General features: G+C 38.5%; 4 protein-coding genes, 1 long non-coding RNA gene and 1 pseudogene across 14 annotated transcripts; 3 read left to right on the top strand and 3 right to left on the bottom strand.

The window, feature by feature from the left end:
• Nucleotides 1-26,343: 26,343 nt before the first annotated feature.
• On the top strand, nt 26,344-32,034 carry LOC148125584 (protein CFDP2 pseudogene; annotated as a pseudogene).
• Nucleotides 32,035-72,272: 40,238 nt separating this feature from the next.
• On the bottom strand, nt 72,273-116,236 carry MSRB3 (methionine sulfoxide reductase B3). Of its 6 annotated transcripts, none has more exons than XM_087934443.1 (7): nt 116,013-116,236; nt 106,468-106,594; nt 95,928-96,036; nt 92,122-92,199; nt 89,511-89,539; nt 78,887-78,984; nt 72,273-76,081 (listed from the first exon to the last, which is right to left on the bottom strand). In XM_087934443.1, exons 2-7 carry the CDS (start codon nt 106,541-106,543, stop codon nt 75,917-75,919), a joined length of 555 nt encoding a protein of 184 aa, XP_087790569.1. In that variant the 5' UTR covers nt 106,544-106,594; nt 116,013-116,236; the 3' UTR covers nt 72,273-75,916. The 6 variants fall into 6 exon arrangements, with proteins under 6 accessions (XP_087790569.1, XP_026555794.1, XP_026555802.1 ...); XM_026700009.2 differs by lacking the exon at nt 106,468-106,594 and adding an exon at nt 109,193-109,336 and having other exon boundaries at nt 116,013-116,155; XM_026700017.2 differs by lacking the exon at nt 106,468-106,594 and adding an exon at nt 109,193-109,336 and having other exon boundaries at nt 115,928-116,022.
• Nucleotides 86,109-104,193, top strand: LOC148125583 (uncharacterized). The gene is made up of 4 exons (XR_015743814.1): nt 86,109-86,222; nt 99,170-99,287; nt 99,873-99,917; nt 104,110-104,193. It is a non-coding gene; the product is annotated as an uncharacterized LOC148125583 (long non-coding RNA).
• Nucleotides 116,237-119,305: 3,069 nt separating the features above from the next.
• LEMD3 (LEM domain containing 3) lies at nt 119,306-144,428 on the bottom strand. 2 transcript variants are annotated; one of them, XM_026700047.2, is made up of 13 exons: nt 142,227-144,428; nt 137,641-137,675; nt 136,940-137,003; nt 134,067-134,134; nt 130,564-130,643; nt 130,240-130,388; nt 125,921-126,022; nt 125,551-125,653; nt 125,250-125,428; nt 124,301-124,382; nt 121,691-121,796; nt 121,528-121,606; nt 119,306-121,372 (listed from the first exon to the last, which is right to left on the bottom strand). In XM_026700047.2, exons 1-13 carry the CDS (start codon nt 143,734-143,736, stop codon nt 121,209-121,211), a joined length of 2,721 nt encoding a protein of 906 aa, XP_026555832.1. In that variant the 5' UTR covers nt 143,737-144,428; the 3' UTR covers nt 119,306-121,208. The 2 variants fall into 2 exon arrangements, with proteins under 2 accessions (XP_026555832.1, XP_087790566.1); XM_087934440.1 differs by lacking the exon at nt 121,691-121,796.
• Nucleotides 144,429-155,445: 11,017 nt separating this feature from the next.
• WIF1 (Wnt inhibitory factor 1) lies at nt 155,446-202,791 on the top strand. Its single transcript, XM_026700057.2, has 10 exons — nt 155,446-155,900; nt 157,570-157,709; nt 186,879-186,987; nt 192,134-192,274; nt 195,165-195,260; nt 196,307-196,402; nt 197,041-197,136; nt 199,651-199,746; nt 200,609-200,704; nt 202,001-202,791. The coding sequence occupies exons 1-10, from the start codon at nt 155,750-155,752 to the stop codon at nt 202,120-202,122; spliced, it is 1,143 nt and encodes a 380-aa protein (XP_026555842.1). The 5' UTR covers nt 155,446-155,749; the 3' UTR covers nt 202,123-202,791.
• A 32,712-nt stretch (nt 202,792-235,503) lies between these two features.
• Nucleotides 235,504-287,968, bottom strand: TBC1D30 (TBC1 domain family member 30). Of its 4 annotated transcripts, XM_026700065.2 has the most exons (14): nt 286,403-287,968; nt 284,432-284,596; nt 268,153-268,214; nt 267,254-267,319; nt 265,123-265,248; nt 263,690-263,875; nt 263,300-263,468; nt 262,105-262,273; nt 247,250-247,355; nt 242,157-242,263; nt 241,923-242,062; nt 239,118-239,324; nt 238,909-238,965; nt 235,504-237,003 (listed from the first exon to the last, which is right to left on the bottom strand). In XM_026700065.2, the coding sequence occupies exons 1-14, from the start codon at nt 286,779-286,781 to the stop codon at nt 236,273-236,275; spliced, it is 2,670 nt and encodes an 889-aa protein (XP_026555850.1). In that variant the 5' UTR covers nt 286,782-287,968; the 3' UTR covers nt 235,504-236,272. The 4 variants fall into 4 exon arrangements, with proteins under 4 accessions (XP_026555850.1, XP_026555857.1, XP_026555863.1 ...); XM_026700072.2 differs by lacking the exon at nt 238,909-238,965; XM_026700078.2 differs by lacking the exons at nt 284,432-284,596; nt 286,403-287,968 and adding an exon at nt 271,012-271,357.
• Between the last annotated feature and the right edge of the window lie 390 nt (nt 287,969-288,358).

Below are 288,358 nucleotides of genomic sequence, written 5' to 3'. Positions count from 1 at the left end.
ATTGGACTTGAGATTTCCAAGGACCCCATGAACTCATGGGTTTGATTTGATCTGGTATTAGAAACATGTAGGTTGGACTCCCCCACCAGTTCAACAAACAGGTCCAGAAGCCAGAGAGGAAAGCAGCTAAGCAGCAAGATGGCTAATACACCAACAGGTTCTCTAGATTGACTCTATAGTACAATTCAACACATAAGTACTCCCATCCTGTCATTGCAAAAACAAACATTGGTTGCACAAACGATCTTCTGAAAGATAAATACACAACCCACTCAATGCCTTGCAGCTGATGCAGGACCTGAAACTAAGTCAGACAAACTTCTGAGAGGAATATCAGCACTCTTGTTCAGTCAGTTGTAAGTAATACGTGCCAGGCTTACCCACTAATTTATCATTAATCATGAATGGATATGGTCTTTTGACAGACATGTATTCAAATCACACTATAAGGACAGATGTACTAATAATTCAAGCACGGTCCCCATATACTGTAGATTAACACAAATAAATAATGTTCTGTGTATTTAATATATCTAAAAAGTTGTTCCCATTTTTGTTCCGCCTTGGCTGCACAGGGCAATATCAGTTTAAAACAGATTCATTTTGGTTTCTTGTAGTATTGTCACCAATTACCACAACTCTTTCTTCTTTTAAGTGTTACAAGCCCTCTGCTATTCAGGAATCTACTTACCTTATGATTTCCAGTGTCATTTTTTCTGCCTTGCAGACACAGCATCTGTTTCTTAGGTAAGGATTCAGAGTATTTAACTTTCTTCTTTACAATGAATGGCTGCTTTTGTCAATTTCTGCTCTTCTTTCTGATCTTCATCTTCTTACATGCTTTCCCATTTTATAGTTGTGTTGATCCATTTCTTCTTTCATTTCTTCTTTCAAAAAGTTGCAAAATAAAGAAATTAAAAGCATGTGATCAAAATGTGCATTCCAGTGCATTATCATCAGTTCCTATAGCAAAAAGGCTACAGTCTCACTGTTTATTCAGGAGCAAATAAGGAGTAGTTGAGACATAACTCAGTGATGAAGGGTGATTGCAGGTTCAAATAATTCATACCTTCATTTAAAAGTCCTCAAATAGAAGCACACTGGGTGCTGCCAATCAAAGCAGAGTGTACTAAGTGGGTTGAAACAATGATTTGTTTCAATAAAACAAAACTTTTAAAAAACCTTCAGTTCCTTTGGAATATTTTTTTACACAAGCCTTACATTTTTCAGTAGAAATAATGTTTACCAGTATTTTTGAAGACCACTTCTTATAAAACATAATCCAAAATTGGCGTCCTAAACTGCTTCTCCCCATTTCCCACTCTTGCAGCATTAGCATGCTATGAAACACACCCTTCTCCTAATCATGATATCACCCTTTGCACCAAATCAACTGTCAAGTTTCAGGTCTGAGAAGCTCAAAGCCCTGGCTGGTAACGTGGGTGGTCCAATCTAGTCAGGGCTGAAGTTGACAGCTCAACTCAGCTTTAGCAGTGACAGGCCCAACAGGAGGAGGCAGGAATGGCAAGATTTATGCTATGGAATGTTTTGTTAAATCAGCCATGGAGAAGAGTAGAGAGGAAAATTGGCTGCTGGCAAGCATCTTTAGTCTTTTTTAACAACAGCTTGCTAAATTCAAATAAAAAGAGGGGCAAGAAAAAATATCCCAGCTAGCAATGACAGGGAAACTTTATTTATACAGATAATATGTTATTTATCATATCGAAGAAGGGAATGAATGCCACATTTACCTCAGGGATTATTCACTTCCCTCATTAAAATCAGTGATTCAATTCCAACTTTCTAGCTACATATGAGATTTGTCTGTCTTATGAAAGTCAAGCACCACAGCCCCATGAATGGGAAAATAACTAATATCATGATACTAATGCTAATACAATACTAAACTAATACAAAAAAACCCACCTTAGTCCAGCTTGGTTAACTTTTGTAACAAATGCCTATTAAGGTGGAATAGCATTTATTTGTGTGTGTTTAATGATGAATGCCAATTAGTTCGAAAGAATTCAAATAAGCAAAACTTTAGGAATAGGTTAAACAAAATAAAACAAAAATAGTGTGCTTGGGTTATTCGTTTATAGGAGACAGACGAGATAAATGTCTCAAAAGTTAAGGAGACCTCTTTGCTATGGAAACCAAGTCTTCACAAGAAAGAGGTGGAATTTGAGAGAGTGAAGCAGCTACTATACCATGAGCTGATTACCTCAACTCTGAGTGCCACTTTTCATTCAAAAAAAACATAGGAAGCCTATTAATTTTAATTAAAAAAAAACTTGACAGTGTCCATGTTGGAGCCCAAAGACATGGGATTCTATTGGCTCTGTTTAACTCTGCACCTTTAACAAACCTTCAATTGCCTCAATAGCAGTTATAATGGACAAGCAGCATTGACCTAGCCATGATAAAAAGTGTTTTCCAGGTACTTAATTTTGTACTAAGGAATTGCTTATGGCAGAAGCTCAGGGAGGATACAATGCAGCTAGAAAAATTGTTTTTCTGTAGAAAAGATTCAAATAGTATATATCTGCTTTAGGGTTTAAACTCTGGGCCTTTCCCTCCCTGATCTTCAGGCCTCCAGAAACATGGCTATTTTCTTTCCAATCTTGAAACTGGGAGACATCTGCTTATAATAGTTTTGACAAACTTAGTTAGTATAACTTAGTATAACTAAGAGCTTTCTGAATTTACAGATCCAGCTAGTACAGGAGGTGGAGCTGTGACCAGGAGAACAATTATATCTTATGTACTAATTGTGATTATTCCTGGAATGGGATGCTTTGATGAAACCATCTTATATCTGGACTATTGCAACTAGCTCAACATGGGGATGCCCATGAATATCATTCAGAAGCTGAAGCCGGTGCAAAATACAGTGGCTCAGTTAGTTATGGAAATTTCCACTTTTACTAATGTGACACTTCTATTACAAGATTACCATGGTCTGCCAGTTAACCTACTATTTATCTTTCCAAGGGATTAATGGGTCCAGAGTTGAATGTGGTTTTCTACTTATGCTTGCACACATTTGTTTGAAAAGATGCCAGAGACATTTCTACAGCTGGAATGAAGTGGAAAGAGAAGCCCATGAGAAATGTCCTAATTTCCGGCTTTTCTGGTTATCAGTGGGATAAAGCAGGTTGACACTTTCTTTTTGCACCAGTTACATGTTGCTTTCAGGAACTCTTTCATTATTTTCTATAAGAACCTTCATTCTAAAACATGGATGTAACAAATAGCCAAAAATATATTCAGATTAATGTAGAAAGACTGACGATACTACATTAAATATACTAGGGGTGGAGAGAGTAATTACATTTACCATTTTCAACTCACTTCAGGGCAGAATATCCAGCCAGACATTGATAGAGGCTGAGGCAGAGACGACAGTTAAATATTATATCCTGTGACTCTTCCTCTATCTGCAGTTCTTCAAGTTTTTGTGTCTTCCACATTGACCTTTCATTAATAAAAATGTCAAGAAGTTAACAAATTGTCACATGGATCTTGCTGCATGGTAGGATAGTCAAACTAAATTAGTCAGTGCAGTCATTAGATACAATAATCCAAAAAGATACTTGCCTTCCCCATTACATGCAAAAAGCAAGATCAGCTGACCCTGTCACTACTGAAAGCTATTTGTTTTTTATTTCTGATTCTTCCTAATAGTCATGTCCATATAACAGATGCTAACAAATTAAGGCAGGCAGACTAAAACAACAGAGCAAAAGAATGGGAGGGAGGAGCAACAAGTCTGAAGGGTAGATTTTGTTAATCTTGGTCCAATGAATTTTATCAGATAGCTCTTTCTAGGACACAAACAGAAAAATAGAAAACATACTTATACATTTATATACTACGAATAGGTCAACCATGATACAAACACTCATTTACTCTTTGGTTACAATAACTGGAAAACTTTGTGTAAAATATTACATACATCTTAGTAGCATTAGGAGCATTAAAGTACATTGCTTGTTTGAAATATATATTTTAGGGGATGGATAATACACGTACATGTTATTTTTTCTTTTTCCATCTTTATTATTTTATATGTCTCAAGGTGGCAAACATACTTAATACTCCTTCCTCCTTTTATTTTCCCACAATACTATGAGGTAAGTTGGGATGAGAGAAAGTGCAGGGTCCGCTTTTTGCAGATCAACCAAGTGTTGATCTATTTGGTTGTGACAAAAATTGACCAACCAAATTATTGCCTGACTCTGATGTTGCGGACACAGAGAGTGACAGGGCCAAAGTTACCCAACAAACTTTCCTGCTTCAGACAGAACTAGAACGTACAGTTTCTTGGTTTCTAGTGTTTAAACAAAGCTGGCTCTTGGATTGGAAAAATTTAAATGTATTGTAAAACATTTCTATTGAGTAGATTGAGTTGCTTGAAGAATCACAGTCACTCAAAGATCTACCTTTCTGCAATTTGCTGCCTGAGTCTGCACTGAAAAATAGAAGCTTCATTCTTAAGGAAGGTTCAGCTTTGCTCTCAAGCCACTTCCCCTCCAACCCCCTGAATATCACCCCTGACTGGGCCTCAGGAAAGCCTCCTGGGTGAAGGCAAAGCTGTACAACAGCTATTTAGATTAGCTAGAAATCAAGAAATCTGATGATTTCCTGCTTTCTGGCTGATCTAAATTGCACAGCACAGCTGATCATCAGAACAGCTGATCGTTGGGGGGAAAGGAAAAATAGCAATTTACCAAAAATTAGGCGAAGGCACAATGCAGGCAAGTTGGATGGCGCACATGCGAGATAAGGAGTGACTGGACAGGGAGGGGAGGGAAGTGGGGAGAGGTAGGGCCAGCCAGTGGCGCAATTTGCCAGTTCTCCGAACTGTGCAGAATCATAACAACAGGTTCTATAGAACTACTCTGAACCGGTAGAATCCCACCCCTGATTCTTAGCTTTCTAGACTGATTGGAAGTTATTGCACTGAAATCAGTCACTAAAACAAAGAGCAATTGTTTTAAAAAATGTGCATAGTTTTACCAAAAATTGATTGTACTTAAAAAGAAAGATTTATATGTCCAAATGACCAACTATGTGAAGCATGACTGGAAGAAACATATATGTGTAAAGGAAAAAGGGAAAGGAAGTCAGAAATGGCTAAGATAGATTAAAAGAAACACAATGTTTTAAGTAAAATGTTTCCAAAGTAAGGGCAACTACTGGTTGTCCTCATTCAGTCCCACAGGGGTTAAATTTTAAAGTTAGGATCCATCTTAATATTTAATAAAAAGTTTTCATAATTTTTTTTATAATATATTCTATTGAATACTGTATTGAAAACTACACATTTGATAATGGATTCTTTTTTCCCATAAAGTCTTTGATTTTAGGAGCTCCTGTTCCTTCTTTTCTGGTTGGTTCCATTCATTCATTCATCCATCCATTCATTCATTCATCTGAACACTGCCTAAGCTCAAGTGATTCTGGGCAGCTCACAAATAATTATAGAAATCCCAATATAAATCAAAAACAAAATAGCATCCCCATGCAATGTGAAGATAGAAAACAAAATACTAAAAACACCAAAGGGATACCATCTGTGGGAATACAGTCTTCAAGGTTGTAGGGTAGGACAGCATGGATTTTAAGGGGATCTCATTCCATAAGGTTGTCACTATAATAGAGAAAGTATGCCACTTGGGTATAGATAACATCTTTTAATTGAAGGGATCAGAACACCCCAATTCTACTAGCACCTACCAGCCAGGCAGAAACCATGGAAAACAAGCAGTCCTACAAATAACCTGGCCTTATGTCATGTAGGGATTTATAGTAATAACCACCACTGGGTTACACCCAGAAGCAGATTGACATCCAATGGAAATCACAGAGCAAAGATGTCACATGGGCATACCAAGGCATGTACATTACTACCCACACTGATGCATTACAGATCACCTGCAACTTCCAAGTAGTTTTCAAGGGCAGCCCAATTGCAGTAGATAAGCCTTGAGGGGATTAGAGCAGGGGTCGCCAACCTTTTGGATCCCAGGGCCCACCAAATTCATACTTTTAAATCCCAAGGACCACTAATATGAATTTTTAAAAAAAAGCTAATATAATTTTTTATATTAAATATAAATTATCTATATCTATATATCTATATCTATATCTATATCTATATCTATCTATCTATTCTATCTATCTATCTATCTATCTATCTATCTATCTATCTATCTATCTATATTTGAGGGAACCAAATTAATCTCCAATACTGAACACTTCAAGAAGAGAATAATCAGGGAAGCCATCGAAATAGAGAAACACCCCCATAACATGAATAAACGGAATGATACCTCTCACCTACCAGACATCTGGAAACTAGCCCTTATCAACAAACGAGTCCCAGCTACGAATTTGAATTGCTCCCAGCTCTTTCCTTCCCCCTCCCACCCATGTTCAGGCAGGCAAGGAAAGGGAGACTGAGCTGTGCATTGCTCTCCGCTCTTCCAGCCCTCACTGCCTCTCCCAACATCGAAGCCTCAGAAATGCAGGCAAAGCCGCCACAGTGGTAGCACCCTGAATTGCTTGCTTCTCCACTACTGCCGCCTTCTCCTCCAGCACCTCCTTCTCTGGGTAGGGAGATTCTTACCTCACCGAGCATACTAAGGCAACTCAGGAGGCTACCACTGTAGTGGCTTTGCCTGCGTCTCTGAGGCTTTGATGTTGGGAGAGGCAGCGAGGGCTGGAAGAGCGGAGAGCAATGCACAGCTCAGTCTCCCTTTCCTTGCCTGCCTGAACATGGGTGGGAGGGGGAAGGAAAGAGCTGGGAGCAATTCAAAGCTAGAGAACTAATGGGGAGAGCTAACAGTGGGTGCTGGGGGTGGGGATTGTTGTTGCCGCCGCCGCCGCCATGTGTGGGAGCTGGTTGGCATGTGTATCTCAGGCACCTGACTCCAGGGTCCCTTGAAGAGCCGGGAGGCGAGAGAACTGAATGGCCCAGATTAATTGCTTTTGGAGGGCATTTCTTCTGCGGCCAACCAAAATTTTCCCACGGCCCACCAGTGGGCCACAACCCACCGGTTGGCAACCGCTGGATTAGAGCACTAGTGACTATCAAGAGAGCCATTCCAGAAAAGAGTGTAACTGCTAAACATGCTGAGCAAGGCCCCCTCGGGAACAGCTGCTACCCACTCTTTGAACAGGAATTGGGAGTGTAAGAGGATACCCAACGTATTATTCCATTCAAGTGTATGGATAGAAAATATTTGGTCTGCTGGTCAGACAGTATATAGTTTATTGGGAATTGGGAGCTCTCCCCTTAAGGGAATGCCTCATGGGAAATGTAGTTTATGTCATGTGGTCAAATCTGTAATCCTGATTGGTCACTGAATTGACCTCTAGTTGGGTTGAGGAAGCCTTTCTTCTTTCCTTGCCTGGACCCAGAAGCGTGCTGGATCCCTTGCTGTATCATTATGGGATGAAGATAACCAGATAACCATATTTTCACACTATGAAGACGACTATGCAATGTTTGGACATTAGATGAATCTCAGCATAACTGTGAGTTATATCTTGAGGATGCCTATTACAATCCAATAAAGAAACTTTGTATGGAAGCCTTTGTAGAGTTTATCTAACTGTCTTTATATTCAGCCAGAAAAGTTAAAGACAGAACAGTGAAAATATAGTTTAATCTGAATTCCTATGGATAAGCAAAAATATGGATTAATCTGATATCCTAGGACAGTAAAAAGATGAGTCTGATTTCCTCTTAAATTAGTGGGGAAAAAAGTTTGATTCTGACTTTCTCTTAAGCAAGAATGAAGTTGAATGAAATCCTTTCAAATCAGATTGCGACAAAAGATTTAAACCCTGAATCCTCTCTCTCTCTCTCTCCCTCTCTCCCTCTCTCTTTTTCTCTGAGCAAGAAAGTTAAAAAGCCCATTTGAATTACTGGGAGGAGCCAAGAATCCCCCCATTTGCAAGAGACAAACAAGTAGCATCATCTCTATCTTTCTGTATCCTTTGTGTGCAACCTTTGTGACTGTTTTGCAAACAAGAGGCTCATTTGAGTAAGAAGCTGTGTTATCTCCTGGCTCTTGAGTCACTAAAACAAAGAGTTGATTCCCATCTGTTCATCTGGAAGAAGGAACTCATGCCATAAAGGGGCCCTTCTTTACTCAAGTATATGAAGGTGGTTTCCAAGCAACAGAGTCGTAAATACTTTAGGTTGGCTTTGCAAAGGACTGAGGGAAGGTATTAGAAATTGAAAGAGATCTCCGTTTGGGTTCAGGGGAGCCTTATATGCACAGCCACTCAATCTTCGTAATTTAGTCACTTCCTCCCATCTAGGTCTGATCAGCCTCCAGGTACTGGAACAGATCCTCAACAGTCTCATTTGGCTGGCTTGAGGTCAAAAAGTAACCTTCTGCACCTGACACACACAACACATACGTATGTGGATCTGGGAGAGTTAAGCTGAGTCACACAGTGGCCCATCAGGTGCAGAGGCAAAGAGGGGGAGGAGAGGTCAATATGGGAAGGCTCTGTCTGGAGCCTCTGGCAGGAAGGGAGAGAGGGAGGGAGGGAGAGAGGGAGGGAGGGAGGGAGGGAGGAAGGAAGGAAGGAAGGAAGGAAGGAAGGAAGGAAGGAAGGAAAGGGCAACTTAAGTTGGAGAAAGCAATTTTTTGTTCTGTTTTGTCACAGACAGAACTTTGCTGGCAATCCAGATTAACATTGGTATTCTTGAATTGTAGGCTCTTGGAAAGTATCCCCTCTTTGTGTGTTGTAAACAGTAATTTCCAGTGGGGGAAAGCAGGACAAAGCAGAATGGGGATAACATATTTTCCTTTGGTATATTTTCATTCTGAATTAGACCATGGCAGGGTCCCTATAGGAGAGACTTTTAAGGTATTTAAGTATTAATAGAAAAGCAAATAACTTATCTCTATTCCTAAGTGCTAAATTGTTGCAATAAAAAACAGAGGAGCTTTGATCAACTATCACAGTAAAACTACAGTTGTAATGTTGTCTTTGGATGTCCCCACAAAATGAATGCACAGGATAAACTGAGCCTGGTTTGTTCTCAGTCTTTTAAGTGGCCACAAACTACTAGCAAAAGTGGCATTTGATCACAGCAAGGAGGCATCAAGAAATGTTTTTCCTTTTGCATTTGAGCATCAAGAAGGGACAGAAAAGAAGAAAGGGAAAGAGGAAAGACAAAGAAAAAAGAAGGAAAAGGGAAGAGAGCAAGGAAAGAAAAGGAAGAAGAAAGAAAGCAGAATGAAGAGGAAAGGAAAAAGAAGAAAAGGGAGGAAGGAAATTATAATGAGAGGCAGGGTCTGAGGAAAGTTCTGTCTTAGAACTTGGCCATCAACAGCCCTGCTGCCTTTTCACCGTCCCCTTGTCCCCTCTTTCTTTCTTTCTTTTTTTTAATAAAGTTTTATTTGAGTTTTCACACATACAAAATACAAGTAAAACATCTGTTTTGAAAATAGCATGGTCCGGGGTTGAACTTCTTTATACAGACACAAAACTCAATTTCATGTTCCTTTTTGTATTCTATTCCATATCTTATACTATTTTACATTTTCTATATAGTTTTTCCCCTCTTTTAATTTTCTCAATTTTATTTTGATTATTTCATCTCAATTCAAATCATTATATTAATACTTTTGTCTGTTCTGTTTCAATTTCATATTATCTTTTCTCATTAAACAAATTTTCTCCTGTAGTTACTAATTGGAGTATGACACCATTATATCTTTAAATTACATCCATTCAACTCTTATTTAAACTTCAGTATATACCTTAAGGTTATGACCTTCAATATAATACATAATATATAACTTCCCATCGAATTCTGCTTGGTACATTCTTATAATACACACTATATTCTTTAAAAAAAAAAAGATTGCAAATATATGTAATTATAAACCCTCATTCCATTCCAGTTCTGTTCTATCATTAATAATCATTAAAATCGTAACATCTTTAACACTTCTTTTCAATTAAATATCATACTTCCTTAAAAACACATATAATCTCCATAATTAATTTTTCCCTTATTTCTCTTCGTGTATGTTTTATAAATCATTAAATATACCTTTTATTACATTGATTTATTGACAAGCATTCCACTGAATTATGATAGCTATTTCATCAGACATTTTAATCATACATTGTTTCATATTTTCTAAAATTATTTCTGCTTCTAACATAACCGTACTATCTTACATACCTTTGCAGAATCCCTTTTTCCATTAAATTTTCACCCATTATCTCTAAATAGGCCCTGTTTCTCTATATTTTGTTTCTGTCCTTTATGACTTCTTTTCCTTTCTTTCTTCCCTCTCATCTTCTCCCTCCCCTTTTTACCCCCTTGTCTCCCTACTTCTAATTCTCTCTTCTGCATTTCCCTCTTCTATTGCTTTCTGATTTTATACTTATTTTTCACTCTATTTTTTTTTTTGGAGTTGTTTTTCCCAGTCTTAAACTTTCCATTCTCTTTCCCCCCTTTCCTTTTTTTCCCCGATCTAAGATTACTTGTTCATTAAAGATGGATTCTTCTTTGTCGCAATCTTCTTGTTCTGCAGGCATTTCTTGTTGTTTCTCATAATTACAAATCTCCATTTCTAAAAACTGAAATACGAAGCCAAAAGAACCTCTCCCTTCTTGTGCATCTTCTTTGTACTTTTTAAGTTCCATTTTCAGTTCTTCTAAAAGTGGAGCCGTTTTAAAAAGTTTTAAACAACCACCCAATGGATTTTTGTCATTCAAAACAATAACCAAGAATCCAGAAATCATCAAGTAATCCAGATAGCCCCAAGTTATATCTTCTTATTTCTTTTTCGACTTTCTCTTCCTGGGGTTTTTGTTGCGATATTTCAGTTAGAATATATCTTTTGGAAGTCTTGTTGAGATTTTGCTGTAAGTTCTTTTTTAATTCCAGGCAGTCTCCTCCCTTCCAGATCCTGCCCTTTTATTCTTCCTCACTCCTTACCTGTTTTCAAAAGCTTTTAATTATCCAGAAATCTTTATTATCCCTTTGACTTTTTATTTTCAGCATTAAATGCATATTGATGTCAAAGTGGATTTTTTCCAATTTCTTGCTTAAGTCTCTTAGCTGTCAGTATAGGAAAAGGAGAAAACCAAATCTTTTCCCTTTTCTCTCTCCTTCGCAGCTTAAAAATCTTCTTAGGGAATAATGTTATTGTTTTTTAACAGTTTCAATTCCAGGGTACCTTATTTGTTGCTTTTGCTGCTTGACCCGGTCAACCAAAACTTTCTCTTCTTATCTTCCTCCTGCACATTCTTTTCCGGTCGAGTTCTTCTTTGTGGTGGCTATTTCTGACCACCGCTGCAACCACCTTCGGGAAAGGGAGTAATGGCCAGCTGGGGAGGAGAGATGCGGCTCTCCTCAACCCTGCAGGTAGTCTCCCCCCTCTTCACCACCTCTACGGGGTGGCTTAGCCCTGAAACCAGCCGGCTCGGGGCACTCCAGTGGCGAGCACGGATTGAAGCCTCGCAGAGACGAGGTTTCGGTCTGTCGCTGAAGAAGTTCAAACCAGAAGTCTTTGAGCTCAAGTTTTTGTCAAAAGGTGGCACTCTCCATTATACAAAGACTTCACCTTTTTCCCCTATTTTTTTATTTAGGGTTTTTCAAACCTCAACATTCCAGCACAGTCCAGTCTCCAATTTGTAAACTTTATTATTATTATTTTTTGACAATCTTAAGTCCAACTTTATTTTATGCCTGTTTATTGCCAAAATATTTTAGTCCAATTTAGTTAAATCTTTAGTTCCAGCTTCTTCCTTTCCTGCTAAGCCCTTCCTAAGCCCTGCTTAGCTGTCAAGAATATTTTTTTATTTTTTTTCCTGTCCCTTTGTAATTTCACTTTTCTTTTCTTAAAAATTCCATGTTACCTTAATTCCGGGGTACTTTTGTTTAGTTGTATCACCCAATTGTCCCATTTCAGATGTTATCCACCTCTTTCTTCCCTCCTGCACAAAGCTTAATCCAGCTGAGTCCTCCTCTTCGGGGTGGCCATTTTAAACCACCACTGCAGTCGTCTTCAGGGGGAAAAAGACCAAGCCCAGGAGGGGAGATGCGGCTCCCCTCAACCTGGCTTGAGGCTTCCCCTTACTCCGCCACCCCTCCAAGGCAGTTTCAGCCCCTAATCGTAATGATCGGGGCTCTCCAATGAAAGAGCACGGACCATAGCTGCAGAGAGTCACAATCTACGACTCCGCCTTCTTCCATTAATGACAATCCTGAGCAAGCTGGTATACCTGACAGTAGTCAAACGCAGAACATCCAAATAAGAGGGGAGAACAGCCAAGCACCCTCAGTGAGGTCAGAGAAACTCTCAAGATAAAGAGAGCTATAGTGGCAGATGTTCACAACCAGGCAACAGACTTAACCTGTAGCATGTGTTGGTACTGTTTTTCATCTGAAATTTTACAATGTTGTTTGGTTAACATGAAAAGGGGAAGATGTTACAGGTATTATGTCTACCTTATATGCAGCTCTATCACCCCTCTCTGTTGTAGTTGTTTCCTGTATCACATTGCCACTCTGAGATTCTCTATTGTTCCTGTGATGCATTTCCTGTTCCTGTTGTATTACTCACTCTCTAATAAGGTAGCTTCTGCACAGTGATGTAGTATGCTTACTTACTCTATATGGAACAGAGAGTAAGCAGCAGTCTCGAGAAGAAGGTAAGCACAGCTGGATAGCCCTTGGGGAAGGCTGGGCAGAGCTGGGCACATGCCACCCACTGCCCAGGGCTCCAGGCAGCTTGCGCTGCCATCCAGGGGTCCTCCATGTGGTCTGAGGGGGATGGCAATGCTCCTCTGGTGGACAAGGGTTTGGCACTTGCCCTGGTCTTGCCTTATCTGCTGGAGACAATGGATCTCCCCAGTTCTACCCAGACCACCACAGGCATCCCCGCCATACTCACCATCTGCTATGTTCACCCAGCCTCCCAAGGTCAACCACAAGCCTGATGCAGCCCTCAATGAAATCGAGTCTTTCAGAATGTTTCTAAGTAATTCATAATATTTTGTTATGGTTGACTGCAATGCATTTGTGGCATGATCCAAAATCAGAGTACATGTAACATAATCATTCAGTTCCTGGTCTATGAGATCATGTGACTTTGTGTGTGTTGGGTATAACATTGATACACCAACTAAGTTTGGGTGAATAAATATATAAAACCAAGGTTTGGGTGTTTGTAACTTGTAGCTTTAAGCACCAAACTGCTTGTAATTAATTAAGGGTGCGGTTACAAACGGCAATAAAAGGCAGTAAGAGAAACGTAACCTCTCTCTGCTTGTTTTGTCTGCTTGCTACTGTTTGTTTGCTACTGTTTGCTACAACTGTTTGAATACCTGAACGAAAGGACTATTTCATTGATGTGCTGATATCCTGTGAATACTCAGCGTTGTCTTCAAAAGGAAAGGTATCAGAGGAGAAGATATCTTTACAAGCAGATAAGGATATAGAACTGACTAGTGAATGGACTAAGTTACTGAATGGATATATTTGTGAATGACATATGGACGGATTGACAATGTTTAAACTCTAATTGGATTAAACAACTATTTAAACTACAAAAACAGTGTTTGTCATCAGTGTGTGTAAACTCTAGGGCCCTTCCTCTCTCATTTGGCTGCCTGGCTTGACTGCTGCTGCACATTCTGTTCTTGGGGGTTTGTCCCCAATCACTAACATTGGTTATGGGCCCAGTGCGCACAGTCTAACTAACGAGGATATAGCAGTGAGAGTTGGTGTGAGTTGCACATTACTGTAACAACAAACTGTTTTTTTTCTTTCAGTAGTTTTTAAATAGCTACATATCTGAAGAGCAATGGCACAAGTAAATTTGCCAAATCTGTCCATGATATCCAGACTAGATGGAACGAACTATGTTTCATGGTCAATGAAATGTAGTTTACTTTACTAAGAGAAGGTTTGTGGGACATAATAACAAACCCACCAGATGTGACTAACTTAGATCCTAATGTTGAAGAGGATGACAAAAAGATACAAGACTATAAATGAAAGAATGAGCAGGCTTTATGCATCATAGGACTGACTCTCTCTGACCAGCAACTTATCCATATCCGTGGAGAGGAAAATGCTGCAAACTGCTGGGAGAACCTCAGGAAGATATATGTTCGGGACAGTGTAGGAGCTCATATATATCTTACACACAAACTATTTCGAACACATCTTCAGAAGAATGGAGACATGTTAACTCATTTAAATTGTATGAAGAGCATTTTTCAGGAATTACAAGAAAAAGAGCTTATATTTAATGAGTTGCAACAAGTATACATCATACTGTCTTCATTAGATCAAAGCTATGATGATTATGTGACTGCTTTAGAAGTATTGCCAAAAGATAGTTTATCATTAACCGAGATTACCGGCAGGCTATTAGAAGAAGCCAGAAGAAGGTGTGAACGTGACCAGCTGAGAGAAGATAAACCTAATAAAGAAGAGAAATTATCTTCAAAGCTTGAAAGAAACCAACTAAGTAAATTAAAGCACCCGGAAGAAGAGAAGTTATCTTCGACGGCATACACAATTAAAAAGTGTTTTAATTGTGGAGGCAGAGGACATTTGGCAAGATTCTGCAGAAAAGAAAAAAACCAGAATGTAAAAAAGCCAAAGAAATCTTTTGAACTAGCCACGTTTAGCAACTGTGATGTGAAGAATGATTTATGGGTGGTGGACAGTGGTGCATCCCACTGCATCACGAGAGATAAGACAAAATTTATAAAACTGTCTACAAGCTCTCAACATATATCACTTGCTAATGGCTGGAACCTCAAGGCCAAGGGAGAAGGTATTGCATACTGTCCATGCTTAAACCAGGATATAAAAATGTTGTATGTACCACAGTTAAAGGTGAACTTGCTTTCTGTAAGGGTATTAGACAAACTAGGTTATGTAATTACATTTAAGGATAATAATTGCATAATTGAAAAAGATAACAAAAGGGTAACTGCAGCTTTAAATGGAACATTGTATGTATTACATGATAGTAAGAAAGGGGAGGCACAGACTGTATTTAACAATATAAAGCCTCACAATGAATGTATCCATTTATTGCATAGGCGTTTGGGGCATGTAAATTTTAAAATGCTAAAACATACAGTAGAGTTATCTGATGGAATAAGGTTAAAACCTTGTGATAAATATTTGCGTTGTAATGTCTGCTGTGAAGATAAGAGTAAAATATTGCCTGCAAATAGGCTAAATGGTTTCAAAACTAAAGAACCTTTAGAAGTAGTATTTGCAGACATTATAGGTCCAAAGAAACCCAGTATGGGGGGTGCTCAATATATACTGAGCATTATGGACCATTATTCTAGATATGGGTTTTGCTACCTAATGAAAAGCAAAACTGAAACATATCAACATTTCTTCAACTGGTTAAAATTTGCAGAAAGAAAGACTAAACGGCAACTGATAACCCTGGTGACAGATAATGGTATGGAATTTGTTAACAGCAAATTCCAGAATAGATTAAAGGTAGCTGGAATAGAGCACAAGAAATCTGCACCATACAGACCACAACACAACGCATTTATTGAGAGAAGAGGCCAAACACTACAGGCAATGGTTAGAACAATGTTAACTGATTCTGGATTACCTGATTCTTTGTGGGGGGAGGCCACAATGTGTGCTAATAACATATTGAACAACGTTGTTAATACAACTACTGGTGAAATACCATTCACCATCTGGCATGGCAGGAAGCCTGATCTGAGTTACCTGCACACATTTGGTGCACCAGCATGGGTGCATATCCCTACACAACTCAGGCGTAAAGGGCAACATAGAGCTAAACAATTATTCTTCGTTGGTTACCAAGCAAACCATAGGGCATATAGATTTTGGGAGAAAGGCACATCTAAGGTATTATGTAGTGCCAATGCCCAATTTCTAGAGCACATAGGATGGGATAAGTTAAAACAGGATAACAATAAAGAAGTAATTATTGAATCCTATAGAAATCCCATTAATTATCCCTGTAACTTTAAGAATAAAGTAAAGAGACAAATACAGGCAGAGATAGAGCCCATAAAGGAAGAAATAGTACCAATAGCTGAGCAAGCTGAGGAACATGAACAGGTAGTAATTCAAAAAAGTCCTCATACTAGTCCAGCAATTCCCAGAAGAACTACACGAATATCTAGACCGCCTGATAGATACCAGGCTAACACAGTGTGCCAGATTAATAAAGTTCCATATACTGTAGATGAAATAAACATGTATCCTACTAAAGATAAGGAAAGTTGGTATGCAGCAATGAATAAGGAATTGAAATCCTTAAAGGATATGAAAGTATATGAAAATGCGAGATTACCTGTTGATATAAAACCCATTGGCTGCAAATGGATTTTTAAGATAAAAACTGAAAAGATGGTAATATAATCCATAAGGCACGATTAGTAGCCCAAGGTTTTAGACAAAATGCCAATGACTATGATGAGGTATTTGCACCTAGCCTTAAAGCAGCAACATTAAGGGCAGCTTTAGTGTGGGCAGCAAGTAAGAAATATATAGTCAACCATCTAGATGTAGAAACTGCTTACTTGCACGCTCCACTAAGACATACTGTATACATGAAAAAACCTATTGGATTTAAAGGTGAAAATAATAATGATTATTGGTTGTTAAAAAAGAGCCTCTATGGTCTTAAACAATCAGGCTATGAATGGAACCAGTATATTGTAAAGGAACTAAACAATATAGGGTTTAAATCTGGTTTAGCCGATCCATGTCTATTTAAAAGGGAGACAAATGGGAAAATATCATTATTACTATTATTCACAGATGATATTGCTTTGATTACAGAAACTAATGATGAAGCCAATAAAATAATAGCATCATTAGCTAAGAAAATAAAAATCAAGCAATTAGGGGAGATAAAGAAATATCTAGGTGTGAATATACTGAAAACACAGAAAGGTTTTAAGATATCTCAGGAGGATAAGATATCTAAATTGCTAATAGATTATAAGATGGAACTTTGTAAGACTGCAAAGACTCCAATGAGTGAGGATATTTGCAAAATGGATACTCAAAGTCCCAAGTTTGATAAGGTAATATATCAATCTTTGATTGGTAGCTTATCATACATTAGCAATTGGTCAAGGCCAGATATTGCTTATGGTGTTAATCAACTGGCACGACATAATAATGATCCACTTCAATGTCATTGGAAGGCATTAAAGAGAATTTTAAGGTATCTTAAAGGAACATTACACCATGCACTGTATCTAGAACCAAAAGGTGATCTAATACTGAGTGCTTATGCAGATGCTAGTTTTGCATCAGAAAGAGACACAAGAAAGTCGACTTCAGGAACAGCCATAATGCTGGGTAAGACATTAATAGGTTGGAAGTCAATAAGACAACAGCATATAAGTTTGTCTGCTATGGAAGCAGAATTCTCCTGTTTGTCGTTATTATGTACTGAATTAATCATGTATAAGCAGATGATGAATGACATGGGATTAACTGTAAATTATCCTATAATTGTACATGAAGATAATCAGGCAGCAATTCAAATGGCCACAAATATTGCAGTAAAAACTAGGAGCAAGCATACAGATTTAAGGTACTTAAACGTTAGACAATCTGTAAAGAGTAAAATGATACAGCTGGAGTACTGCATGTCGGAGGACAATATAGCTGACAACTTTACTAAAGCCCAAGGTGCCATTAAGCACCAAGAGAGTTGTGTAAAGTATGGTTTTAGATTGTAAGGGTATTGTATATTTATATCACCCAAAAGGGGAGAATGTTGGGTATAACATTGATACACCAACTAAGTTTGGGTGAATAAATATATAAAACCAAGGTTTGGGTGTTTGTAACTTGTAGCTTTAAGCACCAAACTGCTTGTAATTAACTAATTAAGGGTGCGGTTACAAACGGCAATAAAAGGCAGTAAGAGAAACGTAACCTCTCTGCTTGTTTTGTCTGCTTGCTACTGTTTGTTTGCTACTGTTTGCTACAACTGTTTGAATACCTGAACGAAAGGACTATTTCATTGATGTGCTGATATCCTGTGAATACTCAGCGTTGTCTTCAAAAGGAAAGGTATCAGAGGAGAAGATATCTTTACAAGCAGATAAAGATATAGAACTGACTAGTGAATGGACTAAGTTACTGAATGGATATATTTGTGAATGACATATGGACGGATTGACAATGTTTAAACTCTAATTGGATTAAACAACTATTTAAACTACAAAAACAGTGTTTGTCATCAGTGTGTGTAAACTCTAGGGCCCTTCCTCTCTCATTTGGCTGCCTGGCTTGACTGCTGCTGCACATTCTGTTCTTGGGGGTTTGTCCCCAATCACTAACATGATTTTCTTTTCATAACATGGTTTTCTTTTAAAAACTGACACTTGTTAACAACACTGGATAACCTTCCCCAAGAAGCTTTATTTTAGAATCTCGGGCTATGTTTGAAGATCAGGCTCCAAAAAACAGTTACATCCCAAGAGAAAGATGAAGTCATATTGTCATACCAATGTGCTTTCAATCATTGTCAAATTGTAGACTTGTTTCACTTCAAAAAGAATTGCATGCCAACAAATATAACAATAGTGATTAATTTACAAAAAATGGAAAAAAGTGGGCTACGGAATTTGCAGCTGTGGGGATTTACGCTGTATTAAAAGACTTAAAACTTTTCTTTTTTTCCCTTCTGATCTTTCCCTTCATATTATCCTTGGTTTTTAAAAAGTTATTACTTTTGACATTATTTTAAATTAGTAATTTTATAAATTACTATTTAGTAAATTATTAGTAATGTTACCATCCTTTGCTACACCTATATTATTAATTTTGGACCAAGCAAGCACTGTGCTTACTGTGGCTCTCACAGGTTGCTGTGAAAGGGTAGCAGGTGTCACAGACGTCTCTGAATTTGTTTTAGCTAAACCCTTGATCAACTAAAATAATATGGAGTCAGACCTCATTTCAGCTGACTCATAGCCTTTCTGGAAACATCCAGCTGAAATTATAAGCAATAATGTGTTGGTCCATGTACAGGACTAAATAGATTTTACACTTTGTAAAATCACACCTACTATAGAAAGAAAGTAAATATCGTCTTCTTTGATATTTGGGAAGGATTTAACCAATCAAACCACAATTCTACAATATATGTTCACAAGGATGTGACAATTCAACTTTTTTTTCATTAATAATTTCTTTACAATTTTTACAGTGTTCACACTAGAAGATGGTATTTTTTTAAAAACTACCTGTCATGCCTTCAGCATAAAGTTTGTGTATGTAATTATGTATTTTTATTGCTATTGTTGTTCTTTAATGTATCTTGAGCTCCACTTAGTGGCCAAACACTAATCTTTATTGAGACCCTGCCTTTCAAGTGTCATCTTTCCAGCAACCCTCACTCCAAAAACAACTGCATCCTGGGAAGCCAGACTCTATTTCCTTTAGCATTTGGAAGCACCAGGAAGAATAGCAATAGCAATAGCACTTAGACTTATATACCGCTTAGAGTCCTCTCTAAACCAACGCCACTGCTCTACATATTGCACTGAGATATCTTGAGAAATCTGGGAATTATGTCAGAATGCTTTTTATTGACTATAGCTCAGCCTTTAATACCATCTTATCAGGCATTCTCATTGAAAAGCTGACTGACCTGAATTTCCCTCCCCTCACTTGTGACTGGATCAAAGACTTCCTGACAGATCGTCCACAAACAGTAAGGGTTGGGTCCTTTACATCTTCCACCTTGAAGCTCAGCACAGGTTCCCCTCAGGGCTGTGTGCCTACCTGTATTTGTTGTATGCACATGACTGCATATCCTCTGATCCATCCAACATCTTAATAAAGTTTGCAGATGACACAACAGTGCTGGGTCTTATAACTGTAGGGATGAATAAGCATACAGGGAAGAAGTCCAGAAGCTATCTACAAGGTGTTCAAAAAACAACCTACATCTAAACACTACCAAGGCAAAAGAGATGGTGCTGGATTTCCGAAAACAGAGGAACCTGCCCCACTGTATATCAAGGGGGGGGCTATGTGGAGAGGGTTTCCTCTTTTAAATTCTTGGGAGTACTCATTAGTCAAGAACTCACCTGGAAAAACAACACATCCCTGTGGTTAGTAAGGCTCAACCGAGACTTCATTTCCTTTGAGTCCTGTGGAATCTATGGAATCAGATGGAACAACGGCTGATTACTTCTTCTATTGGTCCATGATAGAAAGTGTCCTCACATACTGTATAACAGTACGGTATGCTGGTTTAACAGCTGTGGACAGGAAGGCAATACAAAGAGTGATTAATTCGGCACAAGAAACCATTGGTTCAGTAGTAGGATTCAAAAATTTTACTACCAGTTCTGTGGGCACAGCTTGTTTGGTGGGTGTGGCTTGGTGGTCATGTGATTGGGTGGGCGTGGCCAACTCAGCAAGGTGGTGTGGCACCTTGCTGCGAGTGACATCGAGTTGGCCATGCCCACTCAGTCACATCACCAATCCTGCAGAGACAAGGTGATTTCCTATGTACCTTCATCCCCCCTCCTCCACCCTTGGGCTCACAAAAACAAAGTCCAACTAAAGATTGCAACTGCCTGCTGAGTCGGCCTGCTGAATGGGTTTTGTTCTGGGGTGGTTTTGGTTTTGGTTTTTGCCAGAAGCCCCTTGGAGATAAATTTGCATCACCAAATCTTACTGTGCCGTGTTGTTGCGGTGCTGCCTGTTGCTGCTGCAGGCGCTGCTGTGGGCGTCTGACTGCCCAAGTAAAGAACTGCACTGGCTCAGGGCAACTGTGTGGAGCAAGAGGGAAAGCCAAGGCACTCGCCCCATAGCAGCCAACTTTACTCTCTCTTGCTCTGGTTAGGTGCTCCCGGCATGCAGCAATAGCGTGAAGGGAAGCAGAGACCACACGGATGCGTTTTAAAAGTCAGAGAACTTTGCCCAAGACTTCCCATGTATTCAGGGGCTACATATCTCCCAATGGTGGTGATCTAATGAAACATCTTCCAGCTCTTAAAGATCGACTTGAAGAGTACCCCACTCTCACTTGTTGAAATAGTTTGGATTTAAGTTAATTCATTTGTTTTAATGCTTGTTAAAAGTAATCCTGGTCACTGAATCAAGACAATGGTTAAAAAGGTTTCTCTTGGTTGACATTACAACCATTCAGATGGAATCCTCTATTTTTGTTAGATTTTTCAACATTTCATCAAATCACATCAGAATTCATCCTGGAAGGATTTTTTATGTTTATTTATTTTATTTTTAAAAACAAAATTACAAATCTCTATTTACATTAACAGCATTGTGTTGTTAGTAATACATATATTTGCTTTTATACCTAAATATCAATTCCTATTTCTATATTCTACCCATTTGTACCACCTATCCCAAACCACATAATAATCCAATTCATCCTTGCCTTTTAATTCTGATGTGAATTTATCTATTTCCACACAGTCCATTATTTTTTGTATCAGGTCCTCTTTGGATGGTATCTTTTATGTTTTCCAGCCCTGTGCGAAAGCTATCCTTGCTGTCATTATAATATGTATAATGATGTATTGAATAGACTTGCTAAATTTTCCCTTAATTATTCCTAGTAAAAATATTTCCAGTTTAAGTTTTAATTGGTATTCTATAATTCATCCTGGAAAGTTTTGTAGTTAGCTCAGTCTTCTACTTAGACATATAGCATGGAGATCATAGAAAATCCACCAAAAGCTAAAGGTATGATAATTGCTATATGTATTTCCTTCCAGAAAAGATATCAGTCTATGATTCATGCATGGAAAAAATTATAGCCATAAAATAAATTCAATGATATCCTTCAATGGATAAATGCCAGTTACTAAAATAAAATCACAAGTGTTTGAATCACATATAATGCATTCTTTATGAGGCAAAGGTGGTCTGACTAAATTTAAAATGTTGATTTTAGAGCTGAATCTCATGTTACAACCCTTGCATAGGAAGCTAATGGAAATCTTTCAGGGCGGGGGTTATAATCCCTGTAATTTGCTTACCCCGAGACTCAGACAACTGTTTAGAGAGCTCACTGATGGAGCTGTGTGGAGATTACACATGTTGTCCTTGATTGGCACCTGGATGGAGCTGATGGATTTTGTTCTAACTGCTTAATATTTAGATTTAAAGTATGCCCTCAACACTGTTAGAATCTGATCTAGCGGAGGGAGGAAACCCCAATCTCTAATCATCTTCTGGCTCATGGCAAGTGAAGATTTTATCTCTGTTTAATTGGCATAGTTTATATATGTTGATCTATCAATATCAAAGCACAGTTAGAAATAATCATTATTTTTAGAGGGAAAGGACAATTATGCAGATTGATAGTTACTTGCCTGTTTCCAGTGAAACATGCTCCTATAATTTTTTTTTTTTGCCGGAACAATCAAAATTTAAATATGCAAAAGTTCTATTACTGATTTGCATGACATGGGATCTGCTGTTTGGGATCACTAGATGCATACATGATTCCTCTCAGCACAGGTTAGTGATAGCCATAGGCAATGCAAGAAGGGTAGCATTCAATTGCTATTTGTACCAATGTGTCTGCTGGTATTGGGTCTGATTACATTTACTCATTTTTGAAAAATGTGTTTCTCTGGCAGAACTTGATAAACTTTTCCTTGGGGAAATATCAAAGCACAGTAAAAATATTTTAATGTGATATTTTGAACATTATTTCTAACAAAACAGTCAAAGCTTTTAAATTAATTGAGAGAGAGAGAGAGAGAGAGACCACTTGGAAAAGAGCTGATGTGGTTCCCATCTTCAAAAAAGTAAAAAAAACAGACCCAGGAAACTATAGACCAATCAGCCTAACATCAATACCCGGGAAGATACTGGAAAAGATAATAAAAAAAACAGATCTGCCAACATCTAGAAACAAGTAAAGTAATAACTAGCAGTCAGCATGGGTTTGTTAAGAACAGATCATGCCAAACCAATCTTATTTCATTCTTCAACACAGTGACTCAATTAGTAGACCAGCAAAATACTGTGGGCAAAGCATTCAACAAAGTAGACCACAACCTACTTCTTAGTAAGCTAGAAAAAAGTGGAATAGATAGCACCACCATTAGATGGACTCGCAACTGTCTGGCAAACTATACTCAACAAGTAGTCCTTAATGGGTCTAAGTCTACATGGAGGGAAGTAAGCAGTGGGGTGCCACAAGGTTCCGTCTTAGGCCCAGTACTCTTCAATATCTTCATTAACAACTTAGATGAGGGAATAGAAGGGAAACTTACCAAATTTGCAGATGATACTAAGCTGGCAGGAATAGCTAACACCCAAGAAGATAGGCTCAAGATCCAGATGGATCTTGACAGACTAGAACACTGGGCTGTATCTAACAAAATGAAATTCAGTGTAGAGAAAAGTAAAATCCTACACTTAGGCAAGAAAAACCAAAAGTACACATATAGACTAGGTGAAACCAGGCTCAATAGCCGTAACTGTGAGAGGGATCTTGGAGTCTTAGTGGACAACCAGCTAAATATGAGCCAGCAGTGTGCAGCAGCAGCCAAAAAAGCTAATACAATCCTAAGTTGTATTAACAGAGGGATATAATCAAGATCAAGGGAAGTACTAATACCACTCTATAAAACCTTAGTAAGACCACACCTAGAGTACTGCATCCAGTTTTGTTCATCACATTATAAAAAAGATGTTGAGACTCTAGAAAAAGTACAGAGAAGAGCAACCAGGATGATTAGGGGACTGGAGACTAAAACATACAATGAACAGTTGCAGGAACTGGGCTTAGCTAGTCTAGTAAAGTGAAGGACCAGGGGAGACATGATAGTGGTCTTCCAATATTTGAGGGTCTGCCACAGAGAGGAAGGGGGTCAAGCTATTTTCCAAAGCACCTGTAGGCCAGACAAGGAATAATGGATGGAAACTGAAAAAGGAGAGATTTAACCTGGAAATAAGGAGAAACTTTCTGAAAGCGAGAACAATCAACCAATGGAACAGCTTGGCCTTTGGAAGTTGTGGGAGCTCCATCACTTGAGACTTTCAAGAAGAGATTGGACTGCTATTTGTCAGAAATGGTGTAGGGTCTTCTGCTTGGGCCAGGGGTTGGACTAGATGACCTACAAGATCCCTTCCAACTCTGATTATCTGTTATCTGTTATGTGCCTTATGGCTGAAACTGAACTGACTTCATCCCTAAGGTAGGATTAGAACTTCAGTCTCCTGATTTGTAACCTGGTGTCTTAACTACTTCTTCAGGCTATATACTATACTTTAATACAGGTGAAACTCAAAAAAATAGAATATCGTGCAAAAGTTCATTTATTTCAGTAATGCAACTTAAAAGGTAAAATTAATATATGAGATAGACTCATTACATGCAAAGCAAGATAGTTCAAGCCGTGATTTGTCATAATTGTGATGATTATGGCCTACAGCTCATGAAAACCCTAAATCCACAATCTCAGAAAATTAGATTACATGCAATCAATAAAACAAGGATTGTGCATGGAACAATATCGGACCTCTGAAAAGTATAAGCATGCATATGTACTCAGTACTTGCTTTGGGCCACGTTTGCAGCAATTACTGCCTCAATGCGGCATGGCATGGAAGCTATCAGCCTGTGGCTCTGCTGAGGTGTTATGGAAGACCAGGATGCTTCAATAGCGGCCTTCATCTCTTCTGCATTGTTCGGTCTCAATTCTCTCATCTTTCTCTTGGCAATGCCCCCTAGATTCTCTATGGGGTTTAGGTCAGGTGAGTTTGCTGGCCAGTGAAGCACACATTGAACCAGGTTTTGGTGCTTTTGGCAGTGTGGGTGGGTGCCAAGTCCTGCTGGAAAATGAAGTCAGCATCCCTGTAAAGCTCGTCTGCGGAAGGAAGCATGAAGTGCTCCAAAATCTCCTGGTAGACAGCTGCATTGACTCTGGACTTAATGAAGCACAGTGGACCAACTCCAGCAGATAACATGGCTCCCCAAATCAACACAGACTGTGGAAACTTCACAATGGACTTAAAGCATCTGCAGTGTGTGCCTCTCCATTCTTCCTCCAAACTCTGGGTCCTTGGTTTCCAAATGAGATGCAAAAGTTGCTCTCATCAGAAAAGAGGACTTTGGACCATTGAGCAACAGACTAGTTCTGTTTTTCTTTAGCCCAGGTAAGACGCTTCTGATATTGTTTGCTGTTCAGGAGTGGCTTGACAAGAGGAATACGACATTTGAAGCTCATGTCCAGGATCCATCTGTGTGTGGTGGCTCTTGATGCACTGACTCCAGCCTCAGTCCACTCCTTGTGAAAGTCCCCAACACTTTTGAATGGCCTTTTCCTGACAATCCTCTCCAGGCTGTGGTCATCCCCGCTGCTTGTGCACCTTTTTCTTCCACACTTTTCCCTTCCACATAACTTTCTATTAATATGCTTTGATACAGCACTTTGGGAACATCCAACTTCTTTTGCAATTACCTTTTGAGGCTTTCCCTCCTTATGGAGAGTGTCAATGATAGGTTTCTGAACAACTGACAGGTCAGCAGTCTTTCCCATGATTGTGCTTCCTACTGAACCAGACTGAGAGAAGGTTCAGGAACCCTTTGCAGGTGTTATGGCTTAATTAGCTGATTAGAGTGGAACACTTTGAGCCTAGAATATTGAACCTTTTCACAATATTCTAATTTTCTGAGATTGTGGATTTGGGGTTTTCATGAGCTGTAAGCCATAATCATCTCAATTATGACAAATCACGGCTTGAACTATCTTGCTTTGCATGTAATGAGTCTATCTCATATATTAGGTTCACCTTTTAACTTGCATTACTGAAATAAATGCACTTTTACATGATATTCTAATTTTTTGAGTTTCACCTGTATATTGGATCAGTAGTGATATCATGATATAGATATGTATGCTATATTAGAAATATGCATGACAATCGATCTAGAAGAAAAGAATGTACTGGGAAAAGGTACCACAAACAAAAATGTTGGCATGGATATTTCTCTGATATTTGGATCTCTCCTGATCTGGAACTGCTTAATGATATGATCCCCTTCATCTGTGGTGGGATTCAAAAAAATTTACTACCAGTTCTATGGGTGTGGCTTGGTAGGTGTGGTAGGGGAAGGATACGGTAAAATCTCCAGTCAGAGGTGGTATTTGCCAATTCTCTGAACTACTTAAAATTTCTGCTAACAGTTTTCCAGAACTGGTCAGAACCTGCTGAATACCACCTCTGCCCTTCATGGATCACTGCCTTGTCATGGCAAAGGGGCTTGTGTAGCTCTCAATAAAGCTATGAGCTATGCTGTGCAGGGCCACCCAAGATGGACAGGTCATAGCAGAGAGCACTGACAAAATGTGACCCATTTGAGAAGGAAATGGCAACCCAGTCCAGAACCTTTGCCATGAAAACCCCATGGACAGTACCAAAAGGCAAAAAGATATGACACTGGAAGATGAGACCCTCAGGTTGGAAGATGTCCAATATGCTACTGGGGAAGAGCAGAGGGCTAGTACTAGTAGCACCAGAAAGAATGAAGTGACTGGGTCAAAGCTAAAATGACACTCAGCTGTGGATGTATCTGATGGGGAAAGGAAAGTCCAATGCTGTAAAGATCTATTCTCCATAGGAACCTGGAATGTAAGATCCATGAATCAAGGCAAGCTGGACGTGGTCAAACAAAGATGACAAGACTGAACATCGATATCTTGGCAATCAGCAAATGAAAATGGATAGGAATGGGTGAGTTGAATTCAGATGACCATCAGATATACTACTGTGGGCAAGAATCCCTCAGAAAAACTGGAGTAGCCTTCATAGTCAATAAAAAAGTAGGAAAAGCAGTACTGGGATATAATCCCCAAAATGAGAAAATAACCTCACTTCGAATCCAAGGCAAACCTCACATTACAGTAGTCAAAGTCTATGCCTCAACCACTGGTGCTGAAGAGGATGAAGTTGACTGGTTCTGTGAAGCCCTAAAACACCTTCTCGAATTAACACCAAAAATGATGTCCTTATCATCATGAGGGATTGGAATTCTAAAGTAGGAAGCCAAAAGATAACTGGAATAACAGGCAAGTTTGGCCTTGGAGTACAAAATGAAGCAGGGCACAGGCTGGTAGAATTTTGTCAAGAGAATACGATGGTCATAGCAAACACTCTTTTCCAACATCTCAAGTGACGACTCTACACATGGACGTCACCAGACGGTCAACACAGAAATCAGATTGATTATGTGCTCTGCAGTCAAAGATGGAGAAGCTCTTTCTAGTCAGTAAAAACAAGACCAGGAGCTGACTGTGGCTCAGATCATGAACTTCTTGTTGCAAATTTAGGCTTAAATTGAAGAAAGTAAGGAAAAGCACTGCGCCACTCAGTTATGAATTAAATCATATCCCTGATGAATATAGAGTAGAGGTGACAAATAGATTTAAGGAATTAGATCTGATAGACAGAATGCCTGAAGAACTATGGACAGAGGTTTGCAACAGTGTACAACAGTGTACAACTAAAGGAGGTTTGCAACAGTGTACAACTAAAACCATCCCACAGGAAAAAGAAATGCAAGAAAGCAAAATGGCTGTCTGAGGAAGCTTTGCAAATAGCTGAGGAAAGAAGGGAAGTGAAAGGCAAGCAAGAAAGATACACCCAACTGAATGCAGAATTCCAGAGAATAGTTAGAAGAGATAAGAATGTCTTCTTAAATGAACAGTGCAAAGAACAAGAGAATAGGGAGGACCAGAGATCTCTTCAAGAAAATTGGAGATATGAAGGAAATGTTTCATGCAAAGATGGGCATGATAAAGGGCCAAAATGCCAGGGACCTAACAGAGGTAGAAGAGATTAAGAAAAGATGGCAAAATTTACACAGAAGAACTCCTGTATACAAGAATGAGCTTAACATCCCTGATAACCACAATGGGGTGGTCACTGACCTCGAGCCAGACATCCTGGAATCAAATGGGCCTGAAGTCAAATGGGCCTTAGGAAATCTGAGCAACATCAAAGCTAGTGGAGGTGACAATATTCCAGCTGAGCTATTCAAAATCTTAAAAGATGATGCTCATGGAGAAGAGCCTAATGGTGGGAAAGACTGTGGGCAAAAAAAAAAAGGGGACAACAGAGAATGAGGTGGCTGCATGGAGTCACTGAAGCAGTTGGTGTGAGCTTAAATGGACTCCAGGGGATGGTAGATGACAGGAAAGCAGGAGGAACATTGTCCATGGGGTCATGATGGGTCGGACACAACTTCGCGACTAACAACAACAATATGAGCTTCAATTATATTTAAGTTGGAACTAAATTGGTCTTGTTAACTTGGTGAACACCAAATTAGTAATGGAAAATAATTCAGTTTGCATTTGAATCTGAACTGAATATTTTAGATTCAATAAATGAATTTATAAATTCATATTTATGCAAGGTTTGCAATATAGTACAAACATGTGTATTTGAGGAAATATGTGCAAAAAACTCAAGCATTAATGACAATAATGTGTAATATATATTATAAAAAATTGTTTGCAGTAATTTTGCATGTTATGCAAAATTGGAAGTTAATATGCAGATGTTTAGAGAAATGTACACCAAAACACATTCAAATTTTAACTTTTTAATTAATTAATTTTAAAAATGCTAAGATTTTATACATATCCATCAAAATTAAATGTGTAAAATCCTGATAAATTTACAGAAATGAAAAACTGAGAAAACCTGAAACATTAGATTTACCCATCCATATTCCACCAGCATAATGCCATAATTCCTACTCATCATATTCATAGTGGATATATACTGTAGAAGTTGGATTTAAATGCAACTGGAAGGTACCAGGTTGTAGAATGCAAAGCATTCAGTCAAATCTCATTCTAACTTTTAATGTGGCCATTTTTAATTGCTAAATAAATTGCTTTGACTTTTATCAGGTTTCTGTTAAATAATCTTAGATTTTAAATGATTTACCTTGAAATAATTGGCTTCTGTGAATTGTGGTCTTTACAATATGACATTGTGACACAATATACTTTGATGATGTTTCTTGAAAAGATTAATATAATAATGATAAAGTACAATGCAGTATGTGGAATATAGCAATATACTGAATTGTGCTTAAGAAATATAAAACCACCAATGAATAGTGTGAACTCGTGAAATAGAAAACATAGCTACAGTCTTTAGTATGCCTATAAAAATCATTTAAAGTCAACAAACTTTTGTGACTTCTATTATTCTCTCTTTAAATATTTGCTTTATAATAACATTATATGAGCCTTAACTTGTCTCAATTCTCATAAAATCCATGTATAATTAACAACAGCACTCAAGAAAGCACTTGTTTAGCATGGTAACATTTCCACCTCCACTTCCCAAAGTGATTCATGTGATTAGCATTTCTATAAAAGGTGTTTTCTGCTATTATAATCCTCTAGGTATGTGTTTCATCTTCTAGTTTTGGATTGGTAGGAACACACAACTAAATCCTTCTTATTTTAAAGATGCTATATCCTCCATAGATAAGATATGTATTATTCCCTAGTATAAAACAAACAGGAATTAATAGAAATATTACTGGATAATTTTAAAGTGCCATGCTTCTATAACTTTTTAACTGCATAAAGTTAATATTATACAGTATATTCTTTAGGCATATCAGTTCTGTCTCAATCTTCAGGCTCCATTACTGTTCCTACTTTTCACAGTTGCATAAATAGAAAATAATTGGTATGCGGTACATGATAAACTCAAGATATTTGGAACTATTGTACTTTTTTTTTTCTTATCCTCTCTGGAGAAACATTTTATGAGTTAATAATCAAATCTGCAAATAAGCCAAAATTAAACCATAAAATTCATGCTGACTGTAGAGAAACATAATCCTAACCCAACCTCACCTTTTCTGCAACACAGGGCAAACCATAAAACAAGTTCTGGACCAAAATATACACCTTAGCTATTCAGTAGCTCTAATGTCATGCCTTAATACTGATCCTTACATCACTGCCCTCACTTATTATAAGCCTAAATCTAAATTCATCAGATCTCCAATGCAAATTACATAAGAAATTGAAGTGAATTGAATTGAAACAGAATCCTAAAATGACCATGAGCCATAAAATCCTGCTCTAATACTCATATTGATTTTAGTGTTAGTTAAACATGATAATTTAAATTCACCTTAACTCCGTTGGATAAAACAGGCAGTTAGGCTGCTTTCCTTCCCCCCACCCCCCGTTCCTGATCCTGCCTTTCTGCCACCAAGATGGCAGCATATTCACATGCAGCGGCCCCGAGCTCCCGGTATTAGTGTTCGGTGTTTGGAATGATGTGTGTATTGATGTGTGGAGCATAGTAAGGAGCAAAATTTGCCTACACCTGCATAGAGCTGTTAAACATTGGGCTCGCAAGTCAATCCGGGATTACCAGCGATTTTCAGCAGTCCCACAACATACCAAACTGCATAGTGAGGCTTCCACGATCTCCATGGATTGTCGTTGGGTTGGGGAGGTGCCAATGAAAGCAAAGGCGAAAGGAGCGGAAACAAAAGTGCAGCTGTAGAGCTGGTTTGTTGGCTCAGCTCCGAAAGCAGCCCCATAGACTAGCACTGCCAAGTGTCTTTTTGAGCAATGCCAGATCCCTCGTCCACAAAATTGATGAATTAGAGCTGCAGATGGCAGCAAGCAGGCTTCTCCATGAAAGCTGTATGATGATTGTAACAGAGACCTGGCTACACCCAGCTATACCCGATGCAGCAGTGGAGTTGACAAGCTGAGTCATTTATCGCTCTGATAGAAATGGTGACTCCGGTAAGAGCAAGGGAGGTGGACTCTTATCTATATACACAGTGACTGGTGTGTTAACAGCAGAGTAGTTTATATGTATTGCTCCCCAGATGTGGAACTGATGACTGTCATGTGTAGGCCATTTTATCCACCTAGATAAATCCTGGTGATAATTATTATAGCTGTTTATATTCCACCTGATGCCAATGTCAATGCGGTGCTTTCTAAGCTATATGATGTTATCTCCAGGCAGCAGCAAACTCACCCAGAGGGCACTCTTGTTGTGGCTGGGGACTTCAATCAAGCCTGTTTAAAGACAGTTCTCCCAAAGTTTATGCAATATGTGCAATTCTCTACCAGAGGGAAGAATATTTTAGACTGCAACCTGAAACAGGCATAAAGAGTAATCCCCCTCCCCCACCTGGGTCCATCTGACCATCTTTCACTTCTGTCATGCCTGAAGTATGTCCCTCTCAGGAAAAGAACTCAGCCAGTCATGAAAGTGGTTAAAATTTGGCCAGAGGGTGCTCTCAGTCAGCTGAAGGACTGTTTGAAACCACTGAGTGGAATGTATTTGAATATCAAGACCTGCATGAATACACTGATGCCATACTCTCTTACATCAAGGTATGCACTGACAGTGAAACAATGGGCAAGTGCATCAAAGTCCATGGGAATTGTAAACCCTGGATAACTGCCAAGGTACAGACACTTCTGAGAGTCCAGGATCCTGCCTTTAAGTCAGGGGACAGGGATATATATAGGGAGGCCAGGGCAAGCCTTAGAAGAGGCATTAAGACAGCAAAACAACAATACAAATATAAGGTGGAGAACCACCTAGCAGATAACAAGCTGAAGCAAGTATGGCAGAGACTTCAGCACCTAACTGACTATAAGGGCAATACAAGGAACAAGGTCAATGTTGACGCCTTGTTGGTAGAGGAGTTGAACATCTTCGCCCGCTACGAGGTGAAAAGACCAGACCCCATAGCCTCTGCTTGCCAGCCTTCTGATTCCCAGCCACTCATCCTATATGAACATCAAGTGAGAGCTGCACTGAAGGCGGTGAATCCCAGTAAAGCTGGAGATCCAGATGGGGTGCTGGGGATAGTGGTAAAGACTTGTGCAGCTCAATTAGCAGGGATCCTGATCTTCACATCTCCCTGGAAATGGCCTATCATGCTTGAAAACAGCCACTATTGTCCCAGTCCCTAAGAAAACAGCAATTTTGTCTAAATGACAACAAAATTGTCTAAATGACTACAGACCTGTCATGTTAACATCAGTAGTGATGAAATGCTTCGAAAGACTGGTTCTCCAACACCTTAGGACATGCCTCCCTTCATACTTTGACAAACATCAGTTTGCCTACAGGGGGAACAGATGATGCCATAGCTACTGCCTTACATTCTGTAGAGAGCCATCTGGAGAAACCCAGAAACTATGTCAGGATGCTTTTCATTGACTATAGCTCAGCCTTCAATACTATCCTGCCAAGCATCCTATTGAAAAGCTGACTGACTTGGATTTTCCCTCTTCCATCTGTGACTGGATCAAAGACTTTCTGAGGGACTGACCACAAACAGTGAGGGCTGGATCTGTCACATCCACCTCCCTGAAGCTTAGCCCTGGCTCCCCACAGGGCTGTGTGCTCAGTCCCTACCTGTACTCACTGTACACACATGATTATGTATTGTCTGACCCATCCACTGCAATCATTAAGTTTGCAGATGATACTACTGTATTGTGTCTCATTACAGGTGGAGACAAAACAGCATATGGGGGGAGGTTCAAAAATTATCCTCATGGTGTCTAGAAAACAACCTGCACCTAAACATTAGCAAGACAAAGGAGATGGTGTTAGGCTTATGGAAAAAGAGAGAAGAACCCACCCAACTTTACATTGAGGGGGCCTGTGTGGAGAGAGTTTCCTCCTTTAAATTCTTGGGAGTCTACCTCAGCGAAAATCTCACCTGGAAAATCAGCACAACCAGGTGTCCAGAAAGGCTCAACAGAGACAGAGGCCCACTTCCTTAGGGTCTTGTGAAAGTGGATAAAGTGGAATAAAAGTGAAACAATGACTCATAAAGTGGAACAATGACTCAGGACCTCCTTTTACCAGTTCACAATAGAAAGTATCCTCACATATTGCATTACACTACAGTGTGGTATGCTGGCTTGACAGCTGTGGATAGAAAGACATTACAGAGGGTGGTGAGCATAGCACAAAACATTGTGGACTGTTCCCTGATACCACTAGATAACATTGCTAGGGCTGGCTGCCTTAGAAGAGTGAGGAAAATTCTCAGGGATGACTCACACCCCGGTCAGCACTTCTTCACTCTCCTACCATTGGGTAGGAGATATAGAAGCATAGCCAGCCACACCAACAGGCTGAAGAACAGTTTCTACCCGTGGGCTGCCAGACTTCTGAATGGAAAATAACTTCATGTCAACATAGTATGACAGACCTGCGGGACCGGCATGTTGTGCAACAAGATCACATAAGGTAATAAGATTGGGTCTGGGTTAGGGACTTCTGTCCTTACTGTGAGTTGTGTGTGTATGGATGGACGAAGGGAGGCTCAGCCAGTCTCATTGTACACATGTTGTATTCTGACAATAAAGGTAATAATAATATTATAGGGAAAATCAACCTCTCCCCAAACCCTTAGATTTGAAGCCCCAATGTAAAAGTACTACTGATATTAACCATATATTAACACCATAATACAACTCCCAACAGTAAACTTTAATGAAAATCCCCAATGAAACATAACACACACCCAAAGGTCATCATCCAGTATATACAAAATATTTGGTGTTGTTAGTTGTTAGGTCTGACCCATCACGACCCAATGGACAAAATTCCTCCAGGCCTTCCTGTCCTCTACCATCCTCTGGAGTCCATTTAAGCTCATGCTTACTGCTTCAGTGACTCCATCCAACCACTTCGTTCTCTATCATCCCCTTCTTCTTTTGCCCTCAATCTTTCCCAACATTAGGCTTGTTGTGGTTCACCGGCAGCCAGTGCAGCCGGCAGAAGTATTGGACAGAGAGGATGAAAAGGAATCAGTCAGGGAGTCTGGCGAGGACTTGGACGAGGGTCCTGCATCCTATGCAGGGATGGAGCCAGGACCATCTGAGAGTGGGGTACAGCCTTTGGAGCCTTTGGAGTCTGGCAGCAGGGAAGCAGAGAACCCCGGGGAGCCTGTTCACAGTGTGCATGTGCGCAGAGTTGCTAGAAGGAGAGAGCAGCTGAAGCAGAAGGGGAGACTTGGGAATAAGGCTGGAAGGTGATTGCCCCTCCCATCAGGGATAAAAGTCAGTCCTTGGTGACATGCTCTTTTCAGGAAGCAAAGTTCATTAGATTCTGACTACTTATTGAAGCCTTGTGAACTCTGGTTTGTCTTTGCTGGAACTTTTGTCAGTATATATTCTGATTAAGTGGACTTCTGTTTCTTGGCAGCCCTCTACAACCCTGAAAGGCATGAGCTTATCCAAGGCGTGAGAATTGTGTCTGATGAGTTTTGGCTGGGAATGCAACAAATTCCCAGTGTCACATTTAAAAAAGTTTGATTTTACACTCAGTTTGTGTTTCCTAATTTGGAAGAAGTCTGGGTCAGAACAAGGCTCTTCTCCAGTGAGTCCTTCCTTCTCATGAGGTGGCCAAGTATTTAAGTTTCATCTTCAGGATCTGGCCTTCTAAAGAGCAGTCAGAGTTGATCTGCTCTAGGACTGACCAGTTTGATCATGTTGCAGTCCAAGGGACTTGCAGGAGTCTTCTCCAGCACCATAGTTCAAAGGCCTCAATTCTTTGGCACTCAGCTTTTCTTATGGTCCAACTTTCACAGCCACACATTGCACCTGAGAAAATCATAGCTTTGACTATACATGCTTTTGTTGGCAGAGTGATGTCTCTGCTTTTTAGCATACTGTCTAGGTTTGCCATAGTTTCCTCCCCAGGAGCAAGCGTCTTTTAATTTCTTGGCTGCTGTCCCCATCTGCGGTGATCTTGGAGCCCAGGAAAATAAAATCTGTCACTACCTCCAATTCTTCCCCATCTATTTGCCAGGAATTAAGAGGGCTGGATGCCATGGTCTTAGTTTTCTTAATGTTGAGTTTCAAGCCAACTTTTGTGCTCTCTTTCTTCACCCGCATCAAGAGGCTCCTTAGTTCTTCTTCACTTTCTGGCATCAGAGGGTATCATCTGCATATCTGAGGTTGTTGATATTTCTCCTGGCAATCTTAATTTCAATTTTTGATTCATCTAGCTCTGCCTTTCTCATGATGTGCTCTGCATATAAGTTAAATTGGCAGGGCGACAGTATATAGCCTTGCTGAACTCCTTTCCCAATTTTGAACCAATCAGTGGTTCCATGTCCAGTTCTCACTGTTGCTTCTTGACCCACATATAGGTCTCTCAAGAGACAAATAAGAATATATTTAAGGAGTTGCCACAATTAATTGTGATCCATACAATCAAAGGCTTTAGGATAGTCAATGAGGCAGATGTTTTTCTGGAACGCCCTAACATTTTATATGATCCAGCATATGTTGGCAATTTGATCTCTCGTTCCTCTGCCTCTTTAAAATCCTGCCTGTACTTTTGGTATACTATTGGAGCCTAGCTTGTAGGATTTTAAGCATAACTTTACTATCATGTGAAATGAGAGCAATGGTGTGATAGTTTGAACATCTTTGGCATTGCCTTTCTTGGAATTGGAATGTAAACTGACCTTTTCCAATCCTGTGGCCACTGTTGAGTTTTCCAAATTTGCTGGCAAATTGAGTGTAGCACTTTTACTGCATCATCTTTTTAAGATTTTGAATAGCTCAGCTGGAATATTGTCACCTCCACTAGCGTTGCTCAGATTTCCTAAGACCCATTTGACTTCAGGCCCATTTGATTCCAGGATGTCTGGCTCGAGGTCAGTGACCACCACATCATGGTTATCAGGGATGTTAAGCTCATTCTTGTATACAGGAGTTCTTCTGTGTAAATTTTGCCATCTTTTCTTAATCTCTTCTACCTCTGTTAGGTCCCTGCCATTTTGCCCCTTTATCATGCCCATCTTTGCATGAAACGTTTACTTCATATCTCCAATTTTCTTGAAGAGATCTCTGGTCCTCCCTATTCTCTTGTTCTTTGCACTGTTCATTTAAGAAGACATCCTTATCTCTTCTAACTATTCTCTGGAATTCTGCATTCTCTTTCTCTTTCTCGCTTGCCTTTCACTTCTCTTCTTTCCTCAGCTATTTGCAAAGCTTCCTCAGACAGCCATTTTGCTTTCTTGCATTTCTTTTTCCTGTGGGATGGTTTTAGTTGCTACCTCTTATACACTGTTGCAAACCTCTGTCCATAGTTCTTCAGGCATTCTGTCTATCAGATCTAATTCCTTAAATCTATTTGTCACCTCGACTCTATATTCATCAGGGATATGATTTAGTTCATAACTGAGTGGCCCAGTGCTTTTCCTTACTTTCTTCAATTTAAGCCTAAATTTGCAACAAGAAGTTCATGATCTGAGCCACAGTCAGCTCCTGGTCTTGTTTTTACTGACTATATAGAGCTTCTCCATCTTTGTCTGCAAGCATATATTCAATGTCATGCCCCTGGTGGAGTCTGACTAGCAGACAACAGGGAGTGGGAGTGTGGCTCCAGAGGTGGTGGAGGAGGCTGGGGAAGGGCAGAGGCTGGCTGAGCAGTCAGAGGATGATCCAGGCCCCTCCCCTGTCCATCCTAGGGCACGCAGGGAGGAGAGGATCAGGGAAAAGCGAGGTCTACTCAAGAGGAGATTACCATGATTCTCCTCGTGGCTTGCAGGTGGTAGCTATGTATATAGGTTTCCAACTGCGCAGTTAGAATTGCTGAAGTCAATTAGTGTTCACCTTGAAAGAGGCTTATCTTTGCTGGCGTTCTTCCCATGGACTTTTCTCAGCTATTTTCCTGGAGTTTATAATTAGTTTTCTCGGCTTGCTTCAGAACTCTCATCAATGCGGTTTGATTTTGGTTTTCTGTTTGCTTCCTTATTTACTTTTGTGACTTTAAACTGTGCCTAATAAAACAGTAAAGTTAAGTTGAAGGCTATACCGAACTTTGGGTTTGTGGTTATTTTGAGAGACTACGGGTCATCACAGTCAATCTGATATGTGTGTTGACCGTCTGGTGACGTCCATGTGTAGAGTTGTCACTTGGGGTGTCGGAAAAGAGTGTGTCAGGATTCCGTCAGTTGCCCCAATTAAATCATGAGTCTCGAGCCAAACTTCCTAAGCTTCAAAAGGATTTATTGGGAGTTAAAATGTTCGGCACTGCCTGATTGTAGCCAACTCTGAGACACATAATTCATTGTCATACTTGATCCTGGTTTTCCCCCACCCCGAGTGTATCATAATTCATATTCTCCAATAGGACACATCCATAGCCAAGAGTCATCAATCATGTTCTCCAGTTAGTATTTTGCATGGCAGAAATTTCAGTCACCTAGTTACTATCTTTGAAAACTTTCAAGGAATGCACTTTTGGTTTCCAAGCTGCCACACTGCTCCCCCCTCCCTTTCTGTTGGCAACTTTAAAAAAACCATAGAAATATTTTTGAGTTGACAGAGTGTTTGCTATGACCATCGTATTCTCTTAACAAAATTCTACCAGCCTGTGCCCTGCTTCATTTTGTACTCCAAGGCCAAACTTGCCTTTTATTCCAGTTATCTTTTGGCTTCCTACTTTAGGACTCCAATCCCTCATGATGATAAGGAAATCATTTTTGGTGTTAATTCTATAAGTTGCTACAGGGCGTTATAGCACTGGTCAACTTCATCCTCTTCAGCACAGTGGTTGGGGCATAGACTTGGACTACTGTAATGTGAGGTTTGACTTGGATTTGAAGTGAGATCGTTCTCTCATTTTGGGGATTATATCCCAGTATTGCTTTTCCTACTCTTTTATTGACTATGAAGGCTACTTCCATTTCTTCTGAGGGATTCTTGCCCACCGTAGTATATGTTAGAGTTTGGGGATAAACCCCTTAGCAGAGTGTGCAGCAGCAGTCAAGCCAGGAAGCCAAATGAGAATGAGGCTGGGCCCTAGAGTATACACACACTTGAGACAAAAACACTGTTTGTGGTTGTAAATAGATATTTAATTCATACAGAGATTAAGAATAGTCATTCAGTCCATATATCAGTATCCAGTTTATCCATACAGTTATCAAATCCATTTACAGTAAATACAATGTCCTTATCTGCTTGTAATCTTCTCTCTATGATACCTTTCTCACCAAGTACTAACGCTGAATCCACAGCTCACCAGTAAACAGTCCTTGTGTTCAGGTGAAATGGTATCTGGCACAGTAGCCTCCAAAGTAAGCAGATAGACTTTCCAACACACAGTAGGCAACAGACCTGGAACAGTAACCAGGTGCATCTAGAAGCCGGACTCAGACAGTTGCATCCAGAAGCCGTGACTCAAGCAGTTGCATCCAGAAGCCGGGGCTATTACGTTTCCCCTCCTACCTTTATGGCTGCCTGCAACCGCACCCACAATGACATTGCAGTTTCTTGTGCTTAAAGCTACATAGCACTTAATCCTAGGTTCATATATTTATTCACCCAAACCAGTTGGAGTATCCATATACCCAACATTCTCCCCTTTTGGGTGATATAAATATATAACCTTTACATTCTAAACCCATATTTTTTACAACTCTCTAGGTGCTTAATAGCACCTTGGGCTTTAGTAAAATGATCAGCTACATTGTCCTCCGACATGCAGTATTCCAGCTGTATCAATTTACTCTGTACAGATTCTCTTACATTAAGATACCTCAAATCTGTATGTTTACTTCTCGTTTTAACTGCAATACTTGTGGCCATTTGAATTGCTGCCTGATTATCTTCATGTACAACTATAGGGTAATTTACAGTTATACCCATATCCTTCAACATTTGTTTGTACATGATCAACTCAGTACATAATAGTGATAAACAGGAGAATTCTGCCTCCATAGTAGACAAACTTATATGCTGTTGCCTTATTGACTTCCAGCCTATTAATGTCTTACCCAGCATTATGGCTGTTCCTGAAGTCGACTTTCTAGTATCTCTTTCTGCTGCAAAACTAGCATCCGCATAAGCACTCAATATGAGATCACCTTCTGGTTCTAAATACAGTGCATGGTATAATGTACCTTTAAGATATCTTAAGATTCTTTTCAATGCAATCCAGTGACATTGAAGTGGGTCATTATTGTGCCGTGCCAGCTGATTAATACTAAAAGCAATATCTGGCCTTGACCAATTGCTAATATATGATAAGCTACCAATCAAAGATTGATACAGTTCCTTATCACATTTGGGACTTTGTGTATCCATTTTGCAAATATCCTGACTCATTGGAGTCTTTGCAGGCTTACAAAGTTCCATTTTATAATCTACTAGCAATTTAGATATCTTATCTTCCTGAGATATCTTAAACCCTTTCTGTGTTTTCAATATATTTAAACCTAGATATCTCTTTATCTCCCCTAATTGCTTGATTTTTACCTTCTTGGCTAATGATGCAATTATTTCATTTGCTTCATCATTAGTCTTAGTTATCAGAGCAATATCATCAGTAAACAACAATAATAATGATATCTTCCCATTCTTTTCTCTTTTAAATAGACATGGGTCAGCTAAACCAGCTTTAAATCCTATATTGTTCAGTTCCTTCACAATATACTGGTTCCATTCATAGCCCGATTGTTTAAGACCATAAAGGCTCTTCTTTAATAACCAACAATCATTATTATTATTATTTTCTCCTTTAAATCCATTAGGCCTTTTCATATACACAGTATGTCTTAGTGGAGCATGCAAGTAAGCAGTTTCCACATCTAAATGGTTAACTATATACTTCTTGCTTGCTGCCCACACTAAGGCTGCCCTTAAAGTTGCTGCTTTCAGACTAGGTGCAAATACTTCATCATAGTCCTTTGCACTTTGTCTAAAGCCTTGGGCTACTAATCTTGCCTTATGGATTGTGTTTCCATCTTTATCTGTTTTTATTTTAAAAATCCATTTGCAGCCAATGGGTTTTTCATTACTAGGTAATCTCACGTTTTCATACACCTTCATATCCTTCAAAGACTTCAATTCTTTATTAATTGCTGCATACCAATTTTCTTTCTCTTTAGAAGGATATTTTTTAATCTCATCCACAGTAGATGGAACTCTATTTACCTGGCACACTGTGTTAGCCTGGTATCTATCAGGCGGTCTAGATATACGTGTAGTCCTTCTGGGTATTACAGGGCTTGGTTGAGTTACTACCTGTTCCTCATCTTCAGCTATTTCTTCCTTTAGGGGCTGTACTTCTTCCTGTACTTCTTCCTTTACATCTTTCTTAAAGTTACAGGGATACTTAATGGGATTTCTGTATGATTCAATAATCACCTCGTTATTGTTGTCCTGCTCTAACTGATCCCATCCTACGTGCTCTAGAAATTGGGCATTGGCACTACATAACACCTTAGATGTGCCTTTCTCCCAAAATCTATATGCCCTATGGTTAGCTTGGTAACCAACAAAGAAAAATTGTTTAGCTCTGTGTTGCCCTTTACGCCTGAGTTGTGTAAGGATATGCACCCATGCTGGTGCACCAAATGTGTGCAGGTAACTCAGATTAGGCTTCCTGCCATGCCACATGGTGAATGGTATTTCACCAGTGGTTGAGTTAACCACATTATTTAATAAATGATTAGCACACATTGCAGCCTCCCCCCACAAAGAATCAGGTAACCCAGAATCAGTTAACATAGTACGGGTCATCGCCTGCAATGTTTGACCTCGCCTTTCAATAAATGCATTGTGCTATGGTCTGTATGGTGCAGATGTCTTATGAGCTATTCCAGCTGCCTTTAACCTATTCTGGAATTTGCTATTTACAAATTCCGTGCCATTATCTGTCACCAGGGTTATCAGTTGCCGTTTGCTTTTTCTTTCTGCAAACTTTAACCAGTTGAAGAAATGTTGATATGTTTCAGTTTTGCTTTTCATTAGGTAGCAAAACCCATATCTAGAGTAATGGTCCATAATGCTCAGTATATATCGAGCACCCCCTATACTGGGTTTCTTTGGACCAATAATGTCTGCAAATACTACTTCTAAAGGTTCTTTAGTTTTGAAACCATTTAGCCTATTTGCAGGCAATATTTTACTCTTATCTTCACAACAGACATTACAACGCAAATACTTATCACAGTGCTTTAACCTTATACCTTCAGATAACTCTACTGTACGTTTTAGCATTTTAAAATTTACATGCCCCAAACGTCTATGCAATAAATGGATACATTCATCATGAGGCTTGACATTATTAAATACAGCCTGTGCCTCCCCTTTCTTATCGTCATGTAAGACATACAATGCTCCATTTAAAGCTGCAGTTACCTTTTTGTTATCCCTTTTCAGTGTGCACTTATTATTCTTAATATCACAATTGCTAAACATGGCCAGTTCAAAGGATTTCTTTGGCTTCTTTAAATCCTGGCGTTTTCCTTTTTTGCAGAATCTTGCCAAATGTCCTCTGCCTCCACAATTAAAACACTTTTTAATTGTGTATGCCGTTGAAGATAACTTCTCTTCTTCCGGGTGCTTTGCTTTACACAGCTGGTTTCTCTCAAGCTTTGAAGATAATTTCTCTTCCTTAGACTTATCTTCCCTCAGCTGTTCACGTTCACTCCTTCTCCTGGCTTCCTCTAATAGCCTGCCAGTTATCTCAGTTACTGATAAACTGTCTTTAGGCAATACCTCTAAAGCAGTCACAAAATCATCATAGCTTCGATCCAGAGAAGACAGTATGATGTATACTTGTTGCAACTCATTAAATATAAGCTCTTTTTCTTGCAGTTCTTGAAAAATGCTTTTCATACAGTTTAAATGAGTCAACATGTCTCCATTTATCTCAAGATGTGTTCTAAACAGCTTCCGTGTAAGATTGATATGAGCTCCTACACTGTCTCGAACATAAATCCTTTTAAGACTATCCCAGCAGTCTGCAGCATTTTCCACTCCACGGATATGAATGAGTTGCTGGTCAGACAGGGTGAGACCTATGATGCACAAAGCCTGTTCATTCTTTCTTTCATAGTCCTGTATCAGTTTATAATCCTCTTCATCGTTGGGATTTAAGTTTGATACATCTGGTGGGTTTGTAATTATGTCCCACAAACCTTCTCTTCGTAGCAGTAAACTACATTTCATTGACCATGAAACATAGTTTGTTCCATCTAGTCTGGATATCATGGACAGACTTGGCAAATTTACTTGTGCCATTGCTCTGCAGAAAAATAACTATTTAACAAACAGTTTGTCTTTACAGCAATGTGTAACTCTTGACTAAAACTCTCACTGGTATAACCTGGTTAGCTAGACTGTGCACACGGCTGGGCCCATAACCAATGTTAGAGTTTGGGGATAAACCCCTTAGCAGAGTGTGCAGCAGCAGTCAAGCCAGGAAGCCAAATGAGAATGAGGCTGGGCCCTAGAGTATACACACACTTGAGACAAAAACACTGTTTGTGGTTGTAAATAGATATTTAATTCATACAGAGATTAAGAATAGTCATTCAGTCCATATATCAGTATCCAGTTTATCCATACAGTTATCAAATCCATTTACAGTAAATACAATGTCCTTATCTGCTTGTAATCTTCTCTCTATGATACCTTTCTCACCAAGTACTAATGCTGAATCCACAGCTCACCAGTAAACAGTCCTTGTGTTCAGGTGAAATGGTATCTGGCACAGTAGCCTCCAAAGTAAGCAGATAGACTTTCCAACACACAGTAGGCAACAGACCTGGAACAGTAACCAGGTGCATCTAGAAGCCGGACTCAGACAGTTGCATCCAGAAGCCGTGACTCAAGCAGTTGCATCCAGAAGCCGTGACTCAAGCAGTTGCATCCAGAAGCCGTGACTCAAGCAGTTGCATCCAGAAGCCGGGGCTATTACGTTTCCCCTCCTACCTTTATGGCTGCCTGCAACCGCACCCACAATGACATTGCAGTTTCTTGTGCTTAAAGCTACATAGCACTTAATCCTAGGTTCATATATTTATTCACCCAAATCAGTTGGAGTATCCATATACCCAACAGTATATCTGATGGTTATCTGAATTAAATTCACCCATTCCTGTCCATTTTAGTTCACTGATTGCCAAGATATCGATGTTCAGTCTTGTCATTTTTGTTTGATCATGTCCAGCTTGCCTTGATTCATGGATCTTACATTCCAGGTTCCCACGAGGAATAGATCTTTACAGCATCGGACTTTCCCCACCATATACATCCACAGCTGAGCGTCCTTTCAGCTTTGGCCCAGTCACTTTATTCTTTCTGCCTCTACTAGTACTAACCCTCTGCTCTTCCCCAGTAGCATATTGGACAACAGAGGGATACAACTGAGATCAAGTGAGGTAGTAATACTCTATAAAGCCTTAGTAAGACCACACCTAGAGTACTGCATCCAGTTTTGTTCACCACATTATAAAAAAGATGTTGAGACTCTAGAAAAAGTACAGAGAAGAGCAACCAGAATGATTAGGGGACTGGAAACCAAAACATATGAAGAACGGTTACATGAACTGGGTTTGGCTAGTCTCGTAAGGAGAAGGACCAGGGGAGACATGATAGTAGACTTCCTATATTTGAGGGGCTGCCACAGAGAGGAAGGGGTCAAGCTATTTTCTAAAGTGCCTGTAGGCCAGATAAGGAATAATGGATGGAAACTGAACAAGGAGAGATTTAACCTGGAAATAAGGAGAAACTTTCTGACAGTGAGAACAATCAACCAATGGAACAGCTTGCCCTCAGAAGTTGTGGGAGCACCATTACTTGAGACTTTCAAGAACAGATTGGACTACCATTTGTCAGAAATGGTGTAGGGTCTCCCACTTGGGCAGGGGGTTGGATAGATAACCTATAAGGTTCCTTCCAACTCTGATTATCTGTATCTGTATCTACCTTCCAACCTGAGGGGCTCATCTTCCAGTGTATATCTTTTTGCCTTTTGGTACTGTCCATGGGCTTTTCATGGCAAGGAAACTGGACTGGGTTGCCATTTCCTTCTCCAATGGGTCACCTTTTGTCAGAGCTCTCTGCTATGCCCTGCAAGGCCATCTTGGGTGGCCTTGCAGGGCATAGCTCATAGCTTCATTAAGCTACACAAGCCCCTTCATCATGACAAGGCTGTAATCCATGAAGGAGATATACAAAATACATAGTAAAACAATTCCCCGAACTCTTTGAATGAAACCAAATGTCTCATATGAACCATGAACCATAAAATTGTTACTTATCCTGACATTAGTTTTATAACATAACCTAACTCTAATTCACCGTATCTTACAATCTAATTATTAGGCAAAACAAACCTTGGAACAAAATCTGAAACAAAAAATAAGCACGTTCAACCTGTGCTAAGTTTAGAAGAGACATAGTAATGTAGCCTGTATTTATATCTCTAGGGGAAAGTATGAAATAAAAGGAGCCACAAAACAGTCCCCGAACCAATGCATAAATCTAAGATGACACTAATAGCAATAGCACTTAGATTTATATATTGCTTCACATTGCTCTACCCGCCTCTCTAAGCGGTTTACAGAGTCAGCATATTGCCCTCAACAATCCACCTCTGATTTACAAGAATAAAATCTATAATGAAATTGAATTGGAAAATTTTCCCCTGCAAGTAAGTGAAATGGAAAAAGTGACTCATATTTTAAGAACACAAGCTAGGTAAGAGAAGGAAAGAGGGAGAGAAAAAAGAGAGGAATAGATACATATTTCTGAGAGCAAACTCAGGACTCCAAGTTTACTATTCTTCTATTTGCAACAGAGAAAGATTGCTTGCAACTAGAACCAAATATCCTGGGAAAATTTCTGAGATTAAACCATTTTTTAAAGTTTGCTATACATTAGGAGTGTATCTGGATTGATTTATTGAGGAATTACTACTCAATTTTTTTGAGCCACATTCCTTCATGATTAAATAGGGAGAATTCGGGCAAACAAATGAGGAGAATGAAGGCAGACCAGGGGGCGGAAATTCCCATAATTTTAACTAAAATGCTATTTTGGCTCAGATGATACTTCAGGTGGCTTTGGTAATGGATATGATCATAGCAACTCATAAGCTGTACACATTGTGATTACTTCACCCAAGTCCAGTTCATTCTAGAAATATGCAACTATATAAAATCAAAGAGATGTTCTGCTTTGAAGGAAAATTCCTTGACTTCTGCCAAATTGTAAAAATGAATATGTACCCTTAAGGAATTAATTCCTACATGCAATCTGAGCTAAAATTAGTAGAAAATAAGAGAAGAGAAGCTAAGAAAAATCCATTATGATTGTACATATTTTGTAAACATGATGTTGTTATGGTAATTTTTCTCAATGGAAGGACATCCAGACAACTATTCAATCTTCTAGTCTGCTGACAAAAGAGCAGACAGGAAAAAGGATTGTGTATTTCAAGTCTCTTCATTGCAATTACATACCTCCTAAACATAGAAAACTGCCTTTGAAAACTATGGTATTCTTGTGCACATTATTGATTAAAGTGAAGACAAATGGACAGCAGAAACACAGCAATAAAACCCTACTTCATAGTAGATTTGTAAAACAGCTTTGGAACCATTTACATAGTACAGAAGTATTAAAATTATAATTTCCATAATTGGGAACCTCAGATCCAGGATGCCAGCATGTACAGTAGACACTATATTGGGGAAGGCTGATGGAGCATTTGCTGTGTTTCCAACTGGACAGCTTTTAGGACATCAATCAAAATATATAATTAAGCTAGTGCTTCCCCTTTTATTGTTCACTATGTGAGGAAGAAAAGATAGACAGTGGGAGAGTTGCCTCAGGCAGAGATGGTTGTCTGAAGGTCATGTAAAATCTTGTGAAAGAAGCAAGATAGAAATGTCTCATCAGGAATCTCTAAGGATTTAAAACAATCACATGGACACCATATGGGAATAAACCAACCTCTCATTTTTTCCAGAACTGAATTGAAGAACAAGATCTAAAAAATATATTGACTCTTATTAATACAGCTATTTAGCAAATAACAGCACAATTATTCCTCAATTACATCTGCAGAAAGTTAAGCACCTCAGAATAAAAATCAATTCCAAAACAGACACCTTTTAGCGCAGCTTTTTTGGATCTTTGCCTTACAATCAATATTCATGTTTGAGCCATTTGGGCGGAGCAGTTCTCCTGTACTATTTCTTTCATAATTGATTTGGGACATTGTGAACTTTACAAATTACTCTTAGTTTGGAAACTTTGGTATTACTTAAAGTGTTAGAAAATGGCTCACACCAATAGCTCATAAATGGGTCAGACACTGCTATTCTCAAATGCCCCCAGGCTGGGAGTATCTCTTGTCAGCTTCATGATTTGTAATTCATTACAATAAAATTGCTATCTATAAAGGCAGCAAACAGGACAATGGCTTGCCCCAAATGAGAGGATGGGAGGGAAGAGAAACAATTTTTTCTTTCACTAATCCATGGTTTAATCAATTAACAAAACTTTCTGACTTGGCACAATACAACACCAAACCATGATCTAGTTACCATGGCTAGATTAGCACCATGTACTACAGCCAAATGGGCTTGCCTATGGCAATTGTGGGGCCTGAAGAAGAATTCACCCCACAATATATTTATATGGAGAAGGCCTTCTTGCAAATAAGCAAGTTCTTGCCTTGGTAGATTCTCTTGCAAATGCGTAGATGGGTACCTGGAAGATGGGTAGCTGGATATGTATGCTCCCCCAATATTTGACTCCTAAATCATTAATGACCAAAAACAATTTTGAAATTCATTTGGTAAAATGTAAGCATCCAGAGCTGATTGTTTTTAAGGATCTCTGCTTTGTGCGTTCTAAAAGCTGTTTCAGATAATAGTCTCAAATTGTAACTTATGGTGACTAAGGTAATCGAAAGAAACATCCATGTTTGTCATGTCTGCAGAGATGTATGCAAAGCCCACAGCCCTTTCAAACGAAGCCTGCCTAAGTTACAACAGTGATAAGGTTCATATATGCCAGACCTGCCTTCTGATTTGCAGACAAACTGAGGGTTTGGTAGAAATATGTGGAACATGAAAGAGCTCTTTGAAGTGGTTATGCTGAGAGTATAGTACATTTGGTCAAGAGCCCTGAATATTAGGATCCAACAGAAACACTTTCTAACTGCTGCACTTTATCTCTGCATTTGCTTTATTTAATGGCTGAGCTATAGCAAGAATGAAGGAGATTGTAGCTGTGACTCATCCAAAAAGTTTCTTCAGGTCTGACTGAATGGTGGAGAATGGAAGGATTTATATTCCTTGCAGACAGCTGGTCATTTGCATTCTTTAGAGAGTTGTTGAGGCCACTGGAGGTTTATCTGTGTCCTCATCTGAGTAGTGCAAATGGGTGTCAAGCCTTCTTGGAATTGCTGAAAGGACCGTGTTGTAGACTGGAGATAGATGGTGGCTGTTCAGTTTTGACATGATGGCCTCTTTGACCAATGGTCCTCTCTGTCCAAAATATGGACTTTGCTGTCTTCGAAAGAGTGGCCTTTGTCTTTTAAATGCAGATAGACTGCTGAATCTTGTCCTAATAGGTTTGTTCTATGTTTATTCTGTGTTGTGCCATGTGTTTATGAAGTGGTTGTTTTGTTCCCCCAATGTACAGATCTGCACATGGCTCACTGCATTCTACTGCATATACTACATTGCTCAGTTGGTGTTTGGGTATTTTACCCTTGGGGTGGACAAGCTTTTGCCTTAGTGTATTCTTGAGTTTAAAGTGTGCACATATATAAAATGCAAGCTGAATAGTCAAGATCTTGTTGATGATCCAAACTCTGTCAAGGACCTTGGAATACTCATCTCTAATGACCCAAGTGCTAGAGCCCACTGTAACTACATAGCCAAAAAGGCATTAAGAGTTGTTAACCTAATCCTACGTAGCTTTTTCTCTGGTAATATCACACTACTAACTAGGGCATACAAAACATTTGCTAGACCAATACTTGAATACAGCTCATCAGTCTGGAATCTGCATTACGTATCTGATATTAACACAGTTGAGAGAGTCCAGATATATTTCACAAGAAGAGTTCTCCACTCCTCTACTTGTTGCAGAATACGTTATGCCACCAGACTTGAAATTCTAGACCTAGAAAACCTAGAACTACCCCGCCTTCGGTCTGATCTAAGTATAGTATACAAAATTATATATTGCAATATCCTACCTGTCAATGAATACAATGAATACTAAATAAATATGTCGTGTTGGCTGAAGATCCTCCTGAGCTTTTTAGATATTTCTGCAATGTATGGAATGACAACATTGATTTGTTTATTGTTCTTTTCTTTGTCTGTTATGGAGGAGCTCCTGCTGGATCTTTTTGGGGATTTGTTAGCCACACACTCTGAGGACTTCCTTGATGTGTGTTAGTTCTTTTTCTTTCTCATCTTTGCTGGTAGGTGGGTGATGGGAATTAAAATGTAAACATTGTTCTGTGGGGGGGGTCTGTAAACTTCAATGTAAAGGCTTCTGTCTTCCTTAATGTGTACTGCACAGTTCAGGAAGACTAAACTATTTTCCTTAACATCTTCCTACAATGGGGGGACACAAGTGAACCTGTGGTGCAGACGTGTTTTTGTTGTTTTTAAAATTGGTAGTGGCCAGGCGGAGGTCCAGTAGGCCACATATGTGGTCTGGGCTGAGGTTGATTCTGTCTGTCACCTAAGGTGCTGTCCTGTAGCATTTCTTCATTACTGTGACAGCTTCAGTTGTTGGAATGCAGGTGAAGAGGGAAATCACTTCATAAGAAACCATGGTCTCATCCAGTTTTAGCTTCTAGTTTTAGCTGCGTCCAGTTTTAGCTTCCAAACCTTACTGACCTTTGAATTGTTAATGTGATGGGTGTTATTGTTAGAGGAGCTAATACGGTGGCTAAATGTTTTGCAATGTTGTAGGTGACAGAGTTGATGCTACTGACAATTGGTCTGTATGGAGTTTCCTCTTTGTGGATTTTGGGGAGTCCATATATGTATGGTGTGGCTTCCCCAGATTTGAATTCCAAAATTTTCTGCATTATACTATGTATATCTTTCTAGTATTTGGGATTATTTTGACATGTCCACCACATAATATATCCTTCTGTTTTGTGACATTGCCAACTTTTACCATTATACAATTTTTCTATCTTAGATATTATTGATAGAGTTGTATGCCATCTGAAGAACATTTTGCACCAGTTTTACTTTAAATTATAATTTTATGTAAATGTTATAAAATTAATCTATAATTCTCTTCCACTCTTGTGTTGCAATCATTTTTTTAAAAAAGTGTGTTCATTTTATCATTCGGGTTTTTTTTTGTTCTGTCTCCGTATCATGTCTAAGAAAAAGGTTATATATGTGCCCTAACAGATGATGTTATTTGTCAAATTCTGTCTTTTTTCTTGATATCCCTTCTTTCTTCTTAAATCCCTCCTTCCTTCTTTAATCTAATCTCCTCTTGCTTTACTTGTCCTTAGATTAGTCTATAATTCTCTGATCTCCAAAATCCACATCTCTATGGACAGAGCCTTCGGTTTGCTATGGAGAACAAGTCTAATGGAAATAACAGACAAAAGCAAAAGCCGCTTTGGTTCTTTAAAGTATGGTTTTTGTAGATTTCAGGTGTCCCTGCCTCTTATCTGGCTTCACGGGTTAGTTTTGATTGGCAGAAACGTTTCTTCTTTTACATTTCTAGTGTCTGAAACCCTCGGAATGAGATCTTGCTTTCCCTTCCATCAGTACATCTTATAAATTCTGTGAAGTAACTTAGGCTGACAGATACGTTTAAGCAGTAGGTAAGGTATTACACTAAATTATATCCAAGCTCCCTCCTGATCCATCATGAATGTTACTCATTACAAAACACTAAGTGAGCTTAATTATTAAGTGGAAATCTGAATCTGATTTCCCCAATTCAAAATCAACACTCTGATGATTAGTCCACAATAGGTCTGTAACTTGGTGCTCTTGTAGATTGCAAAGTTCACATTGACTTGAAAGATGAGAGTTACAGTCTGACATATCTGGAATGGCAATAGGTTGGGATACTTCAACTCTACCAAGCGATTCTATGGACTATCACTTCCAAATAATTTTAAGCATGTAAAATAAATAGTGGTTCAAATTGTTCGCTGTGAAATAGCATAATCCCTCATGATCCTAGTATTCACACAATATTTCTTGTCTTTTTTGTACTTAAGTGCAATTTTCCTAGTATTGGCATCTTGCATGCTGTAAGATTTGCTCATTGCTAGTGGCCCATTCTATAGCTGGACGATAAGTTACTATTGGAAAGCTAACAGAATGAATACAAGTAAAAAAAACTTAAAAACTTATAAAACTTTGACAACCAATTCAAGAAAAAAATGAAGGAGTCTGATAGCTTTGCAGTTAAAAAGGTGAAGTGGAATCAAATAGCAAGCATATCCCTTGAACGACAGTATTTCAACTTCTGGAAAGAAAAGGAATGTCTGAAACCTGTCATCTCATCTAAAAGAACTACTTAAGCAACAAAATCCATTGTATTTATCACTTGTGATGACTGCTAAGAAAGATCTCCCTGTGAGTTAGATACAGTGAAAGATAAACAATACCTGTAATAGCTAGGAAATCAAATTCCATACTGATAACAGCTGGCCTTCTGAATGTTTTAACATTTATTGTACCATATAATTTACGGACACAGTTGAATCCAGTCTTATGGGGTCAAGTGAAGTCCAGGTGGTCATGGACAAAATAAAAATGACAGAGAGAAGAATCCAGGGCAGGGTGGGGGAGGGGATCAAAATGATGAACAGGACTGTATTAGTGAAATCCCCCTCCACTTTTTTTTACATATATAATATATGTAATATATACATTAAACAATTGCCTTGCCTGCCCATTTTGATTTGGTTTACACCTGCACATACTCCCACTTTTTAAATTTTGATTTGCTGGGTGAAGTATGAACTTTACGTAAGTATTTATGTATGTGTTGTGTTATTTCAATTTAAGCATTATTCGGTTCAGAATGGACTTTGGATAGGTCACAATATAGCAAACAATAAAAATATAATGCAAAACAAGTAAACCAGTAGACCCAGTGTTATATGTGATTTGTGAACATTTTGTATGAATGATTATAATGAAATATAGCCATTGTATTAAAACTATTGTGCAGAAATTCACAATTACATATTTGAGAAGCCAAATATATGTTTTGACATGGCTGTATTGCTTTATTGTTGTTTTTTCTTTTGTGCTCTAATATTATTTGTCCCCTCTTTGTTCTGTTAACAAAGGCAAGAGTGATACACTCTCCCACTGTTTCAGTTCCATGAATGAGGCCCAGTCCTCACTGTAAGAGATCCAGGTAATCCATTTCTTTTAGGATCATCTCTAGTTGGTTCCTCACTACCTTCTTCACAGTCTCCCCCTGGTTTGAAGGCAGGAAAAGGACTAATATCTTAGCAAACAGGTGGGTATGGGAAATTTCTGCAGGCCACTCATTCATCAAGTAACATTTTAAAAATCATTTTACAGAATGGACCCTAATTTCAATCGCTGCCAGTTCCAACAGGAATACAGTTGAAAAGAATATGGATATCCTAAAATATTAAACTGTTATATCAAATTAGTATACTCTATACTGTATGCAATTACAACTTTCCAGAACATGTATGGACATCACAAAACATGTTACAATGAAGCATTATTCTCACTGCAACTCCAATGTTACCACTATAAACTTTTTCACTCCCTGCAAGAGTTAGAAGTTTGAGACATCATTTTATGGTAGTTCAGCTCCTACTTAAGCAGACATGGTTTGTGACTTGAGAGTCTATCTGGATTTAAACTTCTGCATAAACAAGGGGAAGTCATGATCAGAGTGGTTTTGCCTAGACTTGGTCAGGGGTGGGATTCAATTTTTTTAACGACTGGTTCTGTGGGCATGGCGGCTTCTTCTTCTTCTTCTTCTTCTTCTTCTTCTTCTTCTTCTTCTTCTTCTTCTTCTTCTTCTTCTTCTTCTTTGTTTTTTGCAGCAGACCCCCCCCGCGCACTCCATTTTTTTTTGCCTCCTGGGTCTCAGGGAAGCTACCTGTGGGGTGGGGAGCGCTTTTGCTCCCAGGAAGCTTCCCTGAGGCCCAGGAAGTCAAAAAATGGAACGCAGAGAGGCCATGCAGCACCCCCCGCCCATGCTCCATATTCTTGGCCTCCTGGGCCTCTGGGAAGACTCCTGGGGGGTGTTTTTGCTCCCAGGAAGCTTCCCTGAAGCTCAGGAAGGCAAAAAACGGAGCACAGGGGAGTGCAGCACCCTACCCCACCCCGCATTCCCCTTTTTGCCTCCTGGGCCTCAGGGAAGCCTCCTGGGCAAAGCAATAAGACAGCGAGGGAGATCCCGGAACAGCTGATCATCGGAACAGCTGAACATTGGGAGGAAAAAAAGGAAATACTTTAAGGAGTGATTGGGCAGGGGAGAATGCAGTAAGCCATGTCAGGTATGTGCATGATGTTGCGCATACATGATAAGGACTGACTGGGCGGGGTGGGGAGGGGAGGGACAGGAGAAGAGGGGATGGCCCAGCCATAGGCACAATTTGCCAGTTCTCCGAACTGCTCAGAATCATAACAACCTGTTCTATAGAACCAGTCCGAACCAATAGAATCCCACCCCTGGATTTGGTGTACCAGTTATACCCTGGTAATTTATAGCCTGAGTTCCTTTTGCTTGGATTGCTATTGCAGGTTCTACATGAGGCTTCTTGCACATAATCCAAAAACTATAACTAGTACACAATGTGGCACCTGAAGTGTGCAGGATAGCAAATATTTTAAGAGTATTTAACTATTGCCAGTAGCTTTTATAACCCATTCAAAATTTTAAAACCCTGTGAAGCACAATCCAAGCATGCAACAGATGCTATTTTTGCAGAACTGACTGCTTATTTCTGAATGCCTGAGGAGGCCCTGTTAAAAAAAAATCTCCACTTGAGTTTACTGAGCTGCATTTAAAAAAACACATTAGCTCCAAGAAATATGATTTTCAATACCACCTTGCCTTGATTCTGATTAATTCTGAGTAGATATTACAGATAGATCTCTTTGCAGGATATTTTCTTAATGCCTGTGTGTGAGAGAGAGATGGATACAGGTAGTTGTAGGATTGTAAAATTATTTCTCCTTTTTAGTAAAAGACAAATGTTCCTTACCTAATGCTCCTATAGTGATTGTTACTTAGCAAAATCTTTCAATCAATTTTCTGCATTTGAAAGGCATGTCTAGCGAAAATTAAATGGGCAGAGTCTTTCATATTTGCAAAACAGTTGAAAAAAATAATACACTTTTTACCTTGAAAACTTGTTTTTAGTGAACAAATGTGGGCCAAGAACAATAAAAACAATTCCATTTTCCACCTAGTATTTCCCCCTTCCTAAAACCACCTTTATTTTCTGGGCAGAATTTACTTTTCTTTGCTTGCATTTTTGTAAATACATGCAAGAAAACAGTCCAGAGAAAATCAGATGTCTGTAGAAGATATTCGATGGCTCTCAGATCATCTTCACATTAATATTGGTTACTCGATATGCCAAAATCCCACTATCTGTGGAATATATATGTGTGTGTGTGTGTGTGTGTGCTTGTGTGTGTGTGTGTGTGTGTAAATCTCTTGCTCTTAAAATCCTACAAACCTTGCCTGCCTATTATACTATTGTATAATATTTGCTTGCATACACTTTACTATAGAATGGAACAATCAGTGGCTTTTCAGATGTTGTTTGACATCTAGCATTTTGACCATATATTGATGGGAACAGATGAAAATTAAATATTCAACAGGGAGGACATTTTTTCCTCCTCAGGAACAGTGCTGTGGCAGAATTGTGGGTGATTTATAGTCTTTAAGATAATTTTCTGAACACAATACTAAGTTAAGGCTGTGGCCAAATCAGCTGATACTTTGGGGGTACCTAGCCAATTATGGGAACACTGGGGCAAAAGGGGGATAGATCTTTCATCAGTCAGCAATCACTCAAGAGTGTGGCTGAGTTAGACTAAGTTAACTTAGCCTAACTAGGCTAAGAAAATATATTTAATTTTAAGCTGAAGCACAAGCAGCTGCAGCTACAGCCATCTGGCCAGCACATCAACTTTTTATGATGGCAGAAGATGGTAATTAGGTAACAGCAAGAAGGATGAGACAGTAAGGTAGAGAATAAATGAAAGGATGAAAGCTACAAGACAGAGCTGATTAACTAAGTCACAGAGAAATCCCAGGGTCTTGCCATACTTGAGGAAGGTGCTGTTGCTGAGTTCCCAAATTGCAAATTGCAAGCAACTACTGCAAGGACAGTGTCAGTGTTCCAGAAAAACTCTACTCCAATTAAAAACTCTGAGACAAGCATCTTCTCAAAGTTTCCTTTTATTAGAGTACTATACTGGCACATCTGGGAAAACCCAAATCTGAGAATTGCAGGTTTTCCCTTAGTAATTCAAAAGTCCAAAACCAACCCCTGCACCCATCAGTCCATCACATGGTCCAATCACCAACCGTCCCAACTTGAGACATTCCTTCAACCACTCCTCCTCCAGGTGCAGGAATAACATGACCTTGACCGAAAAGAATGCTATTATGTCTAACTACCAACATTCTACAATTCCCCCTCCTACTTTCCCAAGCACAAGAATGTGGCAGCGTGGAAGCTTCTGATACTAATATGGCTTCCAAAGCTGACAGGAAAATTGTATGTCCAAGGTATAAAAGCATCCATCTCAGTGTTTTGTTTGTGACTGTACACTGAGTTTTAAGTACCCTTTGATTGAAAACAGGGCCTTTTCATTTGGTAGGAGACTGTTTGGGACTTACAATATACAAAGGAAGAACTAATTATGTTAACTTTAAACTGTGATATACTGGCAGCAAGCACACTTGGTAGCTTCTGAGCTCTACCCAAACCTCTTTGTTAAATTAAGCCACCCACAGCGAAAACATTCACAGAAAGAACAAAAAAATAATAATCTTCTAGTGCTCTACTCTTTGTTAATTGTAAAACCTGTCTGATTATGACAGTGTTCTGTTGGAAACTTTCCATCCGGGCATTCCTGGTCTGCTCAGATGGTATCAATGTGCAGATGTTGACATTTTCAGCATTGATCAACTAACCCTAATGGAACTATTCAAGTTGAACTAATGTAGAAAAAATATTTTCACATTTTTCATTTGATGGAGAAAAGAAAGATGTGCTTATCTGTAAGTTAGTGAAGAAGTCCACGTTGATATTGTTCCAGCAAAATAATGATGCTTTTACAGTGATTAGAGACGTATTGAAGAATGCACTTCGACACTGATTTTTCTATATACTGTACACAGTTTTTTTATCTTAGTCTTATAAAATTGTCACACAAAGAAGAGATATTTTTCTCATACTTTTTCTCATAGTCCATAGTGTATCCCAGCTGTTCTTTTAGTCTCTCACTCATAGAGCTATTCTTTATTTGTAGATATACTGTATGTCTTCAGAACTTCAAAACACAGTAAATGTAAACATGATTGCTTATTCTGCCTTGTAAATGAAGTAAAATCAATGCAATTAACAACCAAATTTTAACAAATAAAAGTTCAGTATATCTCAGCAATTTGCTCAGACCCTAGAAAATAATTGTGGCAGATTTTAAAGAGGTACATATTAGTGGTATACAATAGGGGTCCCCAACCCCCATGCCGCAGATCACTACTGGGCCACAGCCCATTGGGTACTGGGCTGCTGAAGTGGTGGGCAAGCGGCAAAGCTTCATTTGCATGTGCATGGGACTTAGGTTGTATGCATGAAATCATTCTGTCTGCTGCCAAAATAACCATCATCACCAGTCCATGGAGTCAAAAAGTGGGGGACCCATGATATGCAACAATTACATATCAACTAAAATATCCGTGGAAAAATAACACATAAATTAAGTCAAATAAAGAATAGCAATACAACCACCACCATAGGCAGAATCATGTGAGGTATTATTTTTAGAACTCTTCTTAGTAGTTCCAGAAAGTTCAACCCTTTTAAAATCAGGCTCATATACACTCAAGGAATTAAATATTAAAATCCAAAATTGTTCCATCAGCCCCAGGGAGCATAGAATGAGTTATTGGAACATTCTGCATAACTGAAGTAATGTAAAGATGAACAACCTGTCATTAATGCTTTACACGATGGCTCTGAACAGATTTTTTGCAACCCCTCCCACAAAACTCCTATAATTATGCACCAAAATTCACTGGTAAATATACCTGGAGCCTCAAACAAATGGAACATCCCAATTATCAACCAGCCAACTAACCTGAACATTAACTCCGCTTACTTTGTAATGTCATGAGATCACCATACCTCCTCTTTGGCTCCCATGAACTGAAAATAATTCCCTTCCAAAAATGCAGCCACAAGCCACAAAAATTTAGCTCACTTCATAAATAATGTATAGAACAAAATGCAAATTCATAGCAGCTGTTCATTGGTTATTAGATACTGTTGCTCTCCACATCCCTGTGGAAATCTTTTTAAAAGACTTTGGGCATCCATGCCCATTTCCTGCAAAACGTAACTTTAGTATTACTTTTTAAAGCCCTAAGTAGCCTGGTAAGGGATGGAGAACCTGTGGCTGTCCAGACATTTAGGAAATGGAAATACTCTTCCTCCTTGGTCGTGCCTGTTGAACCGCGGGATAGAAAACATCCAGAGGACCTCAGATTATGCAGCACTAAAGTGGTTATTGAGTCATTTAGCAAAAGCCTTGATAGGATGTCAGGATCCTCCTGACCCAGCCCCTTATCAGGAACATGGGAGAAGTTCCCTCCCCTCTGAGAGTTACTGATGGAGGAACATGCTACTTCTGGAATGATGACTGCCTTCCATTTTCTTGGCTCGTGGTGAAGTTCATTAAGGTCTCTCACTTCAATATGAATTTTAACATAATCTGTTGCAAGAGGCTACATTTTTGTTCATGTGTATTAAAAGATTATATGGGTGGGTCTGATCAAATTTATTAATTTTCAAAAACTAAGCAGTGTATTTGGGCAGTCTTTGGTCTCTCTCCTATTCTTATCTTACCCATTCATTTCAGCTAATTCTTCCAGTTAGAACTTTCAGCTCTGCTTTTCAATCAAACTGCTGCTTTTTATTTGTAGACATTTGCAGCCAGAGCCATATGGCAGCCATTTGCGGGTAACTTGATCCCGTGCAGTCAGTTTCTGTGCATGAATAACACCATCATGTGAATGGGATGGTTGCATTTGGTGAAACATTTTTACAACAGATGCACATTTCAACAACTGTATATTGATATTAAAATTTTATTTATTTTTGTGTTAAAACCACAATAATTGAAACTGAAGTACAATGTATTCTATAATGGAAAAAAGGGACAACTAAATCAAGGCAGAAACCAGCATAACTTTCTGCTAGTGTCCAGGAAGCTATAAAAGTTCTGAAGATTTTATTCAGGAAATGGAAAGCCTAACATAACCAGAAGGATAGAAAGGAACATAAGCTGTGGCAGGAAAAAAAAAACATTCAGATTTTAAAAGTTTAAGAAATGCAGAGAGAGAGAGAGAGAGAGAGAGAGAGAGAGAGAGAGAGAGAGAGGGAATATATAAATCTGAGGAGCATATGGTAAAACTCATTGAGTTAAACAATAAGAACCTTTAAATTGATTCAACACATAAAACCAGCCAACCAGGGAAGAACTTGGGCTGTTAGATCAGGAAGAAGTGAAAGGAATAGTCACAGAAGATGCAGAACAGTGATGGCTAACCTTTTCCACATTGTGTGCCAAAAGTGTGTGCACCTGCGTGCATGACTGCACTCGCGTGCCTGCACCAATGATGCAACTCCCCCCTCCCCCTGCGTATGCACGCATGACCCCTCCCACACTGCATGCCTCTGTGCATGTGTCTTCGACATGTGCGTCTCTCCCCGCACATGCATAGCAGATACCCGACAATCAGCTGGCTGGTGGGGGGTGCGCATGCGCAAAGTGGGTCTCTTCCGGGCAACCTCTCACATGCGAGCAGAAGTGGCTCTGCGTGCCACTTCCGGCACACCTGCCATAGGTTTGCCATCGCAGTTACAGAACATCCTTTCCCTCAAGATGAAATTAGCTTCACACCTTTTTAGTCATCCAGAGGTTCCCCCAAGAACTGGTTGTATCAGAGGGGACTGGTCAAATATTGTTGTATCAGCAATCCCAGGGAGCTGGTGAAATATTTCAATAGTTCCTGGATAATTAACACTTCCTTTCTGCCTAATCTCTTTTTATTCTGTTTTTTGTGCTTTTTATAATTTAGCGTGTTTAATATTAACAATGTCAACATTAATTTGTATATTTTGTTTTTAATTTTATTTATGCCACCCAGAGTCATTTGATTGTGAAATAAGTCTCTCTCTTTCTCCCTCTCTCTCCCTCCCGTTCTCTCTCTGTGAGAGAGAGAGAAAGACAGAGAGATTATTAAATAAATAAATAATAGTCTGCAGAGAACCTGAATTTATTGTCTTTGCTAAAGATACAGGACAAATTCTTGAACCTATGTAGACATTTTCAGAAAAGGAATGTATCTAAGAAAACTGAGATATTCTACAGTAGGCTGTATGTAGAAAGTGTACATCATAAAACACTGAGAGTACCCACTGAGAATCCTTAAAGAAATTGAAATTGGTCTCTTCTTAGCAAAAAAATATATATAATTTGTCCATCAGATTGGGCTCTCCAGCAAAGGGACTGCAGGACATCTACCATGACACAAATTTTTGAACAGGGACTCAAGGAAGATCCAGTAAATGATATATTGATTAAATAAATACGTGTGCTAGAAATCTGCTAGAAGTTGATTTCAAAATTAGAATAATTGATCATATAAGAATAAGCCTTGCAAAAAGGAAATTAACATGGATCCCATAAAATGTAAATCCTGCCTCACCAAATTTATAAAGAAGTTCAAAAGTGTCAACAAGAACATGAATGAAGGCAGCCCTGTCCACACCAAATGTTTGGATTTTCAAAATATCTTTTAGAGAATTCTTCATCAAAGGTTCATGAGTACACTCAGAAGTCTTAGGATCAGATGGCCTGTTTTTTAAGAGCTTGAAATAGGTATAAAGCAGACAGAAAAGAATATGAATAAATTGGTTATTTTCTCAATACAATCAGGGAAGAAATCACGTACCCCCCCAAAAATGTATTATAACTGGTGCTTTTTAATGAATCGTTGAAGCAGAGAGCTAATCAGATTTGTGGACAATGCCAAACAATTGAGGTGGTGAAAATCAAAAGTGATTATAAAGGTGTTTTTGCCCTAAAGTCCTAAGCTATTTACATAATAAGAAAACTATCTTGGTGTCATAATGGATGCCTCAGTGAAGATGTTGATAAAGTGAAAAAGACAGCTTGTACGCTAAGTATTATTAGGAAAAGTGCTATATAAAAGTGTTAATACTATAATGCATTAATGCATTCAGATTTGTGTTGTGTCTGCATCTGGAACAATGTACAGTTCTGGTCACATTTGAGCTCAGATATACCCTGCCTTTTCAGTCAGTGTATGTCCTTAGTAATACCATACACGTTGCGATTTTATTAACCCCAATTTTGCCAAAGTTTCATAAATATTGAAGATGGGGGGAGGGTATTCCTGGGCTTGTTAATCAGGTGGTTAATTGGAGCCGATATCATCGTGATTCTGAGTTTATTATAGATTGGTTTTATCTTTACTATCTTTATAGCATCTTTTATGCTGTTTTGATGTTATTTCAGGATTATGTTTTACATACTAGAACAGTTATGGTGAGATGGGCAGCCATACATATCTAATCAAATCAAAGTAGGAAAGAGGAAACTAAAGTGATCAGCAGGCATGACACCTATGAGATAACAGATAGACTGGGACCTTTTAGCTTGTAGAAAAATCAGCTGAAAATGAAATATTTAAGTATATAACCTTTATGGGTATCTGACTCAAATAAAGAGGAAAGAATTTTCAGGATCTGGTTGAAGAGACAAAGTATGGAATTGTCTGGTATTAGCTTTTGGAAGCTTATCCATCATTGGCAAAGTGGGTAGCAAATGGTGATAATTATGTAAAGAAGCAGATACAGATAACAAAAGTGTTCTTTCAAGGATTTTTTTTTTCTTGTTCTGGAGATGGAGGCATTTTCCCCCCAATTCTTCTTATGGACCTTCATTATTTCATTCTGAAAAACTAGTTTCTGCAAAGAGAATACAATAGGAAAAAATCCTTCCTTCAAATGAAAACCTGGCATCATCATAAACTACAACAACAAGGATGGACTATCCTGTTTTGCTCTTCCAAGGTGGTGGTTCCCCATCCAGATCCTAGCCTGGCCCAATCCTGCTTAGCTTTCTAAGTCAGGCAAAATCTGTCACACTCTACAATCTGCAGAGCTTTATGATGAATAAAAAGATGGCAAACAGTATCCAAGGAAGAAGCCACAGCCACCTGTCTCCTGTTGTAAGTGAGATTTAAATCTATATGTTTTGTATTTATCAAAAATTAAACAGTTGGTTTTAGTGTTGAATGAGAGTTTCCTTGGAATATCTTCTTTGCATATGGAAGGATAACAGCATTTTCATTATCTAAATACTGTAATTTTCCTTAGTTCCTTAAGACAAAGATACTTTATAATCCTAAAATATAAAAATCTGTACAAGGTGGAAATTCTATCTGTATATCTCTTCAAAACTTTTTGCAAGGTAGACTTCCAGCAGTGATGTCACAGCTAATGTGGGGAAAGAGAGCGGGCTCCATTTCCTGGACCCAAACTCTTGTGCTAAGAGCTCCCCAGGGGGATCGCAGGTCTCGAGGAACACGCAGCAAAAGGGAACGCCCAGGGGGCAGCCTGGTGGAAGGCAACCACCTGTTGCAATGAAGGAAAACCTCCCCAAATCCAGCATGAAAATCATTGGTTGCATGCAAGGAAAGCAGCAGAAATCTTTCTTTCTCTCCTCCAAACTCCCCCAGAAATGAGTCTTTAGGACCCTGCAAGGCATCCTGCTCCAAGAGGCTGTGCTGGCAAAGACTCATTTCTGGAGGAATTTGGGAGAGAGAAAGAAAGACTTCTGCTGCTTTCCTTGCATGAAGCCAAAAGTCTCTCTCTCTCTCTCTCTCTATCCCCCTGAGAATGGAGCTGGAGATGGTATCCTGTGATCCCAAATAAAGAACGATCAATCAGTAGAAAAACAGGGTGGGGGATATTCCTGCAGGCTTTTTGGCAGATTTTCCCAGGATCTCTGGTCCGCAGGATTTAAAATGATGAGTTTGGTGGTCCCTGAGGTCCAAAAGGTTGGCGACCCTGATTTAGATGGTTAATCCTGGAAGGCTTGCTTATCACCTGGCAAGAGAAGAAGATTAAAATAGATAGTCTAAGGAAGGCATGGGACTTCTATGATGAATTGATGATAGTAGAGGAGGAGATCAGTAGTAAGGAGGAATCAGAAAGTAAAAGCCAGGAGGAACTACAGTCAGAAGAAAAAGAACTGGAACAAGAAGAAAGAAACAAAGAAGAAACAGAACAAGGTGAAGAAGAAAGAATCAGGACAAGGACACAAAGAGAAAACAGAACAAATGACCAAGACAACCACATAGGCAATATGATGGAAAATGAGATTAAATTAATATCTATCAACATCAATGGATTAAACTCCCCAATAAAAAGGAGTCAAACTTTTACAAATCTTCAAAAACAAAAAGCAGACATAATATGCCTCCAAGAAACCCATATTAAAAAACAAAACAAAAACTACCTAGAACAAACAAAATTAGGGAAATTATTTGTTTTATTGGCAGATCAAAAAAAAGGGATCGCGGTATACATCAAAGAAAAAAATAAAAGCAACACAAATTTACGCTGATGACAGTGGTAGAGTATTAATGATACAAATTAAAATTCAACCAATTTTTTTTATTAGTAACAATTTACATCCCAAACGAAAATAAAAAACAAAATAATAGAATCAGGACAGAAACATATCTGTTTGATAGGGGTCTTCAGTGCAGTGGTGAACCTCAAAAGGGATTACAAAAATAACAAAAAGAAAAAAAGGAAAATATTACCAAATTAAATTTAAGAGATAGTTGGAGGGAGCTAAATGGGGAAGAAAGCAGATATACTTTCTATTCAAATTCACACCAATCGCTGTCTAGAATAGATATGATTTGGATGAATAAAGAATTGGAGCTAAATGGGGAAGAAAGCAGATATACTTTCTATTCAAATTCACACCAATCGCTGTCTAGAATAGATATGATTTGGATGAATAAAGAATTGGAAAATGAGATTAAAAATATAGACATATTGGTCAATACCTGGGTATCCCCTACAACTAATTTGGAAAGGTTTTAATAGAAAAAATAGAAGATGGAGATTAGATATACAGATTCTAAAAGAAAAAGAATATACATAACTTGTTAAAAAAGAAATGGAACTTTTGCTTAAAGAAAACAACAATGAAGAAACGATGCTACAAAATGTATGGGACACTACAAAAGCCTACATAAGAGGAGTAACCGTTGCCTATATAGCCAGACTAAAGAAAGAAAAAAGGAAAAAAACAAAACAAATTGCAAGATGAAGTAAAAAGGATAGAAAAAGCCTACAGGAGAACCCACAAAATGATAAAAATAAAAAGGAAAGATATTTGATTAAACACAAATTAAATTTACTAAATCAGGAAGAATGTGCAAAAACAATGAAATTAATTCGGCAGAATTTTTTTGAACAAGCAAACAAGCCAGGAAGATGGCTGGCTTACAAATTAAGGAAGGAAAGGGAAAAGAAATTAATACAAATATTACAAGATGATAGGGGGAATCCCCAAAACCAAATTGAGGGGGTGGGGGAAAGGATTATACAAAACTCCTACGAAAAACTGTATAGTAAGAATAAAATAGATGGGGAAAGATAGAATAGTATCTAAAAGAGAAAAACTTACCACCAATCTTGGAAGAGAGTAGAGAATTATTAAATAAACAAATTACCCAGATAGAAATGAAGAGAGTCATTGATAAACAGATAAACAATAAGACATCAGGACCAGATGGGATTCCGGGGGATTTTTATAAGATTATGTATGAAGCTATGGAACCGTTGATGCTAGAGATATATAATGAAGTGTTATTAAAAGCTAAACAACCCAAATAATGGGCAGAATCATATATAACTTTGATACTGAAAGAAGGTACCAACCACTCTCAAATTCAAAACTATAGGCCAATCTCCCTGCTAGATGCTGATTATAAAATACTGATGACAATCAAGGCAGAAAGAATGAAAATAATTCTGAATGAAATAATACATGTAGATCAAAACGGTTTCCTCCCTAAAAGACAAATTAGAAACAACATTAGGACAGTAATGGATATACTGGAATATTATGAAGCGCATCCAGATAAATCAGCAGTGCTGATTTTTCTGGATGTGCAGAAAGCCTTTCATAATTTAAATTGGGAATTCTTTTTACAGCAAATAATAGAGATTAAATTTGGACCAAAATTTGAAAAGATGGTAGCGGAAATCTATTCCACCAGAAAGCAAGTGTAATAATTAATGGTGATTTTACTGAAAGACTCAATATAGTGAAAGGAGTGAGACAGGGATGTCCAATGTCACCTTTGATCTTTATTCTCGCAGTAGAAATCTTGTCAACACAAATTAGGAAGAATGAGAAAATTATAGGAACTAAAATAAAGAAGGAAGAATACAAAATACAAGCATTTGCAGATGATATTGTATTCTTCATAGAAAACCCAAATGTGAGCGGGAAAATGTTATTAATAGAAGAATTTGGCAAGATAGCAGGACTCAAGATTAATAAAAATAAAACCAAAATGTTAATTAAAAATTTGACAGACCACCAAAACAGGGAATTAGAAAAGGAAATGGAACTGCAAATTATGAACAAGATTAAATATTTAGGTATTTGGCTGATATCAAGATGCTCATCATTAAAAGAGGATAATTATTACAAATTAATGAGCTGAACAAAAAAGGATTTAGAAACATGGGAGTAAATTACAGTTATCCTTAGTAGGAAAGATTGCAGCAATAAAAATGAACCTATTACCAAGGTGATTATATTTATTTCAGAGGGTCCCTATAAAATTAAATAAGAAATTTTTTGAGGAATTGAATAGAGCGTTGATGAAATCTATATGGGAAAGGAAAAAAACCCCACATAAGTGTTGTGGCTCCAATTCCTGAGCCTGTGCTGTTAGAGGAAGAGGAGGAGGAAGAGGAGGAGAAGGAACTGGGAATGCCTTCCTCCCAGGACCTTCCTCTCTGACAATGCCTTCCTCCCTGATAATGCCTCAGGTTTCATCAGACAACCGAGAGGAACAGCCTGAGATTATTCAGGAGGAAAGCATATTGGAGCAGCCCCTGACAGGGAGTCAAGAGGAAGAATGTTGGCTTGATCCTAAGCAGCATCGTAGGAAGAAATGTAGGAGGCGTGGGAGGGTTAGAGAGTGAGCTGAGTCATTGAGCCACACCCCACAGGGGATAAAAGTGGGTGTGTTGTCGGCTGGAACTTTGTATGGGACAAAGTTTAATCTTGCTTCAGGTTTTCTTTGTGAATGATTTTATGGTCTGCCTTGTAATTTTCTGGAAGTAGCTTTTTACTTGTTATCAGTTTGGACTTGGCAGGCAGAGCGTGTTGGAATGCCAAGGACATTATCAGTTCCAAAGAATTAACTCTGTGAAGTCCAAGTCAGCTTGCCTGCCTGTGTTTGTGTGAGTTTGTACTCTTTCATCTTTTGGAAAGAAGAAAGGTGAGACAGAACACATAACGTTAAAATTATTGCAAAAGAATATATATAAAGGTGGCTTTGGACTGCCAGACTGGGAATTGTACCAACATGCAGCAGCGCTAATTTGGATCAAAGAATAGATTGTCCCGAGTGACAAGAGGCTATTAACTCTTGAAAGACATGATCTACAAATTGGTTGGCATGCTGCTATATGGGAGAAGAGAAATAAGACAAGTTCTCACTTTTTAAATCACCAAATAAGAGAGGCACTATTGGAGATTTGGAACAGAATTAGGAATAAAAACATTACATTAAAATACTAGGTTGGCTTTCCACCATGGAAGCCATGATATACCCAAATAATTTAGATATAAATAAAACAATTAGATACAATCAATTATTAGATGATCAAGGGATACTAAAAACAAATCAAAAATTGAAAGAGGAAGGGATAGTGACAGGTTAGTGGCATACATAAGGAAGACTGTAAACTTTTTGTTTGAATAACTCCGTAACAACCCACATTGTAAACTTTACAAACCTATGTACCTTCGATTAAATGATTCATAGTCTTGGTTATATAGATCTCATTTGCTGCCTAATTGATTAATTGATTATTGCCATTCCTGGAGGGGGAGAAAGGGTAAAGCAATATATTTGCCGGACACTGGGCCATATACATACTGTTCCCAAGTGACAGTGCCCAGAAAGAGACTTCTAAATAGTTGAGACTTCATTTGATTAATGCTAATGTCATCAATTTTCCACAAATGATAGTCTATATTTTTGAGAGAACACAGCTACTTTTATTGTAATGATTATGAGGTACTTTTCTCCATAATATAGAAAGTGGCCTGAATCAACATCTGAGGCTCATTTGAGAAATAAAAGAATGGGCACACCCTCTGCATGCAACCAGACCAGCAAATTATGTACCAACATAGAACAGTGATCTTGACCAGGTTTGCACCAGGCAGAAAGTAAATAGAATAGGTGCCAGCCCTGTTTCAACTGTTTTTGAAGGGGAATGGGGGGGAGGGGTAGGGGGTAAAGAATGCTCTTGAGAACCACTGTCAAGTCATTCACACTATAAGGTTCTCATGAAGTTTCCTAATTAAAATAAGGAAATGCTGATCAATGAATAATGCAATCATTTTCTTCCAAAAGCTAATTCTAAGCCCATTTCCCCCACAATGGCTTGATCAACATTTTCCCCAAATATACAGGAGACCTTTCCTTAGTAACTTTCTGCAAGAATGTTTTTGCCCTGTCCTCTGGGAGAAGTGAAATAAAAATTGTTCAGGCTGGTGCAAAGATTAATCAGTTACCTTTAACCAACTACTATGGGAATTTATAAGCAGTGTTACTCTTCTCAGATTAGATTATAAATCAATGACAACTTTTAAGAATGGCAAAATTTTGCTGTTACTATTGCAGTTCCTCATAAGAGTATAATATGTTGCTCTATTGTGCTGGGATTGTTGTAATTCTATCATTTTAAGTTCTGGTTTTAGGATGAAGTTTGGCTTCAGAATCATGATTTAATTAGGGCAATTGCTGGAATCCTGAGAACATGGTTTATGGTGATGATCTATAAATAAATAATCTAATTTCTTTTGAACTTGTCACTCATTTTTGCATTTAGGGATTCACGGAAAATAAAAAGATTTGGAAAATATAATATAATACTTTGTTTGAAATTGTTCTCACTAACCTAGAACAAAGACAAATAAACTTGGATAGTAGGCAGTCTGAAGGGATAACTCCAAGACAGAAAGCAGAGTTACACTTTTGCTTTTGGTTTGGTTTGTTTGCATGTGTGACTTGCCCCATGGACTGCTGCAGCCGTTTCAAGAGAGCATTGCTCTGAATCATGCTCTGAATGTTTTCAATGTTCCTAATAGCATTTCTTACCAATAGTTACTCATTTCTAAGGACACAGGAAGAATCATCTGAGATTAGACCAGCATTCCATTCCCTACAGCAGTCCCCCAGATGCCGTAGGAAATCCATCTGAAGAATATAAATATAACAGCATCTACCCACCAGATTCTACAACTACTGGCATTCAAAGTGATGTAAGTCCTAATTATAAATAGCCATAAATAACTTTGTCCTCCATAAATTTATGAAAGTGTTTAAGTTCATGGCCATGTAGCAGGTGGTCATCTTCTCTTCTGTGGTTGTGAATGCCATAAGTTTAATATATGGAATTAACTTGCCAGAATTCATTACTATAAAGTTAGTAAAAGTACTTCTAGAGAATCTGACAAAATACATGACCAAGATTGTTCTGAATCCAAAATAATGCTGGTTTCTACTATTCTTTAAAAGGGCGACAAAACTTTCTATTCACTTTTCCATACTGTGAAAAATCTTATATACTCATATCATGTATACTCAACATAGTTGTCACTCTTTCAAATTACAAAGCACCAAAAAATCATGACTTTTTCTAAGTTACTCCAACTTTCTTCTGCACCTGTTACAGCACTAATTCTTTTTTTTAAAGATATAGCTATTTAAACTTACACAGTACTCCCTGTACGACAGCATGATTAAACAGAATTCTATCCTTATGGACTACAGCTTCTGAAAGTGCAGAGATTATGAGACAAGTAAGCTAATATGTAAAGAACTCAAGGGCCAGTTCCTCTAAATTTGGCAGAATAACCTCACAATATCAGAGGATAGAGGACAAGGAGCATATAGCAAACTATATGCGCAAACATACACCCTATTCTGCACCCCTCAAGCTAATATGCTACTCTAAATTCTATTGCTAGTTTATAATACTCAACTACCAGTATATCTGGCTTGTTATTTACAATTAATGGGCTAGGACTGCCTGTTCTCAACCTACTTCTGCATAAGAGAATGGACCAGGATGGAATTGCTGTTTAGTATTAACTGCATCATGCTTTTAACTTATGACTCAACTAGAGATCACCATCAAATAAATGGTGCATGAAAAAGTAAAAATCATCAGCATGAAAGGAAGCTTAATGATACTGTTTTATAAAATAATAAAATGCAAAGGTAAACACATGGCATAACTGTACATATATTTTCTTTTCAGTTAAGTGACCCTTAGACAATTATAGTTCTGACTATAAAGCACCTAACTATTATATATTAGCCTGAAGTTTCCAGTTACTTTTCAATCCCTCAGATTTAGTTTTATGTTGCGCAGGAAAGTTCATTAAGCAAATCACAACTTTCTCGGATTAGATAATTAGAGTCACAGCTACTTCCCTTTGAAAACTCAAGAAGATAGAAAGAAAATAATTGTAGTCTTAGCAAAATCCACATATTATACTTAAAGTCTAGATGTTAGCAGACAAAGAGGCTGTTATATTTCAATTTTAATTGAAAATTTGACACACTATCAAATATGATGAATCCAAATATGTCCAGAGGGCACAAAAAATGCACCCAACTGTTGCAGACAATTAAATCACTGTAAGTTCAGTGAATCTGTTGTGCACCACATTGAAATTGGTTTCAAATGTATATTGATCCCAATAGTTGCCAAGACTTCAACTGAATCAATTAACTTTCCAGGCTTACGGGTAATTTTGAGATTCTTTATTTCAGTTGGTGACCACATTAAAATGTTGAAAGGGACAAGGGAATGTAGCAAGATGGGGAAATGACAAAAGCAAAATTTCATCATTGCAACACAACTCCATTTTTTGATATGTATGTGAAAAGTAATGTTGATTTCATATTAATTCTACCTTTACTTTTTTTTAAAAGTCTGTTCTGTCTGCTGAATAAATTCTTTATTATTCAGTAGATGCATTCAAAGATTGTTTTAGAAATGTGTTTGAAATTTTCACCACATACAGATTGGACTGATAAGATTTAGATTTTAACTACATGATTTTGGCTTGAAAAATCTTGCTAACAAATCATTTATATACTACAGCTGACAGCCCAGATATAAATATTCAGCTAGTGGGCAGGAAAAAAAAACAGAATAAAGTAGAATATCTAAGTCTACAGGGAAAAGTAAAAATGCAGCCCATAGGAGCTGAGATTGGACTGAGAAAACCAAATTGTTCCAAGAGGTTATCAGCATGGAGAGCAAAAGGTAGAGAAACAAACATCAAAATACAAGATGCCTTAGTGATTCTTACTGCTTTTCAAGGCCCATGTAGTTGGTGCCTCTTTAGCCCAGCTGGTGCTTGTTAATGTGAAGGCAGCTATCTCTCCCAAGATGCCTGCCCCTTAGCTTGGAACTCTGATGCTGCACCAGCCCTTGTTCTTTGATTTGGTGGTGACATAGGTTGTTACTTGGGGTCAGGGAATTGAGCTGCTAGGTTTATGGGATATGCAAAACTCAGGACAATCATCTCCGAACTTAGCAGCTCCGCTGGCAAGTCTCGATATTCGCCTTTAGACATCTATCCTTCTGAGCAGCTTCGAGCTGAAATATACCTCATCACAAACTTCCACTTGAGATATTTTGATTCATTCAGCACCCAGTCTGGTACTTGTAGTCTTAACAGTAGTTATGATAATTTTCAATTTTCCCCCTATGAAACAGCAGAAAAGGGAATTACAGAAGGAAGCTTTAAAGAGGGAGAGGGATAAAAAGAGTAAGAAAAGGAAGGGAAAAATGAAAGAAAAAAAGTAATAAGAATAAGAACCAGGAAATAAAGGAATATGGAAATCAAATAAAAATGAAAAGAAATTGCCTATTTAAAAGACATAGAGATAATGGTTAAATAAGGATTAAGAAAGGGGATTCTGCAAGGTGATGTGGGGTAGTATTAATGTATTTGAAGTAATAAATTACTTAGAGAGTAGGAAAATATAGATTTTTAAAAAGAAAAGATTAGAACAGATACTTTTTGTTATTAGAATATTTGTTCTTTGTTAACCTATATATAGAGATAAATGGAATAAATATGAAAAAGAGAAAAAAGTTTATTAACTATGTTTAATGACTTCAAGAATAAAGTTGAAATGAATTATGAGGATTGCTGTAATGAAATAAATATCAGTTTTTATGATTAATTGAATAGACCAATTTTCCTTTTTTATTTAGAAATTATAAATGATTTGATGTAATTGAAAGGGAAAGTGCCATGTGGAATCTGATTGAAAATGTACATGTGTTATGTCGTTGTTAGGAGATTATTATTAATCTTTAAGGTGGTAATTTAAAAGTTAAATGATTATTGGGAATTAAAGAGGAGTTAACCAAATGAAATATAAGTTATAGGGGTGGTACACTCCAATTGGTAAATGTGGGGGAAACTTTTTTGAAATGTTTGAATTGAGTTGTTTTTGAAATGATGAAATAAGAACATGCGATGAAATTGCAAACCTGACAGATAAAAATATAAAGCACAATAAATATGAAGATATGAGAATTAAAGATAAAAGAGGTTAAGAAATGAATAGAAAATATATAAAATAAGTTTGAGAAAAGTACTTGAGAAAATTAATAGAAAATATGTAAAGAAATGATAGGATATGAAACTAAATGTGAAAGATGAATATGTAATCAAAGTCATGTTTGTATGGAAATGTGAAAACCTGGAATCATGCTGTTCACAAAAAAAAGATGTCTTTGAAATGTGAAAAAATAAAAAACTTTTTAGAAAAAAAATGAGTATCAAACCCCATTTATAATTAGTTAATTAGATTGAACAATTGATGAATAACTTTTCATTTTGATTTCAGTGAGAACTAAGAAACTTAATTTTCTATATTTTCCCTGTCCTATATAAAATTAGATTAGTTTTGTCAGTTGTTCCTCCCTTCAACTACAACTAAAAACATCAAATATATTACTGCGATCATACTATGTGCAGGAAACTATATTCTATGTTATCCATTTGCTTTTCCTTCTTTTAATGCATGGATGGTGAATGATGGCCCTTTTATGACTTGTGGATTTCAACTCAATTCTGGGAGTTAAAGTCTTATTGTTCAGTTATGACTGCTTAGTACCAGAGTGCCCCCCTCTCCAAAGGTAGTATTCAACCGGTTCGCACCTATTCGGGTGAACCAGTAGCAGTTATTTGGCATGGCTCACCAAACTGGTGCTGACCCTGGCTGGCCACGGCTCCAACCCAGTCGCCTGGTCACTCACTTGCCCCGATCGCTCTCCTAGCTTTCTGTTCCCCACGTCCTCTTTCTCCCTAGGGGGAAAGGAAGAAAGCCATGGACGCTGCAAGTATCATTTTTCCCTTGTGAGTTAAAGTGCCTGGAATGAGAAGGAGTGCGGGCTGACAGAGGGGGTAGGGGTGAATCGAGCCTCGGAGCACTTTTGCAATGTAAAAGAAATGCATTTTGAAGCAGGTCCTTTAAAAAAAACTTCTCCAAGGATTCCCCATGGACACTGCAAGTGTTGCTTTCCCCGTGTGAGTTAAAAGTGCCTGGAGTGAGGAGTGTGGGCTGACAAAGGGGGTGGGGGAATCCACTCCAGCCTTGGAGAAATTTAAAGGAGCTGCTTCAAAATACAAGTCTGTTAAGCTTGTGTGTGTGTGTGTGTGTGTGAGAGAGAGAGAGAGAGAGAGAGAGAGAGAGAGAGAGCGCTCTGTGCTATTATTTTTAATTGTTCCATTATTTATTATATGTTAATATTTTACACTGTCCCTACACCTAGAGTGATTTTTCTGCCTTTCTTTTGCCCAGGGCTACCACATATTTTTCAGGGTTTACATGCATTCAATGTCAATAGTCCAGAGCATAAAATACATGTGTTTAACAAGAATTGAAAGGGACTTTGGAGGTCTTCTAGTCCAACTCCCAGCTCAGGCAAGAAAACTGATGCCAAACTCTGAGTAGAAGTCCTAGGAAAGGTGTCAGACTAACAGAATAACACTAAGAAGGGACCTTGGGGCGGGGGGGGACTCTATACCATTTCAGAGAAATGGCTGTCCAGTCTTTTCTTAAAAACTTCCAGTGTTGGGAGCACCCAGAACTTCTGGAGACAGGCAGTTCCACTAGTTAATTATTCTCTCTGTCAGAAGTTTCTCCTTAGTTTTAGGTTGCTTCTCTCTGTTCAGTTTCCATCCATTGCTTCTTGTTTGCGTTCTGCTTCTTTGGAAAATACACTGTCCCTCTTTCTTTGTGGCAGCCCCTTAAAAGCCTGTTGCCTATCATACTCTTGGGTAAAGCATGTGAGCCATTTCCTCCTTTCAGTGGTCCATGAAAGTACATCTATAGTATGCAGATAATAAAGTAAAAAAAGCTGAACATCATTTTTATAGAACTATAGATAAGTTGAGGCTGGGTGACAAGGAATGGCTGGGAGGGGAGGGGCCAGGTGAGGCACCCCTTGACGTGAGTGACATTGAGTTGGCCACGCCCACCCACATGACCACCAAGCACACCCACCCAGTCACATAAGCAAGCCACGCCCACCCAGTCACATGGCCAAGCCACACCCACCCACATGATCACCAAGCCATGCCCACCAAATAAGCCACGCCCACAGAACCGGTAGTAAAAAAAATTGAATCCCACCACTGCCCCTCCCCATGGGACCGAAGATACAGACCATCCTTGAGTGAGAAATAATGAGTCAAAAGCAGAGAATATAGAGAAATGTTTATTTATAAATTAAATATATTATATATCTGTGTTCAGCAAACATATTAAAAGGCATCTTCATTGAATAAAACCTAATGTCTTAAAAGCAAAAAGGCAGTTCTAATGGCAGGTTTCAAATATACTAAAATAATATTTTTCTTTCTCTTTCAATAACTGTATAAACTCTTATGTAATATATCCTGAAACGTGCATTCAATATTATCAGTCACACAATACAAAATATCCAGGAGACACCAACGGATTCCCAAGTCATATATTGTGACTCAATAATATCCAAATTATAGCAAAGCCATAAACGAAGTGATATTTGGGCTCTGCAGTACTGTAAATGTTATGGTCACATTATTTCTAGTAGGTATCAATGAAAAACAATCTATATCCATGGCTTCTGTTTATTAATGAAGTTATGGTCTAATAACACACCTCTATGTGGCCAAGCCGATTCAATTCACCACATTTTATAAACTATAAATATAAATCAGCTTATGAAAAGCTTACATTATTGCTTATTAGAGTCTGAGGGATAAATTTATTTAAGAAGACAGAAACAGGTTGAAACGTGAACTGCAAGTTATCTCAAAAATTAATGCCCCATATTTTCGCTGCTGTTACACATCAGAGATTTCATTTAGGAAAATATGATTGGAGAAAACTAACTTCTAATAAAAATACAGTCTCTTGGCAAACGGCAGAAAGATTCACCCAAAAGTGAGAAAGTAATCACATGCCTAAGAATAATGCTACAAATAATTCTTATGTATATGGTTGTATTCCTAAGTCCTATATCAATATACAATTTCAATTTTTGCTGCTAAGATGTATGAGGCTAACAGATAGCAATTTTAATTATTTGTGTGCCAGATATAGGTGATCTGTTCGATACAGATAATGAATTATGGTAAAATTATCTTAAATAGTATGGTAATGTTATACTTTGTAAAATACTGTTATACTCAAGCATGTCAGTTCATTTTCACAGCAATCACACCAATTCTCTTGTAAACCATGACGTAGAATGTAGGCATATCCTTGCAAGAGATTTCTGTCATACACATACTAAAATCTGAAACAAATTCACAAATTAAATGATTATCACAGCTGAAGGACAACATATTGTCTCCTTGCCAGGACAAGTACTGAGATTGACTGTATTGACCTTTTGTTTTTTAAATCAACAGTGAGAACAATGTCATTTTGCCCACCCCACGTTGGGAGAGCCAGGTTAGGTTCCATGGCAACCCCAATGGTTAGGGTTAGGGCCACACTTCATACTCAGCGTTTCCTCTTTAAGGCAAACCTGCTCACTCTTAGTAGAACCAGACATCTCAGACTAACACTTTATCATAGGCCACTATCTTTCACTGATATTTGTTGCTAGGGTTTTATTGTTTATGAAAAAGTATTGTCTCTATTCTTATACAAGTGGGCAATGCACTGAGGATAGTGGATCTTCGTATAGAAATTGAAAAGGAGTAAGAGAATACAGCCTAAACAATTATCTCCCAAGTAGTAATAAAAAGGTAAAGTAGTTTGTAAGCAATTTGATGCTTACAATAGGACTTTCCATGTAGCTATTCTACACACCGCTGCTTAAACACTGTAAGGGAAATTTCAGGAAGATGTGTACCATTTAATGAGGTATTAACTTTTCCAGGACAACACTAATTGGTAAGGCAATACTGAATTTTTATATTCTCATATGATCACAAAGTAATAAAAAAACTCCCTCACATTTGCAGACTAGTCTATGAATTCTCTTTTGACATTTTGAGGATAAAAATACAGTAAGGATTTTTAAAATCCTCATTACAAGTATGAGGAAACAACTGGTCTATGATTACCAGTCTTCATCTACAGTTTTTAAAAGCACATTGTGACTGCTCTGGCCTCTTAAGCTGTTCCAAAGAAAGCCACCTGCTATATAAAGAAGTAAATTTACTATCCTTTCTAGGCAGATAATATAAATGTCATCTTATATAATTTTTTTTAAAAAATAGCATTTATTTAACTGAAGGCAAGGATGTATGGTTGCCATTTATGTAGATGAATACTTTTGCAGAAATCCAAGACAAAAGTTGGATTGATTATACTAAATTATACAGCCTCATTTATGGAACGGTACAATAATTACAGAGAGTTAGTTGACTACAGGTAGTCCTTGGGTTACAAATGGAAGGGAGCCTGCCCATTCCATTTGTAACCCTAGGATTCATGGGAGTGAATCTCATACCTTAAATGCGATCACTCCCTCCTTTCGCCCATGCATTCGCTAATCAAATGCGAGGCTTGTTAAGTGCACATGAGGTATTTCAGAGTGGGGAAGCCCATGGGGGGGGGCGGGCTAGTGATGAAACAGGCCACTTCCTTAAGACCAAGGCCTCCACAACCTGCTGAAATACCTCCAGCCTTTCAGCCACGCATGTCACTCTGAAGCTCCGTTTTGGCGTGGCAGCCCAAAACTGAGATTTGGAGGGGCAGGGGTCAAAGCTCCATTTTGGCATGCACAGGCCTCATCTGGCACTTTGCAGCCCAAAACAGAGCTTTGGAGAGGCAGGGGACAAAGCGCCATTTTGATATGGCAGGCCTCGTTCAACACTATGCAGCCCAAAATGGAGCTCCAGATGAGGCCTGCCCACACCAAAACAGAACGTTGGAAGGGCATGCAGGCCCCTCCAGAGCTCCATCTCAGGCTGCAATGTTCTGGATGAGAAAATGGAGCTGTGAAGTTCCATTTGGACCGCAAAGGTTTTTTGCAAGAATGGCAAAAGGCTTTGCAAATAGAGGGAAAGCTTTGATGTTTCAGGCCTTCCTTTCATTTGCAAAGCCTTTTGCTGCAGATTTTGCCTAGACCTCTGTTTGCAGAGAATGGAAGCCTAAAGTACCACGAGACCACGAAAGATCAATAGCATGAGATCTCGCACTACTGATCTCACAAAACCTCGCAGTACTTTAGGCCTCCATTCTCTGTGTGGTCACTGAAGGCCTGAAGTGCCAAAACAGGCAAGGAAAGTGAAGGAACTCTAGATCTTCGCAAGGTGAGTATCCACAGGCCTAGTGCCTATGAAGACCTGGAGCAGAGGGTGGAATAGGCAGGGCAAATGTTGCAGAGCTTCTGTGGTTGTTCATAAGGACAAACAACTGCCTCAGTGCTGCAACATTCATAGTTTTGGGATTTGTTCATGAATACTAGGGGGCATTATCACGTAACTTCAAACATTCGCTATGGGAACACTTGTAACCCGGGGATTACCTGTATATGCGTAAATCAAAACAAAATTGCCTAAGTACCATTAGAAAATTGTTTTCTTACTATAGTTGTGTACTGAATGAAAAGAATAAAAAATATGAAGGAATATAATTCAGTTATTTTAAGAAAAATGCAAGTAATCAACATCATAGTGTCAAAAGTCATTTTGTTATGGGATGCCTCAAAGCACAGAAGTTGTGAAATAGTTATGTGTGGCGATATAAGAAAAGAAATTAACATGTCTCATTTTGATCAGGAAAAAAACTATATACTGCAGAACATCTTTGTATGTTTTTAAAATAGTAGGTAACATAGAAAATCATTTAGAATATTCTTTCCACGTCATCTAGGAAAACAATCTTAAGCAACGGATTCCCATTACAGTTCTGTCTTATTTGGTTGTGAAGATGTAGAACCAGCATTTTTTTCTCCAGCATGATTCTTGTCTGCAGGCTCAAAAGCTAATGAAGCTGAATTTATGCAGTATCGTTTTCCAGTTGGACGTGGCCCATCGTCAAATATATGGCCAAGATGAGCACCACACTGAAAGAAAAGAATGTAACTTGTGTTTATTTTTAAATACAGAAAACCTAGTGGGCAAATGTAAGGTAAATATTTGAAAATTAACACACATGAACTTTATTTTTAAAGTTGTTAAATTGGATTTAATTTAAACCATTAGTTAGTATTTAAAATGCTGGTCTTCAGTCATTATTCCTTTTTATTTGGTCCTTTGAGAAACTTACTCTAAACATATGTGCTTCAAATACATGCAGTTTGTGTCATGCCTCTGTCGGAATCTGATTCCGAGGGGGAGCCGAGCAGCTGACAGGAAGTGGGAGTGTGGCTCCATTGGCTGTGGAAGAAACTGGGGAAGGGCACAGTCTGGTTGGGTAGAGCAGGGAAGAGGTAGAGCAAGGTAGAGGGAATTCAGAGGAAGATCCAGGCCCATCCCCTCTTCATCCTAGGGCACGCAGGGAGGAACGGAGAAGGGAGCAACATGAGTTGTGTGGCTTATGGGGGAGGAAAGGGTCTTGATTCCCTTCATTAGCTGCAGCTGGGAACAGTGTTTAAAAAGGGAGTTTGCGCACAGCAACTTGTTGGAAGCAAATCATGAATTATCTTTTATTGTCGAGGCTTATCTGGGTTCCTGGTGTCTTCCAACTGTGTGTGTTTTGTTGGCCTTTGAAGTCTGCAATTCCTTATCCTGCCCTGTCCAGTTAATTGCTGCAGCGTGGTTTGTGTGGATTTTTATTTACAGTTTATATCTACTTTGTTTTCGGACTGAATTTCTTCCACTTAAAGACTGTTCTTGGGAGAGTTTTTTCAGCTGACTGGACATTGGGGACAAAGTTGGAGGTATTACAGGGACTTATCTTACTTATGTGACTGTATTACCTTTGTGCCACGCCCCAGGTCATCACAGTTTGATTGCAATTTGTACAAAGTGAATATGCTTATCCACATATCAAATAGAAGGGTCATATCTTTAACAATACAAATGAAAGTAATGCGATACGAGGTTGGTTTAAGATTGCCATATTGTTCTTTTCTGTCCTCCAAATGAAATTAATTCTGAAGAGGATGTTTAACTACAGTAAATAAACACTACAACACTGTAACATTATAATATTCAAAAATGTTTCTTGTAGGTGACTTACTAACTCTACAAAGAGGTCCTGCAAAAACTAAAATAACTGCTGGAATAAGAAGTGCATGATTATTCCATAGAATTCTGTCAGGATTCAGGACATCATTTCTGAAGAAGATCCCTGAGTACTCAAAAGCTTCAAAAGAAGTTTTATACAGAGAAAATTATAAATAATATGTCCTTTTGTGGCAAAATGGTTCATCATAAGTATCACCTTGCCAGTACAATAAAGAACTGTATGATATACAAAGAAAGTTATTGTTCAGATAATTAAACTTTTATAGCTCCCAGCTAGGAACAGCCACTCCAGAGACACTCCTACATTGTCTAGCAAATTTATTTTATATCAAGACAACTTCACTTTAGCTCTATTAGACTTCTATTTTTTCCCAGAAGCTAACATAATATTATGCAAAATATATCTTATTATCTATGCTTTTAATTAATGAGATCCTTTAATGATTCTACTTGATGTTTCCCTTTACTAATCTGCTACTTTATGGTTTACTCTCCTGTTAAATAGCCTATTATAATAATGTACTTGCGAGCTAACATTGCGAGCTAACTTCTGATTGCTTTGGAATGAAAAGCAGAAAAACAAATCCCCAAAACAGGAATATATGAAAGTGGTTAATTATCTATATACACGTAAGTAATTTAACTGAAGGTCTTAAATAGGCAAAAAAAATAAATACAATTATGCTTTCACATCAGAGCTCCCATGTAGACTCTTCCCTCCAGACTGCAGTTCTACTAGCACTGAAACAATTTTATGATTTGTTTATGATTTATGATTTGTTTATGATGATTGCCAGTACGACAGCTCTGAAAAGAAAAATGGAAAATGACTATAAAATATGTAGGCCCACTTATTAGCTTGTTCAAATGATCACCTTAATATCATTTTTAAAGTAATTTTAGCACACTGATATAGAAAACTTATAATCAAGATCAAAGTTAAAATTCAGCTGAAACTAGTTCAACTGCACTAAAAAAACTGAGTTAGAATTTTCATTCACCATTGCATTTGCCTTTCTAAATACTTCTACTTATGTCTTCCAGTCAAATTTCTTTTGTGCTCTTTTATAATTAACTATATCTTCTTGTTTCTGGGATTTGTTATTTTGCTCAATAACCTTTTCTCCCTGATAAAGTCTGGACCGAGCCATTAATGCTATGGAAGACAGATGATAGTAACAGTCAAAAGGAATTAGAATGAGACATATAATGGAAAACAGAATTTAACATGATCAGTCAAGTATTTTGGCAGAAGGAGCTTGAAGATAAGCAGTAAGATACATGAGAATAACTCCTGGATTTCTGTTGGTACTGCTCCTCAGCTATTCATAATGATGAAAGTAACACCCATTATCCACATTTAACATTTAGATTTAAGAGAGCAGAGGTCAAAGGGGAACCTCAAAAGGATGTTTGCCTGAAGGACAATTTCTAAGCCTTGTGATTTAGGTCACTTATGTACACACTGTTAAATAAAGTTTAACCTAGATAACAATATAGATTCTCTTTAGACTTTAACTTTTTATACCTACCAGCTGTCATGCTTATGACCAGCAGGCAACGGTTAATTCTGGGGTAACTAAGAGTTTGCAAGTCTTTCTATGTGAATGGATGAACTAGAGCTGCTACAAAAAAAATATTTAACATTAGAATGGCTGTTCTGTTATTTTTAAACTGACCTGAGTGCAGCTTGTCTCAACCCTGTGCATCCCAAATGAGTAGTCATCAGTACATGTAATTGTGTCAGAGTTGATTAGATCATAGAATGAAGGCCATCCTGAAAAATAAAAAAGGGACAAGAAATTAATCAGGAATGATTTGAGGATTAAATAAACAACTGATTGTTTTAATCACAAATGTGATTCTCATTCACTTGCTATACTCTTAACAGATAACAGATAATCAGAGTTGGAAGGGACTTTGTAGGTCATCTAGTCCAACCCCCTGCCCAAGCAGGAGACCCTACACCATTTCTGACAGATGGGAGTCCAATCTCTTCTTGAAAGTCTCAAGTGATGACGCTCCCACAACTTCCGAGGGCAAGCTGTTCCATTGATTGATTGTTCTTATTGTCAGAAAGTTTCTCCTTATTTCCAGGTTAAATCTTCAGTTTCCATCCATTGTTCCTTGTCTGGCCTACAGGTGCTTCAATGTGCTCTGGATGAGCATACTGAACAGGCAAAGCAAAGCAGTAAGTTTTCACATTGTGAAATGCTGTACTGTTTATTCTTGTCTAGGGTAATAATCCTATATAATTTAAAATGTATGAATCATCTAGAGAATTATATTCATCGATAACTGTCACTTTAAAATTCCCACTTTAAAGAATCTAAACAAGAAGCAGAAAGTTAACCGGCCTCCAAAACACAGGCATTCTTATCAAAGTGAGAGAAAAGCGTTTTCTCAAGTAGTCCATTAATTTTCCATCACCTTCGTTTAAAAACAAGATTTCTGGTGTAGCATATACACATGTATGTGCTCTTATTCATACATATGGTGGATGACTAGAAATGCATGTCATTCTGGCATGTTCTATATGGAAAAATGTCAAGGACCAACATTTCTGTAACAAGAGTAAATTGGGAACAGTTGTTTTTTTCTTCTATCAAAAAAATTAAAAACATTATATCCATTAACTGCAACTTTGATATGAACTGGGTTTATAAAATACAGCCAAAAAGACAGTGTAAATAGCATGCTTCATATCTTCCACTCACCTTCCCCATTTTTTTCTACAAAGATTCTCATGGGAAAGTTAGTATAGTATAGCTCCTATACAAAAACTAATGGAAGCACTACATTCCTACTCAGTCATGTAACACTAATGATTTAAAATTACAGCCTAAAATATATCCTACAAAGTATATCAGATGAGGAGATATAGAATTCTATAAAATCACTGAAGACGAAGACCAAAATGACACATTTGTCAGGTTGTGGACAGCTGCACTAGAGATGCATCCATTCCTGCCAACTCAATGGAATTGATCCTCTTATCGATTGCTGTAACAGGCAGTAGTGTTTGGAAGAAGAATGGCTTTATCATGTAAACAGGTTGAAATATTGAGAAATTTTTCTGAAAAGTCTTCATTATATATAAGTAACAAACATCAAAAACCAGTATGAACACATTGAGAAAATATCCTTTTTATGAAAAAGGTACATTGCAGAAATGCTTCAGATGAGTCTCTTTCCAATTTTGATATTAATAATCAATTATTCACTATCTGTTGCAGGTTTTCCACTGCAAATTTGAGAGACTGAGCTAGCCAATGGCAGATAGATTGATCACTGAATGATTCTGTGAGCAACTCAATCTGCCTGCCTGCTTTGCCTGATTTTGGGTAAAAGTTACTCTTTTTTATAAAAAATTCAATATTTATATAAATATTTATAATATTTACATACAAGCCATGCTCAGCCAGTCACCTGACCACCAAGCCACACCCACAAATTAGGCCCCACCCACAGGCTAGTGGTCCAAAAGGTTGGCGAACCCTGGACTAGAAGACCTCAAAGGTCCCTTCCAGCTCATTCTGTTCTATTTTATTCTATTAATTATGACGGCTAGCTCAGTCTCTCAAATTTGCTTGCCATGAGTGCGCGCTGAATAACAGAACCTTCAGTCCTAAGGGAGGTTCGGCTGTGCTTAAAAGCAGAATCAAAGTTCTAAAGACTAGCTAGAAAGCAAGAAATCCAATCATTTCCTGCTTTCTAGCTAATCTAAATCTCCCGGCACAGCAGAACAGATGATGGTCAGAAAATTATTAATTACTCTATTCTATTCTATTAATTATGAGTAGCTAATTTGTGATATAGATGAAAACTGACTACTTTAATTATAAAATTAAGAAACAGAGTATGAACAACAAAGAACAGCACAGAAGAGTTAATCATGAAAATACAATATGGATAAGCTTTTCCAGAAAAATATCCTAAAAAAATATAACCACCTGTAAAGATGGTATGTAGAGAATATATGCACACAATATAGACCATACAAATTGACTAACCAAAGAACAGATTCAGAATCCAATATTGCAAAATTACCTTACTTCAATAATAAGTAGCTCCAATTTACTTTAGAAAAATAAGTGGTCTTTCTATGCCAAATATATGGCAAGAAACACCACAATAATTCAATAATTTGAATAACTTGAGAAATTTCTCCAGTTTCAGTAACAATGGTGGAACACTTTGGTGGTGAAATAAACATAATTTTTCTCAGTAAATAAAACACAAACTATGCTGTAGCTATAGTGAAGAATATCTCATACAATTCAGATAAAGCTCTCCTCTTTAACTCTGTGAAAAAAGAAAAAAAACCTCTCTGAATTCCAATATCATTTTAATCCTACAGATGGAATCTACAGATGTAAAACCAGTGAGCTTCACTAAGGAACATCCATCTTCAATATTAAAAGGTGGACTATCTTTCTAACTGATTTATTCAACTAGTTATAAATAGTTTAATAAATTTCGTAAGGCTAAAAGGAATTATCTTTTTGTGTTTTCTTATGTTTTCTTGTTTTCTCTGACTAATCTTTAAGGGATGGAGGAACAACCACAGAAATATTTAGGGGGGCACAGGTTTTTTTCACCTTCATCTAAAGCAGGGGTGTCCAACCTTCTGGGAGTTGAAGTCCACAAGTCTTAAATTGGCCAAGGTTGGACACCCCTGATCTAAAGGAATGAAAAAAGGTAAAATTTACAAATTAGCTTCTGGTAGGTAATGAAATAAAGGGTTCCAAAAAGAAATTGTCATCAGTACTAATTTCTAACTGTTACTGTGGAATTATTCTTTACTAATGGAATAATGTATGCAGCAGTATTTGGAAGCTTATTACATTTCTGAAAATCTAAATTATCATAGAATGCCTCCATCTGGTGGCAACAACTTAAATTCTAAATGGAATCTAGCAAATTTCTATCAAAAGGCTAATGTTTCATATCTGTACTCCTGTCTCCACCTGGTGACAAGACCCTTCAAAATTCATGGCTTAAATACTTAAGTCCACCACACAAAAAATGTTAGCAGCTAACCTTGAAGTCATTTAGCTTTGCATACTTCAAACAATTTTTTAGAAATCCGTTTTATAAAGAAATGCATCAGAATGCAATACTTTTCCATAACTGAAGCATCATTTATCTGCCGTAGAAAGATTCCCAAGGAACGTGTGAAAAATATAACACTGAGCTGTAGTCTTTTAATAGATTTTTTTAAATGTACCACTTAGGCAACTTGAAGTGAAAGGGTTACTGTTTGTAAGTGTTGTTATAAACAAAAATATTTGAATAATTATGAAGCATTCTTGGTTAAAATAATGAAAAGAGCCAATTCCAACAATAGTGATATTACCATAGTCAGACTACAACTGCAGTGGACTTCCTTAATGATGATTGGTAAATAAAGTTATATCAAAACATTATGTTGATTGCCATAATGTACATTAGAAATTGCTTTAGTATTGCGGCTACCAGAATCATTATTGCAAGATGCATGAACATATAAATTGACTAAGAAATATTTATCTTTTTCACACACAAGTATACATAACTTAATTTAAAAAATAAAATTTAAAAATTTCTGTCATCATTTTTGAAGCATGTCCTTTGACAGGCTAGGTAATTTGTAAGCTGAGCTGACATAAGGCAAACTTCTCAATTAATTGAATTAATTGAATTTACTTTCAATTAAAGCCACTCAAAACCCTCCAAAATCTGGTCATTTGCCCTCAAAATTCAGTTTTATGATGTCAGGATACTCTGGACACAGAAGGAATAAGATATAACTGTATTTGGTTTACAGATCGACTGTTCGTCCTAAAGTTAGATGCTTGTGAAATCATGCAATGTCACATCTACAGAGATGATCCTGGACATCATGTACAATTGTTGCTTAACATCAATGTAGTCTGATGCAATACATTTTCTCAGAAATGAACGTAAGAAGTTTCCAACTTTCAATATACCTTTTCAACCCATTTAAAAATAATCTGCACACAAAGAGAACGGAAATGCAAAAGTTAGTGAACAATAAATCATTAACATTTGAAAGAGAGCTTTAAAAAGTTAGGATTCTCATAATATTGGATTTTGAAATATTAAACATCTATAGTAACAAAGGTATACCTAAACTAATAGGAGCAATTATCAAAGTAGAAATTAGTTAGTACCTTTTACTTGACGCTATACAGGTAGACCTCGAGATACATCCGTAATGGGCATTGGTATAATTACCTGAGAATGCCCTTTCTATCTATGCTGCAAGACAGTCCAGGATGGGTTAGTCTCTTCCCTGTGATGTCATAGAGCTGAGTCTGCCTCTATATAAAAAGCCAGCCTTAGCTGGCCCCTCCCAGTTTTGGTGAAGCTACTTGGCAGACTTGAGTATCGTTGGAAGCCGAAAAATAAGGAAACAGTTAGAACAATCATGCCTTACCAGAACCAGATGTAACAAGGGTGGGGCTGGACTCTCTTGCAGCGTAGAAAGGATGTTTTCAAGTAATTATACCAGCGCCCATTCTCATCCACACTGCTTTGAGAGTCCAGGATGGGACAGCCTGCATGTCCATGGGAGGGTCATGGTCCAGTCAGCTTACTCTGACTGTGGGACTACCCTCTGGAGCACCCACTGCCGAAAGCTGCATTAGCTGAGGAAAAGGAGTCCAAACAATAGTGTCTGATGGAAGGCGACAGAGATGCCCATGTGGCCACTCAGCAAATTTCCTCGAGAGATGCCTGAGTAGCCCAGGCGGCCGAAGTCGCGGCGCTTTTGGTGGAGTGTGCCGTCAAGTTTTTGGGCACTGGGAGAGCCAAAGTCTTGTAAGCATAGGAGATGCACCCCTTGATCCATCTACTCAAAGTGGGGGAAGAGGCTTTGTTCCCCAAGGAAGATGGAGAAAGTCACGAACATAGCTTCTAAACAACGCAGTGCGCTTAATGTATATACAAAGTGCTTCCTTACATCTAACACATGCCACTTGGGCTGTAACTCATGACGTGGCTGGGGGCAGAAGTCTGGCAACACAATATCTTGGGCCTTATGGAACCAGGTATTAACTTTAAGGATAAATGTAGGATCTAAATGAAGAACCACCCTATTCTCATGAAAAGTGCAGAGATCCTGCCTGCCTGAGAGGGCAGCCAGTTCAGAAACCCTCCTGGCTGATGTAATTTCTATGAGAAAAACCACCTTAAGGGTCAAGAATTGGAGAGACATTGACCTAAGGGGTTCAAACGGAGGTCCCATCAGTGCCTGAAGCACCTTCGGGAGGTCCTACATTGGATACCTGTGGATCACAGAGGGGTGGAGGTTGGAAGCCCCTTTTAAAAATCTACAGACTGATGGATGATGTTACAGGGAAGGAGAAGAATCCCAGGACACGACTGATGAGAGAACTGGCAGTGCAGGGTGTTAGGAGCAAGTCCCTTTTCTAGCCCATCTTAAAGAGCAACACCTCAGCCACTGAAGCTGAAGTGGGATTAAGGTTTTCCCTCAAGCACCAGTCACAGAAAACTTTCCAGGTGGCATCACCGATGTGCATCATAGAGGGCTTGCAGGAAGCCTGGATAGTGCGGATAACCCTATGAGGTACGTTGGCTTCCCTCAGATGTTGCCGTTCAAGCACCACACAGTCAATTTGAACCATTGAGGATCTGGATGGATTGAGGCTCCCTGATGCGGGGAGATCCTGTTGGTTGGGATCCTCCATGGTGTGGCTACGGACAGGTTCACCAGATCTGCAAACCAGGGTCTCCTGGGCCACTGAGGGGCCAGGAGAATTAGCTTTGCCCATTCTTCCAACATCTTCCAAATGACTGCCGGAATGAAGGGAAGAGGGGGAATGGAGTAGAGGAGACCCTGGGGCCACCTGCTCTGAAGCACATTGGTCCCCTCTGCTCCCTTGGAAGGAAATCTGGTGAAAAACCCGCTCACCTGAGCGTTTAGTAGAGCGTTTAGTGGAGTGACAAAAAGGTCCACTGCTAGAGCCCAATATTAGAGAAAGATCCCTGAATAGGGAAAGGTGGAGACTCCACTCTGCATGGTCGACCCTGCTCTAACTCAGCCAGTCGGCTTGGGTGTTGTTGACCCCAGAGATGTGGTCCGCCCTGATGGACAACAGGTGCCTCTCCGCTCACAGCCTTAGACATTCGGCTTCCATCAGGGCCCTGGGCCTGGTTCACCCCTGTCAGTTGATGTGCAGCCACATTGTCTGTCATCACCAACACGTGGGACCCTGCTACCGATGTCCTGAAATGTTTCAGTGCCAGAAAAATGGCTCTGAACTCTAGCAAGTATATGGGGCAGGACTTGTCTACCCGAGACCAACTGCCTTGGGCCATCTCGCTGGCCAGCTAGCTTCCCAACCCTGAAGACTGGCGAATGTGGTGAGCAGGAGTCTGTCTGGTTCCTGGAATACATGGGCCCTCCAAAGAGCCGGAGATTGCCACCACCTGAATGAGCGGAGGGTCTTAGGGTGTACCTGAACCCTGGAGGAAATATGACTGGTCCCTGCCCATTGTAAAGGCAGCAGGAGAGACTTCCAGTGATGTTGTGTTGTGGCAGTGCAGGAGAAATCTGCTCTGATCTCCTGTGCCAGGTTTTTCACCTCTGGACAGCCATTCATGGTGGTATTGGGTCCTGAATGGATCAACAAAGTGAGGAGAAACTCTTGGAGTCAATTTGGGAAGTTGTGATCCCGAAACATCAAAGAAGAGAGCCCGAAGTCTGAGGTGGAAGAAGTCAGCCCTTTGTGAGCAAACCCGGAGAGGTGATGAGCTATCAAGAAAGGAAGCAGCGAGACGATAGTGAACGGATGATTGGCAAGTTAACAAGGTTGGAAATTCCGTTTGGATTATAATTGGAACAGATCTCTGCGTGCATCAAGGAAGCCCAGAGTGAAAGGGGTGAGGGTGGAAGTCGGCAGCAGAGATTTAGCTTACCACCCATAACACTGGGAAAACAGTGAAAACAAGAGAATAAGAGGAAACTTGAAGAAAAATTGGAGCAAGGTGAGAGAGTTGAGAGGATACTCTTGAAGGATTTATTTCCTTTTGACGGTTTGGAACGAAAGTGCTAGGATTATTTGAACTGAGAAAAGTGATCTGATAGGAATCCAAGTAAAACTAGGAGTGACTGTGCAACTTTTGGAGACGGCCATTGAGAATGCTAAACTCTGGTAAATTGTTTTTCTGTGAGTGGAAGAGATTCATAAATCTGTGACTGAAAAAAGAACTGTCTTGAATTATAAGAACGTTGGAATATATTCTATTATCCTATAGCTATTTATAGGAGAAATAATGTATTATATAATTGTATTTAGGTTACCTATTTATTACCAGATTGCTTAGGATTTCTTTCTTTCCCTATATAGCTGTTCTTTTTTTTGGTGGGGGGGGAGGTTGGAACTTTTATAATATAAAATCCTTATTGTAAGTATTTAAATTTAGTTATAATTAAGAGTTATAGATTGAAGATATTATATAGTAATTTCTTTGGATAATTTTAGCCAATCTTTATAAAAGGAAGTAGTAATTAATTCCACCACTCAACCTTCTTCCCATTGATTTATTGTGATCAAATAAAATTATTATAGTGTTTACTAGAATTATATTATATTATATATATTTCCCCCTTTTCTTTGACTATTAAGATCTAAAAATTGATAAATTGCATATTGATAGTGATATATTTTGGTGAAAGAGTAATTGTTAAACTAACTTAAATATTTCTTTTGGGTAGCAATAACTGAGAGATATTGAGTGATATTTAATTGTATTCATTGATAGTGATTGATATTAGTTAGTAATGTTTTGGTATTAATAATTAAGAAAGTCTGATTATTAGAAAAATTAACAACTTACTGTTAAATTAAGAATTAAATAATAGATATTAGCAGAATAATTGATAGTTAATATTAATTTGAGTAGGGATAGAAAATCATTTTAACCATTAATTGGGGAAATCAGAAACTCTTTGTTTATGGTAATTTGGGATAATATATTTAGGATAATAGATGAACAATCTAAAATCATCAAAGATATGACAAGTATTATTACCACTAAGACCAGGAAAAAACCTGCAGCTAATCAATGGTGGCATTATCCAGTCCAGCAGCCTCTATTCAACGAACAATTCAAGGAATGTTGGCTCCTGAGAAATCAACTACACAACTAGTGCTCAATCGGTCCAAGCTTCCTTATTAGCAATCCAAGGTACAATGTTAATGTTACAAGAATCAATGTCTAAAAATCATATTGAAAGCAGGGCAGACTGGAAAACAATGAAAACTGAATTAAGGGAAATGAAAATTGAAATTAGGAACCTGGACGAGAAAATAGGTCTGATCCAGGAATCAATTAAAAAGAACGAAGAAAAGGTCAAGATAACTGAACAACAATCCAATCAAAATGAGAAAAAACTGGAACTCATGGACCAAAAAATCATGGGCCACAACAAAGAAACTGAAGAGGCCTTAATCTACCTCGAGATGGATAGAGCTTCTTACTACTTAAGATTCCAAAATGTAGAGGAAGTTAAGGAGGAGGACTTAACATTGGTGATGGCCAAACTCTTAGCGGAATTTCTCCAAAGAGACAAGAATGATATAATAAATGAAACAGACGACATCTACAGAGTTTATACTAGTTACGCAAGACGGCATAGACTTTGTCGGGAGGTCCATATCAGATTTGCCAGGAGAAAAGTCAGAGACATAATCTATAAGATTTCAAGAGAGGAGACAATAAAATATAAAGACAGAGAAATAATTGTACTGAAACAAATCCAAAGAAGAGTCTGGGAACAGAGGAAGGACTATCAGTTCCTCACAGACTATTTTTAAAAAAATCCCCTTTAAATAGATTATCCCGGAAGGTATCTTGACATCATGGAATGAAAAAAGGCTAAAAATTGATAACTTAATTAAAGCACAAGACTTCTTTGAACAGTTAGGTGGATCAGAAGAGGAAACTAGAAACGCCAAGTCAAGAAGAAGTACAACAAAGAATTAAAGAGAGAAAGACCAAGATAAAGAAAGCAGGGGGAAACTACTTATTCGAGAAGAAACAGGAATCAAAACTAGAAGCCAAACAGCAACCAAAACCAATGAGATACAGCCTAGAATAAGGAATAATGGGAAAAGGACTAACACTAATATCTATTAATATCAATGGACTAAATGATTCATCAAAAAGGAAAAGAATATTTTTGAAACTAGAGAAACAGAAATTGGACATAATATGTCTTCAAGAGATTCATAAATTACAAGATCAGATATATTTACAAAACAAAAAACTGGGGAAATTATATACATCACTAGCAGAGGGAAAAAAGACAGGAGTAGCATTATATATTAAAGAAGAAATAGAGTCAAAATTGAATTATAATGATACGATTGGAAGAATATTAATTGTAGAGGTGGTTATATCTTGCTGTCTATCTTGCAGCTTATAAAATGGGTCAGATGGAAGGAATCCGCTCTCCAGTTCTTCTCTCTGTCAGTATCAGCTCTAATAGAAACCCAGAAGACCAAATAGCACTGATTTGCCTCGTGTGGTTTTTTTTTCACTATGCAAACAGTGATAGGCACCTTTTGGTATGCCTTGTTAGGTATGACCACTTATATGACCCTAATTTATGATTAACAAAAGAAGGTAAATTTGTTCACCCAAGGCAGGGTTTGCAACCACCCACTTCTATTTTTTAAAATTATTTTTGAAGAATGCTTTTGTGGCTACTGAAGGGCCACAAGGCAATTTTCTAAATAAAAATGTTATAATCTTCAGTTTAATAACTAAAGACTAGTTAAGTAATAAAGGTTGGATAAAAAATACAGTAAATAAACAAACAAACAATATGCACATCTTGGGATTGCAACAGCAACCAGAACTGCCTGCATTGCTGTTGCTAAGTGATGCAGTCATATGACATTGTACTGGTATTTACAACCGCATCACTTAGCAATGGCAATCCCCATCCTAATTGCTATAACCGAAGCCTACTCTGTGTGTGTGTATGTGTGTGTGTATTAGTGTGTTTGCTTGTCTCAGCCTCATATCACTCAAAAGCTGATGAAGAACTGACATGGTTTCCCCAGAGTCATATAATATAAAAGAATAAAATTAAATAATGATTTAGTTATGGAACTAACAAAAAAAATCCACTCACATTAAATCCATTGCAGTATCCTGAAACTTGATCATTGATTTAAAATTGGGTACTCCAGTCTAAATATTAACTGATAAATTCATATTTTGAAACATGAAAATAGCATGTTCTACATAAGGTTTTGAACATACCTGAATTGGAGTCAAACTTCGTTTCAGATCTAAAACAAAACAAAATGAAGACATGATTTGTACAGTCTGTAACTATAAAAAGCTTTTAAGCTCAAAAAACCCTTCACAATATTTTCATTCTAGAAATATTGACAAATATTTTCATTTACAAGATTGGTGAAAGCAGCAAGAAACACCCAAGTGAAAAATCCAATGTCAAAATTACAAACGGTACATCTTAAATATTTCAGTTTTAAAACTGTACTAATTTACTTGTGATAAGGATTCCTTTGGAGAACATCATTGGACAGTTATTTTATTTGGTTTTTTTAATCCAACTTATTCTGAAAAAAAGTTTATTTCTTATCACATAGTTGGATATTCAGCTTACTTGTGATTTTCTTTTTACTGAAAAAGAAAAATATATATAAACTTTCTGTTACATGTAGTTTCCTATAGTATTTAAGCATTACACATATTACCAAAAGGGAATATTTAATAGTGAGGAAGAAGGAGAAAGAGGAAAACTAGCCTTTCTGAGAATATCATGTTTCAGATATCGATGAATAACAGTCCTAAATTCAAATGCCTTTAAAGCTGTCAGATCAGCTATGGGAAAATGTAAGTTGAGTAATTACTTTCAAGATGCTCCTGAAGTGCTGCGAAGCAGAACTAACCAAGTGACAAGGCCTATCTGAACAAGCTGTAAGAAGCATTGTCTAAGATCTAATTCTCAAACCAATTAGTGGGCCTGCTCCAGCCAGATTTATATCACAAAATTAAAAACCACTGGGGTATGCCTGTACATGGGATAGAAGAGAATAAAAAAAAATATTATTTTATAGTTAAAGCTTCTAACTATAAAGAGCATGTAACTTTAGTATGAGTATTTTCAAAGGAAATACCCCAAAGTCCCTGGGAAATGGCAGATTCTTTCAATCTATACATACATGTTTGATGTGATTATATAGATTATAAAAAGATAAAATTCTATAAAGAATCATCATTTCAACTTAATCAGAACATGTTATTTTTTTCATGACATTTCCAGGAAAATCTAATTATGTTCCACAATTCAAAAATAGCAAACATTCAACTAGTAACACACTTTAATAATCCTAAATAACAGCAATATAGTAATATAAAATCAATATCCATGACAACTGAATGTCCTTCTCAGTTGAAGGCCTGGTAGCGTTACCATGTTGCTAGAAATGTAATAATATATTAGCATAGAAGCGGTGCATTTTAAATACAAAAATGTATTCAAAGCAAATATGGCAAATGACAATCAGACAGGAAAGGCATGCAGAATCTGGTTCTAGATGGAGAACTAATTAGCTATTGTTACTTATTTGGTTTTCAAACAGTTAAATACAAAAATACAGTATACTAGTTAATGGCAAAGGAAGAAATAATAAATGATCTTCCAACTCATCTAGTGTAAAGGGATATGAATATTATTTTATGAATAATGCACAAATTTATGTCCTTAATGGCAGAGTTCAATTATTATGTATTTGTTGGGATTTATATGATCCCCTTCCTCCAATGATGCAATGCAGGTTATCTCCCTTCATTTTTTCATCACAATTTGCAACTCTCAATTGTGAGATTAAATTAGTATAAGAGAATCCCTTGTCCACAGCTAATACTGGTGCTCCCACTCATTCTTTCCCATCTTCCCACATCAAACTTATTAATAAACATAGAACATAACATACTAGAAACCTGATGTGTATTGTATATTGCATCTTCTCCTCCTGCTTTCTATTCCTTATATACCAAGTTTTCTATACTTGGCAAAATCACAATTTTAGATTCCTGGTAATTTTATGTCCAGACTGTTTAAGGTGCAATAATAGACAATGATCCTCACTACATGTTTTAACACAACCTACAGGAAATAATTGTTATGTTGCCCAAACAGAATAATATATTGCTAACCAGAGTCTTAGATGCGTGGAAATCTGGTGAGTCTAGGAATTCAATTATAGAGGTTGAATAAATGGGGGGGGGAGGAGGATACATCTCTCCCACCACACTATGTGCACAATATTCCAGAACATTTTCTGAGCATTACACCTCATTTCGAGTTAAATGTCTGAAGATAGCTGTTGGATTAAGAAAAGTTGCCTGTCAATTTAGGTATATGTAAGATTTCTCCATAACAATGTCAGAGAGATAAAGCTGAATGCTGCTTTAAAATTGAGGAAGGTCAATTTCAAGTATACCTTTTTCAATCAAGTAATGTAAAGCAAAAACACTGTCCACTGTTGAGTATACAATTTGGACCTCAACCACTTCACTGCTGATCAAGCCATCAGATATGATACAGTTAGTTTTAATTGTAATTACAACTAAAGTCTGTACTCTGTATGCTCAACTCTGTAAATAAATAGTAGGTTACACTTGTTAAAAATTTTCAAGGCATAGATCAGGTTATTTGAGGGACTCCCTATCTCTGATAGTTTCTGCCCTTGACCAAAGCACTCAGAATTCTAAGTCAACATTGCTTAAAAGGACACATTACATCTACCCACTTTGTAATTATCTAGTAGGTACAAAGAATAATGTTTTCCCAAATTAGTCAGATGTCACAAACTGCATTTATTTTCTTCAATCTACTTACTTGAATAAAGGACTTCCACAAACAACACATTTGTATATCCCATGGGCTTTATGGTATGTATATTCTCCTTCAAAGGCACTAAAGCACAAGACAGAAATAATTATTTAGTATGCATGCTTACAAATTCATAATTCTATTTTCTTTTGGGCGAGGCAATCTTATGCAAAATGAAAGAGGTAAGAAATAGTCAACTACAGATAGTTCTCAGCTTTCAACTGATATTGACACTGAATGTCCACTCATAAATTATTATGATAGTTAAGCTGAGGCACTCACAACCCTGCCCCCAATTTTATGATATTTTTGCAGCAGTGGTTAAGTGAAATCATCATGGTCATTAAGGAAACCTATCATTATAAATGCAAACCCATTCTTCTAATTGGGCAATTTTTGCAGAAACTAGCAGAAAACATCTCATGGCTGCAGGAGGTTATAACAAATGAGGTGGTTCACAAGCTCTGGAATGCAGTCACATAACTGTGAGAAGGGGATGTGGCATTATATTTTATGATGGCCAGAAGTGACTTACAAGCCATGAAGCATCCATTCCAGGCTTTTGCATGGTTGTTAAGTGACCAGTCATAAATTAAGGACTATCTATAAAGAAATGTGTTTTATAGTTTTTGCAGATTCTGGGCAGTTTAACTCTGCAAATTTAATCTCAGAATTGCTTCCAATATAGAAATATTGAAATACTTTCACATTTATAGCCAGAATAAATTTTATAGATACTGATCTGAAATAATTTTCCTATTTTTTAAAAAAATGCTAATATAGATCTAGTGCTACTTATTCCCTAGACTGCTATAATTTCTCCTAGTGCTCCACCCTTAAGACTTCTGGGGATTGAAATTTCTGCTTTCCTGGCTCCAATTCTTCCAACTGTAAGGGGGGAAAAACATGGAAGACAGACAAAATGAAATTACCTCTTTTAAAAAGCCTGTCTGAAAGGGGAATAGAACTTGATTTTTCTGAAGCTCTCACTGTCTCTACCTGCTACTAGATTTATAGATTAGACTTGACAGCTGAGATATAAATTTCCCTTCACTGTTTCATGTCTGAACCTTTGAGGATGAGATTTCTTTTCATTCACTATATGCTTGTGTTTTAAAGTACTGTATAAACACATATGCTTCCTGGATAAAAGCTGCTTAATAACACAATATTTTCTTCAACACATTTTCAATTAAGTTTTTAAATTGCCACAGCAAATTTGTTTTTTTAGACCCTAATAATATTTTAGAAACATATTTTATTTACCTTATGTTAAACCAAAGAAAAAATATTTTATTTTGATCATTAACTAGATTTACATAACATAAAAATAAAAGATAAATTAAAAACAGAATTTTAAAAAATGCACGTGGCTAGCACAGATGAAACTGTCTTAGTTCAGGTAACTCACTAAGGCTTTAGAGAAAAGACCATTATACATCATAATTATAACTAGAAAGAGTAAGAGAAGAATTAACCATTTATCCTTATCATTACATTTTGATTCTTTGCTATTTACCTGATACCTTATCAAATACAGTAGCATAACAATACTTTTCTAAGTTAACCATTTAAAGGGCTAGGAGGTCATTGTTCTAATACAAATCAGCTGTGTTCCTCTAACAAGAAATCTAAATGCTCTACAGCTTGCTTTTATTATCCTTTCAATTCTTTTTAAGGGGTGCCTTTTTATACAGTTGTTTTTAAGTGACCAAATATCTTACTGTTTCATGTACTACATCACTGTGCTAATCTTGCAAACAACAGAAAATGACTTGACTGAAGTCATGGAAAGTGCATCATCAACAGTCCATGTCTGGAGGCATAAGGAGCTTTAGCACCCAGAAATCTTCATTAAGCAAGTCTAATTAAAAATAAAATATTGTGCAGCGATACTAAATTGGGTCAAGAATTGGGTTAAATTAAGTGATAAAAGAATACTATTGATAGAGGGTCATGACCTCCATGAAGGCTGGCACGCATATTTATGGGAGAAAAAAGGTAAAACACATGCCTATTTCAATAGGCATCTAATAAGAAATTCAATATTACAAACATGGAGAAAAACAAAAAATAAACATTATATGAGAATACCACGCTGGTTGTCAATCATAGAGGCCATGATATACCCAAATAGACTAGATCTAGGCAAAATGATAAAATATAACAATCTATTAGATGCCCAAGGGAAACTAAAATCAAATCAAGAGTTAAAAGAACAAGGAATTATAATTGATTGGTGGCCATATCTTCATATTCAAAATAGATATAAAACAGACTCAGAAGAATTTGAATTTGATATGGGGCAAAATCAATTGGACAAGATTTACTTGGACCAGAACAAACTTTTATATCCAAAGTATATAGATACCTTCTAGATTTTAAAATGGAAGAAGAAACACTTAAGAATACGATGATAGCATGTGCACAGAATTTCGGTTATAATATAAATTTAGACGAGTGGGAAAAATTATGGAACATAAATTATAAACAAACAGCGGCCGCAACATATAAGGAAAATTTATATAAAATGTTTTACCGACGGCATTTAGCCCCAGTAAGATTAGCTAAGATGTACCCAAATTCTAATCCAAAATACTGGAAATGTCAATGAGTTGACGGTACCTTTTATCACATGTGATGGCTATGCCCCAAAGCCAAGACCTATTGGACTAAAATTAGAGAATGGACACAAGAAATCACTGGGCACCAAACTGAATTCAAATAGGAACTCTACCTACTTGGGATAATACAAAAACAATATCCAAAAAAGATAAAATATTTAATGTTATATATATTGACAGCAGCGAGAATAGCCTATGCGCAAGTATGGAAAGAGCATATGGTCCCAACAGAAGAATTAATTTTACAAAAAATAGCAGACTGTGCTGAAATGGATATGCTCACACTAAAAATAAGAGAAAAAGAAGAATCTGACTACTACTCAGTTTGGCATAGATGGTACATGTGGTTAGAAAAGAAAGATAAGAATTAGAAACGATGACTATAAGAGAATTCTCAAGAGAGTGATACATAATATGTAAATAGGTAGACAAAAAGGTTAAAGATGAATAATAATAGTAATTGTAAATAAAGGTAATATGTATTAATGATATGTATGAATAGATGATGGAAATGTAAGATAATATTATATGTTGATGCAAAAGCTGTTGAAAAATTGAACTAAGATTTGTACTGGTGGAAAACAATAAAAATCTATTGTTAAAAAAATAAAAATAAAATATTGTGAATTAATTGTAAATTAAATATTTAAGCATATTGTTAAGCTTACAGAATCAAAATGATTCAAAACCATCTTAGCAGAGATATCTATTTTTTATGAATAGAATAAACTACATTCATTATTTGATCCTTGAAAAAGAACCATCTGCCTTTTTTTCTTTCACTTTACCTTTTGTCAGAATACAAAAGCTGCTTAATGACGCAATATTTTCTAAGAAAAGAAACTAACAAAAAAGAAATGGAAAAATTGAAATCATACCACATTCTCTTTTCTCTTTCATATTTACCTCAAAAAATTGCTTTAAAGGTTATTTTCATTATAATTCAAATCTCCTTCCCCAAAACAAAAAAAATGACATGTGCTATTTGCACAAATGTAGTAAAGTAAAATAAATATAAAGTGACAATAACCAAGTTACACTGATCAAATTGCTGAACTCCGTGCCCATGCTACAAATTTTTGGCTTTTTAAACCTGAATTATCTGAAACCACTTGAGAGAAAATTACAACATAATGAAAGAGAGAAGAATCATCTTATTTTTTATTACCATCTACCTCCTTGCTATACCTTTCAGTTCCTTTCTCCTGAGTAACATGGTACTGCAGAGGTGTCAGCCGCTTTCTCAGTTCTTCATCAGAAAAAGTCACCTTATAGTTCTTTTTTTCCCTACGTGACCCTGCAAAAAGATAAAATATGGAAAAAGAGTCTTTTCAATTTAAACTCCATAGTCTTTGCATGCTAGCCAAATATAGCTTCTATTGTACATTCACTTTTCCAAATAGCTAGATTACATCCTAATGCATTAGAGAGGTTCAGCGGATTATTCTATCAAACCCAATTTTTAGAAGATTATTGTACACAAGCAGGTGACTCCATGTGAAAAGAATGTGAGGCAGCCAAAGCTTTCACTATGCATAAAAGTCAACACACGTTTGTGAGATCTGACCGTCACATTATCCTTTGCAGGAAGGTAACATCTGGAGCCTAATATTGTGTTCCTCAGGTCTTCTCAATAAATACACTTTAGTATTAAAACCCTATAAGACATCTGTAAATAGGTAAAAGGTAAAGGGCATATTACGTTTAACCAGAAGTTGTGATCACTTAAAAATCTTGGAAATGATTGTTAATTATCATTAATTTTGAAGCATATTTTAAAATTATCTTATAGCTGCTGAAAAAATCTAGGGTATTATTCAGATACTTACTTAAACCAGCATCCACTTAAAGCACTTTTTTTTCCAAGTTGAGGGATATATTTTAATTTGAGTGTTGTGTTGTGGGTCATGCTTAAAAAAGTAGACAACTCTTCTAAAGACTGATGGGACTCCAAATTCTTCTTATTGTTCCATATAGTTTATTTATATTAGTTTGTATTTTAATTGTTACCATTTTTATTTAATTATTATGATTATGGTTTATAACTACTGAAGTTTGCTTAATGGCATACAACTCAAATAAATTTGAGGCAAATATTGTGATGGTTGCAATATAGGTGCAAAATCAGGGCAAAATCCCTGGATATAAGGGGAATGAATATGATAGCCATGAATTCAGAAAATTCAGCTAAGAAATTAGGAACTTAAAATACTAAAAATTCTAGAGCTTAGTAAAATGCATGCTGGTTTTAAAGACGAGTTAAAATAAAATGGAATGTAGAAACTTAGGAACATGGGTAATTATCCTTAATAATATAAAAGTATCATTTGTAGAAAAAGCAAATAAACAATTCTACAAATATTATAGTTATATGAAGTATTGAAAAATAAGATTTACAAAATAAAATTTTTATCCAATAAAACTGATAAGTATGAAATAGTTAAAGAATGCCTTGTAATGCCTACAATTTGATTAAATAAGTTTCATTTAAAAGTTTATTAATTACATATTTACTATATAACAGAATAATATGGAGAGATTTAATGTTGTGAAAGATCTCTCAACACATAGATTAAGAGAATTTGAAGGAAGCTTATTGAGTTGACTCCTGATAAGGAACAATTTAAAGATTATATGCAGGAAGTGAGACTAATACGCATTCCTCTGCTCTACTTCCTCTCCAAGGCACAATAATCTGCATTTTTGAAATCCAATTAAAAATCAAGCAGCAAATAGATAAGGCATATTGTACACAGAGGAGGATTATACATATCTGCTGCTCAGCAGAATATTTTAGGGATGAGCTCTTTCATTTATCTCCAAACATAATGAAAAGAACTAACAGAATGTGAAATTGAAATACTCTATTTTATGCAGCACTCTAGCTGAAATGGAAAAAGACAATATGGAGAATGAACCAAATAACTGATATATAAAAGAGTGCCAACATAGTTTCAAAGTAATATTTATTCCATAGAAGAAGTTATTAAGATAATGGGTGAAATTTTTAATATATTTTTTCTAATATTTAATGGAGGCAGCTACATAGCTCAAAAACTTTAAAAATGAAAATAAAATATTTTCATTCTGCAAAAGTTATCTGTTCTTAGCTTTCCAAATGTGTTCAGCAATACTGCATTTGTTAAGATGTGAATCTTAGATGAATTCATTAATCTTATGGTTTGTGAACAAAAACACTTCCTTATTAAACTTTTTAAGACTGCAATCCTTTACATATTACCTGAAATATAATTCGCTTTGAATTTAGACAGATTACTTCTAAGATTGCTCTTTCATTTTAGACATTTATCTCTCTCAGTATTCGATAAATAACAAAATATAGGCTAGTCTGGCAAGGCAATAAGAAGTATAGCTATAGACTTACAAATGTAAACAGATACACACAAATAAATATTGAACATGCTAGTTTCATCATTTCCAAATATTTTAGGCTATAAGTATGTATAGTGAATTTTTCTAAAAGCATTTGGGTGTTTAAGAGATTAAGATCTTAGCTGTTATATTTGGCTTGAACAATTAACATTTTTCAAAATAAACTTTTCTCCCAGTTTTTGAAGAATTTATGCTTGATTACATCTCTACAAAGGGTTTGTTTAGCAAGATATATACCCTTATAAAGAAACTATTGTATTCTCAAAATAGAATGACTACAGCAATCCATCTGTATGTCATTTAGTACAAGGAGAGAAAGGACAGGTTTAAATTACATGGTATTGAATTGCAATTTCCTAACATTGAGTGTTTTTCTGCTTTTTTACCCTCAATCATTACTAAGGAGTGTTCACAAAAAGTAATTTTAAATTTAAGTAAAGATGTTTCTTTTTTCCTCCTCTTTATACCATGTAAAAAGAAAGTTAGTAAGTGCTGGTCTCTATCAACTAGCCACATTATCTGTACATATACTTTTTAATAGTACAGAACCTTAGCTGTTGGTTGTAAGGTCCTGAAAAGGAACATTTTTATTTCTCAGACAATACATTAGTTTTGATTTAAGCATTCTTTAAAAGTAGTCTTTTTGCTGTAAGGCCTACATTTATTTCTGTAGAACTTATTTTAATGGAAGACTTTGAAGACCACGGCTTGCAAATCAGAAAATTTTTCTACATCCTGGTTTTTGAACCCAAAATATCAATATAATTTCCTAACAGTAAATGAGGTATCTGTTTATAACATTCATATTATAATATTCATATTATTTTAAGAACTCAAATATTGGAAATTTATATCTTCAAACTATGAAACATTCTTTTATTTGAAAGCAAAAAAGGTTAGAAAAGCTATGTTAAAATTCCCACAAATGTTATTATATAAACTTCAGAATTTAAGTCATTATAGTTCATTGATCATATACCATGTCTATAAAGAGGCTATTTGTTTCATTTTTTAAATTGTCTATTCTACTATTTTAGGACACAAAGCAGAGAGAAATGAATAAATAAGAACACGAAGTCCAATGTAGCATGGGGATATTCTCTTATTTGCTGTGGCAAATAGAATCCACCACTTAACAGACAAAGAATTCAAATGGTAACAGAAGAATACTTTTTTAAAAAAATGCGTACATTTTAGATTATCCTCAAGCTGTGAAACAATTTGCTGCTTTTAATATGACTGAAGGTCAACTAAAAACATTTGTTTTTTCCTCATTTTTTAATTTGTAAACCACTTTTGGAGCCCTTTGGGAAATATGGAAGCTTGTTCTTTGCTAAATTCCTGGGAAAGACAATTTCAAAATTCTTCTTGTCATATATTCATAATCCTGGGTTTGTATATAGATTTGAGTTTGGTCAAATTTAAAAGCCAGGTAAATATGTCAAATAAGGAAAATAGAGTTTCCACAAAAGGTTGAGACTATACTCAAGATTATAAAACTGTAAATAATTACTGCTAAATATTTACTATTGAGAATAAGCCAACACATTCTTCCAAATATATGAGCAGCCTCTGCAACTTAGATCACATTTTTGATTTTTATAAAAATATCTATGTAGGGTTTTTTGGCCACAAAATAGAAGTAATTATCTTTTGCCTTCTAAAGTTCCCCCCCTCCCCCATACTCTTACCATCCTAGTATTTTCTCCCATTTTAAGTATTTAATGTTTTTTTTTACAGGCAAAGACCAAAATATCAGACACATTACAACGAAGTTCAATACAGGTAAGAGAAGTATATGAAATTAAGAGAATCACTGTATTAGTTAAGTTAATGTTATTTTTAATTAAATTTATGGTTAGATGGCAACCTTGGTTATGCAATTAAATGCTGCAACCTGCTAAGATGTTTGATCTTTTCTATACTTTATGCCTGCAAAATGTTTGACCTTTTCTATACTATATACCAAGATATTTTCAAGTTATCACACATTATTTCAAATTCAATACTGAGGATTTAAGAGAAGTGCAAAGTTACACGCATGCTACTTTGCAGAATCTGGTATCAGGATGTTTTGGGAATGCTGAGGAAAGGTTTCGTAAAGAATAGCAAAGGTTCACATAGGCACAAAACATAGTGGTTAAATATATAGGAAATATATAAGTGGTGAGTTTTTTGCAGAATGATAATTGTCTTGATGCAGTGATACACTACAGCTCTTAGAACTCTCTTTACTCCTAAAGTCATTCAAACATACTTTAAAGCTTATGAAGATTTGTTCTTTAAGTAAATAAATAAAGAATTTTGGCTTATTGCAAACATAATAAATAAAATGTGTCTTAAAGAAATATACAAAATATATGCCATATAACTAAATCTATATAAATGCATTTCATATATTATAAATTTAGTTTCCAGCAAAAGCCTTAGCTATTTTGAATACATAAGAATGTATTTTACCACTTCCAGCTTGAGTTCCTTTGCTGACAGAGCGAAACCATGATCGTGTGCGGTTTCGATCCGTGCTCGCCGCCGGAGTGCCCCGAGCTGGCTGATTTCGGGGCTAAGCCACCCCACAGAGGTGGTGAAGAGGGGGGAGACTGCCAGCAGGATTGAGGAGAGCCGCATCTTTCCTCCTCAGCTGGCCATTACTCCCTTTCCCAAAGGCGGTTGCAGCGGTGGTCAGAAATGGCCACCTCAAAGAAGAACTCAACCGGAAAAGAATGTGCAGGAGGAAGATAAGAAGAGAAAGTCTTGGTTGACCGAGTTAAACTGCAAAAGCAACAATGCAAGGTACCCTGGAATTTAAACTATAAAAAAAATAACATTGTTCCCAAAGAAGATTTTGAAGCAGCAAAGGAGAGAGGGAAGGGAAAGGATTTGGTTTTGTTTTTTTCTCTTCCCTTCCATAAACTGACAGCTAAGAGACTTAAGCAAGAAATTGGGAAAAAAACCACTTTGACATCAACAGGCATTTAAGCTGAAAATAAAATGTCAAAGGGATAATAAAGATTTCTGGATACTTAAAAGCTTTTAAAAGCAGAAAAGGAGAGAAAAAGAATAAAAGGTCAGGATCTGGAAAAATGGAACTAAAACCTCAACAAGATTCCTAAAAGATACATTTTAACTGAAACTTGGCAACAAAATAGTAGAACCCCAGGAAGAGAAAGTGGAATTTGGTTATTGCATTTAAATGACTAAAATCAATCGGGTGGTTGTTTAAAAGTGTTTAAAATGGCACCACTTTTAGAAGAACTGAAAATGGAACTTTAAAAGTACAAAGAAGATGCACAAGAAGGGAGAGGTTCTTTTGGCTTTGTATTTCAACTCTTAGAAATGGAGATCTGAAATTATGAGAAACAACAAGAAACGCTTGCAGAACAAGGAGATTGGGACAAAGAAGAAGCCATCTTTAATGATCAAGTAACTTTATGTGGGGGGGGGGAAGAAAGGGGGGAAAGAGAATGAAAAGTTTAAGTTTTGAAAAAACAGCCAACAAAAGAAGAATAGTTTGAAAAATAAGTATATTATTAGAAAGCAACAGAAGAGGGAATTACAGAAGAGAGAATTAGAAGTAGAGAGACAAGGGGGTAAAAGGGGGAGGGAGAAGATGACAGGGAAGAAGGAAAGGAAAAGAAGTTATAAAGGACAGAAACAAGATATAGAGAAACAGGGCAAAGGTATAAGAATTGAAAGTATAAGCCTGTTTAGAGATAATGGGTGAAAACTTAATTGTAAAAGGGATTCTGCAAAGGTACATAAGATAGTATTGTTATATTACAAATAGAAATAATTTTTGAAAATATGCTTAAAATGACGGATAAAATATTTATCGTAATCTAGTGGAATGTTTGTTAATAAACAAATGAAATAAAGCAAATGAGAGAATTAAATTAGGAAAGGATGGGAACATTTTAATTATTATTAATGATTTATAAAATATAAGTGAAGAGAAATATGGAAACAAAATTAATTATGGAAAGTTTATAAGTGTTCCCAAGGAAATATATTTAATTGAAAAGAAATGTTAAAGATGTTAAGATTTTAATGAATATTAATGATAGAATTGAATTGGAATGGAATGAGTGTTTTATTTACATATATATATATATATATAATCTTTTTATAAGAATATAGTGTGTATTTGAAGAATGTGCCAAGCAGAATTCTATTGAAAGTTATGTATTATATTGAATGTTATAATCTTAAAGGTATACATTGAAGCTTAAATAAGAGTTGAATGGATAAAATTAAAAGATATAAAGGTGTCATACTCCAATTACTAACTACAGGAGAAAATATGGTTTAATGAGTAAAGATAATATGAAATTGAAACAGGACCGACAAAAGTATAAATATAATGACTTGAGATGAGATAATCAAAATAAAGTTGAGAAAATTAAAAGAGGGGAAAAACTGTAAAAATGAGCATGAAATGAGCATGAAATAATGCTCACAAAAATGAGCATGAAATTGAGTTTGTGTCTGTATGAAGAAGTGTAACCCGGGACCATGCTATTTTCAAAAAAAAGATGTTTTATTTGTATTATATTTTTTTGTGAAAACCCAAATAAAATTTTCAAAAAAAAAAAAGAATGTATTTTATATGAAAATCAATTGATGCACTGCATATGAAAGCCATAAGCTGTTGTAACCACTGTAACCAGCTGAAGATAGGACATAGAAGACTTCTCAAGTAGAGCATACATCCCAATATAATAATGGTATCTTGGTATTCAACTGCTTTGAAACTTGTCAAATTTGATAAACACGTTTTGATATGAAAAATTTTTTCCCGGAACTCATTGTTTGTTTGGTATTCAACGCACAAGCCTGAAATTTTGGGGTCAGCTGCTTTGTGATTTACTACATTAATCCTTATGGGAAAAAATATTTGGTACTCATTGTTTTTTGTACTTAACATGCTTCCCGGAGCCAATTAATGATGAGTACCGAAGTACCATTGTATGTCCATCATTCAGTTCAATAAGCATTATGATAGGCACAAAGATGAGTAAGTTCTGTTGATAAATTTTTAAAAAATGAGATATCCTAACATAATATGCAGCTACTGCTAATATTAACCATGTCACAATTCTCTGGTAAATTCACTAAATATGTGTTTTAATTATTATCTGTATCACTTTTATTGACATTTCAGAATTGGGCAAAGATGGATGTATTCAAGAAGGGACAATAGGTACTATAAGAAGTATGGTTTAAAATGTCTTTTTTTCATTCCTGTTAATTTATTGATTTTGTTACATTTTTATGGTGCCCATCTCACTTGCTTGGAATTCTATGGTGGTGTAATAAAACCATAGTTTTCTACTATTAAAAACAATTAAAAAGTAAAAGCTACATCTAAAACACAACAATAAAAAGACAGAGGAGAATACACTCTAACTATATACAGTATACTGTAACCATTTAATAGACTTTACACTTCCTTGGGGTCCCCAAATCTGATGTTACATCCAAGTTTTGAGGGCCTTCCAGAAGGCCAGTCTCACTGGGGCAGAAGGAGGGAACAATATTCCACTTATTTTGGTTTTATAGTATTGAATATGATATTGTTGTAACTTCATGAGGTATATTAATAAAAGATGAGACATAAACACAATTAATAATAATAAATTTAAAAATAACTAATAGCATATTTTAAAACCATAGATAAGGACATTATATAGATGAAATATAATTAAATTGCATAGGTATAAAATTCAAAATTAAATACATACAATCAAACGATTAACGTGATATGCCCAGTACCTTCCTAGAGACGTACTGCCATTTTAATTGTGAACATCAAGAAATGTTTTACAAACAGCACATAAATATTCCGCCAATTAAATACACAACACTGTATCTAAATATTTATTTAGAATACAATCACTTTGGAGTTAGAAAGCATGTGTGTCTGTTCAAAACATATTCAGCATTAATTTAATTAAAATTATGTAACTACTTTTTCCAGGTTTTAAAGGGCAGGAAAAGAAAGCATTCTACTGCATGCAAGAAGTGATGAAAGCAAAGAACAGTGTTAAAAGGGGGGGGGGGGAAGTACATCTTTTAGAGATGAATCTGCTCATACAATACAAACTCACAGCAAAGCAAGGTAAGTTTTTCTCCTATATAAATGTGGCACTCTGCTACAGAAAATGTTGGTAGGTTTATGCATAAATTCAAAATTAGTAGATATTTACTAGAAGACAAAATCACAGGAAGAAATATTTGATTTTTACCTTCCAAATTACAAAGTTAACAAACATAAGGAGTCAAAACAATAATTTACTAGTATTGTTAAAACTTATTTTAAAGGTATTTCACTAGTAATGCTACTTATTAATTTGCTGTTTTTCAAGATCTTTAAACCACTAATTAAATTCTCCAGTTACAATACAAAAAAATGCATTCAGGCTTAAATCTTAAACTTAAGATTTGGGTATTACAGAACAGTATTTTGGTAATATATAAAAAAAAATACCTAAGTGCCATCTACTGGAATTTGAGAGCTATTGTCTTTTAAACTGAAATTTTTCTAGCTCATATAGTAGAATAAGCTATTCTTATGTAGTCAAATTCCAGCAATTAAAAAATTAAGATTTTTTTTTAAAAAAATAAATACATGACATAAAAATAGTTTGCACTTTAAATAATATTGGAAGAAAACAAAATATGTATGGTGAATTTGGGACAAGATAACTGTATTTATATAAAGGTGTTATCTTTTTTTAAAAAGATATACTGTATTATATGTATAATTCTAAAACTATCTAAAAGTATATACATGTATACATTATATTTAAAATGAAATGGTTAAATGTATTCTTAATGTCTTAATTCAAAAACTGTAAATATATAAATAATATATACTGCTAAGCCAATTTCATGACCATGTCATTTATCAGTTCCACTATCTCTGAGTAATCTGCCTTTATGACTATTTATATTATAAAGGGGAGATGCAGGGTATCCGAGAAGCCATCTCTCCCCAATGGGATAGCCCCATTCCACTTGTGCCAACAGAAGAGGCCCCTCTATGGATGTCTGCTAAGGAACTGAAGCAGGCAGAGTCAAGAAGTCTTTTCCTGTGGCCTAAACACTTGTGAACATTTTACCCCAAGAGGTGAGTATTGCCCCCTCTCTTTTGGCATTCTGGAAGAGTATTAAAACCTAACTTTGCCAGTTAGTGTGGGGCCCTGAGGGAGTGCTCACTGCTGAAGATGGCTGGCTGATGGGGTAAAAAGACCTCATCCCTCTCCTGATCATCTCTTAGTTCTCTTAATTTCAGTTTTAGCACAGTTTTTAATTGTATTTTAATCTGTGTAGATTTTAATGTTTTAATATTTTAATTATTTTTTACTTGTTTTATAACTTATAAGCCACCAAGAATCGCCTTGTAGGGAAAATGGGCAGCATAAAGATTTGATAATAAATAAATAAAACAGATGAGAGCTTTTTCTTCTGCTGTGAAGCATGTTGCCTGTTTTCCTTCCACTATTGATCAGCTCTTATATCCATACTTTTATTTGGAACTTCCAACATAATAACATGATAGAAACGTGTTATTTGCTACTTCACTGGTTGTCCAAGTGGAAATGTTGTCTATATATGTTCACAGGCATGCAAATTGAGGGGAAGCTTCCAAAACCATGACAAGGCCTTCCAGAGACTAAGGCTGGATCAGCATTTTGAAGAGTGATTCTTCACATTGCCAAATGTGCTATGTGGGTTACCCTTTATGAATACGTTGAACAACAATATTGTTTATCCTTTTCTTTTGCATTTCAAGGGGATTTCTGCTTGATTTGCAGAACTAGCAAATACAAAGTTATGATCAAAAATTGTGGAAATAGAGCAAAATAGTGGGCTAAATTAGTACATAATTTAAAAAGAAAAATTTCATTAGCAACAGCTTGTAAGAACTTTGCATTCAATTGACGTATTATTATTCTTAAAATGGCACTGAATGTTTCCTAAGATCAAACATATTGCCCCTCACCAGATTATAGTACCCCTTGATAAAAATATAGTGCTAAACTATTTAAGACTACTGTTACATTTAGAGAAAGCAAAGTGTCTATTTATTTATGAACTAAAAATACAATCAAATTTATCAAACCTTATGTAGAAGCTAAAATGGTAAGCCTTGTTACCAATTATTGTTAAAAAAAGCAGTAACATACAATATAGTGTGAAAGACTTTCAGCTTAGTTAGCTTTAAAAAGCTGATTCCTTAAGCAAACCACAGCCTATTATTTCCTGTAGCAGAGATGCCTACTCTAGTAGAAAGAACCTCCATATGCATAACCACAAGTAGCACCCAGTCAACCTGAGGGAAGCCCACAGGCTTGCAGGGCCACTGGCTGGCTCTTTGTCACCAAATGCAGTAGGTTGAATGCAGACATCACTGTAATATCGTCACCAACACAACCAGAGGCAAAGAACAGGGGCAAGAGCTGAGTAAGGGAAAAAAAGATGAAAATGAAATTAAAACTTCAAAAAATTAGATACATTCATAGCAAAAATGATGACTTTTTTTTCTGAAAAGAAACATACAACATATAATACAAATACACATGTATGAAATGAGTTTCTCTCATTCCTTGCACAACAATCTAACAATTATTCCCAAGAAATAAAGCAACTTACAAACATATATACACAACAATGTTAAGAAAATGATTTGAAAATGATCACATAAAAAATTCAGAAAGAAACATGGTATTTTGTTCATTTATTATTTTAGTTTGCATTTAAGTTCTAAAAGTTTTAAAAATAAGGAACTTACTATTACACAAACAATTATAATCTTAAAATAGTTGAATTTTTAATAATACCCTCTATAATTATGCATGCAGCAAGACCTTTATTTAGAAATGAAAAAGAACTCCACGTGCATTAGATTGAACTCCTCGGAATGGACAAAATGAATCTAAGGAAGGTTATATGAGAGGCCCATATTAAAGCTGTTCTACATAATGACCACTTGCTGAGTTACATATTTTTAAAACAATTTATAATGAAAGCAGCAGAACTCATCAGAAACATCTAGTGCAGAGTTCCCCAACCTTTGGGGGTTCCTGGCCCAGGGAGGAAAGAGGTGATGATTTGTGGGAGAAGCAACTGCATGTGTGGGAGGGGCAAGTGCATGTGTGGGAAGGGCAAGTGCAGTGCCTGTGATGTTTGCGGCAACTTGTGTAAATGGGACTGCGAGCACCCATGAGGAAGTGCGTGCGAACAGGGCTGTGTGTGCACCTGCAATGAAGCTTGTGCAAATGGGGCTGTGAGTGCACTTGGGGGCACGTGCACCAGCCAGGCACTTATGTGACCCAGTGGCAATTAGCCAGCGGCCCACAGGTTGGGGATCTCTGATGTAATGGACAAGTACACTGTGTAAGAATCATACACAATTTCTTGTGCTGTATTCATCTACTTTAATGTTTCTTCAGATTAGAATGCATTACAAAGTTTCAAATATATTTATATCAAAAACTGATAATTATTGTTTGGAAGTGCTATCTATTTCTCTTGGATAATTGATCAAACCAGATAAGTACAGAAATATGATTTGTAGGCCTGTAAACAGCAAAGCTGTTATAAACCAACATTATATCAAGAGAGTGACCTGAATGATTTTTTTAGACTGGATTTACAAAAGAGGCTTGCTAAAGTTTTGAGGAATATTGCATGAATGGACAAAGAAGAAATGAATCAAATCTACAGCATTGTTTAAATAGACTCAAGAGTAACACTTATTAGAACTAAAAGGAAGGAATATAAAATTGGTTTATTTGATCATGGTTAAGATATTTTATTTCTGGTAAACTTCAATGGGCTTTCATTGCATTAAACTATTACAGAGTGAAGAGATACTAAAATTGTTTATACTTGTGATGAAGTCAAATGTCTATATATTTACTTTGTTTCCTTGCTATATTCTTACTTTTCTTACTCTTTTCTTTCTGTGCATTAACAGATAATCCAAAATCTTCCATTATCAAGCTGTGATTGATGAGGGATCAGCAGCTGCCTTGTTACCAGCTAGGCAGCTAACTTTTTTTTTACCTTGCATTTGTACTGTTCTGTGAGCTGAGTATCTTCACCTTGAACTTGCTATAACAACGATCAGCCTTAGACTGTTAAAAAAAAATCACTAGAATAATATCAGTAAACGCCAACAATAGCAGATCACAGTCCAACTATAGTTCATCTGCCCATAGGTGTCAGCAACAAAGCAGGATAGGTTATACCTGGCATGACATCAGAGCACAAACCCCTCCTTTCTGTGTCTGCAATATGATACTGATGAAAGGTAATTCATAGCGACATCACTGTGTGTCCACATATATTTTGTAAACACATCTTGTTGGGCCAGCCCAACCAGTTTGTTTTCTGTTGGCAACTGTCTCTGACTGGCTGTGAGCAGACTAGTTCAAGCTGCTGGAATCTTTTTTTGCTGGCAAGGTATAATTAAAGCATTATTTTATTTACTTATTTTGCTGCTCTCTGTTTGGACTATTTAAAAATTTCCTGGAAATCAATATATTGATTACAGTACAGAAGCCTAGGCTTCTACCATAAGTTGTTCGGAAGTGTACTTAAAAACTTCTGGACAAGATTTCTGGGAAGAAACAGCAAGAATATGTTGCATAGATGGTCTTCTGATTATACACCCTTAGGTCCAAGTCTCTGTACTAGATGGATATGTACAGCGCTATCCCCATCCCTCAATTTGTTTCCTGCTATGTTTTTTTCATTATATCTTGAATTACTAATTTGCTTTAGAGTGTATCTTAATAAATACTACTTGGATTAAATTATTTCAAAGGACAGGTGCCAAATGTTATAGAAGCAGAAGTGGAGACAATAATGAGCAAGAAAAGATGCAATTTGCATGAATGACTGCATAATGATTTTGTTTCCTAATCATGCACAGAGACCATTCTCTTGGAGAAGGCAATCAACTAATAAAAGAGGCATACACATTCCAAGCAAGCAAATGAAAATGTATGTTCACTTTGAGAAAGAGAAGTGTGCAGTGAAAATGTAATTACCTAGCAAAGCTGTAGTTTTACTGGGGTCCAGCAGCTGATCATAAAAGGTCTTCCTATTCTGTTTCATCAACTGTAGCATCAGGCAGCCTGCACGCCTACCAACTGCAGCCATCTGTCTTGTGTCAAAGCCTATGACTCAAGCAACTACAGTGCAACAGGGAGAAAGGCAGTGATATCACTCTTCAGGTCAGGCAAAAAACAAGGATGAATTCTACCTCTAAAAAGCTGGGTGCCCCGGGAAGAGAATTTCTAGAACACTTTAACTTAGCAATTTATGACTAAAGATGTTCTCTCCATTAAATGAGGAACAGACCATCCCCCTAGTGGTTAGCAGGCAAAAAAGTGCAAACAGCAAGCTTGTGTTGCTAAAGCTAGATAAAATAGCTTTTGCAAGTTAATGCAAAACAAAGAATAAAATGTTGATTGACTTGCCCATAGGGAAAACAATTAAATGTTTCAAAAGTAGAATACATCCTGTGATGAAAGATAATTGAACATTTTAATAACGTAATACCACTTCAGATTGTACTTGGATGAGAATGTTTTAAATCCTTCCCCACCTAAAAATAATCCCACACCTAGTTTTAAAACAGATTAGTTGCTCTGTGCTGCACTGTTATAGGCAACTACTACTACCGTATTTCTGCAAGAAGAAAATCAGAAGTCTGATAGCACCTTTTCAACTAACAAATTTTGTTAAAAGTCATAAACTTTCATGAACTGCCTCATTTTATCAAACGCATGTGTTGCATAGTTTATAAATTAATTTTCCCTCATGAAAGCTTATGTGTTTTAGCAAAATTTCTTAGTCTGACAAGATACACCAGACCTGATATTCTGCCACATTGTCTAACAGAGTTTTCTAAAATTTTCAGAAGATAACCAGATACCGGTAGATGTTCAAAAAGGATTCTCTCAGATTCTAACCATTCTTCAGCATAAAGTTATACCAGTGAAACTTAAAATAAGATTATGACCTACACTTTTTAATTTCTTAATGTTTTCTTACAATCAACCTTAATGATTTAATTTGAAGGCAAGCTATACATTATAATGCATTTAGCCAATCACAGGAGCTGGGATGGGCGTGGCCTGCACATGACCCATTTGGCTCACAGGCTGCCAGTTTGACACACCTGATTTAGAACAGGCTGGATAGGGAATTCTGGGAATTGAAGTCCACACATCTTAAAGTTGCCACGTTTGAAAAAATGCATATTTATAACATGTAATACTGTCAAGACTTTACTGGCAGATATAAGGAATATAAAATTATTTATCCCCTTGTAAAGCAATTTATGATTACAAGTTAAAACAGTATAATTTGGCACATAATCACATGAAACAGCTAAAAACAAGACAATTAAAGCAACACAGTAAAAAAAAGACGGGAAAAAGTCAACAGAAAGAAGACTGAGCCTCAGATACAGGATATAGTAGTCAGGTAGGCTCCCATAACATAGAATTCCTATCACTAGAGGGAAACAGTCACTCTTAAATGTTGTCCAAATGACAACTTATACGGCATGTCTTAAGATCGTCTCTTTCTCAATTCCTGCCACTGTACACAAATAAAAGTTTATCAAAATTATCTCAGGAACAGGCAACAGCTGACAAACTACAGCTTACAAGTACCAGTAGTCCTCAACTTATGACTGTAATGAACTCATAATTTTGGTCGTAAGTCATGATGGTCGTAAAGCCAGTCACTTTGTGATCATGCTTGAATTTAGTTTTTTGTGGCAGTCATTAAGCAAACACTGCAGTTATTAAGTGCCACAGGCATTAAGCGAACCCATTGGCCGGAAACCAGAAATAAATACCATTTCTGGCAAAAACTGCAAATAACCCTGAATATGGGTTGGTTATCAAGGGTTCAAAATGGGGAGAGCACATATCATAACTTCAAATCCTTAAAAGCCAATTTCAATATTTTTAACTTACAGAATTTTAAATTGCTAGGATTTTTTTGAGATTTTCATTTCTTAACGATATAAAATTTGGAGCATTTTTATTATTACATTTTTTAAAAAAAATAGCAATTACACTGTGGAGTGAAATTGTACAATGTTGCCTGCTGACTGGTGCATAACCACCTTTCCTAATATTCTGAGATTTCTAATAGCCTGAAAACCTGAAAACAAAGTATTTTTAAATGTCTTTTTCTTTATGCATTCCAACAGCAAAAAGAGATCATTTCTGAATCGAGATAGTCTGATTATCTAACTGAAAGATTATAAAAGGCCCTCTTTGGCATCGAAGTGCTGACCCTAACTTTGCAAAGACAGTTTCAAAATGGTAACTTTGGTAATATTCTAGTAGAAGTTATGTGGTTGGATTTTTTTGAGGAAGGGTAAACTTTTCTCTTTTGAAATTATCTTGGGTCACATTGACAAACAGAATAATACACTTGGCTCTGTTATTATATTCCAGTACAAAAACCTAATAATAAGGAAAAGCTAATGGCAATACTTTACTGAGCTACCTACAGAGTATTTAATATACTATATATCTGACTAGAAAAAATCATTCTGCAAGAAAATAGTAAACCTTTTGTCTGAAACTTTTAAAACTGCCTTGTGTGTTCCGACCTGCATTCACTTTCAACATTCACTCATTCCATCAAAGGATAAGAGCTGACATACTGTCTGTTCTTGGCAAAGTTACAGAAAGCCTTATCTCAACCAACAGCTGGAATGAGAATTGGTACTGTGTGTCTGGATAACTGTAACCTAAGAATAATAAATACCATTAGAAGATCAAGCAGTGCTTTAAAAACTTACAAAATGATTTAGTTACAACTTATCACTTGTATTTCATATGGCTAATAAAATAAATTTCTTCCTTTTATAAAAGGCAGAATTGATATTCAGCAGGTTCTGACCAGTTCTGGAGAACCAGTAGCGGAAATTTTGAGTAGTTCAGAGAACTGGCAAATACCACCTCTGACTGGAGATTTTACAGTATCCTTCCCCTGCAACACCCACAGAACCATTAGTAAAAAAATTTGAATGCCACCACTGATAAAAGGGTAGTAAAGGCAGAAAGCACATAGGCAGTCAGATGATTAAAAAAATCTTTGATTTTGAGTAAAATTTAATGCAGGAGATATCAAAGAATTACCTTCTTTCGCATCCCCCACATTAAATTAATTAAATAAAGACCCAATATGGTTACAAGGTCAAATGTATTTTCTTAAGCTCCATGTTGGATACCTAACATCACTGGCATCTCCTGCATTAAGCCTATTCTAAATCAGAGATTTTTTTAATGAACTACATACCAAATCATGTGCAATTCTTGCCATACAACTGTGTCAGTTGCAAAGAAAACAAAAAATATGGTAATTATAAATAAAACTCAGAAATAACAATAAAAAACCAAAGATAACACCACCACCCCAGATAGGCAACTGCAGTCCAAAAGACATTAAACAATTTCAAGCTCTTTATTGTGGAATTGTAGCGGGATGGGGATTACATGTACTTCTGGAAGTAGAGCATTCCATTAAGTCGGGACTATTACAAAGAAGGGCTACTTTCTCATACCTTACTATATCCTGTTTTGAACAGGCTCCAAGATTGGTAGATTTAATAATATCAAGTGGTGTGGCCTAATGTAAATAGCCATGTACATAAACATTGTTTCCCACGCAGGACAGTAACTTATTTATCTTTTATCCAAGATGGAGTCAAAGAACAATTTATAGTTACAATTCCAAAATGCTAAATTGGGATTTCAGGCATTAACAGCAGATTTCTGTTGCTGATGATGGATGCCATGGTTCTCTCCTCAAAAGAGGAGCATAAAGAAGAGTAGAGACATTTATGGGCTAGATGCTGATAGACAAGTCGGATCAGAGAAATAGCTCTTTCATTGCTCTGAGCACCAAAGCAATGCCCAACTGATTATTTTTAGACAGTGCAAACTAGTAACTTGGAAAGCTCACTGCTTTTCATATAGATGGCACAATGGGAGGGGTCACCCTTGCCAAGCGAGTTTTCTATTTATCACCTGCTTTTCACACTCAGTGCATGAACAAATTATCTGTCCAATAGCAACTGTTATAGCTCAATTTAACTAAAATATTCTTGTATTTTTAATTAAACAAGTGGTTAGTTTTCTGCTTGGCAGAAGAAATATGGGTAGAACACTACAAGATTTGAAATAAAGGAAAAACTAAAATAACGAACAAACAAAATTTATTTATAAATAATAAATAAGATCTTAGGTTTAGCAGTTTGGAGAAACCAGTAGTAAAAAGAAGGCATATTTCCAAATGTGCCTGGTTAATTTATCGTATAAAAGTGTTGGCTGCCATAAAACTCTGCATTTATAACTATGATCTTCACCTCTGAACAGGAAAAATAAATAGCTTTGCATTGGTTTGTCAGTTTAGAGCCATGATGGCAAACCTATGGCACGCATTCCACAGGTGGCACGCAGAGCCATTTGTGCGGGCATACGAGCCCCAGTCAAACTTGCCTGCACTGTGCATGCGTGCACCTCCCAGCTGATTTTCGGCCCGTTTGAGGCCTTTTTCGCCCTCCCAGAGGCTCGAGGGAAGCTTCTGCAGCCTCAAGAGGCCGAGAAACAGGCCTTCCAGAAATACCAGAAGTGTCCATTTTCAGCCTCAGTTCAGGTAAGGGGGGGTGTTGTGCGTGCATGCACTGGGGGTGTGGGGCGCATTGCATTGTGGGTGCCAATACATGCATGCTTTTGGCACACCACAACAAAAAGGTTTGCCTGGTTTAGAGCAAAAAACATAACACAATCTTTTTCTTCAGACCCAAGGGGAAAAAACGTATCTTTAGAAGTTAACACTGAATATGGTGTTTGAAGAACAGATAAAAACAAATCTAGTACTCTCTTAAAAATTAATTATAACATAAATCTGTGTTGGAAGAATATGTTATTTCCCCTATTTTCCAAACTTTAATTGATAGTGCAAGCTGCCTAGTGAGATTGGTGGCATATAACTTTAATAAATATTAAATTACCCAATTATCAAAAGCCTTTATATTTTTATGGGATGGGAAATATAATTCAATAAAAGATAATAAGATTTTAAAAATAACATGAGAATGTTTTGCTTAAACTATCAAGCATCAAAGAACATTTTTGGAACTCCTTTCTTCCAAATACATTGGAACAGCCTGACATAATTATAAAAAATATTTTTCAAAAGCAAACTCAGTTTGCATAGGAGTCTTAAATCAAAAGATAAGCAAAACTGTCTTTGAAATCACTTGGCTCTCTTCCTCTTCAATCTTGATTTCTTTAAAAAAATATTTGAATTTAAAAAATAGAAAGTTGGCATGCTGCAATAATGCATGTTGTCCTTGCAAAGATCCATTGACACTCCACAGAACAGCCTGAGAAAACGGAATTCTAGAAATCAGTTGCTTTGAAATTGATCATGCTCACCATGACATTCACATGGTAAATATACTTTCTATGGCTATTTGAATATTTATAAAATATCAAATAGGGTCCTGGCCCAAAACATTTGCCTAATCCTGTAATAAGACATCATGTGGCTTGTTTAGTTTCATGATACCACATTAAATTAATCTATTATTGTTTGTAAATCATGATTTGTGTTGCATAAACCCAGTCAATTGTGGTTTACCCAGCAAAATATGGCTATAAACAATCTATTCATTATAGACTATTATCTCTGGTAAACCTAAAGTGTCAGAAGAAAACAGATGATCAATATGAGAACTGGAAAGCAATATATATATAATGTGGTCCAACCACATTAAATGTATTTAGATTATATTAAAGGTTGATTGAGATAAAAATCCCCTTTGTTAACTTGCGTTAACTGAGAACCCTGAGAAAAAAATTTGTTAACTCTAAAACAATTACTCTAATCTCTAATCCCTACAGACAAGCAAAAATTTCTGGATTAATAACAAACTTTTGCTGCATATTAATGTAATGGAAACAATAGCACGCTAGTTGGAACACACCCTCATCACATCTCCAAACCTGGCAAATTGTCAGGGGCCTTATTTCTGTATGTCAAATGCTAATACTTCCTATGAACCTTTAAGGAGATTATTCGCTTTAAAAGTGATGCAACATCTCCAATCCCATTCAGAAGAAAGTGATTTTTTAAAAGAAAAAAAAAGGAGGGCTAACTTCCCAACTAATTTAGAAAAAAAAATCTTCAAGAACTCCTTCCCACATTCCCAACCTGAATATAAAAAACAGCCAAAATTCCTATTTTGGTTACATATTGAACGCTATCACATAATATCTGTATTTAGTTACAGCCATCACCCAGACGGATTCAGCCTAATCCTGAACAGATACTCTTGGTTTGATTACATACATTCAAAATACAGGTTTATATTAACCCAATCTTATCCTTGTCTAATCAGAAGTATGCCCTGTGGATATTGACAGGGTTTTCGGAAGCAAGTGGAGTCAGGGTAATAAGGAAGAAAGGTGTCCTTAAATTAAACCATGCTTAAAACAGTTTATTGTGGATTATTCGACTTCGCTGGACACGAATGACAAGGTAGTTTGTGATGACTACAACTTTAGATGGAACTATCTGGATAGTCAACCTTACTTAATTCTACCAGAGGTTAAGGAAAGCTATCGCTGCTGGACTGGAATACGTGTCTCACGGCAGTAGGACCCCTCCACCTTTTTTTTTCCTTGCTCATCCCCGCTACAAAGAGCCTCCAGCAAGCCATCGCCCTTTAATTTTCAACTCACCACAGGCCGGATCGAATAATCTAGAAATCCGAATAGAGAGACGAGAGGATAACCTTGCCTCTGCGAGGGACTACGGCTCCCTTACCTGGTATCTGCGTAAGAGTCGCTGCCGCCGCCGCCGCCAAGCAAAATAAATTCAGGAGTAAGGGAAGCTCGGCACGCATGGAGAGGCGAGGCAGAAAAATAAAGCAGCAGAGCCTTGGCAGGAGAAAAGGTAGCTACTGTTTCCGCACCCGCCTCGGGCCAAAGGCGCCCTCCACCCCCCAACCCCCACGGTCCAGCAAAAGTCCAGGCCAAGCAGCCTCTCCAAAAGGCATGACGGGAAATTCCTTGGGCGCCAGCAGCTCGATCAGCTCCAAATATGAGCATAGAGCCGAAAGAGACCGCCACCGTCCCAGGGCGGGGGCGGAAGGGAAAGGGGAGGGGGGGTTGCACGTGTTTTTAGGGCTTTAAAAGTCGATGTCGGCCAGCAAAACTTTACTTTTGTCTTTTGTTTTGACTTCATTTGCAACTGAGAATCCATAGAACCCTATAGAAATTTATAAAGAACTTTAATAAAATCATTTTTTTTTCTCCTCTAAGTTTGGTCCAGTCCAGGTATGACTCCATCTAAATGTAACATACGAATTCCTGATACTTTGCCAATATCTGACCATTTAATTCAGAGATGTTTCCAATTCAGTGGCATGACACGGGAAGAAATACAAGTAGTCCTTAACTTTCAACAGTTCCTTTAGTGAAAGTTGTTACAATGGCACTGAAAAATGTAACTTATGACCATTTTATAGTTTGCAGCATTCTCATGATTGTGGCAACTGGTTTATATTTATGACCATTGCTGTGTCCCAAGGTCATGTGATTACCTTATGCAATCTAACAAGTAGTGAGGAAGCTAGATGCACTTTTAACTGCAGTGATTCACCTAACTCTGGCAAGAAAGGTTGTAAAATGGGGCAAAATTCACTTAACTGTCTCAAAATCAGAAATTTTGAGCTCATTTGTGATCTTTAGTCAAGGACTACCTATAATCACATCATACTGGGCTACACTTTTATTCAATTCATAAAGGGGGGGGTTCTAATACACTACAGTGATAAATCATAACCAGTTGGCAGGTTTGTGATTATACAAGATTTAAGGACAAAGCCATAAATACTTGTTTCTTTTAAAAGCAGAAGCTTCTGCAATTTAAATATTTGATTTTAATTAATTTTACATTAAACTGATGTTTTTCTTCTGATCTTATATCCTTGAGATTATCTCCCAACATATCACAGGTTAATTGCAATATAGTCCATACTCAAATATCCCTAGTTTAAAACAAAGCAAAAAGTCTCAATTCCTGATTTTTCCCCACAATATCCAAGTGGTTTGTCATTGCATTCTTCTCGGGTTTTTTTTTTTCTTTTCAATGTCCCATTCTAGCAGTCAGTTCTGGAATTTCTTACTAACCTCTCACTCGTCTCATTCAAGCCGCTATCAGCTTTTTTACATGATCAGGGTGAATTAAATGCCACCAGCTATTGTAAAAAGAGAAAAATAAGCCAACCTTCATTGGAATTCTATCAGTGTTTTCAAGATAAAACCTTATAAAACAGCAATACCTCTTGGATCCAGCCATTCTAGATGGCTGCACACCTCCAATAAAAGTTTCACATGGAAGAAATTATCCTTCTGATATTCTAGTTCCAGACCATTTTAAGGCTTGTTAGGTTGATTACTAAATATGAGTAATCAGCTAGAAACAAATGGAAATTATGTCCAGGAAATGATTCAAGAATTGGAATGTTTGGAACTTGATGAAAGAGAATGGATTCTCAATCCCTAACAATGTAACTCGGGTGGATTTCTTCAAGGGCTGGATCAGCATTGTAGTTCTGTGGGCCAGCGACCCGGGGGTAGCAAGAGGGCCAGGATGGATGCTTCCTGCAGCACCCTGCTGGCAAAAACAGGGTGTGGGGGTCCACACATGGCCCCCCTGCACCTTGTTTTCACTGTCCTGCAGCACTCTGCCAGATGTTTTCAGCCCATTTTCTGGGAAGATTTTTGGCCCTTTTTGGGCCTGTTTTTGAGCCCCTTTTCAGCCCATTTTGGCCTGTTTTGGGGGGGCATTTTCAGGCCCTTTTGGGGCTGTTTTGGGCCTGTTTTTTTTGGCCAGCAAAGTGCTGGAAGCCATGGAGGGTGAGGCATGGGGGGGCTGCACATAGCCCATTTTAGCCTCCAGAGGCACCGTGGGCCAGTCCTATGTGACAATATTGTAGCCCTGTGGGCCAGATTTAAATGCCCCGCAGGCCGGATCCAGCCTGTGGGCCTTGATTTTGACAGCCCTGATCGAACTTAATCCTAGAAGTCCTAAAACATTCAGTGTTGAAGACCAGTGAATTTCCGGAAGGTTGAACAATGTTATGATTACAGCATAGGCCTTGAGAGCCATCTATTCAATTCTCATTATACAAGAACTATGAAGGATCTTTCAAAACCAAAATCAGATTTTAAACCAGTTTCAAAGGTTGTTACTACGGATGTCTTTAAATTGACCTCTCATAAATATATAATACATAATTTTAACTTCCACCATCCAATTCAGTCTATTAACTTTTATAAACCTGATTGGACTTGTATGTAGTAAGTCATTGACATCATCCTTTCAATATATCTGTCCACATCCTTCACTGTAGGAAATCTAGAAAAAAAATCTGTTCAGAATATTTCATATGAGAAATTCCAAAATTAGCATGGATAGAAATCTTATAAACATCTTGCAACATATTTTTACATGTAAAAACTATACTAATTTCTGCAAATTAAGAATAGGTTACAGTAATAGTACTTAGATGTATACACCACTTCATAGCGCTTTACAGCCCTCTCTAAGCAGTTTACAGAGTAGGCATATTGCCTCCAACAATCTGGGTCCTTATGTGATCTTAAAGGTACCAACTTGAGATTCTCTCACATTCTACTTTTCAGAACAGTCTAGTAGTAATTAGAAGTTCCAAAGGTGTTTTTTTCAAGAGGCAACTGGACTTTCTGGTTTTTCTTTGAAGACGTTTCACTTCTCATCCAAGAAGTTTCTAAAGCTTCTTGGATGAGAAGTGAAACATCTTCAAAGAAAAACCAGAAAGTTCAGTTGCCTCTTGAAAAAACACCTTTGGGACCACTATGACCTGGATGACTGAGAATCTCCATAGGCATTTAATTAGAAAATATAATCAACAGAGTAGCTGTTCATACTTAAAATACACATGATAAAATGTAGTTGTTTTTTGTTTTTTAATAATCATCCAATGTTGTGCTCCCAACCAGTGCAAGAGTTAAAGAAATCTATTTTAACTATTATTCCCCAATGTTAAAAGACCTAAAGAACTGACACGGGTGTAAAAAGCCCTAATAAATCTTTAATTGATTTTGGTTTGCTTTTATGTTTTTACAGGACAAATTACAAACATCTGACTTTCTGAAGTGTCCATGGTATTATACACATTTCCATCTGTCTTGCAGGGAGGAAAACTGGTCAACATTTTAAAGGTAAAATAGGCTACATAATGGTAGAGTTTACTATAACAAATGTACAGGGTTTACACATAGTTTAGAAGATGCATCTGCATCAAAAGGCAACGTTTTAAACTGCCACAATTTAATTTTACATTCATACTTGCAATAGATCACAAAATGGTTACTAAGATCAGAACAATAAATCACTATGATGCACCAATACAGCAAAACCAGATTATATACACATAAATACATATATATGTATATTATACATATTTGTTGATGTATATAGTAAGTTTCCATGAAAAACCTAACAGACCTGTCAAAATCTACTCTCTTTGTCAAAAATATGTACTTGTTTTTTGAGAGTAGAACTTTGTGTGGCTGATTATATTACATATATTTGTTAGCATTCTAGACAAAACCCGACCAATTTTTTTTTCCAGATAAGAAACAGTCCATTATTAAATATGTTGCCCACAAAAAAAGCACAATGATAAGGCACAGTAGGATTTTTCATTACACAAGTGTGTGTCATGTTCATTTATCCATAAGAAAACGTGCATTATTTGTGCAAGTTCATGCTGCAAGGTCGTATCTACAAAAACTGGACTATGTTTTTTAAAAAATGGTTTTCCATCCCTTTACCTCTGTAATATTCAACTGGATCAACACATTATGTTGCTTCAACAGGAATTACTGTATCAAATTATTTTATATTTTCAGATTAAGTTTCAAAATGTTTTGTATTTTTTTGTAATTTTAAAGGTGTAAACAATGCACACATTTAATTTAATACAGAACATATAAAAATCTTTATGTACTGCATTTCTACACTCTATCAAGAATTTATTTTCAATATGTGCATTTTTTTATTTGTGCACATTTAGGTAGCAAATTTTAATGGAAAATATACTCTCCATTAGTACATTGTAAGAGATTTTCTTTTGTAGTAAATAACTTTTCACAAAGTGAGTACCTGCCAATTACTTCTTTATTGCTCACATGATTTTGAATCCATTATCACAGTAACAATATTAGACCATTCACACAAAAATCATAACCTTTTATTTTAATATAAAACCTACAAAAAGATATTTAACTTGTATCTAATACTTCAAGGTATTTGGCCCTTGGATAATAATACAGCTAAATTAAATAAAACATTGGTTATGAATAAAATAGGAAGCTTATTCACTGCTTTGAAGTAGACATCCTCACAAGTTACTTGCTGGTGCTGCCACCACCGATGTTTATATACAAAACCAGCATATCTGCAATTCAGTTGTTTTCTGCTCTAAAGCTAATAAAGCCAGCATTCTTCCCATCCCCAGACTGACACAAATAAAGGTTTACAGCAACAAAAAGTAATTACTGGACAGAAATTAACACATCTATTCATCTTCCATCAGAAATTGTTGGTGGCTTTTGTTACAAAATACCCATAAGATTATTTCACAGGAAACTATGGAAATACAGTTTATCTCCATGCTTTTGGACTGTTATCATACACTTGTTGGTGCAAAAGTTCAGCCACATCTGAGAATGCTTAATAAACTCAACATTTGTCATGCAAAACATAGTATGTTGATTTTCTTGGACTCTAAAACATTTTATAGCCAATGCTCTTTTAATTCAGTACTACCCATTACTCAGACATTCTAAAAAATGAGACTGAAAAATGATTAATGTAATTGTTAACATACAAAAAGTAGTAAAAGTGGAAGACAAGACCAGTCAGGAAAAACTCCTGCTGCAAGTCAACAGTTCTAGTATAATAAGTGTCTCAGGAGTTTCCCTGGTTGTTGGCTGTGCCTGTCCGGAGACGAAGATGAGACATTGAGTTCATATGTGTATTTGATGGCTTCAGAGGAGCACTGCAAGCAATAGCCTGCGGAAAACGATGATGATACCGATCTAATCGTAGATACTTTACTGTTACTAACTTACCTGGAGCAAAATATAATTTAAAAAATTAATATCATTTTAAAAATGCAATGTAAATAAAATTTTATAAGCATTATAAAAACATTTTCATATGCAGTATTTTTATTTAACAATTACTGTAGCTTGCTGTTGAATTATTTGTATGGAAAACTTCTTACCATCAAACCAAGATCCATGCAATGCTTTAAAAGCTTTTCCAGCATATTCTGGAGATAAACACTTGACATATACACAACCCTAGGTAAAAAAATAGAATTTGGGTTGACATGCAGGAGAAAAACTGAATATACAAGTTATATACTATCTTAAATCACTTTTTACCTCCCGTGAATTTTTGTCTACTGCTATGTGAACTATTCCCTCATTATCATTGCACTTTTCCAAGATTGCTTCTTGAATAGCCAAATGCCAATGATCACCGATTTCCCTAAAAACGCAACACATAAAAGTTTATTTATGGTTATATCTTAATGTGTTCAAAATAATATAGCATACTAAAATAGAAATCTATAGATAGCAATAAAAAGACAGAGTGGCAATCACGTAAATTGCAACATTTAATAAACATATCAAGAAAAGGGTAATTTGAGTCTCAATTTCCAGTTTCTTATAACACAAATTATTAATGCCTCTATAGACAAGAAGTTTTTGATCTCAAGCAGGTAAGATAAAAATCTTCAACTCTAAAAGATAAAAGCAGCTTTTATCTTTATGTCCTGTATTATAAAATACAATTCACCAAGAACATTACAGATCTGTTTATCTAAAACTGGCTACTATATTCTTTTCACATAAGTCAAATAGACCAAACCCAATTAAAATATCACTTCGATGACAGTACATGCCAAAAGTCCCGTAACTTCCAGCAGATATTAATATTCACTATCAAGATAAGACCCACGGATTTCAAAATACTGTCCGTAATAAATCTCCCATTTCTTCTGCCTTTCAATAAAACTATTTCATTCATTGTGAGAAAAATGCTATGACTCAGGAAAGTCCCTGCCAATCAGAATAACAATAATGAATTACAAGGAACAAATAATCTCACTCAACAGATTGTTCTATCTTTAATTCTTAAACTACAATAAAAACTATAATTCTAATTAAATTAATTGGAAACTGGGTGATAGAAGAAATTTGCAGGGACAAAATAATAAAAAGCAAGGCTGTTCAAAACATTAAAAAGAGATACTCTGACTAAGCGCTTTAGTTCAAATAGTTCTTCTTGAAAGCTATATGGGAAGCATGTCTCATTATTTGGGCATGTTGGTGAATACACAATCAAGTATCATCTGTGCATGTACACATGTGCATATTCACACATACCCACAAAGAGAATTGAGAAAACCCTACCCTTTAGCCCTTCTGCATCATTGTCACATGACTTGATAAGAGCTCTGCATGGAAGAGAACTCCAACATATCCATGACTTGAAAAAAATTATTTCAATAGGAATGGACCAAAATACTTCCAAATCCAAAATTCCTCCAAGTCAATGGGCAGGACTGACCCAGGGCCAGGAAAGATTTGGTTTAGGTAAGGTTTGTTAAATCTAAAGCTTTGCATATATTTTTCAACAAGGCAACTAATATTAATTTTGTATTAACATATTAGTCTGTATTAGTTTTGTTTGTTTAACTAGAAATTCTTCGTCTAGGACTGAAAGTTAACTTAGCTCACAGTGTAGGTCACAGAATTGCAGAATTACTGATAGTTCTAAAGCAGGGCTGTCAAAACTTCCAGCCTGCAGGCCTAATAAGTCATATGCTGGCCACCCCACGCTCTGTTTAGCGAAGGGGGGAAAAATCCCAATACATCACATGACGCAGCCGTGATGTGAGTTCTAAAAGATTCACAAACGTTTTGCCATTGTATGTATGGTCAATTTAAAAAAATGAATACACTTCTGTTCTATCTCACCTTTCCTAAACAATTTATTCTATATTTAAATAGATATTCCATTTGTATTGTTATATGTGGATATTTATTACACACACACATACATACACACACACACACACACACGTAGGTCTAGCTGTGTTTGGGTCTTTTGCCGTGTAAGATTAAGAGTACCTTGGCGACGTTTTGGTGAGGTCCCACTCGCCATCCTCAGGCTGGTGCTTTCAGCTTCGTGCCAGATGTAAGCATCTGCCTGCACTGGCATGAAGCCGAAAGCATCAGCCTGAGGATGGCGAGTGGGACCTTGCCAAAACATCGCCAAGATACTCAATCTTACACGGGAAAAGACCCGAACACACCTAGACCTACATACCTCTACCCCTGAAAATCTACGAAAACACACACACACACACATATAGAGAGAGGGGGAGGGAGAGAGGAAGAAAGTTACACCTGAAAAAATGAAAAACGGAAGATATTCCATGTTTGTTCGCTATGTGACCTTTTACAAAGATTACTGGACAATTATACAACTGTATCTAACAACATGTTTTGTAACTTCTTTTGTTTTAAGAAGCAAATGTCAGGTTTTTGGCTGGAACATGGGGGTTATATTTCTTGGCATTAGGATATATGTGGAAGATACTGGGTCATAGTGATCTGAACAGAACTGGTTAATGATCCATTGTGTTTCGATGGGCATAACAGGAAGAAGCCATGAGAACAAGGGTAGTTTCCAAAGACAAGGAAACAGGTGCTCCGCAACAATAATATGGCTGTGGCATAGGGAGATATGTAGTTGGATAGATTGTGAACCCAGGAAAGGGGCAGAGACTGTATATTTGAATCTGTATATAAACCCCAGTCCTCCTGGGGAAAATGTCTTCTGCCATGAGGAGAATTCCCTTTTGCAAAAGTTTAATAATAAAGCTCTTCCTTATTGTTCACATGTCTCCAGCTATATTTTGTGATTCTTATTACAGTATAAACTTGAAAATTTTCTCTATGTAAAGAAAAGAATATACTTACATTACTGGATCAAACATATTGCGAATCTTTAAGCAAGGGGTCAAACTATTCGGTGGTGAATTTCTTCTATCTAAATGAAATGCTGCCAAATATAGATATATGTTAGTAATAAATCATATTTTCCATATCAAATATTTTAAAAACATTCTAATCCTTACTGGTTACATAAATTATAAATTCTGAGATAATGCACAATGCAGAATGAATGAAACTGTATAAATATAGAAAATCACAATCACATTTCAGATTACTGCTAGAGACAATACTATCTTCAATACAGTTTTACAATGCATGTTCCTAACTATATATTATTATTTTTTCAGTAACACTATTAGACAGCATTGTTCTGATTTAATGAAATAGTCTTTGGTACAATGGAAATGTGGCTGATATATGATAAGATTTGTTGTGAAAACAAATGATACTTTAGAAGGATGCAAGATTATCTTCCTCTGTTATAATGAACATTATCAGCCAATCTAATTAAAAACTACAATCACTATAGCCTAATCTTGGTCCTAAGATTCACTGCATTGGTAATAAAAATAGTGGCTTTAAAGGAAATAAATAAATAAACTGTACAGATCTAATCAGCTTATTCTTAGAAAGATTCTCCTCTTAGCAGTGGATAGAGAAATAACTATACATTTCTGTTGGATAGAGAAATAATAACTTAGACATAGACTTCTACTGAACTTCTAACCCACTAAGCCAAGCAGTTTTCATGCAAATCCATTCTACCCAACAAAGACAACAAAAATAATTTTTCAAATTGCATATACCCTATGGCTATTTACATTTCTGGCTACTCAAGAAATATACACAATGAATATAAAAATATAATATTGTATCAATATCATTACAATTGATTAAACTAGAGTTAGCATTAACTGAAAGTTATACTAAAGAGAAAACACTTCACAAAGTATAAATGTACAGTATTGCATACCTTGACCTTGCCACACTTTAGATGGCATGATTAGCATTTTATCACATGATGCAGATGGCTGTATCCATTTCCATACCAGAAAATCAGCACCACCTCTTCTTCGTGTTTCTGTGCGAACTCTAGATTCATTAGCAGCAAGGAAATCAACAGATCTTTTCCATACTTTTTCCATTTTTTTCCTGAAATATGCAATAAAAGAAGTTATTTTGGTAAAACATTGTACCAAAACATATTAAGTATCTTTTCCCAACATTCATCTTTGAAGTACTCTGAATAAATATTTTTAACTCTTTGAACATACCTGTCTTTTGGTGCAATCAAAGAATCTCGAACATGGGGGATAGGCATATATCTTTGTAGTTCTTTGTTTTCCTGACATGCTTCACTGTGAGATCTTAGAATATCTGAAAAATATTAACTGATTGCTATATCAAATTGGCATCACAAGTTATCTAATGAAAAGTATTTACGGTTAACACAAATTACAACATTTTCTGTGATCAGGCATTAACTACACTCCTGACAATCAAACGTTACCAAAATGCATATTAACTTCAGTATTAACAGGGAGGAACAAAGTATCATAGTCCAACCTCTGAAAAGTCTCAAAATCACTTATATGACATGGTACCAATACTGAAGCAGGCTATTAAGAACTAGTTCAAACTTACCTATAATTTTTACAATCATGTCATACATCTGCCTGGTCTCCTCCTCTTCTTTGTACCATCTATATTTCATATATTTTATGGCTCCCCAAATCATTCCAATACCTGTGCCAAATAAAAACAGAAATATCTAACAGTTCTAATGTTATGATTGCCAGTTTTTAGCTTAGAAAGCATGTGGATTCAATGATATTTTTAGCCTGAAACAATTATTTCTGGCATTCCATTGTCAACATACCTACTTAGAACAAGCCACTGTTAGTTTGAGTGCCAATGCTTTGAGGATTCCATTCTGTTTTGGGGATATGGCTTACTAAAGGTGTTCACTATTTAGATCCAACGTGAGAAAGGCACTTTGGATCCAACATAGACCCTCTTATTATACCTGCTGGCAGCATATACGAACCCAAGAAAAAAGCAATTTCTTTAAAGAATATCCAAGAGTAACAATAAGCACACCTACCCTGGATCCAAAGCATTTTCCCCACTTACATTTCAAATTTCCCTCCTCCACTGATTGGAGTGTTGCCTTGCATTTTGTAATGTTTAAAAAATCCTTTGGTCTTTGCTTACTGAAGATAGGTGGAATAATCAAGAGAAAGCGTGCTAAGGGAGCAGGTAGATGAAAGCAGCCATATAAGCAGAAAATGATCAATACTCTGAATAAAATTCTTGTTAATGAAATATTTAGGCCTATCATGAGAACGTCTGCAAGCAACCTGTCACTTAAGACTCACTATTGCGCTGAAACCTAGGTATGTCTGGCTGCCTGAGGGTCTCTCCCATGGAATTGAAATTTTGTACTTTATTTTTTATTTTAAAGGAATTTAATGGAATGTGGATTTTTTTTTAAAAAAAGAGAAAAACCAGGTAAAAACCAAGTAAGTCCAGTTGCCTTTTGAAGAGCACCTTGGGATAACCGTGACCTTGATGATTGAGAATCTCCATAGAAACAGAGAAAAAGATTCACATGACCTACTCTTCTGCTATTTAATTCAACTACAGTATTTTAAAATTTAAAAAGACATTTTCTTTCTTTTCTGCCTCCAAAGCCTCTCCTTCCAAATAAATTCTATTTATCCCTTTGAGGGAATTCTTCCAACAAGGATTTGTGTGAGAACTAGCCATTACACTATTGCTGAACTATTTACTATGCTTGGTTGTCTCTCCCCACCACCATTTTCCATAAAATTTCAGCTCATTCTTAACAGATTAACAGAGTTGGAAAGGATCTTGCAGGTCATCTAGTCCAACCCCTGCCCAAGCAGGAAACCCTACATCATCACTGACAAATGGCAGTCCAGTCTCTTCTTGAAAGCTTCCAGTGATAAAGCTCCCACAATTTCTGAAAGCAAGCTGTTTCACTGGTTGACTGTTCTCACTGTCAGAAAATTTCTCCTTATTTCTAGGTCATATCCACATAAAAATCCTACTGTTCAAATAAACTATGCTTGCGAAAGATTTAAGAAGGGTAATCAAAAGAAAAGCCCAATCAAAAGGTAACAGGCCAAGGGCGACTGACTGTTACAACGAAGTTTGTTTTAGCACAATGCTTGCTCTGCTAATAGCCACAACACTGCTTTCCACCTATTACTACAGGTCAATGAACCTGAAGCAGGGATCAATTTATGGAGAGAGGTTCTTAAGCCTATAAAAACAAAAGATACAACAATACTGACTCTTTGCCTAGCTAGCGCACTCCTTTCTAATAGCAACCTAGCAGAGAAAAGTGATTGACAGGAAGAGACTTCAAATCAGGGGAATATTCACCATCATATCAGCAGACACACAGTTTAAGCCTGAAGACCCATGCTATGCCATCTGCAATCACTGCTAGGCAAAGGTGAAGAGGGGGAAAAAACCCTTAACCTCAGGAATCTGCTCTGGTATCACCAAAGTATCTTAACACAACTAATAGTAGTAGATAATCTTGTATTCACAGTTAACAACAAGGTCTCAAGGATAGCAAAGCACCTGCTCAGTAGTTAAAGTAGTTACTGAGTACAGTATAATCCAAAACCATTAGCCATGATATAAATGGTCACAGAGATTATGACTGTGTATGATTATCCCTTTTAAAAATGGAAAATTTTGGATTCCAGTGTCTTCTCTAGATGGTTGCTCTAATGTGCCTTGCTTTCTATTTCTATCAGGCAGATGTACATCTCTTATCTCACCAAGTGAAAAGTGTCATGAATACTACAGCGATAAATTCTATCACAAGTTTCTACTTCATAAATTTAAATCACACACAATACAGGGACAAGTCAAGACAGTCCCTTATTGAACCCCACAGATGAAGAATTTGGGCCAAAATTACTTATATTACAAGAATATGGCTCATATAGCAAATCAAATGCTGTTATTAAGACATCTGGATGGCCAGATCTTCACTGGCACCAACATTTTAAAAAAGTAGACTGAGATGCAGTTTCTAGGATTGCTGGTCATTCAAAATGATCTGATCTGAAAATGACTAGGTCAAGATCATCCCAGGAGGCACTACAGTTGTCAATGGCTACATGGAGAAATACTATGCTGGCTATTTCCATCAGTCTATGAAAAGAGCAAACATTGAACTTCACTTTCCTAACGCCTGATTCTCCAGAATATTCTCATCTAGTAAGCTCACCTTCACAAAATTCCAATTTTATATTATGGCAAGTGGTCCTCCTCCACACAGAAAAAAACATTCATTATATTGGTTTTAGATAGTTATGACTTTTGTTAGTGTTGTTATATAGTAATGTCACAGTATATTTAAAATGGCAAAAAGACCATGCTGATATAATTGATTTGTTATGGTAGTCCTTTGCATATGCTGCATAGATGTTCTAATATCTACTGATGTGACACTTTCAGAATGCATTTAAAAAGCAATACTTGAACTTTTAGCATGAACTCTTTGCATGCCATCGTGCTTTATTAATGTAGAGTAAAGGATCCATGTAAGAAACTAAAAAGGATTGTACTGGTTTGATTGCTAGTTGAAAAGGGAGCATAGTTTTGTTTTTATGATGAGCTATGAATATACTAGTATCAGCAAAGCCTGAAAAAATATTAGCAGTGGGAGTAGATGGCATTGATTTTTATGCCTCTGTAATACTTATTAACATTAAGCAGACAGTTAGGCACTACCAGTAAAGAACAGTGGCAGCAAACAAGAAAGCCCAAAGCATAATAATGGGTAGAATGTCCAAGATGGGAGATACTGATTCATGCTAAGTGATGAATGTGAGAGAATTGATTCTTTGTGGGAAAAATACAAATTTTTATTCTGTCAGTAAGAGCTACCTGTGAAGTGAAAAGCAAGAAATCCAGAAAGTAAAATATTCAAACTGTTTCAGGTTTTCTATTACAATTAAGATACTTCTTAGTAAGATACTATTGTTTTCAAGACAAGTTTTCCACTTCATGCATACTCCATAAGAAAGTATTTTACATACAATAGCACAAATTATAAATATTGTATATAGTGTTATATTATATTAGACAAGGTAATGTTAGATAATATATTATTATATTTGACAAGAATGATAATAGACAGTAAATATCACATTTTAAATGTAAAATTATCAAATTTCTTCAGCATTAGTACAGTCCTCGATTTGCAACAGTTCATTTAATGACCAAAGTTACAACATCACTGAAAAAAGTGACTTATAACTGTTTTTCACACTTATGACTGTTGCAGCATCCCATGGTCACATGATCAAAATTCAGCTGCTTGGCAATTCACTCATATTTATGATAATTGCAGTGTCTAGGGATTACATGATCAACTTTTGCAACCTTCTTACAAGCCAAGTCAATGGGAAAGCCTGATTCACTTAATAAGCATGTTACTAACTTAACAACTGCAGTGATTCACTTAACAATAGTAAGAAAGGTCGTAAAATGGAGCAAGATTCACTTAACAAGTACCTCGCTTAGCAACAGAAATCTGGGCTCAATTGTGATCATTACGTCAAGGACTATCTGTATCTTTAAGTGTACAAAACACACTTAGATTATAAATTTTCACTGAACTAATGCAGGCAGCAATAATTAAATGTGCTACTTTACAAACTACTAAAAAGACATTTGTGTAGATTATTTCTTTATAATTCCTTCCTTTTATATTAGTATTTAGATGTAAGTTTTAGATGTAAGTCACATTATACAATCTGTTTCAACACAATTCTTACCAATTTCCCCTATTTTCATAGAGGGTATAAAATTTACTTTAAAAATAGAATTGTTAATTACCATCACTCTTAAGAAATGTTATGTTACACAAGTATAAATTAAAGTTTCAGAATAAAATACTAAATAATACTCACCTAACAGCAGAATGAATGATCTACAGGTTGCAGTAATAAATGCACGACGAAAACGACATGTAAGAGTCATCTGTGGCCTAGTTGATACTAGATACTTTATATCAGTTGTATCAGTTATAGACTCTTCATCTGAGCTGTTACCAACATACCTATAAAAATAATTTAATCTTTTTTCATACTTATGATTCAGACCATAAACTACAGAGTTGTACATTCCCTCTCCCTTCTATGACTTTTCCTGTTTAATAACAATTTTATTCTATGATATGAAAGACAATCTATAATTAAACTATTTCTAGAAAAAAAATGAAAAAAATGACTTACTTTATACCAACATCTTCTCCACTATTTAATAACCATTGCAAGGATTCATTAAATGCATTTTCATATTCTGGACCTAAATTCTTAAGAGAAACAAGGAAATCAAGTAAAAATAAAGAAGACCACAAATTCTCTGGTCATTGCTGTACACTAAACATTCAGTAATGAGAGATGTTGCGAATTTCCAAAATAAATAAATGCTGGTATAATGTAAAAATGACAGTGTATAAAGCATTCTAATAAAACTATAAATATGCACACACATACAAAATTCAACCATATTTAATGTCACTTAGTAACTTCTAGATATTTCATCATAAATATAGAAATGAGCAAAACAGTATGCACAAATGCTAGATTATGATTTGGTCATGGGCTTTAGGAGACAATGAAACAGGGAACACTATCTATCTGATAATTTAGTGATGAACTAGACACTAAATTTGGTGATGATCTAACTCAGTGGTCGGCGAACTGCAGCTCGCGAGCCACATGCGGCTCTTTGGCTCACGAGCCACATGTGGCTCTTCCCAGGGGTGGGATTCTACTTGTGAAAGAAGTAGCCTGGAGCCAATCTGCCTGCTCACAGGTAAGCCCTTCCCTCACTGTTCCCAGGACTCGCCCAGCCCACCTAGCTGTCCCCCGAACATCCTCGGGCTTGGCTAGCTGGCTGAGCCACCACGCAGTGCTCTCCCAGCTCTCCTTACCTCATGGCAGGCAGCGGACCTGGCCACCGCCCATAAGCAGCACTGTCAAATGGGAGGTGGCCAGGTCCACCACTGCTGCCACCCATGGAGTTGCTTAGGGAGGGCTGGGGCGTGTGTGTGTGTGTGTATGCTCATGTCCCTGCTTTAAGCAGGGCATGAGCACCAGTCCGCTGCCTCTGCCATGCACGGAGGTGCTTGGGAAGGGCTGGGACAGGGGTGTGTGTGTGTGTGCATGGAGATGCTTAAAGCAGCAGGGCCACAAGCACCAGTCCACCGCCTCTGCTGCTCTCGGAGGTGCTTTGGGAGGGCTGGGGTGGGGTGGGGGGTGTGCGCGCTTTTGTACGTGGAATTCTTAGCCTTCGCCTTGGTCTTCCCCGGCGAGCCACTCGGAGCGATGGTTTTTGCTGATGCTAGCGATGGTCAGGAAAACGACTTGACCATTGCTCCGAATGGGTCGCCAGGGAAGACCAAGGCAAAGGCTAAGAACTCCACATAGGTGGACCGTCGCATCCCAGAAGCGCCAACAGAGCAGGGGAATGAGGACGTGTGCGGTTGGAGCTGGCTGGCAGAGAAGAGTTTGTTTTGGTGGGATGCTGGTGCTCGAAGTGGCCCACTTACCCCTCTCCTCTGCTGTAGTCTGGCGCTCCATGTGGGCATAGAGAGCCGTCCTTGCCCTTCCTCTTCCCAGGCTCCCTTCCCAGTTTCACCTGCCCACTCTCCCTTGTGTCCTTTCTTCCCCCTACCCTCCGGCGATAGCTTCTTCAGCGCCTCCAGGTTCCAACTGGGGCCTGATCATGAACATGGTGAACAGCATCGTCAGAGTTAGCGTGCTGACGATGCCCTTCTGTTTCCAACAGGCATTAATGGTTATTATATAAAATATATAGGTTAAATATTCAACTTAGGAGTAGTAGCATGGCTTGCTTGTTATATTGCTCAATGTTTATGTTTCATTTTTTAATTCTTATTTCGTATTCTTTTTAAATTGAGTTATATTGTCTGTTCTAGAACATCTATCCTGCATTATTGATATAAAAGAGGATAGCATATGTAAGAGTTTTCTTGATACATGAATTCCAAGGTTCATTATTTCTTTAATGCTTTCTCTCTTTTATATTATATGGTCATGTTTGTTATAACCTGGTGCTTAATATCGTTATTAAGTATGATATCAAGTTTTATTCAACATACCTATAGTTTAACTAAGACTTGAAACTTTAAGTAAAGTTTATTAAGTTAATGTTAGGGAACATTGTGGAATGAAAGAAGGTGTAGTGTCAAGGATTGAGAAAGGTATGTTGAGATGGTTTGGACATATAGAGATGAACAAAAGGAGAGACGAAACAAGTATATGAGTGTGGATGGGAGAGTTGGAAGGGGTCGACCTCAGAGAACATACTTCAATCAGACTGAGAACGTTTTTAGCAAAGGCCAGCTTAAGAGTACCCTAATTAAGTTAATAACAATGTACCTACCTATATAGTTTAAGTTTTAAAAAATTGGCTCTCAAAAGAAATTTCAATCGTTGTACTGTATTGATGTTGCTCTATTGACTAATGAGTTTGCCAACCACTGATCTAACTGAATTATGCAATTAGCTGTTTTTCAGACAGGTTTACTTTGATGCTGAAAGGGATCTTTTTCTCTTTCTTTCCCTGTTCCCTTTCATAGTCTGTCCTATTAGCCTGTAAAATTTTTGGCACAGATCTGTCTCTATCAGAGAGACTGGCTGAGCTAAGCGGAGAAGTCAAATAGGAAATTACTGTAGTCTGGACACAAGATGGCAAACCTGATCCCCTTTGAATGTCACTGAACTTTATCTAGTCTGACCTAGATGCAAATCACCAATCTAAAAAAGATCAATTTAGATTCCTAAATTTAGAAGGCTTATTACCATATTTTTCGCACTATAAGACGCTCTGAACTATAAAATGCACATTACCTTTAGAGGAGGAAAACAAGAAAAAAAAATCTGCCTCTGCCTCCCAGCACCCATCCGGTATTTATCTGGCTAGTTCTTTGCAGCAAACAGCAAACAGCCTAGTCAACTTCAGCAGGCTATCACAGCCCCAGCACGTGGCTCGTCAGGGCTCCGCTCCATTGCGCCCACCAATGGTCAACTGAGCTGAGCTGCTGCCGCCAGGGAATGCTGGAATTTTTGCTGCTGAGCAGCTGATTGGCAGTTGGATCAGCCTCCTGGCATACCGGCAATCAACTGTTCTAGGCGGCAGGGATTGCCATTGCCACCGCCTATTGCTGCCCATTCACCATGGCTCATTTGCCACCGCAGCCTGTTTGCCACCGCAGCCCGTTTGCCACCATCCATCAGCGGCAAACGGGTGGCAACAGGTGATGGCAGCGATCCCCATTGCCTAGAACAACTGATCAGCAGTATTCCAGTATTCTGATCCAACCACCAATCAGCTGCTTGGCAATGAAGGCTCCAGAATTCCCCACCGGTGGCACACCAAGCCCCCCACCACAATATTCACTCTATAAGGCACACAGCCATTTCCACCCACTTTGGGGATTGAGTGTGTCTTCTTATAGTACGAAAAATACAGTAATTTATCATACCAAATAGGTTATAATGAATAAATTGATCAGACAAGAACATATTTTTTTTAAAAAAAAGCCTATACATTTAATATTTTTGTGCTTAAATATTAATACTTAAAAATTCAAAATGACTTCTTACAAGCAAATATATTCATGCAACATACTACCACTATTTTTAACTATAGCTTTTAAAATAATTTTTAAAGAGTGGAAAATATATTTTATAATTAAGTTGCTTACTTTTAAATAAGTAGCTGCTTCTTGGATGGAAAGCCCCTTCTTTACAGAATTTCCACATTCATGATCACCTGGGAAAAATAAATTTTTATTTATTGTATTATATGTATGCATATATATGTAATGTGCGCACACACACACACAGACACACACACACACACACACACACACAAAGAGCTTTATATTACATGTAGGTATGTAGGAACAAAAGTTATGCTATAAAAATGAAAAATAGTGTTCCATTTAATACATTAGTGACAGGATCGATTCTTCCCCCCACCCACCCCCCATCTATTTTTATATATTCCTAAACCACTTTTGGAGGGCAGGGCAACTTATCAGAGCAAATTTAGGATACACATTGGAATTGATAAGAGAGTATTTGGGAAAATCATACTGCATATTATCTGTTTACAAATTCTACCTGAAATGCAGAAAATCTGAATGTAGTTCTGTAATATTGTATTGTTTACAATCTGTTTGGATATTAATATAAAAGCATGCTAATCTGGTTACACAAAAGCAAAGATAAACTTAATTCTGTCAAAATATCTAAGAGATGTATTTTTAACTATTCCCTATTTAAGTATTAAAACATGTTGTCAAGCCCTCAGCAATCATTCAAGATCAAAGAAGCAAAGGCTGTCCAAATTTCAGTAAGGTAAATCTTTAGGCTAGTCTGGAAAAATATAAATATGAAAGTTGCAAGAAGTATTTCCTGCACTCTGACTCTTGTATATAGTGAGTTATATAAGGTCAAATTTCTTAAATTATCTGAAATGCTTCTTTCCAGATTTCTTTCCATTTGAGTTGTCCCAAAGCTGCTTTTTCAAAATAGATGTTTGAGAATCTCCATAGACATTCCACTTGGGCTATGTTGCATTTATGAGATAACTGCAATCTGCCTTTTGCCTGGTATCTCACTTGTTTATGTATACTGTCTTTTATTTTTTACCAACCTTCCACAATCTCTCACTCAAAAGCAGATAACTATAATCATTTTTCATCTACAGGTTAGTCAATTGCTATGATATAAATGCTTTCAGTTAATTAAAAAAACAAAGTAACACACACAAACAATTAAACATGGAATTCATGTCTGTAGAACCAGCAGGATCACAAAAATATTAAATACTGAAAAGTGTTTTTAATTTAAAAAGAACTAAATAAATAATAAACTAAATAATACATAAAGTAAATCATAATAAAGAATATTACATGCACAAGATGAGTTGCTCTTATTCATAGTCAGTGGTATTAGTATTTAAAAGGATTGATAATTGGTTGTCATAAAGAGTGCTTTACTAAGGATTGAGCTTTCTATAGTTGTCTCTATCCAGCACATTTTAATTCAATCCTTATTTTCATTTAAATGTTTGATTACATTTTCATAACATAATTAACAAAAATGTGTCTTGTATTACATCAAAAAATTAGTTAAGAAATTTGACTTTTCAGGATTGACGATGGGCCTGGAGACCACTGCAAAGAATGAATTGCTGGCAAACTGATGGGTTCTTTGACCCTTTCCAGACAAAGAGAGGATGGGAAATCATCACAAGCACTCCAGACAGTTGCTCCTCATGAGAAGACAATAAGACAATGGGTTTTGAGCACTGGGAGAAGAAGGAATAGCCATCTTATTCAAACCGCAGCCAGTGACTTAAAATCACATTGAGTTCATATATTTTCTTTTCTAATAACATTCAGATATTGCTTAGTGTTTACTTTTCAGGTATTAGAAAACTTTGGATTGACAAGTCTAACCACCAAATAAGTCTGCCTTCAATCCTGAATGAAAATGTTAATTACATAGTAAGAACTTTAAAAATGTGTGAAATAAACAAAAAGTCAATTAAGATTGACTTAGAAAGTTATAAATGGATTAAGGGCCCAAGTTTGAAATTAAAATTTTGGAATTAATTATAAAGAATCCATCCCATGGGAAAGTGAACTTGTTTATTCTAAGACATAAAATAAATAAGCATTTTTTTAAAAATGGACACTAGAAAAAATATTCTAATTAAAGGAGAAAAATACATAAATCTAATTAAAAACTACAGAATGGTACAAAATATGGTAACAATGGAAATATTAAAATATACTTCTGAAAAAATAGAATTAGAAATTAATATCAATAATGTCAATAGTAATGTTTGCTTCTCTGGATAGACTGGGTCCAAAACTGTTTTGGAAGAAAAGGAACAAGTTTATCTGTTAAGACCGAGGCAGTGTTAACACTGAAAGTAAATCTACAATTGACAAGCTACCAGAATAATAAGGAAAAAGATGTTTAATTGGATATACAAAAGAATGGTTGATGCTTTAAAAATCAAAAGGGAATTAGAAATAAATCTGCGTAATTCTTTTATATTGGGTTCATGAAAGGTTTGTTAAAGCTTGAATTAATCTTGTGAGAAGGGGTAAAAAATAAATCAAGTTATATGATATTACTTGAATGGACAAAACATTAGGATTGTTAGAATTAAAAGAAAGTAATACAATGTTGGTTTATTTGATCAAGATTAAAATAGATATTCTATTTCTGGCAACTTTTAATGTACTTTTGCTGACCCCAGGACTGAAATGTGATGGGAGATAGGATGAAGAGTTCATTGGTTGTAAATTAAGAGGAGGTGAAACATTATTTAAAATTGTTTATACTTTTTTCTATTTTTCTTCTTTTCGTTTGATGTTTTACTTTCTACTTCTTTCTTTACCTTGTATTTTTTACTATTGCTTTTATCTTTAGTAAAATTATTTTTTAAAAGAAATTCATATTGTTTAGTCTCATATTTTATTCCTGAAAGTATCAAAATACTGTTTTTACATTTGAATGTTTTTACTTAAACTGTGTATTAATTTTAAAGACTTACCTGCCATTTGTGCCAACTTTTCATGAAGTCTATATAAACAGTTCATGAGAATTGGTTGGTCTACCTAGAGAATTAAAAAAATCAAGTAACATGTTTTGTTCTAAAAGTGGTTTTTAAAAAAAAAAATGCCTGAAACCATTCATAATCTATGACTATTTAAATCCAAAAATGACAACATTTCTCAACCAGGATTTTAATAGCACGTGATGGGTGAGCTCTTCACCCAGGCCTTTAGTGATGGGAATGGGAGAATTCTCACTATATCACACTTGCCAACTTCTATTTTTATTGATTTTAATTTCTTTGCTGTGAGACACCCAGAATAAAAGTCAAATAAATATTATTCATGTATTCTATGGTGCAACAAAAACTGCTACATACTTCAAAGAGATGTACCTTAACTTTCTGAAATACAGAATTTTGATAAATTCCAGACAAAATGATTAAGTGATGTTCTAAGATGTGCATTCCAAAGTATATGTGTGCCCAAGATTTGTGCATAAAATATTACTAAGTTGTAGAATGCGCATAACCAAATTCTTATCAGAAATATAATTTCTGTATTCATTAATAGTTTCAAAAAATATAAATCCTTTAAGCAACATTTGTAGGGTAAATTTACTTAATTTTAAAACCAATAATCTATGTAATTTAAATAAGATTTGTGATAAAGCTTACCAAAGTTATTAATTCATACTTACTTTTACATTGAGTTCTCCAATGGTTGGATTATTATCTATAAATGAAAAGAAAAATGAAATACTAAATATGCCAATTATTGTAATTATATTACAGAAATATTCAGCTATTTCCTAAATGCAAAAGTACACAGAAGTGCAACAGAAGTGACAGAATTCACAACAGGCTGATATCTTAAGGATATCCAGCATCTCTGTAGTATATCTTGGTGATTTCCTCCATTATTACTCCTTATTTAAATAGCAAAATATGTATTGCTAGTAAATAAAAGTTCTCATACACGTCAAAATGTTTAAAAGCATGCAAAATATAACCACATATATAGTTGCACAGATGTAATTCTCAAGGACAATACAAATCTCACTCTTGATATCTAAATTAAAATAGTAATAAACTGTCATATTTGATTATTCTAATGTAGACAAATTTAGAAAGTGAACATGAAATGCATCAGATATATAACAAGTTAATTCAGGAAAGGCTTCTGTTCAGCTTTGTATGCAGGTTGTCTATTTGGTAAAGCCATGTGTACAATTTGAACTCAAAATGTTAAACTACTAAACATACATCTAAAGTTATCTTAAAGACAAGCTTGAGTGCTGGTGATTTCATAAATATACCCATACTATTTTCTTGGCAAAACTGTTATTGCCTTCTTCCAGGATATTTTTGTTCCAGGATATCTTGTCAGTCTAGCCTACCTACAGTTAAACATCTTATTTAGTAATAATTTATTATGCACTTTTACCAAGACTCAGTACAAATCAAAAAGACACAATAATTATATTTTCCAATTAAATTATTTATATCAGCTAATTAATAAAACATTTTCAACAAAAAGAAATGAAATACCACTGTGCATATTTAAAAATGTCTTACAATATTCTACCACACAAAATAAACATTTACCTGAAAACTATCAATTGTCATGATAAAACAATGAAATAACCAAGCCTCACACTAACCTACTAGCCAAATAAAAAGTAATGTATTTTTTGCATTATAAGACGCTCCAGACCATAAGACACACCTAGCTTTGGGGGAGGAAAACAAGAAAGCAGGGGCTTCGGCAACATTCACTTTATAAGACACATACATTTCCACCCACTTTTTTGGAGGGGGGGGGGGCATCTTATAGTGCGAAAAATATGGTATTTAAAGCACTTATAAAGGCCATCAGACTCTCATTGTATCAAAGGAAAGGAAGATTCAATTGATGGGGCATGTTTCTGAAATCCTGCAGTCTGTGATCTTGAAAAAGGGAAAAGAAAACTGCCCAATAAAATATAAAACAACAAAGCAGGGTTATAGGGAGGAGTGCTATTAAGGTCTTGACTGAATGGGAAGGAGCAGGCTCAAATTAAATCCCTGCCACACTGACTTAGCCTTCCCGATGCTGGAAGCCTTTCATCTTTGGTTCTGAACTATTCTAGAATTAGGACTCTATTTGGTGGTCTTCCTGGATTCTAGGAAGGCCTCTTAAAGTACATCTTTTCTATTCGGCACTAAAGTCCTCTTCATTTGTCATCTCATAATTGGATTGCTGCAATATCCTATAAGTGGGACTTGCCTTTGAAAACCACTCAAAAGTGACAGTATTGCAGCATTAGCAGTCCCACTGCAGGTAGCCCTATGTTCTATGCTGTGTATGTGTTTGTTCGTTTATTTTAATTGTATATTCAAAAAAGTTTGTTTTAAAAAAGAGAAAGCCAGGGGAAAGTCTCAAGATTTGGCCACATGACATCACACTTAATGACAATAGTGATTTGCTTAACAATAGAATTGATATATGCCAGACATGATCAAGTGGCTTTTCACTTCACAACCCTGTCACTTAGGGATTGAGTTGTTGCTCCCAAATGCAGTCAATAAGTGAAGACTACTTATATGTCAATATAATACCACTGCTATATGAATTACAGTGGTTACCATTTGACTTTGGGATGCTGGTTAGAATGTATAAAGCTTTACATGGCATAGGGTCTAGCTACTGAATGACTTACTATTGCCCATAGCGCTATCCACCCATTCTATATATCAAGGGTCTTCAAACTTGGCAGGTTTAAGACTTGTGGATTTCAACTCCCAGAATTCCCAAGCTAACATGACTGGAGGAGGAATTCTGGGAGTTGAAGTCCACAAATCTTAAACCTGACAAGTTTAAAGACCCCTGCTATATATGATTAGCTAGTTTTGGGTCCCATTACTGATGAAATGTCATTTGTTGGGATCTAGGAAAACGGCCTTCCCTGATGCTTCACCTGCTCCTTAAAATAGCATATCTCTGGAAATTAGCATCTCTCTGGAAAACTGCTCACATTACCTAACTGCAAATGTCTCTTTTTTAAAAACCCTGTCTTTTCCCTTAGGCCTTGGGGATGCTGGGATAGACCACTTGGAGGGGGGGGGCTGTTTAAGAATACGTATGGAAGGTTTTGTTCAGTTGGTTATTCTTTCAATGTCAGCTGATTTAACAATATCTCAATTAAAAGAAACTGGACAATCCAGGAGTTCTGGAGACAAACTGAGGACATAGCAAAGAATAAGAAGGTATATATGAGTGAGACTATACGAGTGAGACTGAAAATCCTTTTCATGAATCAGGACAATCAAGAGTATAAAAAATAATTGAAATAGCAACCAAGACTGATCCTTGTGGAATACCCATTACAAGATAAAATTCTTGGGATTTAACCCTCCACCCAGTACTGCAAAAAATAAAAATGGGAAGACAAAGACAAACTAATCAAGTGCTTAGCCAATTATTTCCAAAGACCTAGGCATCAATATCTAATGCTTACGTGAAAACAAAGGATTAGGGCAGGGGTGTCAAACTCAAAGCATGCAGGCCAGATGTGGCCCATGGGGTGCTTAGAGCTGGCCCTCGGGGCCACCTTGGAAACAGTGAAGGACCAGCCTGCAGTGCCTCACACGCAGCCCTCCTAAGCTCAGTTTTCACTGGCTGAGCGCTCAGGCCTCCACAGGCAGCGACACAAGTGACCTCAAGCTAGCCTTGCCCACCCTGGCCATGCCCACTAGCCACCTCGAGGTCAAACACAACTCTGATGCGGCCCTCAATGAAACTGAGTTTGACACCACTGGATTAGGGCCATTATAAGATGTCTGGTCTCAGAGCTTCATTAAAAATTTGGAAAAACTGCTTTCAGTTAAATGACTTGGACCAACCAATGACTAACAGAACAGGAGGCGGCCACTTGAAGATATATAACAAATCAACTGTGAAGGGCAACTAACAGCTCTGGATAAAATGGGGGAAGAGCACAGTAAGTTAAGAGGGATCCAAGAACATTTTTTCAAGAAATCATGAACAAAAATGATATTAAAACAGTCTGGGAAACTGCCAGTGGACAAAGAACAACTCACCAGATAGGAAGATAATAACAGCATGAGATAAGAGAAAGGAAAGAGGGGAAAGAAGGTGGTGATATGGGAATATCTCATTTTGAAACAGAAATAAGTTCAAATGCAGACAGAAGGAAAAAAGTGCAACAGAGGAAAGCTCATGAAGGAAAGTAAAAAATATCCATTACTGCATTAGACGATTTTTTCATGTCTCAACTGACAGTTGAACTAGGAGATTCAAATACAGTTCTAAAATGCCATTTAAGCCAAATACTTCAGACAATTCTAGATTAAGAGTATATGTAATAATTTAAAGAGACTGCTTATAGCAATGCAAAATCCAAATATAATTTAATCTCTGTAAATAATTATGCACCTGAAGTCTCAAACAGCAAATTAAAAACTGTGGTTTTACTTTTAAGCCATCTTTCCACTATGCTAATCATAAACTTTAAAAAATGAAGCAAGGTAATTTCCTTATCAGGAAGCAACATTTAAAAACTTGAAATAATAAAGCAAACCACATGGGGAAAAAGAAAGGGAACTAATATTTCCAAAACCAAGAATTAGGCTTAGAATTGTTAAGAATTCACTTGAGAATACTACTTTGACTTGAGTGGGGAAAAAAGGCTGCATAAAGTTCCTTTTCTGCTCAAATATACTGAAGTCATCCGTGCTTTATCCAAAACATATATAAGTACTGCTTTAAGTTAACTAGTTCATTTTGCTCAAGAACTTCCATTGTCAAAACTCTTCAAATAAAATCAAACATAGGCTTATTTTAAAAATAATTATATCTCAACTTTCAGGACTCCATGCAATGAAACCAACTTTGCCACTGGTGATCAAAATTAATGTGAAAATACACTTCAAAAGGATATAGAGTTGTCAGAGGAATAAGTTCTAAACTTATTAGCTTCTAGATCATTGAATGCATTACAAACTGCTACATAAGGAGTACAAGGAGTTGTGTATTTTGATTTTACAGCTGCAATATAAATATGTATACTATATAATTCCTTCATACATTTATAAATTAAAATATTTCATGTGCAATCTTATGAATATAAGCTTTTTAAATGACATTCACCAATACATTTTGAGTGTCAAAGTGTGCGTGTGTATATGTGTGTGTGCGTATACACACACACACACACAAACACACAAGAGAAACAAATGTCAGGTAATGTACCAAGGAACTATTGCTCTCCATCCTAATACTTACTCTCAATTCTCATATTCTCAGCTATTCCAGAACCTCTCATTCTCAGGTATGTGAATCCCAACACCAGAAAGAACAAACATGCAGCAGTTAAGAGGAACATTGACAAATAATGAGCACTGAAACTTCCTGTGGTAGATATTTCTTCTCTTTTAAACTGCTGCAACAGATCTTCTTCAGGTTCTGAAAGCTTTGGGTTGTAAGAATTTTTCAAATATGTATGATTGGAACCTGAATGATTGGAGTGATTGATTCTAGAAGATGCTGAGCTGGCAGCACCTGAAACCAGGCTGCTGGTAGCACTGTAAATGCTTGGTTCAATATTGTAACCCCCAATTGCATCAGGGAGAATATGATTGTTGGCTGGTTTCCTACTACTGCTTAAGGAATCAGTTATTTTGCTATGGTCTATGTCAGGTAGCAGTGGCGGCAGTAACAGCTGGTTGGTTTTCTTGGAAGAACTGCGGTGGTATCTGGAGGTAAGTGGATTCGAGTCCAGATAATCGCCATCTCCTCTGGCTGTTAGTATTTCTTCCTCCTCCTCGTCATCCTCTCGCCCGTCCGCTCTTTCGGCGTTTTTACCACCGCCGGCAGCCCTGACATTCCCCTCAAAGCCACTGCCAACCACAGAGTCTTGCCCTTGACTCATCTCCAGCAAGCCGTCGGCGGCTGCAACACCTCTGCGAGCAGAGAAGGGGCTGACCGATTTACAAAGATTCTTCCTGGAGACATAGTGGCGAGTAAAGGGCCCCTCCTTTAGCCCCTGCTGTGTAGCTGCGACCTGGTCCTCTTCCTCAGAGTCCGAATACTTGTCTCTCATATTTGCGCTGCCGGAGGTGAGCAACCTGTTCCCGTTCACTGCTCGGCTCTTGCATCGCTCCCGAGGCGGCTCGGTCTCCTCTTTCTGGGCGTCTTCCTCGTCCCCGGTCGCTCTCCCGCCCTCCGTCTGCTCCCGAGTCCCCGCCGTGACCGTAGCCCGTCTAGCCGTCGCCCCCCACCAGGCATTGGGCTTCCTGCGGGCCGGCGACTCTGCCAAGACACTATGATTGAGACAGGCGGCGCCCGACGCGCCTGCAGGCCTCGGGTCCCGACGTGAGGTTGAACCCCGTTCCCTCCGGCTGGCAGCGGCGCCAGCCTGGCCCCTGGGACTGGCCTCCACATCCGATTCGTCAGAACTGAAGCCCAGCAGGACTTTGCCACCGCCTCCGCCGAAGGGAGTTGCGCGGGCCCGAACGCCACCCCCAATTACTCCGGACAAAGACGGGAGGTCGGGGCTCCCCAACCGAGCTCCCAAGCCGCCGCCTGCCCCCGGTGTATTGTTGTTACTGTTCCGGGTCTTGTTGGCGACAACACCGTGGGCCCCAGACGTCCGTTCATCCTCTCGCAGCTTCTTTAGCTTTTTTATGTAGACTGGCCTGGTGCTTTCCGTTACCGGTCCCGGCGAGAAACCGAGTCGCTTCAGTTCAGAGAAAAGCTCCTCATCGGTGAGCTGCGCGGCAGTGGCCGCCGCCATTTTACTCCTCCAACACCCGCCGTGGCCGCTTCCTACCCACGCGCCGAACTCCTTGTCCCCGCCCAGGGGATGTAGTCTTAATGGTTCCTCGACTAGAATTCCGGCTCTACGACTACAGTTGCCAAGTTACCGCCATGTTAGTGGCCGCAAATGCATAAGAATGTACTAGGAAAATGGATTGCCCATCTCACAGCCTTAAAAGCTTTCTTCCTCCCACTAATTAGCTTGATTTTAAATGCATCATAACGGCCATCAAAGGCTGATAGGTTGCTTCGCTTCTTGAATGTTTGATTGACATTCAAATTACCAATAGCGGACATTCAATTAGTTTAAACTGCAGAGAGAAATGAGAACTTCGTCACAGTAGAAAACATTGCTTCAAAAATTGTCAAAGTTTTTAATCTATCTATTTTTATTTATTTTTTTAGAAAGGACAGATTTCTCAATTTTCATTTGCCGCGCACATACTGAAACCAGGGAGTAATAACTGTCTGAACCTTCCATTTTCCTTCTCTCTTTGATCTCCTGACGCGTGCGCACTAGACCTTGGCCTAGGCCCACCCAAAGCAAGGGGAGAGGAGGAATGAAAAGAGGCATGAGTTTAGTTATTAATATCGGAACACACCCTTTCAAGTTCACTTTGCTTTCTTAACAGCTTTCTCACTCCATCGGAACAAATGAAACGTATTGATTCTTCTAATCCAGTGCGTGGTTTATTTGTGACGTTTTAATCCAAACTTCAGTTGTCTCCAGAGACACCAAAAAAAAAAAAAAAGTGGGGGGGGGGAGGACAAGACAAATTTAAATGCTGATCGGAGATTGGTAGGAATTGGAAACTGATGCAGAGGGTCGTTTATTTACTGAAATAAGGTCAGCTCGAGCGGCACTTCAGGGGTTGTAATTCCCACATGATGCTACCTAACAAAATGAAAAAAGTAGTTGCACGCACAATTCATGGAGGTAATGAAAACATGGTCTGGGAAACCGGTTGTGCAATGGTGTTATTAGGCAGGTGGAATCAAAAGTATTCAGCTATACAATTGCTCCAGCAAAAAATAATTTTGCCAGTGACTATAAATAGAGAATTTATGCAACCAAATGTTCCTAAACACTATCATTTTCTGTTAAAGATAGTGGCATACTAATGTAGGAAGTTAGCACCCACCCCTCTCCTAGAAAAATGAAATATACTAGGAAATATTTAAAAAGCACAATATTATACCTTCCTGGATTTGAAAAGGAGAAACATGTTCTTGAAAAGTGGGCCCCACCTTTGTTAATAGCCCCAGAAAGACAAAAGACATCTACAACACAACACATCTTCAGCTCCAGGGTGATGGGATTAAGACCATAATGGCGAACCTATGGCACAGGGCCCACAGGTGGCACACAGAGCCCTCTCTGTGGGCACGCGAGCTGTCAGCCCAACTCAGCTCCACGGCACATGCGCACCTCCCAGCTGATTTTCGGGTCTATAGATCACACTGCCCTTCCCCATCCCATTTGCAAAAAAAACAGCCAAACCGTTTAACTTTTTGCCCTACTGGCTGGCCCCGCCCTGCCCTTTCTGCCTCTCCCACCTTGGTTGCTTGCCAGAGTTATGAGCACAGCACAATCGTTCTTTGGCTGCTCTCTTCTTGTTGTCGTCACTGCTTGCTTGCTTGCCCTGACTCCTCCCTTGACTGCTGTTGCCTGCATAATTTTTGGTAAGTTGCTGACTTTGTGCCCCCTTCCTCTCTTCCTTGCTGTGGCCCAGACCCAACTGCTCCCGCTCCTGGCCTGCTTGCTGTTGGTGCCCACATGCAGCCCCCGGGACATCTGCCCCCTTGCCAGCCAGGAGTGCTGCTGCCAGCCGGTGCCCACCTGCCTGCGTCGTGCCCCTGGCGGCTTTTAACAATGCCGCAGGAAAGGCCTGGGATCCACATGGGCTGGGGGAGGCATGGCTGGTTGGACGCTTCCCAGAGCGCGATTCTGGCAGAGGAGGAGTGGTTATTCCTGTGGCCCTCACCCGCTCATGCCTCCACCGCTGCCACCAGGAGAGGCTGGTGGTCCAAAGCACACCCGTGTTGGCAACGGGTGATAAACAGTGGCAGATGGACTGATGCGCATGGGGAAGTACCGTGTGGGAGATTACAGCATCAGAGCCCTTCCCAGGTGTTCCGTAGCCTGCACGATCTCCCGCGCTACCCCCCCCTCAGTAGCCCCAAAGCGCTTGCCTCCCCTCTGGCACCCACTAAGCCTCCTCCCACCACGCTTCTCTTTCTCCTCATCAGAAGCGCTCACCCAGCGGGAAGGAAGAGGCTTGGTGAGTGCCAGAGGGGCAGCGAGTGCTTTGCAGTGCCTGAGGGGGGTCGAGCTTCCTCCTCGCAACATCTTCGGCATCTAAGGGCATCGCTGACAGCCATTTCCTGCAGCTCAGGAGTTCTGCGCTCTTCCTGCTGCAGCTCAGCCTCCTCAATGTGCGGAGGCAAGAGGCAGCAGCCACGACGCGGGTTTGCTAGGCAGGCTGCAGAATAAAAATCAGCCCTGCCCTGGTTGGCCCTGCCCATGCTGCCCAGTCATACCCATGTCTCGTTTAAAGACCTTGTTTAGTTTAGCTTCATGACAAAAAAAAAAATCCTGATCAGTGGGACTTCTATTTCAAAGCAGGAGAGAAAGCCATGGTCACCTGAAGCAGCTCCCCTTGAGTGCGGAGAAAAGTTGCAATTTAATTCCCTTTACCCTCTGAAAGTCCCTTCTATCTTTCCGCCTCGTCTCTCAGCGCCTCTTCTCTGCATATAGGAGGAGCCGCATTCTCGCTGCAATTGGTTAGCCCTGCAGCCAAGTTAAAAAGCAAGGAGGCAGTGGCTGGGAGAAAAGTTGGGGAGACCGGTGGAGGGTCCCCCTTTCTAGTCAGCCGGGGCTGTCTGCGATCACTGCTGTTCCCCTTTGTGGGAGCAGAGCCCGATGTCTTTTCTCTTGCCCAGCAGTTGTGGCTAAGGAAGTGATGCCGCCTGGTTCTTTAACGCCCGCAGTAATCCAAAGCTCGGCTTCCTGCTCTCGGTCTCCCTCTGTCACAGGTGTCAGTTCAGGAGCCGTGTGGGGAGGGCTACAGAAGCTTCTCCCTCCTTCCCTGGTTCATCTTCAGGCAACAGTGCATGTAGCCAGAGAACTGGGAGAGAGAAAGAAAGAGGGAGAAAAAGAGAGAGATGAGAGTGGGAGGAGACGGGGAGAGAGAGAGAGAGATGAAAGAAAAATAAATAAGTGGATTTTGGGTTACAGTTTGCCACTAGGTGTCAAAAAGGTTCACCATCACTGGATTAAGACATGGCCTTCAGGACATGATAGGATTAGCCCTCTACCCATCTCACCACATGGCACCTGGGAAGATTGCATTACCCAGCAAGATTCAACCAAGCTACCCCTACATGGCCCCAGGGGAGTCTCAGGATACATTTCTTGCCACAGGAACAGGAAGCAAGTTCAAAGCCCAACAGAGGTGATAAATCTCTCTCCCTCTCTCACCCATGTGCTTTTTTTTTGGCCAGGACCTCGAATCATGTGGTCCTGCTGTCTACCATTAAACTATCTTTCCAAATAGCCTCCATGTTTCCAGTGTCTCTCTCCCCACTTGGAACTGAACCCAGATGAACATTTCTTCCAACACTAATAGGTAGCACATTACATCTTGGATCTAATGTGATATTATGAATGTTACTCTGTTGCATAAAAAAAATGCAAAAATAATATTCATGGAAGTTTCTGGGTGGTCTTCAAGAATAGTTCCTTGTGGATAATATGGCAATAAATGATCTGAGATGATTAGAGCATGAGTGACTACTGAAGGGCTTCTCAATCTAGGATAGAGCACAACTGGTACACTAGATGAAGATAAGATTAGACTACTTTGGGGTAAAATCAGAATAGGTGATACAAGACCTCAGACTGACAAATGACTTCACCCACTGTTTTCATGTAACTCTTGAATAGGAGGAGACACAAAGGAAGGATCTAGGGAGCGAGCTCTTCCCCCTCAACCAACAATCACTGAAACCAGTCTCAGAAAAGAGAACCACTATAAAATGGTACCAATAAAGGAAAAAATGGTACCCCAAATTTGAACTGCACGGAATCTGCCCAATATACCATAGCTGACAGTTTTTGAACCTGCAGAATGATCAAGGAGATAAGGATGAATATACTACCTCTATCCCTTGGTGACGCAGTGGTTAGAGTACAGTACTGCAAACTACTTTTGCCTGCAATTTGGCAGTTCAAATCTCACCAGGCTCAAGGTTGACTCAGCCTTCCATCCTTCCGAGGTGGGTAAAATGAGGACCCAAATTGTTGGGAGCACTAGGCTGACTCTGTAAACCACTTAGAGAGGGCTATAAAGCGGTATATAAGTCTTAAGTGCTATTGCTATTGCTAACCCATCTCCAAGGCTGAATAAAAAATAATTCCTCAACGGCATCGTCAATAGATAGAAAATACAAAGCACTAGCAACTGGGATTAGTGTTCTGTGAGAGAGGTGATTAAAAGAAAGCATATTTTTTAACTGTCACACTGCAATGCTAACACAACTTTGTTGTTGTGAATGTAAAGTGTGAGTTGTGTAGGTTAGAAATTAATTGTATTGTGAAGTTTTTGCTTTTTTTTTTAATGTTGGCATTCCCTGAGACATGAAAATTATTTCAAGGATACTTCCAAAGTGAAAAAGTTAAGAAAGGCTGTGCTAGAAGCCCTGATGTATTTACCATCCATTCTTTTCCTTCAGTTAGCAGACGTTGCTGTGAGGAAAAAAGTGTTGCTGTTGTCTGTAAAATGGAAGCCTGCAGCGTACTCATACTGCATCTTAAGCAAAGACAAAGATGAGGAATGTAGTCACAGTATTGTGATAGCCAATAAATCATAGGCTCATCATTATGATTTAGAAATTAAACATTAATGCAGGGTTTCTCAACCTCAAAAACTTTGATATATAAACTTCAACTCCCAAGATACCCAATCAACAATGGTGACTGCGAAATTCTGAGAGTTGAAGTCCACGCATTAATACACAGTAAAAACACGTTTTAAAAAATATATCTTGATTCATAGCTTAATGGATATTTTCTGATCAATTTCTAATTTGTCTTCTGTTAGCAAGCCTCTTAAACAGCAGTTTTGCCTGAGCAATAGGACATTTTGGATGAAACCAATTATCTAGAACTAGAAATAATGAAACACTGGACAGGATATAACTCTAAATTGTTCCTTAATAAATATTCTCAATAAATATTCAACCAACCATATTCTTGGATGACTGGAAGCCCTAATGTCCAAGTTGTCTTGTTCATTCTCTTGTCTGAATGCCTCCTGTCTGCCTTTATCCCATTCAATATGGTTGTTTTTTAGTGTTGTATTATTTTATAGTACTGTGTCTGTAATTGTGAGTCACATTCAGTAACGCATCTGGAGGATAAATATAAATTTCTCTTGTGCTTTTATCTAGAAAGGTCCTATCTCTCAAAACTGAAAGCTGAAATCTTTCCCATTATCTTATACAATTGATTTGCAATCAATGAAACCCATTTGATGTCCTGGTCTAACATTAAAGCAAGTGTAGACTTTTGTACCATTTTTAAAGGGCTTAAAATTAGGAAAAGAAGGAAAAGATTCACTCACAGAATTGTTTGGCACCAGTTCATTCTTCCTTAAAACTAGTTAGCAAAGAGATGTTTTATAACAAGTTTGAACAAGATATAATTAACAAAAGTACAATACTTAACATGAGATAACTTTAATGAGTTTAAATACTCATTTTCATATATATTTCAGGATGAAGACATTTTCAGTTTTCAGTTAGCTCAGAGCTAAGTAATTTTATATACATTCAACCAAGTATCTACATTTTTATGTTCTAACCTTGTATTATGATACAAGTAGTATTTGATGCATCATATGGATAAATATGCACAATACAAGTTCTAAATAGCAGAGTAATTACTGTATAAAAATTGTTCCTAAACTGAACACGTGCAGGTTACACTTTGATAGCAGATACTCTAAGCTCTTGGATTTACCTGATATTTATGAGTGAAACACTGAAAAATTCCATGTAGGCTGTTCAGCCTCTTAATTTTAATGTGAGCGGGCTGTGTGCTTCATGAAATATTTAAATTTGAAGATGAGAAATCTACTTTACAGGTCCTAATTTAAGAGAAATTGGTATAGATGAATCTCCAGATTCAGCCTTTGAGGAATACTGTGACAATACATTTCATTAGACTGGTTGATGCATATATACTTTATCAGTAACTCATAGCTAAATGTATGAACTTGCTGAAAAGTGCCTCCAGTAGATGAAATTTCCTTCTAAAGGTACTGTTTACTGTAAATATCACCTTTGATATAGTTCAAAGAACTTGAGTTCCAATTTGTTGTGAATTCAGGGGGTTGGGTTGCTTTTAAATAGAAACATGTCCAGCTTGAACACTTCTTTTTCTGTGTGGTTGTGTCTGTGAGTATGCATGTTTCTATGTGTATTAGAGCTAACATTGAGGTAATATTCTTCCTTGATTATGTGAAGAGATAGAAAGGCTTTTTAAGGCTGTGAATTTGTGTAGTGATAAACAATTTTATACTTCTCAACTGCTGTTACCATTTCAGTAATGAACACAGGACACAATCATAATTTTAAATCTTAATCATTTTGGGTGTGATTTAAGCTGCTGGTTATTACCTATTGTTGGAAGTTAAATCTAGTCCATGTCTTATTTGAAGCTGAGAGAGAAAGGCAGGCAAAGGAAAAATAAGTTCGAGGCAGCTGCAGTTGGAAAAGAGGTTTCTGTTTATTGGTCCAGTAACAACAATGGCAATAGTACAGGTTCCTGGAGGCAGCTGGCAAATTCAGGTTATGAGTTAGTGGGTTTTTATATGGTTTGGACCTTTGATGACTATGCCATCATCTATATGAACGTGTGAATTCCACTCATATTTGTTTTTGTTTATACTAGTTCTTTCTGTCCAATTGTCCAACAGTCTTTTATTCAAATTTCTGGCTGTACTGCCAGCACCATCGGAAGCGAAGACCACAAGCTCCGTGGCCCTGTTCTGAGCTCCCTCTGTTGGAGGGCTCCAATTGGAGCCATAGCTATCCTGGAGGGGTGGTGAAGTAAAGGAGGACTGCCTTGCAGGTCAAGGAGAGCAGCATCTCTCCTCCCTGACCTGGAAAACCCCCTCATCCGAAGACGAGGTACAGAAGCAACCAACATGGCTGCCATGAAGCTGGGGGCAGTCTGAAAACCCAAGACAGGGCAGGAGTGAAGAGATGGTGAACAGTGTGTGAACTGGGTGAGAGAATACTTTTGAACTTTTAAATGTAACCCTGACAAGAAGATTCAGAAAAGAGGACTCATAATTATTTTTAACGTGGCAGTGACCTAACACTGGAGTAGAATTTTAAGGAAGTAAAGTAAAACAAGAAAATTGCAAATCTGTTAAGAAAATTGAACTCTTTGATTGGACAGAAATCAGCTTTGAATGGGCATTTTTAGAATGCTGTAATTATTAAAAATGAAATAACATTTATTTTTGGAAAATTTGATGAGAAGCCACAAAATAATAATAAAAAGTGAAAATTGATCTAAGAGCACCATCTGCTGTCAAAGGAAGGATTACAGATCCCCCAAGTTTTGTTAAGATCCAGTTTAAGAAGAATTAAGAGAACTTTATTATTAAAAGATTATAATAGAAGATTCAACTGGTGGAGGAATTTATGAAGATTTTACCCTTGGACCATTTAAAAGAACAGAACAATTAATTTTAGAACATAAAGACTCCTGGACATGGGATTTTTCATTAGAAAAGTGACTGGTTTGAATAAAGGACTGTTGGACAATTGGACAGAAAGAAATAGTATAAACAAAAATATATATGAACATGAGTTTTTTCTGGGTTTATTTGTGTTTTAATTGCTGCTGTGAAATTTTCTTTTTGATGTGCAGGGTCCTAACTGGCCCAAGAAGTGAGGGAAGATGCAAATCTTGAGGTGTTTTGTTGTCTTGATGTAATATTGTTGGCCTAATCAATTTAATTTCCTGGTCTATTCTGCTGTCTATTTGGAAATCTCTTTAGTCAAGTCTGGTTTTATAATGTATACATTACAATGTATACATTGTTTTATGAATGAAAGTTAGTTTTGTTAAGCTTTGCCTGCGGGCTGTTTTAATGGAAGAAAGACTGGGGCTAATTTCTTCTTCTATTAAGGACATTTTTCTCCTCTTCTTCTTTGGGGGAAATATTCTATTTTGCTTGTTTTCTTATAATGTGGAACATTTTATTCTGGGAAGGGGGCTCTTTCAATATTATAAAGCCCTACATAGCATAAGGCCCAGTTACTTGAGGGATCACGTGTCTCCCAGAATATATGCTTCCTTCACTATATTCATCTTTCAGTTGCATTTATCATCTTTTATCATCTATATCTTTTAAGTTTTATTGATTTGAATGTAATTCTATGATTGTTGTGAGTCATCCAGAGGTATTAAGAATTGGGTGGCATACAAGTTTAATAAATTATTATATTAGAATTAATTATGAGTTTAAAAATAATGTGTATTCCCTCATGCAATTTTCTATATACATTTACCCCAGCCTTAGTTCCATTGATATCAAGACAGCCTCTGGTTTTATTTATTTGTTTATTTGTTCATTTATTTAAAAGATACAGCCACCGATCTTGTACAGAACACAACTCTGGCGCTCCTATTAATGTCTTTACAGACAAATACTGTATCACAGTATAAATTTTACATGTTTAATTTTGCCTTGTATAAGTATATGAAAACAAAATAATAAAAGAACAAATTTTAATTTGTAAAATTAAATATATCCTTTACCTTTATAATATCTTGGTTAAAACTGAGAACAGGTTTTGTATACTTATTCAAAAATACTGTTTCTTTTACCAAATGGTGAACATTTTTTTTGGTTAAAGAAGAATGCAGCTCATTTCATAAAATCTGTTGGAAGTATTATATAAGGTAGTGTTTTTAACATTTAACTGTAGGTACTGTGCAGATACATTTTTCTATAATAATTTTTCAGATACATTTTTTTCTTACAGCTTTCTGTTTTAAAGCTAAAAATAATCCTATTATATCTATTAAGAGTAATCAGTTTTGGTTAAAAGAGAGAAATTGCTGAAACATCAAAATACGTTTTGTACCTGCATTGTTCCTACTATTCATTGAGATCATGAAATTTGAAAAGAGATATTTTCTGAATAATTACCCTGACCAAAATAACATTTTGCTCTAGAGTGCATTCATATATTATTCTATGCCAAAAGAATTTTCAGCTAAAGGGTTTTCTATCTAAAGCATAACTAAGATTAAAACCAAAAATGCACTTATAAAAGTTAGCAGAAATAATTTAAAGGGAGGAGTACATGGTTATGGTGAAATCTACCTATTCACATATTCTAATTATGGCATTGGTTAGTTTTATTGGGATGTACAAATCAAGTTATTTGTAAAACTAAAAATTTCCTAACAATCTGCTATTAGGAAGGTCAGCCAGCAGAGGGCCTCACTACTTTAATAGCAAGTTTGAGTGTAAAATTTCCTTGAAGGCATGTCTGCTTATAATACTGAAGGCAAACTTGACTTACTGTCATATTCAATGAACTTAATGTCAAATTATCATATAATAAAGCCATCCCCTAGTCAACTGTGAGGAATAGCCCTAAGAGGGATGGCAGGAATATGGAAAAATACAGAAAGGTTTCATATTGTGCATGTAATCTAATGCCATTATAACATCTTGTGAATAATACAAGTTGATTGTGCAGTAAAAGTAATATGAAAGCAAAACTGCTGGCTTGGAAGATACTAATTTAAGCAAAAGCCCAACAATATTCAATTATATTGGCTACAATGTAAAGTTGTAAGTATACAGCTTGCATAACAGTATAAATGTGCTTCCCCTCAAAATAACGCAACAGTCATTAATGTCTAAACTACTGGCAACAAAAGTGAGAGTACCCCAATGTCCAAATGGGGCCCAAAGTGTCAATATTTTATGCGGCCATTATTTTCTGGGACGACAGCCCTGCAGACCAATTTGATGGAATGTGTGGCATATGGTCCGAGCACTGACAGGCTGATGCTCTATCCTTTCAACCTCTGCAGCAATGCTGGCAGCACTCATATGTCTATTTCCCAAAGCCAACCTCTGGATATGACACTGAGCAAGGGCACTCAACTTCTTTGGTCGACCACGGCGAGGCCTGTTCTGAGTGAAACCTGTCCTGTTAAACCACAATATGGTCTTGGCCACCATGCTGCAGCTCAGTTTCAGGGTCTTGGAAATCTTCTTATAGCCTAGGCCATCTATATGTAGAGCAACAATTCGTTTTTTTCAGATTCTCAGAGAGTTCATTGCCATGAGGTGCCATGTTGAACTTCCAGTGACCAGTATAAGGGTGACACCAAATTTAACACACCTGCTCCCCCTTCACACCTGAGACTTTGTAACACTAACGAGTCACATGACACTAGGGACGGAAAATGGCTACTTGGGTCCAACTTGAACCCAAGTATCACTTAGGGTTGTACTCACCTTTGTTGCCAGGGGTTTAGACATTAAAGGCTGTGTGTTGCGTTATTTTGAGGGGACAGCACATTTATACTGTTATAGAAGCTGTATACTCACTGCATTGTAGCCAAGTGTCATTTCTTCATTGTCACATGAAAAGATATACTGAAATATTGACAAAATGTGAGGGGTTGTACTCACTTCTGTGAGATACTATATTATCTGCTTTGGTTGAACAGCTGTAGTCTAGTAGACATCTTTTTCTTCAAACCTAAACAACCACACAAAGCCAGCTGCTGGTACCATCCACTTCACAATGTCTCAAATGAAAAGATTATGGACAAAGAAATGTTTTTTTCTGATGCAAAATATGAATGAGTAAGAATGAAAAACTATTTGCTGATAAATGACATAGAACACTGTGGTTTTCTCAATCCATTTGAATGCAAACGAAGTAGGTAACCTGGGAGGGCAGTTTTGTGAAATGCTCTGTTTTTTCTGCACCCTCTTGTTATTTTTTTAACTGATAGAGAAGTGAATAAACTAAAACAAGACATAGGTAAGCTGATTGCTCTGGCAGCTCATCAGCAGCACCTTTTCCTCCCTTGGTGGAGAAGTGGCATTCTAGGCTGCTTACAGAAATAACTTTTTGCCTGTTTTCAGGGATGTTTTCATCAATACTTGCAGGTCCTATATGATTAGTGAGTTTGGCTGTGTAAGCAGTTTTTCTTTCTTCAACACTTAAGCAAAGTGTTAGGTCATTAATAAAGGATATAAAAATACTAACTGTCCATAACTACAGTACACTTGTTCTATTTTTTTTTACATCCCACTGTTTGTGGCATCATTTTGATTTTAAAAATATCCATTCTTGCCTTATGTTTCCACAGCGAGAAACAAGAAAGGAAAAAGCTGCAGATTATAAATGGCGAAATAAGAATAACAACCGCAATAAGGTAGAGGGGAAGCACGGTAGGATAAAACTATTGCAAAAATAGAAACCAGTTACCCAGCCCGAGGTCTGTAAATTGCACACACACCCCCTCCGCCGCCGCGATTCCTCCACCTCCTCGGTGCTGATAGGCCGCGTTCTCCTCAAACTCCTCCAAGGGCCGCTTCTTGGCAGACCACCTCTGCTGCCGCCTAGCGGGAGTGGCTCAGCGCACTCGCTCCCCTTACTTCTTCGAAACACACGTTCCCTACTCCTAACCCCGCTCTCACAACCGCTGAGGCTGCCAAAAGGCAAGCCCACTTCCAGCCCCGTAGAGGAAGACGACAGCCACCGCCAGGCCGCCACCGCCGTGCAGAAGTGAGACGCCGCTCGGGACTGAGAAGAGCGAGCGGGAAGCAGCGGCAGGCGTGAAGGCGCTCCCTCGAGGAAAGGCGTCCTTTCTTGCATCTCCCGTTCCCCGCAACAACACCACCCCGAGGAACAGACGATTCAAGCGCGGCATGGCCGGTGGAATCAGCGCCTTCTGCTCAGCGGCGCTCTGGCTTTGCGGTACCCTGTGCCTCGCCAGCCTGCCGCTTTTGCGCGGCGCACAAAGCCAGGAAGACACCCTGTACATGTGGATTGACGCTCACCAAGCCCGCATGCTGATCGGTAGGTGAAGCTGGGGCTCGCGCTGGCTCGGGCAAAGGAGGGCGCGCCAAAGGGACTCGGCGAGGATCTCTTTCCTCTCGCCCTCGCTCAGACTTCTCTAATCTGGTTCTGTGTCCGGACATATATCTCAGCCCCGTTCCTAGTCATCTAGGCTGTTGGGTGGGAAACATGAGATTTGTTCTCAGACGTGGGAAGGGCACCGTGTTTGTATCTTTCTCCATCCTCACGGTGGACCCCACCGGCTCGTCTTTGGCGCGTGGATTCTCCAGTAGGTAACTTTTAACTCTTAAGCCGTAGTAGATTCAGCGCTGGAGTAAAACTTTGGAATCCATTGCCACCAGAGGTTCTTATAGCTGCCAGATTGGACAACTAGGCAAGACGTTAGGCTAAGGCTACCAGTGGCTATTGGTCATCGAGAATGGCTATGCATTGCCTGAAGAATCTTTGGAGTAAGCCCGTGGATAGCTATTAGGAAAAAAATAACGGAGGAAATGCAGACCTACCAAATGATGGATTAAACCTTTGGTCTGCTTGTTCTTCATCCTGCCTCACATTATATATGAAAAGTCCCTTAAGGTAATTGGCTTCCCCCAAACAAAATTCCTGACAAAGTAGTTAAGGAGACTATTGAAAGACTGAAAGAGAGTGCCTTTCCCCACCACTCTTGTAATTCTAGCACTGAACAGAGAAAACTTAATTTCATATGTTGCATTACAGAATGGCAACTGTAAACATGAATGGATTAGTAGTTCTTTTCTACAAGATTTTGTGGAATCAATGTGGTTGCTAAGAATAAAAAAACAACTTGATAAAACATAATCAGTCAATCAAGTGATTTTTTAATACAGATTTTTTTAAATGTTTAAATTTCTACTCTATGAGTAACCTGGAGCAGGGGTCGCCAACCTTTTGGACCTCAGGGACCACCAAACTCATAATTTTAAATCCCAGGGACCACTAACCCATTCTGTGGGTGTGGCCTAATTTGTGGGTGTGGCTTGGTGGTCAAGTGTGGCTGGGCATGGCTTGTATGTAAATATTATAAATATTTATATAAATATTGCATTTTTTATAAAAAAGAGCAACTTTTACCCAAAATCAGACAAAGCAGGCAGGCAGATTGACTTGCTCAGAGAAACACAGATTCATTCAGAGATCTATCTGCCATTGGCTAGCTCATAAAATTTGCTTGCAAGCAAACTCACAAAAATAACTCACAACACACCATATATGTAAATATTGAATTCCCGCGGGCCATGTGGGCGGCGCAACCTTGTGTTCCTGCACAGCCTGAATTAATTGCTTTGGGGGGGTGCTCTGGGGGGTGACATTTCTCTGCGGACCACCAAATTTTTTTCGTTGGCAATCGCTGACCTGGAAGAATGGTGCAGAACAACTATTTCCAGACATTATGGAGTTAAATCCAAAACAACATACACTCAAGTAATGCATAATCCTTTTTTGTATATTATATATTCTTTACCCCCATAAGTGACTGAATAGCCATGTCTCTCAGTATCTGTATTTCTGTCATAGTTGTGACAGAGTAACTACTGGCAGAGCCTGCACATTTTCCTATTAAAAACCCTTCAGACTGAATGCTTGCTTTTCATTCCATGTTAGTATTTAATTTGCTGCCTATTTCAAGTTAATTGGTTTTATTTTATAGGCTTTGAAGAGGATATTCTGATTGTTTCAGAAGGGAAGATGGCCCCATTTACTCATGATTTCAGGAAAGCTCAACAAAGAATGCCAGCTATCCCTGTCAACATTCAGTCGATGAATTTCACCTGGCAAGCAACAGGAAAGGTAGGTAGAAGGTATAGACTGGTATAACTTGGAACTGTTGGGGTGGTGACAGGAAGGGGGAAAGAAAATATTTTGAACTGGGTTGATTTTTATAATAAAAAGTATTTTAGAATTACACCAAAAATTAGACTTTGAATTATCTGCTGGATGAAATATGAATCAATCAAGTCTTATGATAGGCAAAGGTATACAGTGTACTTTCTCTGAATGTGTCTCTCTAATGAAATTCAGTTCCAGATAGAAACAGTACAGGGCAGTCCTTCAAAATGAGCATTTTGAGCCAGGACAACTTTAATTTTCTTTGGGAGCACATATTTTGTTGTCCAAGGACTCCAGGGAACATGGCTGGTGAGCACTGAAATCAATGGTCAGTCAGAATGGCAAAGTCAGAATGATTTGGTTGTTTTGATGTTGATTTTATGTTGGTTTGATTTTTTAAAAATAGCCAATACTTAAATACATCTCTTAAATAAGCTTTAAAAATAGCCAATACTTAAATACATCTCTTAAATAAGCTTTAAATAAGTGTTTTGAAAGACAAAATATTGTCCAACTTAAGGTATTCATCTTGCTGTTTAATTTTTGTGGCACAGTCTTGGGGAGTTCTGAGGGCAAATAGGATAGGAGAGTGCATGCTACTCTTTCTTAGCCTCTACGCTGAGAGTCGAGTATACTGGGAGTACTGTTCAAAACTAAGAACAATGCTCGACCTTTAGATGGCATATTGGAGCCCACATATTCCTTAGGGAATGACCCAAAAGAAAAGTTAAAGGTGATTTCATTTCATTGACATGTATATTTAATTCAAATTAAATATAGATAATATGATTGCTTTAATATTTAATAATCTACCTGTTCTGTTCTATGAAATATTATCATTTCATTTAGGACTCAAGAAGGCTACATCCAAAGTTTTTAACGATCACACAATAGGGCCAGCAGCCTGACATCTTGTATTCATATTTAAATATAGGCAAATTGGCTTTTGGGTGGTGCTAATACAATTGTGCTGTTGATTAATTGATATGCCACTTTGATTGATGGCGAACCTACCTATCACTCCTTCCTCTTCCTACTTTCCCTACACCAATCCTGTGAGGTGAGATCGGCTAAGAGGGAAAGATCAGCCCAAAGTCACCCACCTAGTTTTCATGTCAAAAGTGAGTTTAAAACTCACAGTCTCCTGGTTTCTGCCCTGGTGCCTTAAACACTACACCAAATTGGTTCTCCTAGTTAATAGTAAGTATTTGAAGGAGATGATTGATCACTGGTAGACAAACTTTTATGAGACACAGACTTCCAAGATAGTATCACAACTTACAAGTGTGGCTACTGTGACTCAGTTATGCTATTCCTTCCTTACCCAATAGATAGTTGCAAGCTCTGAAGTTCAAATTTTGCCAAAAACAGAATAGCAATTCACTGTTTCAGTGTGCAAAAGGGATGTTTTGTTTTTGAAAAGCTTTTATAGAAAATAATAAATTCCACCTAAACTTTATTCACCATATGTTATGCATCTTTGGAAAGAATAAGGAAAAACATAATTTTGTAGTGTAGAATATACCATGTAAATGACTGCAGTCCAGATATAGTTTAAAAGCTATCTTGTAATTCATCTTTGCTGAGCAATAAAGCCTTTTTTTCTGGCAAAAGTTTGAGAAATTTGCTGCTGTTTTCTGTCAGCAGCTATAACAGATGGCTGGCACATGACTCCCTTGCTAAATGAAGTGGGATCTCTACAGCATGATACTTTGATCTCTGGTGGCATGTCCGTAACACTGAGATGCAAAATACCACAGAGAGGCAGAAGCTAAATATTAAATGTTCAGAGCTTTGCTTTTGATATGTGAATTCTTGGTTTTATTTTCTTTTTAATTTTGTCCATAAGCTTTTTTGCATTCCATGTTTTCATCTGAAGCATGGAGCTCAAAATATATATCTGATGACAGGGAAGCACAGTGAATGTGTTGTCTGGGTTATACGCAGTTACAGTTGCTGTACATTGATGACTGTATTAAGCAACCTTAATAAGCTGTTGTATAAAATGTGGGATATAAACCTGAGACATACTGTAAATAGGAAGAATGATTGAATTCTAAATTGTTTTAAATAGTAGGAGAAAATGATGAAAACTGGATCCATGCAGATAAGCTTTTGTTCTACAGTGCAGTTTGGTGTACATCCATTAATTTTTTTGTAATGTGGTTTTAACCAAAATCCACTGCCATACTTTTGTTTAAATGCTATCACGTTTAAATAAAGAAATGAGGAGCCAAGACTATAGTGTGCAACGTAAGTCTCAGGCAGGGGTGGGATTCAAATTTCTTAACCGGTTCTGTGGGTATGGCTTAATTTGTGGTGTGGGTCAGTGGTCATGTGACTGGTTGGGTGTGGCTTGCTGGTTGGGCGTGGCTTGGTGGTCACATGACCGGCTGGCATGGCTTGGTGGTCACATGACCGGCTGGTGTGGCTTGGTGGTTATGTGACTGGGTGGACGTGACCAATTCAATGTCACTCACATCAAGGGGTGCCTCATCTGGCCCCTCCCCTCCCAGCCATTCCTTGTCACACCCAGCCTCAACTTATCTATAGTTCTGTAAAAATGTTGTTCACCTTTTTTTGACTTTATTATCTGCATACTATAGATGTACTTTCATGGACCACTGAAAGGAGGAAATGGCTCACATGCTTTGCCCAAGAGGGTGATAGGCAACAGGCTTTTAAGGGGCTGCCAGAAAGAGGGGGGGGGCAATGTATTTTCCAAAGCACCAGAAGGCAAACAAGAAGCAATGGATGGAAACTGAACAAAGAGAGAAGCAAACTAAGTGTAAGGAGAAACTTCCTGACAGTGAGAACAATTAATCAGTGGAACTGCTTGCCACCAGAAGTTCTTGGTGCTCCCAACGCTGGAAGTTTTTAAGAAAAGACTGGACAGCCATTTCTCTGAAATGGTATAGGCTTCCCCCCAAGGTCCCTTCTTAGTGTTATTCTGACACCTTTCCTAGGACCTCTACTCGGAGTTTGGCATCCTCAGTTTTCGTGCCTGAGCAGGGGGTTGGACTAGAAGACCTCCAAAGTCCCTTTCAACTCTGTTAAACACACATTTATTTATGCTCTGGACTATAGACATGAAAATTCTGAAAAATACCTGGGCAAAAGAAAGGCAGTAAAATCACGCTAGGTGTAGGGACTGTGTAAAATATTAATATATGATAAATAATGGAACAATTAAAAATAATAGCACAGAGTTTTCTCTCTCCCCCCTTCCTATTTCTTTTTTTTCTTCCTATTTCTTTTTCTTTCTTTCTTTCTCTCCCTTTCTTTTTTGCTTTTTCTTTCGTTCTTTCTTTCTCTCCCTTCCTCTTTCTTTCTTGCTCTTTCTCTCTCTCTCTTTCTCTCCCTTCCTCTTTCTTTCTTCCTCTTTCTCTCTCTCTCTTTCTCTCCCTTCCTCTTTCTTTCTTGCTCTTTCTTTCTTTCTGTCTTCCTTCCCCTTCCTCTTTCTTTCTTGCTCTTTCTTTCTCTCCCTTCCTCTTTCTTTCTTTCTTTCTTTCTTTCTTTCTTTCTTTCTTTCTTTCTTTCTTTCTTTCTTTCTTTCTTTCTTTCTTTCTTTCTTTCTCTCTCTCTCTCCTTCCCTCTTTCTTTCTTTCTTGTTCTTTCTTTCTTTCTTTCTTTCTTTCTTTCTTTCTTTCTTTCTTTCTTTCTTTCTTTCTTTCTTTCTTTCTTGTCTCTCTCACACACACAAACCTGGTCTGGGATGAACCAAATGATCCTGCAAGCTCCAGATAGCAGCGGCCAGTGGGAAAAGGAAGAAGGGGAGGAGGCATGCAGCAGTAGTGGGGCTGTGGAGCACCCCCCAATCCCTCCCAAAGTATGGTACCTCCTTCTACAGGTGGTGGCGGTGGTGGCAGCAGCAAAACGAAAGGAAGCTGGCAGAGGTGGCAAACCTGGCTGCCTCCACCTGCTTCCTTTTGTTTTGTTCCCGGTAGAAGCGGCTGGGGAGGCAGCAGAGTTGGCTGGGGCAGTGGCAGAGGTGGCGGCAGTGGCAGCTGGGGCGGTGGCAGTGGCGGCAGCAGCAAAACGTAAGAAGCGGGTAGAGGTGGACCTGGTTGCCTCTGCCCGCTTCTTTTTGTTTTGCTCCTGGTAGAAGCGGCAGAGGCGTCTGGGGTGGTGGCTGGGTGGCAGTGGCAGCAAAACAAAAGGAAGCGGCCGGAGGTGGCAGAGGTGCTGCGGCGATGGTGCTTCTTACGGGAGGCCACCACGTGGCAGGAAGAGCTGGGAGAGTGCCGTGTGGTGACTTAGCCAGCCAGCCGAACCCAGCACAGCTGAGCCCATGTGGCAGCTTAGCCCCAGTCAGCCCCGCTGGTGGGATGGGGCCGTGCCAGTGAGAAAGCCAGCCAGCCAAGCCTGGGGATGGGGGGGCAGGTAGGTGGGCTGGGTGAGGCCCGGGGAGCCCCAGAGATGGCTGCGGGATGCCCAGGGACAGTGGGGGAGGGGCTAGTGTGACTCACAGGCTATCTGTAAGCAGACAGGAGCCATTTCCCAAACGGAGGGGCTGCGGACTTGCAAGCTTTTCACTCTGCCACAGAGAAAGGCAGGCAGCAATTGCTGGCCTAGCGGGCGGGCAAAAGCAGGTTGCAGGCATGTCGCGCATGCATACGATGTTGCACATGCGCGATAGGGACTGACTGGGCAGGGAGTGGAGAAGCGGGTGGAGTCGGGCGGGGCCAGCCAGAGGCCTGATTTACCAGTTCCCCAAACTACCGGGAACCATAACAATCGGTTCTATTGAACCAAGCTGAACCGGTAGAATCCCAGCCCTGGTCTCAGGGCTCTGAGTAGCCCCTGAATTCCTTCTTGTCCCAAACCACATCTGATTACTAAGGCCTGATGAGCCAAACATCTGCCATAGGATGATTATATGTTTATGTTCTAAAACCAAGTAGCAGTTGCGCTCTGCAATGGACCTAATGTGATGACTCTGGGCATGGCACAAAGGCAACACGGTCAAATAAGCAAGGAGTGTCTCTTTAATACCTCCAACTTTGCCCCCAATGTCCAGGTTACCTTTGGCTGGAGAAAAAACTTTCCCAAGAAGAGTCTTTAAGTGGAGGAAATTCACTCCGAAAACAAAGTACATACAAACTGTAAATAAAAATCCACACAAAGCATGCTGCAGTAATTAACTTGACAGGACAGGAGAAGGAATTGCAGACTTGAAAGCCCAGCAAAACACACACAGTTGGGAAGACGCCAGGGACCCAGATAAGCCTCAATGGTACCAGATAATTCACGATTTGCTCCCAACAACTGTGCTGTGCGCAGCTCCCCTTTTTAAACACTTTGTTCCCAGCTATGGCTAATAAAGGGAATCGGTGCCCTTCCCTACCCCGTAAGCCATGCAACTCACATTGCTCCCGTTCCTCCCTGCACGCCCTAGGTTGAAGAAGGGGTGGGTCTGGGTCTTCCTCCGAATTCCCCCTCCCTTGCTCTATCTCTCCCCTGCTCTGCCCAGCTGGCCTTTGCCCTTCCCCAGTTTCTTCCACAGCCAACAGAGCCACACTCCCCCTCCATGTCAGCTGCTCGGCCACCCCCTCTGAATCAGATTCCAACAGGGGCATGACACCTAACACCATTTAAAAAGCAAATGAAACCTACAAATTGCTTCCAGGATCCAAGGGGGAAAAAATCCAGGAAATCCAGGATCTATCCTTTGCATCCTTATCCTACATACCAACTGCACCCATCAATACTCTGAAAAGGTTATACAGGGCTCTGGCAATCCAAAACTTTCAAGAAAATATTTTTTAAAATATCCATGATTTGTCTATTGTTCACTTTGTCATTTGGTTGCTTTGTTATTCTAACCATAACGTTGTATTTCTGGGAAGACACATAGTTAATTACTTTCATATTTTGTAAAAACAAAATAAAATTTGTGTAAAGCCATAACAAAATTCAGGACTTTTCCAATCAACCTATATATTACCTATATATTGTGATTTGTTAAATTACATTTCTGAAAAATGAAGATTAAAATAACTCTGTAGGAAAATATCCAATAATTCAATAATAATTATAATTATTAAAACAAATCAAATGTCAATTAAAAAGTTTTATCTTGATGCCTTAAATCAAAGAAAAAGAGTTACCATTTGTTAATTCCAAAAACAATCTGTTTAGATTCTACGAGAAAAGCTTTTCTGGCCTTCTGTGGATGAAGATATTAAACAAATGTCTTTTACAAATTCTATCAGATAACCAGGTCCTAAACCATTTAAAGATTAAAATATTGAACTGAACCTGGAAAACAACAGGCAAGCAGTGCATTCCTTAAAATAGGAGAAATGTGATCATGAGACTGTATTCTTATTGCAACATAGCAATTATTTCATTTTACTCTAGCTGGGATTATTTACGTTTTTCAAAGAGCGAAGATTTCTGCAAAAATCTGATATGCATGTAACTATGGGTTCACCAAGAAGCTGAATGTCTTTCCAGAATGAACAAAACGGCTTTCCCCAATTTGGTGTAGTCCAAGACTACAATTACCATATCCAGTCAACATAGCTTCTGGGACTGATAGCAATATTTTTTACACTGCAAAAATATATGGACTACACAACTCAATCAGGGCAAAGCAATAGACGCAATCTACATTGACTTCTGTAAAACCTTTGATTCAGTGGTACACAACAAACTACTCCTAAAACTAAAATCTTATAGTATCTCTGGACAACTGCATAACTGGGTAGAAGCATTCCTGTCAAACAGACAACAAATGGTCAAAATTGGGAGTGTCCTATCAAATTCTGTACCTGTCAACAGTGGTGTACCCTAAGGCAATGTTCTAGGACCAACTCTTTTCATACTCTACATAAATGACCTCTGTGATCATATCAAGAGCAACTACCTTCTCTTCGCTGATGATGTAAAGCTATTCAACACTACAGACAATACTGCTACCCTTCAAAAAGATCTTGACTATGTATCAGAATGGTCAAACAAATGGCAACTTCAAATCTCAACAAACAAATGCTCTGTCCTACATACTGGCAAAAATAATCAGAAAATAAAATACAGGCTGAATAGTCAACAACTTGTTGATGATCCAAACTCTGTCAAGGATCTTGGAGTGGTCATCTCAAATGACCTAAGTGCTAGAACCCACTGTAACTACATAGCCAAAAAGGCATTAAGAGTTGTTAACCTAATCTTATGTAGCTTTTTCTTTGGTAATATTACACAAATAACTAGAGCATACAAAACATTTGCTAGACCAATACTTGAATACAGCTCATCAGTCTGGAACCCACATTACATATCTGATATTAGCACAGTTGAGAAAGTCCAGAAATATTTCACAAGAAGAGTTCTCCACTCCTCTATTCGTTGTAGAATACCTTATGCCACCAGACTTGAAATTCTAGACCTAGAAAACCTAGAACTACGCCACCTTCGGTCCGATCTAAGTATAGTATATAAAATCGTACATTGCAATGTCCTACCAGTCAATGAATACTTCAGCTTCAAGCATAACAACACAAGAGCAAACAATAGATACAAACTCAAAGTTAATCGCACCAAACTTGATTGCAGGAAATACGACTTCAGTAACAGAGTGCTCAATGTCTGGAATACTCTACCTGACTCTGTGGTTTTTTTCCCCCAACCCCCAAAAACTTTAACCTTAGACTGTCTACTATTGACCTCACCCCTTTCCTAAGAGGTCTGTAGGGGGTGCACATAAGCGCACCAATGTGCCTACCATCCCTGTCCTATTGTTTCTTTTATATTTTTTTTATTTTTCTTAAATGTATCCATATATTCATAACTATGTTTTTACTTATACCTATTATCTTGTAAGCAATTGACAAATAAAAATAAAATAAATAAAAATAAAATATACCGCAGCCAGTTTAACAAAGGTTATGATAGACAGAGAGCATACGAGGACATAAAAACAGACTTACAAATGGTATTTGAACCATGATGCAACAATTTCCACAAAATGAATGAATGAGCCTCTGAAAACCATTTCAGAGAAAATAGGAGAAAAACAAAGCAAAATTTAAAAAATGAAAACAGCATGATGACTTAATTTTTTTAATGTTCATGGTATGACACAAATGTTTCAACTAATAATTCTTAGGTTTTGTGTCTGTGTGTGTGCATGCATGCACATGCCTTTGAGTCAGTTGTGATTCCTGGCAAATGCCTGAGCAGATCTTTGCAATTTTCTTGGCAAGAGTTTGAAGTGATTTGCCATTTCTTTCTTCCTGGAGCTAAGACAGAGTGACTGGCCCAAATTCACCCAGCTGGCTTAGTACTTAAAGCTTGATTTAGAGTTCCCACAACTGTGTGTTGATGTCACCTTATACCTAGGCTGTGAAGAGTTAATAGCTGCAGAGAGGCCAATGGGCACATAGCAATAGCAATAGCATTTAGACTTATATACAGCTTCACAGTACTTTACAGTGCTCTAAGCAGTTTACAGGATCAGTGTGATGACCCAGGGCATGGCACAAAAGTAACACAGTCAAATAAGTAAGAAAAGTCCCTTTAATGCCTCCAACTTTGCCCCTAATGTCCAGTTACCTCCAGCTGCTGAAAAAACTCTCCGAAAAACAGTCTTTAAGTGAATGAAATTCAGTCAGAAAACAAAGTACATATACATAGAATAGAATAGAATACTTTATTGGCCAAGTGTGATTGGACACACAAGGAATTTGTCTTGGTGTAAATACTCTCAGTATACATAAAGAAAAGGTACATTCATTAAGAATCAAGAATCATAACGTACAACACTTAATGATAGTCATAGGGTACAATCAACAATCAAATCATACTTGGAAACAGTCAATATAAATCATAAGGATACAAGCAACAAAGTTACAGTCCTACAATCACAAGTGGGAGGGGATGGGTGATGAGTGATTACCAGTAATAGTAGTGTACACTTTGTAAATAGTTGAACAGTGTTGAGGGAATTATTTGTTTAGCAGAGTGATGGCTTTCGGGAAAAAACTGTTCTTGTGTCTAGTTGTTCTGGTATGCAGTGCTTTATAGCATCATTTTGAGGGAAGGAGTTGAAACAATTTATGTCCGGGATGCGAGGGGTCTGTAAATATTTTCACAGCCCTCTTTTTGACTTGTGCAGTATACAGGTCCTCAATTGAAGGCAGGTGGGTAGTAATTGTTTTTTCTGCAGTCCTAATTATCCTCTGAAGTCTGTCTGTCCTGTTGGGTTGCAGAACCAAACCAGACAGTTATAGAAGTGCAGATGATAGACTCAATAATTCCTCTGTAGAACTGTATCAGCAGCTCCTTGGGCAGTTTGAGCTTTCTGAGTTGGCGCAGAAAGAACATTCTTTCTTTGTTGTGCTTTTTTGATGATGTTTTTGATGTTTTAGGTGTCCATTTTAGGTCATGTGATATAGTAGAACCTAGAAATTTGAAGAAATTTAAACTTCAAAGAAATTTAAACTTCAAAGAAATTTGAAGAAATTTAAACTGTAAATAAAAATCCACACAAACCACGCTGCAGCAATTAACTGGACAGGGCAGGATAAGGAATTGCAGACTACAAAGGCCAACAAAACACACAGTTGGGAAGATGCCAGGAACCCAGATAAGCCTCGACAAAACAAGATAATACACGATTTGTTTCCAACAAGCTGCTGTGCGCAAACTCCTTTTTTAAATACTGTGTTCCCAGCTGCAGCTAATGAAGGGAATCAGGGCCCTTTCCTCCCCTGTAAGCCATGCAACTCACATTGCTCCCTTTTCCTTTCCTCCCTGTGTGCCCTAGGATGAAGAGGGAATCGACCTGGATCTTCCTCTGAATTCCCTCTGCCTTGCCCTACTTCTCCGTGCTCTGCCCAGCCAGACTGTGTCCTTCCCCAGTTTCTTCCACAGTCAATGGAACCACACTCCTACTCCCTGTCAGCTGCTTGGCCTTCCCCTCGGAATCAGATTCTGACAGGGGCATGGCGATCAACATATTGCCCCCAACACTCTGTGTCCTCATTTTACCAACCTAGCAAGGATGGAAGGCTGAGTCAGTCTTGAGCCTGGTGAAATTTGAACTGCTAAATTGCAGCCAGCTGGCAGTCAGCAGTAGTAGCTTGCAACACTGCATTCGAACCACTATGCCACCACAGCTCATCTCCCAAATCCCAACTGAACATTGTGCAGAGGTGTGGGTCTTGCATGGTGATTGGTTAATGTGTCTTCTTATTCTGTGGTTTTCTGTTTGAGCATACCCTAGCCAGAATGAACATTTGCAGATGTATAAATGCAACAGCTATGCAACTACCTCTGAACAACAGATACATACATTCCCTGACGTGCAATGATGAAAAAGTTTAATTCGGGTTTAATTAAGGCTGGTCTAATGATTTTTTCATTTTCGTTAACCCTAATTATTAATCACTACTCCAGACTGCTCTCAGGTAAAAGATTATCTACCTACTTATCTGGGAATATGTTCCATTGAAATCAAAGGATCTTAAATTTTACAGAGATAGAAGAAAGTTGAAACATGTATCCTTGTGTTCATTGGTATTAAATTAAGATTAAATTACTCTGCATCCCATGTGCTATTAATATCATTATTACTTTAAAACTCTTTTAAAGAAAACTTGAACATGAACTTATATATTTTTAGACATTCTTTTAAAGCCTTGAGGTGTTGATGGAAATTCACCACAGAAGGTACCCTTATTGGATGAAGTGCCTCATACCAGACTATTTATAAATACTATTTATAAAACTTCATGGATCAATAAATGGCAGTGTTCCATTTTTTCACTGCAATATTGTATTTGTTATTTTATTTTACTGCTATGGTAGTCACAAACATTTTTATTCTAATAAATATTAAAGAAATTTGTTTTAGTTATGAATGTGAAACCACATGCTGAAAAGAACTAATAATTGAAACCCGTGAGGTAATATAGAGGCCAAGAATGTATATTCCCAGCCCGCAGGCTGGATGCGTCATGCACTGGCCACACGTAGTTTAGCAAAGGGGGGAAAAGTCCCGATACATCACCTGATGCCACCATGGCAACGCAAGTTTGACACTCCTGCTCTTCATGAATGTGGCTGTGGAAGATATAGTATAGGCTTTCTGAAGAACTGTAGAATTGATCTTGGGGAAGGAAAGAGCAAACTCTTTAAACTGGTAGAAGAGATTACACAGTCCCAAAATAGGGGGAAATATAAGAAAGAAATTCAAATAATTCTGCCTTGGATTTGTTTAGTGTAAGATGGTACAGAGAGGAACTTGGACATGTTTTCAAGATTCTGCTATTCTACCTTACCACAATAAAGAACATTGCTGGAATCTTTGCCATGCCTATGGTGACCACATGACCTTTACTATAAAGGATAGTCCATTATTTCAGAAAGCTGTCCTTTACATTTATTTAATTTAATTATTTATTTTCTTGGCTTGGCTTGAATTTTCTTTTATGAAACAAAGTTATAAATGTACACAATTAATTTTTTTTATCCTTAGAAAATATGTCTCTTTTCCAGGTTGTCTTTTATATTTTCTAAGAAAATATGGTTGCTATAGCCATAACTGTTTCTTGACCTGGGCTTTTCTGAAGTACCAACACCTACAGCTTTCACTGTAAACATAGATTTGTTTTTTAAAAAAAAAACAATTTTTATTTTTTTTAAAAGAAGCATACATTTCCAAAACATAACAACATAAAACCAACTTCCATTTTATATACATACAGTGTGTTGGTTGGTTATGAATCTTTTGTGCTATCCTTTCATAGCCATTAGTCACAGTTTATATCAATTTTCACATTATCAAACTAACATATGCTTATATATTTATTGGTTATTAAGCATCCATGACTAAACTATTTATTCCATCATTTTATATGAGATATTCCACATTTTATCTTAAAATTTATGTTATACTTTCAATCAGTGGTTATATATGTCTATATTATGTTTTATATCAGTGTATTAAATTTCTATCACAGAATTATCTAGTCTATTACATTACCATGTCTTTTTATCCAACCATTGATAAAACAAATCCCATATCATATAAAATTGTTTATCTTCTTGTTCTCTAATTTCAAATGTCAATTTACTCATTTAAGCACAGTCCATAATTTTCTTAATAACTTCCTCCTGCATAGGTATTTTATAGTTTTTCCAATTCTTAGCAAATACAATCCTAGCTGCCATTAAAACATTTATAATTAAATATTTCAACACTTTGTCATATATTTCCAGTATAATTCCCAATAAAAAGATCCCTGGTTTAAAGTCTATATGTAGTTTTATGATTTTTTCCAACCATGTGTGGATTTTAGTCCAATATTTTTTTGTGTCCGAGCATGTCAAAAAAGGCAACTATGATCTTATAGACAACAATCTCTTATCCCTTGATTGGCAGTCTCTATTCACTGGATGCAATACTGTTGAAGACCATTACAACATATTTTTATTTGAAGTCAAAAGAGTCATCAAACTATATGTACCAATGACAACTCCCGCCCCCCTCCAAAAGAAAAACAGATTACCCATAACAATAAGGAAACTTCAATCCAAAAAGAGATCACTCTGGCAGAAAAACAAATCTGGTCACATTGCCAACTTCAAAAGCTAATACAAAAATTTTGGCCACCAGATAAAGACTGAATGCACCAATTATCACATTAAACAAGAGAAAACCTTCTACGCACCAATTCCACCGGCGCTTTTTACAATTTTGTAAATAACAAACTGAAAGACTCAAGGTCCATCCCACCCCTGATAGGACCTAATGGTAAAGACTGCAATGACGACACCATTAAAGCCAACCTCTTTAACACATTCTTTGGTTCAGTATTTGTAAACAGCAATGGATCATGCCCAGTATTTCTTAGTCGAACCACAGAAAACTACAATGATCTAATACATATCGATTTTACATAAGACAATGTTGAGAAAGCACTACGCAATCTAAAACCACCTCTATCTATTGGACCGGACAGAATATGTGCCTACTTCTTAAAAAAGCTATCCACTGCCATAGCCAAACCTCTAAGCATAATCTTTGAAAAATCTTTCAGGACCAGTTCCTTGCCTAACCTATGGTCACAAGCCACGGTCATTCCCATCTTCAGAAAGGGAGACCCCAGCCTAGTTGAAAATTACAGACCAATCTCTTCATGTTGCGTCACCTGTAAAGTCATGGAATCAATTATTAACCAATCCATTATCCTCCACTTAGAGACAAACAATCTACACTCTAATAAACAATTTGGTTTAAAAAAAACTATCCTGTAATCTGCAACTCTTACACTGCAAAAACATATGGACTACACAACTCAATCAGGGCAAAGCAATAGACACAATCTACATAGACTTCTGTAAAGCGTTTGATTCAGTGATACACGACAAACTACTCCTAAAACTAAAATCTTATGGTATCTCTGGACAACTGCATAACTGGATAGAAGCATACGTATCCTGTCAAACAGACAACATATGGTCAAAATTGGGAGTGTCCTATCAAATTCTGTACCTGTCAATAGTGGTGTCCCCTAAGGCAGTGTTCTAGGACCAACTCTTTTCATACTCTACATAAATGACCTCTGTGATCATATCAAGAGCAACTGCCTTCTCTTCGCTGTTGATGTAAAGCTCTTCAATACTACAGACAATACTGCTACCCTTCAAAAAGATCTTGACTATGTATCAGAATGGTCAAACAAATGGCAACTTCAAATCTCAACAAATAAATGCTCTGTCTTATATATTGGCAAAAAAAAAAAATCAGAAAATAAAATACAAGCTGAATAGTCAAGACCTTGTTGATGATCCAAACTCTGTAAAGGACCTTGAAATACTCATCTCTAATGATCTAAGTGCTAGAGCCCACTGTAACTACATAGCCAAAAAGGCATTAAGAGTTGTTAACCTAATCCTACGTAGCTTTTTCTCTGGTAATATCACAGTACTAACTAGAGCATACAAAACATTTGCTAGACCAATATTCGAATACAACTCATCAGTCTGGAACCCACATTACGTATCTGATATTAGCACAATTGAGAAAGTCCAGAAATATTTCACAAGAAGAATTCTCCACTCCTCTACTCGTTGTAGAATACCTTATGCCACCAGACTTGAAATTCTAGACCTAGAAAACCTTGAATTATGCCATCTTCAGTCTAATCTAAGTATGGTGTATAAAATCATACATTGCAATGACTTACTTGTCAATGAATACTTCAGCTTCAACCGTAACAACACAAGAGCACACAACAGATACAAACTCAAGGTTAACCGCACCAAACTTGATTGCAGGAAATATGACTTCAGCAACAGAGTGGTCAATTTCTGGAATACTCTACCTGACTCTGTGGTTTCTTCCCCAAACCCCAAAAACTTTAACCTTAGACTGTCTACTATTGACCTCACCCCTTTCCAAAGAGATCTGTAGGGGGCGTGCATAAGCGCATCAACATGCCTACCATCCCTGTGCTATTGTTTCTTTTATTTTTCTTATATGTACCCATTTCATGTATTCATAACTATGTGTATACTTATACATATTATCTTGTAAGCGATTGACAAATCCAAATAAATAAAAAATAAATAAAATAAAAAATGTCCACCACATATGGCAATATCTGATGACATTTCCAACATTTATCCGAGTTAAGGGTGATGAAGCAGAGTCAGGCATATCTTTCCTTATTTTAATATATAGTACATGTACTGAATAATTACTAGGTTGCACATACAAATAGTAATAATAGACTTACAACTATTCATTTAGTGACCTTCTGAAGTTACAGCTGCATTGAAAAAAGTGACTTATGACTGTTTTTCAGACCGTTGCAGCATCCCCATGGACATGTGATTTACATTCAGCTGCTTTGCAAATGGCATATACTTATAACAGTTGCACTTTCCAAAGGTCATGTGAACACCCTTTGTAATCTTCCCAGCCGGCTTCCACAAGCAAAGTCAATGGATGAAGCCAGATTCATTTAATGACGCACAATTCACTTGACAACTGCAGTGATTCACTTAACAACTGTGGCAAAAAGGTGGCTACTTCGCATAGCAAGGGGATTTTTGGGCTCAGTTGTGATCGTATATATTAACACTTATTACACTAGATACCATTACTATATTACTTTTGAAACAAATTACTATTGATTTCTTGGACTTTGTTTGCTAAAACATCTGTTCATTTTCAAGAGCATTTTTCAAATTAGTTTTTTCTGATTAGAAAGGTGTGTGGTTCCATACTTTAAAGTTGTACAAGCCATTTATGTTTATGCACATATTTTGCACATTTTGTACATGGTCACTCATGTTCTAGTCATCTAATTGATTACTGCAGTATGCTCTACATGGGACTACCCTTGAAGAGTATTCAGAAGCTGCAGCTGGTGCAGAATACTGCAGCATGTACAGTCTTGGGATCTCGTGGGGCTACATATATAATACCATTCCTGCATGAGTTGATTGGTTGCCACTTTGTGTCCAGAGCCAATTCAAGGTATTGGTCATTATCTTTAAAGCCCTACATGGCGTGATTCCAGGGTATCTGAGGAGCCATCTCTCCTCGATGGGACACGCCTGCCCCATTCCTGTCAATGGAAGTGGCTGCCACAGATCCCATCTGCTAAGAAATTGAAGCAGTGATCCAAGGAGAAGAGCCTTTTCTGCTATGACCTCATCCCTGTGGAACTTCTTCCACCAGAGTTGAGAACTGCCCCCTCCCTTTTGGCCTTCTGGAAGGGTATCAAAACCTAGTTTTGGCCATTTGACTGGGGTCCTGAGGGGGCGCTCCCTGCTAGAAGTGGCTTACAGAAGGGGAGTCAAACTCAAGGCCTGGGGGCTGGATCCAGCTTGCAGGGTGCTTAAATCCAGCCCGTGGGGCCAGCCTGGAAATATCAAGGGACTGGCCCATGGTGCCTCTGATGGCTAAAATGCCCCCAACCCATGCCTCGTTCTCACCATGGCTTCCTGCAGCATTCTTCCAGCTGACACTGGACTGAAAACTGGGCCAAAACGGGCCCAAACCAGGCCAAAATGGCTGAAAAACAGCTTGAAAATGGGCCACGTGGCCCATTTTCAGCCAGCAGAGTGCTGCAGGAAGCCATGGAGGGCAAAAAAGAGACATGGGGGGCTACACGCAAATCCCCCATGCCCCATTTTGGCCGGCAAGGTGCTTCAGGAGGCATCCATCCTGCTCATCCACACCCACCGCCGACCTGCAAAGGAGAACTACAATGCTGATCCAGCCCTCGAAGAAATCCAATTTGACACCCCTGGCTTACAGGGTAAAAGATCTCAACCCTGTCCCATCCCATGTCTTGGCTCTTGCAGATGTAGTTTTAGCACTGTTTTTAATAATATTTTTATGTTGGATGGTTTTGATCTTTTAATTATTTTTCACCTATTTTGATAATTTGTTAGCCACTCCACTACCTCCACAGTCAAAACATGGCCTTGCAGCCATGTAGGTAGACTGTTTCCCACAGATAGTGAGTGAGTGGGAGTGTGGCAGTGGAAGCAGAAGAATGGCACGTAGGCCAGGCCAGTCTGAAATGAGGTGAGGAAAGCTCCACATTCCACCACCACCTCCTATACGCAGCATAGGTTGGTGCTGGCAGCCAAAGTCACCAAAAGGAGCTCAATGCCAACAATGATGGGCCGACCATATCTCAGAAAAGGGCAACAGGAAACCTATTTGTTCAGCCCTTGATAACAGCCCCAGTTTCTCAAGTGCCTCTTGGGAAAATTAATTCCACACCCCATTCTAGATGGAATGGAATAGTGCTATGTCTTTCTAGAAGAATAATTCTTAGTTTTCCCTCTTTGTGTAAATACATAGGTGTTATACAAACTACCAGCAAGACAACCGGATGGAGCTCCTTCCATTTGCTGAAGTAGCGTACAATAATTCCATCCATAGTAGCACAGGCTTCACCCCATTCAAAGGGCCATGGCCCAAGACTTTGCCTCAATACCTGAATTACCCATGGCCACCCCATCTGTCACCTCTCTCAAAGACTGGATGACCCAATTATAGACCATCCGGCCAGTGGTTAGAAAATCACTCGAAGAGGTGAAGGATGCCTATAAAAAGGAAGCAGATGAAAAATGCATGAAGCCTAAGGACTTTAATGTAGAGGATCGGATGTATTTATCTACCAAGTACTTGCAATCCAAGCAACCCTCAAAATACTGGGACCCAAGTATGTTGGATCTTTTCCCATTAAACACCTGATTAACCCAGTCACAGTAGAACTTGAGCTCCCCAAATCAGTAGAACTCGAACTTGCAAATCACCCAATCTTCCACTGAAGTCTGCTGAAATCTGAGACCCTCTCCCCTCCCCCCCCCGGCCTGATGCGACTACCTCCACCTGAGCCTCTCATAATCAAAGGGGAGCAACATTTTGAAGTCAAAGACACTCAGGATTCCCACAAACACTGATGGAAGATTCCTGGTAGCATGGAAAAACTTTCCCCCTTCTGAACTGAAGTGGGTGGATCTCAAACATGTTAAAACCACTGACTCCTTAAACACTTCTACAATCAATACCCTGACAAATCAAAATGATCTAACCCTGCTTTTCCTTGTTTTCTCTCTCTCTCTTCTTTTGAGTACTAACGTACTTATCAAGAGGGGGCAGCATGTCAGGATATCCATTGTCAGCCTGGCACCTTGCTAGGTTCCTGCCATCAAAGGGGAAGGGAGGGGGAGACATTTGGCGCAATCCCCACCTGTGTATCTAATAGTGGGAAATGGGGAGGGGGAAGTGACAACAGAAGAAGACCACATCACCAAACCAGGACCTTCAAAGCTGTTTGCCCTGAGAATGGAATGTGTCAGTTTCACACATCAGAGTTTCTCCAAACATCATACCGACATCACATTGGATGGCTGGGGGACTGGTCTTTGGGGGGAGGGGAATTGGGAATATTCAGGAAAATAATAGCTTTGTATTTTGCATGGGAACACCAGATTCTGCCTGACTTTACTGCAATAGTTCCTTTCAGTAAAAGTTCCTTTGCTTCAACTAAATGGAGTCATGAGTCTTTCCTGACAGAACAGACTGGGGCAGGTCTGCCACAAATCTTTAATATATTTTTCCTGATGTTCTAATGCAACATAATCTTTCATATTTGTCATTAAAGTTAGCCGTAAAAGAATCAGACTTAGCTCTTAAAAGTTTCTGGCCAATTAATTGTTGATATCATGTTTCTCTGACAATACGCCCCCCTAATACGAAGGCCCAGCATGTTTTCTAGGCATAAGGTGAAATTAAGCCCCTTCCCCAAAATTTAGGGGGGAGCTTGAACTATGTGAAGTGAAGAGAAATAGGGAGGAAGGGTGGGGGAAAACTTGCCTTTAGGAGCCCCCCACAGGTAGCCTCAGCTAGAGCACCCCACAGGCAGACTCACCTCTATCGGCCGATAAAAGCACCCCACAGGCAGAATCACCTCACCACGAGGTCGCTTCTATTGGCCGATAGAAGCTCCCTGAAGGCAGAGTCACCAGCTGCTTCTATTGGCCGATAGAAGTGACCTATGAGGCCACTTCTATCAGCCGATAGAAGTGCCCCGAGGGCAGAGTCACCAGCCGCTTCTATAGGCCAATAGAAGCGACTTCGTGGAGTGCCCCACGGACAGCCACACCTCATCACGAGGCTGCTTCTATCGGCCAATAGAAGGGCCCCGAGGGAAGAGTCACCAGCCACTTCTATTGGCTGATAGAAGCGGCCTCGTGCTGAGGCATGGCAATGCATCAAGTTCCTAACTGTAAACTCAATCACGTACGTATACCATTGTCAGAGTAAATATCAGGTGATTTCAAGATTCCCGCTGCATTTCTGCTTCCCGAGCCAGCTGCTCTTCATCCCCTCAGATAGCCCTATTTCCCCTCCGATTTCCCACTGCAACCACTTGGATGGAATGGGTCACAGGAGGGTCACTAAAGAAGCTGATTCCACCTATCACCTGCAATGGACAGTTCTGGGCCCCTCTACTTAGGCTGCCAACTAAGAGAATTCTCAGTTTACTCAATTGCTCAACTGGTTTCAAAGGGAGGTCAGAGGGATCTTTGTTCCCCTTGCCATCCACTAGAGTCTTCGAGGGGGAACACGGAGATTGCTGTCCATAAAACTGCAAGCTAAACAGCCCGCCTTTCTCCTGCCTTCTCGAGGTTTTGCTTGCAGCCTGACCACTGACAGTGGTTGAGTCTGGCTTCAGTTCTCCCTTCTGTGGTTGGTGGGGGTATTTTGGCATCTCTTTTTCAGACAGTACAAGGGCGAGGGTAATCCACAAATATAGTTTTGGCTTCTGCACAGACACTGTAGTCTGTGGTGTGGTGTGGTTTGCATAAATACGATACCAATCTCGCCCAGTTCCTGTAGTTTGCCCATAGAATAAGATGATACACATCTCTTAAATCCCCCCATTCCTAGATATTCCAGGACATTCAAATAACTTAAATATTACAATATTCATAGACAAAGGAGGGGGGTTTGCATGTGTGTTACTTTTCCCCAGAGTCCAAATAATCGCAAGTCCAATATTTATTTGCATTTTATTCTACCCTTCCTCCAAAGGGTGGGGAGGTACTGCATTCTTCTTTAATTAAGAATTTTCAAACAAAAAGTAAGATAGAATAATGCATGGACCAAAGTAATTCAAGAAACTTTGTGGCCAAGCACAAAGTTGAACTACTAAGCTGTCCCTGATCTAATGACAGGATTGCTCACCCCATATTTAGACGTGTATATATTTCATTCCTATTGCATGCCTGGTTGGATCCTTTAAAAAAGAGTGGCTAATGCTGCCAGTCAGAAACACACTGCAGTTATTGTGAATATCTAGATTTCATCATACTCAACTCATCAATTTATATTTTCTGCTTCTCTGTTTTTTTCTACAATAACAAAAATTCATTGAAAAATAATAGGGGAAATAACTGCAGTGTGTTTCTGACTGGCAGCATTAGCCACTGTTTTTTTAAGTTATTTGAATGTTTTTTAAGTTATTTGGACTCTGGGGAAAAGTAACACACACACTGCCATGCCTCGCCATGAGGCCGCTTCTATCGGCCGATAGAAGCGGCTGGTGACTCTACCCTCGGGACCTATCAGTGGATAGAAGCGGCCTCATGACAAAGCATGGTTTGTCATGGCGCTCCATGAGGCCACTTCTATCCGCCGATAGAAGTGGCTGGTGACTGTCCTCGGGGTGCTTCTATCGGCCGATAGAAGCGGCCTCATGGCAAGGCATGGCTGCTCACAGGGCGTTCCACAAGGCCGCTTCTATCGGCCGACAGAAACGGCTAATGACTCTGCCCTCGGAGGGCTTCTATCAGCCGATACAAGCGGCCTCATTGTGAAGTGAGTGCGTGTGGGGCACTCTAGGTGGAAGTGCATGTGGGGGAAGGAAATTAAGTCACCAGGCCTTATTTTGTGAGAAACATGGTATTATTTTCCAGTAAATACAATTCAACTGTGAGAAGGTCTTTAACTTATGATAAATAACTGAAGAATCAGTTGATTACTAATTATTGGAGTTCCCTCCAATTTATCACAATCACCTGCTTCTTCTGTTATTTTAAGTTATTTTAGGGAATTTAGGGATGGTCTTCTCAGATTTTTCTTGTTTTTTTTATAGAACAAAAATGTGTGTAAATTTCCTATTTTTGATAGATTAAAATGATTTAATATATATTAAGCACAATATTCTGATATTCTTTATACTACAGTTTCAAATATTTCTTCAGTCTAAATAGCTTAATATTTGTTTCAAAGCTGAAAAGTTTGATTAGACGTTCCTGATGTTGGAGCTCCCTCCTGTGGTTACAGAAAATAAAAATTGCATTAAAAGAAAAGAAAAGCCTAAAAATGTGACACTTAGCATTGAACCTGGTACAGATCAAAATCAATTGTCTGCAGATTGATAAAATTATTATTGGTATAGTTTTATTAAGTGTGGTAATTTCAAAAAAAATAACAATAGTAAAATAAAATCAAGGTATTCTTGTCTTTGCTCAGAAATTCTTACTACATGAAACAAATATAATTTATAACTGCCCATATTCCTCTTAAAAGGAATATATTCTTTAATTTGCTTTTATGTTTTAATGTATTTATTAACTATTTTATATCTGTTGTAGGCTTCCAGAGTTGTTGATTGTGAGATAGCTGTCTATATAAATGGGTTTAATAAATAAATAAAAAGCCACTTTCTGAATTTGGAAAAAATGCTATTAAGCAATCAAAAGGAAAAAAATAGAGTTAGTAGTTAATTACGCTGCCGTCCCTAATCATAAAAACATAAACTTGTAAATTCCTAAATAAAAGAAGTGGAGTTTCAAGAATTCAAAGAAATTTTATTTATTTATCAAATTTATATGGCTGGCTGTCTTACAAAAGATGATTCTTGGTGGTACACCAATCAATTTTAAGAAGTAGATTATTAAGTACATTTTAATTAAAATCTCAGAATTCAGCTTTGCTGGTTCTCATCAATTACTACCACCATAGAACCATAGATAGCTTGAAAGAAAGATGTACATCTATAGTCTTTGGCACGCCCCCAGATAAAAATTGCTCTTCTTCCAGCTTCTTGACAATTTACCATACTCAATAATTATTTCTTTTTATGACCACAAAAGGGGAAATTTGAAACAATGTTTGGCCTGATGATGTTCTATTGCTGCCCTGATGAGCCATCATTTTCTTTTGGGGGGTGTTGCAGAAGATCTTTTTCGGTGGTCCCCACCCCTCAGGCTATGGTGGGGTAGGCAACTATGTGGCAACTTTATATGTGGACTTCAGCTCCAGAATTCTTAGGAATCAAATCATTATAGAAATTGTAATTATAATTTTTTTAATCATCTGGTACCCTCAACTGAAAACTATAGTTCTTGCTTTCCCTATGAGTGTAGTGGAAATTTTGGAAGTTTTTCTTTTTTCTTTTTTTCTTTTTCTCACAAGTCAACACTGAGAATAAAAGTTTTAAAAAACCCTTCAGTTTACAAACATTCAAGTGAAATTTGGTTAGAAAATCTCCTTAATACAACTTTTGGTAGGATTTCATTCACTTTTTGCTATTCTATACCAGTTCCATTGTAGAGCAAGTTTACATTTAAAAGACTGCAGAATAAAAATGGCTGGTAAGTTAATAAAAGCTGATAGTGTATATTTACTATAATACATGCTAAAATCAGAACCACACACTAAATTTTTTATAGTTCCTATAATATCCAAACCATTTATTTGGGTTAGGCATTCCAATTGTTGGCATAAAACGTATGAGGCAGTGCTGGGATTCAACATTTTTTACTACCGGTTCTGTGGGCATGGTGTGGCTTGGTGGGTGTGGCTTGGTGGGCATGGCAGGGGAAGGATACTGCAAAATCCCCATTCCCTCCCCACCCCACTAACTTGCTTTCCAGCTCCGTTCTCCTGTGCAGGGCAACCAAAGAAGACCCAGCCAATCAGCTGGGACTCAGGAGGCAGAGAATAGATGGGGGTGGGCCAGTCAGAGATGGTATTTGCCGGTTCTCCAAACTACTCAAAATTTCCGCTACCGGTTCTCCAGAACTGGTCAGAACCTGCTGAATGCCACCTCAGTTATTAGGGATTTGCTGCCTCAGTATTGTCAGAAGAATTCTGGAGACTTCACTTACTGGTACTAGAAGAATAATTATCTGAGAGCAGATGTCATTAGTCTTATTCTTAGTCTTATTCTCCAATAATAAAATTATAACTTCTCCCTAGCCACTGTTATTTGTATGTCACAATATATCAATTATTTGTTAAACTTAGTTTGCATCCATATTATATATTTTCTTGTTCTGTTGCCAATATGTGTTTACTTTAAAGCTTATAGGTAGTCATTAAATTATAGCCACAACTGGAACACAAAATCCAGTCACAATTACAGTCATAAGTTGCCACATGACTGGCAGTTGTTACAAATTCATTCATTTGGAAGGATTTTTTTTTGCCAAAAACTGACAAAAATCATTGTAAATTGTGATCATTTAACCCCGGAATACTGCAACCATTCATAAAAGTAATTAGTTGTCAAGCCCTTGGAATGCATCATATAACCACAGGAGGCATGACCATTTGCGATGGCTGGAGTTGCTTTACAGACCATAGAACAAATGTTTTGGCATCATAAATGCAAATAGCATAAATGCAAATGATCTGTCATAAGTCGAGGATTACCTGTACTTTAGCTTATTAACTTAATGGTCTTAGCTATTTGAATAAGCAAGCATAATATTCAGCCTACTTTTAAGTATTGTAAGGCTGTACTTTGGAGTTCTCTTCCTGAGTGGGTCCAAAATTTGTGTTCCTAAGACTTATCCTGATGGAACAACTCCTTATGACTGCAGTATCGCATGATCTGTGACAAATAACTAGTGAGTATTAAGGCTGACAAATGTTTTAACCAGTCAATAGATTTTGTTTGATGTAAAGGTTGTAGAAGATAAGGCATGATTATAAGAGTAAATTAAAAATAAGTTATAGTCTGCTGTTGGCACAATTTTGCTCATAAACCAACAGCAGCTTAAAGAAAGCAAGCAGTTTTTTCTTTGCACATGGAGAGATTCCTGAGTGTGGTGTTGAGTTAATGTTTATTTTCTGCTGATGGCTCTCGAGTAAGATCCAGTTGGACAGTAACTCAGAATTTTTCCCCACACATCTGAGGCCACAGAACAACAAAGCTTTCGAGCTTATTTTCCTTTTCGGCCTGATGAATTTAATTAGTACACTTCTTTTATTTTTAAGAACTTGGCAGAGGAAGCAAATTGGATGAAAGGAAACCAGCCGGGGCTTTACTTTGAAATTTTCAAGGCAGTGCTTATTGATAGAGTAAGCTTGACATAAATGGACCAAGTAGTGTGTATAGATTACTAGAAACTGCATGGCATGCTAAAATTTGACTTAATGAGGGACAGTCCAAAGTTTCTATGGGATATATCTTTCCATATAGACAGTATAATAAATAATAAGGAACCAGAGTTGTAGAATATCTATTTTTCTTCTTATCTATATTCATTACTCTAATGCATCTAAATAAATAAATAAGACAATGTTGAAAAAGCACTATGCAATCTAAAACCACCTCTATCTATTGGACCAGACAGAATATGTGCCTACTTCTTAAAAAAGCTATCCACTGCCATAGCCAAACCTCTAAGCATAATCTTTGAAAAATCTTTCAGGACCAGCTCCATGTCTAACCTATGGTCACAAGCCACAGTCATCCCCATCATCAAAAAGCGAGACCCCAGCCTAGTTAAAAATTACAGACCAATCTCCTTATGCTGTGTCACCTATAAAGTCATGAAATCAATTATTAACCAATCCATTATCCTCCACTTAGAGACAAACAGTCTACTCTCTAATAAACAATTTGGTTTCAGAAAAAAACTATCCTGTAATCTGCAACTCTAACACTGCAAAAATATATGGACTACACAACTCAATCAGGGCAAAGCAATAGATGCAATCTACATAGACTTCTGTAAAGCGTTTGATTCAGTGGTACACGACAAACTACTCCTAAAACTAAAATCGTATGGTATCTCTGGACACCTGCATAACTGGATAGAAGCATTCCTGTCAAACAGACAACAGATGGTCAAAATTGGGAGTGTCCTATCAAATTCTGTACCTGTCAACAGTGGTGTACCCTAAGGCAATGTTCTAGGACCAACTCTTTTCATACTCTACATAAATGACCTCTGTAATCATATCAAGAGCAACTACCTTCTCTTCGCTGATGATGTAAAGCTATTCAACACTACAGACAATACTGCTACCCTTCAAAAAGATCTTGACTATGTATCAGAATGGTCAAACAAATATCAGATAGCAACATAAAATTCACAGAATGTAAATATCAAACAGGTAGATCCTCATTGTTTTTCTCCCATTGTTCCTTTGCTAAGGATTTTTAATCAATTGTCAAATTGACAATTCTAATGACAGATTAAAGTTCAGTGTATACATTTGAAGTTACAACACTGAATGAATGGTGAATGAATGGTGAATGAATGACTTATGGCTATCCCAGCTCCGTCGTGGTCAGGTGATTGTGATCTGGCCACTTGGGAACCAGTTTGCACGTACAATGGTGGCAGCATCCTGCAGTCATATAATCAAGATTTGTCACAAGTTGTGCTAGTATGTCTTTCCCACCCACAAACCAGTGGTGGGATTCAATTTTTTTTTACTACCGGTTCTATAGATGTGGCTTGGTGGGTGTGGCAGGGGAAGGATGCTGTAAAATCTCCAGTCAGAGGTGGTATTTGCTGGTTCTCCGAACTACTCAAAATTTCCGCTACCGGTTCTCCAGAACTGGTCAGAACCTGCTGAATACCACCTCTGCCACACACCCTCTCAGAACCTTGCTGGTGCTCACACTACACATGCCCATTGTCTCTGGCCACTCACAGACCTTTGTGCACCCTTCCCCCAGCAGCAGCAATCCCCCTAAGCTCTCCTGTATTTGCATCTCTCATCTGGCAGTAGCCATCCCAAGCCCCATCATGCTCACACCATGCCTTTCTGCCATTTGTGCTGACTCACACACCCTCTGGCAGTTGCTCTCCTAAGCCCTGCCGGGCTTGCACCACAACTCTGGCCACTTGTGCAGCCCTTCACTGCCTCCATCCCCCAGTAGCAGCCAGTCTTCTGCCTTCCAGTCTTCTTGTAAGCCACCTGGGACTTGCAATTTTCTGCTGAATTCCCCTCTGATTTTGGTTGTGGAAACCAGCAAGAAGTTGCAAGGGGGTGCTTGCTTAAAGACCCACAATCCTCACTTAACTGGGCTGGAGGAATGGCTATCGCTAAGCAATGAGAGTACATGATGTCACATTTTATGACTGTATCACGTAGCAGTGGAAATTCTGATTCCAAGTGCCATCATAACTCAAGGACTCCCCGCATAGAAAAAAAAAAACCCTTTATGGCTAAATGTATTGGCTATTTACAGTAGTTACTGAAATTTCATATTTCTTTTATAGACAGATTACTTTTTGGAAAATGTTATATATTTGGGCTGCTCTGTGACTGTAATAAAGATTGAATTGAATTGAATATTACATATTCTGTGAAAACTGAAGCCAACAAGTGGAGAAAGTGAAAAAACAGTGATCTAAAACCAAAATCTTTGTTTTGTGTCACAGTGTAAACTTAAAAAAAAAATATTTATACTTTCATAAGATCATAATCAAAAGATAGTTCTTGGTAATGATGTGCTAGAAGAATTGTGTCCCAAACTTCAAAGCCATTTTCTAAGCTATAAGGAGAATGGCTCACTACTTTTCAAGTATAGCCAAAAACAGCTTGTAGATTCTATGGATGTTTTCTAAAATTCAAAGAGATCAATTACTTTAACCATAGGTTGTGAACTCTTGTTTCATCACATCAGGAAAGCCATATTATTGACACAGTAAAATATTTGAGTGTAATCCTTAATTAGCAGTGATGGTATTTGAAAACATGTTTTACAAATGATTTCAACCGTTTTTTTTCCCTCCAAGATCCAGCATTCTCTTTAATTATATACCACAGGAAAAAATAATAATGTCATGTTATCTTGCTCTCCTGGACTGAGATATCATAAATAAGTAAAAGTTGATAATTTTCACAATTTTGGGGAGTTTTTTGAAACAGCTAACAGGCATGTGGATGGAGGGTAATGCTGTTGACATTGTATATTTGGATTTCCAAAAAGTCTTTGATGAAACTACTTATTGAGGACTCATAGATAAACTTAGCATTTATGCAATAAGTTATTATTTTACAGAATACAACTTGTTAAAAAAGAAAAGGAATCAGTAATGTAGATTCTTATGTTACAAGGGGGTCAAACTCAAGGCAGTGGGGTGGATCCAGCCCATGGGATGTTTAAATCTGGCCCACAAGCCCAGCCTGGAAATAGCAAAGGACCAGCCTGTGGTGCCTCTGGCAGCCAAATTGGGGCGCAGGGGCTTGTGCACCCTTCATGCCCCATTTTTTGCCTGGACGGCCTCCTGCAGCATTCTGGCAGCCAAAATGGGTCATGGGGAGCCTTTTGTGGCCCCCATGCCATGTTTTGGCTTGCAGAGTACTGTAGGAAGCCGTGCAAGCCAAAAATGGGGCACAGGGGGCCTTGGGCAGTCCCCTGTGCCTTGTTTTGGCCAGCAAGGTGCTGCAGGAAGCTGTCCAGGCCAATAACAGGGTGTGGGGGGGGGTTCACAAGACCCCTTGCACCCCATTTTGGCCAGCAAGGTTCTGCAGGACAATGTCCAGGCAAAAAATGGGTCATGGGGGGCTTCCTGTGCCCCATTTTGGCCAGCAGAGTGCTGCAGGAGGTGTCTATCTCGTCCCCCCAGGCCAGCCCATGGAGGAAAACTGCAATGCTGATCCGGCCCTTGAAGAAATCCAGTTTGACAGTTCTGCTATGTTGGAACCAAAGCATTTGTTATAAATTATCTTAATCTAGGGGTTAAATATTGAGGTAGTCAAATTTGCAGCTGATACTAAATTACAGTATTTAGAATGATTTTAAAAACCGGTTTAATTAGAGAGAACTCCATAGGACCCTTTTGAAGTGGATTGTCAACCAAATAATACATGAGATTCAGTTTTAAGTGTAAATGATACACATTGGGGAAACAATCCCCTGTGTCATGCCCCTGTCAGAATCTGATTCAGAGGGGGCGGCCAAACAGCTGACAGAGAATGGGAGTGTGGCTTCATTGGCTGTGGAAGAAACTGGGGAAGGGCAAAGTCTGGCCAAGCAGGACAGGGGAGAGGTAGAACAAGGGAGAGGGAATTCAGAGGAAGACCCAGGCCCACCCCCTCTTCATCTTACGGCCCTCGGGGAGGAATGGAGAAGGGAGCAACATGAGTTGCATGGCTTACGGGGAGGAAAGGGACCTGATTCTCTTCATTAGCCACAGCTGGAAACACACTGTTTAAAAAGGGAAGCTGCGTGCAGCAAGCTGTTGGGAGCAAATTGTGAATTTATCTGGTCTCATCCTGGTTTATCTGTGTTCCTGGCGTCTTCCCAACTGTGTGGGTTTTGCCTGAAATCCCTTCTCCTGCCCTGTCAGATTAATTACTGCAGCTTGATTTGTTTGGATTTTTAGTTACCTTGTTTTGGACTGAATTTTCTCCAGTTAAAGGCTGTTCCTGGGAGAGTTTTTCTCCAGCCAAAGGTAACCTGGCATTGGGGGCAAAGTTAGAGATAATAAAGGGACTCTTCTTATTTGCTTTGTTGCCTTTGTGCCATGCCCCAGGTCATCACACCCTGCTTCACATATATGTATTGGTGCAGTCCTCACCATTATTGTTATTGCACAATAAAGGAAATATATGAAGCGATGTATAAAGACACATAGAGTGAAAAAAAGATAAATTTCATGTTAGGGTACATTCAGAAAAGGATTGCTAATGAAACTGTCCGTAAATAGTCTTATGCAAATCTCTGGAAGATCAGTTTATGGGATACTAGATACAATTCGTTAGCCACATTTTACAAAATATATAATAGAACAAATGTGGAAGAGAGCAAATGAAATGATTGGAGGCCTTAAAGATTTCCTTCTTAAGAAACAGATCAAATGTTTGGAATTCTTTAGTCTAGAATAAGTCTGCACAACATATGGGTTTGCACAACTCAAAAAATAAATCCACTGCCATCAAATGCTTCCACCACCAAGAAAAATATGTCATGTTCCCATTCTCAGACATCCTGCCGATATCCAATAGAGTATCTCCAGTGCCTCCAGCACTGGCATTGGCAATCCATCACTGCATTCTCAATAGTAATCACCAAACAGATGATTGGGACACCAACCATTTCTTTGGGACTTGTCATTATTTTTAATTGCCCTTTACAAGTTATGCAGGCCTAGTCTAGAAGAAAGGCAACTGAAAAAAGACACAATCAAAGTATATGAAATCATGCAAAAAATGGAGAAAGTGGATCTTCTCTCTGTTTATCCAGAAGTAAATGACACAATGTTCAGTTCACAGAGTTGTACTTCTAGTTGTATTTTTCTCATCAAAATAAGACTCTCAAGTAGAAAATAGAGCAACATTATTAAAATATATTTATTACATATTTTTATACATCACTTTTCATGCAGGCTGAATATTTTTATGAATTCCTCTCTTTGCGCTCTCTGGATAAAGGCATAATGGCTGACCCAACAGTAAACATCCCTTTGCTTGGAATGATACCTCACCAAACCTCAGGTCTGTAGCATCCAACTTTATTTATGCATCCAATGTTCATGTAAAGGATGAGTGAAGAAAAGTGATGAGCACACATGTTGGTGTGTGTGTGTCTGTGTGTGTGTGTCATTAAAGATTAAAAAAATCCTATGTTAACTGTGAGGACTTTAAAAAATACTGATTCGTTGATGACTTTGAGCCAGTCATTCTCTTGCAACCCAATTGATCTCATCAGGTTGTATTTTGGAGAATATAAGAGGCAGGAATAATAGGTATGTTTATGTGAAATGCTAGGGAAATCGGGAGATCCAGGCAGTTTAAATTGGTATAAAGATCAATTGCAAGTTTAAGCTCTCTACAAGAATCTGAACTACTAACAGCCCAAGCAAGTTGGCAATAGAAAAGAGTCACAGGAATTCAAGGTGGACTGGACTTCGATCTTTTGTGGGAATGAAGGGACTCATGACTGATGATGCATTTCATCGCTCAGCCTGATCCTACAAGTTTATTATCTTCACTTATATACAATAAAGTGGGGTAAAAAGTAGAGTAGAGTAATAAGAATGGGATGGAGTGGGGTGGGGTGGGGTGGAGTGGAGTAGAGTAGAGTAAAGTAGAGTAGAATAAGCTGTTTGTAAATGTTATTCCATGTGTCTGCAATAACTTCTTTGAATCAAATTATCTGATAATTTGCTAATGATGAAAGTCTTTGGAACTAAGCATCTTCAGTTCCACATCTGAAAAGATTGAGAGGAAGAATGCCAAATGTTGGGACTGCATCACTAAAATTCTTGCACAGTGATATGTGCTCATATTTATCAAGCAAAAGATACAGAAACATCCAGTTCTGAGATCAACAAAAATCAGCCCTTCCATTTGGTAGAGGGAACTGTGGCCTCAATCTATAGATGTTCAAGGTCTATAAGTGACCTTGACATTCTAGAAGGCAAAATGGTATCTTCACTTCCAACCTAGCCTCCTGTCCTCAGATGAAAAAAGGATACTGAGTAGAGGTGGGATTCAAATTTCTTAACAACTGGTTCTGTGGGCTTGGCCTATTTGTGGTTGTGGCTTGTGGTCACGTGACCGGCCGGAGCGTGGTTTGGTGATCACATGACTGGCCAGGGCGTGGTTTGGTGATCACGTGACTGACTGCGTGTGGTTTGGTGATCACGTGACTGGCTGGGCGTGGTTTGATGATCGCATGACTGACTGGGCGTGGCCAACTCAACACCACTTCTTTGCCCTAATGATTTTAAGTATAAAAAAGATATATGAAAACAAAAGGTAGTTTATTATGTCATGTCTTTAATGCTTAAATAATAAAAAGGTACACAAAACTATATTGTTACATTTTAAAATATTAATCAAAAACTATTACCTAACAAAACTTTACAAAAAACAATAAAACTTATTTAAATTACTGCCAAATTGCTTTTTTATTAGCATCCTCAGTTACAGTTTTCTTTTGTTTAACATGAGCATCATCAGCTGTGTGATAGGCCTGTAACCATTTCTTTACTATAGGGACAGGGTTCCATTCTTGCAGAGGTAAGGCAATTAGATTGATCATCAGGAGGTTTGTTATATTGGAAACTATTAGGCAACTTCTGCCCTCTGAACATATTATGTTCATCTGTGAGAAGCCCCTTTCCACCTCTGCTGAACCAATTGTTCTTCAGCTGCTCTCCATGGAACCACCACTTCTTCAATGTTCCAATAATCTGGCTCCAAATAATTTAGAAATTTTAGTTTATCAGTGTCTTTAAATTGGCAGACTGTTTTTAAATGTTCGCAATCCATCAATCTTTTCTTCAAATTAGTTACAATGCTTTCTATAAGTTTTTCATGAGGAAGTCCCACAAATGGATGATTTTGTATAAAATTTATATTTTTAAAGGTTTCTGAAGTAATTAATCCATCAATCTTTTTTTCATATGCACCCTTTTCCTTTATAAGCATTTCAAATGATCTAATTGATCTTACCACAAGTTTTTCAGCCTTTATAATGTCTATGTTTCTCACTTGCAATGCATTGGAAAGAAGAGATATTTCAGTTAGGACATCAATCATCAAGGGCAAATCAGTGAGAAAATACATGTTTTCAAGATAGGCAGCTATACCGGAGTATTCTTTATTTGAACAGAAAAACTGATGTAGCACTGGATAAGCACGCCACATAGCTAGGGTTGATCTTAAACTAGCTGGCCAGCCAGCCCGGGAGTTGGCACTTGACCCAGGCTAGTGGCAGCGGTGGCAGGAGAAGGTAGGTGACCAGTGGGGCTTGCTGCCTTTGCCTCCTCACTCAGAAATTGGTGGTGAAAGTCCAGGCAGCAACAATGGTGTGGTGGGCCACGGGCAAGAGAAGATGGCACTGGCTGAACAAAGATGGCAGCTGGCCAAAGATGGCGGCTGACAGGTGGGCAAGGCAGGTAGTGAGGGTGGCTGGGCAGCCCGGGGGTTGGCACTTGACTGGGACTGGCAGTGGCAGGGGGAGGTAGGCGACCAACAGGGCTTGGTGCCTTTGCCTCCTCTCTCACCAACCGGTGGTGAAAGGCAAGGCAGCAAAAATGGAGGGCTGTGGGTGGCAGAAGATGGCGGCGGGCAAGGCATGCAGCATTGGCAAGGGCGACTGCAGTCCAGGAGTCATTGTCGGGACTCAACCAGGGCTGGCGGTGGAAGCAGGTAGGAGACCAGGTTATGCTTTGAGGTCCTATTCACTAATCCACATCTTCAGTAACGGCGGCCAGGGGAGGCAGTCCGGACAAAGCAGGCAGTCTGGGCAAGGCAGGCTGGCAGGCAGGCCTGGGGAGGCAGACTGGGCAAGGCATTTTGGGCGGGCGAGGGCAGCTAGCGGCAGTGGCAACCGGGGCTTGCCCTCACTCACCCAGATCAAACAGGGCAGCAGAAGGCAGGCAGTGATGGCTGGCTGGCTGGTGCGCTGCTTCTGCTGCTGTTGGCAGTGATGGCGGCAGGCGGGAAAATGTGGGAAGCATAGCACACATGCACTATAAGTAGTGAATAGGCGGGGTGAAGTGGGGCGGGTGGGAGAGAATGCTGTCAGCAATTGTTGCACATACGCACAATGTCGCGCATGTGCAATAATGACTGACTGGGCCGGGAACACAGGAACGGGGCGGGTGGGAGAGAATGCCGTCAGCAATTGTTGCACATACGCACAATGTCATGCATGTGCAATAATGACTGACTGGGTCAGGAATGGAGGAGCAGGCAAAGAGGGGTGGGGCCAACCAGGGGCCCTTTTTACCAGTTCTCTGAACTACCGGGGACCGTAACAGCCGGTTCTATAGAACTGGGCCAGACTGGTATAATCCCACTCCTGATACTGACTCTCGCTTAGTCGATGTTGAAATAATATACAGCTAGCAGTCTAGTTGGCTTCTAGTCTAGACTAGTAATATCTTATATCTTTTTCAGGATCATATAAAGAACCATTACATTAAGCATGGTAGTTGGAAATCCATCTTGTACATCAAAATGAACTAAAATGTATAATTCAGTGGAACTTGTTAGCTAAGTAAGAAAGATTTTATTTTGCTGTGAATGAAAAGTTAAGATTAGCCAAGAATGAAAAAAGAATCAAAATAATATAAAGAAGTCTTTGCTAAGAATGTTTTACTCCATTACTTTTAAGACAAAGAAAACTGATATAGAATAGCTAACAAAAGTTTCTGCTATGAAAACTACATACGTTCTATATGGTGCTTCTCATGAGGAGAGTCCAGGTAAAGATATATAGAACTCTCTTGTTCTTTGCCTTTCTTCTCTTTTTTAGTCAAGAGATTGGCCAGGCAGAAATGAGAATAGTGAAGACTTATCTCTTCCTTTCACACAAGCAAAGTTTGCAGTTACATTAAAACAATCCTTTAAGGCACTAGCATAGAAATAATGGCTTTGATCACATGCAATACAGATACTGGAGGCATCCTTTATACTTGTAGCTGCCCTGGTGATGGTTTAAATCACCTTTGATGTTTTCGAACAGCTTAAAAGCTGGCTTGTAATGTATCACAGAACCTCCAACTAATATGTTGATTGGCTAGAGGGAGCAAAGATGGATATAGGACATTGCTGTTGTTCCAGAGGTTGAAGTCAAGAACATGAAATAGAAGTGCTTTTTTGGATGACGATCAATTCTCTGGTTGAAGGGTGACTTCATGGAGCAGGTTGGATTGAAAGATGATTTGAAATGGTGCCATTGAAGTGCTGAAGAGCAAATGCATGAATATATTTGCTTTATGGAACTGAAATGGAGGCATGCAGCCCCTGCTATCAAGAGTTATTGTGCCAGTGTCTAGACTGAGCTTCTTAGAACAGGTGCATTTGCCTTGGATTTGGGATGACAGCAGAGGTTATGTGTCTGCTGCTTGGGCGGGGGGTTGGACTAGGTGACCTACAAGGTCCCTTCCAACTCTGTAAACCTGATGCCTCCCAAAATTATGAGAACTCCCAAAATATTGACCTATCATGTATATTGGCTGAGAATTAGGAAAGCTGGGAGCTCCAACTCTAATTATCTTTTCTACAAGAATAAATGTAGCATTTTCTCCTATAACTTATTTGTACTGTATATTTCAATCTCATATTGAATTCCCAATAGATAATCAACTACATATTTTAACATTTATTACAATATTTATATGCCGCTGATTATGCTAATTTCTCAGTGGTGCGCAGTATATAGCACTAGCATTTAGACTTATATACTGCTTCACAGTGCTTTACAGTCCTCTCTAAGCCATTTATAGAGTCAGCATATTGCCCCCAACAATCTGGGTCCTCATTTTACTGACCTCAGAAGGATGAAAGGCTGAGTCAACCTTGAGCCGATGAGAATCGAGCAGAATTAGCCTGCAATACTGCATTCTAATCAGTGCACCACCGAGAGAGAGAGAGAGAGAGAGAGAGAGAGAGAGAATACAATAATACATAAAATATCTATCAACCTTCCTCTTCCACCCACTATCCCAATAACATATAAGATCTGTGAAAGAGTTCTGTTTCACTTCTTTTCTAAATTCTGTTAGGAAGAGCACCATTTATCATGTCTATTTTTCAAATTCAGATTTCCCATATAATAAAATATTGTCCTTAACAACATTAACATGCCACTAAAAATGTGTACCTCTTTTCCTTTTGTTTGTAGTTGTTCAAGTTGGATTTCCTTGTCTTGGAAAACAAGATGGAGTGGCAGCATTTGAAGTTACAGTAATTGTAATGAATTCAGAAGGCACTATCATACTGCAAACACCACAGAACGCCATCTTCTTCAAAACATGTCAGCAAGGTACCTGGAAATGAGCTGAATAAAGATTTGTCTGTTTTCAGAGTTTTCAATATGTTGGGGACATCAACATTTGATCCTATTTCTCAATCCCGAAACAAAAGAGTGGGAAATATCTGGTGTAGTAATAAGATCCTGATAAGCCAAACCTTATTAGTAGTGTAATATGCAGAATTCCTAAACCAGCATAATTGCCCATTCCTGGTGTAGAGGTTAAACAGGAGACTATGAGTTCAAGTCCCACCTTAGCTATGAAAGCCAACTGGGTGACTTTGGGCCAGTCACTCTTTCAGCCCAACCCACCTCACAACTTGTTGTGGAGGAGGAAGCTGTGTTGGCTATGTTCGCCACCTTGAGTTATTTGTAAAAATAATAAAGGTGGAATACAAATGAATAAAATAAAATAAAAGATAAACAAAATGAACATGCAAATTTCAGAAAAAGCACACAAAATCAGATAGTTAACATAAGATAAATAATCAAGAAAATAGGTAGCTTATGATAGCCTAGATTCAGCCACATTTTCCTGCTGACTATTTGCATACCTGTGCAAAAGCCCAAAAAACACTTGGCACTAGTTTCGCAGATAAGGAGAAGCTGGGATTATAGTATATTTTTGTTTCTCATAAAATATTTTGCATAAGAGGAGAAAGGGGATTATGAGGCAGTGGAAATGCCTTAAATGACCAGAGAACTGAAATGGAAGTAATAGCTGGCAATTAAGATGAACCTAGATAGCTCTGGTTATTAATGCAGTCTGGCAAATCTCAGTTGGACTGGACCATATTTACACTGCTGAAGGCTTTGTAGCTCAGGGCAAATCTGGAGAACATTGCTAAAGAAATCCAAAGAAAAACCTGAAGAGGAAGAAATACCATGGGAACTGTTTATTAAATGCAGATGGGCCTATTGGAGGTCAAAGATGAAAGAAGATCAAAGGTTTACCAGTGAGAGAAGAGCCAGTTGCCAGTTTGTCCTCCATTAAATTGAGATTTCACAGTTAAGTCCTACAGTTTGAAATTGAGTTATCCCTTCCAAAAAAGTGTTTATAGAACTTTCTCTGACTTTGCAAGTGGAAGAATAACTTTCCTTCATTACACCTTTCTCTTAATATTTCTTTAAATTACACTGCTCAAAAAAATAAAGGGAACACAAAAATAAGACATCCTAGATCTGAATGAATGAAATATTCTTATTAAATACTTTGTTCATTACATAGTTGAATGTGCTGACAACAAACTCATATAAAAATTATCAGTGGAAATAAAATTTAGCAAGCTAAGGAGGTCTGGATTTGGAGTTACACTCAAAATTAAAGTGGAAAAAAACACTACAGGCTGATCCAACTTTGATGTAATGTCCTTCAAACAAGTCAAAATGAGGCTTAGTAGTATGTGTGGCCTCCATGTGCCTGTATGACCTCCCTACAACGCCTGGGCATGCTCCTGATGAGGTGGCAGATGGTCTCCTGAGGGATCTCATCTCACACCTGGACTAAAGCATCCCCCAACTCCTGGACAGTCTGTGGTGCAACATGGCATTGGTGGATGGAGCAAGACATGATGTCCCAGATGTGCTCAATTGGATTCAGGTCTGGGGAACAGGCGGGCCAGTCCATAGCATCAATGCCTTCGTCTTGCAGGAACTGCTGACACACTCCAGCCACATGAGGTCTAGCATCGTCTTGCATTAGGAGGACTCCAGGGCCAGCCGCACCAGCATATGGTCTCACAAGAGGTCTGAGGATCTCATCTCGGTACCTAATGGCAGTCAGGCTATCTCTGGGGAGCACATGGAGGGCTGTGTGGCCCCCTAAAGAAATGCCACCCCACACCATGACTGACCCACTGCCAAACCAGTCATGCTGGAGGATGTTGCAGGCAGCAGAACATTTTCCACAGTGTCTCCAGACCCTGTCATGTCTGTCACATGTGCTCAGTGTGAACCTGCTTTCATCTGTGAAGAGCATAGGGCGCCAGTGGCGAATTTGCCAATCTTGGTATTCTCTGGAAAATGCCAAACGTCCTACACGGTGTTAGGCTGTAAGCACAACCCCTACCTGTGGACATCGGGCCCTCATACCACCCTCATGGAGTCTGTTTCTGACCATTTGAGCAGCCACATGCACATTTGTGGCCTGCTGGAGGTCATTTTGCAGGGGTCTGCCAGTGCTCCTCCTGTCCCTCCTTGCACAAAAGCGGAGGTAGTGGTCCTGATGCTGGGTTGTTGATCTCCTACGGCCTCCTTCACGTCTCCTGATGTAGTGGCCTGTCTCCTGGTAGCGCCTCCATGCTCTGGACACTACGCTGACAGACACAGCAAACCTTCTTGCCACAGCTCGCATTGATGTGCCATCCTGAATGAGCTGCACTATCTGAGCCACTTGTGTGGGTTGTAGACTCCGTCTCATGCTACCACTAGAGTGAAAGCACCGCCAGCATTCAACAGTGACCAAACCATCAGCCAGAAAGCATAGGAACTAAGAAGTCGTTTGTGGTCACCATCTGCAGAACCACTCCTTTATTGGGGATGTCTTGCTAACTGCCTATGCTTTCCACCTGTTGTCTATTCCATTTGCACAACAGAATGTGAAACTGATTGTCAATCAGTGTTGCTACCTAAGTTGGCAGTTTGATTTCACAGAAGTGTGATTGACTTGGAGTTACATTGTGTTGTTTAAGTGTTCCCTTTATTTTTTTGAGCAGTGTATATTTTGACATGCATGCCTTTGAGTATATTTTTCTTACATATTTTGTGTGCTACCAAAATATCAGAGATTTTGAGATAGAGATGTTCTTTTTTGAATCCCTAACTATCACATCATCAATAGAAGCTGGGGTACTTAAGCAACAAATAATTAAAATTAATTTAATCTATGTCATCTTCTTTGAAGCTGAATGTCCTGGAGGATGCAGAAATGGGGGATTTTGCAATGAAAGGCACATCTGTGAATGTCCAGATGGATTTTATGGTCCTCACTGTGAAAAAGGTAATTAAAAAGAGTTCTTCAATTCTCTTCTGTACTTTATTTATACAACAAAAAGAAGCTAAGCAGTCATTTCTTTCCAGAATATTGTTTTGGAGGAATTTTTGGATATGACTAGGAGGCTTCCTAAAATTAAAACTAAACACATAAGAAAAGTATTTAATGAACTGCAGCTCTTAAGAAAGCATTGTTTGTTTATACAAAGGTTAAAGAAGTTTCCATTAAAAGTTCTAAAAGGCAAAAAAGAACAGGCCAGCAACTTGATGAGAACTTTGGCAAAACATTAAGTACAATGCACATTAACTTGAAAATTTGAAGTACCACCGTTGTTTCATTCCACCATCATTTCTCATGAGAATCTCCAATTTTCATTATAAATTAAGCTTACATCTGTCCAAAAGGACAGGCTGAGTAAGACCTATTTCATTACTCCAATAATCCTTTTAGTTCAGCCCTATTTGCCAGGACTAACTTTCTTTACCTAAGAAGAGAGAAGAATGTATTATGGAATCTCTTTCTAAAATGTTCCTAACTTGTGTACTTGCACAGCCTTTTGGAACCTGTTTTTTTCTAGATACATTGACTTCAGTTACATCATTTGCCTGGCCTTCATTTGGATGGCAGTTAATTACAGGAACTGAAAGATGAAATTGTTTATTCCTGACTCCCTGGGATCAGGAATATTGACTAGCACTCACTGTGACCTATGGCAGGTCCAATAAGCATAATCTATTTGTGTGAATGCACTTAAGAAATATATGTATGTACAGCCCATCAAAAATGTTGTTAAGTAAAATTTCAATTTAATTCCATTAGCTGCAGTTTGGTATTCATACAAGCTAGTTATAGAAAAATCTTACTTGAAAATCAAGCTCAAGTCTTACTTGTATCAGTAGAATATTTACCTGTGAATCAATACTTTTCCTTGCAGGAGAAAAACTTATTTCTGTTGTGGGATATAAAGTGCTTTATATTTTAAGGTCTATCCTTTCAATATGTTAATGATAATTGTTCAGTATAATATTGGTTTTTCACTCTCTTTAAATTAGCTCTGTGTACACCACATTGCATGAATGGTGGACTCTGCATCATGCCGGGATTATGTATCTGCCCACCTAGTTTCTATGGCATCAACTGTAACAAAGGTATGGTGGAAAAAAGTAGAAATAGATACCTGGAACGAAACATGTACTGTCACCTCTTAGCATGTGGTTGGCTTACAGTTTGCACAGGATTATATTCCTGCATTTCCTGTGTTTATTCTTGGATGCACTTTACTTTTGATCACAAACATCAAATGAAAGAAGCGTGACTTAGCTGACTCTCAGTAAAATTAAATGTAGAATGAGCTTGAAGGATTCTTAAACAATTTCATTTTCATTGAATTTAGGGTTTTTTAGGGTAGTAGAAGCTTAATAGCATTCACCATGCAAACAGATAAACAGCCCCAAGCATCATACTTTCTTACTGTTGCAGGTCTGATGAACACAAGCTGCATTACTCCAGATGTTTTTGATTTCAGTTTCAAGAATCAGCCATCATGGTCAATATTAAAACCTTACAAAAGTTGTAGTCCACAACATTTAGGGGACACTAAGATGCCTACTTCAGAGAAAGTATGTTAGTTATCTGCATATGTAAACATAGTACTGTAGATCAGGATGTTACATTTTGTTGAGCTCTTTAGCTTATAAAAAGACTGAAAATTTTACTGAACTTCACTAAAGCTTTATGTAAATATTCTGTTATACTATATGTAATACTTTAATACTATACCCCACAGCAAATTGTACAAACATCTGTTTCAATGGAGGAATGTGCTTTTATCCAGAAAAATGCATTTGTCCTGCAGGACTGGAGGGGGATCAGTGTGAAATTAGTGAGTCTTGTTTTAATTTTTGTATTTAAATTTAAAATATTTTACTTTAAATTTCTAAAAGATGATACATACAATAGAGTCTAAGTATAACTTATCTATCATAGTACAGGCCTTCTATGGGGCAGATTTGTTGATGTTGTTTATATACTAACACAAAAGATGAAAATTAGATACTATATGTTATTACTCAATATGAGAAATCCCAGATACATAAGCTTTCCTGATTATAATAAGTTATTAACAATCTAAGTTGGGGGTTCCAAACTTTAAGGCAACTTTAAGACTTGGACTTCAACTCCCGGAATTCCCCAACCAACCTGAAATGGATATACAGGTAGTCCTCAACAGTTCATTGAATGACAGTTCAGAGTTATAACGGCACTGAAAAAAGTGACTTATGATCATTTTCCACATCACCATTGCAGCATTCCCATTGTCATGTGAACAAATTCAGATGGTTGGCAACTGACTCATATTTATGACGGTTGCGGTGTCCCAGGGTCATATAACCATCTTTTGTAACTTTCTGATAAGCAAAGTCAATGGGGAAGCCAAATTAACTAAATAACCATGTTACTAACTTAACAATTGCATGGATTCATTTAACCATGATGGCAAGAAAGGTCATAAAATAAGGAAAAACTCACTCACTTAGCAACATAAATTTTGGCCTCAGTTGTGGTTGTAAGTCGGGGACTACCTGTAGATTATTAAAACACGGATATCAACTAGCAAATATGAAGTGGTATGGGCATTCTATACAATTCTGCATAAGTTTCCACTTAAGCCCATATGAATAGATATGATGACATTCAGAGATTAACCAGACAGTCCTGTGACCTCTTGGGTCATTGTTTCAGAGACATTTCCTTACCTAAACTGATATACAGAATTTCAACTGGTGGGCATAGAAACAGTGGGACATAGAGCAAGTTTTGACTTTCTCCTGGCTTCTCCATTAACTCAGCTTGTGGAAGCTGGCAGGAAGCATCAGAAATCATGAACACATCATCACAGCTGAACACAGTGGAACATCTATTGCAATGTCACCCTTACAGTAACATGATCACAATCTGGGTGCTCGGCAACCTGTTCACACTTACGACGAGTTGCCAAGTGTCCCACAATCGTGTGATCACCATTTTCAATCTTCTCTGCCAGCCTCCCCAGAAGTCAATGGGAAGCTGACAGTGAAGCTTGTAAGATGCTGCCATCTGCCAAAAGGACTCCATCTCATCTCTAGGGTGTGGATGAAAGAGCTTTTCTGCTGGGAGGACTCTCGGAGCTGAAAGGGGAATGAAAGGGCTGCCTGCAACGAAGGAATCTCAGTGTCCTGTTTCAGTCCACATGCACAACATGCACAGAGGTTTTATGAACTTTATTGATAGTCCAAGCCTTTAATGTTAATCCCCAGATCCCCCCTTGAATGTAATGCAAGGTCCTATTGAGTCCAACACTGCTCAGTCAGGGTACAAGATTACCAAATCCAAAAGCAAATTCTACAAAATCTACAGGCCAAGTCCACTCCAAAATCCAAGGTAGGAGTCCAAAATCTGCAAACAAGTCCAAGATCCAAATACATAAGCAAGAACAGCACAATCCAGAGTCAAGGAAACTGAAGTGACAAAAATGAAGCATGCACATGGCAGGAGAACCGACTATTGTTTCCAACAACCCCCTGCTCCAATCGTCCAACTAAATAGGTGCTGACTGGTATAACTCAGGCCTGTCAAACTGGCGGCCCAGGGGCCCGATGCATCATGTGCAGGCCACGCTCACTCTGGCTCTGCAAGAGCCCAAAAGACTGTGATACGTCATGTAACACAATCGAGGTTGACACCCATGGTATACTCGACATTCGAAGGGATGAGCCTGCCTCCTTGCAAATTACCTCACCAACTTCTATTAAGCCTGCCTCTGTTTTGCCCTGCTTATCCATGGATCAGTAGAGGGGACAATTACTCCTCATCCCCACTGGCTGGCTGCAGCTGTGCAACTCCTGAGCTCTCCTTTTTCTTCTCCAGCTGGGTGTTTGTCTGGGCACTTCTCCAATGATCCTTCAAATGTGCTTGGCCTCTTGGCAACTCCCTGGCATTCCTCCAAACCCTTCTCTGAAGCCCAAGAGCCGCTCTTCCTCATTGTTTGAGCTGACATCCGGAGAAGCCATCACACTCAGAGGGGAAAGGAGAGCAAAAGGGCCACTTGCCAGAAGGGAATCTCAGTCCCACAGATTCCCTCCCGGCAGGTAGCCTTGTTGCTCCATCTGTTTAACTTTGAGTGAATTGGTCATGTGGGCATCTTGCTTAATGACTGCTTCATTCTTCCACTGATATTCCAGTCTCAATTGTGATCATAAGTCAAGGACTACCTGTAGCAGCAATCTTATGAATTCCTATTTTCATATGCATCCATAGCAACTTAGATTACACTACAAAAAGCATTATGTGAAAGTCTCATTTGATTAGATTTAATTTAAATAAAGCCAGGCACTAGTGTCATGTTTTCTATTCCTAGGCAAATGCCATCAGCCATGTCGAAATGGAGGTAAATGTACTGGTAAAAATAAATGCAAGTGCTCCAAAGGTTACCAGGGAGACCTTTGTTCAAAACGTAAGTAGGAGAACTTTTTAAGAAGTATTAATAGAAGATTTAGTTAACCAGTCAATCAAAAAGCTTTATTGCAATCATTGATCAAATAAAACACAAGACAACATATTCTGAAACCGCAAATAAAATCATAATAAAATTAAATAATTATAAAATTGATGTTATCAAAGTACAATATATCTTACAGATAGTAAAGCAAAACATAGTTACATTCATAGAAATCAAATTGCCATTAATTGGAGAATCATAACTATAAACAGAATGAATCCGGTTGCAAATGTGACCAACTGGGAAGACATTACTTGTAATAGGGCACATTTATAACCAGAGCAATATACTAAAACATAGATTAGTATTTCATTAACTCCTTCAACACAAAGGCAAAGTCTTTGAATGGAATACAGGCAGGCCTTGTTTAGCAACTACAATTGGAATCAGCAACTTGGTCATTAAGTGAAGAGATCACAAAGTAAAACCATGACTGTACTTATGATCTTACTTCAGTTTTCTTTCCTTTATTGACCTGCAACGGTCATAAATGAATGGTTTAGTCATAAAGGTACTTTTTCATCACCCTCATAACTGCAAACAATTGCTAAATGAGGCAGTTGCTAAACAAGGACTACCTACTATATATCTCAAAAATTTTCTTTCAAGAGCGACATGGTGGAAGGTCAGTAAATCTTGCCAGACTAGATTTTCTGAATTTGGGAACTGTTACTTGGTTTAGATATCTTGATGGCTAGAAGAAAAGGGAAGAGTGGCAGATTCAGAGAGGCATTGTCTTCACATCATACTAATAAGAAATGTACAATATAAGGTTCTTGTGAAGAAAGATATTTTATATTCATATATCCCATTGTAGCTGTCTGTGAACCTAGCTGTGGATTGTATGGAATCTGTATTGAGCCAAATGTATGTCAATGTCAAGATGGATGGCATGGAAGGAACTGTAATAAAAGTAAGTCCCGGTTTTTACATATGTTTGTATGTAAGAGTGTTATAATGATTTTGGGTGATATAATGACAATGTAATCTTATCTGAAGGATGTAATCTTCAGCTGAAATCCTAGCATGCAAGATAACTATTGACCATTAAATATGCAAGTCTAGAACAACTGATGGCGATAAGTTATCAGTTATCGTTTCTAAACAACTGGGTTCCAAGCAACGTTTTTCAGCAATGCCACAGGGCCACATTTTAAAATAATGGCTGTTGCTTTGACAGTGTAAGTACTTTTTTTTCTTCCATTCCATCATATCTAATTCTCAGAGACTGTCTGAACAAGTCCCTTTAGTTTTTGTGGCATGTTCCCCCCACAATAGTTACCAATTGCCTCCCTTTTAAAAGCTGAGAGAAGTGACCTGACCAAGGTCACCCAATTTGCTTTGTACCCAAGGCAGAACTAGAACTCACATTCTCCTGGGTTCCTGCCTTATCCATTACCTCACAGCTACCTAAATTTGCTCCCCAAATGCAAACTATTGAACTAGTACATTTCCTCAGTTGTGAATCAGCCTGGGCCAATAGTCATACATCATTTTACGCTCTTACTTGGAAGAACTAGAGCGTGGTCATGAATAACCTCACTGTAAAACATTCTCTCAAATTTTACAACCATTGTTTCACAATTTTTACAGTCTACCACCTATTTCCATTTTCTCTCCCTCTCTCTCTCCCACCCCTGTCCCTCCACATGCATGCGTACACACATACTCACACACACACACACACACAAACGAATACTAATGGTGACCTCATCTAAAAGTGTGTTTTTGTAAAGGCATAGAAAAGGTGTTAGCATGTTCAAGCACAAAAAATAAAACAGGAAAAAAAAATTCTACCAGAACCACTGAATTAGGAAGATATGGAAATGAGATATCATGGACCATTGAATGGCTGGATTCTATTATACAATATTGTTGCAGAAACAGTGAAATATTGTGCTACTTTAGGCTGTTAAACTTACATATTTATGATGGAATAATATGTTAAGCGCTAAGAAAATGATGACATGAATTGGTTTTCTGAACTGTAGAGGAGAAAGATGTAACATGATACATCCATTAAAATCATAGAAAAGTAATATTATTAGTGAAATAGAAGTGATACAGCTTTACTAACATTAAAGACATTGTTGCACCTGGGAACTTGATTTCAAAGGTAGAATACTTTTGCATGTGAAATATTAACAGTGACAACAAGAGGTTTCCTTTGGTAGTAGTTCTTTAGTTTTGAACTGGCTTATTTTTTTAGGGTATGGAGCCAATCTTCTTAATGCCCTGAGGCCAACAGGCACCAAGCACAGGCAGCAGACACCTTCACCTAAACAGGCTGAACAGAGCCAAGCAGTTCCTGAATCCAATTATATCTGGTGAACTCCAACATCTGAAATGTTTTACATTATACAACATTCTAGCCTTCATTAACCCTTCATGTGTTCAATATTAAAAATTCTGTTCATAATGTTTTAAGATTACTGGCCTGAATTTTATTAGCTTCATTATAAATTCCAGAGCTAATACTTATTATACTTTGAAACTTTTGTTTCTTTAACACATTTATATAGGCTTGTTTTCAGTGCTTTGATGGTTTCTTTTTTTATTATATTTCAGTTCTTTATTGAAATAATGTGGGGGATGGGGGTGATATACGCACATGCTCAGAAATTCCTCAGTATTCATAAGGGTGAATTTTTAAATGACAGTCTAGAACATGTAGTTTTTCTTTAATCAACCTAGTTTAAACAAGTAGAAGAAATAGAAATTTAAGTTTGATTTCTGTTTCAGATTGAAGGGCTTTCTTGTAGTTTGTTTAATATTTTTTTAACTTAAAATCAACTTCTGTTTCTACAGTGTGCTCTATATGAATTGCAAGAGGGCTGTGGTATTGAAGCAATATAATATATTGGAAATAAAATGGAATTATGAACTCATTCTTTGTATTGGCTTGTAGCAATATAATATATCATAAACAAAACAAGTATTATGTAATAAACATTTTTGTACTTATGGTTATATATTAAATAAAGACACTGCTTTATTTTGTTTGTTTTGAAATGTAACAATTCATGAAACTGGGGCTAGGCAGACATTTCCTAAAGTATATTTTGAAAAGGAACAGAGCTTTATAACGAACATTTTTAAAAGTCACATGAAAATAAGAAAACAAATTACCCATCCTACTAGAGAGACATTATGTATAATCAGAACCCACACATAAACTGTTACGACTTCATAAGAACATTAATTAAATCATTAAATCTTGGTGGAAGGATGTAAGGTTTTCAATGGACTACAGATTGCCCACCCTGGAATTCAAGACACACACACACACACCCCATTTTCTAAAGCTTTATTTACTGTGACAGCTGCAAGGAGACAACCCTAAGGCAATGATCCAGTGTCTTCTTTTATCCTTTCTTCCTATCATCTGTCTCTTTTGAACTGCTTGGGAACCAAAAACGTCAATAGAAAATTGACTGAGATAGTCTGCAAGAATGTAAGGGCCCACATAAGGGCCTGACTCTCTAAAGAGCTAGTACATGTTTTAAATCAGGGCTGTCAAACTCCCAGCCTGTGGGCTGGATGCATCACGCTCTGGCCACACCCACGCCCAGTTTTGTGAAGGGGGGGGGGGGAAAGTCCCGATACACCCCTGTTTTAAATCTATTGTACTTTTTTTTGCAAAAAGGAGGGCTGTCCTTGAGAGAGAAATTATTTGCATAATAAGGCAACAATCCTCTATATACTTATTTAATAGTAAGCATTATTGAACTCAATAATATTGCCCCACAGTGGCACAACTGACCTTTGAACCGCCTAGCTGCTGCTTTCTAGACAGCTGTAGTTTGCTGGCTGTCTACACAGGTTGTCCTACTTGGAGTACAATATAAGTATTTAAATGTCTGCTACTCAGAGCCTGAGCTAGTACTCAAGGCTTTCAAGGAGATCTAATGTTTGGTTTGCTCATTGGATCACAATCACTCATCTGGATTTGGCTTACATATTGGGTGCCCTGCAATTGTGGTCTCTAAACTTTTTTTTTAACCATGTCTATTCAATAAATCATAGCTAAATGAGAGCAAAAGGTATGAATCAGGTCACTATGTAACTAACTTGCTCTGAACTATCTAAGCAAAGTGATGAAGTACTTACAATAATATTGAAACGTTAGAGAAATAATAAGGCTATCAATTTGTATCCTATTTTTGGTGGGCAGTATAAATACAAATGAATCATTAACTTTCAATGTAGCACATCTTCAATTTAAAATCTATTAATTTATTGTCATCTTCCTGCAACATGTGTTTCTGTTAATGTGGTCTACTATTATGATGTCAATGGCTCAAAAGTATGTTAGAAATAAAAAGATTGAATACAGAATTAAATTACAATTCATTTGTTTTAGAAGTATTATTGCATGCATTCCTTATAGACGAACAACTTTGTGTTTAAATTAGAAACAAATGGAAAGCATTCTCAATATAACAGGCATGCCAGAAAAAAATAGATTATAGACAGCTATTTTGGGGCCCAGTGCATCGGGAAGGGTTATAACAAATGTCTGCTCTTTCAATACTTTTTTTGCCTGAAAGGCACTAATTGAAGTTCCCATGATTCACTGAAACAATGTTATGGCAGGAGCATTATGGGAAAATTTAAAAATAGCTGAATATCAGCCAAGACGCTTATGGCTTTTGATGCAGGAGAAGGTAATTAGATATAGGGCTATTAGAACTGGTTGCAATAATTCAAATGCCCACTAGACAGGAAGTATAGAAAGTTGTAACTCTTTGCTCCTATCTAGTGGTTATCTATATAGTGGTTATCTATATTTTAAAAGCCTAGATCTGGTACTTCTACTAAATAGTATTCCACTGCACAGCCCTTCAAACTCTGATTATGCATATTTGAACTGAGTTTCAGTGTTATAATTTTCCCAAAATCAATTGAATGCATTTAATATTATATCATCAAACATAGTAGGCCTTATTAATAGTTGAATATTTAACATTAATGAAACCAAACATGACTATTGCTGTATTTCCATAGAATTGGATGAGACATCTTAGAGAAAAAACTTAGTTCCTGTGCCAGTGCTTTGTGTTTTGTGCTTTATTAGGCTCTGAATCGTAGTCATCAATGACATTTATTTTGCGCTTTGTTCTTTTTTATAACTGATACACTGCCAACTTGGCTTTTTAAAAAGTTATTTCTTTATTAATAATTTCAAGAGATGTATAAAAATTTAACATGATTAAAGGCATTAATGCATCCTGCTTCTATTGTTCAGTTGGATGTTTTAATTATTTAATCCAGAGTAATGATACAATGAAATGTATTTTATTTATGGGAATAAACTCATAAGCTCAGTGGAATAAACTTCTGATGAAAAATAAAAATGAAACAAAGTAATACTTACATACTTGCTTAGAAATACAGTAATTTCCACCAAGTTCAGTCAGGCTTATTTCTAAAGAGTAGTTCATAAAATTTCGATAAGCAGTAATTTTTAATTAAATCATTATTTTTATACAAAGTTTGATTAGAGGCACATTTTTAGATTGTTTTGTCCTGCATTTACTTTTTTAATAAGTAACTCAAGGCGGATAATTATACTTAATATTTCTTCCTCCTGTCTTCATCAAAACTAAGTATGTGAGGTGAATTGGGCTGAGAGTGACTAGCCCAAAGTGATTCGGCTGATTTTCATGCCCAAGGCACAACTAGAGCTTACAGTTTCTTGGTTTCTAGCCTGATGCCTTAACCACTAGACCAGACTAGATTATTTAAAACTATTAAATAACTTGCAGTTACCTACAGGACATCAGAGAAATAATTGATTGGTAGATTGGTATTGATTGGTAAATTATCCTGCCAAATTCCAAATTTTTGTCTTAATGGATTTTCAAGATAGTTGCTCTGGTAAAACTAACACGTTTGTTCAAAACCAAACTCTTTTATCAAAAATGACTTAGATGAGGGAATAGTAGGGGAATTCATCAAATTTGCTGCTGATACTAAAGTGTCAGGAATAGCCAACACCCCAGATGTTTGGTTTGATTAAATTTTGTTAAAAAAAAACCCGCCTTAATATCAAAGCTCATCTTAGGGGAGAAAAAGGATATAGCGCATTTCTGTAAGCAAACTAAAGTAAATATTGGAATAACAAATAACAAATTTATTTGCTCTCTATTGCCCCCCTCCCCCATGTTTTCTTCCCATAAAAACCTGTTGTAATATCTTGAGCCCACCCACAGATAAAAGGAGAAGAACTGTGTTAGGACTGCACAATATCTTGAGGATTTTAGGAACAAAGAGAAAACAGTTTGTTTCTTAGTATTTAGGCTGAAGCTGCTTTTGATCATTCAGATGGCTCTGTTCCACCCAAAAAGGATCAATCAATTCCTCTGGCAACAATCAGAAAACAAACAACTAAATCAAAGAAAGTCATCCATTAAGCTCAGAAAATACAAAGAACTAGGCAGATGATGATTTATTAAGTAGTTACACATTTGTTCACTTCATAAACAACTTGAAATATTCTATTTAACAAAAGGAAAAGACTGAAATTTAAGTTTGTAATTCATCTACTTGTTCAAATCTTTTACAGATATATTTGAAATTACAAAAGATATATGAAAGCTCATTATCCTAATAGAAACATTAATTGGAGCCATCATGTCATTTATTTTTGATTGCTCTTGTTCTTGAAATAAGAGTATTAATTCTTTATGTGGTATTCCACTTTTATTTTAATTAGGAATGGCAAATGGTAAGTAATTAAAGGCAAAGAGATGACTAAATGCAAAAAAGACATGTGAGAATAGGGAATAGCAAAATGTAACATGGAAATGAATGGGGACATCAACCTCTTTATCTTTAATTATTTGTTGTTTATTTACTGGTGTCTCCCAGTAAGTGTTGATTTCTGGTGAATGTTGAGACAAGTACTTGCAGTTTTCTTGGCAAGTTTTCAAAAGTGGTTTGTCATTGTCTCCTTTCTATGGCTGAGTCAGTGTGACTGACCCAAGATCACCCAACTGAGTTTATGCCCAAGGTAGGACTAGAGCTTACGGTCTCATGGTTTCTAGTCTGATGCCTTAACCATTACACCAAACTGGGTCTCTTCTTACTCATATTGTTAACTATGAGCCGTGGTGGTGCAGTAGTTAGAAAGCAGTACTGCCGGGTACTTCTGTTGACTGCTGGCTGCCTGCAATTTGGCGGATCAAATCTCATCAGGCTCAAGGTTGATTCAGCCTTCCATCCTTCCGAGGTCAGTAAAATGAGGACCCAGATTGTTGGGGGCAATATGCTGACTCTGTAAAACTGCTTAGAAAGGACTATAAAAGCACTGTGAAGCAGTGTATAAGTCTCAGTGCTATTGCTATTGCTATAGTCTAGTATACTAATCTAATAGTTATCCAGATATATAATAATTCACTTTTAAGAATACTGTTGATCCAAAACATTTTGAGTTGAAGAATATGATGATGCTCTTCCCATCCATTGCATAGCAATCAGTGAGATACATTTAACCTTAATAATAGACAGTGTAATAGGCACTTCTATCAATCCAATTCTAGAGATCACAGCTAGGTCACAGGCAGCACAAATTGAATTGTTCTATATATACCTACTTCTAATTAGATAAACCCATTATCAAACACAATTTACCTCTCCTTGAAGTTAAATAGCAAGAAATGAGTGCGAGAGAATTTTGTTGTTTTGAATCTCTTTGGAAAAGCAACTGGCTATAAAGGAATATACATCTTTCAAGGAATATCTTTCAGGATTCATGAAGGAAAATAAGCTACAAATATAGGTCCCATGAATAACTAAAGAAAACATATATAATAGCTTGATTTTTTTTTCCCAGAAGCCTTGGCTAGTTTTCTTCAAAATCCAGTCTCTGTTTGGTATATTTTTTCCACTTTTATGCTTTCCTGGTAGTAGTAACATTTTAGACAGTTCTTTGGTGTCAAATTGTGCTGTAAGAAATAGAGGCTAGAAACAGGCTGCAGAAAGTCTAAGTTAATAGATCCCCAGTTAATCTACTTGCCTAAGGCTCTTGTGCTTTCAGATTTAATCACATAACTCTGGTTAAGGAGAGGAAAATATGGTGGGAGCATAAATATCAGTTGAAAGCTATAATTCATTCACCATCCTGGCCTGCTCAGGTAAGGTTCAATGGAAATTATTGTAGAAAACCATGCAAAACTTTTTGCTAGCACTGAATGAGTATATCCCAAACACAATAAGCAAATCCTCACAATGTCCAGTATCCAAAATGATCTGTTAAAGACCTGGAGTGATGAAGGAGACACAATGGTCACAAATATGCCAACCTTTTTCCTATTGGGTACTTTTTCCTATTGGGTGTATCAAAGAAAGCTATGTGATCCCTCCTCACCTCTCTGCTAAGCTGGACTCTACTGTTTGCCAAAATCTATGCTGGAAAAAAATGTTGGGTTTTTGTTTGTTTATTTTTTGGCAGCTTGTTCTGGGATCTCTTTTATCTAACTGAAAGCTGAAAGGCACAGTAAATTACTTAATTTAGTTGCACAGTAAATTACTTAACTATGGTTAGAGTGTGATGGCTAGACCTCAAAGAAAAATAATACAACATACATTTTGAATAATTTTAGCATTCGAACAAAATAGCATAATAACATATGATAGGTATAGCCTATAATTTTCAACATTTTAATCTGATGCTGTCATTGCTGTAATGTGGTCCTGAGAAGTTTGTGATTTGTTATTTATTTATTATTGATTGATTGGTTGATTTGATTTGTCAATCGCTTCCAAGATAATAGGTATAGGTATAAACATAGTTATGAATACATGAAATGCATACATATAAGAAAAATAAAAAGAAACAATAGGACAGGGACAGTAGGCACATTGGTGCACTTATGCACACCCCGTACAGACCTTAGGAAAGGGGTAAGGTCAATAGTAGACAGTCTAAGGTTAAAGTTTTGGGGGTTTGGGGAAGAAACCACAGAGTCAGGTAGAGTATTCCAGACATTGACCACTCTGTTGCTGAAGTTGTATTTCCTGCAATCAAGTTTGGTACGATTAACCTTGAGTTTGTATCTATTGTTTGCTCTTGTATTGTTTTGGTTGAAGCTGAAGTATTCATTGACAGGTGCAATGTGTGATTTTATATACTATACTTAGATCGGACTGAAGGCGGCATACTTCTAGGTTTTCTAGGTCTAGAATTTCAAGTCTGATGGCATAAGGTATTCTACAACGAATAGAGGAGTGGAGAACTCTTCTTGTGAAATATTTCTGGACTTTCTCAACTGTGCTAATATCAGATAAGTAATGTGGGTTCCAGACTGATGAGCTGTATTTGAGTATTGGTCTAGCAAATGTTTTGTATGCTCTAGTTCAGTGGTTCCCAAACTTTTTCAGTACATTGACCCCTTGGTGCTACAAACTCATACTAAATGCTTTCAATGCATTCATTTCAATGCTTTCAGGACTAGCTCCTTGCCAAAACAATTGTCAAAAGACACAGTCATCCCCATCTTCAAAAAGGGAGACCCCAGCCTAGTTTAAAATTACAGACCAATCTCTTTATGCTGCATCACGTGTAAAGTCATGGAATCAATTATTAACCAATCCATTATCCTCCACTTAGAGACAAACAATCTACTCTCTAATAAACAATTTGGTTTCAGAAAAAAAACTATTCTGTAATCTGGCAAGTATGCAGGGCCAATGATGTCCAGCAGCATCTGTAGCCTACCAGCCCCTTGGTCATTACATTCTGGGGCTGCGCAGCCCATGCAGCGCATGTGAGTTGATTACTGGTCCAAGCAGCAGAGAGGGGCAGAGGTGCGAAGGGAGGCGTGTCATCCAGGCATGCTGAACATGCTGCAGGAAAGCTGACAGTTGGTAAGCTGAAGCAAGCGGCCGGCTGCAGGAGGTTCATCTTTGCATGGTGGCACTGGCAGCAGACAAGCAAAGGTACAGGAGGGAAGGCAGGCGATTCCGACATACCACACAGGGCACAGGCAAGCTAAGAGATGCAATGACGAATCTCCTATGTCCTCCCACCTGTTCCATCCCACTGTCTCTCAGCTTGCCTTTGACCTGGGTGGCGCATCAGTATCACCTGCCTTCCCCATGCACCTCTGCCTCCATCTGCTGCCAGTGCCACTGAGCAAAGATGAGCCTCCCATGGCCAGCAACCCACACTGGCCCACTGACTCTTGTTTTTCCCATGGACTGTACAGCATGTCCAGATCACCTTCCTTCCTCCCGTCCCTCTGCCTCTGCCTGCTGCCAGTGCAGGATCTGCAAAGTTGAGCCTCTGGCAGCCGCTTTCTTGGTCCAGCCCACTGAGTCTCGGCTTTCTCACGGCCCACTGGGATGTCAATAATTTCTGCACCAAGGTGAAAGATCTCATTATGCTTTACTGGCAGGATCTCATTAAATATTATCTCTCTTCTGATCTATTAAGAATCTCATTAAATATTATCTATTCATCAGTACAAAAGATATATCTAAATAACTACCTACCTGGAAATACCATGAATACCAAGAATTGAACACAAGGTCCAATTGTAGTTAGATTACAACTCAGAGCATCTTTGATCACTAGTCATGCTGACTATGGATGGCTGAAATCGGAATCCAACCAAATCTAGAGGATCACAAGTTATTTATCTTTACCATTTAGACAAGTAATAATAAAAGGAAGGAAACTGAATTCTGAAGTAGTATTTGTATTCTTCATTGATAAAGATGATCTAATCTTTGATTTTAACAATTCACCACAATGTGGGCACAAATAATTTGTGATGAATGGTACCACACAACGAATATTTTGATTATGTTCTTCATTACTATTTAGTACAGGAGGATTGTAAACAGAAAGTGTTGAACTTTGACCTTTCCTCTATAATATTATGTGAAAAAAGCAGGATAATTTAAATTTGAAATTTTCATTGTAAGTAGTAAAGAAAACACAAGGTGACTTGAGATGGTGTTCTGTACTTTCTTATGATGCCTGTGGGGAGTAGGGAGGTAGGCAAAGAAGGGAGCAACCCTTCTTTTTTTATAGCACCTGAAAAAGAAAACTTGCCGCCTAATTGCCTGAGTGGTATGTTTGCAGCACAATCTTCTTCACTATGGGATCCTTCAAAGATATGTGGAATATATCTCTCCACACCCTCAACCATGCTGTCTGGCAATAATGAGAGATGGTAAAAACCATCTGGAAGGCACTGCATTTTGGAAAGTAGTGTGTTTTAGGAATTAGCTCACTCTGCCGGCATATGAAAGGGGCAAGGCAGTTCCAAGACTTGAAAAGAAGGGCTGTGAAATTCTTAAGGACAGCCAACCCCTTTCAATACAAGCATACTAATTCAGACCCTCCTTGAAGTTTTCTTGTGTGTCCTGCATTGAGCTTCTATTCCCATAACATTGTTTTTAGCACAGCAGTAAAGCTACTCAGGGAGGGCGGGGTCTGTCTCTTGTTTAGTTGGTAACAGATTTACAAAAGATGCATCAAAACAGAAGGGCTGGAAAGGCCGGAGAGCCAGTTTGTTCCAGGGTATTTCATATCCAGCCATACTCATGACAATCAGCCTGCATTGTGGCTATTGCCTGTTCCCTTGACAGAGGAATCTCAGCCATTTCGACTTTAACGAGTTTGGATCGTTCTTGTGTTTGAAGTTGCTGGAACTACATCAAACAGCCATGGATAAAGAATGCTGCTGAAGGATTTATTCTGTCTGGATAGGAATGTAATGGGGAAGGAGGAGAGGAGGGCAGAGAATATGTAAGGAGGAGGAGAACAGAATAATGGTTCAGCCCCCTTTGAGATCTACCCACTAAGAATATTTTGGTGGAGTATCTCACAGAAAAACAATTTAGTTCTGAGCTGCTTGGATTATCCCAAGCATAAGAATTAGCAACACAAAGATTTAAAGTGATGGTTTGCTATGACGCTCAATGGTTTTAAGTATTGCTATTTAATTTGCTTTATGATAAAAAAAGTTTACATTATTCATCAACAGCTGACCCTCAAATTGCCTATTTTTATTAGCATAAATCATCCCAGTCAATGCAATATAACCATCCTATATCCCTATTATACCAAACTGGCAACTACAAATAAACCTCACAAATTATTAAGAAACTAAATTAAAGGGAGAGAACCAATTTGAAATGGTAGGTGAAAGACTAGAAAAGTCAACATTGCAGGTTACAAACAGGGTGACTGTTTTAGTTCCACCTTAGGCATGGTGAATTTGAGCCAATCACTTATTCTTAGCTTTAGAAAGAAGGCAAGAGCCAATCACTTACAAAAAAATGTATGGAGAAAACTACAGGGACTAATTCAGGCAATCACTAGGAGTCATAATTAATTTTATATATATTGTCTTAAGTTTTCGCGGGCATTTATATGTATGGTATTCACTTTAAAAGCACAACTATAATGACGTGGGAAAATACCTGAACAAAGCTGAATACCATACATACACAAACACACACACACACACACACATATGAAGTGTGAAAATTGCAGCTATGTTTGGCTTGTGAGGCCCTGCCCTCACTCACTCACATCCTGGTGATCTCCTTGGATTACTGCAATGCATTCTATATGGGGCTACCCTTGAAAAGCATTCAGAAGTTACAGTTGGTCAAAAATACTAGGGCTCAGACAGTTTTGGAGGGCCCTAGGATAGCACATGTAATACCAAAGTTACAGGAGCTGCACTGGCTGCTGATCTGTTTCAGGGTGCAATTCAAGGTGTTAATTCTTACCTTTAAAGCCAATGCTGAAAAAGCACTATGCAATCTAAAACCATCTCTATCTATTGGACCGTACAGAATATATGCCTACTTCTTAAAAATGCTATCTACTGCCATAGCCAAACCTCTAAGCATAATCTTTGAAAAATCTTTCAGGACCAGCTCCTTGCCAAAACTTTGCTCACAAGCCACGGTCATCCCCATCCTCAAAAAGGGAGACCCCAGCCTAGTTGAAAATTACAAACCAATCTCTTTATGTTGCATCACCTGTAAAGTCATGGAATCAATTATTAACCAATCCATTATCCTCCACTTAGAGACAAACAGTCTACTCTCTAATAAACAATTTGGTTTCAGAAAAAGCTATCCTGTAATCTGCAACACTTACACTGCAAAAACATATGGACTACACAACTCAATCAGGGAAAAGCAATAGACGCAATCTACATAGACTTCTGTAAAGCCTTTGATTCAATAGTACACGACAAACTACTCCTAAAACTAAAATCTTATGGTATCTCTGGACAACTGCATAACTGGATAGAAGCATTCCTGTCAAACAGACAACAAATGGTCAAAATTAGGAGCTTATGATAGATGGATGGATGGATGGATGGATGGATGGATGGATGGACGGACAGACGGACAGACAGAGAGACAGACAGATAGATGATAGATAGATAGATAGATAGATAGATAGATAGATAGATAGATAGATAAATAGATAGATAGATAGATGGATGAATGAAGAGATAGATGGATAGATATATAGATGATTGATAGATATATAGATAGATGATAGATAGATGATAGATATCTATCATATATCTATCTATCATCTTACTATATATATCTATCAATCATCTATATATCTATCCATCTATCTATCCATCTATCTATCATCTAGATAGATGATAGATAGATGATAGATATCTATCATATATCTATCTATCATCTTACTATATATCTATCTATGGATGGATGGATGGATGGATGGATGGATGGATGGATGGATGATAGATAGATAGATTGATAGATAGATGGATAGATGGATAGATGGATAGATGGATAGATGGATAGATGGATAGACAGATGACAGATAGATGATAGATAGACAGACAGACAGACAGACAGACAGATAGATAGATAGATGATAGATATAGATGATAGATAGATAGATAGATAGATAGATAGATAGATAGATAGATAGATAGATAGATAGATAGATAAATGGATGGATGGATGGATAATAGATAGATAGATAGATAGATAGATAGATAGATAGATAGATAGATTATAGATAGATGATAGATAGATAGATAGATAGATAGATAGATAGATAGTAAGATAGATGATAGATAGATGATAGATAAAAATAAATAAGCAAGCATACATACATACATACATACATACATACAGTTTTAAAGTCTGACTTTTGTAAAATCTTTTTGAAAAAAAGCCCTCATTATTTTGCTACTACTTGCCTACAAGTTATAGCTGGGCTTAGTTGCAGGTTACTTGCCTCCTTTGGAAGCAAACCTTTTTTCTCCTCAAGAACTTTCTACTCAAATTATTTGTCTCCACCTTTTTTATTTAGCCTGGCCTTGACAGCCTTTAATAAAGAAGGAGAAAGGAAGGAAGAAAGAAAAAAGGCATTAAAATTAAAAAACAATTAAGCCAAAAGGATAATGAATCATGGGAGAGGGGAGGGGGAGCATTCCAGTTAGTTGATGAGCCCCATTCCTTTTATAAGAAACGTCTTTGGCTGCACATAGTTCCTAAATAACTTTAGGCCTCTGTTTCTGGGTAGCGGCTTGTGTCCCTGGTTGTTGTGAGCCTCAGAATTGTTCTCTTTTGCCTCAGCCTCATTAATCTCGCATGCTCCTAGGAGAAATGCCCTGGTCTGCCTCCACTCCCCTCATGTTCCCTCTCTTTCTCTTAAAAAAATCTTCCAGTCTGCTTGGAAATCTTCTGAACTCTCCTTTGCTCTGAAGTCCAGCAGGATTATAAGCAGCCAACCTTTAGAGGGGTGGGGAGAGTTGTTTGAGGCGATGTGAAGGTTGGTGATACAAGGGGATTGAAATCCTGCTTCAGGCCAGGTTATACTGATTGGCAACACATGTGATTGCCTTTTCAGAGCTATGTGTGTCTGACTCCTTCTCTCTTCTGATTCAGAAAATAAATTATGCCATTTTTTGTATTAAATCTGCATGTTTCAATTTGTGGCTCTACATCAGTGGTTCCCAAACTTTTTCAGTCCACTGCCCCCTTAGTGCTGCAAACTCATCCTCAGTGCTCTCCACTCAGGGTGGGGATTCAAATTTCTATGGGCATGGCCTAATTTGAGGGTGTGGCTTGCTGGTCATGTGACTGGGCGGGTGTGGCCAGGTGACTGGCAAACCAGATACAAGTGGTCCTCACTTAATGGCTGGTTGTTTAGCAAGTGTTCTAATTTATGACTAGCCTCCCCAGAGCTACTTGACCTGTTTTTGAAGTTTTGACAGCCATCCACACACATACACACACACTCCCTTCCAACCCTGCGGGAGCAGGTCATTGGACTAGAATTGGCAAAGCACCTCTGATTAGATTCTAGTAATGAATTGAATCGAATCAGAGATGCTTTGCCAATTCTTGTTGATTTTTATTTGTATTTCTTTATTTTATGTTGCTGAATTGCATTGACATGTGTGTCCCTTCTTGTGCACAACCCAGAAGCTTTTGTGATTCTTTGCAGCAAAAATTACCGACCTCTGGCTTTGCTCTACTTTTCAAATGTGGTGTCACTGCCGCGTTCTAGGTGCCGGCCCCGCAGGTCCACCCCATTGAGCCCTCTTCAGTGGAGGGACCTGCCCAAGCAAGTCCGAGCGGAGCAGTGCACCAAGTCAATGGGCTGAGCCTGAGAGAGAGAAAGAGAGAGACAGAAAAGAAAGAGAGAGAGAAAGAGAGAAGGAAGAAAAGAGAAAAGGGAAAGAAAAAAAGGGACAGACAAAGAAAGGGACAGACAAAGAAAGGGGAAGATGGAAGGAAGGGACAGAAAGAAAAAGAAATAAAGAAGGGGAGAGGGAGGGAGGAGAAAGATAATGAGATATCTATTCTAGTCCAATCACCTGCTCCAGCAGGGTTAGAAGGGTGTGTGTGTGTGTGTGTGTGTGTGTGTGTGTGTTATATTTCGTGACACTGAAAACAATCCATCTTTGGAACAGCTTGGCTCCAGAAGTTGTGAATGCTCCATCACTGAAAGTTTTTGAGAAGAGACTGGACAGCCATTTGTCTGGAACCCTATATAGGATCTTCTGCTTAAGCAGGGAGTTGTATTAGAAGGCATCCCTTCCAACTTTGTTACGCTGTTAAGTATGGAGATCAGAACAATATCCTAAACAAAAATAATAATAGAAAGCAAAGATAAACCCTCCCCAAAAGCCACACAGGCATGTATCTGGTACTAAAAGTAGATTGAAATAAAACAGCTTTAATCTTTTTACAGAATTGGAGCAAGGTGAGGGTTGCACACATCTTGGTGGGGGAGGAAGAATATTGATGGGACCATTACAAAAAGCCAGCCTTCCCACCCATACCCATGAGCATCCAAAAGGAAAACTTGCAATGGGACATCCATCGATTATCAAATTGGATAAGCAGATTCGTTTATTTATTCATTCATTCAAATTGGTTACAGCTAAATTCTATGAACTCCAAAAGATATTTATAAAACAGATAAAGCATAAAACTCACCGGCTGTTTCCTGATAAATGTTGTATATATAAGGGTTTAAATTGCCAGATTTTGAATTGGAGCTCAAGCCTTCTGACTACCAATGCTGCAACATTACTATAGGTGTATTTATGTACTGGGCAAACTTTCTGCCAATAAACTTGTCCCTGCATTTAACACACGTATTTGCTAGCTTCAGAGTGATCTCTATAGGCCTTTACATGAAGCACCTTGTAGTAGTCCAATTGAATAGTGTTCAAGTCAATAATTACTGAAATCAAGTGATTGCATTGTTTGCTTTGGATGTTTTGAAATCTATTCTATTGTAAACAACTGTCTGTTTTTTGTTAAAGAGAGCAGCACAAATTTAGTCAGTAAATAAATACATGAAACACAATTCCTTTTTTTTTTTTGTAGAAACATCTCCAACTTTTCAGGATTCTGGCAAGAGAATCTTATTCTTTGCAGCAGACCAAATCATAAAGGGAGCAGAGCTGGGTGAGGGGTTGTCAGCATGAATAATTGGGACTAGTGTGAGATCATTTTATTAGTTTCTTAAGGGCTTATTCCAGGAGATCAGGGTAACATTTGGTTCCTTTTCAGGCATGGAAATGCTTTGAGCTAGAATAGGCCTCTATAGGTAAGCATCCCTGTGCAGTAGTGGTCATCCAGAGGTGTTTGCCTATTGTTTTGTTCTAGAGAATTGCACAGTTATTAAAACTCAAGACTAGGAAATTGCTTTTAATCATCTTTAAGCTATTCTTTGCTGACTGTTGTGTGCTTCCCAGAGCCACTTTCAGTGAGATGGGGGGAAAGGGGGAGAGGGAGGGAGGAAGAAGGCGAGACAGAGAAGTTTGCATCCTGTTTAGTAAATTTCCTCTCCCTTAAAAAAAAATTACCCCAAAGAAAGAAAGTCTCCAAACCTAATATAGGAAGCCACCCCCCTCCTAGAAGAATGAAATATTTTGGGAAATATTAAAAAGGCATCACCCAAGATCCAACACAGGAAAAAGCCATTAAGCCACAATAGGAATTATTGTATCCCCCTCAGAGCACTCCAAATTTCAACCAAACCTAGCTCAGACAAAACCTAGGATTTGCACTTTGCCTATAGAACCAGCTATGACCCCTACATAACCTCTACATGGCCCCATGGGAGTCTGACAACAGCCAATAGAATACATGTTCTTGAACAAAAACAGGAAGTTCAAGTGCAAAGCCCAAAGAGGGTATAAAAACCCCTCCACTCTCAACTTCATTTTGTCAGCTGCCCAGAACCCATGTGGTTCTGCTTCATCATTAAACCATCTTTCCAATCAGCCTCCATGTTTCCAGTGTCTTTCCCCTGGCTTAGAACTGAACCAGATGAATATTTCTTTCCACACTAACAAAAAATGTTCACTGTTCAAAATAAGGTTTACAATTGTATTTAGTGCACTAGGTTAAAAAAGGATAATAGGGAAGAAGCAGGAAGAGACAGAGCATCTTAGCCCATGCTTGATTGTGACAGACCCCAGGACTGGAATTAATTTAGAAATTCCATCTCTAAATATTTGTACACTTTTTAACCCGTAGCAGGAATTTCTGTCCCTCTTCAAAATAGGACGCCAAATAAGCACAGTTTTCGGTGCTGTTCACAAAGATTCCCAAATTTTTTGAATACAAGCCCTACAGTACAGGTGTCAAACTTGATTGCGCCATGTGATATATCGTGACATATCGCAACATTTTTTGCCTTTACGGAGCCCAGAGTGGGTGTGGCCTGTGTGTGATGCATCCGGCCTGTGGGCCACAAGTTTGACACCCCCATGACAGGATCATGATCATCTGCTCCCACTTAGGACAGTTAGAAAGAAAGCACATTCACAAATGCTGTTTTCCCCATGTCACAGAATTAACCATAGTTTGTTTCATGGGGATGAGAATAGGAGAAGTGGGATATGAGACACAAGTAGAAGAAAATATATCTGCTGACTTTCCCATGAAGCATTTAAAACTGTTTTTCAAATTTGGCAACTTTAAAATACGTGGATTTCAATTCCCAGAATTCCCCAACCACATCTTAAAGTTGCCAAGTTTAACAATTAAAATGAATTTTAGAAAACTCCAGGTTTCTACAATTGTTAGAAAATGCAGAGGCAATTCAATTGGCAAAAATTTTATTTGGAAGGCAAACAGCAGTTTCAGAAATCCTCCATTCCACTTGAAAGGCACTGTGAAAAGGGAACTTGGTCTCTGTTTTTAAAAACAGCTGAAGATCATTTCCTCCCATGCCCCACCCTATCAAAGTTAGAGTTTGGCCCCAGAACTTCAGAAATCCAAGTATATCTCAGACTGATTGTCATTTTTATAGTGCTTCTTGGCAGCTCTCCTCTGGTATTTCTCAAAAGAGAATATAGCAGTGTGTTTGGGTAGACGGGTATATAAGTGTATCAGTAACAGCAGAAAAACTAAAAGCACATGAATGTATTATTTATCTCATTAAAAACATTTCTATGCCACCACAATCAAGACCTTGTTCCTGGCTTACATAAAAAACACAATATACAAAAATAAAAGCAGAACAGCACTACATTTTTAATCAACAAGCATATCTTAATTAATAAAATATCCCTATTTTTGCTTGTTCATCTGATTCAGTGGGCACTTCAAAAAATCCTTATATAATTTTTATTTAAATCAAAGATATTTGGCAGATAGTACCCTAAATAAACATGACTTACAAAGTAATGTGTCCACTCAATGAAAGACAAACAAGGGCAAGATAATCAAAGTTGGCTAAAGCAGAAATTAACCGTTCTATATGTCAGTCTTTCAGCTTGGCAGAGAATAATAAATACCACAAAATGTCACCATGTAGTTTGCTGATATTTAAAGATTCTTTATTATTCTTATTTTAGAGTTAAGTAATGTTGGTATTTCAGAAAATTGAGTGTAATAGGCAAGACAGGAAAAGGGATTTCTAATATGTTGTGAATTAAGTTTGAGGGGGAGATCAAGAAATTGTGAAAGAATAAACTTCATACCACAACTGTAAGTTTTCAGCAAAAAGTTTCCATTTGATTAAACGAAGGGGTCCTTTCACAGAGCAGTTTACTCTATTTTAATTGCATTCACGTGCTAAATGCTCTCAAAGGATTGAACTTTTAAGACAACTTCAACTACTAGAAATACTATTTAAGTCATCTTTCCGTCTGCTTTTCTGCTTTCTTAAAGCTCAGAGTATAGTTTCCCCTAATTATACATAGGGCAGACCCGACTCTATTGTTTTCTCTGCTCAAAAGTTAGCATGGGAAGTTTAGATCCGATTGAAATTTCAGCCTAAAAAAGGAGGAAATGTAAACCTTTCCTTCTTAATTGCATTATTTCTCTCTGTCATCTATCATCTATCTGCCCATTCATCCTTACACTCACAAACACAGGCACAGGTATTTGCATGCACATATTCCCATTGGTGTACTATATCTTCTGCAAAGGAAGTCTTACTGTGGGATGGATGGTGATTGGGCCATGTGATGTGGTGATGGGTGCAGGGGATGGATTTGTAGGTTTTACTTATTGTAAGGAAACCCAGAACTTTCAGATTCGGGATAATGTCAGCGTTCCAGAAAATCTCCATTCCAGCCAATAACTCCGGGACAGACATCTCTCAAAAGTTCCTTTTATTTGGATAGTAACTGGCACAATTGTGGAATCCTGAATCTGAAAATTCCGGGCTTCCTTACAGTAAGCAAAAACTATAAAATCCATCCCCTGCACCCATTACCATGTCACATAGCCTAATCACCATCCGTCCCAAGTAAGACTTCCTTTCACTACGCGCAACGCAACCTGACCTTGAATCAGAAAAAGAATTTTATTATGTCTAACTAGATATACTCCAGTGAATTCTCCCTCCCACTTTCCCAGGCTCAGTTGTGGCAGCGTGGGAGCATCGGATCTCAATATGGCTTCCAAAGTTGATAGCAGAATGATTTCATTTTATTTTGATTTGATTTGATTTCTAAAGCTGCTCAACGCAGCAGACGATGGGAGGTGGGATGGAATAAGAGCGCAAGCTTCTACTCCTGTGCATTTCTATTAAACTCTGAATGGGGAAAGGAAAGCACAGACTTTTTAAATTTGACCTAGATTTCTCAGCTAACTCTGACACACACATCTGTTAAGAAAATGATACCCTTTTGGAGATGAGCGATAGAAATATGGAGATATTTCCAAAATGTTTTTTGTTCAACCACCCCCACCCCCCACACACACACACTTTTTTAAGCTCAACTTTCTTATCTTGGGTAAATGAATCATACAGTTTCATCTTGAGCATATTTTTTTTTCCCAAGAAGGTTATTTTCATGATATTAAATTATAGGGAAATAATTACAGTTATATATAATTATAGGGCAACAGGATGGTATTTAATTAAAGGGCACAAATTTGTTTCTGAGTTAAATCCAGTGCTTTGGTCCTGTCCTTTAAAGCTCTAACTTCATAGTTTCTAAATATATTTCCACTCATTTGTGGTAGAGTTCTTCTAATTAATAAGTATCACTACTATCAGATATTTCATTTTTTCACATTGGAAATAAAGTCTTCTCAGTAATGGCTCCTTTACACTCAAATGATCTTGCTGCAGCACAATAACACTGCTTTTCTATTCATTTTTTCTCCAAATGGCAGAGCATTTTGTTACTATGAAGCAGGTTGATTTTAATGTTTTATGGCTGACTTTGTGTGACTTTATTTTTTAAAAAACACATATTGTATTGCAAGATTTGAATAGAAGTCTATAAATTTGAAATATTTTAAAAATATATCCCAGAAACCTAACATAAATATGTTTGAGGGGTCCCTAAAGCCCAAAAAGTTAAATAAAATCTAAATATGAAAACAAAGTCACAGACACAAACTTAGCATCGAAATAATCCTGTGAATGTAACAAAATATTTGTAGGATTAAAAAGGGACATTTAAATAATTAAAGTGCCATACCTTTCAATGATGTTCCTTTGCTCCAAATCAAACTATCAAAACATTTTAGACTTCACATTTATGACCTCCTCTTTAACTAGTCTTTATCAATTTTTAGCTTTTTTATGTTATTGCAAATATTAGTATTTGTTATAATTGGCACTCTGAGTGTAATTTTCACCAAAGAAACAGAAGCATCAACTGTTCTGTTCTTATAAGAACTGTTGGATAGATCTGGAAAGCCCAATATTTATGGACCTAAACACTTGAGCTGAAGTAACTAATAATGCCCTTACAAATTAGAGTGTGTTCTGTTATATTTTATGAGCAATTTAAATGACATACATTTTTTCAGTGTGTGAATAATTCATTACCAATTTGTTTAATTTCTAATATTTCATCAGGTTGATAAATCTATCTGCTCAGTCTCAATTCAATAAATATAGAATAGATGAACCAAGAAGGAAATTCAAGTAATATAATGACATGTTCAAAAGGCAAGTCTAAGCCAAGCCAAGCCAAGCCGCAATTTTAAGTGGAATTTATCTTTGTTTTCAAGTAACAGGACATTCAAATGAACTGCTAAAAGTCCCTTAAGACAGACATCAAAATCACTGTTGGCCCATCACTCGTGGGTCTGCTCACTGTCTTCTGAATGCAGGACTGAATAACATGCTCTTTCTCCATTCCTAGGCCATTGCAAATGTGCCCTATGGCCATGTTTTTAACTTCAATTCAGTAATGCTATTTTCCAACAACATCTCAAATACTTCAAACTTAAAAGCAGTTGGTCTTCAGTGATTTGTTCCTTTTTAGTGACAGATCCAGCTCTAATTGACTGCAATGCCTGGACACTCATCTTCTCTAGCAACTGGTCACTACCCTATGCCGTTATTTCATCCTGGGCTGTCTCGTTAATTGCTGCAGCGTGGTTTGTGTTGGTTTTTATTTATAATTTATATGTACTTTGGGTTCGGACTGAATTTCTTCCCTTTAAAAACTGTTATTGGGAGAGTTTTTTCTCCAGCCAGACATTGGGGGCCAGGTTGGAGGTATTAAAGGGACTTTACCTACTTTTGTGACTTTGTTGCTTTTGCGCCACGCCCCGGATCATCACAAACTGTTTCTCTTCCTTGCTAAGACATGGTCATAGAGAAGAAAATAGGATTTTTTAAAGTGTTCTCTTTTGTCTTTATTATTATAGCATCAGAGCAATATGATGGTATTGTTAGGGAGAGAAAAGCGTCCATATGTTCAACCTTCTGGAAAATCAAAGGAAAAACATAAAGAATGGGAAAGGTGCAACAGCTCTGATACAGAGGTGGCATTCAGCAGGTTCTGACCAGTTCTGGAGAACCAGTAGCGGAAATTTTGAGTAGTTCAGAGAACCGGCAAATACCATCTCTGGCTGGAGATGTTACGGTATCCTTCCCCTGCCATGCCCACAGAACTGGTAGTAAAAAAAATGTGAATCCCACCACTGCTCTGATACCAGCATGCTCTGGGTCCCATGCATTAAAAAGTGTTACCAGGTGTCACTCAGTAAGTGGGCCTTCTCTAACATAGCAGTTGCCCTCTGGAACAGCACCATCCCAGACATCCATATGGGTCACACCCTGACTTTGGTCACTACCCCTTTAAACAAGCCCTGAAAGCCTGCTTCCTCCGCAGGATTTTGGGTAGAGCAGATGGCAAACCTTTCGTGAAATGGTTGGTTTGTCTGATTTTTCTTTTTTTCTGGATTATTTCCCTTTTATATTGCATACTTTTAAAGTGTTTTATAGTGTACATTTCCCAATGACATGATGGAATCAGGTGGCCTATGAATTTAATAAATTTGATAAGGAAAAAAAAGAGACTGGTAAATCAACCAAGTCTTTGTCTAGAAAATATTCAGCCACTGTAACGTTGACCTAGAGCTGAGTTATTCTAATTTGAGTTATTTCTGGATTACATAAAAGCTTAATCACTGCCATTCCAATTGACTAATTCCCATCTAATTACATTTCTTTATCAAAGAAAGGATGTAAATGTTAGAGTATGGGTACAAAGAGACGCGGGATCATTCAACATTTTTATTTCTTCTTGCAGAACTCAGAACTGCAGCTGCGGCAGCTCCTTTTACAGCGGAGCTGTCTGCGGTTCCGACCAGTGACTGCTCTTTGATTTCCCGCTTCATTGGCTTGGCCAATCAACGGTGAGTATGCTAATATCTAACAGTAAATAAAAAGGAAATTTTGCCTAGAGATAAAAGAGTGGGGGGGGGGAGGATAGGTACTTGATAACAGCAAAAAAGAGAGCTACCTTCCTGTTTCAGATCTATGAACACATGAATGCTAGACAAATTTCTCATTCTCCTACGAAGACAATAACTATTCGAGATTATAATACAGCATCAGAAACTCAGAATTTGCTTTGTAGGTATGTCATAATCTAATACTGGAGAAATTATAGCACTTATCCTTTCAATAAAGAGAAGCAAAGTAATTTAGGTGGGTGCAGAAGAGGTTATATTGTCATCTAACATCGCGCTTCAGCTTTCTAGCATCCACCCTGAATCCAGCTGTTCCCATTTCCTAATGATGAAGATGGACCTGTAGGTCTTCCAACATAAACTGTACATTCAATTTCTGCTTGTAATTTGGGGAGCTGAAAACATGATGGGCTTGAATTATTTTACTTCATTAGCCATCAAAGCAAGAGTTAACCCCCTCTTCTAATACTTGCAATTTGTGAAATGCCATTAGGCCCAATTGCTGCAATCAGGATTCTCTGAGATCAGGAAGTGGTTACACCTGTCATCCTTTCATCAGTATTTGAACAATGGCACTTAAACAATGTGAAATATTAGAAATTTATATTTGCTGTTTAAAAAAAAGAAATGTCCATTAGGTCTGTTATTCATACCAGGTTCTTTCCCATAATTTGAAACAGAACCCCAGAACAGAAGATGACTAGATGGAAGGAAGCAGCTTCTGCTTTCTTGAATGCTTACTTGTAGCTAAAAGCATGTGATTACTCCATGTACTTTTCCAACTTTTTCAACCTACTGTCCTCCACTTGAGTTGTAGTCCAACACATGGGGAGATTACAAGGATGTGAAAAAGAGCACTAATTGAGAAACTGGTCTTGTTTCCTTAAAGTTTATTAAAATATTCTTAGCTTTTAGAAAATATTAGCGTTTTTCTTGGCACACCAAGAAAACTCTCCGCCAAAGAAAAGCCACATAACCTTTCTGTCTGAAATAAAGAGACTGGATAGATGTGTATTAATTGGACCCTAACATAATTATTCTGAGTGTATACATACTATAAAGTGAGAATGTATTACAGAGTCAAGAATTAGCCTGTCTTCCAAAGGCCTAGAATCTCTAGGTCAGCAATATTTGAGAGTTGGGCTGCAACTCAGCCCCATCCCGCCAAAAGAAGTTCATTTGGCAATGTGATATCATCACAAGCAAGGTGGCAACAGTGTTTTGGAAGGGGAAAAGAGGAGGAGCGGGAGGCTCCAGAAGCCAGTTTTCCATTTCAGAAATAAAAACAAAAAGGAAGAGGCTTTATTTGCACCCAAAAGAATTAGCCAAGCTATGGAAGTTATCCGGGGATGAGATGCTACCGGTTCTGCCTGGCTCTGTAGAACCGGTAGCTCTGAAGAGCAGCAGACACAGAACTGGTTCTATGTCTGCTGATGTTTGGCCTACCTGCCCGCCCCAGCTCTTACCTGACCTTTATTTCCTGCTTTTTCAACCTCAGCTGCTTTGCGTGGCACAGCTGAGGCTGAAAAATCAGTAAAAAAGACTTTTCTCAAACACTGCGCACCTGCACACAGCGCTTATCAGCTGTCCAGGAGGCACAGCTTTTGTTGTATTGCATGTGCGCGCAAAACCTAAGTACCAAACCGGTAGTAACACTGGTTGAATCCCACCCCGAAGTAATCTATCATGGCCTTTCCTTGTCACCGTCTCTTTAGGATCTATTTGTTTTAAGTTTTAACTAGTGAAGCAGGAAGTCCTACCCAGAATTTATTGACTACATTTTCAAATGACAGTAAGGAACTTAACCACCTGAAAAGGGACCTCTTGAGATTTGTAACTCCAGAGTGATTTAATATGAGGTTACAAAGTATTCTCCTATCCCTGCTAAAGCAGTGCTTAAAACTCTCTTCCTGATGGCCAAGCACAAGATTTTGCAAGCAAGGTACAAAGATCTCTTTCTAGGCAATGGTGGGAAGTCAATTCTATATTCCACTCCTTTCACTTTGGAATTAAAGCTGGGAACAACTGGCGCAATAAGGTGTTAGCTGTGGAAAATCTGGCTGCCAGTTGCCACCCATTACCCATTTGTCTAGTCCCCACTTGTCTGTGACTTGATGCCCCCTCCCTCTGAAGACATTTGAAGGATGACATTTTTGCATAAACACATACCCATGGATGCATGGAGGTGTATTTGGATAGAATCCACCATTTGACCAAATTGATTTATGACACGAGGCACCTTAAACTAGTTCAGGTAGAGAAAGGCTGTTGTAAGTAAATATCAAGCCTAATAAACCAACTGTATATGTAGTTAAATGTCAGTATTATTCTATATTGGTCAGGATTTTATTTCAGCAATAGAGATGGAATGATTTTTTGAGAGATAGACAGACACACAAGATGGGGAGATTCAGACTTTATCCTCAAAAATTTAGAAAGAGTGATTTCAGCATTCATATATAGCCAATATGTTTTATGTTAGAACCATCCAGGAAGAGAGCAAGTGTGCTGGATTACAACTCCATACTATATTTGTTTATCTAAATGGTTTATATTCCATCTTTCTGCCCAAAGAGCACTCATAAGGCAGCTAACAATTAAAAATAGTACCCTCAGTAGTAATTAAATTTTAAGGAGAAAGCTTTGGATTTTTTTTTGTTATAACCAGAAGAGCACAGCACCGCTCATAAGGGTATGCACTGCATGGAAGTAATTCAAAAGGCCATTCCTTGATGGCCAACAGACCTCAGGAAAAAAGAATATTTATAAAAGGGCACTCACTGATGGCCTTAATATTATAAGTAACATGTTAGCACTAAAATAGATATCCTTTGATCAATAGACATCTTCTGGCAGTAATAGAGCAGTTTGTAATTACTGGTTTGGGAGTTGAGGATCCACAATGGAGCTGTGCTGCTATTGAGATACTTGATTAAAACAAGTATGTTTGGGGTGGGGATCGCAGTTAATGACATTGTTCAATACTGGGAAAAAGGGGAATTGGACCAAATCATCAGGCATCGAACCATTTAGGTTTAATGATTACAACTAACCCCTTGAATTGTGCTGGAAATCAATTGGCAACCAATGCAAACTTTTTACATGAATGCCGTGTTTCTGTTACTGCGCATAAGTTAGCAGCATAGCTTTTGGACATTCAAGAATGGCTCTCCTGAGGCTTCCGGTTTGCCAGGCTTCGGCGGCAGTGGGGATTCGCGACTGTGCGCGATCCCTGTTGCGCTAGCCATCTTGGTGCCTCCGATCCTGATGGGTCTGGAGGATAAGGCTGCCCTGTAGAGCCAGCCGAAGATAGGGAGGATCTGGGAAGGGGTTAGGGGGTGTCGCAGACCCCCTCCTCACCCAGTTTAACCTCCTTTTCTCAAGGCGGTGGAGCAGCGGTCAGCAATGGCCGCCACAAAGAAGCCGGCAGCTGGAAAAAATTGTGCTGGAGGAAGAAGGAGAAAGAAGAATCAGAAGTGAAAGTGTTGGCTGAGCCGGGAAAATAACAACCTTTAAAACCGTGGAACGGAATTGCTTGAATTGCCTGAAAGATACATTGTATCCCTAAGAAGAGAAAAGCGGTGGAGAAAGCTGTCAAGGGAAAACTTTTTTTTATTCACTCTCCCACCCCACAGAAATAGCAGACGGAGACTTGGAAAATATATTTGGGCACCGAAGGTAATTCAACTTGAAAGTTATGAGATAAAGGATTTTTGGGCTTTGGACTTAACAACTTCAGAAATTGGAAAACCCGTATTTGAGGTATGGATTTCTGAGCGTTTAAGGGAAATTGCTGTTGTAAGTGCGGGGGAGAGGAAAAAAAATTTTTGGAGCAGAGCTTGAAAAAGAAGGAGACTGCCTAGAACTTTAAAGAAAGATATACTTTAATGGGAACTTTTTGATCAATCAGTAACCCCAGAAAGAGAAATAGAAGGAAAAAAAAGAGTATTAAAAGAAATAGTTTATTTGGATCTTTTAGTGACTTTGGAATTTTTTGGAATTATTCTTGATTAAAAACACTTGGGTGGTTGTTTTTGAAGAAGTTTTTCTCTTCATGATGGCATTGCTTCTGGATGAACTAAAAATTCAATATCAAAAATATAAAAAAGAAGAGCAAGATGGAAAAGACACTTTGGGCACTCTTTTTCAATTTCTAGAAATGGCGGTATGCACTTATGAAAAACTGACTATGCAGCAGGATGACTGGAATAAAGAAGAAGAAGAAGCCATCTTGGATGAACAATGGGTTTTTTGGGGGGAGGAGGAGGAAGAGGAAAAGAAAAGGGGGATTTTAAGGTTTGAGAAAACAATCCAAAAAGAGAAAAATGAGATGAAAGGTGGATACAAGGTTAGAAAACAACAGAAAGGGGGTAAGCAGAAGAAGAAAAGGGAGGAGGAGAGACAATGGGGTAAAAAAGGCAAGGAGAAAAATAAACAAGAGAGAAAGGAGGGGATGAGAAGCCTTAATGGTGGGAAGCAAGTCTTAAAGAAACAAAATCTATTTGGAGGCAATGGGTAAATTTAATTGAAAAAGGGATTCTGGAAGGTACATAAGTGTGTTTTTGTATGTGTATTTAGAGTAAAATGTGTATTAATATATATGATTAGCTTTTTAATGGTATCTATGGTGGGTTATATGCTTTTATTTTGTAATTGTAGTGTACTTGTTTTTCTTATAAAATTTATTGTGTAATTTTAGAATGTACTAATCAGAATCCCAATATAATGTAAGTGTTATATTAAGCATTATTAAATTAGGGGAAAGAGTCAAAGGCGTTACTCCAATCACTGTACAGGAGAAGTATATTTAAAGAGAAAAGATGGATGGATAACTGGAAAAGAACAGAAAAGAATGATAAGTATTATGAATTGTATTGAGATAAGATAAATAAAACTAAGAAAGATAAAAGAGGGAAGAAGCTATATAGAAAATTGAAAATGGTAATAAGATATGGAATGATATATAAAGTAAATATGATTTTTGAATTTGCGTCTGTGTGAAGAGTTTTAACCCGGGATCAAGCAGCTTTCAGAAAAGATATTTTATGTCTTGTATGTTTTATGTCTTGTATGTTTGTGTATTGTTTTTTGAAAGGCAAAAAAATTTAATTAGTAAGAAATATAATCTGGATAATAGAATGAAAAGGAGAAATTGGGATAAGATATGAAGTTGAGCAGATAACGTAAATATACATATTACAATTTGGAAATATTTTGTATGTCCTACTGGTTTTTCCAGAAAGATCTTCTATGTTATTATGCCTTGATTGTCTGTGTGTTCTGTAAAGTTAATAAAATTTGTTTTTTTAAAAAAAAGAAAATAAAAAAAAAGAATGGCTCTCCTATAGGGTACAAACAGTGGTTAATTTGAGACATGATCAAGGGATGGGTAACTGTTGCCAGATTCGCCACATTCAGTCTATATGACTTCGGCTGCATGTAATGGGAGTCGAAGACCAACATCTGCCAATCATCATGTGGTGGAAAGCAGCAGTAGATACAGAAATGAGTCACTTATTGCTTTCCACTCCCTCCAGCCCACCATAAAAGAGAACATATTATTCTTCTCAGCATGAATCAGAGGTAGCAATAACTTAGGCTGGCCTTTTTATATATCTAGTTCAGAATGTAAGAAAATGGGCAAGCATTTTTGCCCTGGGTGGAGTAGGCAAAAAGTCATCTCTCATCTTGGAGCGGTTTCTGCAAAAATGTCAGCTCAGCATTTAGTTTACTGTACAAATATCAGGGACTGAATCACTCTGGTTTAACAGAAGATGGGTAATTTGCTGGGGCTTTAGATAAATACTATGTTTTAATCAAGTCAATCAGGGATATTAAAAAAACATGCTGTGTAATGGGTGAGGGTAGCAGTGGGCCTTACAAATGCCACATGGGAATAAACTAATGTAAAAATGTCACTTAAAAAGTCCACTTGCAGGCAGCTAGGTTCTTGGCTTTCCAACTTGTGCAATTTTGCAATAGTAGAAATCTGATTTTGTTTTTTTTAATTATGGAAATTGTTCTCTGAGTCTGAACAGACAGGTGTGCAGATCAGAGACCATATTGGTTTCCAAGCTTTACTTGTAAGATAGCTTTTGGTTACTGTTCAATTTACTAGTTTTAGCTTTTGGTCTAGGCCATGTAAGTGATCCTCACCTTATGGCCACAATTGAGCCCAAGATTTATGTTGCTAAGAGAGACAGCTCTGAGTTTTGCCCCATTTTACCGCCTTTCTTCTCACAGTTAAATGAATCACTGCAGATGTTAAATTAGAAACAGAGTTGTTAAGTGAATCTGGCTTTCCCATTGACTGTGTCAGAAGGTCGCAAGGTCACGTGACCACTGGACACTACAACTGTCATAAATATGAACCCATTTCCAAGCATCAAAATTTTGAACACATGGCTATGGGGATGCTACAACAGTTGTAAGTGTGAAAAACTTTAAATGGTAATTAAATGAACTGTTGTAAATCGAGGACTACCTATAGTACAGAAATATATAACTTCTGACCCCAAAACTTTGACTGTGGGAGGGAAAAATACTTAAATACCTGGAACATATAAATGCATTTAATTAATTTATATCTTATCATAAAGTAAATCAAAAATACTTTCGTCTTCATTTTGCCCATTTTTTTACCACCATCCCCAAAATAGTGAAATAATTGCTATAGGTCAGATGAGAGTAAATTCTGTGAGACTTAACCCATACAGGATTTCATTATAAACTATTTTTAAAAATCATACCTATCACAGGGGTTATGTGCCTTTGTAATTGAAGTACCACCAGCTAATACAATACTTTTCTATGGACATTGGTACATAATCCAGCACATCTGGAAGATGCCAGACTCAAGGAAGAGCAGTGTTTGGCGAAAGATTTCATTGAATCAAGTGACTAGGCTTTTTTCCTTCACTGTTAAAGTAACTTATTTACAACAAAATATTAATCTGTTAAAAGTTATCTCAAACTCACATATTTTAGCACTGAAAACATATCACTTTAATTCCTTCTGTAAATTTATATCAGTATTTTCTCAAATGAACACAAGAAGTTTTGTGGATCAATAGTGGCATCTAGTGATCAAGTTAAAAATTAGCTATAACTTGTCATTACTACTTGTCAGTAAATGCTTTTTATTTATATTTTCTACAACTGTGGAGGTAGTTTCATTCCTGTGTCTTCTGTATTATCTGAAACAAAATCTATACAATGAATAATGTGCATAATTGATTTATGAATATGTTGTACAATTATAAACCTCTCAAACCAGATGTAAAATACACTTTCTAATTATTTCTTACATTGCTTCTCATATCAAGGTGAAATTATCAAAACCACCTTTGGAAATTAATGCTTTATTCTCTGAAGTAAACTGAAATATGTTTCCTTCTCTTCAACTAATAAAACACTGTTTATTCCAGTGGTGAGCAAAATAGAATCCAAAACCCAAAGGCTATTTCTGCATTCACTTATTTTAAAATTATTACAGTTCTAATCATTGTCATCTGCCACAGTGAATCATAATATAAATCTTGCCTTTATGTATTTCTATCTTGTGATGAAACCCATCTGCATTGTTAAAAACTGACACATTTTGCCAACTGCAACTTTGTGTCTTCCATCCCTGGCAGGTAACTGTCAGCTGGTGCTCCATTCAAAATCCAAGAAAGAAATACTTAGACTCCATTAATCAGAGAAAAGATATCTTTTACTGGAAATCAAGTGGTAGCAACAAAAGAATTCTGAATCTGAGAAAATGGGCGCGTAAATCACATATACAAAGTAATGGCAACATTCCCACCCCCAATAGTTCAATTGGCTCATCCAATTAAAAGTTGTGTATATCATCATGTGGGCATCTCCAGGTGGTGATGAGGCCTCTGTCCGTTGACATTAACATATTTTGATAAAGAGTTGCAGCTGCGCATACCATAGGATAGAAGCCTAAGCAAGAATCTACCCCCCCAGCTTATACAGTTCTGATTTGTAACACCTCCAGCTCACTTCCCATAACAATATCCCCCCTCCTCCCCCCCTTACTTATGACAGCCAAAAGATGCAAAGCAAAGGGAGAAAATCTTGAAGGCTGACAGTAACTGTGTTCTCTTGTCTTTTATTATCTAAATTACTAAAATGAAATTTTTATAACACATTTACTGACATTCAATTTCACAATGAACTTTGTGAAGCATACTCTCAAGGATTTAGGTTTTTTAATAGCTTCAAAATCCTCTAGTTACTTCAGTTATATTAAGGTCCTTACTCCCCATTCACACATATTGTAACCAGCCAATTAACTTGAAGCATTTTTTCCTGTTATCCAGAGGACCTTGCAGCAGATGACAAGCCATAAAATAGGCAAAGTAAAATGGCAAAGTCAACTTAATTTAAAAATGCAGCAATTATCATCTTCAGATACTGAGGCACTCAAGCTGTCTAAAGAAGGCAGATAGAGTTGTCACTATTTCTGGTTCTTTCTGCTATTATATAGATGGAGGTGCTAACGATGAGTGTTTATGGGCAGTCTTCTCCTGGCACCATTTGGGTAGGGAAGACTTATTTGTTAGACTTTTTTTAGAGTTTGATTTTAAATGCTTGTTCTGTTTCTTGTTGCTTTTGTAATGCTTCCTGATTTCACTATTACAGTTTTAATATGAATCAAAAATGTTACAAAATCTGCTTTAGGCAGTTTCAGCTGGAAAAGCAGATACAAAGAATGAAGGTGTCTTGATCGTTCCTTTAAGTCTTCATTGATAGGACAGTTTTGTGGAACACTAATCTCCTCTCCAAAGATCTTTTAAAAAAGCATGGATAAAATGTCTTTCCATCCAATATTAGGTTACCCTAAAAAAATTCAGTTTATTTTACAATTGAATCATACAGATTATATGTTATATTAAAGTTGTAAATAATTCTAAAGTGATTTATTTGGATCTGGGTTTTTTTTTTACATTTCAAAAACCTGGTATTTTCACCAGGGTATGTAAACCTTTGGTAACCACTGTATAGCCTTTCTTCCATAAGCCCAAGACAGTGTATATATCTATACAGAACTCCCTTTTCCATTTTGTCCACAACTCCTCTATGAAATAAATGGAGCTTAGAAACTGACTAGCACCCAGTGAAGATGAACCTGAATTAGTACAACACCTCAACTACCATTTATTACTGGTTATTTTTTATCTATGGAACTGAACACAATAATAAAAGAATCACAAACTTCAAATTGTTTCACACATCCTCTTTCTCTTTCTGCATACACATGCAAGAAGTTGAAATAGAATTTTGAAACTGAATTCTTTTTAAAAAGGAGGGAGACAACCTATAGTTCTAAAATACAAAGAAACATGCCAAGAAAACACTAAACATTGGGATAGTTTAAGAATACACAGGGGGTTGGGGAAATAGAAAACACTGAGTCCTTTGGGTTTTATACTCTAGTCATTCAAATATTAACAATAATGCATGCAGACCCATCTAATACAATACAGAAAAATTCAAGACACCAGGCCCAAAGTACAGTAGCAGCTTCTCCACATGGTTCCTCCATAGCTCACGATGAAGAATACTATAGATAACCTGGGTGTTTGCAAGACAACTCTATGTTCATGCCCAGAATATTTCCCAACATGGATTACTGTAAAAGTTTTTCTCAACCTTGACAAGTTTAAGATGAGTGGACTTCAATTCCCTGAATTCCCTTCAGTTCTGGGAGTTGAAGTCTACCCATCTTAAACTGACCAAGATTGAGAAACACTGCTGTAAAGTATTTGACTATGACTATCATTAAGTGTTGTACATTATGATTCTTGATTCTTAACAAATGTATCTTTTCTTTTATGTATACTGAGAGTATTTACACCAAGACAAATTCCTTGTGTGTCCAATAACACTTGGCCAATAAAGTATTCTATTCTATTCTATTGTCCAAAACCTTCCAAATATGACAGTATTATTAAATCAGTATAAACATTCTTGACATAAGTGCTTGCTTCAAGTACTAGAAATGGTTTTAAGCTTTTAGGTGTTTTCCATTGTTAACTATGAACAGGAAGGGGATAAGATTCTTATAAAACGTTTAACTTGGAAAATGTATACATTCCTTTTGAAAAAGGAAGTAAAGCAATGGATAAGCAATTATGGATTTAAAATGAAATCAGGAATCAAAATTAAGATTAGGTTCATCTACTTCTTGTTCCAAGTATTATACTGGTTCCATGTTGTGTAGACTAGCTCTTTATATGTGATGTATTAATTATTAGAATTAATATTCAGGATCCAAAGAACCTGAACTTAACATTTTTCTCAGAGCCTTGAAGTCAGGATGAGTTGAGTCCACAATAAATGATTTCAGTTCTGATTGCCATTATTTAGCATATACTAATGAAATATGCTATTTTTTTGTATTGACTTACAATCCATTTAAGAGCAGACCTGAATGACATGTCCCAGATACTTCATGTTACATTTAAAAAACTCTTTGCCAAGGAGACCACAGAGGGCTGTTCCTGATCCAGAACTAGATGAAGAGGTATTTAGATCCCGGTAATTCTCTTTATTAGTTTGTTTTTTAAAAAAATTAGACTGGGTATGCTTATCTGAACTCTTAGAATATAAAACTTCAATTGATTAATAACCACAATAACTATTATACAGATGCCTTAAGAATTCTCTTGTTCTGTATGTGATGGTTAACAATAATCCTTTAATCTGTTAACTGTAAAGTAACACATTACTTATTCTAAGGTATATTCAGTTGTTGAAGAAGATACACCTTTTGCATCTGACCAATCTGTAGGGCTGAATCATCACTCTTTTTTTTCCATTTGTACTCTTAGGCTGAAGACTTACATCTATTACCAACTGTGTTTCATCATCATCATTAAATATTACTGTAATTGCAGCACCTATTATTTTGATTGCATGAACAGTCCACAAATATTCTGTCCCAAGAATTATCTTACGATGTAAGTTTCTAATGTTTTCATTTAGCTCATGCAAATTTTTTCAGAAATATAACTTTTTCCAGCATGTTGCAATTAATTTATTTTCTATCAGTTAACCTCAGGTACTGCAAATTGTATGTACTTAGAAATGCAAATGCTCTGCATAGTGTACTCAAGGGACAAAAGAGGGGGCTATTTTCTATGTATTATTTTTCTAAAATAGTCTCATGTCTAACCTTCCCCATCAGACCAAAAACTGAGTACAGGTTGTCCTCGACTTATGACCACAATTGATCCCAACATTTCTGTTGTTAAATGAGTTTTTCAACCTTTCTTGCCACAGTTGTTAAGTGAATCACTGCAGTTGATAAGTTAGCAACAATGAGTTGTTAAGTGAATCTGGCTTTCCCACTGACTTTATTTATCAAAAGGTCGTAAAAGGGGATTGCATGACCTCGGGAAATAACACTCATAAATACGAACCAGTTGCCAAGCATCTGAATTTTGATCACATGACCATGGGGATGCTACAAAGTCGTAACTGTGAAAAATGGTCGTAAGCCACATTTTTCAGGGCCATTGTAACTTTGAACAGTCATTAAACAAACTGTTGCAAGTTGAGGACTACCTGCATTTTTAGTCCTAAAAATATAAAGTTTTGTTTTGAAAATGTCAACAAGGAAAAAAAACCCCACATTTTATAATACTTACCAGACTTCAGAGTTTTAACAGTCTTTATATCACAAGTTGGGAACTTGTGGTTCAGAAACCTCTAAAAAGCTCCTTTTCCTGTTATTTCAGAGCAACATACAGCAGCTAATAATGAGATTTTTGGAACCGGATTTCAGTAAACAGACCCAGGTTCCTCATTCTGTTTTATACTGCAAAATGAACACCAGATAAAAATCTCTTCATGCTTCTGAATAAAACAATCATTTCACTACAAGTGTGAATAGAAATAGTAAAGCAAGAAAACTGCTTAAAACCCTTAGCTGCCAAAAGTACTTTAAAAAGTACATAGATACAAACATGACTTTGCTTAACTGGCAAGCTGACACATTAGGGAAAGCATTACACTGAATCTGACTTAAGGTTGGTTGGTTGTCAGGTATCCTTTATTTACTTATCTGGGAATAAGCCCCCTTAGTTTAAAGTTGAGTAATCCAGGGTTAGACCAAGTACATTTGTTGTAACAGCAAATACTGCAAACTGCTGAAAACTGTAATGCTGAAAACTATAATGATAAAAAAAGAACCAGATGTAAGAATGTCTTCCTACATTCACTGCTACTTACTAAAAATAATTAGTCACTCAGGATAAGTAAAAAATACAGTGTGTTAACATCTTTCTTAGCCTGATATAATTATGTAAAAAAAATTAGCAGTGGTAGAAAACTGAAAATGCAGATGCTTAAATATGTTAGGTTTTAGAATACAGATGACAAGCAGTAACAGCACTTTTCTTCTTAAAGGATGTCTATTAGTAAACCACTGGAAGTCTTGATAACATTTTTCGATGTGAATAAAGTTAAAAATTGCCCTTCAAATATTTGAGAATTCTTGACCAGTTTAGAATTAAACTTTCTAAAGTTCTTTCCTATTATCTATAAAGTGGCAAACATTTTTCATGCTGCAAGACAATTTTTAATGTGAAAAAAATTATGCCACTATGTAGTTCTACATTTTCAAAAAAACCAATTATTTTTGTATAATATGTACATAAGCAGTTTATCTCCATTATTTCCAATGAAAGAATTAAATTAATTAGAAATCCCTTTGGAAGCATAAAGCATAATAAAACCTACAATAATGGTCGCTGTAACAATTATACTAATGAAGTGCCAGTTGTTTTACATATTATCGTTTTTTAGACCCGCTGTTACCACTTGTAGGCTTACTAAAGCTCTTACTCATTTGTGGAAAATGTACAGTTGGGGTTCTTTCATTTGGGCCATACAATCCTAGATTTCTGGCTGCAGCTGATTTTCTGAGTGGCTTGACACTAGGGAAAGGACAAAAGACTTGTGGCTTAGGAGTGCAGGATTTTGCCACTATTCCACTGTCATTGGCTAAACTTGGCAACTCAGAATTGTGTGTTTCATCTTCAGAACCATCTCTACTATTCTGTGTAAGTTCCAAGGTTTCCAACTTCTGCTGGACCACTGATATATAGACACTGGAATCATTATCTTTATAAGTTGGTTCAGGAGACTGTCCATCTGTTGCAATGTTCCCATCACCTTCCATAGTTTTAGATTTATTTGCAGTTTCTTCTTTTGTATTAATACTGCTAGCTTTCCCACGGTCACTGTGCTCCTCTATTAGTCCTATTGTATCTCCGTAGCCCAGATGGCCTTTGGCTCGTGCTATGTTCTTTCGGTGTACCCTCATGTGAGTACGCCATGGAGAGTTTAGCTTTGCTTTAATATCTTCATGCGGACCTGATAATATATTTCCCCCAGTGTGGCTTGGAATATTATTTTTGGCAGACTTGCTGGTTTGTTTGATCTTTTTTCCTAGCAGAAGATGGTTGATTACTGGAGAATGATTCACCTGAGAAGGCATAAGACTGGTCACTGGACCTTTATCTGAAATAAAATAAATGTATTTTAAAGTATACTGTTGAAAGAGACATGGCAAATAGAAAGACCATTTTCTGATTGTGTTATAGACTCAAAAGTAAAGACTTGTAGGATTTGAAGAAGCGGAATGTTCATGAGCCTTGGTGGTGCAGCGGTTAGAGTGCAGTACTGCAGGCTACTTCTACTGACTGCTGGCTGCCTGAAATTTGGCAGTTCAAATCTCACCAGGCTCAAGGTTGACTCAGCCTTACATCCTTTCAAGGTGGGTAAAATGAGGACCCAGATTGTTGGGGGCAATATGCTGATTCTGTAAACCACTTAGAGAGGGCTGTAAAGCACTGTCAAGTGGTATATAAGTCTAAGTGCTATTGCTATTTCACTTATATTCCACAGCATTATTTTTAAAACCAAACCTGAGTCATCTGTCTTGCCCAAAAATTAAACACTGCATTATGAGTGGCTGCAGTTTTATTCACTGGAAAACAAAATGGCTGCAAAAAATAGAAAATACTATTTTTAGAGTAGAAAGTAATGATAATAATTTTAATTAAAATTTATAAAAATGAAAGGAAAGGTGTTATATATAGGACTCAGCATTTTCCACCCCCTCCTTTCTTCTCACTCTCTCCCTCCTCCCCCTCCCTCCCTCTCATTTGAAATAATAGGAGTGACTCTTCAGAATTTCCCTTGTCCTCCCACAAAATGCCATTCTCTTACGCACTGCTACTGCTGTCACCTATCCCAAAGTAAAGCCACATGAAAATACATTCTTCCTAGCAACACATTTTCATCCTCTTTTAACGACCCCATAATCCCTTGCGGAGTGGAGTCTGGAAACTGAATGGAGCTGAGTATTTACTGGCTGGATGCCCTTCCTGTCGCCGATATAGTGTTTTTCAGCAGATATATTCTCAGTGAGCCCAGAGAGAGAAATATCTGCCTCTACCTAGGATTGAACTCCCAGCCTCCTGATTGTGAGGTGAGAGCTCCATCTCTAGGTCACCCCACCATTCACATTTTTTCTAACAATGATGATCAGAATAGATATTAATGTGAAATCCAATATAAATGATCCAATAATTAATCTATGGATTAAGTTAGGCTTTTTAGTCAATGAATAAACACCACAATAATAATTTAAGTAATTATGTCTCCATTCCCACTTAGTTAACTAAATCATGCCAACAGGATGCTAGATAATTTTAACTCACATTTATAAAGCATAATCAAAAAGCCACGTCATAACTCATCTTATGCAATGAAGGTTGATTCATTTAATAAGGTATTCTCAAAGCACATCAAAATGTCAAAAATAATTAACATGTAGCTAAACTATGTAATTGGAAAAGATTAGTTAAAGGAAGATTTGGCAATCTTGGAAAATGAAATTTATATTTTGGTTTGACAATATAATTGTATTGCATTTTTCAAATTTTTGAAAAGATACTGCCCTGTGATATGCAAGACCAACCTATCCTGAACATCCATCCTTGAGGACAGAGAAGAGGCCACAGTGCAGGATACAGCATGAAAACACTTTCATTATTGCACCAGTACAAGTTATCGCAGGAGAGTACATGAAAATGCAGGCCTCCATTGTTAATCCCACAGACAGTACGACCATTAATTATATTGATTTATTCTAACTGAAGCAGCATGTAAGCCTGTGAAAAAATGTGTTTACCTATATATAAATCCTGTATATATAACCCTATATATACAGGATTTAGATCAAAATTCTTTCTACACGAAATCACCTTATTCTTGTAATACTTCAGTAGTTCAGGCTGCTGCTTAGTACCTAGTTAGGTGTTTAGAAATTTGTATTCCAAATCCAAGGATGCCAGAAGTGTTAGTGAAATCAGTACTAAAGACCCCTGGAGCCCAAAGAGCACAGATATCTTTAAATACCATTATTCAGCTGGTCCCTGGGATCTAAAACTATCCCAAGGTCATCATCTTCATAGCCTAACAAAAGAAAAACAAGGATTATGAACTCTTTTGTAAGTAGCTTTCCCATCGTTTCTCCTTCTTATACACTGTAAACTAAACTGAATACAACTGTGATTTGCTTCGTAATACAAATACAACTTGAATCATTCCTTCCAATTATTAATTACCTGCTGTGATGTACACATGATGAACCTGCTGTTGCTGTTTCTTTTTTATCCGAGAATACTGTCTTTTCAATGCATTGATGTCCGTGGTCATACGTTCCATCATCATGCTGTTAAAAGCTGCATGATATTCACTTCGACAAGCATTTATTGCACCAGGACTTAGTTCTGCAATGTTACTCGAGCCTAAACTGTGCTCTTGGTTTTGGTCTGGCAAAAACATTAGAAATATATCAGACAGGTCACGATACAGTGGAAGCTACCCCTGATAAGAGGGATAAGGAAGATACTGATTAAAAAAAAAACCCCAATTCCTTAATGAACTCCTAGTATCCAATCATCATATCATATGAATGTATGTGGGGATTTCCCAACCGAAGATCCATTTCTCTATTTAAAGCATTATTTTCAGTGTCTGTAAACTGTGATGGTCAGGCTGGCATCATAATCTCAACTGCAGGGCTGTGGTTTATATTTTTGTAGTCTTTGGGGGAGAGGCACCTCTTGCAATGCTTTCCGTGAATTTGCAAACAAAACCTCTATTACAGCCGAAAGCAATATGATATTTATGCAATATCAATAGAAATGAAGGCATGGTCAGAGATCTTGCTTCAGTTTTTCAATGTTCTCCTGCCAAGTTCCAATAGTGCAATGGCAAAGGATCTGGGAGACGTAAAAAGGAGGATTCAGGGGCCACAGTTTGATTTCTATATTGTCTAACCTTTGTCATAGAGGCTCAATGTCACTCACTCCCACCCAGTAACATGACCCCCTGGCCATGCCTACCCAACCACACAATCCTTCTCTCTCTTCCCCCCTTCCTCCCCCTCTCTATATCTCTGTTTCTCTCTCCCTCTCTCCCCCCTTCTCTCTGTCTGTCTCTGTCTCTCTCTCCCCATCTCTCTCTGTATCTCTCCCCCTCTCCCTATCTTCTCTCCTCTCTCCCCCTCTCCTCTCCTCCCCCCCGTAACTCTCTCTGTCTCTCTCTCCCCCGTATATATCTCTCTGTGTATCTCCCTTTCCCTGTCTCCCTATCTTCCCCTTTCTCTCCTCCTCTTTCTCTGTATCTGTGTGTGTGTGTGTGTTTGTGTCTCCCCCTCTCTCTGTTTCTGTGTGTGTGTGTGTGTGTCTATGTCTGTCTGTCTCTCTCTCTCTCTCTCTCTCTTTGAAAGCTGAGGCTAGGCCAAGCCAGAAAGCTCTTCTTAGGGCTTTTTGCTACTCCTTTTATTTCTTCTAAGGGCTTGCTGCTTTAGAAGTGAGGAAAATTCTCAGGGAAGACTCACACCTTGGTCAGCACTTGTTTACCCTCCTACCATCGGGTAGGAGATATAGAAGCATAGCCAGCCGCACCAACAGGCTGAAGAACAGTTTCTACCTGTGGGCTGTCAGACTTCTGAACGGAAAATAACTTCATGTCACCATAGCATGATAGACTTGCCGGGCCGGCACGCTGTGCAACAAGGTCACATAGTGTAATAAGATTGGGTCTGGGTTAGGGACTTCTGTCCACACTGTGAGTTGTGTATGTGGGGGTGCATGACGGGAGGCTCAGCCAATCTCATTGTACACAGGTTAATAAAGGTAATAATAATAGTAAGTAATAATAATTCTTTTAGGAAATCTAGCCCAGCAGAGGCTTCCTGCTGGGTGACCTCCTCCTCCTCTCGCAACTCCCTGACCAGCTGTGATGGGCCAGGAGTGTGTGCACACATGAGGAGACCCTCCTCAAAGAAGCAGCCGGGCTTGGCCAAAGCGCAGCAAAGGCGTGCACAGGGCGGGCAGGCGCTCGCTTAAGGAGAGTCTCCATATGCCTGCGTATCCTCTTGGCCTCACCACAGCTGGCCAGGGGGTCACGAGAGGAGAAGGAGGCAGAGGAGGAGGAGGTCAAAGGGAAGCTTCCACTCAAAGGGGAGCCTCCACCGCAGCTGGCGCTTGTTCCTCAGCCAGCACAAATTTCCAAGAAGAAATAAAAGAAGAAGCGAAGAGCCCCAAGGAGAGATTGCTGGCTTGGCCCAGCCACGGCTTTCCAAGAGAGAAAGAAGAGACGCAGAGATAGAGTGCGAGAGCGTGGGAGAGATACACACATACAGAGAGAGAGAGACATAGGGAGTGGTGGGGAAACTGGCTGACAAGTGTGCATCTTTGGAGAGGGTGCTCAGCCTTCTCTGAGCCTGACTCCTGGGGTGGGTGTGCGTGGGCCAGCTCCCTTTTCCCGTTGCCCTGAGCTGTGGCTGGATTCTACAAGTCCATTGACCTTTCTGTCGTCCTCTCCTCCGGGATCCCATTCCCACCCCGCCAGCCCTCATGTTAGCAAGGCTGGTGTCAGTCGCCGCCCAGTCAAGCCAGTGTCTCAGGGCGGAGAGCAGGTTGCATGTCTCCCCAAATGACCAAGGCCCAGCACCAAGGGCTGGAAGAAGCTCCAGCAAGAGTGAGGTGCCGGAGAATCAGCCCCGGCTGCTTCTCCATCCCCCACCGTCACCCTTACCTTCTCAGGCCAGGCAAGGGAGGGGAGAGTGAGGGGTGAGGCAGCCAGTGATGGGATAGGAAGCCGCAGTAGAGGGCCCAAAGAGCTGCATGTGGCTCTGGAGCTGCAGGTTGCTGACACCCAGGCTAGACATATCACGTCACTGTCTTAAAGGTCACACAACTGCAGTGACTTTTTATTTGCATGTTTATCATCTTAGATCAGACTGGGAGTAAGAACTGAAATATCACATCTGAGGAAATGAAATTAGTCTCAGCAACGAAGCCCCATATACCAGTTGAATCCACCATAAAATTATTGAAATTCCAGAAATTAATATTTACCTTTGAAATACTTTTGATACTTCTGTAGTTCTGGAGCCAAAAATCCAGTAAATGGTCCAAGGCATCCAATAACATTTGCTATGGAGTCTTCATCATCTATTTCATTCTCTTCATCACTGTCTTTTATTTTTCCCAGTTGGCTAAAAAACCAGGGCACACAGAATAATAATGTGAGCGATTCCTCAAGCTCATATAACTTTCATTACTTACAGCAAGAGACAGAAGATGCCTTACCTTGCAGTTGATTTTACTGTAGCAGGAAATGGTGTAATGTTGTATGTATATTTCTCCCTTAATTCAGATAGCTGAGGGAAGGGGAACTGGGCCATTGAATAAACCATCTATTAAAAAAGAGACGAAAGAAACTGAAGAAAACAATGCCTTTAAGGACACTTTCCATGCAAATTCAAATACAAGAGAATTCCCATAAATTTGCAAGATTAGGCAATGCCTTTTCCACATTTACCATAGCAAATAGGAAAAGCTTGATTTTTACTAACACAACAAACCTTGTCTGTAGGAACTACAAAGAATAATCCACAAGAAATATAACCAGTCAACTCCTGATATAACCACTGGAGATAACAGGAATGTTAGGGTGAAAATAATGAAAACGTTGTGAATGTATGTATTTCTTGTATTCAAAGGAATATACACCCAACTTTTTTTATCCTTTAAATGCATTTGTCCTCAATGCCTTGGAGTCTGAACTATATGATTTCAATTTTAAAGAAATAGTCTGTATCAACAGCAGCATATATATCATAGAAATACGTCTATTACTTACAGTATATATAAAGAAACTCTCTCTTTAATGGATTTCTCAATAACTCAACACTAACAAATATGATATGTCTCCTAGAGCAGGAAACAGGAAATATTGGGCTACGATGGAAATCTACATTTAAATTCCCATTAAATCATAAGACTCATTAAGTGACTTTGGGCCATGGTTTAGGCTTATGCAGTGAAATTACTGCATTGCATTATATTACAAGAATACTAACCTGTTGTGTCAAGTCAGGTTCTCATTTTTTCAGTACTTCTACAGTCAAAGTCAATAATAATAATAATAATAATAATAATAATAATAATAATAATAATAATAATACAAAGATAATAAAAAAAGTTTCTTCCAACATATAAATAACAAGAAAAAAATCAAGGAAACAGTCGGTCCACTAAAGAGAGAAGATGGCAGGGAAGTAACAGGCAACAGAGAGAAAGCAGAACTGCTTAACTCATTCTTTGCCTCTGTCTTCACGCAAAAAGAAATGATAACTCAACCCACCAAAAACATAACTGTAAAAGGCAGACCAGAAATAAAAGTTAAAATTAGCAAAAAAAATAGTAAGAGAACACCTTTCTGATCTTGATGAAACAAATCACCGGGGCCTGATGGATTACATCCCAGAGTTTTAAAGGAGCTGGCAGAAGTCATCTCAGAACCACTGCACAATCTTTCAAAAATCCTGGAGCTACCAGAGGACTGGAAAAGAGCTGATGTGGTTCCCATCTTCAAAAAAGGGGGAAAAAAAAACAGACCCAGGAAACTATAGACCAATCAGCCTAACATCAATACCTGGGAAGATACTGGAAAAGATAATAAAAAAAGAAATCTGCCAACATCTAGAAACAAGTAAGGTAATAACTAGCAGTCAGCCCGGGTTTGTTAAAAACAGACCATGCCAAACCAATCTCATTTCATTCTTCAACACAGTGACTAAATTAGTAGACCAGCAAAATACTGTGGACATAATATATTTAGATTTCAGCAAGGTATTCGACAAAGTAGACCACAACCTACTTCTTAGTAAGCTAGAAAAAAGTGGAATAGATAGCACCACCACTAAATGGACTCGCAACTGGCTGGCAAACTGTACCCAATGAGTAGTCCTTAATGGGTCTAAATCTACATGGAGGGAAGTAAGCAGTGGGTTGCCACAAGGTTCTGTCTTAGGCCCAGTACTCTTCAATATCCATTAACGACTTAGATAAGGGAATAGATGGGGAACTTGCCAAAATTGCAGATGACACTAAACTGGCAGGAAAAGCTCACACCCAAGAAGATAGGCTCAAGATCCAGATGGATCTTGACAGACTAGAACACTGGGCTATATCTAACAAAATGAAATTCAATGTAGAGAAAAGTAAAGTTCTACACTTGGGCAAGAAAAACCAAAAGTACACATATAGACTAGGTGAAACCAGGCTCAATAGCAGTAACTGTGTGAAGGATCTTGGAGTCTTAGTGGACAACCAGCTAAATATGAGCCAGCAGTGTGCAGCAGCAGCCAAAAAAACGAATGCAATCCTAAATTGTATTAACAGAGGGACACAATCAAGATCAAGGGGAGTATTAATACCACTCTATAAAACCTTAGTAAGACCACACCTAGAGTACTGCATCCAGTTTTGTTCACCACATTATAAAAAAGATGTTGAGACTCTAGAAAAAGTACAGAGAAGAGCAACCAGGATGATTAGGGGACAGGATGGAGGCGAAAACATACAATGAATGGTTGCAGGAACTGGGCTTGGCTAGTCTAGTAAAGAGAAAGACCAGGGGAGACATGATAGCGGTCTTCCAATATTTGAGGGGCTGCCACAGGGAGGAAGGGGTCAAGCTATTTTCTAAAGTGCCTGTAGGCCAGACAAGGAATAATGGATGGAAACTGAACAAGGAAAAATTTAACCTGGAAATAAGGAGAAACTTTCTGACAGTGAGAGCAATCAAGCAATGGAACAGCTTGGCCTTTGGAAGTTGTGGGAGCTCCATCACTTGAGACTTTCAGGAAGAGATTGGACTCCCATCTGTCAGAAATGGTGTAGGGCCTCCTGCTTGGGCGGGGGGTTGGACTAGATGACCTACAAGGTGCCTTCCAACTCTGATTATCTGTTAAAGTCATCCAATAAATAATCAAAACTACATACTTAGGACTGAAACACATTGATAGGGAACTTTTGGATATTATAAGTTAAGTTAATAAAGTCTCTATAGGATAGAGGGGGCAAACTATCCTTTAGATTTACAGTATTTTTTCAAAAACTCATTTTTGTCCTTTATTTTGGTTAGGTAATTTTTCATGCACAACCTTTCACATTTGTCTTTATAAAATAAATGTATATATACTGCTTGCTTTTAGATATTTTTATTAGAATATATGGTTTCCTTATTCTCAAATATTGTTCTAAATATAAACCCTTGCAAACTGAAATTATGGAATAACAAATGTTATAATTTTAAGAAATGAACAAAAGGCATAGAGTAAATAATGACAGATGAAATTTGGAAACATTTTGGGGAAAATATTTTTAAATAAATAAGATATTGATTGAAAACCTGTGGCTTAATATGCAAATTTGCTAGACCTCAAACAGTGTATCTTGCATGAAAGATGAGAAAAATCCCACATTGTACTGATAGTGGTGGGCAAACAATTCAGCAGCACAAAATCAACTAAAGTGTAAACAACTTCTCCCCCATGCACTGCAAGTCTAAATTCTGTGCATTAGTTTTATCATCTCTTCATTGTTATTGTACCCCTTCCTTTCCTGAGCAGGAGGAGTCCGAGAGAATCTGGAAATTATTTATTTCAGTAGTAACCTTTTTCTTGCAGTCTATTCCATAAATAAAAACAGTGACCATATCATTTCATTAGTGTTGTTGATCCCCAGACAGTGAATGGATTTTTTTAATCTCTCTCACACACAAACACACACCTTATTTTTGTTTCTAACTATTGTGAATTATTCTTCTGAAATGAAATACATAATTTTCACTTCCTCAACAATATCTTCAAAATAATGTAGACTTAGTTGTTAAGAGAAGAGGACTACCTTATATTAGATTAATTTTGTTCTGACAAATACCAGTGGGCTAAGAAATCTGGACTCCAATCCAGATTTGTCTTTTGGATGCTATTCAGTGCATTTTTTTTGAAGTCTAGTTCAGTGCTCACCACCCAGTGGACCTTGGACCACAGGTGGTCCACGATAAAATTTTGGTGATCCGCATTGAAATGTCACCCCTAAAACAATTAATCCAGGCTGCACGGGAACACAAGACTGCGCCACCCACATGGCCTGCGGGAACACAAGGCTTGCATTGCTTGCATTGCGAACAACACGAGGTAGTGAGGGGAGGGGGGGAAAGGGCGGAGGGGGAGAACTTGCCCCACTCGCCTCGCCTGGCCTCCAGGCTGCTCCCTTCCGCATCTTTCTTCTACTTTTGGCTGCACGCAAGGAAAACAGCAAAAGTCTTTCCTTCTCTCCCCCAAACTCCACCAGAAATGAGTCTTTGGGAAAAGCAAATGGGAAAATCCCCAAAAAAGTCTGCAAGAAAATCCCCACTCCATTTTCCTAGCAATCAAATCGTTCTTTATTTGCGATCACGGGATACCGTCTCTCTTTCTCTCTCTCACCCCGAGAGTGGAGCTGAAAAGCAGGTTAGTGAAGGAATGTGGCTGCCTTGGAGGGGGTGGGGGGGTGAGGGACGTGTGTGTGTGTGTGTGTGAGAGAGAGAGAGAGAGAGAGAGAGAACACATCACCACCAGCCCTCCGAGGTTAGATCCGATCTCTCTCTCTCCCTCAACGTCAGCAAGCCACTGTCAGTCAAAATTCATATTAGTGGTCTGCAGAATTTAAAATTATGAGTTTGGTGGTCCCTGAGGTCCAAAAGATTGGCAACCCCTGCTCTAGATTGGTAGCCATAAAAGATTGCATATTATGATTTTGCTCTAAAATGCAGTCCATAACTAACTGGAAAGCAGTTTAAGCTGACATTTTTCATGTATTTCTCATTATAGCAGTGCTTCTCAGACCTAGTTATTTTATGATTTGTTCCCAGGATTCCTTAGCCAAAAAAATTGCTATACAAACTAACATCTAAAACATTATCAAGGATAGAGCTAAATGGACAACCATTGTATATTTTTAAAAACATAATAATATTGTATTATTCATAAGATTTTTTTTGCTTTAAAATACTTGCCAAAGTTAGATAGAAAGCAAACATTACCCTAATGAATCCTGTTATTAATAATAGAACAATGTGCTATTAAGAGAGCACTATTAAGAATTTTACTTGAGCTTTAACTGTTACTAAACATATATAGCAAGTTGGATTTCATGTCAATCATTAGCCCAATTTTCTCACTGACTGATAAGACAATAGTCCCACTGGGATTGAAGCAATCTTTCTCAGCTTTACTTAGAAAAGTCAGAGATTGAGTCTTTGACTCTGTGACTTAATTAACTTTTAATATTTTTAACAGGATATATCAAGTTGGTTTAAATACAATCTAATTTCATATTTTCTTACTAACCTGCATGAGTTCATTGCTATCAATGAGTTTATCTTCCAGCATCTCCTGCGTTAATTTTCCCATGGTGCCATAGAAGTCATCTGCAGTTTCACAAGAATTGATCTGCCTGCATCACAACACAAATATTTCTGTTACTATATATGTTGTAATCCTATACTGTACATTATTTGCTTTATTAAGCTGTTTTTCTTGTTTCCTTAGGACTACATTTAAGGCTGGCTAGCCTAGGTAATGATGGCCTAAACAGGGAATTACAAAAATGTTGCTTCATCAAGGATAGCTTGAGATCAGTACCCTCAAATAATTATCATAATAAGGGCAGAGAATAAAGATATGGTGATATCCAGTTACACAAGGAAAAGGAAATTAAGCATTTAACAGCTTTTCTGCCTTCTGGAAATCTTTATCAGCAATCAACCATTGGAGAGGTCAGCCCTTCAAAGAACCTGATCTTTAGTCTCAGTAGTATCAGGTCAGTCCTATAAAGCAGATATCATCTATGATTTGACTGTATGTGAGAAACTACACTGGCCTGTGAAATAGATATCTAATTAGGGAAACAAGTATGCCGATATCGGCCACATCTGTTTTGGCTGAATATTCTGAAGCTGAGGAAGGAGAAAATGTGATTTTGCTGTGATTCATGAAAACAGTATGTACCTTAACAACTGTGACAAAACTGTATATTTCAGCATGAGCACCTTGATTTGGAATTGGGAATAAATTGAAGAATTTGTTAATTTATTGCTTGCGCTACAGTCTGAAAGAATCCCTAATTGACCAGTGGAAGTTGCATTTGATGTTTGAGGTTTTGGGTTTTGTCTAGAAGAATTTAGGAATTCATAGCAGCTATAATAAGTCTATCCCAGTTGATCACAAGTATGATAAATTATGTAGATTATATATTTTGACAATTTATTCTAATCAGGGGGATGTTTGGTTAGTGGGAAAGTCTCAAGTTTCTCTTTTGTCATGGATGGAACCCGTATGGATTAATGGCTATACTTTTACATCTGTAGAGGTACCTGAAACATTTATTGTACTCATTAGTTACCAAGACTTGGAACTGATTCTACTAATAATTTCTATTTCTCAGGTAGATTCCAGAGAGTGTAGCCTGGAAATAGTTGCTCCTTGAAAGCAGGAGGCATAATATGAAAATGGGTCAAAATAATCTCTTCTGATCTGCCTGATTTGAAAACTCACTGGTCTCATATTTAGAGCTTTATGCTGACACCCATATTACAGGTATATTTTTCTGAGGCAGGAAATATACCCTCATCAGGAAATAGAGTTGTTTCCGAGTGACTCTCTGCAATCAGTAATAGGTTGGGTGATGCATAACACTGAAATTGAATCCAGACAAGAAGGTGGTGCTCATTTGTAAGAGACAATCATTTTAATGAGGGGGCAGATCTGCTTGTTCTAAATGGGGGAACAAAAATATCAGAAGGAAGATGTATACATTTTTGGGAGTGCTTCTAGACTTATTTCTCTCAGTGGCCTCCTGGATTGAGGCAACAGTTAGGAGCGTTTTTAGCAGTTTAGATGCATCCCTTCCTGAAAGAAAATTATCTAAACATTAAACTTGCATAGATCAAGGCTTGACTGTATTCCAGGAGCAGGAACAATAAGACTTGGTATGGGTCTTTTTTTAAAGAACTTTTATATAAGTCAGCTGCAAGGGACTGGCTAATGAAATTCACTGCTTCAAGGTTTCAAACTCAATAGAAGTGAAGCTCATTGAAGACTGACTTCAAAGTAGTTTAATAATAATTGCATTAGCATTTCTCTTTAGCAATAATTTCTGCCTCCTGACTCCTTTTGCAGGGATTTTGAATCAGAAACCACCCAGAGTCATTGACTGAGATAGGCAGCTATAGAAATTGAATAAATAAATAAAATAAGATAAAAATATGAATGTTAGAAAAAGAGTTCTAACGCCTTTATATACTATAAAGCATTTTCTGGCAAACTTTTGCTTAGAATTATCTTTACAGACATTGAGAAAACATTGGTAAATATAGTTTTCAGTGTATCTGTCAAGAACAATAAAACTGTTTAATGTCTTTGTTGTAGAGCGATGGAAGGAAGAGGCAAGAGCCAGAGTGAACAACGAACAGGCTTTATTACAGGGAATAAAGGGTTGCCGCATCTGCCTTCTAACTAGCAGGTTAGCTGGCGACAACGGGCTGGCTCTGCTCGACAGCCGGCTTTTATAGCCGACTGTCAAACGGAGCCAGCCAATGGGAGCGGCTGGTGCTCCCGCTCAAACAGCAGACCTGGTTGGGGACTCCAACCAGTTCCAAAGACATAACACTCCTTTCCCCCAGCTGGGGACATGCGTAGTCCTTTAGGGAAGTCGGTTGTCTGCGCTGGCGACCAGAACGTCGTAACCCAGGTAAACTGCTGGCTGGCGCCAAGTCCTTGCCCCCGGGAAACGCCTCGGAGGTTGTTGGGGAATGGGCTTGGTCAGGTGTAGTGTTCTGCGAGTTCGGTAAGTCTCCCAGTTCGGGCTGACCTGGGCGAGTCGCTAGGTCCGGCTGGCAAACAGGTTCGCTTGGCTGTTGGTTCGGTGACTCTGGTTGGGAACTCGGGTCCTCCAGCAAACTCTCCTGGTCGACGGGGTAGACCGGGTCCCGCAGGGAGCTTCCGTCTGAGCAGATTGGCACCGGCAGGGAGCCCCTGGTGCTGGAAGGTCGGGCTGGGCCAGTAACGGTTGCACCTCTCCATCGCCTTCTGAGTTGGTCCACGTGTCTCCGCCACAAGCGTCCATCTTCCAGGAGGACCCTGTAGGATCTCGGACCTGTGACCGATACGACTTGACCAGGTACCCACAAAGGATCCCCTGCATAATTCCTGGCGTACACCAGGTCATGCAGGACAAAGTCCCTGACCAGACTGTCAGACCCTAAAGGGGCGTCTGGGCAGTAGTGGGGGTGCAACCTGTCCAGGGTGGTCCTAAGGCGTCTCCCCATCAAGAGTTCGGCAGGGGATTTATTAGTAGTGGTGCATGGCGTCGTATGTTGGCTCAGAAGGTAACGTGACAGTTTAGAGTGCCAGTTTTCCTGGCCGAACCTGGCGAGTGCCTCCTTGGCTGACCTGACTGCCCTCTCAGCCATCCCGTTGCTAGTGGGGTGAAAGGGAGCTGTAAGGATGTGTCGGATGCCCAAGTTAGCAACGTACATACTGAACTCACATGACGTGAACTGCGGGCCATTGTCAGACACCAGCGTGTCAGGGAGTCCATGGGTAGCAAATAAGCGGGTCAGAGCCTTAACTATCGCTTGGGTGGTAGTCGAGGGTAGCAGGGCCAGGTCTATCCACTTGGAGTAGGAGTCCACAACCACCAAGAAGGTCCTGCCATGCACCGGTCCAGCCAGGTCGATGTGCAGGCGGGACCAAGGGGCACTAGCACTCTCCCACCTGGTGGGCGTGGCAGCTGGTGGGGCAGCCCTGGTTTCTTGGCAAGGTTGGCATGAGCTTACCCAGCTGGCGATTTGGGCATCCATGCCGGGCCACCAGACGTAGCTGCGGGCCAGAGCCTTCATCCTTACGATGCCCGGGTGGCCCTCGTGAAGCACCTTCAGGATGGGTACACGAAGAGTGGCTGGGATGACTACCCTTGTACCCCACAACAGACATCCCTGTAGCTTCGATAGTTCCTGCTGACGGGTTTTAAAAGGAGCAAAGTCAACGGTACCTTGAGTTTCCGGTTACCCGCTTCCCACCCAGTCCAGAACCTAGGCAATTATCTTGTCTTTTTTTGAGTGCGCAGCAATGTCCTCGGCTGTAACTGGTAATTTAAGTTCATTAACTTCAAAAATGGCGTGAACCGGTGCTGGGTCTTCGACTGGGACTGGTAGGGGGCAGCGACTAAGGGCATCGGCGTGACTCAAGTTTTTGCCAGGTCGATGCACCAACTTGAATGAGTAAGCGGCCAGGAACAAAGTCCATCTGGTCATTCTAGGTGATAGTACCTGCGGGGTTTGCTTATCCCCTGATAAGAGTCCCAGGAGAGGTTTATGGTCAGTTACAAGTTCAAAATGGTGCCCGAAAAAAAATTCGTGAAACTTTTTAACTGCAGCCACCGCAGCCAGGGCCTCTTTATCTATTTGACTGTAGTTCCTTTCTGCCGTAGAGAAGGTCCTAGAGAAGAAGGCAATTGGCGCCTCGGAACTGTTGGGAAGTCTGTGGCTTAGGACAGCCCCAATCCCAAAAGGGGATGCATCAGCAGCTAGGACCAGGGGGAGTCGTTGATCAAATTGAATTAAAACTGCATCCGATGTAAGTAAGGATTTGACTGACTTGAAAGCATGGGCTTCTTTGGGTCCCCAATGCCAGGGGGATTCTTTGTCTAACAGCCTGTGTAAGGGTTCAGCGATAGATGCTTTGTGCGGGAGAAATGAGGCGTAAAAGTTTAGTAGCCCCAGAAAAGCTTGGAGCTCCGTCTTGTTAGTTGGTGTGGGTGCCTCATGGATGGCCTTTACTTTGGATTCGATTGGGTGGATGCCAGAGGCGTCTATCCTATATCCCAGAAAGTCCACTTGCCTAGTGGCGATGGCGCACTTCTCCCTTTTAAGTTTGAGGCCATGCTGCCTAAACTTCTCTAGAACCGCTCTGACCCTCTGTATGAGCTGAGGTCTGTCAATTGCTGATACTAAGATGTCATCGAAATAAGGGACAACCCCTGGGAGGCCTTGGAGAATCTTTTCCATGAGTGATTGGAATATACCCAGGGCTACACTTACACCGAATTGGAGGCGTTTACACTTGAATGCCCCTCTATGTGTGACTATGGTTTGTAATTCAGCTGTCTGATCATCAACAGGGAACTGTTGGTATGCCTGGGACATATCTAACTTGGCGAAAATGGTGCCGGGTTCGAAGGTGTGTAACAGGTGCTGAATAACAGGGACAGGGTATGCGCTGACCTGCAGGTAACGGTTGAGGGTGGTTTTATAGTCTGCGCAGATTCTTAAACTGCCATCTTTCTTGAGTGGGGTGACTATGGGGGTCTCCCATTTGGCAAAATCAGTTGGTTCTAACACCCCTTGCTTTAGTAGCTTATCTAGTTCTGCGTCTAACTTGGGACGGATGGCGAAAGGCACCCTACGTGGCTTAAGGCGCAGAGGAATTGCCTGGGGGTCCACAGAGAAGGAGATGGGGGTGCCAGAATAGCAACCCAGCTCGCTGCTAAACACATCAGAGTAATCTGAAAATAGTGCATCTACGTCAGAAGTTGAGACAGCATGGATCTCAGTTACACTAAGGCCGAGGGAGGGGAACCAATCTAGCCCCAACAGACTGGGGAGGGCACCATTAACAACCACTAAAGGCAAATGGCCTTTAAAGGCTTGGAATTGAACTAAAAACTTGCCTTTCCCGAGGACAGGGATGTTCTTGCCCTGGTAGTCCCGCAGTGTCAGGTGGCATCTCTGTAGCTGCTTCTTCGACAGTCTGGGCTGGATCTTCTTTAGGGTATCCCAGGAGATGATTGAAAGTGCCGATCCCGTGTCTACCTCCATCCTGCAGGGTTTACCTTCTAAAGAAATAGCAATTTTGATTTTATTGGGAGTCTGGGAAGTATGGTTAGCGTGGTAGCAGGTATAGCAGTCCTCTACTTGCCTTTGGGAATTAGAAGGTGGTGGAGGTCTCTGAGGCAAGGTACGCCCTGCTAGGCAGACTCTAGCGAGGTGACCCTTCTTTTGGCAATTTAGGCAGATGGCGTTCTTAAACCTGCAGGATGCCCTAGAGTGGGAGCCTCCGCAGGTTAGGCAAATGGAAGGTTGTTTGGGGGCGAAGTTGTTTCTCTGCCCCGCTCCTACCTGTGAAGGCTTCTGTTGCTTAAGACGGTTAATGTCTGATGAGTCTGTGGGGTCTTCATCACTGAGCACTTCCTCTGAATGGATGGTGGAACTGCTGGGCTTTAACGGAGTACCTTGAATTTCAGCTGCTGATTGGGCAGAGAGCTCAGCAGCTTGGGCTTCCTCTATGGCAAGAGCTAGGTTCAAGTCCTTTTTTGCTAGCAAACGTCTTTGGAGCCTCAGGTCCCTGACCCCACAGACGATCTGGTCCAATAACATGTCTTCTAGGTAGTCTTTGAACCCACACTGCAAGGCAGCTGTCCTCAGAGCTGCCATATACTCGTTGATTGACTCACCCTCTGCCTGTTTTCTAATTCTGAAGGCGAATCTCCTGGCTATCTGAGATGGCTTTGGCGAGTAGTGGTTGGAGAGGATTTCTTGGAGTTCATCCCACGGTACGCTTCTGATAGCGCGAGGGGCGACTAGTGCTGTAGCGGTGTCAAAAACTGCAGCCCCACAATAGCTGAGGAAGTAGGATTTCTTCCTGTGTTCAGCGGCGTCTGCTAAACCGATGGCATCAAGGAAATGGCTGAAACGATTTTTGTATGAGTCCCACGTTTCCTCGGTTGGCTTGAATGGTGGGAATGCTGGATTAGCGTTCATTTTGAAGATGCAGGGTTCGTCTTCTTCAGTCGTATTTAAATTGCGCTCTTAGAAGAGCGTAGGCGGTGACTGTCTCTCTAGGCTACGGAGGCTCTTTGAATTTCGCGCTCTTTGTGAGCGCCGGCGGCTGTGGCTACAGCGCCCGTGGCTTCGCTTTCAGTGACTACAGCTCAAAAGCTATGGAGGCTTTTTTAAATTTCGCGCTCTTTGTGAGCGTTGGCGGCTGCTGCTTCAGCGCCCGTGGCTTCGCTCTTCAGTGACCACAGCTCTTTTGAAAAACACGTCTGGCTAGCCTTCGATCACATCCCACCCTCGTCGCCAGTGTTGTAGAGCGATGGAAGGAAGAGGCAAGAGCCAGAGTGAACAACGAACAGGCTTTATTACAGGGAATAAAGGGTTGCCGCATCTGCCTTCTAACTAGCAGGTTAGCTGGCGACAACGGGCTGGCTCTGCTCGACAGCCGGCTTTTATAGCCGACTGTCAAACGGAGCCAGCCAATGGGAGCGGCTGGTGCTCCCGCTCAAACAGCGGACCTGGTTGGGGACTCCAACCAGTTCCAAAGACATAACAGTCTTCCTAACAGAATTTAAAAAATGTTACAATACTTAGAAAGCTTGTTCAACTTCCAGCATTTACCATGGAAATAACTATTAAAGTTTTTGCTATAACCACTTAAAATTAATTGTTCTAACAAGTAGATGCTGGATAACTAGCATCACCCACCAAAATACTTTTATTTTTGTGAAATATAAATTGCCTTATGTATTAGAAGAGTGGTTTAAGCTTTCAGTTGTGAGCTTCAAATACATCTGACCTCCAAAATTGTTGGAATCCTACTTCAGTCCCCACAAGCATCAACATTGATATGGGATAAGAGATTGGAAACCATCTAAAGGACCAAGTTCCCATTTCTTACTATTAAGTTCCTGAAATCAAAAAATATGAAACTCGACCTGTATAGTAGATATTTCTATAATATATACACCACTTGTAGTCCTTGAGATATGACCACAATTAAGTCCAAAATTTCCATTTGCTAAGCAAGGTAGTTAAGTGAATTGCACCCAATTTTATAATCTTTTTTGCCACAATTGTTAAGCAAATCACAGCAGTTGTTTAGTGAATTATGTGATCACTAAGTAAATCTGGCTTCCCCCATTGACTTTGCTTATTAGAAGCCAGCTGAGAAAGTCACAAATGATGATCACATGACTCCAGAACAGTGCAACTGTTATATGTCAGTTGCAAACTGTCCAAATTTTGATCACGTGACCCTATGGATGCTACAAAGGGCTGTCAGTGTGAGAACCAGTAGTATATCAAGAGTAGGGAAAGCATTATGATCTCTGTAAGATTCTCTGTAAGAACACTATCTTTCTAAAATAAATTACTGGAAAATGCTTGGGAGAAAATCAAGACTTTTTTTGTTTGTGTGAATTGTGTTTATTTCTCAACTATAGTAATTAGTTATTTAACTCTCTGTGTGTTTGCCTAATCTGATTGCTAGACTTCAGGTTATAAGAGTTTGCCTAAAATATAATGTTGAACAAGGCTTGAAAGAAGAATGATACAAGTTCTCATTTAGCCATGAAGTTTCCTAAATGATTTTTGGCCTGATTTTATATTACTCAGCCTAACCGATCTCACCAGACTATTGTGAACATAAATTGGACTATGTATGTATAAATTGGACTAGAATAGAATAGAATAGAATACTTTATTGGCCATGTGTGATTGGACACACAAGGAATTTGTCTTGGTGTAAATACTCTCAGTACACATAAAAGAAAAGATACATTTGTCAGGCGTCGAGAATCATAAGGTACGACACTTAATGATTAGTCATAGGGTACAATAAGCAATCAATCATACTAGGAAACAGACAATATAAATCGTAAGTATACCAGCGACAAAGTTACAATCATACAGTCACAAGTGGGAGGGGATGGATGATAAGGAATGATGACTAGATTAACAGTAATAGTAATGTAGAATTTGTAATAGTTGAACAGGGTTGAGGGAATTATTTGTTTAGCAGAGGAATGGCTTTGGGGAAAAAACTGTTCTTGTGTCTAGTTGTGCCGGTGTGCAATGCTCTATAGCGTCGTTTTGAGGGAAGGAGTTGAAACAGTTTACGTCCAGGATGTGAGGGGTCTGTAAATATTTTCACAGCTTTCTTTTTGACTTGTGCAGTGAACAAGTCTTTGATTGAAGGAAGGTTGGTAGTAATTGTTTTTTCTGCAGTCCTAATTACCCTCTGAAGTCTGTGTCTGTCCTATTGGGATGCAGAACCAAACCAGACAGTTATAGAGGTGCAGATGACAGACTCAATCATTCCTCTGTAGAACTGGATCAGCAGCTCCTTGGGCAGTTTGAGCTTCTTGAGTTGGCGCAGAAAGAACATTCTTTGTTGTGCTTTTTTGATGACATTTTTGATGTTAGGTGTCCATTTGGGTCATGTGATATAGTAGAACCTAGAAATTTGAAGGTCTCTACTGTTGATACGGTGTTGTATTGTAAGAGGTGGTAGTATGGGAGGATTTTTTTCTAAAGTCCACCATTTCTAGAGTTACCAATCACTGTTGTGCAAACTTCAGTATTTTAACAGATGGATCATTTGAGATGCAGTCATTGGTATGTAGGGAGAAGAGAAATGGGGAAAGCACACAGCCTTGGGGGGGGGCTGTGCTGATTGTACAGGTATCAGGTGTGATTCTGCCTAGCTTCACCTGATGCTTCTTGTCTGTTAGGAAGCTTATGATCCACTTACAAGTGTATTCAGGTACCGCTAGTTGGTTTAATTTATTTAGAAGAGTGTCTGGAATGATGGTATTGAATGCTGAACTGAAGTCTACAAAGAGGACCCTTGCGTAGGTATTTGGAGATTCAAGGTGTTGTAGGATGTAATGCAGAGCCATATCAACAGCATCATCTGTTGATCTATTTTCTTGGTATCAAACTGCATGGGATCTAACAGCGGATCCATGATGGTTTTCAGGTGGGACAGCAGAAGCCTTTCAAAGATTTTCATAACTACAGATGTTAGAGCAACTGGTCTGTAGTCATTCAGTTCCTTGATGGAGGGCTTCTTTGGCACTGGGATGATAGTACAGCGTTTGAAGCGGGAAGGAACATAGCACATCTCTAGTGATCTATTGAAGATTCGGGCAAAGATGGGGGCCAATTGGTCAGCACAGATTTTTAAGCAAGAAGGAGTTATCTTGTCTGGCCCTGGTGCTTTTCCTGGCTTTTGTCTGTGTAATAGATCTTGCACTTCTTTTTCTGTGATCACCAGAGGTTGTGAACCAATGGATTGGGGCCAGTTGTAGGAAGCTTGGCTGTTGTTGGTGTGTTTGAGATGGGGGCTGTGGAGATAGGTGGCTGTAGTTTCCTTTCAAACCTGCAGTAAAACACATCAGGTCATCTGCTAATTGTTGATTTCCTTCTGCCTGGGAAGGAGATTTGCTGAAGCCAGTGATGTTTTTAAGAGTGTTCCACATGTTTGTTGGTTCATTTGTTGAGAGCGGATTCCTTAACTTTTCAGAGTAGCTTCTTTTTGCTGCTCTGACCTCTCTTGTTAATATAATATGTTTCTGGCCGGGTTGTATACCATTCTGTCATCTTTTCTGTAGGCTTCCTCTCTGGAATGATGTAGCTGCTTAAGTTTAGCTGTGAACCAAGGTGTTATGTCTCCTCTTGGAAATTCAAACGAACAAACAGAAAGCAGCCATTTCACAATCAAATCAAACTAAAGGAAATAACAAGATAACGGCTGACAGAAACTGTTAGGACTCCCCTTCGAAATTCAAACAAACAGAGAGCTCTTTGCAGTAACATCCTCATTCAAAATAGTCATTTTGTTCCTGGCGAAAGGCACCAGCTCAGCTGTGTCCTTTTATACCCATTAAGGCAATGTGCTAATTAACTGGCTTGTCCTTCAGATTAACGTTTCCTGATTCTGACGTCAATCCACGATCTAACAGTCATCAGATTCAAAACTCCCAACAGGACCGATCCTTCCAATCACAACACTATCCCCCACCGCAGGGCCCTTCCCCCGAGTCTGATGATTAACTTGACGATGTTTCGTTGACAACCCCACTCTGTCTCCCACAGCCAATGGAGGCGTCGCTCGTTCCAATTGTCTCAGGTGGTCTACACATTGGAGACTTGGAAAAGAAATACCGTTCTGCGACCAAGCCACCAACGGATTGTGCAAACACAACCAGGACATTCTGAGCACCAAAGGGAGATGAAGGTTCGAGGTGATATAAAAACTTATCGCCTCCTCATGATCCCCAATGATCATACGCACTGGCTGGGTGGCGAAACGAATGGGCCCAGACTTGAGCTCACGCCCATCCACGGTTTCCACCTTAATGGGTGGATGTACAGCAACCAATGGGATCCCATAGTGCGTAGCAAAAGCTCGGTCCATAAAGCTGGTTGTAGCCCCTGAGTCCACCAACGCAACAGCGGGAATTCCCTCCTTCTGTGACTGTAGAAAAATCCGAGTGTCCAAAAGTAAATGCCGAGGAGGGCCAGGATTTACTTCAGCAATTTGAGGTGGGGATGTGAAATGTGTCCGACCTAGGGTTTCCTTGAGGTCAGGTCTACCCTGTTTTCCTGACGAGCCAAGAGTGATTTCAGGTACGGGTCTGCGGGTCCCTCTCCGTTTCTAGGAATTAACAAAATGTCCCAGACCCCCGCAATAAAGGCACAAGCCTTCCTGGAACCTTCTCGAACGTTCTCACACCGTTAAGCGAGGGCGGAGTGCGCCTAACTCCATAGGCTCTTCAACATTAACCGTGGGTTGGAAAACTCTCGGTGGCGTGGGTTGTGCACGAGAAAACGAAGATGGTTCCATACCAAGCCGTTTTGCGTCACGTTGCTGTAAACGAGCTTCAATTGTAAGCACTGAACTATCAATGCATCCAAAGTTAAAGCCCTCTCTGCATGGACCAGCTCATCTTTGATGGCATCAGACAAGCCTTCCTGGAATGCAGCCATATGAGCCGGTTCGTTCCAGTTGGAATCCAAACACAGCAAACGAAATTCTGCAACGTATTCCTGCAGGGAACGTTTCCCCTGATTTATGTCCCATAACCGTCTGTCCACAGTTTGTATCTTAATTGGGTTCTCAAACATCACTCTCATTTGTTGAAGAAAACCCTGGAAATCATTCAACAACGGGCTATCTTGAACTAACAAGGGAGTAGCCCAATTAGCAGCCTGCCCAGATAAAAGGCTAAGAATAAATCCTGTCTTGGCCCGATCATTTGGAAAGTTTTCAGGCCTCAAGGACATAAAAAATTGACACTGCCCCAGAAATGCCGGAAACATGTCCATTTGTCCTGAAAATTTCTCCGGCATGGATACTGGGCTTTTCCTCTCAGGAGGGGCAGGGGGAACAGCAGCAGGGCTTGGTAAGCTGGAAACATAATTCAGCAATTGTGTTACCTGATTCTGAAGCGTCACATTGCTTTGCAGTAGCTGATTAATTTGTTGTTGTTGCTGCTCTACCAAACGCTGCAGTTGATTTAAATCCATCTTACTTGAAAGATGGTTTGTTTGGGCCAGGAACAATAATGTTATGTCTCCTCTTGGAAATTCAAACGAACAAACAGAAAGCAGCCGTTTCACAAACAAATCAAACTAAAGGAAATAACAAGATAACGGCTGACAGAAACTGTTAGGACTCCCCTTCGAAATTCAAACAAACAGAGAGCTCTTTGCAGTAACGTCCTCATTCAAAATAGTCATTTTGTTCCTGGCGAAAGGCACCAGCTCAGCTGTGTCCTTTTATACCCATTAAGGCAACGTGCTAATTAACTGGCTTGTCCTTCAGATTAATGTTTCCTGGTTCTGACGTCAATCCACGATCTAACAGTCATCAGATTCAAAACTCCCAACAGGACCGATCCTTCCAATCACAACACCAAGGTTTATTGTTACTATATATTTGCAGGTTCCTTGTTGGTATGTGAATCTTCACAGAAGCTGACATATGATGTTACAGTATCTGTGAGCTCATCTAGGTCTGCAGAGGTATCTTCAAAAACATTCCAATCAGTGCAATCAAGCAGGCCTGGAGTTTCAGCTTTGCCTCCTCAGTCCAAGTCCTCACTGATTTAATTGTTGGTTTCATGGTTTTAAGTCTTTGTAGGCAGGTACAAGGTGAATCGTGCAATGGTCAGAGTGTCCCACAGCTGCTTGTGGTAAAGACCTATAAGCATCTTTTACTGTTGTGTAGCACTGGTCTTTTTGCCTCTGGTGGGACAATTTACATGCTGGAAATATTTTGAGAGTTCCTTAAATTTGCTTGATTGAAATCTCCTAAAATGATAGGAAGGGAACCTGGGTGTTTGGCTTCAGCCTCCATAATTTGATCAGCAAGAGTTCGTAATGCCTTGTTTACACAGGCTTGTGGAGGAACATACACAGCTATTGGGAGAAATGAGAACTCATGTGGAGAATAAAATGGCTTGCAGTTGATATGTAAAGACTCTAAGTTTTCATCACAGAACTTATATATTATAGTTATATCCTGAGACCAGCTGCTGTTGATATATAAACATAATCCTCCACCCTTTGTTTTACCTGATGTCTCTCCAATTCTGTCTGATCTAAATGTCTGAAACCCTGGGATGTATATGGCGTTGTCCCCCATGAATTTGTGGATTAAGCCAGGTTTCAGTAAAACAAAGTACAGCTGAATTGTAAAAATCAGAGTTCCATCTACTTAAGGGATGAATTTCATCCATCTTGTTAGCAAGTGAGCATAAATTAGTCAGAAAGATTGAAGGGAGAAGAGTTTTTTTTCCACTATTCCTTAGTCTGTTTAAAATTCCCGCTTGTTACCTCGGCTTTTTCAGCATTGCCGCTTCTTTGCTTTCTTTGTTGTAATCCATAGCACCAGGGAATTAGTTAGAATCTCCTCCGCATTTGCAAAGACAGGTGGGGTGAGGAATGAGAAAGCTGCTCCTTAAGGAAACATTGCCTAATTCTTAGCAGATGGTCTCGTGAGTATGAAATCCGTAGTGAATCGCAGATAATAAGGAATAAAGAAACCATTAGAGAGCATTTCACCAAGGCTGCCATCGTTGGCGCCATCTTGGCAGGAAATGCTGTGTTTCCCCAAAAATAAGACCAGGTCTTGTGTTCTTTTGGGCACAAAATAAGACCTAGGGCTTATTTTTGAGGTGGTGTCTTATTTTTTCCATGTAAGGCAGACCCATCTCTACTATTTGCTTGAGGCAGGGCAGGAGGCCACACAGCATGCCAATGTCACCACTGTGAGGCGGTGGGGTGGAGCTGCCCCATGCACCCAGCACTGGCTTACCTCAGGGCCCCTGCAGTAAGGCCATCCACACCATGGCACATGCCTTGCCTTGTGGCGGTGGCTCCGGCAACCCCATCTAGCAGGACCCCATGTGACCACCAGCTCACTTCGGCTTGCTCGTGGCCAAACGGAGCAGGCTGAGCGATGCACCGGTGCCACAGCAATGAGGTGAGCAGGAGGTAGAACTTCCCCAACATGCCCTACACCAGCTTATCTCAGGGCCCCCGCAGCCAGCGCTTCCATGCCCTGACACCTGCCTTACCTTGCAGCCACAGCACCAACACACCACTCAGCTTCCTGCTCCATTGCAACTACAAGCAAGCAGAAGAAGTAGGCCGGTGGCCACGTGGGTTCCTGTTGCACATGGCTGCTGGTGCTGCTGGCCCAAGGCAGGTATCGGGGTGTGGGTGGTCTGGCTGCAGAAGGCCCCCGAGATAAGCCACTGTGTGGTGCATGGGGCAATTCCACCATTACCACCCCAACTTCATCGCCATAGCACTGTGAGCAACCAGACAGAATGGGTGGGCAGGTGGCTGCGCAGGCTCTTAAGTAGGACTTATTTTGAGGGTAGGGCTTACACAAGCAATAAAAACTTGCTAGGTCTTATTTTCAGGATAGGTCTTATTTTCAGGAAACAGGCTATGTACTCCATCTTGATTCTGGTGAAAGTGGTAGCATATAAATTCAAATTGTCACCATCACTTTAATGTAGACCCCACAGTTTCTCATGTACCTAGTAAAGCATTGCTTACGATCTAGTACTATAGTCACTGATCAGAATAATTCAACTTCAGGCAAAGGTTGTGGGCCTCAACCCAACAACTGTCTTTTCCATGAGCAAGTGAACATAACCTCGCTGAAAGATGGAAATTGTATTGGTATGGGAAAATAAGAAAAATTCAAAAGAAAACAAAATCTTATGGTACAAGGGGAAAATGAAGGTGTGTAACAATGGTTTTCAGTACTTAAATAACATTACAGATAGCTTGTCCACAAAATGTATCAATTGTTTATTTTTAGACATAAAGTGAAAATATACTTACTCTTCTAATTTTGCCCAAATAGCCAGTGCTACTCTCAGTATAATTTCTGACCCCTCAAAGAATACAGAATCCCAAATTTTTAAAACTGTATGGTTAGGAAGGCATGTAGCAAAGAGGGTCAGGAACCACTGCATAGTGAAGACATTTGTAAGTGGGGGTTCATACCCACCTGAAACAGAAAAAGAGGAACAGGAACATAACTGCCTGCTGTCTTGCCTGCATATCTTAACATGTCAGGGTAATGATGATTTAATAGCTGACCAGCTGGTGTAAAGTTCTAATGCTATAAGGCCAAAGTACTTGTATGTATATATGGTTTTGTAGGGATAAAACCACTCTATGTAAATAGAAATCTGTGTGCTGTATTTGCTCCTGGTTGTCTCACCTAGTCACACTGTGCCCACTCTGACATAACACACAAATGGATAGAGTACAGAATTGTAGTATGATACAAAATTATATTATTGTGTTCAATTTCTGCGTCCTATGATTTCAAAAAGCTAAAGCAATCATGAACGTAGTAGATAATCATGTTAATGGGATACCATTTTTAAATTTATAATATATTGACTCCCTCTTTAAAAAATTAACATGCGATCAAACAGAACTGATCTCAGAAATGCTACAGTGAGATCAGACTGATACTTGAACAGGAAACCATCTGAGATCACAAAATAAAACTAAAGTATGTTAAAATATTTCTGAAGCCCATAAAAACAATCTTGTCCATTATTTACAGGCTCTACTCTTCTCTTTAATATTTAAAAATATAAAAGCTTCACTTGATGCAGAAAATCTCAAAAGTTTCCTGGACAATACTTAAATAGCTTTAAATCTGTAATATTGCTATATTAGATTTTTTTGGGTCTACCACCTCATTTTTAACTGGTTTTAACACATCATTAGACCTGACCCAGAAGTAAAGGTGTCTACAATCTACTATTTCTAACTTATATACATGCATCAAATCAAGACTTTTAGCTATCACCTAAGATTCCTGATATTGTTAATCTGCATACCTGGTTTCATAGATTCCTATTTAATGATCTCATCTGAAACACCTTCTAATTTTAAACACTGCTTATGGTTTCAACCCAGAATTTTACATTTTTTTAAAAAATAGGAGTAATAAAATTTATTTCTAAGAGATAAAGAATCAAAGAAAGGAAGAAATATTTTCATGGCCATTGAATACCTCCACTTTCCTTGTTGGCAGCTCTTTGGAGAGTATCCAAATTCTGAGACAACTCAGGAAGTTTCATTCTCAGAAGATCTCGGAACACTGCCATGTCAACAGACAGTGCTTTCAGATTATTGACAAAATAGCTATCAGGCAGCACTTTATCGATTAAGTAAATCATTATCTGAAAATAAAACAGAAAAACATGATAAAGATAAAACATAAATCTTTATCTTCAAGCAGCAGTCTATTTGTATAAACATAAGTTATAAATTGAATCATAACTGATTCTTATATCCATACATCTTCATTTAGCCTTTAGGGGCGTTGTTCTATACTACAGTATTTTTTAGTAGCCAGCAGAACACAATATGAATAAAAATGTGGTCAACAGATTATACTTACTTTTAATGCATCTCCCTCATTGCCTTCTACTACTTCCAGGATGAGAGCAGCAAGGATGTTAAAACCTTGACAATATCCTACAGATTTATTCCACCTAGCATAAGCCAATAAAACTCTTTTTAATACTATTCTGTCTTGTTCTGCCTCTTGGCCACAATAAGAACTGCATCCAGTTCGATGAAGATCCTAAGTGGGAAAGAGAAACAATGAAATAGTTCACATTTCTTTAAATACAAGTATAAATTAGCCTCTGTATTTTTTCTGAAGTCAACTGATCACATATTGTGCTCTGGAATCTAAGAATATAAAAACATCCATCTTTGCACTAGAATGATTGAGAGCAAATAATCAGCATTTCAAGAAATAATTACACCCAATCAATATGCATTAACAATAATGTAAGAACTGTCACATAAAACATTGATTCTTTTTGTTGAGCAACTCTTCAATTCTGTAGAATGTAAGATATCCATGACTGAATGCTTTTTTCCAAGCATTCAACTAGCCCAAATTAGAATTTCCAGAATATGAAGGGAAAATAAATTAATTGGTCCTTGTGCTACTTGTCTGGTAAATAATGCACTGAAGTTACTATTTTTCCCAGCTAATGTCTAGAACCATGATAGCAAACCTATGGCACGCGTGCCAGAGGTGGCACCCAGAGCCCTCTTTGTGGGCATGTCAGCCGTCGCTCCAACTCAGCTCCGCTGCACATGCGCGCCTCCCGCCAGCCAACTGGTCTTCGGGTCTCTACTATGCATGCGCTGGGGTGGGATGCATGCACAGGGTGCATGCCCAGAGGACGCATGTGAATGCACAGGGGGACGCATACATGGGGGGACACATGAGTGGGGGAGCAGGGCCATGCCTGGGGAACGCACACATATTGCATTTTGGGAATACATGTGCACGCTTTGGGCACTCGGTGCCAAAAAGATTAGCCATCATTGGTCTAGAATATAGATGGAAAGAAGATAAGGAAAGAAGACAAGACTCAGAAATTCAGAAATGTAGCACAGAAATGTAAGTTTTTAAGGAGACATGTTAACAATGAGAGAAAAGCTACTTTTTTATCTGGGCATTAACAGAATTTAATTTTTGTTACTTTGGAAACTCCCTTAATACATTTCATAAGAATTAAATCTACTCTGGCAGTGATAGTCTGTTTACTGCTTTATTTGTTTTGCAATTCTGAAGGCAAATCTGATGATTATTTGTTTGATATGGAGATTATTCTACAAAATGATATAAATCAAAAAAATAAATGTGCCATTAGCAGTACAAAAATAAAGGAAGCAGGGAAACTGTTATCAAACTGAGACAGTAGCAAGAAATTATAATTTCTTAACTGATTACTATAAAATATAAGAACACTCAGCACATAAGCATGACTGTAAAGAATTTAATAAGCAAATTAATAAGCTTTTTAATACCTTCACAATCTGTATTCCCATGGAATCATCATCAGGATTACTTCGGTCATTGAAAGTGAAACGCATAGTTTTATCCCAGTCAATCGCTATGCTCTTTAAATAGTGATCTGCCAAGGTGAGCCAAACCTTAAAAGATACATCACAATCTTAGCTTTGCTTGAAATGGTTGCATTTTACAACTGTTCAAAAATATTCTGCATATTTAATATGTTGCCATCCATTGTACATAGCACAGAAGCATAAACATGTTCACTTGTTTATACTAAAATTAAGGAAGAGGTAGAATTCCATGTTCCCTCAGAATGAGACCAGGAATTCTGAAAATATACAGCACAGAGGCTTGGCATCTTTCTTACTTTAGACTTTGTGTTTTCTATACAAAGTACCGGAGGGGGAGGCAGCTAAATTAGATGTCACATCTGTCCCTGTGTTGCACCTACCCAGTTTTAGCCTTTTTATATTCAGACAATAAGCTGAGCTGGAGTTATTGGAACAATGATTAGGTGTGACTTTCTTTGGAAGTTGGATAGCCTAACCACCTGATTAAAATCTGTGACTTCCTCCATAGAAATAACATTTCTACCAGCAAAACGTTAAGTATATGGATGGAAATTATTTGTTTAAGTTATTCCAAGCACGCTAACTAGGAAGCTTTGATACGTCTCAGACAGAAATACGTAGTCCTACAACTTTTGAACCGATATTGTTTTCTAAATCTATTTTATTCTGCTTATTTTACACAATAAATAAGCAAATATTCATAATTGAAAACCATATGCTAAATTAAAGTGAGTTACATAGTTCATAGCTAGGAAATGCCTATATATAGGAAAATGTGTAAGTTTATGGTGAAATATATTAGCCATATAACTGTATGATCACCTTAGAAAGTATTCAAACGAAAGTACTCAGAAGTATCTTCCAGGTTATACAGTGTGTTCAAAATGCAGTATTTCAGAAGAAAGCAGTAAACATGAATCTAATCTGTGGATAAATACCTTTATCTACTCATTGAAACTACATCATAAGCAGACTGACCCATATAATTTTGACATACAATTACAAATATTTCTTGAAAAGACTGATCCAAAAGAAATTGAGCCCCTATGGTTTCTCCAGTGATACCATCTTAACTTCAGATCAATATTAAGTCAAATGATCTTAGATAAAGAAAGTCAAACACACATTGCTGCTTTCTCACACTATATAATTGCAATAACCATGTTTCGGTGCCTAAACCAGTCTCATATTTATATCATATCACAGTTCCCAAATTCTGAAGAGCTTTAATTTGATTTAATGTTTTCCCCACATCTGTCCTGGAACAGAAATACAGGAAAGCCCCATATGAAACCCTATACTGCTCTGTGATATGGGTGCTATAGAAAAGTCCATGCTTGTCTTGCTACTTCTAACGGGACATTCACAACCAACTGACCACCTGCAGAGGTGGTATTCAGCAGGTTCTGAGCAGTTCTGGATAACCAGTAGTGGAAATTTTGAGTAGTTCGGAGAACCGGCAAATACCACCTGTCTGGGGATATACAGTAAGTATCCTTCCCCTGCCATGCGCACCAAGCCAGTAGTAAAAGAAATTTGAATTCCACCACTCTCTTCTATTTAAATTTCTGGGATACTCTTATTAGCTTTTACCTGCACTGTCTATTAAATAATCAAGATAAATTTATTTCTCTAAAAATAGCAAAATTTTGCTACATTATGTGTAAGCTTTGCCCACAAATGGTTGCTAATAATTCTGATTCTTAAGGAATACTTTTACGTTGTTCATTTTATTGACTGTATTTATTGATCAATGACCAAAATAAAACTCTATTAGCAGGTGTTTATTTTAATATTTGTACATTTCCTAATTTAATTGGACTTTCTTAATTACCTTGCTAGTGCTACAACATAAAGAAAACACCTTTTCTTGTCTACTTGTTATTCCCAATTTCAGTATTTTTCCACGGAAGATCTTGCTTAATTAGAAACTTTTACTGGTACCTAGCCTATAGCATTAAATACACGGAAGTCTTCATTGCTGGAATAAACAACAACTATTTATCTTCAGTCCAGAGCTTCACATAATGTTGATCACTATGCATTCTATGAAGGACAGGAGTTTACTTACCTTTCTTCTCCACTCCTTTGGAATTCCTGTTGACAGCCTAGCCACTGCTTTGAGAGCATCATGCCACTAAAAGCAACCATCCCAACAGTGTTAAATTATTCCAATTTAAAACACAATTCAACATACAATGCAGGTGATCCTCGACTTATAAACATTCATTTAGTGACCATTTGAGGTTGCGACACTGGAAAAAATGACTTACAACTGGTACTCCCACTTAAACTGCCCCAGCATCCCTACGGTTATGTGATCAAAATTTGGGCACTAGGCAATTGGCCTGCATTTATGATGGCTGCAATGTCAAAGGATCACCTGATAACTATTTGCGACTTTCCCAGTCAGCTTCTGACAAGCAAAGTCAATGAAAAAAGCAGATTTACATGTGAAAGGATAGCACTAACTATAGTCTTGCTCTGTTATTTTTTATAAACTTAAGAATGGTGGGATAAATAGAGAAGGTGTTTCTGTCTCCTAAATATTGAAGATTGAAGGAGAGAGTGGAAATTCTGGTCATAATTCTGGTTGTAAGTTGAAGAGTTGTAAGTAATATTTCAATATTATAGAAGCAATATGTACCATTAAACTATTTGCCCCCCAAATATTTAAAACAATTGCAAAACAGAGAAGAAAAAGGTGCTATGTATTGATTCATCTACACAAGAATTGCAAAAATATACAATTGATTTTAATATTTTGAGCTTCTTTCTGTTGAAAAAAATAATAATTTCCACTAATGAAGAAAAAAAATCAAAATCAAATGGAACAAATGAAGTAACAGTTCAGCTCTTCCAAATAATAAAATACATTCCAGCTTTAATTAATTAATGCAATATTTTAAATTATGCTTGGAAAAATAAGGGTTTTTTGTAAGACTATTCCAATGAATAAAAGTCAGTTACCTGTTGAAAACCATTCTGACCTAATGATGGCTCAAGTGTAAACTTCAACTTTGTGTCCACTCCTATGCAACACAAATAGAAAACAAATTCATTTATGGATTGAAGCTGCATCACATTAGATAGCGTAATATAAATTTGATGTGCAAAATTAATGCATGGATAACATAACCTAAAATATTAATATTACTATACAAAAATAATACAACTGTTCACAATGAGTTATATTATTAATATGCCAACTGATGTTAATATTTTAAACTATTCTAAACTAAAAACAAATAGGGAGAAAAAATTAAAATATGTAATATGATCATCTTTCTGCATAAAGACAATATCTTACACATGAAGTAAAATAATGTCACATGGTGACTTTCCATTGTTGAAGCCAGGAGGCTGATTTGGTGGAACAAGTCAGCAGGAGTTAAGATTAAAGAAGTCTGCCTTTATACCGTAGTAGTGCATTTGATATTGCACATTAACCAAGGCCTCCATTATAGAATGTCGCTGTCCAAACAAATGGTGCTGAAATCTCATCTGACACTTCTTACAAATTTATTAGAGCATATTTTTGTCCCTCCTTTTTTAAAAAAGAGAGATCACTGCAAGGCAGAAAACATACCCAATACTTCTTCTTTTCCCACATAAGAGCCACCCTGTGAGGAGAGTTGAGCTGAGTGATATTGGCTCAAATTTACTCATTCAGTTTTCATGATTAAGTCAGGCCTAGAACTCTCTGTCTCTGGTTTCTAGACTAGTGGCTTAATATAACTGTCTTGTAATAAAAATTTGACATTACTCACAATAAAATCTTAGCATTTAATTGCATTTCATAATAAATGTATTAAATTTAAAGTGTTTTGATTACCAATTTTGAGATGTTTGTGTTCATAGTAGCAGATTCTCCATTTAATATTACTCAAATTTAGCATGCCAAATTTCCCCAGAAGTTTGTTAGAATTAAATTGTTATTAATTTTCTTAGATTATTTGCAGCATATAAAAGCAATTAATAGAACCCATAGTTCTTACTATACATCCTTAATGTCATTTTTAAGATTAAAGATGATATAATTGGTTACAAGTTTTACCAATATAGAATTAAATACTATTATAAGATCACTACTAGCAAATGAAAAGATACATAAATACCTACATCAATGATGTCCTTGTAATTATCAACTTGATTTGCTATGTAATTCAACTAGATACAAGAAAACTAATTAACTCCAACCTCTCAATCGCCTCAATAAATTATAATAAAATTGAGCATGTAAATAGTCTCTCTAGAGTAATACATGATGAAGTGATTACTGAAAATCAGTTTGCTTGTGTTTGGTGCATGAGTTTTCATCTTGTTTTCCACACTTTCTACTTTTCACAAATATTTTCAGTAAATCAATGGATTTGTTCTACTGTTGACTTACTATATCAGTGCTTTCCAATAGCTCTTTGCCAACAGTCCTTGATCTTGTACATCTAAGCTACTTTCCAAATGTTTATTATAAAAATGTTCCCTAAAATATTGTATTTCTATAACTCTTTTCTATGTTTATATTGTCTATACAAATTTGCCTCTATTTGCACTGATGCTTTATTTATTTTATTTATGGTTTACACACATAAAACAAAAATACAAAATTTAAAAGTTTCCAAGTCAGACTTAATAATGAAAAGAAGTATCAAGTGACTTCTACAAACTAAAGCTATTATAAAAACTTGGCAATTTTTTTATTTTTTTTTATTATTGAGGGCCTATGTTTGATCTGGTAGACAAAGTCTGTAACCTCTTGGTCAGAAAGATAATTAACTTTCCTGACAAATTAGAAGTACTAGAAGCCTTGAGTGACAGTTTAACAGTGTGTGAGTTACTAACTCAACCTCTGTGTCTGAACAGACACAAATGCATTTGTACTGGACATTATGGAACACTAGTATAACCATCTATTGTCATTATAATGGATAGGCCACCACATAAATGAAAAACCCTTAGGAGTTGTTATGGCAAAGTATTTAGGTCCCCCCTGTGGTGTGGTGTGCAACTGTACCATCATGTAAGTGAGCAAGGTTAACCCAATCGAAAGACCTGATCCTATGTTCAAGTTCTTAGTGATGTTTTTCAAGTAGACAGAAAGATTGGGGAAGGGGGTTGAAAGCCTACATGAATAGTCTTGCTGAGAACCTTCAATTTTATTCATTTATTTTTAAATCTTCATGAAAGGTTTTCATTATCCAGATTGTTTAAAGAGCTGCCCATTAAAGGGGGAAAGAACCTGAATTCTCAAAAGTTTCACCATATTTTCTTTTATATTTCATATTCATCTTGTATATTTTTAATTCTCATTTACTAGAAGGAAATTTTAACATGCTATATTAGACAATACTGTATATTGAGTTTTGATACTGAATGATATTCTCGAAGCGATTCAAATAACACATATCGATGGGAAGTCTGCTCCTTTCCACATATAGCCCTTGGGAAATTCTGCAGCCCTGCCGCCATTTCTAGAAATCGCACGGCGCAATAAAGTGGCCTTTCGGCTGTTTACGGCCGCAGAGACCATCAAGACGTTCTTCCTCCTCCTTCACCACCACCACCTGGCCATGCACGCGCAGGTTCCTAAGTAATCCCCCCAATTCGGCCTGCCCGATCCCTAGAAGCGCAGCGACTCAGGGTAATTCCCTTTACTCTGTCCGCGGTAGTCCCCTCCTCTCTGGGCCAAGCGCAGTTAGTTCAATCTTGATGCATTTAAACCTTCAAGAAAAACCAAACATCCCTCCCGCCGGCCAAGGTAGCACCCCTTTTCCGACAAGGGCAGAAAAACGCGGGACCGCGGCCCAGACGGCCTGCGGCAGCCCTTACCCGGCTCCAAAGTGCACAGAAGGCGAGGCGCGGTTCGGGATATGCAGCTCCTTTTCTTCAACACGTTACTCAGGATGGTGCTCACGCCGCCGCCGCCGCCGCCGCCGGTGCTTTGCCGCTTTAAACACCTTCCCCCTCGCCTCAGGGAACTGGTCAGTCTGTCTTGCCTCATGGGTGACCACAAGCAGGAGCTAAACGCACCATCCACCAGGTTTCCAGGGCCAGCGGTCGCGCCAGCTTCCCGCAGGTGCAGCCGACGCTCACGACTAGTGACGCAATCCGGACCTTCGGCGTTTCCAATGGAGCAAGGTTCGGGCTGCGGGGGGAAGGGGAAGGGGACGAGCGATGGCCGGGGCGGGGGTGGGGAGCCGAGGTTTGAGGGCGGAGAGAATTAGAGCAGCGTGAACGCGACTTCGGAGAGGCGGCGAAGGCGGCCAGCCGCCTCTTCCCTGGACTGACCCTCCGCAGTGCAGAGGAAAGAGGCGAGTCGAGGCGCGGCGCAACCCGGCAAAGGAGGGAAAAAAAGGCCGTTCCTGCCCACCATCACAGCATCACTGACAGAAGAGCCAGGCAGCTCTTGCTTCTCTGCCGCCGCCACCTGCCAGCAGGCGAAGCTTGCATTAAAAATAAACCGATTCGGCGTAAATTTCAACAGCAAGGCGCCGACGGCAGAAAACGTAACCGCAGCCTGCAGGAAGCTCTCCCGGCTCGTTTTCCGGGGAATTAACCAATAAAAATTAATCAGAAAGCTAGAACCGTGACAATCGGAAACCAGCACCTGTCATTTGCGCATTTCTTTCACGTAGGGAAGTTGCACTCTTTAATAAAGACAAAAGGAGGGAAAAGGGGGACGAACTTGGATTGTAGACTGATATTAAATACCAATATCCAGAAGTAGGCTGAAGGATGCTCCTATTTACAAGTCAAATCTACAGAAAAGAAACAAAAATCACTTCCCCTTCTCGTTTTTTTCATTTATGCTCTTAAGAATTTAGAAAATACATTTTGATGGAATACTGTAGCTGTTACTATTTACATTATTTTATGCAACAGACTATGTATTTGACAGAGCTGCTTTGCAGATCAATTTGATACATATTTGCCTATACATAACACTCATTTAGCAGTTTTTAAAAAACATTTCTATAAACTCTATTCAGTATATTGGGTGTTTCACATCCCAACAGGCAATACAGTTATCAAAACTGCTTCACAAAGATGAAACTATAACATACCTGTTATGATGCAGTCCTTGTTTACAGTAGATATTATAGCAAAAGAATTCAAGATTGAAGTTGTATCCATCAAATGCAAGAATTGACTTTTAGGTTTTCTAGATTTCAGATGATAGAAATATTGCAACTTGATATAGTAAGAATTATACCAGCAATATACATTATACAGCAATATAGTTATGTAGGCATCCTAGTTTTATGATTAGAAACTTAGAAACCTTTTTTGGAAATAGTAAAAACAAAAAAAACAAGTGGGCAACCTAAACCCATATATGGTTGTTTGGCTAAGTTTCAAACAATCATCTGAAAAAAAAAATGTATTTGGATCATAATTATTTCAGTTTCTGCTGTTTTAAAGAACCAGTCAAATGACAAAAAGATTAAAAAATGAATGGGTGTCTCCAATGACTTCTGATTGTTGCCTGATCTTGCTTGCTTCAGCCACTCAGCAAAATAGCCCTCAACATAGAGTTCTTCTTGAAGAAGAAAAAAACAGGATCACATCTGATAGCATGTATACAATGAAAAAACTTGAAGTTTTCTATATTTCTCCTACACAATATAGAAAATAATAGATGATACGAGAAAATGTGAATAATGCTGTAGCATAGAGTAGGAATTTAGCTTATATTTATAGCTATATTTAGCTTATATTTATAACTACTGCAAAAGAAAATCTAAAATCACTTCTTTATAATAATTTTTCTTTGAATTTTGCAATTTTCTATTGGAGAAAGAGAAACCAGGAAATGGTGAGTTCTAATCAGGGGTGGGATTCAAACTTAACTGGTTCAGTGGGTGTGGCCTAATTTGTGGGTGTGGGTTGGTCATGTGACTGGTGGGTGTGGCTTGCTGACAGTGTGGCTAGGTGGTCATGTGACTGGCAAACCAAATATGGCCAGTTGCTTAGGAAGTGTTCTAATTTTACGACTGACCTCCCCAGAGCTACTTGACCTGTTTTTGGTGTTTTGACAACCATACACACACACACATACATACACACACGACCAGTTACAACATCCAACACAGTCTTGTGGCTGAGGTTTTCTGGTTTTTTTGCCAGTTTCCAACAAGCATCCTTCTGGTTTCTGGTTAAAAATGCCCATTGGGGAAAATGGACTTAACAACCACAGTGTTTGCTTCATGACCACAAGGTTCATTTAATGATCATGGTGTTTGCCTAACCCAGGGGTCTGCAACACTTAAACACAAGAGCCATTTTTCTATTTTCTTTTAAACCGGTATCTCTCTGTGTGTGTCTTTCTTTCTCCCTCTCTCATTTCTCTGTCTCCTCTTTTTCTTTCTCTTTTTCTCATCTTTCTTTCTCCCTCTCTCTGTTTCTCATCTCTCTCTCATCTATAACTGCTAAGATTGAAAACTATTTTATAATAATTTTATTATAACTTTATAATCCTATTTCTTTGCAGTTTTTTTCACACACATTTCTGCATATGTATTCAATACTCTTTCTTCCTTTTCACTATGTATTCAAAATGGGCAATGATTGTGTGTGTGTGTGCGTGTGTGTGTGTAGCATGTGTAGATATGTGTGATGGATGTGTATTGATGTGTATATATATTTCACTTTTAATGTGTATTTACAGTAAAAATTTGACAATAAAAGTCATCTTATCCTATCTTCCTTCTTTCTTTCTCAACCTCATTCCTCTGCACACCCTATTTTGTGTTGGCTTCCCAGCCAAGCATTTACCAGGTCTGGTCCTGTTTAGCTTTCTAAAATCAGCCGACTGAATGAAATAAATGCCAAATTAAACTGCCCAATAATTTACCTACCATCACTACCTTGCACCTGATTTCAATGTAAATCTGCAGTATTACTAAATTTTGCTAGGCACCTGCTGCATGTTATTCTCTCTTCCTTGATAATCTAGTCTTAGCTGGGCAAACTGTATTAGACATTTGGAGTCAGCAGGGAGAGCAGCTCAGCATGGAGAAAAGTCATGCATCTCCCCATATTCCTTTCTCCATGAGAGCCTCGTCCCCTCATTTGTGAAGCACACTAAGTTTAAAGGTGCTGCAAGAGGCTATTCGCTGAAAGAGGAATATGGGGAGACACACGACTTTTCTCAACAAGAGGGCTGCTCTCTCTCTCTCTCTCTCTCTCTCTCTCCCCTCCACTCTTGGCGTGGAGAAAAGTCAGTGGGAGTAGCAGTTAAGTCAGTCGGTCACCTGTCCCAGGGCTCATGCTCATCATACCTGTGCTGGGGGGTAGAGGATGCAGCGGCAGCGAGGTGGCAATGGTGATCGCGGCAAGGAAGGCAATAGTGATTCCGTGGCATTGGGCTTCCAGGACCAGGTCGCCCCCTGCCACCCATCAGTTGTTCCTGCAGCCACACACGTGGTGCTTCGGGGCTTCCAGGCTATGCTCCCTGCAGTCGCAGTCAGCTGTCCCGGACTTGATCAAGGGGTGCCTTGCCAACACGAGCCTCTCCATATGTTCCTTCCTGCTGTTCTTGCTGGGAGAGTCTTTCCCGGCAGGTTGAAAAGCCTGCAAGTACCCATCCAATTGGTAAATGGCTCTGGACAGCAGAGAAGCAGCCAGGTTGAATCCTGTTTCTTTTTGCTTCCCGGGAGCTGTTTCCCAATGGGAGGGGGACTTGCAAGCTTTTTACTGTGCCAGGAAAGACTCTCGTTCTCCCAGCAAGAGCAGCAGGTGAGAGAAGCAGCCGCTGACCTGGCCGGAGCCGACACAAGCCCCTCCATGTGTTCCCTGGTGGAAGACAAGTGGTGGGGAAAGATGATGGCGGCAATGACAAAAGGCAAGTGGTTGAGGGGGGGAAGGCGACCAGCAGTGGCAGATAGGCGACCGGGGCTTGCAGAGCCTCACTCACCCAGGGAGATAACATCAGGCAGGGCTGCAGCGGAAGGCAGGCAACAATGGCTGGCCTGGCGAGCGGGCAAAAGCAGGCAGCAATGTCACACATGCGCGTTAAGGACTGACTGGGAGGGGAGGGATGGGTGGGGAGAGGAGGGGCCAGCCAGTGGCACAATTTGCCACTTCTCCGAACTGTGCAGAATCATAACAACCGGATCTATAGAACCGGCCCGAACTGGTAGAATCCCACCCCTGGTTCTAATCCTGCCCTAGCCATGAAAGCCAGCTGAGTGATTCATTCTCTCTCAGCTCAACCCATCTCATAGAGTTGTTATTATGGGGAAGGTATACAAGTGCAGCAATAACACTCTACAAGTAGGCAGGTGCTCTGTGTGCATGTTTAAGCAAGGAGAGATTAACAAATTGTAGCATCATTTACCATGCAGTTAGTCTATATTCCTCAAAGACTTTCTGGGACAACATGCAATATAGGTTATTGTGGCTACCAAACATGACTATTCAAAGTTACAACGGCACTGGAAAAAGTGATTTACAACTGTCCTTGCACTTACAACTGTTGCAGCATCCCCATGGTCACTTGATCAAAATTCAGGCATTCGGCAACTCACATGTATTTATGATGGGGTCATGGGATCACCATTTATGATCTTCCTAGTCAGCATCCAATAGCAAAGTCAATGAGGAGAGCTGGATTTCCTTAATAACCACATGATTAACTTGATTAACTACATTGATTTGCCTAACAATCATGGGAATAAAGGTCATAAAATCAGCACAACTGCCTTACTTAGCAATGGAAATTCTGCCTCAATTGTGGTCATATATCAAAGATTACCTAGTTAGCTTTAACACATTTGCAGTGTATATCATGTCCTATGATCTACAAAAGAAAAGTCTCCTTGGTAAAAACAAAAATATTTTTCAATACACTATCAATTAACAGCAATAGTTGAAAGAGCTGGTTAATACTACCACTCATCGTATTGAGAAATTCACACATGTAAACTATTTGTAAACCTCAGATAGCTCCAAGAAACCTTAAGGTAGTGAAACACCATTGCCTATATGATCCAGTGATAAAGACTACAGATTACGTTATTGGCCTATTGAGCTAGAACTGAGGAAAACCAGTCAGTTTAAGACAATATTGAATCAGTTGTCTGCATTATTGTAGCAAAGCATTTTATTTAACAAGGTATGTTTATATCCCAAATATCCTAAATTTTACAATTGAAAAAATAAGGTAAAATCTATTTAGTAAAATCTGAATCTTAAAACTGATACCCACTGTTATGCCAACATCTGTACCAAAACATTCCACAATCAAGATAGCATCACCAAAGTTTAGCCCAATCTTTTTACAACCAAGCTGTGTACTCCATCTGAGTTTCAGAAGTTTCAGAAATCATATACAAGCTCCTTTGGCAGATCTATAGCATACACAAAGGAGGAAAGTACAATATTGGTTCTTATTAAAAACAACATAATGCAACAAGTCTCCATTCCATAATGGAACAGGTATCATGAAAATATAATACATACATTCAAATGTACTTCTTACTGTTAGCAGATGGGTATTAGTCAATGCTATGATAATTCTAAATAGTAGACCAGATACTCCCTGGTCTATGAATGGATGTTTGATTTGTGTTTTCTAAGTACTTTGCATATCCAGTGGTTCATATGGCAAACAGATCCAAGACCAAATGAGTTACATTATGGCTTTGTAATGGTGAACCTAGTCTTCGATTCTTGCTATCACAATTTTAAATTCTAAATTCATGTAGTTCTTGACCATTCATTCAGCAATCATTCAGTTGTCACAGCACTGAACAAGGAGATTTATGAATGATCCTTGTATTTGTGTCTGCTACTGTGCCCCCAAGGTCATGTGATGATTAAAGTGTTTGGCAACCACTTGCAATTACAACATCACAGCATCCCAGCATGCCTGGTGCCATGTCCTGAAGTGTCAGGATGAGACTCCCGGGACATGCTGCAGTGATGGTAAAGTCCAGCTCCCTCCCCTTGAGCCCCACCCTGAATCCTTACATAGCCTTCTCACCCACCAGCATCCAATGGCAGAGCACTTTCTTTCTGCTGCCTGGAAATACAGTGGATTCTTCCAAAATGACATCTTTTGGAGCCAGAGAGGTGAAGGAGAGAAATTTTATGCCAACATTCAAAGTGCAGGGGCAGGTCTACCACAGGATAGGGAGTATCATGGCGGGGCCTCAGCAGCAGCCTTAATTTCTCCAGATATAGTTTGTTGGTGATGATGACAATGAGAGGGACATCTGCTACGGAATCTACCTGGGCATTAATCCAGAACTGGTTAGCCAACTGCAGAAGTTGCTGAGTGAACACAAGTATATTCTGAAACTTAACGCTGCTGTTGAATCTGTTCCTAAGGACTCCCAAGTGATGATTAACGCTGATAGGAAGCCTTCTGGAGAGCACCGAGGTCGTTTCAATGCCCCCACAACTACAGAAGTGGCTGTTCTTATTATCAGCCAGAAGAGAGATATCGTTCTCCATAGCAGGGACAACGGACAACGAATCACTGAGACGCACCATGCCTATGATCCTCTCCAGTACCCTCTGATGTTCTGCCATGAGAAGATAGCTATTACATCAATATACCTCAGTGCAACACAAAGACCAAGAGTCCTCTCAAGAAAGCCATGTCTGCTGATGACTTTTACAGCTACAGGATAATGGAGTGCATTGGCAAAGAATGCTACGTACTGATGTTCTGCTATCTCCTTAATCAATTTCTAGTTGACATGTATGCGAAAATTGAGAGTAAAATACTCAATAGGATTCATAATAACCATAATACCCTGAGAAGTGAGGGTGTAGGTGCACCTGAAGGACACCATGACAAGAACTGACAGCCAGTTATCACAGCTTGGCAAGATGGCTGTATTGCCATTTTCTTTCCCTGGAGGACACCACTACATGCATGAGTGATCTCAAGATGTGATGGCGTATGTGTGACATTTAGGATGTCATCTGTTCATTACATTTACCTGCAATCTGAAATGGCCAGAAATTGTACAGCTCTTGAAACAAGGAGAAAAATCTCAACATAGACATAACACAGTAGCAAGGGTTTTTCCCGTGAAAGTAAAACATACCATGAAGCTTCTCGCTAAAGGTTACATCTTTGGAAATACCTGGTGTTACATGTACTCCATGGAATGGCAGAAACATGGACTCCCCCACATTCATATTCTCCTGTGACTCGAACGTAAGACCAGAGTCCATTGACAAAGTTATAAGTGCTGAGGTACCTGATCCCGACCTAGCCCTAGCCCTCCATGACATTATCAAGATGACAATGTTCCACTGCACATGTGGACCCTGCTATGTTCTGAAGTTCCCCGTCTGGTCCGGTTTCCAGAAGGGAGCGCCCAGCCACAACCTGATTGGCTGATAGTTTCACAGCCAACTATATAAGGAGCTGTCAAACAGGCCAACAGCTGTTGCCTCATGGCTGAGTGGTTTATTCGCTGTTAGCGCGCGAATTCAATAAAGTCTGAGCAACCAATTTAACCTTGCCTCATTCTGTTGTGCGTTTGTTCCCAATACAAAGCACTGGCAACGAGGATGGGATCTCCACCCTTGAGATAAGCAGCATCCTGCCTATACACCAGACAAGCCCTTTGACTCGCATAGCAACACCAGGGAGTTTGAGGTAGGGGACCAGGTATTCGCTAGGAATTACACTGGTAATCCCCTGTGGCTACCAGAGGCCATAACTAGCATAACCAGGCCATGTTCGTACATTGTGAAGTTAGAGGATGGCCGGACCTGGAGGCACCACATTAATCAACAAAGGGGGCGAGGGAACCTGAGGCCAGGAGCAGTATTAACTAGGGAGAACAATGAGTTCTCAGGAACAAACACAAGACCGTCTGCACCAACAACACGCCAGCAGCCACACTCACCAGAGAGGCCATGGTTCGAGGAATCACCGGCGGAGGTCCAACTGCAACAGTCGGAGGTTCCGGTCAAGAAGGTTCCAGCCGAGGAGATTCCCGCCGCATCCAATGAGCCATCTCTGCACAGATCAACTAGGATCTGGTGCCACCCGGCCTACCTCGAAGACTACACATGCACTGTCAAGGTGGGAAGGAGTGTTATGTTCTGAAGTTCCCCCTCTGGTCCGGTTTCCAGCAGGAGGCGCCCAGCTACAACCTGATTGGCTGATAGTTTGACAGCCAACTATATAAGGAGCTGTCAAACAGGCCAACAGCTGTTGCCTCACAGCTGAGTGGTTTATTCACTGCTAGCGCACAAATTCAATAAAGCTTGAGCAACCAATTTAGCCGCCTCGCCTCATTCTGTTGTGCGTTCATTCCCAATATGAAGCAGACCCCTCAACAGGAACTCACCCTGCATCGTGGACAGCGCCTGTACCAAGAACTATCCCCAGCCATTTTTGAAGGAAAGTCAAACCGGAGAGGATAGCTATCCCCAGTATCGCAGGCGGTCCCGAGCAGACAGTACCCTCATTCACCATTGCAGATCTGGACAAGGTACAAGACAGGATGATACAACAGCAGCTTTGAGGCAGCCTGGCACATTCTCTGCTACCCTATTCATGGAAGGTTTCCTCCTGTTATGCATCTTGCCGAACATCTTGAAAACAGCCAGAGAGTTTATTTTACTGAGGACAATCTTGTTCAGAGGATCAATAATCCAAAAACAACACTTCTGGCCTTTTTTGAGCTGTGTAAAGTCATGCTTTCACAAGGACCCTTCTATATTGCGAAGTTCAACTTACTACATATGGAAAGGCAACCAGTTCTGCAGGAGGAAAAAAAGAGAAGCCTTTACCATGTTATTTGGGGGTGAAGAAAGATCAGGTTTTGGGTAGAGTGTACACCATCCATCCCGGTAATGCAGAGTGCTACCTATGCCTCCTCTTACACGAGATCCATGGCCCCATGTCATTTACTGCCCTAAAAACTGTGGCAGGGGTACTTCAACCAACATTTCAAGCAGTGTGCAGTGCACTTGGCTTGCTAGAGGATGATGCTCACTGGGACCACACTCTGGAAGAAGCCTCCATCTCTGATTTTCCTAACAAAATCCGTGAACTGTTTGCCATCATGTTGGTTTTCTGCCAAGTTGGAGACCCCCTAAAATAGTGGGAGAAATACAGAGACAGTTTTGTGGAAGATGTTAGACTACTAATGGAGAGAGTGTATGGAAATGCCCAACTGGTCCTCCAAATTGTTTACAACCAATGCCTTATCCTTCTTGGGGATATTGTCATATCCATGTCGGGTAAAACACTCCTGCAGTTCAGATTACCACCACCTTCATGAGAGCAAGGAGCCATTGTCAGCAACCATCAATACCTGAGTGAACTGTCTTATAATACTGTTCAGCTGACAGAAGCAGTTGCTGTGAATGTTCCAGAATTAAATCAAAACCAGAGAAAAGCCTACAATGAAATCATGCACAGTATTGTTTCTGATTCTGGCCAGTTGTTTTTTCTTGATGCTCCTGATGGACTAGCAAAATGTTCTTGATCAATATGTTGCTGGCCAAAATTAGGGGTGGAAGGAATATCGTCTTTGCCATTGCTTCCTCAGGAATTGCAGCTACCTTGATCATGGAGCCAAGATGGCTCATTCTGCCTTTGTTACCTCTCAACTTGAATCATTCTGAGTCTGCACTTTGTAAGAGTGACATAGCTCAGGTTCTTCAAGAAGTCAAAGTTATCATGTGGGATGAGTGCACCATGACTCACAAAAGAGGCATTATGGCTCTAAACAGGATGCTCCAGGACATTAGGGGCAGCAACCGTCTTATGGGTGGAGTTACGGTGCTTTTGGATGGTGACTTCAGACAGATGTTGCCTGTTGTACCACGAGGGACACATGCAGATAAAGTCAAGGCCTGTCTCAAGCCATCCTTCTTATGGCCTAATGCCAAAGTCTTGTCCTTGAGGAGTGGCCCCCAACCTTTTTTATGCTACGGCCCGGTACCGGCATCACAAAATGATCCATGGCCCGGTACCGGCATCAGCACGCATGACAAGGCAAGGCGAGCCGAGCAACCAGCCAGCCAGCCATCCCCCGCTTCTCCCCGCCACCTTCAACTCCTCCTTTGTACCTTTGTCGATGGGCTTCGCTTCGGGACAGCTTTGGGACAGTCGCTCTGCTCACCTTGCCTTGGGTGCTGAAAGAATCCTCGTGCCTTACTTTCATTCGAAGCCCCCCCCCTTCGATGACACTAAAGCGCGAGGATTCTTTCAGCACCCAAACATCGCTTTTCAACCAGAAAAGCTCACCTGGAAGCACTTTCTCGTCAAACAAGATGGCAGCACCCAGCAAACCGGCAGCCCGGTAGGAAATGTTCCATGGACTGGTACCGGTCCGCGGCCTGGTGATTGGGGACCCCTGTCCTTGAGAGTTAACATTCGTGCCCACCTTCAACATGATTTGAGGGCAGAAGTGTTTTATAACTTATTACTTGATATTGGTGATGGCAAGTTTTTGGAAGAGGAGGGAAGAATAATTATTCCGAGTGACTTTTGCAATGTTGTGAGAGATCTGATCAGTGTGGCTGACAGAATATACCCCAACATTTATCAGGCTAGAGTGGATTGTGCTTCATGGCTGAAGGAAACAACTATTCTCACACCAACAAACAACTCAGCCAACAATATCAACAACTTTCTGCTGGAGAAGCTGTCTACTGAGCATATGAAGTATGAATCTGTGGACTTGGTAATGGAGGTCAAGGATGATGTACATTACACTGTGGAGTTCCTGTACACTCTCAACCCATCAGGATTACCACCTCATTTCCTCTACCTGAAGATTGCTCCAATCATGCTGTTACGCAGTCTAAGCCCTCCGAAACTGTGCAATGGCACCAGGCTTCAGCTGAAGATTCTGAACAAACATGTAATCAAAGCCACGATTTTCACAGGCATCAATCAGGGAGAAACTGTTTTCATCCCCTAAATTCCTCTGATCCCATCACTTCGAGTTCAAATGTCTACAATTTCCCATTAAGGTAGGGTACGCCATCACCATCAACAAGGCACAGGGACAGACTTTGAAAGTGGCTGGTGTGTATCTGAGGAGTGAATGTTTCTCCCAAGGCCAGTTGTATGTGGCATGCTCCAGAGTCAGTTCATGTGACAGCCTGACATCCTCCAGCCAGAGAGCAAAACCAGGAATGTTGTTTACAGGGGGGTCTTGAGCAATTTATCTGAGGGAGGAATTGAAAGTCTATGCTATGCAAATTATTAGCCTGGCTACGTAGACCAAAAAGCCAAGGGTGCTGGTGGGATTAAAGGGCTTAAACCCATCTATTTTATTATTGTTAGACTTACAATAATGTCTTAATCTGTAATAGAAACTTAACTTACCTTCTCTAACTACATACAGTGCCTTTTTAAAACCACTCATTAATTCTCAAACTTTAAGTGTCAATTTATCAAGGACCATCACATAGTTTCATAGGGAAGCATGGGTATCCAGCTATAGCCTATAAATTAAATAAGCTAGCCAATTACTTTTGACCTAAACAAGAGGGTTCAGTACAATTTCTCTTCGTAAACTTTGCCCTTTAGTACTTCTATTCTGATGTTGCTTGCAAGTATGTAAGAGGCAATGTTTGTGTTGTGATGTTTTAGCCCATATGTAATCACTTTGAGGAAATCTTGGCTTGCTGCAGATGTCCCCTATTTGAAATGATACTTTTTATCATTTTTTTCCTATTATTGGACAGTAAGGATAAAAGCTGTGGGATCCTTGGCTACATACATGCTGAGTTTGAGGGACAGGGTACCAAGTAAAGATATCCCTCTAGAAGATAAGTGGTAGCAACAATAATAATTATCAAGCTGCATACCAGGGCAAAAAAGCAAGGCTATGGTGCATAATATTCAGGGGACTTTAGGAAGAAGAGAGTTGAGATTTTCTACTGTTTGTTTGGGCTCAACCCTGCTGCTACACATGGACTGACAATCTGCCTCAGGTCACCAAGTTTGCTCCATGGGCAGATAAGATCTGGAACCTGGAGCTACTCTCTCCCATTTCAATAATTAAATATGGGTTCACCACTGAGGAATAATGCCATCTTGCAGTGGTATTAAAATAATGTTGAGATGAGTTTAGTTATTTTCACATTCACAAGTGTGTGTATGTGTGTGTGTGTGTGTGTTTAGAAATTTTGGCAGAGATTCAGGTTTATAAATGTAGCTGAGTTTTGCAGGTTTGTTTGTACAATTTACTTCCTTTAAACAAAATATTGCATTCATGCAATTTTCAGAACTGATACTGCAGTCTGCTATCTGTAATGCAAAACATCACAGGAAATCATGCAAAAGTACCATTGCCATGCTAGTTGATTTTTATTTGCAGGGTAGTTATTTTGCCAAAGGAAAAAAAAAACCTAGCTATGCTTAATTTACATCTCTGAAGTATTTCAAGAATATGTATAACCTGCAACCTATGCATGCTTTCCTGGAATAAGCTAACTTTAACAGAGTGGCTCTTACTTCCAATGAACCATGTTTTAGGATTGTGCTATACAAAATTCTAATTAGCTACTTAAATCAAATAGTAGAAACTCCTAATTCTGTACCACTCAAGATCAGAACTGGAAGATCATTAAAAATTCTACATTTAATATGGATAGTTGCATGCACCAGTTCATTTTAGTGCAGTTTTCAAACTAGTTAATGTACTGTACCTGTAGATAGTACATTGCCATGCTGCATGTTAATGAAAAAGACACAAGAAAGTTAGCTGTAAAACATTTATGAAATTAACTTGTGTAACATACATTACTGCAGTAATCATTATTAGGTATATTTTCCAATAAATGGTTCATTAAGCGTTTCTAAAACTGAAGAGATTATAATTGAATTCCTGTTTCCTTGAAACTAAGGAAACTGGCCTTCACACTGACATTCAGTGGATTTACTACTTGGAAAATATGTTCTGCGTGGAGCCTTGAACTTTTGTTATATAAAAATCAGGACTTTATCAATCTGAAAAATATAAATTTTCTCCACAAATATATTTCTACGATCAGAGCTTTTATTTCTGAACTACTACTATAAATATTACTATAAAAACCTTTACCAATTTCTTTGCCAATAATATACTGTAATTCTATATGATAAATCCTTAGAAAGTTTAACTCAAAATACGACTTGTTATCCACATTACTACAGAAAGTTTATAGAAATATCTTTTTCTTGTCCTGAAAAGCATTTTGAAAATGCAACAGTAGCATAATATTTGGAATAAAATTATAATATTTCTGGATTAACATAAATAGTACTCACGTCGCTTCGGGGAAACTGCCTGTAAAAAGGCTGTTACAATATCACAGTTCCTCTGGACTTTATGTAAAAGTCTGTCCTTTTGTTTCAGAAGGCGAAGCAGTTTTGCTGACTGAACACAAATTCTATAATTCAGCTCCCGTATTACTGTTGTCAATTCACTAATATCTGTCAAGAAAAAAAAGGGGCCAAAGGATGCAATCTGAAACTTGAAAATCTATTTCCCTCTTTGATAATCAGTATGACTTTCTTCAAAAAGGTCTTATCCCTCTAGATACCCTCGGTTCTTAGCATGATTGTAAGGTAATACATACTACAAAGTCTTATAAAAGAATACTGTAGGAAAACAACGGGCATCAAAACCACTTTTTTTTAATCTTCCATGCACACACAAGGCACCCTATAGTGGACAAAAGCAGACATCAAACTGATTTTTTTAAGTTAGCAGTTGATGGCTGTTCATGAAATTACTGTAGTTAAAACAAATTAGAGGTTTTATCACTAACTTAGTAACTGTAGATAATAGACATTCTAAATCATTTATCAAATTGTCATTCATTGGTCAACAAAACCCAGCACTTTATTTTAAAAAAGCAATAGCAACACTACCGGGGTAAAAGAATATTTTCTACACCTAACAAAAATTATAGCACAAACTTTATTGTAAAGACACTTTAAAAGTTCAGTACTGAGTTATACACTAATGAAATATGTGAAATAACAAGAGGCTAACAGCAGAGCGCTACTTTTAGAAAGCTTTCTATGCAGAATTGGAATTAACTCCAATCAGAGAAAAATTCAGTTCAAAATTCAAAAATGTGATCACTCACATTTCTATCAGGAGGCTGATAATTCCTATCCTTATAAAGTGCCTTTTCAGCTTTCACATGGGTCATCTTAGCAATCCTTGTAAACCTCTTGTTAAGATCACCATGTCACTATTGCAGACAGAATAGGGAACAGCCTCTTGCTTAATATTTTAAAATATTTGAATCATCTTTATTTAAAAAGACTTTCCATCAGTAAAAAGCAACCTGCCCAGAAGTTATCATTTAAAACAACAGCACAAAGGAAGCAACAGTTGAGAGAGAATCCAGGCACCAATGATTAAATTGGTGCCTGGATTAAATGTCATAGCTTAGGGGAAATGTATATTATGCATTAATTAATTATATGCGCATTAATTAATGTGTAATATACATTTCCCCTAAGATTTGCATTCATTAATTATATGTGCTGGATAATAATGCTTTTTGCAAAAGAAAATAACCAGCCTTCAGGAAAGCAACTTGGGAAGTGCAGAGATATGGGGAAAATTTTGCTTCTTAGTCCCTGTTGAGTTTTTTTCCATCTCATCTTTAGGGGGGCCAGTTGGGGGGAAATCTCTGCTTAACTGAAAGGAATTGGGGCAAAATCATGCCCCAATTCCTGTCAGAATAATGTTAAAATCATGCCCCATTCCTATCAGAATAATGTTAAAATCCTGTCAGAAAACTAACAAAATGAAATCCTATAAGAAACAAGAAAGGAAAATCTTGCTTTGACTGACATGTGTCTCAATTAACTGAAACGCTTCCTTCAAATAAGGGGATCAGGGCAAATAAAAAAGCAGTATCAAAGTTTAAAGGGTTTTATTTGTGCAATCCTCAAGACATTAGACACTGCTGTTTATTACCTTTTATCTCAAACTGAATTCCTACAGCCCTGCCATAAATTTAGAAGCAGAACCGGGCATTTACCTATATTTTAATGGCGCTCCGTTTATCATAATCACGATTTTTATCTTTTCTCTGCCTCCTCCAGATGGGTCACATGCTTGCTTCCCCAGCTTTTACTCCCAGAAAGACTCCCCAGCGCAGACCGAGCCCAGCTTGTCCCTCGGAAAAGCCAGCCCCCTTGTTCATATCGGCCGGGGGAATATTCCCCATTGACAGAACGACATAAAACCTTGGAGGCATCCTCTGTCCGCTTTACCTTTCTGAGCCAGGTACTTCCTCTGGTGCCGCTGACCCGAGTTCCGCTGCAGCTCCTGCAGGACGCGGGATTCAGCGCTGCTGCCTCTCCCCCCGGGGAAGGCGTCGGAGCCGGCGGACGCCTCCGTGGAACTGTCGAGGCTGTCGCGGTGGCGAACGCGCGCCACGCTATAGAGCTCGGTTAGCAGCCCGCTCACCAGAGAGGGGGCGCGGCTGGCTCTTCTGCTCCGACCGGGCTCCTGCTCCACCTCTTCGTCCTCCACCAGGCTGCCCGCGTTGCTACTTACTCTGCTCCGAACAGGCAGCTCCACAACGCACCTGGCAGTTTCTGCTCCAGCACCCTCCCTGCCGTCGCCCAAGTCGACTTCCGTGAGCTCCATTGGGCTCCTTCTCCGCGCCTCAGGCGCAGCGGCTGCAAAGCGCCGCTGCTATGAGAAGGAGATCAGCAACGCTTTCGCCGGCTGAAGAGTTCTCAGGCCAGAGTTCCGGGTTTGTCCCATTGTCCACGAAACGGAGGTGGAAGAGGAAGGGAAAGTCCTTTTGCTCCACGGACGACCTGCGCCGGCAGAGCGTCACATCCCTCACAGCTCTATTAGACTGCGACACTCTCGACTTGCATTCCTCACCCCTCTAACAGGTAGTGGCTTCCAAAGAATCCCCGCTCTGCACCTGTTGCTGGGAGCCAATCAGCTCACTTCGAATCACCAGTCCTTCCCGCTGCAGTAAATAGGACCGGCCGGTTATGCGCTAGCCAGTTTGGACTTAGAGCAAGTGATCCAGGTTTCACACTGAAACTGGTACATGTAGCAAAATCAAATGATTATATTTCAGCTAATAGCTGGGGCTGACCTGTATAATTTTGCATTTTGCAAAGGAAAACCATACACCATTAAAAAGTGAATGGACAGCAAAACAGTAGCTTTTCTTGGACAACATAACCCAATATTAACAATTATTTAACGAATGCAATTTCTCTGGAAACATGCAACTCGTTAGGTTAAATTTGATTGGCCTAAAGTCAATCAGCTGATTTTCATACCTAAGGCAGGACTAGAATTCAGTTGATAGTCTGGTGTCTTAACCACAACTAGACCAAACTGGTTATGTGATTGGCCAAATTATAATGCAACTCATTGTGTAAATCCAGCCAGTGTGATAGTTTAGTTTGATGTGTTGTCTAAAGTCAGATTGTCAAGTTTATTGTGAGTAAATTAATAAAGGATAAGCGCAGCCACTGCCATAAACTAAACTATAAATGTAGGCAAACTTCATGCCAGTTAAACATAACCATACCAGCTAAAACATTTTAATATGTGCACAGAAGTTATTTTTACAGGTCAGAAGTATCAACCTATGATATTTCATTTATAAAATGTTTGGAATAGGAATTATTAGATTACACAAGAATTAACCCATACTCAACCCAACATTTAAAAATTGTGTGGCATACTGGATCATAAAGTGACCAATACTTGGCTAATGTGTGGATAAAGCATATCATATAAATACAGACATTTTAAAGGAAAAAAATTCAAAATTTTATACATTGACAAAATTAAAAACAAGCATCACTTAAAGTCTGGATCATAGTTTTATCTGATTCATGGCAACACAACACTTCACTTTTCATGCAATTTCTACTTCACCCTCAGTTTAAGGCTGTGTTCACAAAATGCATTGGATCCCAGATTAGACCTCTTAGCCTAGTGGATTGTGTTCCATATGTTATACAGATGTTAAAGCACTGGACCAAACAAACCATAGTTAACCAGAACACTGGTGGGATTCAAAAATATTTTACTACTGTTCTGTGGGCATGGCTTGGTGGGCATGGCAGGAGAAGGATGCTGTAAAATCTCCATTTCCCCCCACCCCCCACAACCACTCCTAGGGGAATTCCCTCCCTACTCCTGGGGGAAAGTTACTGTAAAATCCCCATTCCCTCCCCACCCCATGA

This window comes from Pseudonaja textilis, chromosome 5, assembly GCF_049901715.1.
Source record: "Pseudonaja textilis isolate UNSWEBS1 chromosome 5, rPseTex1.2, whole genome shotgun sequence".
NCBI classification, from domain to species: domain Eukaryota; kingdom Metazoa; phylum Chordata; class Lepidosauria; order Squamata; family Elapidae; genus Pseudonaja; species Pseudonaja textilis.
Note: the sequence above shows the minus strand (reverse complement) of the source record. Positions and strands in the feature narration are given on the sequence as shown.

Bases quoted from the DNA above. Each gene is read 5' to 3' on its own strand.
- MSRB3 (XM_026700009.2), bottom strand. From the start codon at position 109,304: ATGGCTGCAGTTGGTAGGCGTGCAGGCTGCCTGATGCTACAGTTGATG. The intron at 92,200-95,927 runs GTATAGCAAGGA...CTTGTGCTTTAG, and splicing joins CAGGAGAAAGGAACTGAAAG to TGCCTTTGAAGGAGAATATA. The intron at 89,540-92,121 runs GTAAGTAGATTG...GTTTTGTTTTAG, and splicing joins TGTGGAAGTCCTTTATTCAA to ATCTGAAACGAAGTTTGACT.
- LEMD3 (XM_026700047.2), bottom strand. From the start codon at position 143,736: ATGGCGGCGGCCACTGCCGCGCAGCTCACCGATGAGGAGCTTTTCTCT. The intron at 125,654-125,920 runs GTAAGTTTGAAC...AATATTTTTCAG, and splicing joins CATGATTGTAAAAATTATAG to ATATTCTAAGATCTCACAGT. The intron at 121,797-124,300 runs GTAAGTATATTC...TTGCGTTTTTAG, and splicing joins AATATGTTTGATCCAGTAAT to GGAAATCGGTGATCATTGGC.
- WIF1 (XM_026700057.2), top strand. From the start codon at position 155,750: ATGGCCGGTGGAATCAGCGCCTTCTGCTCAGCGGCGCTCTGGCTTTGC. The intron at 196,403-197,040 runs GTATGGTGGAAA...TATACCCCACAG, and splicing joins TGGCATCAACTGTAACAAAG to CAAATTGTACAAACATCTGT. The intron at 200,705-202,000 runs GTAAGTCCCGGT...TTATTTTTTTAG, and splicing joins TGGAAGGAACTGTAATAAAA to GGTATGGAGCCAATCTTCTT.
- TBC1D30 (XM_026700065.2), bottom strand. From the start codon at position 286,781: ATGGAGCTCACGGAAGTCGACTTGGGCGACGGCAGGGAGGGTGCTGGA. The intron at 284,597-286,402 runs GTAAAGCGGACA...TTTTCTTGACAG, and splicing joins GAAGTACCTGGCTCAGAAAG to ATATTAGTGAATTGACAACA. The intron at 267,320-268,152 runs GTAACTGACTTT...GGTTGCTTTTAG, and splicing joins GTCAGAATGGTTTTCAACAG to TGGCATGATGCTCTCAAAGC.